This window comes from Lineus longissimus, chromosome 12, assembly GCF_910592395.1.
Source record: "Lineus longissimus chromosome 12, tnLinLong1.2, whole genome shotgun sequence".
NCBI lineage: Eukaryota > Metazoa > Nemertea > Pilidiophora > Heteronemertea > Lineidae > Lineus > Lineus longissimus.
Genome location: NC_088319.1, coordinates 7737025 through 8025382, shown reverse-complemented (window position 1 = coordinate 8025382; position 288358 = coordinate 7737025). Strand labels below are relative to the sequence as shown.

Genomic DNA, 288358 nt, shown 5'->3' with positions numbered 1-288358 from the left:
ATGTTGCCACCTTGGACATTTCTTGGTAGGAAGAGGGGGGAGGTCTTTTTCAACCTACATCTATAGATGAGATTGCCACTTCCAAAAAAATGAGGAAAATGTTTTAATGATCCAATTGTATTGGAATGTGGTGTGCTTTTGCTCTTTGCCCCTTAAACTTGATCACAATCCTACATGCAGTACAATACGATGTACAAACTACAATAGATTCAATAGTCGATGTCAACGGTACTATTGTCATGTAGATTTACGCCAATCGAGAATCAGAACCACGCTCCCGCCAAAGGCACGTGACATTCCTTATAAGGCCATGCTACGCTATGAATCCTCTTCATCCTCGACGCAACAGCATGGCAAGCTTTTATGCACTAGAGAAAGGATAGGCGTACAATCAATGGAAACGAAGTTGAAATTATTGATCAAGCCACGGCTGACGTGGAATCATTCACCTTAGTTTACCATGAAATGCAAAAAAAATATTTTTTGCGAACTTCTGATGCAGCGATTTGCATGATTTGGGGATCGTTAACCCTTTCACTGCCGGAGGCGCACTTCTGCGACAATCAATATTATTCCCTTTACTGCCGAAGGCGCACTTCTGCGACAATTATCCATACACTATAAAACCATTGAAATTTCGTTATTGAGCGTGGTTAGCTTAAAGTTTGATAGATGGCGCGGTAGTATAGATGGATCAGCAAAATATGGCGGAGAGTTTTATATTTCGATGTTTGGAAGTTTATCGAGTAATTTGAAGCCAAAATGACCAAGAAGAAACTGACTGTGTCTGAGGTCCTTGATGAGCTGGATAAAGTGAACGATTCACACTCTGGTGAGGAGTTCGTCGATGATGATGATTTAGATCCTGACTTTGATGTAAATGATGAACAAATTAGCGATAATGAGAGTGTGTATATTGTGTTTTGCCAATTACATAGTTTTTAGCTCACCTCTTAGCAGAGGTGAGCTTATCCCATACCGTGGCGTCCATCGTCCGTCGTCGTCGTCGTCGTCGTCGTCGTCGTCGTCGTCGTCGTCGTCGTCGTCGTCGTCGTCGTCGTCCGTCGTCGTCCGTCGTCCGTTAGCAGGGCACGTTTCGTAACTGTTAGAGCTATTGAGTTGAAACTTGGTACACATGTACCCTTATGTAATGACACCTGGGAGACCAAGTTTCGGTCCGATTCGTTTCATGGTTTGGCCACCAGGGGGCCAAACGTTAAAAGTGAAAATATGCAATATCTCCCTTAATAGTAGTCGGGAAATTTTGAAAAAAATATGGTAGGTACTTCTAGCAAAGGTGCATCATATATCCTCCGGGTTTTTTATTTGACCTCCTTTTCAAGGTCACAGAGGTCAAATGGTGTAAATTGGCCGTTAGGATGTAACGATGGCACGTTTCTAAACTGCAATGACTATTGATACCAAATTTGGTACACATTTACCCCTTAGTCAGGTGATCTCAGGGACCGAAGTTTGGTCCAATATGATTCACCACTTGACCACCAGGGGGCAAAATCCAAAAACCTTAAAAATGTGATTATTCCTTAACTTCTTGCCCGATTGCCACCAATTTGATATCATGGGTACATCTAACCACCATACAGTATATGTCACACAGGTTTTTAATTTGACCTTCTTGTCAAGGTCACAGAGGTCAAATGGCGTAAATTCGCCGTCAGGCCGTAACTATGGCAGGTTTCTTAACTGCAATGACTATTGATCACAAATTAAGTACACATGTACCCCTTGGTCAGGTGATCTCAGGTACCGAAGTTTAGTGCGATCTGATTTGCCGTTTGGCCTCCAGGGAGGGGGCCAAATCCTAAATTCTTCAAAATGCCATTATTCCTAGTAATGACTTGCCCGATTGGCACCAATTTTATATCATAGGTACATCTAATTCTAACAACCATTCAATGTGTCACCCGGGTCTTCTTTGATTTGACCTACTTTTCAAGGTCACAGAGGTCGAATGTACTGTAAATTGGCCATTTTGGGGATATTGTAATTGCTTGGACCTACTACATGACACAAGACCATGCTCTTTATCCATCTTTCCTCCACATGAGGTGAGCACAATGGCCCTGGCCATTTTTTCAAAAAAATTGTCGTCCTCATTATAAATTCAAGATGGCGGTATGCAAATTAGGGCAAATTATGGTCCCATTTTGAAGATTAGGCAACACTGAACAACTTTTATATACATTGTTTTGCTCTATCTCCAGAGGCTTTCTCTCTACAGGGTGGAGAAATATCCATACTCAAAATCATGTTAAAACAAAGAAACCTACCGGCAGGTGAGGTAGCTAAAAATTAGAAGCTACCGGCAGTGAAAGGGTTAACTTACATTCTCATCTATGAACCTAGCAATTGTCGGTGGAGCCGGGTGAATTATGTGTCAAATTTGATTATAATTGGCATTTTTTTTGCAGAAGGCCATAATCTGTGGGGAGAAACAGGCCATTCTTGTACCAATTCTCTCCTAGCCAGTTGCCTTCATCAAGATATCGGACGTGACAAATGAGGTCCGTGAGGACACTGCCAAATTTGCCTAATTAACAGAGCATTGTAACTTCACAGGAATGTCATGTTTTCAAAAGTGAAGGTTAAAAATGGAAGCGTTGGGTTGCCAGACATGATTGAATAAAACCAACTGGCCCTAGTCAGTCGCCCAGTCCACCCATTTCAAATGTTTGCCGACAAACTGTCCAACATGCAACAAACTGGCGGGAAGAAGGAAACGTGGCACAATAGTTTTACAATAGTTCTAGTAACAAATCTTGTGCTTACCTTTTCTGGGATTGAAAAATTTCATTTCCAGATCAGTACAGGGCTTCTCTTCACATGCTTCAGTCCCATTTCCCACACGTGGGCCCCTCGTCTATATCAAAAGAAAATGTTTTAAAATATTGTTATTTTGTGTGGCCAGATCAAGAAATTCTTGAAAAAATATATTTTGCTCACAATTAATTATAGGCCTACTGATAACAGTGTCAATGCTCATTCAAGCCCGCCGAGCAGTCGAGCATTAGACTTCGGTATGGGAAGTTCTGGGTTCAAATCCCAGTTGGAAGATGATTTTTGGGCTGTTACAATAAGTTATACAGTCAGCTAAATCAAATTTTGCAAATGTCTCATATTCAATTATTTTTGTTTCAACAATCCAAAACAATCTCCCAGCAGTTTAGGTAATTTGGGTGGTATTCTATGCAGAAAAAAATATCTTCATAGCTCAATTTGCCACTGAAAAATAGGGAAAAACTACAATTTTCGTCCATGACTCGAGATGACATCATTTCGACATCACGATGGCGAAATGTACAAGCACCCTAAACAAATGTACAGTCTAATCAGAATATCGATTTTTTTTTAAATCTAGATATTTTAAAAATTCTTTTTGAATAAAATATCGCTGCTATTATAATGCAGAGAGAATTTTTGAAATTCGAACGGTTTTAAAGAACTCCAGCTCTTTAAATTCTATATAATCAAAATCCCCAAAAACCCAGCGCAAAATCATTTCCGAATGAACTGTAGGTCTAACTCTGACCTCACTCACTCACTCATAATGATGTGTAATGACATGCGTACTGTGTATCAGGCTATTGTGGGGTGTTTTCTTGCTAAATATAATATGATTCTATTGACTGTTTCCATGATTTTCCACACTCTTTCCAAGTTTTCACTGTTTCCATGGTTTACATGCGTATGCTTCCTTTGAGATTCATGTAAACTTCACAAGTTGACCAAAGAAATGTTTTTAATCTGTAAATTCTGAAGAACATGACGCAAAGAGAAGCATGTTTATCAGGGCTGTTTACCCAAAAGAAATCCTTGTGTATTGTTCCCAACTTCATCTGTATTTTCACTTTTTGCCAGTACGTTTTAGGACAACAAAATTAACTGTAGTTTTCCTAAAAACAATGACTATAGATGGTCATAGGCCAAATCGGTGAAAACCCAAATATTTATAATTTATTCCTCAAAATAACCAAAAATGTAAAAGTTCACCCTAAGTACCGGTACCTTTGCACCAAGTTGACTTCGTAACATCAGAACGTCCTATCGATCTGCAGACTGCACTGTTGTGAAGCGATGTCACGTCGCGCACACGTGGTTCACAGTTGGCTCTAAAACGGCACTTGATATGGACAGTTTTTTCTTTAAAGTCTCATGAGTAACTCAGCTTTTTAAGGGTTGTTTGCAGCAGGTTTCAATTGTCAGACAGTGGGCTATCGAATGAACCTTTTTTCGATTGAAATTTTCCAAAATGGAAGCCTCCAGAACGATCGAAACTTAAAAAATGCAAACTTTGAACCTTGAATTCCGGCAAGTCTGGACTTAAAGTGGTTTTTGCACCCACTTGAGAAGTCAGGCCTATAGGCCTACTAACTTGCAGATTACAAAATCTACGGGCTTTTTTCTGCTCTGTTTTGGTGTATTTCTTTGTTTTGTAGGTGCCACACTTTGAAAGTTATGGAAGTTCGAAAAACCATGACACGTCTCATTTATGTAAACACGGGGCCAATTCATAATCATGGGCTCGATCTAGGCCAGGCCTATTTTTTCATAATGATTTCCCCAGACCCCAGCATTATGCTTACCTGGTTGGGCCAAGTTCCAAGTTGGGCCAAGTTCCATAATCCATTCCATGCCCATGTTTCCATAGGAAATGATAATGATGATGATGAGGTTTCATTCATCACCCAGCGCCGATGGCTAATAATATTGGGACCATGATAATATTCCTTCCATAAAAAAAATAGACTGCTGCCAGTGTCATTGGCTGTGAGGAAGTCCGCATGGGACTCCAGAGTTAAAAACGAACACAATGAAATCCAGAATAGGCCTAGAAGAAAATGGCAATCCGAGTTAAGTTCACCAAAGGCCTGAAGACATTGTATGCAACAAAGTCCAGGAAAACAATCGTACGCTGAAGTAAATCCATCACTGACAAAAATGACTAATGCTCGCCAGCACCGCACTTGACCATGTCAGATCTCATGAGCAGCATGACAAGCCTTGTGTAATATGTAACCAACGTGTGTGTAGCATACATGCATAGGGCCGTCGGTAGTGTATCCCTATCAAACCACGTAGGCCAGCATCAGCGAGTAGTTGATAAAGTATGGAATTAGTGAAACCTTGGAAACACTGATAAACCTTGTAATATTCAATGTAAACCATGGAATCACTCTGGAAATAGCGCGGGAAATCGGGTGCGTTCCTTCCACGATTTATACCCTCCCAACTGACAGTCTCGTCCCAGCTGACTTTATTGATAGCAATTTGCCAGTTCGTTCAGAAGCCAACATTTTTAATGTGGAGGATGACGTCATCAATTGGCAATGCGCTGTGGGCGTTAAAATATTTTATTTCTCTTCAATGGAAGCAAAAATTAGTTTTTATGATTGTTTTGTATTCCATAGACGATATAGTATTATGCTCGGTACTAGATTCACGAGATCATAGGACAAACACACGTGAATAAAAAAACCCGCTTAGAACTGGTGACGTCACAAAGATCTCTGCATCCCTCGATGCGTACTGGAAGATGTAAGAAATCGCTCACGGCGAAGGAAATTTTTCATCCGCAAACTTCGGTAATAAACATACATGACTAGGCTTCTTTTATTCATCGTTTGTTATAAAATATCAGTCAATCATAGACAATTAGGCCTAGACATAGTCGTCAACCTGTCCTTATCCATGCATAATGCATGACAGGCCCCCAACTTCCCAGGCAACTCGTCTGATCGAAAAGGCCCCGTGTGGTGGTGGCGTATTTATAAGCGGAGCGCTATTGGTCCATATTATGGGTGTGTGGTGGGCGTGTCTTCCCATATTTGGGAGATCAGTACTGTACACTGGAGGCGAGGTACAACTGGGTTGTTTTAAAATATAGACTATTGAATCGGATATGCGACAGATTTCTAAATTACCATAAAATTCCGATCTGATCATGTAAGAATAAGCTCCAAATGTTGATTCGTAACCACGTTAGGTTCGAATGGCATTATTTCATGTTTTTATGCATTTTTAGGACTGATTCCAAGGTTTATCACTGGTTCCAAGGATTCACTGATTCCAAGCTTTATCAACTACCGTCTCTGTGACCTAATTTTATAGCTACAGCGCGCTGGGCGTGGTTGTGGCACATATATAAGTACAGGGTATATAAATTACTGAAGGAAAGGGGCAAGAAACTTACCTTCCTACTTGCCATGCTAGTCATTGACATGGCATGCATTGGATTGGAATTTTTTTACACTGCATCTAGGCGCGGAGCTGGCGTGGTTCGATGATGACGTAGCCCTATAGGTCAGGAACGGTCTCAGGTCTCAAAATCTTCTTCGACTGACTGGCCAACCTCGATGCTCCCCCCCCCCCCCCCCAGAGAAAGGCCCCTTGCCAAGGGGACCGATTTGCAGAAAAATGGGTCAATTTACCCAGTACTCCGTTGGTTCATGGCGGTAATACCTCCATGGTTGGTTAGGGAGAAAATTCGCCGGTGAAATCATAAAGCCATTATTACCAATGCCTCAATTCCCGTAGGGGCCTACTAAAAATAATTTTCTAGCTAGGGTGTCCCAGGGTGTTCTCATAGGGTGTTCTAAGGTTTTTGTTCCAAGTGGTATTCCCTAGAACACAGGGGGTATGTTTCGTGAGGTAAATATGAGCTCATTCGGGGTTCGGGGGCCAAAAAACATAAAACAACCCAAGGGATAAAAATCCCCCCGGCCCCTTAACTCACGACACATGTCCCTGTGCCCTAGAGCACCCTAGAAAACCCGAGAGATCCCTTGAACACATTAAGAGATACCACTTAGTATAGAGCACCTCTCAGCAAAGGGTATTTTGGAACAAAAACCTTAGAACACCCTAGAACACCATTGGACACCCTAGAAAATTGTTTTTATAGTAGGGATAAATGTCGGGGATAGAAATGTAATGGCCATATAATGGCCATACGTGTTGTTGACTGAAGGCACTAACGGGGGTTTGGTCGGTAGATTAAGGGATTAACGTGGATATCCAAGCTATATTGCCGATGAAAAAGCCACTCTTCCTTTTCCTGAACGTGTTACCGTATAGGCCTATACGTCCAATAATCAGGCCTAGGCCTAAAAATTGTCTTAAGTTCCTTCAAAAATAAAAAAGGGTTAGGGTCGTCGCCCGGGGGGGGGGGGGTGTCGTCGGTTGTCTAAGAAAAGCCAGCCCAGAATGACAACATTTGCCACGTCATTTTAACCACGGAGAGCCGAGAAAAGTGCCAAAAATGCAATTTCCTGGTCACAACCTTCTTGAAGACAAAAAAAAATATTTTCGCGTAATTCGCGAAGACAAAGACGCCACAAAACTACTGAGACCGATTTGTGTAGACTGAAAGCCATGCAGTAAAATGTCACTGCAAAATACCTTCACGTAGAGATTAGGAGGACCACAACCCACGCGGCTCAAAGGGTTCAAAGGGCCTATAACCTGAAACATTATTTTTCTTCGAAATTTGCATGCGACCTCAAAATGAAGGTCAATAAGCTGCTAGATGCCAAAAATAATGGCCAGTTGTAGCCTCCGAAGAGTGCGTTCTTTGCTGGGAATGTCAAAGCATGCCCCAAGGTATTCAAGCTAGGTCATCTCCGATACTGCATGACTGGCCAGCATCAAAAACTCAATCGAAGCCAAATAAGAGTGTTTTCGGATGGATCGGCCGCAGGGGACAATCGACTGAGTTTTTTTCACAATTTGCAAACTTGGGCTCATTAAAGATCTTGCTCCCGACTCATGGTCTATACACAGGCCTTTTTATCCCTATTTTTCCCCTACATAATTTCTTTTTTTACCGGAAAGTCAAAAAATCACCTCCGGCGGGGATGACCCAGGTCTGCCTCTGCCGCAACCCCACCGCGTCCCTGACTGCACAAAACGAGAACGCCGTCGTAAGAGGTACGTTTTGCTATCCCGTTCCGAGAACATTTCCAAATAAAGTCCAGCGAAAACTTTCGGAGCGGGACCTACAGGCCATACAGGTATAGGCTTAAAGAACGAAACCTCTCGGAAACAAATTTGGCCATCTAGTGGCTTTACTGGCCCTCATTTTAAAGGTCGCATATGATATTTTTTGGAGGAAATGTTTTCCATAAACAAAATTTTTTTTTCAGGGCCCGGCTGCACAATTAACGTTAACACTACCACCAACGTTAGCCCTAACGCTAGCTTAAATCTCACTAATGTAAGAGCTTGTTTTAGTTGAAATGGTATCTAACTCAAAACTGCTGTTTTCCATACACAAATTGACATAATCAACATTATTCAACGTTACATAAGCTATATTTTAAAGCGGGCGTTAACACAAACTTTGGTGTTAACGCTGATTGAGCAACCGGGCCCTGACTCGCATATTACGACGTCTCCACGGACGTGACGCCCACACAAGTCGTTATAGTCAACAAATGATGGCTTTTATAATAATGGGAAAGCATGTACGCAATCCCGACCGAAGACATTGTTCTTTATGACGTTCTTCTGCGCTTGTCTTTGTCTTTGTCTTGTCTTTGATTGTATCGGACAATGATCATAATTCCACTGAATTTAACCATTGTACAGAATTTCTGAGAGAAGCTCCATTTTTCGTTGCCACTCAAGTACGCCCACGGTTTGAGAAATTTCAATCATTCTGCCCACAGATGATGACCAATGCGCAGACGTTTACATATCTTAGCCAGAACACTAGTGTTGTTGGAGAGCATAATGTCTGCGAAGAACCTTCGATCGTACGATCGTTGCATGCTATACAGAAATGTCACAACCAAGGGCAATGTTGACGATTAGCATTAGTAACAAAGGTGGCTTGACTTAAGGCAAACTACAAGTCAAACAAGATCAGTCTACACATTGATAATATTAAAACGGTGTCTTGGCTGGGTGTGGTAAGTAGCCAGCTATTTCGCAATATTTTCATCTCAAACAAGACACTAAAGGTGTCCGCCGCAGGTAGATTATGTACGTCGTCTATTGTGGTGAATTTCCGACAAATGGATGACAACCTAGCTGTAATACACTATAGGCCAAAAGTTTAGGGCCACCCTTCAAAATCCTACTTATTTCCAATAAATCCCTTTTATCCACAAGTCACTGCACCTCAGGCTATTGACAGATCTTTCTGTTTCTGTGTGGATATGCAACTGATGCATCTTCAGGCTAAACTTGGTTGTTTTTTACCAGTAGTTTTGTCTATGGGGCCATTTTGAAAGAGGACAGCAAATAGCAATTGAGAAATCAATTGAAATGAATTCCTTCCTTTAAAAAATGTTCTCAGTGCCCAAAGTACCAACAGTGAAACAACTAAAATGTCCTGAAGAGAAATCAGATACATAACTGAAGATAGAAATATTAATATCAATTGGTTCAATGACTTGACACTATGAGGATAGAAAGGATTTATTGGAAATGAGAAGAATTTTGAAGGGTGGTCCCAAACTTTTGGCCTGTAGTTTATAACTATCAACCAATTGCGATTGCACTTCTGGGCATTTGTTGTTCAACCTCATGTTTGTATCAGATGTAGGCCTACTCCTCGTTTCGACAATGAACACTTCTCTTGACTTTCTCTATTGTTGACATTCATTTCACTATTGAAGGGGCTGGCAGTCCAAGGGAGGTCCGTTTCGGTGCTTGTTGACATAAAGTTGGTATCCTTCCCATTAAACATTATGCAAGGCCATTATATATGCCCCGTGATTTATATATGTCCCGCAAGAAAGGTTTCATTTGTAAAAATGCCCCGTAATAATTGGTTTCAATCTGCACAGTCACTTTTTAAGGTGGCAGCACAGTACAGTAATTGGGAAAGATTCCTCTCTCAAAACCAAGCAATTTCACGAGGTTGGAAAATTTCAGGGCATATATACATATCAGGCTAAATATAGAAAACTATCATCAATATGCAGATTATACCGAAATAAGTGGCATTTTTTGAGGGGCATATATATGTACAGCGTGTATAGGAAAGGAAGTCATAAACCCAAATTCATTGAGCGACTGTGAAAATAGGTAACTCAACACAAAGATTTCTATAAATCTGCCTCCTTTCATTAGCTGGCACTGTGCAACAGGATTTATAAATATGAAAAACTGGTTTAGTTGGCAACCGAGCCAATATTCAAACTTGCTCTTAGTCAAAATTAAATGTTTTGGGTGATATACCGGTCCTAAGTCACCATGCAACATATTCCATTTTCCCAGGATTTCCTCTTGATTCGGCTTAATTACACAAAATTAGAGATTTCGTGATAAAATGTTGCTCAAATAAAAATGAAAGTGTCTTGATAACATTTTTCTGCATCATAATTCAGCATTTGAAGCCACTGATCTTTGGTGAAATGGTCGTCGGATGATTGTCACTCACACAAGTGGAGAGATCTTCAGCGAATTCTGACTATGGGATGTCACATCTTACTATTGAGCAGGCTTTTTAGCTCAGTTCTCCTCAGGCCTTTACACAACTATGTAAGGGTATTAAGAATACCAGCTTACCTTGCTAAGGGAGGATGGTCCTCACTTGGTTTTCCGTTTTATTATGGAACACTACCTGGTTCACGGTTCACTTTTTTTCTAAACCTCGAAATAATGATTACAAGTAGTTCATTTTAAACGTCGAACCATGCATTGCTTATACTATCCACTTGCAACATTGTTCGGTCTAAGTTGGATTATTTCATGTGCTTACCAGGGGCGGATCCAGCCCCCCCCCCTGCTCTCGACCACCAAAGATTTATACATCGATTTTCCGCGACGAGACAGCCTAAGTAACGACATCCCTTCATAACCGTAATCTTGGTAAAAGACTGAGTAAGCCTCTCCCTGACCACGAGTCATGTTGGAAACTCGATCGGACCGAAACCCGCCCTACCAATAAAGTCTTCCGCTGTCAAGGTGTTTTCCGCACACGGGAAGTGCCCGGCAACTTCTGCGGTCGGGTCGCGTCTAGTGGCATTTCGTACATCATAGATTACTTTCCACAACACTGGAACATGGTCAGGTCACTGTCAGAAAACGTTTTGATGGTCGACACTATTTTTCAAGGAATAAACGCAGGCCACCCTCCATATTTGGCTTGTCAAAAAAGTCAGTGTTGTGAAAATGAGATGCTGAAATGTCGGGAAAACGCATCTGCGGTTTTCTAAATTTCAAATTGTCCTGGGGGGAGGACCCGGGCGCTCGACTGACCCAGCCGCCGAGTTGTTTCTTTCAAGAACTCACCTCTAAGGATCACACATATAGCGTCTGGGTCGGACTTTCGGCTCTTATAATGTTTTTGGCTTCCAGAATCTCTGCCAGCCCCCTCCCCCACGGCACTGAAACATCCTAAAATCAAACTGAATCTTGCTATTTTTGATGTTCTCAAATACCGGGAAAACCCATCTGGGGGCATCTAGATTGAAACATTTTCTTGGGGAGGCTCTAGGTATGCCGTAGGCGCGCCGAGATCGCGGGCTTCATCTCGACCCCCCCCCCCCCCCCGCTAAAATTCCTGGATCTGGCCCGCTAACATTTTTACCCCCTTATTTTTACAAGTGTATGGTCACCACTTGCGCTGCACAGTCAGCTGGTTACATGTTGAAAATAATAGGCCGGGAACCTGGACTGTGTTTAGATGAACAGTGATTTCACCAAGATATGGGGTATATATAAAGGCAATAGCCCACAATTTTATATGCCCCACATACAAAAATGCCTCGCAGCTAAAACAATACCAGTGCTGCCACATAACGAATGGAAAAGTAACGAATTCACCCATGTGCATATCAGACAGAGTTATCAGGGACATCACCAGACTGGTTCCCTTGGACCATACTACACGTTAGTAATGCTTTTAGTTGTGGGGCATTATGTATGCCCCATATTTTTGGTATACCCCACAAGAAAGGTTTCATACACAAAAAGACCCCGTATTTGGGGTGTTATGCTATTATATATATATATATATTACTTTACTTGTACTGTAATTCAAATTGCTGTAAAATCTCCCACAACTGTATTTGTCTTCTTACAATGTAAGAACAATTATCTAGTTTAAATCTTTTGTGGAAGATTTCAACCAAATATCTGATTGACCAATTATGTTAAATAAATTGATTCATTTTGATTTAAATCACTGGTGCTAATTACTTGCTGGTCAAGTACAATCATTTCAAGCAATAAAACAAGCATTTTTAACCATACATATCTTTATTCATTCCTTTAATCCTTTATGCCTTCAATTTCCTGGTAACTCCCACAACTCCACTTTAGTTTCAGGATTCAACCTACTTTCAGTCACCTCCACCAAGGACGCCATCCATCCCATCAATAATTTGCAAACTTCACAATACTAGTGACTTTTTGCATTAAATACTTCTTGCAAACATAAACAGAAATAAAAACCAATCTTGCCTCCCAAGTAGATAATGCTGCCAGATTTCATAACAGCCGTCCTACAAATAAAGGCCAACAACATTTCCAAACTTTGGGGACGTTCTGGCATCAACGCGACGACCCATATTCGCCTATAGGCTTGTTATATTAACACTCCGATAACGGGTGAATGAGAGACAATTATCTAGTGACAGCAATGCCAATGGCTAAAGTCAAAATCTAAATTTCTGAGACACGAAATTCAAAAAGTGCATTTACATTTACCAAGTAATTTTTGTTCCACTAGTATTCTTCCCCAAAACAAATGGAGTGCTTGAGGGCAATGAACATGTTATCATCCATCCGATAAGCATTCAGCGGTTGGTAATCCAGTAGTCGACTTCTGTCAAGACACACCATTGCATCAGCATTTGTCACGTGAGTTGTTTCATGAGCTTCGGCCATCGAAACCACTTCATAAACACCAAGATCCATGTTGTACAATCCAATATTCAATTTTACCACAAAATGGCATGTGGAAGAATCACCAATGTCTATCATCATTGACACAATGTCAGCCAGATACAAGCGGAATCGTCCTGCAGTAGGATGCCTTATAACCAAGTACATTCCCTTGCAATATTCGGTGCCATCAATGGTAACTTTGTCTGAAATATGAACCAAGTCCGACTCCTTATGCATCCCACATTTCTTAACAGCAGCAGCCAATGGAGGAGTATACAATTCAGGATGAAATGGTATTGAGGATACTGCTGAAACACCAAGGCAGAAATATTCCCCTTGCCTCAAGTATGCTTGTAGCAGCTGATGCTTTGTTGTCAATGATTTTGTCAAGTTAATGAAGTTTGCACAGTGGCGAACATGAGTCTTGAAGTAGGCGTGTTTACTTTCAAACCGCATTGTCCAAGACCTAATTAGAGGTCCACACTGAAGAATTAGCCGAGGGTAGTGTATCAGGTAGTGATGTTTTGGCCTAAGTTTCACATCAGGGAAGATATTCTTCCTCTCATTAAGGTACTCCTCAATGAGCACTAGAAGGTAAGCCACCTGTCCTTCAGCAATTTTGGGTGAACAGACCAACTCCACAATCTCCCGAAGTAAAAGAATTAACTTCCAGGTTTCATCCTCAGGGTTCTGTACTTTCAAATGCAAGAAAAGAGGGAGATTTCTGAGAAGACACCAGTTTTCTGCGGCATGCCCAGAAAGTTTTTCTCCCTTGCTACTCAGATCTGGAGGTTTATCCCTCATATCAAACAATTTCAGTGAAACCTTTCTGATCATTCTGTTTAGGAAATCATAGTTGAACCACCCTTTCTTTACCAAATCCTTTATAAAGAAAGCTAAATCATATCTTACAATGCCTTCAAATAAGTCATGTCCCAAGCAGGGTGGCAGAGCAGGTGAACAAACATGTAAATATTTCAAAGTGTTGAATGGGGAAGCCCTAACTATCCCTTGGTGCATTGATATTTCACCTTCTTCTAAAATGTCGATGGATGCTGAGTAGTTGGTCACTGTTCTCTGTTCTGACACCGTCAATGGATTCTCAGCAAATTCTTTGTTTGTGATGAGACAGTACCGACACATGTATGGTTGGGTGGAGAAATTCTCTGAAAAACCTCCTATACAATGACTTCCTAAATTATCACCAAGAAAAAACAGAACAGACCCGAGTACCTTATTCCCATTATCATTTGAGTCAATTTGTAGACCCTGCTCTTCAATGTCCTTCAAGTCAGATACAAGGCGAGCAAATATCTTATCCATCTTAAAATATTTAAAGTCCTTTTCACGACACAAAAGCACAAGTTGCAAAGGTTCGACTTTGGAACGATGCTGGGGACAAATGTTGCCGAGAGTTAAATATACAGCTAAAATCTTGTGTTTTATTTTAGATGATCCCAGTGGATTCACAACTTCGAAGGCATCCTGGTATAAAACAAGTGATAGCGCTCCTGGAACATTACCAAACAATTCGTTTGTTTTGAACACTTCCCCATCTTGAAAATCCTGATATACACCAGGTTTGGGGTCTCTTTTCAACTCGTACAGCTTCTGCATGGTCAAGTCCTTAAAAAGTGTTGTTATTGTCTCTTTGATGGGAACGTAATGATAGTGCCTGTCAATATTGTCCTTGTCTCTACCTAAACCAACGGACACTGGAATAACATAATCAAAACTTTCTTTGTAATATTTCTTCCTTGTGTAGTTCGACCTAAGTGTACCATCATGAACAATCTCAAAAAAATCACTCTTGAAAACATCTTCAACAATATAGCCAATTTTTTCATCTGTTACCCCTTCCTCCCAAAGAAGTTTCTTAAGCTGTAGCTGCAGCTCATATTGGCTAAGCTTGTGGAAATCACAGACACTTGTGACTATCTCTTGGATAGCCGATTGCGGTATATGGAATTTTGCCTCAAGTTTAAGATAAAACAAAGCAACACTTTCTAAGAAAACATTGTCTGATAAACCTTCAGTATCAGTTTCATCACCAGGATCATTCTCTTCTGGTCCATCATGGTCCATCACTGCAGCTTCAGGACAAGCAGGCTCAACATTATTTTCAATGTTAACCTCTGGTATGATGGGTCCTACTGCAGTATTCTCATTTTCAACAACTTGAACAAGCACATCACCTTGGTTTCCCATATTCCCTAATGACCAGCTGTTGTGACATCGTGACATATGTGATGTAAATGAAGAGGCAACTTTGTATTTAGATGAACAGTCATGGATAGGACACTTGATTACTATGCCTTCACGGATGTGTTCCTTCAAATGACGCATTATTTCTGCAGGACTATCACACAGTTTCTTGCAATGGTCACAAGTTAGATTCGGAGAGACCAGGTTGTTCACGTTGTCAGCACTATTAGTACTAATGGGCAAATTACCAGTGTTGGCTTCTACATTTTGTCTTACATGTCGGTAGTTTCGGTGATCTCTAGAGAGGTGTGTGCTAAAACTTGAATACAATTTGAAAGTTCTTGGACACCCAGGAACACCACAAGGAAAGCCCACTTGATTCACATGCCGGTGTATAGCATAATGATGTGTATACTCTATAGGAGACTTTCCTTTATACGGACAATGATTGCATTTATACATACCAGTACAAGTAAGTATCTTGTCTGGAACACACAGTTGCGTCGAGCTGAAAGAACAAATAAGATGACAAGTTACAAAACAATTTGACCAAAGTCATCAGTACCTGTAGGCTGTTGTGTACATGAGATAAACTTTCCAAAAGTCGTCTTTTTACCCGGCCTTGTCTTTTTTTCCTTTGTCATATTTACTGTCATCTTTTCTACGATTGGCTTTTTTAGTGTTGTCTATTTTCCCATTGTCTTTTTTATTTTGTCACAATATCCAATTTTCCATTTTTCTATTTTGCAGGATTAACCACCCATAGGTGGCCCTACAGGCATTGACAGATTACCAGAAAAATTTATACGACACATAATCCGCCTAACTAACTTGTGCCAAGGCCTAATATCAGAGATCCTATAATAGCTGTCATAACGTTGTGCATTTTGCCGGTTCGTTATAACGCACCTCCTGGCGATAATAGGTGCACTATAGGCCTATTTAATCTAACAGTTAACAGAAGTGACAGCTAGGGCTACATACAATACATGTATAGGTAGACCTAGCCCTGGGACTAGCATAACAAGCATGTGATGTATATATATCTGATATCTCACACTCGTCGGACCTGCTTACCACAGGCAGAGTTATGACAGTCATGACAGGACAGGCATCAGAGACTGAGCAGCTGCTGAGAGAGCCGTCTTGCTTTGCAATGCATGTAGTAGGCCTTACATGATGTACTAATGCACAGCACTGTAGCCGAATCATGCAGGTGCAGCCAATGCATTATGGTTGCCTGCTTCCTAGCCATGTGCAGCTCATTCCGACTGCCTGTGGCGTAAAATCATAGGGCAAGTTATACAATCTTACACAATCTTCGTTTGTTTGATTATCTTATTTTCACTCTCCGACAACACAATCTCTATGCACAATGCAATCGTCGGATTATGCATGATTTTGTAACAGAAACTTACCAAATCACGCAGGCTCTATCGTCCACAAAGCCAACCGGAAGCATACATGCGCATGTTCAACACGGATTTTGTACAGAAAACTGGGGTAGGCCTACAGAAAACATCTGTAGAAATAAAGCAGAACAGCCGTTCCGCCTTTCTCCTTTTTTTATATGCGATGGCCGTGAACAATTCCGTATGAGCCATGGCCCGAACATTCCAGTCACGCAACAATGCAGGACAGTGGCCGGTGGGGCATATCCACCTCGGGGCGTTGGGAATATAATGATACCGTAATACCTCCATGGTTGAATGGATTCGGGGTATCAAGACGATTGATACGATTCCCCTTGAAAATTGCCCCTCGTCAGTGAAAGACAACCAGCAGGCCGGGGCGTTATGGAGTTATTTCCGTCTCGGGGCAAATCGTCCTGGGGGGGGGGGGGGGGGGGGCTTGGGGAGATACTTCGACCAAGGGGCAAATAAGAATTCATTTGTGTTCGATTTTATGTATTATAGGCCTAGAACGTAGAATCTAGCCTAATTTCGTCAAAAAATATTTTCAGTATAGGCCTTTACAGTATTCTTACGATATTAAGACGGATACGGGTGAAATGCTGTACAAATACAGAATTTCGTTCGATGGTTATTGATTAAAGAACCAGTCTGATAAGAAAGTTATGAAATACAGTATTCGGACGAATAAATAGGGGAAATGCAGTGAATATACAGAACTTATGTAGATTTGATGAATTACAGAACTATTCTGTACAAAAAGTTCTGTAAAATCTACTGTTTTTTTTAACAGTGTACTGAAGAGAATGGGTAATAGAACCCCACCCTGTTTAATACCGTTCTTTACATTTACAGTCCTGCTAAGAGCGTCGCGCCATTTAATTTGTACTTGCTGACATGTATACATTGTAGCCAGAAATTTTGCAATTAGAGGACAGCACCCCCTTTTTGGCTCACCTGTGAGCCTTTACCATCACGCAGCGTCCGTCGTCGTCCGTCGTCGTTAGACATGGGTGGCACGTTTTGTTACCGCTGAAGCCACTGAACTGAAACTTAGTACACATGTACCCCTTGGTGACCACTACTCAGAGACCAAAACGCGGTCTCATATATTTCACGGTTTGGCCACCAGGGGGCCAAAGGTAAAAAAATGAAGAAATGCGTTTTCTCCCTTATAACTGGTCCGAAAAATTTGAAAAAAATATGGTAGGTACTTCTACTAATGGGACATCACATATCCTCCGGGTTTTTGATTTGACCTAATTTTCAAGGTAAGATAGGTCAAAGTTCGCCGACGGCACCGCTGTTAGTCAATGGTGGCACGTTTTGTAACCGCTGAGGCTATTGAACTCAAACTTGGTACATATATACCCTTGGGTGACCTTTACTCAGAGACTGAATCGTGGCGTCATACGATTTACGGTTTGGCCAATAGGGGGCCAAAGGTCAACAATGAAAATATGCGATTACTCGCCTACGTCTGAAAAATTTGAATAAAATATGGCAGGTACTTCTTGCAGTGTTACATCATATATCCTCCGCATTCATTTTTTGGCTCACCTGCCCCTTTTCATCCCCCCCGACCCACCCACCCCTGACCCCACCCCTGACCCCACCCCTGACCCCACCCCTGACCCCTCCCCTGACCCCACCCCTGACCCTACCCCTGACCCCACCCCTGACCCCACCCCTGACCCCACCTCCTCCCCTCCTCCTCCTTCCCCTCTTACAACACTAGAACTCTAAGAACTTCCAAGGCAGGTGTAACTAAGGTCCAAGGCAACAATCGACCTCCACATGGTTTGATATTGTATGTAAAGGAAGAATTCAGATCTGAAATTGGATTTAGTATTTGCTAATGAAACAGTCATCAGAAATATAGCTTATGCTCATGCCATTCAAAACTGGTGGTCTAATCATAAATTCTTGCATGTTGGTCTGACGTATCAGCCAAGATTGATAAAGATAGTATTCAACAATGCTAGATCAGTCAATGAAAAATTTAGAAATTTTCAAGCTGATCCAAATGTCATTGCAGCCTCCATTGTTGCATTTGTAGAATCACGATTAAACCAGTCCAATTCTGACACTAGTCTCTCGCTGCCTAATTTCCAGCATATTCGGCATGACCAACCCCAGGTCCAAGGCAACAATCGACCTCCACATGGTTTGATATTGTATGTAAAGGAAGAATTCAGAATTCTAGAAAAGACATTTTTCAGAAACCGCAACTTTGAAGCAATATATACATGTATCCACTCCCGAAATTCACCCGAAATATTCCACATATTAATTGTTTATGCATCACCCCAATGTTCATTTCAACATGTCACTGATAATCTCTCCACCTGCCTCCGATCATACCAGCCAACTGAAACATATGTCATTCTTGGTGACTTCAACATGAATTCAATAGTGGGAGGTGAAAATTTCAATGCTAAACTTGAAAAATTCTTTCTTCAGGAATATAACATGAAGCAAACAGTCACTGAAGAAACAACTGATTACCACACCAAATTAGACCTTGTATTTACAAATGCACATCATGTGCACCATACAGGGATCATTGACAATTGCTGGTCTGACCATAAAATGATATATACAGCTTTACCAATGTCAGAATCACTGACTCCATAGCCTCCCCTTTGACACAGGTGAGCACATGGTCCCTGGACCATTTCATTATAAGAATTTTTAATAACCGGACATATTCTGCCCTATCGAAAGCACGGCTAGCGTCCAAGAGTGTATGGTATTTAGGGACGAAATATAAGTATGACGAATTATAATCGAACTTGGCTGGTAGCCATTTATTGGAAAGTCCTAAAAACCGGAATCCTCTACGGAGACCACAATACAAGATGAAGAACCGATGCCGACCAATAGTTAAGACACTACAGAGTGTCACGTAAACATTAGTACCACAACATCTCTCCCCACTTTAGAAAGAGTTTCCCTAAGGAACTATTGTACAAAACATCGATGACAAAATACACGCATGTCTCCTGGACTGATTTACAGTAATAACACAATATCCAAATTCTCTATTTTCAGATCGGAACTACTAGGAAACACTAGTCCCTATATTAAGTATTAGCAAATCCTATAAGATGGATTATACAAAATTGACATACAAATAGCATCTAAGAACAAGACAATACATGGTTCAACCAAACAATCATGTCAAGAAGAAACACAAGTATCAGATTATAGAAAATATCCAGAATCCAAAACTACCAGAATGTATGCCCACATTGTTGTCTCATACTCAAATGAATAAAGTCTTGTAGAGTAGGATTGTCTCTGAAATACATGTTGTCTCTCAACTCACATCCATAAAATGTCCATAAATGTTCTTACTACACTGATTTACACACAAATACACATACATTGCTATTTCGTAATCTTAGGCATATCAACCACAAAATCAGAATACTTCTTGGACAATTTGATTTGTCTCCTAGGACGCTCTGACACTGGATAACTAACAGACTGACTAGATATAGGACTATGTCCCGCTGATGCAGGACCTGGACTTAGCACAACAACAGAAGTTATTGAGTGATCTGGAGATACGGGATCTGTCTCTGAGAAATTATCATCATTGATTTCACACTCTTCACTTCGCTCAAGAAGTGGCTCAGTTTCAGTCTTGATCCTTCTAAAACACCTCAGAGAAACATTTGAACTCGAACCTTTGGAATGGAGTTCCATTATTGCTTCTGACCATCTCGGGCACACCCTTAGATGAAAACAATTTGTCTAGTGCATTGATTGTGGAGTCCTCTGATTGCGACGTTAGTATATCTACTTCGGGAAAACGAGAGTAGTCATCACGAGTTACAACAGTGAGTGACCCGAAGGGAGGGGTCCGAAAAAATCAATACTCACTGTCTCCCAAGGCCTACTGGGTAAATCAGTCATCTTAAGAGGTTCACGCCTCTTTGAATCAAATGATGCACAGCATGGTATACACCGTTCTAACCTAGATTCAACCAATGAATCAATCTGGGGAAACCAAACCTTTTCCCTCAGCTGTGCTTTAGTACGAGTTACACCTTGATGGCCCTCATGAGCAAGCACAATTACACGTTTCTTTAACGGTGCTGGTATCACAATACGACATCCCTTGAGTATCAAGCGATCATCATCGTCAAGCTGAGCTCACCACTAACTCTCTTGTATGCTTTCAAAGAGGTTAGATCAACATCGCTGGGCCAAACCATGGGGTTGTCGACCAAATACCACTTGTTGGTCTGAGTCGGGTTTCTGACTGCTTTTACTGTGGGGTCATCTTCGTATGCATCAATGATGTCCTGTCTAGACAATTGCCTTGGGCACAGCCTGGGTTGCGACAAAATTGACATACTCCTCTACCAATTGCTCAAGATCTGATAGCTTGGTACTTGACAGAGGAAGGGGGTGTCGTGACAGGTAGTCAGCTGGATTATCACACCCTTTCTGGTACTTTATATCAGGAGAATAAGGCTGAAGACGCAAATTCCAGCATTCAAGACGTGTTGGGAGATCTCGTTTTCGTACTCCGAAAATTCCTAGCAAAGGTTTGTGATCAGTATGGACCACTACTGGTTTGCCATATATGTAAACATGAAAATGTTCACATGACAAGACCACTGCCAGAGCCTCACGTTCTAACTGTGAATACCGCTGTTCACACTCTTGTTAGAGACTGGCTCGCGTACGCAAAAACCCTGGCAATAGAGAGGTTGAGATGCACAACTTATACCGATACTTAAACTTATCACTTATCGAGATACGTATACGTTCTTACTTATCTCAAATCCCCTTGAGAAAACCGAACGTATACGTATAACATATACATATCTTCTATAACTCCTTGTCTCTAATTCGGTGACAATCATACCGCTCAGCAAATCGCAATAGGTCTTGTATTTTAGAGGTTGTTCCATTAACCAAAATGGCTGCTGTTAACGATATAATTCTTGGTATTGCGGCTGATGTTCTTAAGCCAGAAGATGCCATGTTACTCATTTTGCATGATGATGAAAGAGAGAAACCAAGGTGGTTCGCGTGTTGCTGCAGGACCTTGATGACGAGACATACCGCCGCATATTTCGCTTCGAGAGGCAGGATGTGGAGTGGTTGTGCTTGGCCCTCCAAATCCCTGAAATGGTGACGTGCCGAAATGGAACTTCAGTTCATGGTTTAGATGCGTTACATGTTCTGTTGAGACGGCTTGCCTACCCGAATCGGTTGATCCATATCTCAATCGACCACTGGAAGACACCAAGTGAGGTGTCATACATTGTTAATAGAATGCTTGATCTCATTTATGATCAGCATGCCCATCTACTGGATGATTTTCACCAGGACTGGTTGGCTCCACCAAGGCTACGGGAGTTCGCTGACGAATTACGAGACAAGGGTGCCCCCTAGAAAACTGCTGGGGCTTTATTGACGGAACTGCGCGCGCCATCTGTCGGCCAATTCGAAATCAATGGCAAATGTACAGTGGCCACAAAAGACAGCACCGCTACAAGTTTCAGTCCGTCTCCGCCCCGAACGGGATGATTGCGAACATGTATGGTCCCGTAGAGGGCCGGCGTCATGATGCCGCAATGCTGAGAATGAGAGGGCTGCTTGACCAGCTCGAGGCTTTTGATCGTCAAGCTCCTGTGTATATGTTATATGGTGATCCAGCCTACCCGCCCCTATCTGTTGAAGCCGTTCGGAGGAGCTGCACTGAACGACCGAATTTAACAGGAGGATGTCCCGGCTCCGAGTCTCTGTGGAATGGACATTTGGGAAGATCATTTCGAATTTCTCATTTCTGGACTTAAAAAAAAATCAAAAGTTGTACCTCAAGCCAGTCGCCAAATATTATATAGTTGCTGCGATCCTCACTAACTGCCACACCTGTTTATATGGATGTCAAACGGGGAGCTTTTTTGGACTTCAGCCCCCAACTCTTCAGCAGTATCTGCAACTTAATTGAATGGACATTTCAGCTGTAGAAACAACGTAACCATGGTAACGAATCAGTTGACTTCGACTTGACTTTATTTTTCAGTTAATTTGATCAAAACAGTTGACAAATAAAACTTCACTGTAAAAACTAACCGCCTAAGTTAAACTGTGGACGGGTGAAAGTTAACAAAACGTAAACATACAAATTTGTGTGGTAAAACATTGTGGTCTACTCATTTCAGGTATTTGATGTACATGTATATCAGGAAGTATATGCCGGAAATAAAAAGAGGCCTAAAACAACATGTTGTCGTATATCATCTATGCAATGTGAACCACCATCGTTCTTGTTCAAGTTAGTTAGTGTTCATTGATTCGATGATTAGAAAATCATGGCCCGGATCATTTCTCCATAAACCTCTTCATCATGTCGAACAAAAACTTCTTCTCTTCTCTTTCACTCTCAAGCCTCAGTCTCCTTTCATCCTTCTCCAAGTCAAATCGAGCAGTATCCAGTTCTAGTTGTTTTTTCTTCAACTCAATCTCCTCCCGCTGCAGCCCTTGGTCTTGCTTAGATTTGTCGGCCAAAAAGTCGCCTTGCTGTTCTTGGTCCTACTCCGCTTAGCCACACTTTCAACATTTTCTTGACCTGAAATTGTAATTAACCTGAAATTATTTTTTAAGGGACACCTAGTAGCCAGTAAGGACCAGTCAAATTGAAACTAAATTTGGCCCAAAACAGACATCATGACCTATCTTTATGACCATCAAGATAGTGAGAGACAGAGCGATCCCACCTATGATCTTTAGAATGTATACACTAACCTTCTACTGGGGCTGACAGAGTTTCCATCGCTTTCTTCCGCAGTTCCTTGGCCTTCGCTTCTTCATCCCCTTTCGCCTGTTTTTTCTGCTTTTGATTCCTATCAGCTTCGTCACGAAGGTCAAGTATTTCCGAGAGAAGTTGTTCTTTTTCCCCGAATTCATGTTCGACTCCAGCCCTGAGAGGAACACAAATGGAAAATATTATTTCATAACCGAGTAGTAGGACCCGCAGCGCCAATCCTTCACGCGAAGAAAGGGAATCCGCAGAGGTTGATAACTTGACAGCATTACAGTTAGAGAGGTAGGTAGGCCTCGACTATGATATGAAATTTGGTGGATTGCCGTCTTTGGTGTGGTTTTTTTTTTAAACTGAGAAAAAAATGTCCAAGTGTGGAGGAGAAAGAAGTTCCCATGAAAAAAAATGAATAAACCAAAACATCGACATCGATAACAGAATGTAATGAAGCATCATCTTGTTATAGCCTACTCATGAGGCGGCACTATTACTCACGCTGTCATGTCCTCTTTCTCGGCCTTTTTAAATTTGGCCAAAAGCAGGAGAGTTCTCTCTCGCACTCGCCGTACACCCACGTCCAATGCTGGTCTTGCATCTGTAGCGGATGCTTTTAATTTTTCCTCCACCGAGACCCATGATCCCTCGACGAAAGGGTTCTGGTGACAACTTCTCATGATGTAACATGATGTAACATGATGTCGTCATCTTCTGAAAAGTGTACCATTTTCTTTCTTTTCTGCACCATTCTGAAATTCAAAACCATCCAAATAATTTGAACCCGCCTGCATGGAACCGGAGAAGAAAACGTATAGATCAGCAATTGGCCTACAACGTCCGGGCTTCAATCGGCATCATTCCTCAATCAAAGGAGGAATGCAAGCTAGCTGGCTATCGACGCGCACCTACCGGCATATCAACGAGTTTCATCAATTCCGATAAGGCGACGAAGGCCCTTCGCATAACCAATCTACAAATCAAGCTTGCTTCGTATTTGAAAAAGCCCTCATATTCACAAAAGCACAATTTTCTGGACGAATTCTTATGTTCGTCATGTGCAATAGGAGTCAACGAAAATAGTTAGGGCAGTAAATTGTATATGTTTGGAAGTTAGGACGAGAAAAACAGAATTGTTTGACAACAAATCCAATATACTTGCCTGCTTTCCGATGCGTCCACAAACCCCGGACCGAACGTATTGTAAGGGGCCGTCTCCAAATTGATTTCGTTTCAAACGCGTTTGAAACGGGCAAAAAGCGTTTATTCTAAAATGAAATTCAAACGAAAATCATCCGTTTATCAGCCGTTTGAAAAGCGTTTGAAATCAAACGCACACCCCAGACGAAAATTTCGAAACGCTCCCAAACGAACACGTCCGATCAGAACGCTTGCCAAACGATTTCCAAACGATCGTACTAAACGGATCTCAAACGCACGTCAAACGATTGTCAAACGCACTTCGTTTCAGACGAAACGATTGTCGAACGCACTTTGTTTCAAATGAACTGGAAACTTAATTCGTTTCAAACGAACGGAAAACGCACTATCAAATGAACTTGAAACGTACTTCGTTTCAAACGAAATGTGCACGAAATGCGCATGCGATGCTCTTGTTTCATTCTTTCATTGATTTATATCTTGAAAGACGGATGTGTATTTTGCCCATTTATCTTTGTTATTTTCGATCATTATCGGTAAGTCTAATTGAGATTCAACAGTTGCATCTAGAGAAATTTGCTTCTAATTGCTACCGTATCACTGTTTTTAGTACTCGGCCTATAAATGTGCTTTTATAGGCCTATCTGTTCACAGTCCTGCGACATCAGGGCCGATCGCATGTGTTGAATATCAATCCTAAATTCTCATTTCAAGTAGTTAGGCTTGTATCAAGTAGGCCTAGGTCTATGACTCAGAATTAAATTAGTACCGATTCGCGCACATCGATCTTGCGGTCGGCCCAGACATGACATGTATGTATGGGCAGAATCATTCCTGCCTCCAAGACTTGCCGTTGTGTAACTGCACATGTAGGCTATACTAGTAGTCACTATAGCCTGTCCTAGCCATTCCCTATATTGGTACTCTTGGCTCTTCCATTTGAATGAGTCCTGCCAATACCAAGCTGCAAAACAAATATAATAACATCGTCAGCGCGGTGGCCGTATTGCCTTGGTATATGACTATTAAAGTTTCGAACTTACCCACTCTTTATTACCAACCAAATGACCTAGGCCTACTTAATGACGTTAACAGACTGAAGTAGCGTTTGGTAAAGTAACTACATGCGTATAAATGTTAGGATTTTAATCCAACCGACAACAACAAGAGAAATTTTTTGAGGGCGTTGTGATACTGGGTGATACCGATACCCCCAGATTGTTTTTTGGGTGACTGTATTCTCCCCGGTATTCCCCAATGCATTTAAGATTTAAACGATCGTACAAGTATTTAAACCCCATCTCCACCACCAATTATTTCAGGTTTGTATTCAGCATGATGGATCCCGGTGATGTCAATGACATAGGCCTACCAGGTGCAGAAAAAGGTAGGTTTGATTTTATAATGTAATGCTAATTGCTATACTAAAATGCTCTCTTCGAACTTTGATATACCAACCATCTACCGTACTGTATTTATACTTGGTTTCATAAATTGTGTTCTCACTTCCTTCTGCCACCAATGAAGATGCCTACCGGAAATTCAAGCTGTTTTCATGTTTTCATTATCAAATCAAGAGAAGGCTATGTTTAGAATAATGAAATTAACGTGCACATTTATCTGGTCAGCTTCGTGAGGTCTTATGGCTTCTGTAGGCTTCTGGTAGTGCATTGATATTTCATAATTCTGAATGCTCTTTTTTTAAAAATACATTTAAAATGTATTAACTGGAACGAAAGCATGCATGCGCACACCCATTTACACTTTGATATTTTGGTTGACTATGTCAGTATGTTATCCTTATTTTCAATATTTTGACACAAAGTCTGCGTCAAATCATCGATATTGGCATAAAAATAGAATTATAATCAATACCGGTACAACACTATTCTCAGTCTTGTCAACCCGCCCCTTGATTGATAGGCACGCATGGGCCTCTGTCAGTGTTACTTAAAGGGAAAAAAAGTACACTACATTTCATCAAAAAAAGATACAAGAAAAGTTTGTATTTGGTACATGTGAAACCAATTTAATCATCATTTTACATTTGTACAGGAGCTGCCATGTCTGGAAACTTCTTAGGCTTGACTGCCTATTGGCTATCACTAAAGTCTTTTTCTGTTCTGTTGAAATTTCAACTCGGTTCGACTGATGGAGTCTTCATTCCTTTCACGGATGAAAAGACTCTCAGAGGAATCAAAAAAATATATCAGCCTACATATGACGTATGCAGTGAAGATATGCAATGTTTGTGTAAGTGGATTTTTGTTAGGATGTTATTACTATTAATAGCGGAGATACTCATGGCGTGCAGGCTTAGTGTTTGATTTGTGATGAACATAAGTTTTGCAAGTGTAATAGAGCCGGTTCATATTAGTATTCGTAGCTGTAATGTTATGTGCATGGTATATAATTAATAATTGTGTGTTATGATTTCAGCGTGTTTTCTGTAGAGGCCGTGGGCAGAAAGATAGCAGTCAGGATGAAAGGCCAGCAAAAGCAGATTTGGTGAGCCGCAATGATGGATTGCACCCAACTTTGGAAGGAAGTAAGGTGTTGATGCAGCTTGTGAAGATTACTCTCAAGCTACCGGGGGCTCGTACATCTAAAGTTGAAGATGTGGTTGTTCGTTATCCATATTCGTTCTGCCAGGTGTGCAGGGCAGCTGGACACGGTTCTGGAAATTGTCAGCAGTTTTGGTACAAGTGAAGACTAGACTTGGGTGTTTTTATGTGTTTGTGGTGATTATGATGGTTGTTATTTGAATTGTAGACCTAAAATCTTTTTGTAATGGTGAAGAGTCTTTATATATTGTAAGATTTGAGGGTTTCAATTGTGAATTGATCAGTGGTGAATCGTAATAAATCTGAAGATATTGTCGATTTTGTGTTGGTTAGTATGTTTATTATAGCTGGGTTGTATTGTTTTGTTGGAAATGCGTATGGCAGGTTGTGACATTATTTTGCTTTTGGGAAGGTAGAAAAAGCATCATGTCTTCACTGCATTACTAAAGTATTGAACTAGAACTGTGAAATTTGCTTTCAGCAAATTTGTGTCCATCACCAGGGGGTGACGAGTTGCTCCACAGCCATTCATACGTGGGTATGGCGATTTTACGAATCTGCCCAACATTGCAAAAGGAAGTAGTGTAGTGATCTCCCTGTCTATTCGCTATACCGTTTCGCGAATGATCTATTTCCGGACATATTCGCTCGCTCCTTTCTCAAAATAACACGCTCATTAATCATTCAAACAGTCAGATGGGCATGATAGTTCATCGATAAGCATTTACGGCTCTTAGTTCTGATTCCTACTTTCAACCGTCACACAGTTCTCCGTTTTCTTCGCTGAACATACTCGACAGCTCGCGGGATCGGCCATGAGGATGACGTAAAACATAACGGGGGCAGAGCTTAATACATGCTAATGTATGCGTGATTGACAAAATCCCGGCCTCGCCGGCCGGTGATGTTAAAAATCGAAGCCAAAAAGTGCTTCAAAAGCACCGAAATGATCAGAATCTGGGGCCTATAATCAGCAAAAATCAAATACGTCTGCAAAAGATGATTACGTTAGAGAGTTTAGGGCGATGAAAAAAAGCCGTAACATCAATATTCATGGTAATATCGATGACGTCATTGTGGGGATTGCCGTGTATTAGAACTCTACTAAAATAATCCCTAAAACACCTCAGAAAACACCCTTCAAAACACCTCTGAAACACCACAGAAAACTTCAGACAAGTTGAAGGATGTTTATGTGGTGTTCATGAAGTGGTCCGTGGGTTCTTTTGAAACAAAATACATCTACTGCATACGTCATCTTCAATGCCTTGATAGCCTTGTTGGTCTGCTTTGCCTTCAACCACGCTTTGTCATCCATGTTCCTCGGAGGAATAGTCGAAACTGTCACACACGAATTTGGTGCAGCACACAAACATGACATACTATTTTATAAAAGCAATATTACAGAGACCATAAAACGCTATTTCAAAACCCTATCAACCTCTTCTTCGAAACAAGCAACCTAATCAAGCAATTTTATACTTGAAGTTGTCTATCCATATGTCTTCCAATGTTTACAATATTTTGCATAAGTTCAATGATTGCTTCTTCATCATTTGATTTAAAAAGGACTTTACGTCATATAAAACTTATGGCCAAACTTTACTAGCTCCATGTTCCTTCCACATCAATGCAGGCCTAACACTACCATGATGACTGCTAGCTTGAAAACTTACATAAATGCGATCACAAATTTCCTTAGTCGAGAATCCGGGCCCGCTGGCAGCACAGTCATTCGTCCTGACCAAAATGAATACGTCAGTAAAAGCACCCCACCGTATCTTTTACATTTTTCTAACAAAGAAATAGTGTTTAACCCTTGAAAAGCAAACGTAATGTGGTCACTGAATGGGCATCCAAGAACACTGTTGTCCACATATTTTAGAATCAAAGCAGAAAAAAATCACCGTTCGTTTTGCACAGGTCGCCATTTTCATGATTTTTTACGATAACTCCAGCCATTTGGAATTCGTTTGAACACAAACGGCAGGAATATATTTCTTTTTCACGGAAACTATTTGAAAGAAAACAAAAAGCGTTTGGAACGCGTTTGCTGACAAATGGCGCAATGCCGTTTTTGACGAAACAAAAACGAAACGCTTTTCTAAACGCTCTTCAAACGAATTTCAAACGCTCTTCAAACGAAGTTCGTTTAGGGTGAAACGAAATTGCGTTCGCTTTCAAACGGGAAATAAACGGTAGGGCCAGCGTTTGACAATCGTTTTACAAACGTTTCAAGATCGTTTGGGTGCGTTTTTATTGTTCACATTTCAAACGAATTTCAAACGATCTTAGATACGTTTCAAACGCGTTTGAAACGAAATCAATTTGGAGACGGCCCCTAACGAGCCTCGTGAGTGATATGCCTACAAAGCGATGACGTATTATGCGGGATATTTACACGTCGCCATTGCATAAGCGATTTTATAAGTCCCAGTTTTAACTGACCCCACCTTGTCTCGCAGACGCAAAACATTAAAATATAACATTTTCTGTTGTCCATAATCGTGGTCTTGGTTTGTGACAAAAAGCACACCAGTTTGTCTTGAATCATGCATGTCAATCTGCTTATGATTTCCTGCGGCATTCCGGGTTGATTGCTCAACTCCGTGCTGTCGAAAAACCTGATTTTTGACAAGGCCCAATCGGCCGTTTTTGCCAACTTATCGGGGTGAAATGCCCCCGTCAAATTTGATGATGTATTTCGCAAATTTCATAAATGATAAGTAGAAGTATTGGGATAAGTTGTGGATCTCAACCTCACTAGTGTCCTGATCGGCACATTGTGTGAGAATTCCACATATGCCTACAGGGGAGGCATCAACAAAGATCTCAGTCTTTATGTTCAAGTCAAAGAAAGTTAGAACTGGTTCTTTTGACAAAACATTCAGAATACTCTCTAGTGCCTTTTCCTGATCTGTGCCCCTTACAAAGTCAGTATCTTTCATAGTCAACTTCCTAATGGGCGCAGTCAACGTTGAATAGTTCGGATGAACCTTGCACTGTAGTTTAACATTCCCAAAAAACTGAGAATCTCAGATGTATTTGACGGTGGTGCCATCTTTAACAATGCATCTACCTTGCTAGAGTCTGCATACCAGATTCAGAGAATCTCAGGCCAAAGAAGTTGAGCTCAAGTTTGCTAAACAAACACTTGGGTAGGTTAATGGTGAAACCATGTTCCAAAGGGGGCTGTCAAAACCTTGAGTAGACCCTCATTGTGGTCGTTCGGCCCACAACCGCCAATGATTATATCATCAGAGATGCCCGAATGCCCGAAATCGCTTCTTCTACAGCCTTCTGAAAGAGTTCACTCGCAGAAACTATACCAAAACTCAAACGCTTTGACGGAAAAGACCTAGGTGGCAAGCAAACGTGGTCACATCTCTGCTATCAGGATCAAGTTCCAGATGTAGGTAACCTTGCCTAACAGAAATGATGGAGAAGACATAAATGGTTAAAAGGCAATTTCAAAATTGTTAAAATTCTTACCTCCCAGTCCAAGATTGTTGTATAGCTCTTCTGGCTTCTTACGAAAGGTTTCTTTACACATGTTTATCACACACGCTGCAAAAAAATAACAATTTGAATTTGAATTTGAAATTTCGACAACCATATTCATCATCAGAAACCTTTCTGCGGCTGTCTTAGTGCAGACAATGACAGTCAAACCTTTGTTGCCTTTACATACATGTAGCACGAGAAGTAAAAAGCTTTATGGACTGAATGGTGCAGGAGCTGAGCTTGTGTATGAAGATGAACTTCATACATCATACATGTATGAATTTTAAGAAAAGAGGTTTGACCCAGCACAAAGCCCAAATCAGGTGAAAAATAGATTTTATTCTGTTTTAACTCTTTAAATCCTTGAAATGTTCACCCCAAAAGACCTCCAAATGCCCCCCCCCCCCCCCATGTACAAGACAGCTTATTAATTTCACTAGTATTATTTCATCAATAGATCCCTAAACCGCCCGAAAACCAGCCTTAGTTTCATGATTGATGGCGATGGTGTTGCTTGAGATTAGGTACTGGCAGGCAGCTAGGGAACTAGACAAAAATCAGTGGCCGAATATGGGCCGGTTATGATCTAAAGGGTCAAATATCACATGCCAAAAAATGACAAGCAGTTTTAAAAAACTAACGACCGATGCCATGACTTTCAATTCCAAGCGATAACATATCAATTAAATCAAAAATTTGTGGTGAAAAAGTTTGACCATCCAGCCCACTCGTTTACACTCCATTATCCATAGCCCAAAAACGATGCGGACAAATAATTTATCATGAATGGACTTAACAGTAGTGACAGTATTTTATTGTAAAATAAAAGGCTAAAAATTTTTAGTAAATACTTACGGATTTTACATTCTTCAAAACACTGAGTGTGGGCACAAGTGGCATAAAAAACCCCAGGGGTGGCACGGAGGGCCTGCAACGCCACATTTAAAAAACATGAGTTACCAAGATTTGGTAACCCAATGCAATCATAATCTACAAAACAACTAGAGCTGGCCACGGCCAGCAATGAAGTCGTTGTCGGGCGGGGAGGGGGTATGGGGGGAAGGGTGTCAAAAAGTATGAATATGGAATGGGTGATTTGTGAATTACTGAGAAAAGTTGATTTAGAAAACAATGATATGATTATTTATTTCTCAAAAATTAACATAAGTATCAAAAATAAAGTTTGGTGTAACCTGTAACTTAAAGTTAAAGTTCACTCTTAAAGCGACTAGAGCGTGGATTTGGCTTGGGGGATATTTGTCACAAATAACCCTTTCTTTCTGCTCGTTGCAGCTAGTTCAGAGTTCAATGTTGATTTCGAAGTAATGTGGATATAATAAACTTACAAATTAACAATTACCAGCAACTACTTGTCACTCATTGACTCTTGTCAAAATAGACTGAACATATAATGACTTCTTAACAAATTTCTTCCCTTTCTTCAAGTGTTAGGAAATGGAATATTTTCCAAATCAGATATCTGTGTGGTTCACAGCGAGTAACTTATTTACAGTTACAAACAAATTACCAGCAACTACTTGTCACTTATTGATTCTTCTCAAAATACACGTAAATTGAACATCATTATGAATTCTTATCAATTTTCTTCCCTTTCTTGAAGTCTTAGGAAATGGAATGTTTTCCAAATCAGATATCTGTGTGGTTCACAGCGAGTAACTTAATTTCAGTTACAAACAAATTGCAACTACTTGTCACTTATTGATTCTTCTCAAAATAGACTGAACATCACCATGAATTCTTTACAACTTTCTTCCCTTTCTTCAAGTGTTAGGAAATGGAATATTTTCTAAATCAGATATCTGTGTGGTTCACATTGAGTAACTTAGTTACAGTTACAAACAAATTACCAGCAACTACTTGTCACTTATTGATTCTTCTCAAAATACACGTAGATTGAACATCATGAATTCTTATCAATTTTCTTCCCTTTCTTAAAGTCTTAGGAAATGGAATATTTTCCAAATCAGATATCTGTGTGGTTCACATTGAGTAACTTAGTTACAGTTACAAACAAATTACCAACAACTACTTGTCACTTATTGATTCTTCTCAAAATACACGTAGATTGAACATCATTATGAATTCTTATCAATTTTCTTCCCTTTCTTGAAGTCTTCGGAAATGGAATATTTTCCAAATCGGATATCTGTGTGGTTCACATTGAGTAACTTAGTTACAGTTACAATGTACAAACAAATTACCAGCAACTACATGTCACTTATTGATTCTTTTCAAAATAGATCGAACATCATTATGAATTCTTAACAAATTTCTTCTCTTTCTTGAAGTCTTAGGAAATGGACTATTTTCCAAGTCAGATATCTGTGTCGTTCACAGTGAGTAACTTAATTACAGTTACAAACAAATTACTGGCAACTACTTGTCAATTATTGATTTTTCTCAAAATAGACTGAACATCACTATAAATTCTTTACAACTTTCTTCTGTTTCTTCAAGTGTCAGGAAATGGACTATTTTCCGATTCAGATATCTGTGTGGTTCACAGTGAGTAACTTAATTACAGTTACAAACAAATTACTGGCAACTACTTGTCACTTATTGATTCTTCTCAAAATAGATTGAACATCATAATGAATTCTGAACAAGTTTCTTCTCTTTCTTCAAATGTTAGGAAGTGGAATATCGGTGTGGTTCACAGTGAGTAGAAGTTCACTGAGGTGTAGCAGGTCTTGTGCTGTCTGAATTCTTTACGGCTTTCTTCCCTTTCTTCGTCGACGTGTTAGGCGACGTAATCTTTTCCAAATCGGATATTTGTGTGCCGTTAATTACAACTTTAACAGTGAGTGGAAGCTCGTTGGAGTGTGGTAGGTTCTGTGCTGTTGCTGTGAAAACTTGTGCATCTGACTGATTTTCTATGATGCCGAGGACTTCTGGCGTGGTGTCTTCTTCGTTACTAATGGCGATGATTTGCATCCTTTTGCTTTCTGGTGCGTGTGTTACCTATAGGAATGTAAAATGATAGAAATTGTTACTACATGTATCACTATCATGTTACATAAAGATGCATAAATTCATTAGTCTTGAAGAATTACTAAAATAAGTTTTGTGTTACATTGTTCAGGATGAACTATTCATATATCATGTCAGAAGTCAACTTTAAAACTAAATGGCTTAATTTTATCATTTTACTGCAGTCCTGTAATGTTATGACTATTACTGCACTTACCATTGATGTTTCAGAGGTATTCTTTAGGCTAACTTGCCCCTGGTATATGTCGACTTCTACGTTTTCAATCTTGAGTTTCTTATTGATGTGGTCTTCTTTAACGGTGTCAGCGCTCTCATTCCACATTTTGCAGGTCATGGTATGTCCATCCTCTTCCAGGTACACATCTTTTCTTTTCCAATTTGCACCTGTCTTTAGTGGTGAAACCTGCAAAGATATTCCAGATTATATTTTTGTTTAGTTGAGACAATTTATTGGGCAAAATTAATGACACATGAAAGTTGTATTGTTCTATTTTTTGGATTAGCATCATTTATTTTGAATCTGGTTCATTTGTTGTGTTATAGCCTTGATATGTAGATAGTTAATTTTTTAAAGGAATATCAATGTCTCCAAGTGCAATTTCAGTGACTGAGTGTAATGAATAATTCATTCTTACCTGCTTTACAAGTGCTTCCACGGTTACTCTTGTTTTCTTGGGGGATGTCAACGCATCTTTCAAGGATAGTTGCGGGCATGGAGGAATTTGTCTTCAAGCCCTTCTGGTGTGGAGAATGGCGTGGTGGAAAATATCTGAAACACAGTTTATATCCATTTCAAAATTAACTGGTTGTATTAACTGGTCTATAACATGTATGAATGTGTTTGCGGAGTTCCTTATTGTATATGGAGAGTTAGCTACTATAAGTTATAGAGAATGAAACACAATAAAGTGTTTGTGATCTTTTTCATCAAACGTGGAAGATCAGACTACATTGGTGTCCTATTATATTGTGATTTCAGACTTGTGGTGATATCATGGAATTTGTTTACCTTCGATTGAGGTGTTAGCCTTATAGCTTTTTCCTGGTGGTTTATGGTACCATTGTGTATGAGGAGGTAAGCATCTTTCTTTATCATTTTCCTTTCGGATGTATTGTTCCAATAAACTTGATGCAAATCAGTCTGTCCTGCTATTATGGCAGTTACTGTGGTCATGGATCCTCGAGCACCCGGGTGGTTGAGAATCTTCACTTTTGTTGTATTCATCCTACAAGAAAAAGATAGAATGGATTGGTTAGATAATGGTAGTGATAATTGAGTAATATGAGCAAACTATAAATCCTGCAATAGAAGCATGTTTCATCATGGCAAGTACTTTAGGATGTCTGGTTGCCTCTCATTATCAGAAAGTTGCTCTGTAACATATTGTACATAAAAACTGGAGTATAGGGGCAGGGCAATTGCTTTGCAGATGTGACTTGTCCGTCTAAAAAATTTGTTGTTCAGGGGATCGGGACAACAAGTAAAATCTAACATTGTCATACTGTTGTATGGACTTCAGTTTTTATATGAAATAAATAAATGTGTATTGTTTTAAAATCTTATACTTACTAGTGACATGTGATAGTGTCCAGTGGGTGCATTGGTGCACGAGCTCAAAGTAAACTTTGAGCGCTTTACTTTGAGCGCTTATGCCAAAGCCCCAATTGGGGCATGATGTCTAGCACTCTTACTTGTATTTTTTTTTTTGGAGGAGGGGATGTTTTGATTTGGCTTGTTGTTAATTTTGATTTGCATTCAATTGTAGGTGCTATTACAACGTAACGGAATTTCAATTCACACTATTTTCTATTACACAAGTAGATATTCTGATGATGCTCTCAATTGATTTTGTGCAATTCATTCCATTATATGTGAAGTTTCATTTGTGGCAGGATGCTTTACACATAGTAAGGATGGGGACTGATGGATGTTGAACTGGAGAAGTTTGTGATCAGAATAATATGATTCATGTACAATAAGAGAGAAAATATCTGGATTTATGTTTGTGTATACGAGGTCCAACATACTGTGATAGTCTGTTGTTTCTTCTTGCACATACTGTGTACATTTGTAGAGGGACATCATTGTAGTACATAGATTTTGAAATTCCTGACTAGGTTTTAAGCCATCTATATTGAAATCACCCATGAATACTATAGCTTTATCTGTTATTAGGTTTGACGACAGATTATTGAGTGTGTGAAGTAGGTTTGCATATGGTACTGAAGGTGAATGATATATTGTGACAACTTGAACCAGATCATTACACACTTCTATTACCTGGCAGGTTACTTCAACATTCATGTGATGTGTATAACTGAATGATACAACTGGAAAGTTGTTGTCCTGATAAATTGTAATACCATGACAATATGATGATGGATGATTATTCACATGGGTATCAAACCCGTTTAGTTGATATTCAGGGTTTGTGTAATCTGGGGAAACTCTACATTCAACTAAACATATAAGATTTCAGGTTTTGTGGGTGTAGTTGGTATTTACATCATGGAAATGTGATTTCAAAGATCTGATATTCTGGAACGACATTTGGAATAAAATACATGTACTTGTCTTATGCATGTATTTATCTAGGCACAAAACAGAATTTGTTCGGAGCCGATGCATTTCTTGCATGACATCCTTATTGACTTTTATATCTGCTGGATTGAAATTTTTTAAGTGTAATTTTGATATTGTCTTGCATCTGCTTAAACCAACATAATGCATATGATCAACTTTTCTATTTTCAAAGTTTATGACAATCTCATCTAACGTATCACCTTGTGCCCGATGAATTGTTTTTGCTGTAGCAGGCCGTAGTGGGAATTGCTTTCTTATAATGGTAGCAGAACCATTTCTTCAATATAAGAATTGACGAGTGATTTGCATGATTGGTGTCCATTCTTTCTTTATGCCTTCAGTGTAGAGGTGACGATTCAGAGATCTCTTCTTCAGACCAATGTTTTTTTCATAGAATTGAACCCAGATTACAGATGGTTGAATCTTTTTCAGAAGACAAGGTGCTCCATTAGTAAGTCCATCTTCTGTGTTAAGATTTGATGTCAAATCATATAACAATCCTTCTGATAAGTGAATTGTTTTTGCTAAGCCCATGGTTTTTTGAGGGTCAGTTGGAATGGACTTAACGATGATTTCTTTCGTAGAAGTTGTTATGTCTCCTACTACAGTATCAATGGCATGCACTGATAATTTTTTATTTCCTTCTAGTTCATGGAGAGTGGACACAGAATCGTTAATTAAATCCACCAGTTTATTGGACAGAGCAAGGTGTGGGATACTAATATCGTTTATTTCTAATGGTGCTTTTGAAAGATTTTGTCTGGTTGAAAGCACATTCACGTGATGAGCTGCTTTCCCAGTTGGTGCAACAATTAATACTTTTATATCATCAGGATTTTCCGCTACTTGGGTGTTGTAGTACCGCAACAAAGCTTGGAAAAGTGCTGTAGTCACATAACTTTTCCCTACTCCAGCACCACCAGTACAAAATAAGTAATGAAATGGCCAGGGCCATTGTGCTCACCTGTCGATATGAAAGGGAGAGTATGAGGAAGAACTTGTCATTGTTGGGGGTTAATCAAGCAATAGTTGTGGGATGGTGTGGTTTGTCTTGAAAAAGTGGAGTTAGTCGTATTGTTTTCCGCGTGCACATGTTACTGACGTTGGAATAAGTGAATCGTTATTTGTGGGAGAAGCTGAGAGATGTTTTCTGGCCAATTAAGACGGGTTAACATGTGTCTTAGCTATTCAGTGACTATTGAAAATTAACAGCGCATTTACATTTTGTAAAACCTGCTGTCATTGGCCGAAATTTCAAATGAATGGGATGTACCTGTGGAATTGCGTGTGAATACGCTATCTTGAAAGGAGTATTTATCCTCGGCTTGCGATTAGAGAGAAATGTTGAAAAATATGATACAAGAACAATTGAAGCAAGGAATGCACAGTATAGAATATGATGTACTGAGTAACTAGGTAGCAGTTTGTATTCATTTTTGAGATAATAACATAGTTACAAGACAGCCCTATAGTCGGATTCATAAGTAAATGTCACTGCCCTTTTGGGCCGCTGCGCAAAAACTACTGGGATGATTTCTTCAAAGTTTGGTTTTTCTTGAATCTAATTTCGGGACCCAAGAGGATTTTCACATTTCAGTAACCATGGTTACGAAATAATTTGTTTGTATGTATTGGTGTACATTGACCTAGTAAAGTTGAAAAATTATTTTCTTTATAATTTGCAAATCTCTAACCTGGAAATTGTGTTGGGTCCCGAAATTAGATTTAAGAAAAACCAAACTTTGAAGAAATCGGCCCAATAGTTTTTGCACAGCGACCCAAAAGGGCAGTCAGTGACATTTACTTATGAATCCGACTATAGCCTAGGCCTAACTATAAAAGCACTGATGACAGCTGCGCTACACTTTCATCATTATCATCATCTACTTTAGTCAACCAGCTCAGATGACCTTTCTTGGGGCAGTGATCGGTAACGGTGAACTCCTTCCGACCCAACAGGCAAATGTTTACATTCGTGTCTCCGTGTATCATGGATTCATGTGTATACTAACACCGTTGTTGTGTTGACACACTGACTGACTCCGACTGTGTACATTTCTACAGCGACGAAAAACGATCACAAAAATGGTTCTTTTTAAGCACTTGTGACATGTTTACAAAAATTAAAGCAAGTGTTTTTAGTAGAGGTTTACCTAATGAGAAGCGTCTGGGTGATTATAAACCATTAAGTGTCAGTCCATGATACCACCATGCAGGATCATGCAAATGGTGGCAAGGTGGGGGGTCAACAGATCTAGTTGTAATTTCTACCACAGACCTGTCCTAGGGTACAATGAAGGCTGGTGGATTGGTTTCGAAAATAACCCCACAGTTTTGGGGTACGGCTGTTAACCATTTCCTACTCATTTTCCTTTTAAAAAAACATGCATTATCCCTCAAAATAGGCTAAGTCTTTTGTCAATTTTCGTGCATCAAACAGAATTATCACTAAACACCGCCTATTGAAATTGAAAGTACATGATCTGAGCTACCTTTTCATGCCTTTTGTTTTGCCCCAGGTACATTTTAATGACAGGTACAGTACGTCCCAAAAACAATGCAATCTCAAATTTCAGTAAAAAGGCAATTTTAACTCTCCTTTAGCTCCAACACTGCAGTTTTTTAGGTGATGCCACTTCCAGGTAAGGAAGTCAGAATGCTGTTTTTTAATTTGCAAAAGAAAAAAATCCGGCCGCCCTTACGGTTTTCCGGTGAGGGGGTCGAGTCGCGCCCTTCTCACTGGTGCCCATTTTTTGCCCATTCCCTCAGATAACTGACGAACTACACATGCTTTCCAAATAAAATTACATTTTTAGATGTTAGTGAACCCCCCCTCTCCCTTGCCCCTACCACACACTCCCTCAAACAACCTACAGGCCTTTATTACCCCTGTGGAGGCTTAGCGGTCTAGGCGGAAACGAACACCAGCAACGACAACAACAACAACAGTTACAGTTACAATGCATTGTGTATTTGCTCGTGTACATTGTGTGATAGTCTATTGAAAATGGAACCTGAAAAATCACAGTTGAAATGTGAATTTGCTGTCATATCCAAGGATATCGAGTGTGGTACTTACGCTTCATACCCCAATGACAAGAGTGTGATCCCCTTGAAACAATGTAAGAAGGACGTGCACTCCCATTTGATGCGTTGGATGTCCTCCAGGAAAGCCAGTCAAGTCAAAAGTGAATGGGAGCTCATAGCACTTCGTGCTGGCGTGTTTGATATGAGTTCTCCAGTTCTGGACACCACAATATGCCCGAACCACCGATACAAGTTGAGTTTATCATGGAATCAGCAAAGGAGATGCCAGCACCCACTTCATCAACCCTCTAAAACAAGTCGGAAGCCCAGAAAAGATGGTGGTTCAGTTCAGCGAGTGATGTCTCATGAAATATACATCAAGTGGGGAGTTTTTGTCCCAGTTGGCTCAGGTAAGGGATCAGTCTCAAAATCACTGAAGTAGAAAAGAAGCAGTAGGCCTGTAATGATACCCACTCTGACTAAACCTAACTTTGGTGCAAAACCAACTGAGTGATAACGATTTACCACTTCACTTGTGTTCTTCCTAGAAAGTTGATTGGAGCCTTGGCTTGATGATCAGGAAGTCCAAGTTATGATTCCCTGCCAGTGCCACTGGAGGTCATGCTTCACTGCCGTACATAATCAGCATGGCCGGTCGCATTATCAAAACAAGTCTATCATCATCATCATGTCCTCACACTATTATATTGCACATCATATTATCATTACCCCCATAATCTGGTGCCTTTTCAGCTCTGTGTAAAGGATGTGAGGCTAAACATCGAGTATCTGTGGCAAATGTAGAACCAGAAGTAGAACCAGCACCCATGGATACAGAGGTGAGTTGAATGAAAAAAAAAGGGGAGAAGATTCGGGGCAAGCCAAAGTGAATATTGGTTAATTCTGCCTGCAGCGACTGACTTACATGTAAGAAGGTCACTGATGAGAGAGGAGGGACTAAGCTGAAAACCTTGATGCCATTCTGGCTCCCATCTCCTTGGCAATGAGGGATTCTAAGCCAAACCTGATTCTCCATCAATATCTTTTTTCAGTCCGCTGTTGCCTCTTCCTCTGTTCAACCAGCCGACGCCTTAGAACACCCAGCAGACGGGACAGAAGGGCAAATTTGATGGGTGATGTTGTTGCAACAGTATCATAAGGACTGCTGGTCAAGCACTCTTGAGCTGGGAGAGAGAAATGATAAGAGGGTGGAGACAGATTTTCTGAAACGTTGGTCTTTGAGTCATGACTGGGCAGAATTAGCCCAGTGAAAGTTGTCAGCTACACATCAAGAATTCTTGATTTAGAATGAAAGGGTACGACTTTATTGGATGTACATTCATCAGGCTTGACCTGAGATTTTCCACACCATTGATTGCAAATGCATTGTTCGCATTCTACAATACATCTCTCTTTTTCTAAAAAAAATACATGGTGAATTTCCTAAAACTGTTACATGCTGTGTTTTTGTCTCCCTTGACTAACATAACCTGCAATATGAAGGACATCCAGATTTGATGTTCTAGTATATCTAGCGGATGGTTTATCAGGTAAAATGCGGGGCTTGGTTAAAAAATGATTTTATAGCGATATCTTGGGATAAATTTGAACTTTGGCTTTCAGTAAACAATTGTAAATGCCAAGATAGTTTTTTAATGTCAGTATACTTAGTAGCGCTAATGTCAGTTTTGAACAACCAAGCCTGCTACTGGAAAGTGCGACTCTCTCCTGATACTATCCTGCACTTGGGCATGACATGTAGTACCGTAAATGAGGTGTTACTAGTATTGGTCCCTCCCTAGTAGTGGTTAGTAGTGGTTTGGCTATTGTCTGCAAAATAGCCTTTTTTCTATGTATCATTATATAAGCTTGTAAATAAATCACCCATTTGTAAAAAAAAAGTGTCCCTGCTTCTTAGGTGGCAGCACTGTCCTCTGCAGACAGGTACAAGTGTAGCATGTGGAAAGTTGTGATCTCTCCTAAGGGACTGGACAGTACCGTAACTCAGTTCATGAAAAACTTCCCCATTCCAGTACATGTATATGTACAATTTAGCCAATGCTAGAGCAACTCCAGGAGAACATTTCACCGCCAACCAAGGAGCTAAAAACTTCCAATAGCAGTACTCTTGACGGTGCAGCCAACTGCAGGGTTGTCCTCATCAAACAGTAATTACAGTAGGAACTGCACCTTTGGTCAATTGGCTCCTTAGCAATGGAAGGTGTTACTAGTATGTGAAATGAGCACTTCTGCAAGGTTCTTAGGAACAGGATGATCCCTGCATGGGTTGATAAAGATGTATTAGTAGGTCATACCACATGCCATTCAGGTGCCTTAGCCATGGGGGGGTGGGGGTCCAACCCTTACAACATGCTCTGGCAGCATGACACAGGCTAATGAATGGGTCAACATTAGCATCCTCACCAACAGGGGGGTTTCTTTAGGTTTTCGGACTGTAAGAAGGCCTACATGTGGCTTATTCAATTACGTTGCCATCAGGTAGGCCAAGGCCGAAATGTTATTTGAAATTCAAATCAGCATTTCAGGACCTATGGGGCCCAATTCCCCAAAGGGCTTTCATCAAGGGCAAATTTGTAGTGATGAGCTTGTTCTTTTTTGGGGGGAAAAATGCAAGTGGAGTTATTTACCGGTAGGCCTACTTAAAATAGGTTAGTAGGCCTAGGCATGGGGGGGGGGGGGGGGGGTGATCATGGTGGTTGACAGTAACTACTAATCCTCATGGCCAGCACCAAGCATAAATTATGTGTTCATTATGCATTTATTTTATAATTCATCAAGTGTACACAAGGTGGCAGCACTAGCCAATGAGTGTCATTTTGGTGGGAAATAGCACTTTTTCCTTGGTTTATCCTGGGAAAACAGTAAAAGCGGCCGGAAATTTTATTTCTGATTTTGAAAGTAGGTATCATTACCTTTATCATGTGCAAGCCACAGCATTCAAAGACCTGCAGTGTTGGAGATATGAGCGTCGATAGAGAGCTCTTCCTAAGCACTGCCCCTAGGTATGCATAATTACTAGGCCTAGCACGACCAAAGTATGAAGTGTTACTCAATGACCTGTTGCAGAATGGAAGATCTCATCAAATACTTCCATCATACAAAGGGGGAAAATCCAGCTATTTTTTTAGTCTCTGCAGGAGTGCCCAACATTGACCAAAAAATACACAAAAAATAGGGGGAAAAAAACTAAAACAAGCCCCCTAACTAGGCCTGCCCCTAACTCGGTTGCTAGTGATTTTTGAGAGTCATCAATTGCTGTGTAATGATGTCTTAGTGGAAGGATCTTGCATTCCTAATCTCGTTAAAAACGGTTGACCCCCACCTTGCCACCCTCTGCATGGTGGTATCATGGACTGACACTTAACTTGTGTTTAAATGCCCACATTGTAACGAAAGGTTCCGGCTTGACGCTAATCTCCAATGACGCCAGCCGCCATTTTGCCATACTCTCGAAACTTTGGGATCGTCAAATGCAATGGAAATCACATAATTTCTGACACACACTGCTACAATTCATCATTTTATTGTTCTTTCACAGTATTATTACGCCACCCCGATTCGCAAGGCAGCTTGTACCAACTTGCTCTGCATTGACAATCCCCATTCCAAGCCGAAGAACAGTGTGACAAGTTTCTCATTTTACCTTCCAATCACAGTCAAAATTTTCTAAAACAACCGGCAATGAGGACGAACTAATAATCTCAAACCAATCACAAGAATGTAATGAACACATACAACCTCATCCGAAGAGCGGATGATTAAGTTTTAGCATTGATTCAGGGTGATTTAATTCCTTCTTCGTCTCGCTTCAAATTCATAAAATGGCTGTCTTCCATAGTTGTAGTATGCAGATCTAGTGGCGCAGTACAACACTGCGCATCTGGGATACCCTGACGGATTGCCTCGAACCACGAAATTCAAAACTGCTGGCAATGTGCCAACTGACATTTTTGCACAATACCGCCACCTAGTGATATGAAACGAAATTAATCTATTTAATATCGAAACCTCTATATCAGGCCAACCTCTAAAACTTCATTTCAAACTTCAATCTGCTGGAATAAAGAAAATGGGCTTTTTTAACCTTGACCTACATATACCTGAATAGTAGGTCACACTGACCTAAATCTGTGTCAACATGTAGAGATGCCCAATAGGTGTCTACATATCAAATTTAGAGAGTCTGTGACCAATAGCAAAAAAACGTGCCATGATCAAAGAAATTTTAGAGTTCGACCTCTGTGACCTTGAAATGAAGGTCAAATCAAAAACCCGTGTGATATGTGATGTACCTTTATTAGATACACCCACCATAAAATTTTCATCGCTCTAGCTTTAACCATAAGCTTCAAAATGACAACAAGAGGCCCAAAGGGCTTGGCGCTCAGCTGAGTTAATATCATTAATATCTTCCAGGTGTTTAGTTCATTATGCATGAAAATGGCATGCTCCATGGTATTTGATATCCTTTTGCGTTCACTATGGTACCAATGTTTTTGGTTGACATAATTATGCCACTGTTCATTCCTCAATCCTGACCATAATTCGGGTGAAATCATCGTATGAAAATATGAAGTTTATGCCATGAATGAGGATACTCATTGTCATAGCCTCGTTTACAAGTACGAAGTATTTTCCCGCGAATATTCAAAACTGCTTGGCTCCTTGCCAGTTAAATAACATGTGACTATACACAAAATAGAAAACTTTGATGGAAATTGTAAATCATTTTTTTATCTATCAGGGGAAACAAGCTGATGATGATCAAATAAATCATTCATGAGAAATCATTTTGTTGCTGAAGCTTGCATGACGAAGTTAATGCTAAACCTTTTCTTGTGCTCTACTGCGCCACCGTAGTTTTCTATTTAGACCAGCGATGACGTCATTTCTGGTGACTCCCTACGTTGTCCAATGAGCGCTTTTTAAAATGTGCCATTTGGTATTGTACAGTATGCAATGTATTTTTTCAGCGCTGCCAGTTGCCGAAGAGAATGCCGTAGCTCCCTCAATTTCCAATCAATTTTTATGGGAGTGACATTATTGTATTGCTTGGAATGTCTACTTTTTACTCATAAAAGAATCGTAGAACTAAAACATAATAGGCAAACAGAATCATGCCGATTCACTGCACATACTGTGGGAATTCTCCACTTCAAAATACATCGGCGATGTCATCGCGAACAGAGCATGCACTTCCGATATCGTTTTCACAGAAATGTCGCCAAATATTCAAGAACTAATTTCTGAATTTAGTCCCTAAAGACCTTATGACTACCACTGAAACGAACTAGTGATAATATCGCCTACCAGACTACTTTTTGAGCAGAAAATTGGGTACTTGAGTGTCATTGAGTGGTATTTCGTACGCCGCTTATAATGCACCTTCTCAATTAAGCCAACATAATAAGGCCTTACATCGTTGATTGAATAGGAACACCACACAAAACACAATAAAGTGGGGGTACAATCGATTACGAAGCTGAAGTGAACAGTGATTTATTCCTGGAGCTACTGCTTTTGTTGTGTAGCTGCCATGTTTTGAGAACTGGCAAATAGGAGACTTCATTGATGGCTGACGTCATCGGGCGGGAATTTGAATCGGCAGAAATAATTAAAAGGCAGGTAGCGCCCTCTCCTGTTAAAATTTTGAACCTTTTTTCAATAAAATAGATTTTCAAGAATTTTATCTTAATATTAGAGCACATTTCGACTAATTCTGCTGCTCCTAGGCCGATATAGGCCAGTTTCCTTCATGCACTCTCGCTCGCAGGAAGTACGTCGAATGGCGACAAATTTTGTTTTGAAAGTAGAGTTTGACCAGAAGTATCCAGAAATGCAAAATTGAAGTCTCTAGGTCTTACGGTTACAAAATGTGCACCATGGGTTTAACGGACGGATGGATGGATGGATGGATGGACAGACGGACGCCACTGAACAACTTATTTGACAAGCTCGGCTGACTTAGTCAGCTGAGCTAAAAATAGGTTTTCAAAGAGCACCCCCTATATGGCAGACCAGCAGTCAAATTGCGCTGATTTTCATTCTGAAGGAAGGTCTTGCCTAGGGGTACCCACACACCAAGTATGAACTTTCTGGGTCAAGCGGTTAAGAAACGTGCCACGATTTTGTCAAAAGTTAACGACGGACGACGACGACGACGGACGCCAGACGCCGCGGTATCGTATTAGCTCACCTGACAGGTGAGCTAAAAAGGATCATTTTTTGTTTTGAACCACTTCAGCATGTACAAAACGAGGGTCTTTTGCTTCAGATTCAGATTCCTCATGAGTTGATAATATTCTATATCTTCAAGTTTCTTTACTGATATGGTTTCAATTTGGCTAACTGCAAGTCCCAGATCAGAAGCAATGTCATAGCATTTGAACATTTCATTAGTGCCAGGGTCAAGAACAACATGATCCAGAGAATTACTAGTACCTTCTAAAATGCCAGTCAGTTCCAAATGTTCTGTACATGGTGCCACTGTAGTCAAGTCAAGATCATCTTCCATGATGTGCTTTTCATTTTGCAATTGCTTTTCTGCCAGTTCTAGTGCTTCAGCTTGATTATTATATTTTTGTTCATGAACATTAATGCTGTCTTTGAGTTGTATATACCTGCATTCATATGTTGAACAAGTACCTATGATATCTGTTTCAATTCTCCAAGGATGATAAAGCATCAGTAGCTCACGATAATGTAATTCAGAATTAGTTTTCTTTTGAAATTTGACATATCTTATAACTTTTTCTTTTGAGCGTTTTTTCAGAACTCTTGAGGAGTCAAGGGGAATAGTGAGTGTTGGAACATTTACATCTTCTTCTTCTTCATCTTCAGAACTGTCAGAGAAATAATCTTCTTTTATAGAGCCATCAGTGTCATACACTGGTTTTGACTTTTTTGATTTCCGTATGTAGTGACAGTCATACCATGCTGCAAAGTCTGCCAAAGTGGTGTTTTCTAATGCTGCAGGTCTTCTCATATACCTTTTGAGCAGGGAATCGGCAGTAATGTCTGTGGAGTCATCAGGTAAATGGTCAATAGCTGTGGCATTTTTAAGAAGGCAAACTTGTTGGTCTGGAGGAGATGTATTTATAAAAACAAAGCTCCGTGAACATTTTCTGAGTGGGAGCTGAAGTAATAAAAAACATGCTTCGTGAGCAGATATTTCTACGCTGTTCAAGAATTTGTTACCAATGTGGCGGACTTGTTGGCGAATATCCCTATTCTGTTTGCGAGCTTCAGTGCATGCTTCAGAGAGCAATTTACTCATTCCACGTTGTCCCTTACTCATGTAGGATACAATATACATGGCACAAGCATATGGATCAAGAATGAACTGCAAATCCATATTTGCTTGCCAAGCTCTAAGAATATGAGGATTGTAGTTGTTAATACATGACTCACATGGTGACCTTTTAAGAAAGACTGTTGGTCATTCTATTGATGAGCGGACAGCTAGCACATACTGTTTGAAACTAATATTCAATTTTTTTATTAGATCATCAAATGTGAAATCTTCAATATCTTTGGCCAAGAGCAATTCATTTTGAATTTGTTTGTACATAGCTTGCAATTCTTTTTTCTGGAGTTTTTCTTCTTCATTGAGTGGCTCTAAAATCATAGTGTAAGGCATTGGAGGTTGCGGAAAGTTAAAACGGCAAATTTTGTGTCCTTTTTTCCTGCATGATTTGTAGTGTTTGTGATACTGAAGTGATAAAAATGGGTTTTCAGCACATTTTGTAACCTGGATATACTTGTCTATAAAAGCACATACTTCTTCATCTTTCGCTTGTTTGTACACAGGTGCATTCTCCACATAAAGAAGACAGTGCATGTGAGGGGAACCTCGTTGCTGAAATTCTATCTGTACATATAATCTTTCATTTTACCTAAAGGATTAGATGAACTTTGTAGTACATTTGAAAAGAAGGACTGTAATTGGTGCATGAAATGTCTAGAACATGTAACAGGATCACTCTGGATTAAATGACATTTTTGTTCCCATGTCATATTTTCTATCTGTTCATCAGAATACTCTTTCCCATCAACAATTCGACCAAGAATTTTAAGGAGATGGGGCCACCTAGTTTCCGCTGCAGATAATGTGAAGAAAAAAGTTGGTAGCCCCAATTGCCGTATCATTGCAAATATGTCTTTCTTGCATTGTTCCCAGTATGGTGGAGATCCTCTCAAAGTTTTAATTGCTCTGAATCCTTCATACAACATAATTAAATTGGATATTCCTTCAGATTTCAGGTCACCAGCTTTCAGTTCTTTATTTTGTAATTTACATTTACGGACTGCCACATTGACTTTATCCTGTATGTGCTTTATTTGCATTTTGTTCAGTTTAAAAAAGATGTTTGGAACAGACATTGCAACCCTGCGATCAATGCTCCTTAATTCCCATTTGGAAATAGTGCTGTAATGTACAGGAACTGAACGATTTTCGGGTCTTCGTTCACCGCAGAATATAGTTGGGAAAGATAAATATTCTGAGTCTTTGTCACGGAATAGCCCTAATGGTGTGTTGCCTTCCCCAGGAGCATAGCAAAAGACTTCTGTGCCATTGTAATTTGACATGTCATGTAGAAATGTTTCTACTGCAGGAACTTCCTCATCATCATCAGACCATTTATCTGAATCTGTACTTTCAATTTCATTATCACCACTTTCGTTATTAGATATGCTATCTTTTACAAGATTTTCCTCTGCTTCTGGTGACGGGGATCTTACATTAACACCATATTCTTGAAATAGTGGACTGTGAGTTGTTAACCAAACTGCAGCCTGGTGTACTTTGTTGGGTCGAATATTTTCAAATGCGACATTGGTTTTGTAATTTAGTCTTCTTTTCAATTTAACAGGAATTGTTTCATTATCACGAACTTTCCGTGGCAATAGAGTGACTGTAGATACAACATCTGCCGGGACATTCACTACATTACCATGAATACTGAACTGTTTTCCACATGGCAACTGATGTATTTGCATGAATGGAATTCTTGGTGCGATTAACCTTTCTTCAAGGGGAAAAAGGTCCAGTTGAGGAGGTTTTTTAGGGAAGCACATTCCATTCTGTACTGAACATGGGGGGATTTTCTTTTTTTGGACATATTTTAGACAGGTCGTGCAAATCCATTCTTTGCCTTGCATACTACAATGATTGGTGGTACATTTTCGAAAGGTTTCATTATCAGTGATTCTTTGACAGTTTTGTACATTATTACGATACCATAATTGATTACAACAAGTACACACATATTCTGGACCAAGTTCAATACTTTTACGGAAATTATTAATTGATGATGAAATTGATAAATGTGTATCTTGATTGACATTGTGGTCACCAATTTTTTTCCGTTTCTCTCTCATACATGTAGCTTGTGATTTTTCTTGCATTGAAATCCTTCTCAACTCATTATCATCTTGCCTTTTTTTTCTCTGTTCCTTTTCTTTTTCTTTAAATGTTAAATCCTCGCGTCGTTTTCTCATGGCAAGTTTTTTTCTTTTTCTTTCTCTTTCATCACAACTATACCCACATACATGCCTGGATACATGCAACCCACCTAATATACTTGCACTATATTTCAACCATTTCCAGTCATTATTCGCAATTATGTATGTAAATATGTCAGTGCGAAAGAAATGTGCTGTTGCAATTATCTCTAAAGCTGTTGCCCAAGTTCCAGGATTTGCCATATTACTTTGCTGCAAATAGTCATCAACGGTATCTATATTTTGCGACAGTAGTAAGCCATGAAACAAACTTGGATGAGATTTTATATGGCTTATTATAACCTTTCTGAAATGGAGATGGTAGTATTCAGTACCAAGCACAGCATAAGATATCGAGCGAAAAAAACAGTTTCCATCCGGTATTATTTTGATTATATGTTGTGGAATGCAACTCTGAAGGGGACTTTTAGTATATTGTAAAAATTTGCAAGATGAATCAATAGTAGTGGTGTTTAACCCAACTGCATGACACTGTTCTTTTTGCCATTCAGTATCTACAGGAACAAAATAAAAAAGATTTTGCCTCAAGTCTGGTGACGGCAAAAAGTGTGTTGGATTTAAAGACTGTGTTTGCAAAGACATGTTTGGACTTCCTTCTTTATCACTATCACTAAATTTGACTGTAAATTTCTTTTTACTGAGCTCCTTAGCTAGTTTACTTCCAACTGATGTAAGCTTAATTGGTGTCAAGTCAAACTGTACAACCTGTTGATTTGTTAATGATGTAATGTGCTTCTTCAATTGTGCACACAATGACTGTAGTGATGAAAATGTTAATAAAACACAGGCGCCATCCACATCTTGTAACCCTTCTTTGTTTCTAGCATGGGAATCAAAAATGAAAAAATGTTCATCCTGTAATGCAATTACAATAGTTGATCCATTGAAACACATGAGAGCAGAAGTCACAGTACTGCTACTAAAACAATTACTCAGTGCAGTTTCAAGACTGAGGTATATACCATTATCTGCACCAAATACTGTCCCGACATATAGAGGTTTACAATAAACAGTAAAAATTTTGTCAGTGAAAGATATTAGTTGAAGAAGATCAGTTGGTAGTAGCAAATCGTTTGGATTAAATGCATGTATTCTTTTGTAAAGACAATCCCCAAAATGCAACACAGTGTGTAAGACTTAGTCTTGTCTTTTACCAAGGCCATTAAACCGTTACAAACGCACTGTTTTCCACGTGAGAATTCAGAAAAAATTTCAGATCCTTGATGATAAAGACCATGCACAACACAACAATTTGAATCAATACTTGGAGATGTCACTTTGGGACCAGGATTGACCTCAATGTCATTGCACTGTCTTTGGATATTTTCATTATGCAGTTGATACTGACATGCTACAGCAAATACAAAATACCAAGAGGCTTGAAAATAACATGTTGCATGGAAATCGCTAGAAATCTCTAGAAAGTGTTTTGAAGCTTTTTCCTTATTTTTTTCTCATTCTGTTCTAGCAACTGTGCCTCATGTGCATTATATTTAACAAGTAGACATTTAACATGGTAAATATAAAACTGAACAAACCAAACAGATGTCATATAAAACTTACTTCTCGAACACCCACACTGCGATGATGAAACGGAAGACAGTGTAGAATTGGAAGTAAGACTTTTCTGCCTAGCCTTCTCGAAATAGCAGCCAATTGCAAATCGATATTCAGCAATTGTTATGCCCATTTTAATGCATTTGATACAAGTTACAATACAATCAAAAGACTTTCAGAAGAGCAGTCAAAGCAATCCAATTCTATAAATTATCAAGTACTACAATCCATACGTTTCACCTCTAAAGACTGGTTGTAACTGGAAACTGTCGCAGTAGATTCATTAGCGTGCAGCACTAGTTTCATGACGTAACATGCAGCAGTAGTTTCATGTAGTGTGCAGCAGTAGATTCATGTTGCGTGCAGTAGTTCCATGTAGTGTGCAACAGTAGTTTGATGTGGTGTGCAACAGTAGATTCATGTAGCGTGAAGCAGTAGTTTCATGTAGCGTGCAGCAGTAAATTCATGTAGCGTGCAGCAATAGTTTCATGTAGCGTGCAGCAATAGATTCATGTAGCGTGCAGCAGTTCAATGTTCTACGTACCTGTTGCAAATAAGTCAGTGTATAAGTATATACTGTACATGTAAATTCTGTCCAGCCTGAAAAATACAAAATGATGCGTTACTAAAAATGTTAATAAATTTAAAAGGTATTTAGATTCCCACCATGGGGAGACACAGTCTTATTTTTTTAGCCCAATTTTGCGAGCATTCTGACATGCGTGAAAGAAAATCAGCTACATTTTCCTTCACTGTCGTCAACAAGGTGGTATGAAATGCTCTGTGTGATTGCTTGACAATAATATTGGCAATGTACAGGCCCTGGTGAGCGCATTTTAGGATGACCGCAGGATACAATGACGGACACTGCGGTATTTTTTGTTTATAGAGTAAACCACGTGGTAGGCCTACGGTGAGCCAAAAGGCAAAGTTTTGCCACCAAAAGCTCTTTAAACGAAGAATTTAAGGTACGCACATAAATCTGACTTATCAAGGTTTCAGAAAAGGTGCAGTTTTTAGAGTTTCTCGTGGTTTTAATGGAGTTATCAGCTCCGATTGCGAAACCATTTTTACGCACGCACATGTAATGATGTAGGCCTACAGTAATGGCGGCCGCCGATATGCTCGATGACAACTCGCCGACTTTACAAAGTCTGAAAGCTGCTATCCAATCATCAATTTAACGGTAATCTACATATTATTAGATGCACGCCTTATTAGTTAATGTCTACGGTCACATTTGAACACGTGAACGCGACCTTTTGGACAGAAATGACCAATTCTTCGTTGGGAAAGAACGACTCACCTTGCAAGTTTGCCGCCGTGCAATCCGTGCGGAGTCACACACAGCACCGTGATTTTCCCCGCGACGCCTCCTTGTGTGCATCGCCGGGTTGTAGATACACTATGCTAGATAAAATACTAACACAATGCAGTACAAAAATCTCCCTTTATTACTACATGAGGTCTACGAACAATCAAAATAAAATCTAAAGTCCAGCGGATTTACACAAAAGTCAATGTACACGAAATAGTTGTGAGCCAGTCCCAGGCACTGGTTTTAACATGTAGCTCGTCTCCAGGCTAATTGCCATACATTCAGCCCGCTAAACATGATACAAAATTGTAGGCTGGAGACGAGGCTTCTGGAACACGGTCAAGGTCACACTTGCCCCCACTGCAAGATGAAGTCTACGACTTCATAAAAAGGAATACATGTAAGTGGTTGAAATTTTTTTTGCAACTGATTTGAAACATATCTCAAACGATATGTGCTAGAGATGCCGAGCCTTTTTCATGCCGTCATTGCCATGGTGATGCTGGCCGATGCTATTGCGTCCTGTCAATCAAATATCCTTAAAAAAATTGAATTTTGTAAAACATCTTGACAGTGCATCATACTGTGCACACATGTGCTACCCGCTGACCGACTTTCGAATGGGTCTCGAGCCAATGTGCATCCTTTTCTGTGAAGATCTATTGTAAACATGGTTTGTTTTGGCGACCCTAGGTGGTGCCGGCGTATCTGGCAATGCTGCAAAGGTCCTATAAATAGACCAATTCGAAGAAGTTTGTTTTGGTGCTGACCAGATCATGGTGTCTCTAGGCATTGTCCAAAGTCAGCAAAGGCCTTCTGACGAGTGACATGTTCTGAGTGTGCGCACTCATTGTTGAAATTGTTTTGGAGCCGATTCCTCTTCTTCAAACAGGCCTATCTGGATGAACACACTCCCTCAAGTGCATGTACACAGTCCCTTCACTGCCACAACCTCCTACCAAAATAACATTGCGCAATATTGTTTCACCACTAGGCCTACTCCTCGTTATTTCACCAGTTACGTCATTACGCTGATAGACGAATTCGGAGAAGTTTGCACTGACCCTTGAACAAAGGATCGCCGTGTCTCTCTAGGCACTGTCCGAAGTCGGCTTACTAGGCCATCTGACGTATTCCGAGTGTGCGCATTCGATTTGTTTTGGCAACGATTCTGTCTTCTTTGAATTCGTCTAGAATCAACGAAAAAAACTTGTTCGTCTTCTACCATACTTTTCCCTAAATCATCCAGACCGTAAAACAATAATATTTACCGATTACATGATGGCGAACAGCAATCCCAACGCTAGTGTTTCGGAACAAATAAAATGAAAAGGCACAAACTAGTATAACAGCGGCAAAAGTACGAAAAGCAGCGACAAGGCAGTGTCCAAACGCAAGGGAAATCGTCGTTAATTTGTAAAGTACGCCCTCTCGCGGAGAACGACTGACCCCGTCTCGGCCATTTCAATGTTAGTGCCCTAACAGTCCTGCCCGCCGAAGAAGGGGGCGGAGGAAGTCTCGCGGAGCATCCCTGAGACAGGGGCATCGATGCTCAACGACGAGACCTCCCTAGCGGGCACACCCCCGAAGGGGGTTCCCAGCCTGGGGAACGGGGTCGGGTGAGGGCAAAACCTCTCCAGAGCCCCGGGGACCTCGCCGCTGAAGAGCGGGGGTCCCGGCGGAGGAAAGGGAGGGGGGAAACGAAGACTTCTCTCGACCAGGCTTTCTAGGCCCTCTCCGTACAGACTTCTTCAACTTCTTCCCCGAAGTACCGGGAGAAGGAAAAGTCACCCCGGGGGCACAACTGCCCGACCCAACAGGGACTGACTTGTCAGTACCCTGACCCGGGGTAGGAACGGGGTGGGTGTTTCATGATGCGTATTGAGGTGGAATGAGTGAATGAAAACGAGAGCGTAACAATATACAACTTTCTATTTGTACGCCATGTAATGTACAACGGGTTGGTATGAGACGCGAACCGAACTTAGAACTGGACCGGCAACCGGGAAACCGTAAAAGGGGTGTGGCACATATTGTTACATCCTTTCTCTTTTATGGATTTAATTAAACCTGGCCACAAAGTAAATAAAGTATGCTCAAAACTGCACAAATATAATAGGGTATGATTACCCAGATAGTCCAAGAGTCTGTGTGTGCAGCACTAGAGCAGAGTCCAAACTATTAGATTATTACTAGTACTCAAAACTAAACTTCTCAAACTGTTCTGAAAACACTGAGACTCAAAACCTCAGTCTCTCACTAATTACTGAACAAAATATACCAGTGAACTACACAGTAAGCCAAAATTAGTGGCTGAATATTCAAACATAGAAATTTAACTTCAAACACGAACTATATAACGCTCGAAAACACACATTTTGCGCAATTTAGAAATATTTGTCTTCAATCACCACCATAGAACCAGATTTTCACAACACTAAGGCACATATTCATTGACTTTCTACACATAAGAAGGAGAGGTTACCAGCACTTCACTTCTTCACAAAATCCTTGAATCGCGATGGTGGTCTAATTTGTCTACCAGAGCGTCTGGGGACAAATGGCACAACACTGTCAGACTCAGACTGGATGACATTATCAGATTGAGGACTGACTGTTGTTTCGGGCACAATTTCTGAACCGGTGTCCACTAGAATTTCCTCGTTCTGATGGGAAACTGGCATTTCAGGTGTTTTTCTCAAATCGGTGCGGTTCTTACGAAACATTCCTGTCTCCGTTTTGACCTCGTAAGACCGAATTCCTGGGTTTGAGATGACGGTTCCCTTTCTCCAGTTCTTGTCTTCTTTACGGAAAGGCTTCATCCTGACAGTGTCTCCTACTTTCAGTGATGGTAGGTTCTTGGCAGACTTATTGTAGTAGTGAGCCTGACGTTTCTGGCTTTCTTTCATCTTAGACTGTAACTCTGGATTGACTGGTTGCAACAGTTTAGCACTCACAAGCAATAGAGTTCTGGTACGGCGATTGAGAAGTCTCTGAGCTGGGCTGGTGTCAAGTCCTTGAGTTTGGGTGTTACAATTTTCAAGAACAGCAAGATATTGATCAGTACCAGAGCGTTTTGCTTTGCGCAGGGTTTTCTTAGCAGCCTTCACTGCAGCCTCAACTTTTCCGTTGCTCTGACTATGTCGTGGGCTTATCATCTGATGTTCAAAATCCCACTTTACAGCAAAGTTTGTAAACTCCTGAGAATCGAACTGTCCACCATTATCGCTTACAACTGTCTCTGGACAACCAAATCTAGCGAAGTGAGCTTTCAGCTTTCTGATCACATTCAGGCTAGTTGTACTTCTGAGCCTATCAGTCTCCCAAAAGTTACTATAGTAATCGACTGTAACCATGTAGTCGTTACTATCAAGTTCAAATAGGTCAACACCTACTTTTTGCCATGGCCTAGTGGCCAACTCATGACAAACTAACGTTTCTTTGGTCTGGCAGGACCCTAACTCACGACAAGTGTCACAAAGCGTTATGAACTCCTTCAGATCTCCTGTCATACCCGGCCAGTAAAGACACTCTCTGGCTCTTCTAAGACAGGACTCCACTCCAAGACGCGAGGAGTGAACTAGCCTTTTGAACTCGTTCCTCAGCTTATAAGGAATGATAACACGTTCTCCTCTGAACAAGAGTCCACTTTGTACAGTAATCTCGTCGCGGATATGGAAGAACGGCACTACCTTCGGCGGAAGGTCTTCCTTACGTTCTGGCCATCCGTGTAGAACAATCTCCTTCAGACCTTGGAGGGTTGGATCCTCGGCAGTCTCAAGACAGATTTCTGACAGCCTCTCAGAACGGATAGGCAGAAACTCAGCCATATTGATCTGCTCGAACTCAACATGACTTTTCTCCTCATTGGGCAAATATGACCTAGACAACATGTCCGCAATGTGCATTTCTTTGCCCTTCAAGTACACAATTTCATAGTTATATTTCTGTGTCCTCAGAATCATCCCTTGAAGACGCTTGGGAGCTCTAGTTAAGGGCTTCTTAACTATAGATTCTAAGGGCTTATGATCACTGTGTACGATTGTATAACGTCCGTATGTGTACTGATTGAACTTTTCGAGAGAGAAAACAATGGCCAGCATCTCTTTCTCGATCTGCGCGTATCTAGTCTCAGTTTCAGTCAATGCTCGGCTAGCATAAGCGACAGGTTTCTTATTTTGCAGTAGGGCACAACCTAAACCCTTTAAACTTGCGTCACACTGAATGACAAGAGGTTCTTTCGGATAATAGTATGCTAGCACAGGGGCGGTGGTGACAAGACGTTTCACCTCATCAAACGCTTGGTCATGCTTCTCAGTCCACAACCACGGCACATCCTTGACGGTAAGATGTCTCAAAGGCGCAAGGACATCTGAGAGTTTGGGTAAGAACTTAGCAAGATAGTTCACAAACCCAAGAAAACGACGCATGGATTCCACAGAATCGGGCTTTTCGAACTCCTGGATAGCCCTCAACCTGTCCGGATCAATTTTTAAACCGTCCTTGGTGACCTGGTGTCCCATGAAAATGATAGCATCCTTTCTAAGTTCAGTTTTCGGCAGACTCAACTTGATCCCATTCTTCACACAACACTGAAGGAAACGCTCAAGGTTAGCATCATGTATAGCTTCCCGTAGTGTGAGTTCTTCAATAAACGACACGAGCTTTGAATACTGGTCTGTAACTTTTATTTCTTGTAATCGTCAGGCAAATGCCGTCATGCGAAGTATGGGTTAGACCGTAAAACTGTAATGATATAAGAACACAAATGTTTGAGATTCAACTCAGCAGTATAAATGGCTCCAAACCAGTGTGCTAAGAGACGTTAGAATCCAAGCACTCAAAGTCAAAGGCTCTCAGCACACCAGAAAAGATAACCTTATAAAAATATAAACTAATTAGTGGACCTTAGCCACAGCTCCAATGATCAAATAACCGTGAATGGTTAAGAAATAATACAGCTTAAATGCCTGAGACACAGGGAGCACAGCAACAAGTAAACTACATGACTTGAACAGTGCTGCCATCTGCACTAAGCAGCTTGAACTAGAACTTATTACTTATAAACTGATTTAAGGTCATTAAACAACAATTATTAAGAGGAAATGTCAGCTGGTGACAGGTGCCGCAATCACAGACACTGAATACAGGGACCAAGAAACATTGCTCAAAACTTAAACTTCTTACTTAAGACTTTCCAATATCGGATAGCGCACGAGGTTACACCAACCAGCATGGCGGCCCGCACACCTGGTGGGCTCCAGGGAGGCCGGGCCTCAACAAACATCTAAGATTACATGGAAAGTATAGAATGACGATCAATAAAACCGTTGTCTACATGAACAACAAGCACTGATAAATGAATTACCTCATTGCCAACCTCTACAAATACGGAAAACTACGAAAATCAGACTTCGAAAAGGAAGAAGACCCTTCTTCTAGTCTTCGGCTCGAAACGTATTGGCGAATGCGCCGAAACAAAGGGATGACAACTGGACCACGTGTAGTGGCTACAATTTGCGCAATAACACAAAAACCTTGGGCATGAGTAGACAAATGAACAACGAGGTAATTGAAATATCAGGGTGAAAACAACATACCAGGTCAAAAACAGGCCTCAAACGAGGGGTCAAACAGGGAACTATATTTAAGGCGGACAAAGGACGGGACTTCTTTCAGTGAAAGAAGCTGGTACTGCGACTGCTCTCCGGTCACGAAATCCAATCGGGCAAAACCCCTGAACCAGCAAAACAGCGGCAGCTACACTCCCCCCCCCAAATCACCTGTGATTTATCCATCATGAGATAACTTAACAAAACCTACTCTTAATCTGTGTTGTATGGGCCGAGTGCTGACCGTCATACCTGAAAACAATCTATGCGAATAGAAACTTACTGACCATTTTTGCCTCCTTCAGCTGCGACTAGCAGTGTCAGCTTATGCACAGGTCTGTCAAGTACCGTTGGTTGACCGAGTTGCTTACCGCTCTTGTCCAGTTTGGCAGACGCCACCAACAGTTTAACTTTCCTTACCAAACCATCTTCACTTGGGAAAACTTCTAGTACCCGTGCCAGAGACCAACTACCTCTCACCAGATTCTCTTTCCTCAGTATGACTGTGTCCCCTAACTCAAAATTCCTCTTTTTGCTGAGCCATTTCTGGCGACCTTGAAGCAAGAGCAGGAACTCCTTTTTCCATCTTTGCCAGAACACATCTGCAAGTCTCTGTACCCTTCTCCATCTCTTCCGCGCATATATGTCCTCTGGCATGAATTTTCTTGGCGGGGGAGGTGTCACCATTGACTTGCCTGTCAACAACTGGTTAGGTGTGATCGGTATCGTTGAGGGACTCGACTGTCAAAGGCCTGCCATTGACAATAGACATGGCTTCGTACATAAGCATCCACAGGGAGGAGGAGTCCAGCCTTCCTTTGACTTCATTCAGGAGACCATCAAGAGTGGAACGAATTGTTCGAATCTGGCGTTCCCATACACCTCCGAAGTGGCTTGCCGAGGGAGGGTTCATGGAGAACTCACAATTGTGGCCAAGCAGGTGCAACCGGATACGGCTGTCATCGATCTCGCTCATGGCCTTCTTTAGCTCTTCTCTGGCACCTACGAAATTTGACCCTTGGTCACATCTAATGACCCTGACCAGTCCTCGGATGGCGAGGAAACATCGGAGGCCATTGATTAAAGCGTCTGTCGTCATGTCATCCAAAACTTCTATGTGGATTGCCCTCGGTGCCATACAGGTGAAAACCACTCCATAGCGCTTCAGTTCTCTACGGCCTTCCTTCACTACAAATGGCCCAAAACAATCCATGCCACAGAAAGTGAAGGGTGGAGCTGGTTCAATGCGATCCTTTGGCAGGTCTGCCATACGCTGATTAGACGTGGTGCCCCTTTGCACCCGGCACACATAGCATCGAAAAATGTGGGCAGACACTGCAGCGCTGCACCTAAGGACCCAAAACCCTGCGGCACGAATCTGATTTGTTGTTATTCCCCTGCCTTGATGGGCAACTTCGGCATGATAATGCCCGATTATCAGATCAGTCAAGTGGGCTTTTCTTGGCAAGATGAGTGGGTGCTTCACTTCATTAGGGAGAGACGAACGCTGCAGACGTCCACCCACTCTCATCAGATCATCCTGCATGATGGGGGTCTAGCCTCTTTAAGTTGCTTTCAGCGGGGAGACTGCCCTTTTTGATAAGGGCGATTTCATCACCAAATTCTACGTGTTGAAGCTGTTGAAGGATAAAGTACACGGTAGATCTTCTTTCCTCAACCGGTGACTCTACTTTTCCCTTTACAACCTGAACTCTTCTCAGACGTGAGAAGGCTGTGATAAGCCTTGCCCAGCTTGAGAATTTGCCGAATTTGTTGGTTAGGCTTGGTCTTGTTTGGGATACCGCAAGGGCTTTTGGGTTCTTTTTAACCTCGGGGTCTTCGTCTGAAATGGCAATGTCGAGGGGTTCTGGCGCGACGTCTTTGGCCAGAGGGAGGGTGGTCCTTGCAGCCATGTTGAAGAGGCAATTTCTTCTCCCCTAAGGCCCCATTTTTCCTTGTAGCACGAAGGGTGCCAAAAGGCTCAAGGGGTCGAAAACCGAAGCCACAGCGGACAGGATGCCTAGTCTGGTGGGGGGTTGATTCTTAGGTGTAAGCCGAAATTGGAAGTCATCTTTTTCGACGCACCACTCAATTCCTAGAGCTCTCTCAATCGGGAGCTCCTCGAAAGAAAAGTCCATGCCTTGTGTGGCCTTTGCTCTTTCGGACTCAGGAATTGAGTTGATGACGTCGCGATTATTTGATATAAACTTATGTAGGCGGAGGCCGCCCGTGGCGCAGATTTTCCTGGCATCCTCGATAAGTTTTTTAGCACTTTCTACGTTGTTCAGACTCTTTAGACAGTCGTCTACATAGAAGTACCTCTCAATAAACCTGGCGGCCTGTTGGCCGAGATGCTGACTTCTAGTCGCCACTTCTTTGAGTCCGTAATTGGCTCATGCGGGCGACGAGACGGCACCAAAAATGTGCACCTTCATTCGGAAGTCCACCATTTCCTTGGAGATGTCTCCATCCTCCCATCACAGGAAGCGTAGGTAATCACGATCTGGGGGGTCAACCAGGAACTGGTGAAACATCTTCTCCACGTCGCACATCACTGCGATAGGCTCCTGTTGTAATCTGCACAACACTCCAACCAAGGGGTTGATTAAATCCGGTCCTGAGATCAGGTGCTCATTTAGGGAGGTCCCTTTGCACTTGGCCCAACAATCGAATACAACTCTGATTTTGTGCGGGTGGTAAACGCCGTGATGGGGAATGTACCACGTAGTGCCTATGCTGCTCTGTTCGTCTGGTACAATTTCAGCATCGCCTCTGGCAAGGATTTCATTCATGAAGACTTTGTAGTCGGAAAAGTAGTGGCTGTCTTTTCCAAACCGACGTCGCAAGCTATCGGCTCTGCGTTTTGCCACCAATCGGTTGTTTGGAAGCTCCGGTCTTGCATCTCGGAAGGGAAGCAGCATCACGAAATGCCCATCTTCCTGCTGACGTATTGCATCCTGCATAATCTGCAGGAACCTGAGGTCGTTCTGCAAAACTGGAACATCTGACTTTGTATCATCCACGAAATCGGTCTCAAAGATTTTTAGCAGCGACGACAGTGCTTCAGAGTGGTCTTCGACGACAGCTGTCCTCAGGGTATATTTCACTTCAGAAGATGACCCGGGAACCCGTAAAGCTTCTGGAACATCTGTCGCGATAGACACGTGAGAACTTCCTATGACGTCATCTGAGTCATCATTAGGATTGGTGCATCCTACTATGGTCCATCCAAGGTCCGTCTTGACCGCAAATGGTTCATTTCCTTCGCCTGTTACCGCCTTCCTGGGAGCAAGTGCCTGTGGACAGTTATACCCGATTAGGAGTCGCAATCACGTAAAGGCTCGTACTGACAGGTTTTGATATTTCTTACATCGCAGGACCGATGCTGTGGAAGTCATCGTGGTCAGCCTCAGCTGAGTGTCGCGGCCAACAGCAGTCTTCCGCCTTTCAGCGGTGTGGTTAAGAATGAAGGTGGTGTCCGACTGGGTGTCTAACAGGGCATATACCAACTCTTCTTCATCCGGGCGTTCTTGTGTCGAAACCCACACCGGCACAACCATTGCCGATATCAACTCTGCAGTGCTGCTGGCTCGACAAGACCCTGTTGGTACATCTTCCGTGGTCTTCTTTCTGTCCTCATGAAGGCAGGTTGGGTGTCTCCTGTCACATGTCTTGCAAGTGCTGCGGTCGAGGCACGTCTTTGACATGTGTCCAGGCTTGAGACAGGCAAAACAAAGAAAATTTTTCCTTATGAACTCTTTTTTATTTCCATGGGCTTGGCTGCAAAGGTTTTGCAAACGAGCAATGTATGATTGGATTTATTGCAGAGAGGGCAGCCCGACTTTGAACTTTCACCAGCTTTGGGTCTGAAACTCTCGGCCGGTTTGGCCGCTGTTGACCAAGTGTTGGCTCCAGGGTTCCTCTTCTTAGGACGTTCGCTTCTCCTTTCTGGCGCTGGCTATGATCTCAGGGAACTCAGTGACATGATCGGGTCACATGCCAAGTCAGATTCTTCCTGGATGAATTTGGTGAAGTAAGCAAAGTCTGGATAGCTTCTGACAGCTCTCTGAGCTCGAAGCTATCGTTTCTATTTGGCGACGGTGCCTGTGCTGGACAGAAGGAGTGTGCGGTAGGCCTCAAACTAGAGATGAATGGGGCAGCTGGGCTCGTTTTCATTCGACTGGAAGACGTCAAGGTGAAAGGAGTTCTTTCTTCAATGGAGCTGGGCCAAATGATAAGCAGGATCCTCTGGAAGACTCGGGCTGATTGAAAACCTCTAGCTTGGCTCGTTCAATGATAAGCTGCTGGTCAATCTTCTTGTGCTCTAAGTCACGTCGGAGTTTGGTGATCTCGGCTTCAGCTTCGGCTCGACGAAGCTCTTCTTGACGCTCCCTTTCCCTCAGCTTGTCCTCTTCGAAAGCGGCTTGTCGCTTTGCCACAAGTTCGGCTTCTCAGGCTGCCGCCTTAATGGCAGTTTCATGTTTCGAGCTGGTGGAATGCTCGGAATGTTTGCTTGCAACAGATCTAGGACCTGCAACAGAACCCTTTCGACTATGCTTGAAAAACATGTTGTGGCCAATGGAGAAGGCGCTCTCCAAATCATATCGCCTTATAAGGCGGTCTATTTTCTTCAATTTTTTGTCGAGCAGACTGCGCGCTCTGTCTACCGAGCTCCTTATATCTTTGCTAGGAGACCCTGCAGTTAGCTCTCTTATTTTTGCATAGTGACTGACAATGATTTCACGACGTTCTGCCAGAGACAAGTACAATTCTTGTAGTGACTCGGAGGAGTGAACAGTGAGGTCAAGTTCACTAACAAACTGCAGCAAATCTACATAAGCGTCATTGAACTCATCTTCTAATTCAACTAGCATATTTTCTCTTACCTTGACAGTGGGACGCCGACTCCGCGTTGACCGTCGCTGTTCAACGTCGAACTTGCCTTCTTCGTCCTTCTTTAAGTCAGAAATCTTACCTTCTGCTTTGGCACCTTCTGGGATGTCGCCATCCACCTCTACATTTATCACCTCGACCTCCGCCTCTACTGGCTTATCCTCTGCCGAGGAATTCTTGTTTCCCTTGTCACTCATACTGAAGGAGAATTCACAGAAGAAACAAGCCAAATAATAAGGTACCCGTATTGCTTAAGCTAAGATAACCCTAAATAAGTAATTGAATAAATTTACTCCGAGTGGATTTCTTGACCGCGAGCAGCACCTTAGTACGAGGTGAAAGTGAGACCGATGTTTATGCAAGTATCAATTCGTCTTGTACCCCCCCTCCTCAATGGTAGTTAAGCTATCACCACTAATCTTTGCCGATGCTTGAGTAGTATTTATTTTTCCTTTAGTGAAAATTTGGCGAAGCTGGAAAGAATAAGGATGCTAATGTGTCGATGTCTTGTCGAACATACAGCCTTACCCAGTAAAATTAGTCCGGTTACTTTATATGATGGTGACAACTGATATATTGTTGATGGTGATGTCTTGACGAAAGAAAAAGTAGCATTGGTGAAAAAAGGGTGATGCTTGAGCCTTAAGATGTCGTTATAGGGTGATAAGGTGTCGTACCCTTGAGGAGGGGGGGGGGGGGGGTACAAGACACGAATTGATACTTGCATTAAGGGGGGGTTGAAACAGAACCACGGTAATGACCCGTTTGAAGGCTAAATTTGACTAGACAGACGGACGGCAAGGTTATGCAAGTAGACATGTTTCAGCTGAAAGAGAAACATAATTCAAATCTCAAGACGATGCAAGAATGTTCCATTTTAAATGAAAGTCCAGTTGAATTCTGAGAGTTCTTTGATGAACTGGAAACACGCACTGTCACATTCAATGGATGCACTTGAGAAGTGTCAATGTTCGAATCAGTTGCACAGGATGTCACGGTCTATTTCAATTCGAAAGAGCCGGGCACAACAACAATGCCCTCGAGTATTGCAAGGTTCACCTTCAGACTAGTGGTGGTGGACGAAGAACTAATTATTATTTCTTTTCGTAATGATAGCAATATGACGAGAGTCTGTTGTAAACTAGCAGACAACCATCAATGTCATATCTTAGTACTAGATGTACTGCAGTGCAATTCAGACTGACTTGCATAACTTCATAACGAGTGTGTCGAAACGTTATTTTCTGCTGCCGCGAGCTTGAGATCATCAATGTGGCGTAGGCTGCACACCGTGGGCTTCAGACTTGACACACAGAGACTATCGGAGCCGTTCGAATCGATTGGTCTTGAGTTTTACTATAGCTTCCCGTAGGGCAAGTTCTTCAATAAACGACACGAGCTTTGAATACTGGTCTGTAACTTTTATTTCTTGTAATCGTCAGGCAAATGCCATCATACGAAGTATGGGTTAGACCGTAAAACTGTAACGATATAAGAACACAAATGTTTGAGATTCAACTCAGCAGTATAAATGGCTCCAAACCAGTGTGCTAAGAGACGTTAGAATCCAAGCACTCAAAGTCAAAGGCTCTCAGCACACCAGAAAAGATAACCTTATAAAAATATAAACTAATTAGTGGACCTTAGCCACAGCTCCAATGATCAAATAACCGTGAATGGTTAAGAAATAATACAGCTTAAATGCCTGAGACACAGGGAGCACAGCAACAAGTAAACTACATGACTTGAACAGTGCTGCCATCTGCACTAAGCAGCTTGAACTAGAACTTATTACTTATAAACTGATTTAAGGTCATTAAACAACAATTATTAATAGGAAATGTCAGCTGGTGACAGGTGCCGCAATCACAGACACTGAATACAGGCACTAGAACCAAGAAACATTGCTCAAAACTTAAACTTCCTACTTAAGAATTTCCTATATCGGATAGCGCACGAGGTTACACCAACCAGCATGGCGGCCCGCACAACTGGTGGGCTCCGGGGAGGCCGGGCCTCAACAAACATCTAAGATTACATGGAAAGTATAGAATGACGATCAATAAAACCGTTGTCTACATGAACTACAAGCACTGATAAATGAATTACCTCATTGCCGACCTCTACAAATACGGAAAACTACGAAAATCAGACTTCGAAAAGGAAGAAGACCCTTCTTCTAGTGTTCGGCTCGAAACGTATTGGCGAATGCGCCGAAACAAAGGGATGACAACTGGACCACGTGTAGTGGCTACAATTTGCGCAATAACACAAAAACCTTGGGCATGAGTGGACAAATGAACAACGAGGTAATTGAAATATCAGGGTGAAAACAACATATCAGGTCAAAAACAGGCCTCAAACGACTTTTGAAAGTTCTGGCAAAATGTCATTAATCACTGGGATCTGATAATGTTCACGTTGTAGAGCCTCATTTAAAGGTCCTCGATCGATACAAATCCTCAAGTCACCCGACTTCTTGGTAGCCACAAGGTACTGACTAACCCAGGGGGTTGGCTCATCAACAGGAGCCAAAAGATCCTTCCGAGTAAGGTCCTTAACCTTAGCTTCAAACTTGTCCTTCAAAGACACGGGAGTACGACGCGATGGCAAAATATTGGGTGCACAGGTATCATCGACCTCCAGATGAACTAGACCAGGTAACATACCAACATCACCCTCAAACACTTCCTTATACTTCATTATGAGTGGATCAGTCTCAACTAAAGAAGCAACATGAAAGTTTTCTTCATTAACAGTTATCAACTTCATCTGTTGTATCGCACGCGCGCCTAACATGGGAGTAAATCCTTCATCAACGACGACAAACTCAACTGAGTACTTCTTTCGAGTATCGGGGTTCCTCATAATCACACGACATTTACCCAAAGGCAACACTATTGACTTGTTCCACATCTGCAGCGACTGACTACACTTCTCAAGTTTCTTACCCTGTACATACTTAGCAGGGATAATGTTAACAGATGCGCCACAGTCTAACTGAAACCTTACAGGTTTGTCGTCAACTAGAAATACAGCATGAATAGCCTTGGGAAATCTACAGCATTCACAAGGTCCAATGTCAAACTAACACTGCCGATAAACTCGGACTCAGAATCAACATCTGGCGAAACAGCATGCACCTTCTTCTTTGAACCACGGCCGCCGCCAGGCTTGGATTGAGATTTCAGCCTTTTGCAACACTTAGCAAAATGGTCAAATTCACTACACAGTTTACATTGTTTCTTATATGCTGTACACTTTTCTCGGTCACGTATGTGTTCATAACCACAGAATTTAGAAGCAATTCATTCCGCGGACCTATGAGAGCTGCCCTGTCTAGGCTTGTAGGAACTACTACACAGAAAGAAAAATCGATCTTAACTTGAAACAAAATTGTCTTGAAACGTTTGTCCCCAGGGCAAGGTTAGTTGGTCTCAAGTGGAGATAAGAAGAGTCTTGAAGGTCTGCCTCTCGAATCGAGACTCTTTCATCTTGATTCAATTTCAAGACTCTTTTATCTCCAGTTGAGACAAACGGTTCAAGACAATTTTGTCTCAAGTTAAGATCGATTTTTGTACTCAATTCAAGATAGCGACGTCTTCATTTGACAAATAGCCTTCCCGGCTGCATCCTTTTTTACCGCCCCTCCTACCTCTGGGCGGTAAAAACGCCTGATATCATCAGGATGTCCCTGCTGGTGGAATGAAGTTCACCCGAATACTCATTTTACTTAAAAAATTACCTTTATTTTAAAATCGTTTCAAAACTTGAAAAAACATTTAATGTATTAACCCTTTCGCTGCGGCAGGCTTTTTTCGACGTGTACCGCCCCGTGCGGGAGCATTTTCGGCAAAAATGGGAAAAAATGAAATTTTTCAGAACCATTTTTTTTCGACTTTCTAAGGTCTATTGTGATGCCCCATGATGTTTTATGAAGGAAATAAACAATATTTTGTATCAAAACACTCTTGAAATTTATTTTTCATGATCATTTCCATGGGGGGTCAGGCTCGTTCAACAGGAAGATTTCGTCAAAAACGGAACATTCTGGAATTTCTTTATCTTTGTTCCAAACGAATTTCACAGGGAATCCGATATCTCTATCATGTCCTTCTCATGTTTTTAGCCTCTGTTTATGAATGTCTATGGGGTGGGGCCTACCAAGGGGTCGGGGGGGGGGGGCGGGGGTATGAAAGTCAAAGTCCATTGTTCTATTCAGCACCTCCATCAGCGGCATCGGCTGGAGGATTTGCAGGTTCATCTCTTCTGTAGTCTAGTTTTGTGTGGTACGCCTCGAAACAGTTGTCAATATGGAGGCCTGGCTGAGTTGGGCATGACTTGCAGATATAAGAAGTCTCCTTTGCTCTTCCGTTGGGGAGGAAGTCCTTCCGGGCGTAGCAGACCACGCACCTCTTGGCTGGACGTGCTCTGTTTCCCTGTGGTGGCCTCTTCATTAGGAAGTGGCGTCCAGTAAGTCTAGTGAGGGCGTCTCCGACGGCTGCACCTCGTTGTTTACGTGCTGGGGTCAATATTGCGTTCAGTACGTCGCGGATGAAGTTGAGGAAATCCCTTTTCCCGCCTCGTAGCTGGTACAAACGATGATTGTTCAAGAGACACTGCATCAATAACCTCATAGCAACCTTCTTGTACCATTTCATTGACCTTCGAATGACCTGGTAATAATGCAAAGGTTGGTCGACCATATCGACTCCACCCATAAAGCGATTGTACGCAAGGACACATGAAGGTTTCATCACGGGAGTGCCATCAGCCATTCTCTTACCCGTAGGGCGCACCGTTGCCTCGTACTTGGTCGTGAGCAAATGGACGATCTTTTGTTTTCCATCGGCTTTGTCTTGATGAGCTCTGAACTTTACAACACGGCATTCCTTGTCCACGCATTTGTAAAACGTGGAGGTATTCTTCTCAACCTGAAGATTGACGAGCTCACGAGGGAAATTCTTCCTGTTGGTACGGATTGTCCCACAGACGGATGTATCTCTATCGCTCAGAAAGGTAGCCAATGATGGAGATGAATAGTAATTATCTATGAACAAGTTGTGTCCTTTGTTCTGATAATTCCGCATGAGATGTACGACAATCTGTTCAGATACGTTCAGTTCCGCTATCTCTGGTGGCTGTGGTGGCAGAGAATTAGCCCCGACGTAGACAACTAGATCCAGCGTCACACCCTTTGACGTACAAAGCTCAAAGAACTTCACCCCGTATCTGGATCGTTTGGTCCTTATGAACTGTTTGAAGTTCAGGCGTCCTTTCCAAAGAAGGAGGGATTCATCAATTGAAAGTTCCTGGGATGGACTGTAGACAGTCCGGAAGCGTTCAACGATCATATCCAGTAGTGGTCTCACTTTATAAAGCCGGTCGTAGGAATTTCAGGATGAGTAGAAAACAATCTCTTGACATGCATTCCGAAAAGACTGGTGTAGCAAAGAGGGGGTGCTTTTCCCAATACATATTCAACCTAGGTTTGTAGACAATCCCTTGAAGTATGAGGACTGCAAGAAATGTCTTCATTTCTTCCATTTCCACTTCCTTCCATTGATGGGAGCGGGACCTATCCTTGATTCTATCATGGTTGTCAGTAAGGTACTGGTCTGCGTATATGTTGGTCTCCACTATCGGAAGACGAATAATGTCATCAGTTACATAGAGGGAGACGAAGTCTAGTGGTGTCGGATCATTTGGGAGTAGTAATAAGATCTCCTCATTCCCGGTGAAGACGAAATCCTTGGGCTGAAAGGCATTGGTCCTCTCCCATTCCCATGGTGGTGGTGCGGGGGCTGCTGCACGTCTTTGTCGCGGTCGACGGCCCTGTGCTCGTGCTTGTCCACGTCCTCGACCGCGAGGTTGAGCTGCATTCGCAACAGCTGCAGGAACTTGAGGTGCGTTGGGTGCAGGTACAGGCGCAGGTGCTGCAGGGACCGGCTGGGCTTGTGCTGCTCCCCGACCACGTGCTTGTCTCCGACCGCGTCCTCGACCGCGTGGTTGAGCTGCATTCGCAACAGCTGCAGAAACTTGAGGTGCGTTAGGTACAGGTACAGGCGCAGGTGCTGCAGGGACCGGCTGTGCTTGTGCTGCAGGGACGGGCTGTGCTTGTGCTGCTCCCCGACCACGTGCTTGCCCTCCCCGCATGCGTACACGTCCACGACCACGTTGTGCTTGTTGTGCCCTATCACGGCCCAAGCCAAGGTCAAGCACTTCCTCATCGTCTGCTTCCTCGCCGTCCGTATCACCCAGAGCTGAAATGAAAAACAGGAAAGACAAAATGTCAAGCATACATTTCATTTTTACTTTCATCATCTACAAATCTCTCCTTCATTTTCATACATACCTGGTTGACCACGTGGTGGGCTAGGGCTTTGCGGACGTCTCAGATTGGGCTGGGCTTGCTGGGGATGTGCCACCACTGCCTGTTCATCATCTCCATCCTCATTGTCGGAAGCAAATAGATCTGAAAAGAAAAACAGTAAATGTGAAGGAAAGCTCAAACGAATATATTATGATCTTTGTTACACGAAATCTCCAAATATCAAACAAACCTATTGGAAAACGAGATGGTCCAGATCTGCGCCGCTTTGGAGGGACTGGTGCGTATCTTTCATCATCATCTGTGCCGGAATGGTAATCACTAAGTGATGCATGGCTCGGCTGGGGGCTGGGGATATAGTCGTCATCATTATCGTCATCTTCTGGACCGGTTTCAATTGCTTCCTCAGCATTTGCTCCACCACCAGGTTCATCTCCGTCAGGTGGACCCTCTTGAACTAGCGGCATAGCTTAAAATGAAATAGGAATGAAAACATAACACCCTTGGCAAGGACAAGGCCTACATGTCAGAGCAATTATGCATTTGTCCGTATTTTATTTTCAAACACGTTCCAAAACCTACCTAGTTCAAGAGAAAAAAGGGGAGCAGGGTTATCTCCCAAAGGAGAGGCAGGGTCTAACGTATGATCATCCTCGCCTGATGAATCGTATTCACTGGCTTCCATTGGCTCTTCTGCAGTTTCATCATTATCAGACGGTTCATCAACACTCATTCCTGAAATAGGATGATGGAAATATCAGCAGGCCGGCAGTGATAACTGGCATAGCACCCCACAACACCATAATGATTTGATGTTCCGTACATGATACAGGTGGCGATGCTGTAGTGCCTACACACATGTATGTAAAACAAAGCAATGAAAGTGAAAGTGAACTTGGGCCTACCTTGCTCAAGATCAACGTCTTCGGGTCATCATATTCACCATCAGTACTTCGATCATCGTCAAAGCCGATGTCCATTGGCTCAAAATCACCTCCATCATCCAAATCATCGTCCCCACTATCAGAATCCGCAAGAATTTTAAGGACATCGTTCACTGAAAACTTCTGTCTCCGAGCCATTTTTCAACCACGTGTCATGTCCTGCCCCGTCCTGCTGCCCGCCAAAATAATAGTCGATTGAGGCTCCCCCTTTAGTTTTTACAATGTTATAATGATATCCACATGCGGAGAGCATTTACAGACAGTGTACTGCCCTGTGCGATCAAAAGAAAAATAATGAAAATACTTTACCCTCATGACGTGCGGTGCACGTCAACCGCACAGGGCGGTGCATGTGGCATGACGTGCCCAGCACGTCACCCGCAGCGAAAGGGTTAAGGGGACCATCCATTCATTATGTACGCAGGAAAGGGGGAGGGGTCTAGCCAAAATATCTGATGCATGTACTTTCTCTGTAGATTTTAGTAACAATTTTGTACAGCTTAGGGGACTCATATTCGAATTCTATGCATAGTTAAATGAATGACCCCCAGACATATTTATACCTCAAAAATATGAAAACGTTGTAGCACAGTCTTTGGATATTGTGGTCATTCACCCAGACACCGGCTTCAATATGAATCATCAAATATCCTAATCAGATGAAAATATTGACAAATATGGCAGTTATTTTTCCTATCTATAAATCACTACGCATTACAATCCAAATTACAAATTACATCCAATACTCCTGATGCACTTTGCTCTAAAAAATTATTGCCACCATGCAGTATCAAACACGATAACAGAGAGGTTCTGATTGACTCCTACTCAGACTCCGATTAATTTGGAGTGGGAGTTGGGCCAGATCTGAACCTCCCTGTACCGTACTTTATTGTGTTCCGAGTCAATGTCAAAACGACTGTACATTAATATTATGGCGGATTATGTCGGCACAATTGCTATCAAAACTTCAACATGGACAAATCTATAGGTCTAGTTATGTTTGCCATAACCATAGCCAGAATCACTTATCAAAAATATTACTGATCAAAATTATCAGACTATTGCACACATTTTGGCAGACCTAAATGTATGCATCTTGGCCACAACCACGCAGAAATTATACAAAATTCCTCATCAGTTCTCTAAACAGAAACAATCACCTTTGCTTCATTACCTAAATGTATGCATCTTGGCCACACCAACACAGAAATTATACAAGATTCCTCATCAATTCTCTAAACAGAAACAATCACATTTGCTTCATTAAGCCTGACATACACTTGGAGCATTTTCTATGCTTGATACATATTATCATTTAAAATAGGCTTGGCCCACGGTGAAATCTCACTTGCTCAGGAAATCATGAGTCTGCAAGATCGGGGTCCCTAAATCTTTCGAATGTTTTCAAATTATTGATCAAAATTATCAGACTATTGCACACAACTTGGCCGGGCAGACCTATGCATCTTCGCCACACCCACACATAGATTATTCAAGATTCCTCATCAATTCTCTAAACATCTGACCAACAAATGAAACCGGCAGGGAGCACTGTTCTATGCAACTCGTTCCATCTTGTCCGAGAGCGTGTGAAGCTTCATTGGCAGCTTCTGGTCGTCGAGCACACCCAGGAATACTCCCTGGAGAAATATCAAGGTACACTTGATTGGTGGTGGGTAGTTAATATTGAAAATATAATAGGAAGCCATCATTAGCTTCACCGCTTCAGCCAACGAACCGACCACCAAGAACTCTGTGTCATCAGCAACGAGCCGATATTCCTTTGAATCAAGGATATCCCCATCAGCAATGATATGTGGGAAGGGAGTTTTGGGTGCCTGAAAAAGAAATAATTTGATGAAATTTTATGACCCGACCTCCTTTTAGATCCCTGAAATAGATTTAATTTGGCAACCATCAGCCAGGACAGCTCTCAGGTTTGTCAAGTGGTTTCTTGCTTCACCATCTGCATCAATGATTCTGGAGGACACGCATCATGGTTGAACTAAACTTAGCACTAAAAGGACGACGTGTAGGAGGTTGGCATCTCATATGTTATGTTGACCCCTGATCACTAGACCAGTGGGGTGCAGGGTTAACATTGAGCACTGCATCCCTCAAATCTACTGGTGTCCTTTAACTGGCATGTACAGTACAGCATTTTCCGATGATGAATTTTTAAGACCATATTTTTGAAGGATTTATCTTGGACCTTACCTTTTCTTCCTTGGCAAATAGCCAAGAAACATCCTCTTTTAGCGAGCATGCCAATTTAATTAGTGACGCTTGGATTACTGCAAAGGGAAAGAGGCATTTTCAAATGTAATTTGTGTCCCGGATAGTGGCAGATGAAACTAATTCAGTACCAGTAGGTACTAATTCTTGGAACCACCCATCAGTTCCATCAGTGTGAATGACCAGGTTAAGGGTTAATATGGGCTCTTTACAGGGAATATCCAAACCATAATTGCAATTATCAATAACTTACCTTCAGAGTCATCAGTCAGACGCTGGAGGTCCTCCTTCGTTTTCCCCTTGGCAGGAATTTGCAAAATCCCCCCCCCCTTATTGACCAGGGCGAGGTCAAACTCGTCTAAATATCGGTCACTAATTCTGTAGTACTCGTCTGCAAACTGAAACAAAAGCAAATTTTTAAAATCCATTTTTCAACCTTTATTCAGATGAGGAATACGTGATGGCAAACCCCTTTCCCCAGTTATTAACTCTGACAGTACAAGTCAACTGTAGAGCCTGGGATAGGGCAACCTGTGCACAATCTTACTCCCATGACAATGCATGTAGATTGCGGTGGATGTGGGAAAACCACAGACTAGCTCTCAAACACAAATGAAGAGAAAGAGGCACACCAGCAGTTTGTTCTTGAAAGAACAGACAGTTCTTGATATGAGATAAGTTTTCACAAGGATGCCAAAATTTTTCTCTTCCCAGGAAGGGTCGTTTGTTGCTTCCATTCATTGACTCAATTTTTCCCTGATTGACCAAATCCAAGTAGCCTTTTAACCCTTGACACATACACCTGAAATGTAGTATTTTAGAATACACACCTCTTTGGCAGTGAAGAGCGACGGGTATTGCTCTTTTATCTGTTGTACAGAGTAACCTTCAGTTACAACAAGCCTCCGACGATCCGCAAAGGTACGGTCCATCAACACCTTCATCTTCGTTTGATCCATGTTCTTTTTAGTCGCCTCTACCTTCATCCATTCCTGGAACATAAATGCAGCAGCTTTAGTTTATTGCATTGACTTTATCTGTGTGCAATTAATGCCTATGGGATGCAGTATTATCAAATTGCAACCCCAACAGTCCATCCTCCGTAACATCTGGTAGGCATCATAAATGGTTGTTTGAGATTTCCGGCAATAACACCATCCAATTCAAGAATCACTATGCGTGTGTGGGGAGGGGGGGTGGGGGGGGAGGGGGTTGTAAAGTAAACATATCCAACACTGAGGGCGTCATGAGACCAAAGATGGCCACCAGCAAATGCCAAGCCACAGTCTGAAAAGTTGATATAGTGTTGATACAGTGCACACAATCTCTGGGCTCACCAAGTAGAAGAATTAGGCAGTCATCAAGCATGGGAAACAAACAATTTACCTTATGCTTGGCAATGGTTGCCTCACTTTCTCCAGGCAGTGATATCGGTAAGAAATTGGGCAATGACCATGGACTTGTAGTGGTACTCTCGGCACCAGTGGCAGATGTGGTGGCCTTTTGAGTCGTCTTCGTCTTCTTCTTCTTCCTCGCTGCAACTTCTTCGACATCACTATCAGCCCCTCTGTAGTGTGCGTTTCGAAAGTATGTGCCTAAGTGTCCTGCAAGGTAAAATAAGCTTGTTATTGTAAGCAAACCGCACTATGTGACTGATGGCTGGTGCAAATTCTATCAGTACCTACACAATATCCTTTCATTTTATCTACAAAACGGCTTTTTTCTTGCATTTTGCACATTTTGGCACTCGGTCAAAGTCACTCATTCCATTTGGACTGAGTCCATAGAATGGATACTACCCACCAGCAATTAGCATACCCCGGACCCAATTTCTTTCATTGGGATCACAACTAGAACTAATTTTTGTGAAAGTCTGATACATACCGTCGGGTTAGAACCTGGAAGGGTTGACCTCAGGCAAGGGTATAACGCGCTAGCAATATCCTTCTTTTGGGATGATCCTGGATAGCTGGAGTGAAAATAAAATTTCTAATCACACCAGTAGACTAAAGTTGTTTTGAATCAAACTTATTGGCCTGGGGATATTCTAAAAATACAAAATGCCATAAGGAGCAAGTCCATCAAAAGCTCTATTTTCAGTTCAGCCTGCAGGTTTTCCTTCAACATGTTCAATAAGAGAAGCCTTCCTACATCACATCGATTTGTCTCCAGTTACCATAATATTTTCTATGTTTTGATTATGACCTCCTCTATTTATACCTGTAACTTTCAGGTCTATTAAACCAGTACTTCTTGAGCATTACCAAAAGGAAGATAACGCGTGCCATCCTTACTGGTCAAGCTTTTCCAAACTTGGTAATAGGGACACATATTTCCTTCCTGCCCCCTTTAAGTTGAACTCCTGTAATTGGTACAACTACTGGGCATTGAACAGTACACAGCACATGATTTAGCTTTCTCTTTTAAATCATAAGAAAAACTTACTGAATTCCATAATTATAATTGAGGTCGTTATACAAAACCCCAAATAGTTCTGACTTCTGTCCCTTCCCTAGCAGTCTTGCCTCATGTTCAGTTTCGAGGTGCTTCCTGAGTTTCTTGGAAAACTGCTCTTTGGGAACGCGGTAGTCAGATGACCAAGGCTTTTTCCTGTGGAATGGAACAAAAGGCATGCAATGAATATTTCAACAAGGCTACATGTGATCAGACACACAGCTCATGAGCTGCTAGTTGGTCCATTTCAATTCCAATGACAGACTCTCCATCTATCCAATCGAAAATGAGCTGAAATGCTGGAACAGAGCAGGGTTTTCCCTGTCACATCTTTTCATCCGAAGGTACACTCTTTAGGCAAGAGTGTTTCTGTATATTGCTGGCTTGGGAATCATCCGATACACTCTTGATTCTGAATGGACAAAACTGAACAGATGTTCTTTTTTCTCAAACTATAAAGCCAATACATGAATCCTAAAGCACTGGGGGTAGTGGTGTTGATATTTTTTCAATACCTACCCTGAAGTGTCGTTCTTTGTAAGGATACAATAATCCACTGTAGATGTAGACAAGATGCTACGATTATCTTCCTCCACACTCGTGTCAGCTAAGAAACTTGCACTGCCTGTTGTCCGATCAGCCGAATCCACGATACTTGTGTTGAGCATATCAAAACCGCCTGAGAGATCAGCCGAATCGCCTTGAACTGGGATCACCAAATCAATTTTCTGAACTATTTGCAATTTCATGTTAGCTTCAATGTCATCAAAAGTAATCGATCCAATCCCCCCAACCCTTGTCATAGTATTGGACCCTGACATCATGATCAGCTACCATGATCTTACGAATTTCAGTTTCAATGTTGGCTTTTTTCGCCGTAACCAATTTCTTTAGTCCGCCACATGTCACATTAACAGTGATGATATCGTCCGTTGCCATGTCATTGGCACTGCCGGTTGCCATATTGTTGAGCCTGTAAACAATGGTAAATGGAAACATTTTCAGAGGATGGTATTGGTATTGAACACGCGTTCGAAAAAGAAATCCATAATTTTCTAATTATAATGATAATATGCACGTTCACACAACCATCATGACCATAATAATAGGCATGACAGGGACCTAGCCGTGATGTCAAAAATCATGTCCGTTATACTTGAAAATCGGCTAGGAGCCGCTCATTTGTCCACAGACAGATTTCGCCCATACAAACACTAACAGCTGTTGTGTCCGTCACAGGTCAGACCCATTTCCAATAAGGGATTTTGGCTCAAAAATAATAATCGTTGAGAGTAGGCCTGCCTGAGACCCTTTCAATTTTACAGTAGTAACAAAAGAACATGATTGCTTATGAGCGGCTCCTACCCGATACCCCATTATTTAGCCATTCAACAGAGAACCTGGTGTTCATCAAAGACTTCATCTCAGATTGTTATTTTCTCAGTTGTGATACTTAAATGTTGTCATTTTAAAAAATCACAACCAACACACCAAATAAAATGCTCTTGACATGAAATGAAGAGCAGTAGAAGTGCATTCGTGCTGATTTGTGGATACACGGATGATACTGCTCCCCTGAAGGCCAAATCTAGGAATTTCATTCTCTTAGAATTCAACTACTAGTTTAGGGTATAAATGACCATTTTCTGTCGCGGCTTAGATTGTTTACATTTGTATGTGTTGGTCGTTGGTCATGATTGATATTTGATGTCACAGTTCGAGTCCCCATTATGTGAACATGCCCAAATACAGAAAGTTCAATCACATTTTCTGAAGTATGGCTATTCGCAGCATACATGTACTCACACTAAAGTCATAATTCATATCATATATCAGACAAGAGCAAAACCAATGACCATGTCTGATCAAGTTGAAGGTGCTCCACCCCTAACTTTTTGAATTCATGGCATGCATGGGGGAGCAGGCCTACAAACAAGGGGGGTGGGTGTCAAAAATTAATTATGCATACACCTTGTGGTGCAGCACAACAGCAGGACCAAACTTTGTCTGGTACATGGACAACGGGTGGGGATCTAAGAGATTTGCAGGTGAAATCAGATCTTGCCGATGTGACGTATCAACCATGAAACCATGAATGTGCTTCTCGAAGTAGAGTGAGTATCGCATCTCAACCAATAGAAGAGGCTGCCCATGTAGAGGATGTACAGATTTCACCAAACCAAATTCATATCGTTCCTCATGGTATGGTGCCAGTACAACAACAGACCCTGCAGAATATCTGCAACCTTCCACTACCACAGCAGAGTAGCACTGCAGCTCTTGTACAGCGGCACCTTGGTCATTCGTCATCTGGTCAGATTCTTGCATGATGAGGCCCACTGCCTTCAAGAGATCCTGAACATCAGGGGTGAGGCTGTCAACTTGAACCTTCTTTTCTTTCACGAACTGAGGAGTCTCATAGGCAAGAAACTCAGGCTTGGTATTCTCATAGCATTGTTGTAGCTGATGGGCAGAAGCAAGTGTTTTGCAAATGTTCTTCACATTCTTGGTTTTCTGAGCAGAAGATTTCAAGACATTGTGCTTCCCTTCAAACCGGAGAGTCCAATATGATGTGGGCACTGAGAACTTTTGCATTAGCTGGGGATAATGCAGGAGGTAGTGAGACTTTGGTTTCATTACATAATCAGGGAACAATGAATGCCACAGCTTCAGGAATTCAGAGATGAAATCCTGAAGATAACCCAGGACATTCCTGGGGATGGAATGACTACACATTATGTCAACCAGCTCGTTGAAGATCCAACAAGAGACCCCAAACATCATCATCATGAGGGACACCTTCTCCAACGAGTATTCCAAAAAGCCTCAGCAGGCACCATGTCTGGCATGCAGTTTGCTTCACTGCAAACTTTGAAATTTCTTCACTCATTTCGGAAGGTTTAGTGGATTTGTCTGGTTCCCCATAGTCCAGATTTCGAATAGCCTTATTCAGAGACTTCAGTGAGAAGAAACCCTTTTTGCAACAGTACTTGACTACCAGAACAATCAGCTCGCAGGCAACACCCTCAAAGATATCGTGTGCCAAGTCTGGTGGCAAATCTTCAGCAACATGATAATGTTTGAGAGCATTGAGAGGGGAATCCTTCTTAACACCATATGTACTGGAAAGACGTGGATCTTCAGTAACCATCTCAATCTGATCATTGTAAGAATCAATGGTCCTTTGAGTGAACTCCTGCACATCATGTATCACTTGAATGTCGTCTCTCGTAGCCATACAGAAGCGACAGATGAGCCCAGATGAGAAGTTTTCACTATAACCACCAATCTGATGACAACCAAGATTATCTCCACAGACAAGACAGAGTGCACCCTTCACCTGAACATTCAAACCTGAGGAGGTCAGGTGAATCCCTTCACTCTCAAGTGGCTTCAAATCTCTCAGAAATGGGGCCAATATTGCCTCTAGACCATATTTCTTAACATGGATGCTTCTTGCAAGGCATGCGACTTGAATGACGTAAAGCCTTGACCTAAGTTTTGGTGGAATGTTACCCAAGATATAGTACACTGCTGTTATTTTATACTTCTTTGCTTTGTTTCTCAAGGGATTCTAGACAGTGAATTCATCAACATATCCAAATATCTGGAGATGATGGCAATTCTCTTGAAATATTTCATTCATTTCATACAATGACCCATCACAGTAATCTTCGATTCTTGAAGCATCACTTTTATGTCCAGCAATAACATCTACATCTACATCTTCATGCTTCATCAGAGCAGATAGTTGATCTGGCAATGGAATGTATTGAAATGTATCCACTGGTTTGTTCTGTGCATTTCGACTCGGAACAATTTCAGTAGGCTCAACCAATGAGAACCTTTCTTTGTAGTACCTATTTTTTTTATACAGAGTATTGAGTTGCTGAACAGCAGAGACTTCTTTGGTGTTGGTAAGAATGATATCAGACAGACCAGGAAATTCATCGATACTGAGATTGCGTCCTGCAAGATAGCTTTGTATATTTCTTTCGGTTTCTTTCTTGATGAGAGATGTAATGTATTTAACTTCATCAAGAAAGAGTTGTGGCACATCTGAATGGACCTTGTACTCAACACGAAACTTAAGAAGAAATTTCACAAGATGATCTGTTAAGCTCTCCTTGTCGTCACTTTCTGTTTCTTCATTTTCTTCATTTTCTTCATCCATCTCTTCATCCCCAGACCCTAAATTTGGTTCCTGGTCTTCACTTGGAGGCTCAGGTGGATTCTCAGGCAATTGAAGTTGTATGCCAGCAGGAGCCTGATCTTCCGGCACAGCATCAAGATCACCGGCTGCGAATATATGCAGAGGTACTTCATTTTCTGTCAGTCGATGCTTTCTTTTGATATGTTTCAAAAAAGAATTCACCTTCGTATATCCCACACCCATTCACCCCACAAGCAACACTGCAGAGAGGCTCTGAGCTGTGGACATTTTGCAGATGTCTAACCCACTGGGGGAAAGACTTACACCTGAACACTGATCCAGCATGCCCAAGATGATCAGGCCTACAATGTTTGCAAATATACCACATCCTACATTCATTAACCACTAGCCATAGCCACTTCAATTCCCCTGTGTGTGTGTGTGTGGCAGTGCTATCAATCACGACATGGATGCATGCATGCATGCATGCACAATGTACATAGCTCATGAGCTACACTAAAAAACTACTACAAAGACTACGGGCGGAGAAATTAACTCAGATACAGCTGGTTGTGACGAGTTTTGGTGGAGATCGAATGGATCGATGATATTAGAAGCTGGGTTATTGGGCTTATTAGCAGCGGATACTACGGCGATAGAACTTTACCTGATGAAAAATCGACAAATTCGAATCAATCGCAGAGCTGCATGAAAATGTCAACAACTGTGGCGACGCGCACCGGACCTCGTGGTTATTACGAGATCGTTGTACATTCAGTCGATACCGCTGAATCTCGACTTCAGTAAAGGGATCTCAACTGAAGATAGGCCTAACTCATGTATATCTTCAAATCAAAATACGATTGTTTTACATCTAATCGAAATCGCTGCATCTCAAATTAGTAGAAAAGGATCTCAATTGAAGATAGGCCTGTCGCCAAATAAAAACAAGATCGGACATCTCCAGTCGAGACAATATTTATTGAATAATTGTTTCAAATGAATGTAATGATGTCTCAAAACCTTTTAAGACCCGTTTTGTCTCGTTTGAAGATCGATTTTTTTTTCTGTGTACTACTAGTACGAGTTTTCGTAACTTTGTTCACAGCATCAGTCTTCTCAGTGCCACCCATTGTTTTAAGATGAGCAGCAGATGCCTCCATTGATTTACAGATGTCAATACATTTCTTGAGAGTGAGCTTTCGCTCTTGTAGCAGACTCTTACGGATACGAGTGTCCTTCACTCCGAGTACGATACGATCCTTTAGTAAACTATCACTAGGACAATTGCAGAAATGACAGGTCTGCGCTAACGTACGTAAAGCTGTGACATAGTTTTCAATGGACTCAGAAGATTCTTGATCACGTTTATTGAAATTGTAGCGTTCAAAAGTCTCATTCATCTCACCAATAAAATGTTCATCAAACTTCGTGACAATGTGCGTCAACACATTCTTGTCTTCTCCTTTGGTTTCGTTGAACTGCATAGCATTATAAATGGTCAAAGCTTTCGACCCTATTGCTGCGTTCACACTTGTTCCGCATTCATGCCGACTTCCCTATTCCGAAATACCGAAACCGATTTCACTGTATCGGTTCGGGTCACACTGCACTTGAAATCGACATCGATGCGAAACAAACCGCGTCACACTCAATCCGCAATAGACATACGCCACCTATACGTTAGATAAGAAAACTGCCCTGCAGGGTGAAGGTCATTCATTCCAAAATGGATGCGCCCATGGAAAACAATCCCGAGAGACAAGACCACTAATGAATATTCACAGGTTGGAGGGTCGAGGCCTATCAATTAGACGAGTGCATGTTTTTTACTCTCAAGTACATATTTGGAGAGGTATTGAAAAAATATTTGCTGTGGCAAGTCTACAGATATAAAGAAATTATTTGATGAAAAAATTAATTTCGAATTTTGCTAATTGGGTAATAGGGGGCGTGTTTTGAGTTTTTTCTGCCAGTTGGCTGAAAACAGTGGAAATATCAAAGTCTGTCTAATTTGTCGATTATAAAAAAATTTCCGTGGTCAATCACCAATTTCCATCGCACCAGTTACTCGCAAGACTAACCCGTATATCATATCCGAATTTCAGTTTCACTACTTGACGCGTTCTTTGATGCGTCGCGGTCAAACATTGACAATTTAACTGCTAAAAGGCTTAAAAAATCAATTGTGGTCTTGTCTCTATTTACACTACATTTTGGGTCAATATAGTGAAAAATTTGAATGTGCTCAAATCACTCTAATTCATTTAGAATATTGTATTGCTGATGATTTAAGGTCAAAACAAGCTAAAATAATGAGAAAAAAACTTAATTTGACCCAAATAAGAGTCAACCTAACCCCGGTCTAAGTTCGGTTTCATTTTTACAAGTCTTGTTGTGTTGCCATTCATTTTGTAATTTCTTTGAAACTACTTAGGCCTTGATTCTGAAAGTTGTGCCCTAAGCAGCAAAGATATTCCTAAATCACATCCTAAATTTTCAGCTCCATAGCTTGCATATTCTGGCCAGGGCAGGTCTTTGAATTTGGTGCTGTTGGCTGCAAAATCATGACTTTTTGTCGATTTTGTCCTCTTTCGTCGCTTTGGCACAGTTGTACCACTCTTTGAAATGTCTCTCATTTCTCCAAAAATGTCCAGATATGACTTTCCTTTGTTGGAGAGTTGTGGGATGTCATGTACATTAGTTTGAAAAAAATCTCAAAATGTTAACCCCTGAAATGTACCTTATTTACACTACATTTTGGGTCAATATAGTGAAAAATTTGAATGTGCTCAAATCACTCTAATTCATTTAGAATATTGTATTGCTGATGATTTAAGGTCAAAACAAGCTAAAATAATGAGAAAAAAACTTAATTTGACCCAAATAAGAGTCAACCTAACCCCGGTCTAAGTTCGGTTTCATTTTTACAAGTCTTGTTGTGTTGCCATTCATTTTGTAATTTCTTTGAAACTACTTAGGCCTTGATTCTGAAAGTTGTGCCCTAAGCAGCAAAGATATTCCTAAATCACATCCTAAATTTTCAGCTCCATAGCTTGCATATTCTGGCCAGGGCAGGTCTTTGAATTTGGTGCTGTTGGCTGCAAAATCATGACTTTTTGTCGATTTTGTCCTCTTTCGTCGCTTTGGCACAGTTGTACCACTCTTTGAAATGTCTCTCATTTCTCCAAAAATGTCCAGATATGACTTTCCTTTGTTGGAGAGTTGTGGGATGTCATGTACATTAGTTTGAAAAAAATCTCAAAATGTTAACCCCTGAAATGTACCTCATTTACACTACATTTTGGGTCAATATAGTGAGAAATTTGAATGTGCTCAAATCACTCTAATTCATTTAGAATATTGTATTGCTGATGATTTAAGGTCAAAACAAGCTAAAATAATGAGAAAAAAACTTAATTTGACCCAAATAAGAGTCAACCTAACCCCGGTCTAAGTTCGGTTTCATTTTTACAAGTCTTGTTGTGTTGCCATTCATTTTGTAATTTCTTTGAAACTACTTAGGCCTTGATTCTGAAAGTTGTGCCCTAAGCAGCAAAGATATTCCTAAATCACATCCTAAATTTTCAGCTCCATAGCTTGCATATTCTGGCCAGGGCAGGTCTTTGAATTTGGTGCTGTTGGCTGCAAAATCATGACTTTTTGTCGATTTTGTCCTCTTTCGTCGCTTTGGCACAGTTGTACCACTCTTTGAAATGTCTCTCATTTCTCCAAAAATGTCCAGATATGACTTTCCTTTGTTGGAGAGTTGTGGGATGTCATGTACATTAGTTTGAAAAAAATCTCAAAATGTTAACCCCTGAAATGTACCTTCATTTACACTACATTTTGGGTCAATATAGTGAAAAATTTGAATGTGCTCAAATCACTCTAATTCATTTAGAATATTGTACTGCTGATGATTTAAGGTCAAAACAAGCTAAAATAATGAGAAAAAAACTTAATTTGACCCAAATAAGAGTCAACCTAACCCCGGTCTAAGTTCGGTTTCATTTTTACAAGTCTTGTTGTGTTGCCATTCATTTTGTAATTTCTTTGAAACTACTTAGGCCTTGATTCTGAAAGTTGTGCCCTAAGCAGCAAAGATATTCCTAAATCACATCCTAAATTTTCAGCTCCATAGCTTGCATATTCTGGCCAGGGCAGGTCTTTGAATTTGGTGCTGTTGGCTGCAAAATCATGACTTTTTGTCGATTTTGTCCTCTTTCGTCGCTTTGGCACAGTTGTACCACTCTTTGAAATGTCTCTCATTTCTCCAAAAATGTCCAGATATGACTTTCCTTTGTTGGAGAGTTGTGGGATGTCATGTACATTAGTTTGAAAAAAATCTCAAAATGTTAACCCCTGAAATGTACCTTCATTACACTACATTTTGGGTCAATATAGTGAAAAATTTGAATGTGCTCAAATCACTCTAATTCATTTAGAATATTGTATTGCTGATGATTTAAGGTCAAAACAAGCTAAAATAATGAGAAAAAAACTTAATTTGACCCAAATAAGAGTCAACCTAACCCCGGTCTAAGTTCGGTTTCATTTTTACAAGTCTTGTTGTGTTGCCATTCATTTTGTAATTTCTTTGAAACTACTTAGGCCTTGATTCTGAAAGTTGTGCCCTAAGCAGCAAAGATATTCCTAAATCACATCCTAAATTTTCAGCTCCATAGCTTGCATATTCTGGCCAGGGCAGGTCTTTGAATTTGGTGCTGTTGGCTGCAAAATCATGACTTTTTGTCGATTTTGTCCTCTTTCGTCGCTTTGGCACAGTTGTACCACTCTTTGAAATGTCTCTCATTTCTCCAAAAATGTCCAGATATGACTTTCCTTTGTTGGAGAGTTGTGGGATGTCATGTACATTAGTTTGAAAAAAATCTCAAAATGTTAACCCCTGAAATGTACCTTATTTACACTACATTTTGGGTCAATATAGTGAAAAATTTGAATGTGCTCAAATCACTCTAATTCATTTAGAATATTGTATTGCTGATGATTTAAGGTCAAAACAAGCTAAAATAATGAGAAAAAAACTTAATTTGACCCAAATAAGAGTCAACCTAACCCCGGTCTAAGTTCGGTTTCATTTTTACAAGTCTTGTTGTGTTGCCATTCATTTTGTAATTTCTTTGAAACTACTTAGGCCTTGATTCTGAAAGTTGTGCCCTAAGCAGCAAAGATATTCCTAAATCACATCCTAAATTTTCAGCTCCATAGCTTGCATATTCTGGCCAGGGCAGGTCTTTGAATTTGGTGCTGTTGGCTGCAAAATCATGACTTTTTGTCGATTTTGTCCTCTTTCGTCGCTTTGGCACAGTTGTACCACTCTTTGAAATGTCTCTCATTTCTCCAAAAATGTCCAGATATGACTTTCCTTTGTTGGAGAGTTGTGGGATGTCATGTACATTAGTTTGAAAAAAATCTCAAAATGTTAACCCCTGAAATGTACCTTCATTGAGACAAGACCACTAATGAATATTCACAGGTTGGAGGGTCGAGGCCTATCAATTAGACGAGTGCATGTTTTTTACTCTCAAGTACATATTTGGAGAGGTATTGAAAAAATATTTGCTGTGGCAAGTCTACAGATATAAAGAAATTATTTGATGAAAAAATTAATTTCGAATTTTGCTAATTGGGTAATAGGGGGCGTGTTTTGAGTTTTTTCTGCCAGTTGGCTGAAAACAGTGGAAATATCAAAGTCTGTCTAATTTGTCGATTATAAAAAAATTTCCGTGGTCAATCACCAATTTCCATCGCACCAGTTACTCGCAAGACTAACCCGTATATCATATCCGAATTTCAGTTTCACTACTTGACGCGTTCTTTGATGCGTCGCGGTCAAACATTGACAATTTAACTGCTAAAAGGCTTAAAAAATCAATTGTGGTCTTGTCTCTATTTACACTACATTTTGGGTCAATATAGTGAAAAATTTGAATGTGCTCAAATCACTCTAATTCATTTAGAATATTGTATTGCTGATGATTTAAGGTCAAAACAAGCTAAAATAATGAGAAAAAAACTTAATTTGACCCAAATAAGAGTCAACCTAACCCCGGTCTAAGTTCGGTTTCATTTTTACAAGTCTTGTTGTGTTGCCATTCATTTTGTAATTTCTTTGAAACTACTTAAGCCTTGATTCTGAAAGTTGTGCCCTAAGCAGCAAAGATATTCCTAAATCACATCCTAAATTTTCAGCTCCATAGCTTGCATATTCTGGCCAGGGCAGGTCTTTGAATTTGGTGCTGTTGGCTGCAAAATCATGACTTTTTGTCGATTTTGTCCTCTTTCGTCGCTTTGGCACAGTTGTACCACTCTTTGAAATGTCTCTCATTTCTCCAAAAATGTCCAGATATGACTTTCCTTTGTTGGAGAGTTGTGGGATGTCATGTACATTAGTTTGAAAAAAATCTCAAAATGTTAACCCCTGAAATGTACCTTCATTTTTACACTACATTTTGGGTCAATATAGTGAAAAATTTGAATGTGCTCAAATCACTCTAATTCATTTAGAATATTGTATTGCTGATGATTTAAGGTCAAAACAAGCTAAAATAATGAGAAAAAAACTTAATTTGACCCAAATAAGAGTCAACCTAACCCCGGTCTAAGTTCGGTTTCATTTTTACAAGTCTTGTTGTGTTGCCATTCATTTTGTAATTTCTTTGAAACTACTTAGGCCTTGATTCTGAAAGTTGTGCCCTAAGCAGCAAAGATATTCCTAAATCACATCCTAAATTTTCAGCTCCATAGCTTGCATATTCTGGCCAGGGCAGGTCTTTGAATTTGGTGCTGTTGGCTGCAAAATCATGACTTTTTGTCGATTTTGTCCTCTTTCGTCGCTTTGGCACAGTTGTACCACTCTTTGAAATGTCTCTCATTTCTCCAAAAATGTCCAGATATGACTTTCCTTTGTTGGAGAGTTGTGGGATGTCATGTACATTAGTTTGAAAAAAATCTCAAAATGTTAACCCCTGAAATGTACCTTCATTGAGACAAGACCACTAATGAATATTCACAGGTTGGAGGGTCGAGGCCTATCAATTAGACGAGTGCATGTTTTTTACTCTCAAGTACATATTTGGAGAGGTATTGAAAAAATACCTTGGTACCGTAAAGTCAACTTTTAAATGGAAAATGCATAAGCCTCGTTTTGAGAGTGGAGTGTTTTGGACACGCAACCAAGATGCTCTACCAAAGTTCCCTCGGGTTGCACTAAAATGTGGAACCATGCACACAGCTCACTTCAGAAGTTTGAGGCTCTCAAAACACTGCTTCAAACACAAATCAGCCAAGGAAGCATCAACCACCCTAAGTTTTTTAATGAGCACTACACATATTTGCTGAGAAAAACGCTCCAAATAGCCCATTTGCGCGGATTTTAGCGTCACTTGAGCGAGCCGATCCGGACTTCCTATACGGGCTGCCGTAACATAATGTAAACAACGGCGCTACCGGCGCTCCGGGCAGGCGATGGATGGAATTTGCCAAATTCGCACATATTCAAGTTATTTCGTGGCCTATCTTTTTAAGTTTGAGGTATTTTAGAATAGAAATTGAACCCTCGGCTTCGGACCTTGGTTGAGTTACCAAGACACTCTCGGGTGGAGCTAAAATTTCGTCCAAACCCTCGCCTGTCGGCTCGGGTTTGGACTGTATTTTAGCTCCACCCTCGAGTGTCTTGGTAACTCAACCAAGGTCCTCCGCCTCGGGTTCAATTCCTTAATTGAAAAAATATTTGCTGTGGCAAGTCTACAGATATAAAGAAATTATTTGATGAAAAAATTAATTTCGAATTTTGCTAATTGGGTAATAGGGGGCGTGTTTTGAGTTTTTTCTGCCAGTTGGCTGAAAACAGTGGAAATATCAAAGTCTGTCTAATTTGTCGATTATAAAAAAATTTCCGTGGTCAATCACCAATTTCCATCGCACCAGTTACTCGCAAGACTAACCCGTATATCATATCCGAATTTCAGTTTCACTACTTGACGCGTTCTTTGATGCGTCGCGGTCAAACATTGACAATTTAACTGCTAAAAGGCTTAAAAAATCAATTGTGGTCTTGTCTCTATTTACACTACATTTTGGGTCAATATAGTGAAAAATTTGAATGTGCTCAAATCACTCTAATTCATTTAGAATATTGTATTGCTGATGATTTAAGGTCAAAACAAGCTAAAATAATGAGAAAAAAACTTAATTTGACCCAAATAAGAGTCAACCTAACCCCGGTCTAAGTTCGGTTTCATTTTTACAAGTCTTGTTGTGTTGCCATTCATTTTGTAATTTCTTTGAAACTACTTAGGCCTTGATTCTGAAAGTTGTGCCCTAAGCAGCAAAGATATTCCTAAATCACATCCTAAATTTTCAGCTCCATAGCTTGCATATTCTGGCCAGGGCAGGTCTTTGAATTTGGTGCTGTTGGCTGCAAAATCATGACTTTTTGTCGATTTTGTCCTCTTTCGTCGCTTTGGCACAGTTGTACCACTCTTTGAAATGTCTCTCATTTCTCCAAAAATGTCCAGATATGACTTTCCTTTGTTGGAGAGTTGTGGGATGTCATGTACATTAGTTTGAAAAAAATCTCAAAATGTTAACCCCTGAAATGTACCTTCATTACACTACATTTTGGGTCAATATAGTGAAAAATTTGAATGTGCTCAAATCACTCTAATTCATTTAGAATATTGTATTGCTGATGATTTAAGGTCAAAACAAGCTAAAATAATGAGAAAAAAACTTAATTTGACCCAAATAAGAGTTCGGTTTCATTTTTACAAGTCTTGTTGTGTTGCCATTCATTTTGTAATTTCTTTGAAACTACTTAGGCCTTGATTCTGAAAGTTGTGCCCTAAGCAGCAAAGATATTCCTAAATCACATCCTAAATTTTCAGCTCCATAGCTTGCATATTCTGGCCAGGGCAGGTCTTTGAATTTGGTGCTGTTGGCTGCAAAATCATGACTTTTTGTCGATTTTGTCCTCTTTCGTCGCTTTGGCACAGTTGTACCACTCTTTGAAATGTCTCTCATTTCTCCAAAAATGTCCAGATATGACTTTCCTTTGTTGGAGAGTTGTGGGATGTCATGTACATTAGTTTGAAAAAAATCTCAAAATGTTAACCCCTGAAATGTACCTTCATTGAGACAAGACCACTAATGAATATTCACAGGTTGGAGGGTCGAGGCCTATCAATTAGACGAGTGCATGTTTTTTACTCTCAAGTACATATTTGGAGAGGTATTGAAAAAATATTTGCTGTGGCAAGTCTACAGATATAAAGAAATTATTTGATGAAAAAATTAATTTCGAATTTTGCTAATTGGGTAATAGGGGGCGTGTTTTGAGTTTTTTCTGCCAGTTGGCTGAAAACAGTGGAAATATCAAAGTCTGTCTAATTTGTCGATTATAAAAAAATTTCCGTGGTCAATCACCAATTTCCATCGCACCAGTTACTCGCAAGACTAACCCGTATATCATATCCGAATTTCAGTTTCACTACTTGACGCGTTCTTTGATGCGTCGCGGTCAAACATTGACAATTTAACTGCTAAAAGGCTTAAAAAATCAATTGTGGTCTTGTCTCCCGACGAGACAAGACCACTAATGAATATTCATAGGTTGGAGGGTCGAGGCCTATCAATTAGACGAGTGCATGTTTTTTACTCTCAAGTACATATTTGGAGAGGTATTGAAAAAATATTTGCTGTGGCAAGTCTACAGATATAAAGAAATTATTTGCTGAAAAAATTAATTTCGAATTTTGCTAATTGGGTAATAGGGGGCGTGTTTTGAGTTTTTTCTGCCAGTTGGCTGAAAACAGTGGAAATATCAAAGTCTGTCTAATTTGTCGATTATAAAAAAATTTCCGTGGTCAATCACCAATTTCCATCGCACCAGTTACTCGCAAGACTAACCCGTATATCATATCCGAATTTCAGTTTCACTACTTGACGCGTTCTTTGATGCGTCGCGGTCAAACATTGACAATTTAACTGCTAAAAGGCTTAAAAAATCAATTGTGGTCTTATCTCCGACATTCGTCATGATCGTAATCGAGTTATGTTTTTGATGGTTTTGATGAGAAATGCACAGCAGGATCGTCGAAGACGGCGCCTCAGAGTTGAACATATGGCAAGGCAGAGACGAGCTCGTTTTGAAGAATTTCTGAGAAGGCAGCGTGAGGCAATGTTAGTTTTATTAATCCTACAAGTACAAGAGCAGCAAAATCCGGCCCCCGTATGTGGGTAAAACGCCGTCTCCGTAATTTCTGGGAAGAGGTTTACCATGGAAACTTATGGGACGAAAATGACTGGCGGGAGAATCTTCGAATGTCAAGGGCTACGTTTGAATTGGTTTGCGAGCATCTCAGGCCAGCTATTCAACGTCAGGACACTAGACTGAGACGATCGATCCCACATCATGAGCGACTAGCAGTAACAATATGGAAATTGGCCGTACCCATAGAATACCGTTCACTTGGTCAGAAATTCGGACTTGGTCGATCAACTGTGAGCACCATTATCCACGACACCTGTCAGGCCATTTGCGAAATACTGACACCCTTGTACATTCAATTTCCAACAGGTGAACGCCTTAACCATATAGTTCAGGGTTAATAACCGGTGGGGTTTCCCTCAGTGTGTTGGGGCGATTGACGGGATGCACGTCTCATAAAAGCACCCGAAGAAAATCCAGCTGACTATTATAATAGAAAACACTTTCAATCAATCATCCTACAGGGCCTTTGTGACTTTAATTATAGATTCATTGACATTTTCGTCGGATATGCTGGGCGGGCACATGATGCCCGAGTGTTTGCCAAATCCAGTGTCTACAACCTTGGAATCACGGGACAGTTGTTGCCAGTCCAGTACCGACTACTTGCAGGTGCTCAAATTCCCTTGGTATTGATAAGCGATCCAGCGTATCCACTCCTACCATGGGTAATGAAGCCTTTTACACACAGGGGACATCTCAATGCTGCACAAACGAGATTCAACTATCGCCTCAGCAGGGCACGTATGACTATAGAAAACACGTTTGGCAGGTTAAAAGGAAGGTGGAGGTGCTTGCTCAAGAAGAGCGACTTCCGTCTGGAAAACATAAATCGGATTGTGACCGCATGCTGCACGCTTAACAACATTTGTGAAGTACACAATGAAAGATTCAACAACAACTGGCTGGCTGAGGTTAGACGACTTGAAGACAATGATCCCATCAGGATGGTTGATCAAGCAGTTGACCCACGTCAGATGAATGTCGATACTGCAAATGGCATCCGTGATGCTTATGTACGATTCTTTGATCGTTAAGCGAAATCATACTGAACTGTTGTAGTAATCATCATGGGCGTCCCCCGAATTTTCAGAGTGGGTCGGTTTCCAAAAAATAAGGAATTTCTCAGTCAATTTTAAAGATTTTGAAGGGGGGGGATGCGTTTTATCAAAGTTTGATTTTCACGGTCAATTTCAAAGATTTTTCTCCAAATGGGGTCGTTTGAACCCCGACCCCCCCCCCCCCAGGACGCCTATGATCATGGTGGCTGGTAATCCAGAGCACACCATAGAGGTGAATTTTTGTCACCCAGTTTAAAACACAATTTAAATGTTTTTCTGAACACACACAGGTTTTCAGAAAAGCGTTCAAATGGTGTTCTCAATTTGGTTAAAATGTGTTCAGTTGGTGTTCTCTTTTGGTCCACCCGGTAGATAATGACAGAGGAGCCCTGTATGCTGAACTAATGAATTTATTACAAAAATACAAATAAAGTGTTTTACAAAAAAATAGTTTTTTACAAAAATAGTTGATGCATCTTATCAGCAGTTACACATTTAGACAATTATTGCACAAAGTCTGGGGTGCTCCTGTGCACGGCCATGTCATAGGACTAAAGATTGTTTCTCTTCTTAGTAGGTCTGTTTAAAAATCACCGAACTAGGGTTGGAGCGATTTTCAAAAATTTGGCCAATTCTGAAATGTTCAGAAAGTCACCACTGGCAGTGAAAGGGTTAACGCATTTTGCCCATTTTTTATGATACACCCTGTATTACAGTAGGGAGATTGGGTGGTTCATCTACACTCACTGTATAATGAATCAAACTTGATTTATAAACGATTTTTCAAATAAATCTTTGCTGTATAGAATATTGAACTTGGTATTCCTCATTGAAGCCAGGAAATAGACAAGACAAGTAGATGGCCTATCAAAAAAATTATAACATATTCCATCCATGGATAGCTGATGGGCCCATGTAGATACATCCATGGGTTCCATCCATGGATCATTGATGGGGATTTTCCATCAGCTATCCATGGATGGCCCATGGATGGAACGTTCATGATTATCTTTAATCAGCTATCCATCAGTAGCTAGCTACTGATACTATTCGCTGTTGTTGTCTTTGTTCAGAAGGTCGAAACTTGATGTCAATGTGCTGAACAAGCTGCGGTCTTCTCTTGCACTTCCACGGCCTTGACCATATTGGCTGCTGCGGTCCTGTTGAGATGCATCATCCAGTGGTGCTGTCATCAGGCTGGACATTGATTGATACCCAGACTCTGATGAAGGAATCCCTTGAGCAGCAATTGGAAAATGTTGTCTCATGGGTCTAGGCCTATATGGCATTGGTTGCGCTGCAGGCATGGGAGGCAAGGCTGGTGGTGGGCAAACATTACCCATGTTACCTGTCAATGGAAAGGAATAATGGTCAGGTTGCCCCACTTGTGATTCCTATATAAGTACAATGTACCAAAGGGATGGAATTTATTTTAAGGGTAGAAACGTTTCCCAAGAAGGAATTTTCCGAAACTGAGTAGACCACACATTGGCACCATGGATATGATGCCCATGGAGATACATTCTATCCCCATGACTTCAAAGTTGCACCAACTCCATAAAGCTACACTTTTTTTAATAAGATGGATTTTGAATCTGTCAAATTCAAGAAATTTTTCTTGATGAACAATAAAAGAAATTCTATTTTGCCCAAGACCAAATTTTATATTAAAAAAACAAAAACAAGTCTGTTGTGCATGTTTTGAAAAAATTATATCCCTGCCTCACATAATTATGTTTCAGTCTGAAGGATACAAATGTTTACCCCCCCCCCCCCCCCCCCCCCCGAGATTGAGCCAGGTGAAAACTATTATTATCTTTGTTACAAAATGTTTTTTTCCGCCCCACCCACATGGGTTTTGGTTAATCCAACTTATCAAAAATGTATACAGAGAATTGAAGATATTTATACACTTACCAGGTGCATTGCCACAAAATCCCTTCATCATCTGCATCATTTTGAACTGCTGTTGAAATTCTTGCTCTCTTAATGCTTTCTCAGATTCAAGTTGTTGCCGTCTCACTTTTTGGCTCACCGTAGGGGAGTCTATACGATACCGCAGTGTCCGTCGTCCGTCGTCCGTCGTCGTCGTCGTCGTCGTCGTCCGTCGTATCCTAGTTCAAAAACAGTGGCACGTTTTTTAACCGCTAGGCCTATGAACTTAAAACTTTGTACACATGACCCCCTAGGTCAGATGACCCGTGACACTAAATTTCTGTCCGATCTGATTTTCTACTTGGCCACCAGGGGGCCAAATGTGGATATCTAAAAAGTGTGATATCTCGCTTATTAGTGACTTGTTTTCGATAAAACTTTTGTGGTAGGTACTCATAGCAAGGACACATCATATATCTTACGGGTTTTTAATTTGATCTACTTTTCAAGGTCGCAGAGGTCAAATGGCGTGAATTGGCCGTTTGAGTGTAACTATGGCACGTTTCTCAACCACCAAAGCTATGAGCTTGAAACTTGGTACATGTAACCCCCTATATCAGATAACCTCTGGTGCTGAATTTCAGCCTGATCTGATTCTTGACTTTGCCACCAGGGGGCCAAAACAGAAAAAGTAAGAAGTGCAATAGCCTGCTTATTAGCAAATTGTTTTGATGAAATTTTTATGGCAGGGACCCCTAGCAAGGTTACCTCAGATGTTGCACGATTTTTCGGATTTGACCTACTTTTTAAGGTCGCAGAGGTCAAATGGCGTAAATTTGCCGTTTGAGTGTAACTATGGCACGTTTCTCAACCGCAACAGTTATGAACTTGAAACTTTGAACAAATGACCCCCTAGGTCAGTTGACCTTTTACACTGAATTTTGGTTCGGTCTGATTATTGACTTGGCCACCAGAGGGCCCAAACTCAAAACTCAAAAAGTGTGATTTCTCGCTTATTACTGATTTGTTTTTGATAAAAGTTTCATGGTAGGTACTCCCAGCAAGGATACATCACATATCTTACGGGTTTTTGATTTGACCCACCTTTCAAGTTCACAGAGGTCAAAGTTGAAAACTTTACCGTTCTAGGTACGTTTTGTCGTTGTTCAATGTAAAGAGTTTTAATTTTGTGTAATGATGCATCTAAGAAGCCACTATTTGTATGCCAAGTTTCAGCCAGATCGGAATTCAAATATGGCCGAAATTGCATGTTTTGTGGGTTTTTCCTCGTATTGTGGCAATCCAAAGGTCGTGAGTTCAAACCCCGGTCAAGGACAGCCAAAAATATTTTTATTTTTCATCTTTTCCTTTTTTCTTTTCTGAGTTCTATCTTACATTTTCTTCATTTTTTTGATTTATTTGGTGCCATAGATTTAATTAGGCGGCCGTTTTTTGCCGATTGCTGTAGTGTAACGAGTGATGAAATTGTTATGGTCCGGTGGATGTGTCTACATCACATATCACCCTGGTTTGTTATTTGACCTACCTGTCAGGGTCACTGAGGTCAAAGTTAAAAATAATCACCATTGTCATGGAGTGGCACGTTTCTTCACTATCATTTTCACCTAGACTCTACAAGCTTGGAACCACAAGTCTCGGATTCACCACTTGGCCAGGGCCGGCTCTGAACTGGTCACAGATGCATGTATAAATTATGAGAGGCCTACATACTGTAGCACTTTCTGTAACTGTCTACTAACAATACTTACGGTGAGCACAATGGCCCCTGGCCGTTTCATTCTTCATTCTCACGGAACTCTTTTTGGGCCTGGTCTTGCCTCTTGTAGAAATCTTGCAAAATTTCAGCAAGGTCTTGACCAAATTTACGTTTCCTTTTTCGTCTTGAAAAGTCTGAAACAAAATACTACATGTAAGCTTGGAGGAACTTTTTAATTTCAAAAGGAGGTTTTGATAAGACTACAGTTAGGGGAGTATAAGCAAGGGACTACATGTCGTGTGGTTTCAGTTGCCACTGTTTCCTTGGTATAGTTGTTCAAACATTGGTATGTACACATGATATCGTCTATAAATATTCTGTGCCACACAGGAAAAAACATTTTTATTCCCCCATACAGGGTGACCCAAAATGATAGCAACCCATAAAATGCCTGTCGTTTCTACAACTGATAATGGCTTGTGATTCTTTTGCAAAGTTATTAACAAGTTGATAACAAGTCAGTCCTGTAAGTTTGGGTTCTGCCCAGTCCATATTTGATCACCTTTTCAAAATTGACATGAATTAAGATTTCTTGCCGGTTTATGATTCACCAATTAGGCCCATTTTCTTCTTCCATGTTAAGAGCACAAAGTGATTTTTGGGGCCCAAGATACCAGATACCATCTGACGCCAAGAAATTGCAGCTAATCGAAGACCCAGTAATCACAAAGGAAGTCAGAATTCATGTCAGTTTTGAAAAGGCAACAACTGAAAATATGGACCACAAAACCCAACTGGATTAACAATTCCTGAGATAGCTATCTAAGGAGTATGTCCCCATTCAAAAATGAACCCAACAGAGCCCCCTCAAGACATGGTAAAAGTGATACCAACCATTAACGGACGTCTTCATAGCAACATTGTCTTCTTCAGCAGTACTTGTCCCAGGAATAGGTTCTGATGGCAGTGATGCTTTTGTGGTCGATTTTGGTGATTTTGCAGATCCCACACTTGCCGTTGAAGCATTTGACAGGCTGGAAGCAGGCCTCCCAGTGTCCAAATCCAGAAATGAGTCCTCCTGCACGGACCCTGAAATATGAAGTTTTAGTGCAGCTACGGTACTGAATGCATGAATGAAAGAAATAGCTGTGGTCCTATTGACAAACCCACTAAAGAAAAAAGAGTTGATTAGCGTCCTCTTTTCCAGATGGGTGGGGAGGCCTTTTATTATTATTTTTTTAGTTCATTTGACTGAAAATATTTGTAAAAATAAAATAAAGATATTTTTTAATAGAAAATAAATGCATTATAAATGTACAAAAATATTGTTGGGTCTTCAGCTCAGGATGCCAGGGGACGCTAATCTAATATATTTTTTTTACTTGGCCTGTACATTTATATTTACATCTTGTGGTCTCCAAAGGGAATTCATGGAATTAGTCTGTGTGGTGTGGTGGAATGAGACTTGACCCATTATCATTCATCCATGTTGCCCTATCCAAGATTAAAATTTTTAAACCAACCCATATCATAAGACCAGATTTTGTAGGACAGTCCTGGACAGTTAAGAATTTTTGACATTATTTGTCCAAGGCTCTGAGGATCGTTTAATCGCCTTTAGCTATTGTGTGATCAAGTGTTGTGACTTAACTTGAACGGGGGGAGGGGGTCAGGCTCATCCTGTCGTCAAGTTGACTGACGTAGTTGTGGGGGGGGGGGGGGGGGGGGGGGGGCAGGCTCCGGACACAACCTACCTGTAGAAACATCAGCAAATCCATCTCCATCTGACTCTGAACCACCCTCTTGACCGTCTTGCTCACGCTCTCCATTTCCCCAACCGGTAGCAGGCCTGGGCATGGACAGGGTATCAACAAGTGAGCCAGGGTTGTGAATGGGCCTGTTTCCTAACACTTCTGTTAAGATCTCCCACTCTTCTTCCTGAAGACCCCCGTATCGCCCCCCAGAGGTCCCAGACTTCGCCATATTGTCCCTGGCTTTCGTCCACTTGGCGCGCAGACCCTTAATCTTGCTACGGCACTGCGCTCCCGTCCTGTTGTAGCCATTTCTATTTAGTCGAGCAGCCACCTGATCGTAAACTGGCGTGTTGTGGTGCACACCAGTCAGTTGGCCCTCAACATCCTCATCACGCCAGATCTGCAGGAGCAGCAGCCTCTCTGGAATACCCCAAGTTTCACCTCTCGCCGCCATTACACCAAATTAGGGCCTAAATACTTCAAAATAAGTGGTAGAAATGACAAAATTTTCAACACGTTTTCTCCATACGCTAAAACGGAAATAGAGGTGACATTAGCTACTGCGCCTGCGCGGCTTGATGAGTCATCCACCTTGTTGCGGAATAAACTAATAAAGAGGTCACACTACAATTCTATTGCGGCGTAGCTGTATCGCTTTGGTTGAAGCGCATCGATGTCGATACAAATCACCGGTTTCGCTGGAGCGGTATAAAGGTAATTTATACCGAATCAAGTGTGACGCACCGAAGTGGAATAGCGCCTTATTAGACCATATCCACAACTCCGTGGATATGGTCTATTGTTTTTACTGAGCCGATCGGCAGGACCCGAGGGATGTGGTTTTCGACACGTATCTCCGAAACTGCCGCACGGAACGACCTGAAATTTGGTTAGGTTACGTTTCATAACCTGCTAACGAACAACGTGTACTTTATTTTTGCAGCCGTTGCTTACTTTTTTAGTTTTCGGGTGATTTTTGATGAAAATCGCCGGTTCTGAACCGTTCCGGTAATAGCACTGCCTCCCGCGTTTTTACCGATTAGGCAAGTTGCTCAACGTTGATCTGTCCTGACCTGAACAGGTGGGAGGATACCCGCTACATGGAAGAGCCAACAGACATTTCGTCTACGCATTCTAGACTGGGTGAGTGTGAATTTTTCGTGATTGTAATCGCCCTCAAATTTGTGTTGAAACACTGCATCAGACAAAATTAACTCATCAGAGGTCAAGAAAAGGATCTTAAGAATATATATTCGCTGTTAGCTTGGGTGATTATAGGGAGCACGTCCATCTTTTGAGGCAAACCAGGGCCGTATTTAACTTTTTTGTCCAGGGGGGCAGTGGGATAGATCGCCGAAGGCGATCTGCATGCGCCGCAGGCGCATCCGAACGGGGGGGGGGGGTCTGGGGGCCCTCCCCCGGAAAAATTTGAAAATAAAAGGTCTGAAATGGCATTTTCCTGGCATTTGGAAGTGTGAATCAACAGTACTTTTACTCTAAAAAAGGACCACTTTTATGAGAAAGAATACTAGGGATTTTACTATATGACTTGTATGAAACTCCTCTGTCAGAATAGAAGACTAGGGTCAGGGCACTGGACTGGTCAGATTATAAGGGTTGCACCTGAGTTGATAACATCTGCTATCCATATGCTGCTATCATGCTGGTAAAGCTATGGCTAAGATTAGTTTGTCTTTTTATTGCTGTCTGAAAATTTTTTTTTCAACATTTATTCCACAGGGGGGGCAGCTGCCCCCCCTGCCCCCCCTCTAAATACGGCCCTGCAAACTTGTCATCCGAAAGTTTCCAGATCCCCGCAATGGCGGATATACATTCATCAAAAAAATTACGAATTCGGGCAAGTTTCATCAAACTGTGCGCCTTAAACACCTAAGAATGTCTCAAAATCACCCAGACTCTACACATGAGATATACCTTCACTGAAAATAATTGCTGAAACCTCGCTTAACGTGTCGCGAGTGCTGAAAGCAACAGTTTTGGAGATCGTTTTTCTGTACATCCTGCTCACTCCTGTAGAAATGTACAGTAAAGCACGTATACACGTGCAGTGTAAATGGACACACGAATGTACACACCTTCTGAAAATATTGTCAGCAAAGGTGATAAGTGTTTGTTCTGAATTATGACAATGAAATTCATAGACTATTAGCAGGTAGTCAGAGTCTGTTGGTCTGAATAATGAATGATAAAACTTCTGGTGAAGTTAAAATATTTCCTCGCTCTGTTTTACAGCCTGACGGGGATGATCAGCATCTGTTCTGTTCTGCGACCGCATCAGTCACGGATATAGGAGCCTTGACCACGAGGAGCTGATGAGGCAAAGTCGTATAACTGTCTTAACCTTGACATCGGTGCAGTGCTGAATTTGCCGTCCGAAGACAAACCAGTATAATATTCCAGCCGTATTTCGCTCTTTTTCACTGTAATACTTTTACTTCAAAAAGACTGAATAAATAAACCTACTGTGGCAGTTAGTTTAAAAAGATATTATTGCATGTTACGTTTTTACTCTTAGTGCTGATAGGTCATACCCCTTGGGCCTGGCCGTAACCTTGCATACTGGTTGTCTCGATGCCGTATGCTATGACCATGTATATATCTACTGGACTGGTTTGTTGCACCATGTCGAAGGAATTTTATGTAGAGATAAAGACACTTCCTTCGCATCACAATCTACACCTCAAAAGAATGGTTGTAAAAATCCTTTGCCATGATTCCCGGTTGCCCCTATGTTGTGACCATGCATGCATCAATGGCCTGGGATGTTGCAACCTACACTTCAAAGGAATGCGAAGTCTAAATCACATTTATTTTTTGTCCCCAGGTTGTGACTTTCCTAACAGCAATTGCAGACCATATCCCTGGTGATAGTGTTTTGTCATCTTAAAAATGAGCACCAGGACAAAGCACCAAAAACCTGCCACTTAAGATCAGATCAGAAGTTACCTACGTGGTGCCAGTACCCACAAGTGCATGATTGACACCTAGATCATTTGAAGAAAAAACTGGCAGCAGAACCATGTGTGCATGGAGGGAGGTATTATAATATAAATACTGTGGAGACGCAATGTATTATTGGTCGTCCCAACATTGGGAGCTTTCATCCCCGATGGCCAACTGGTTTTACCTCACTCGACCAGAAAACTCATCAAAAGATACGAAAGATGTTGAGATTCAGATTACATTTGCTTGTTGTCTGCTGGATTCTGACCATCCATATGCTGAGTTGTTGCAGTCCCAGAACCATCGCTAATACTAGTATTTATGATGCACCTACTGTCACAACCTAATTCAGCTGGTTATTCAGGGTTATTTGCCTCTGATTTATCTGGTTATACCTGGTGCAAACCTAATTTCTCAACATGACAAAATACTTTCACCAGGGATATGGTCTGCAATTTGCTGTTAGGCGAATTGCCCAATACTAGTTCCAGTTTCGATTCGGTATAAACCCCCAGTGTGAACGCGGCTTATGCTATGCAAAAACAGAGCTACTCGAAACTGTTCATTTTGGTCTGCAAGCTTGGCTACAACACTATAGTTCATCCACATCTGCTTCCAAAGCTTCCAGTTTTCTACAACACTGCCCTCATCCAACACAAGATTTGATGGAGGGGCAATCCCTGTCAAGGGTAACGGCGTAACAACAGCCGCAGCAGCAACAACTGGCTCGGGATCTCCTTCAGGCATCTTTCAACTTTGGGCGGAAGTACACTACACACGTACACTACACGTGCAAACGACGACTCGACGAAATCACCGGCAAGGCGACGTCAAAGTTCACGATATTTTACGCTTTCTCAAGCGGGTTCATACATATCATAGGCATCAAAAGGACGTATAGACATTGTTCTTTCTCTTATATCGCTGTCACCATGTTTCATGATGCTTATTGAGGTGGAATGAGTGAATGAAAACGAGAGCGTAACAAAATACAACTTTCTATTTGTACGCCATGTAATGTACAACGGGTTTGTATAAGACGCGAACCGAACTAAGAACCGGACCGGTAACCGGGAAACCGTAAAAGGGGTGTGGCACATATTGTTACAGTGGGGACTATGAATCCCCGACACACCGGACACCCGTCCATCACCAACCTGGAAGGGAAGGAGGGCCAGGAGACACGGCGGAAACCCCAGAGAAAAAAGAAACAAGGATAATAAGGACTGGATTAAAACCATCATAATATAATCTGATAATATACAACAATTTTATATATATATATACCACAGCTACGCAGCAGGGTGAACGTTTTCTTTTTGGGTCACGTGACCAGAAGCCCCGGAAGATACTGGAGCTTTATTTAATTTGAGAAGTGGATAAAAACCACACACAAAGATAAAAAACGGGGAGAAAATGAAAAAGGAGCGATCTCACCCGCGTCCAGAGACTATCTTCGACCGAAAGGTGTCCCCGGAGGTCCTTCTTAAACCCGAAACGGCTCTAATCTAGCTGAATTTACGGGAGAAACTCGGCGAATTGTGCAACAAAGCGCCGAAGAGTAATGGCGGCTTTCACCAGAGGCTGTATTGGGGCGCCGCCTAGGTGTAGCTACGTGAACTAGCTGATAATTTTTTCTTTATAAATAGATTAATTTTCTTCTCGGGTGTGTCCGATAAGAGTGCACAGTCTGACCAAGGTAGAGTATGAACGACATAAAATTGCCTACTGGCGATGGTAGTCGGTCGGGAATGGCACTTGTCGTGAGCGATCGCGCTCATTTTGGTTATATAGAGTCGAGTTGACCGTTCGGATGAACTTAGAACGACATTTCGGGAAGCCGCGATGATAAGTTGTCATTCAACTCGCGATATAGCCTACTCTCGATGATAGTCGGTCGGCGATCGCGCTCGTCGTGACCGATCACGCTTATTTTGGTTATACGGATTAGAGATGACCTTTCGGGCAAATTGAGACCTAAATTTCGAGATTCCGTGACGATTAGCTGTCATTCAGCTGGCGATATAGCCTACTGGCGATAATAGTCGGTCGGGGATGGCACTCGTCAGAACCAATCGTGCTCATTTTGGTTATATAGAGTCGAGATGATCGTTCGGATGAATTTAGAGCGTCATTTCGAGAAGCCGCGACGATAAGTTGTCGATCAACTAGCGATATAGCCTACTGGCGATGATAGTCGGTTAGCGATGGTACTCGTCGCGACCGATTGGGCTTATTTCGGTAATACAGAGTCGAGATGACCTTTCGGGACAAATTGAGACCGATATTTCGAGAAGCCAGGACGATTAAGTGTCATTCGACTAGCGATAGCCTATTGGCGATGATAGTCGATCCGTGATCGCGCTCTTCGTGACTGATCATGCTCATTATGGTTATTCAGAGTCGAGATGACCTTTCGGACAAATTGAGACCAAAATTTCGAGATTTCATTACGATAAGCTGTCATTCGACTAGTGATATAGCCTTCTGGTGATGATTGCTGGTCGCCAATGGCGCTCGTTGCGACCGATCGCGCTCATTTTGGTTATACAGAGTCGAGATGACCGTCCGGATAAATTAAGACCATCACTTTGAGAAGCCGCGATAATGAGTTGTCATTCAACTAGCGATGATAGTTGGTTAGCGATGGTACTCGTCGCGACCGATCGCGCTCATTTCGGTCATACAGGGTCGAGATGATCTCTTGGACAAATTGAGACCAATATTTCGAGAAGTCGCGACGAAGAAGTGTCATTTGCCTAGCGATATAGCCTACTGGCGATGAAAGTTGGTTAGCGATGGTACTCGTCGCGACCGATCGCGCTCATTTCGGTTATACAGAGTCGAGATGACCTTTCGGACAAATTGAGACCTAAATTTCGAGATTCCGTGACGATTAGCTGTCATTCAGCTGGCGATATAGCCTACTGGCGATGATAGTCGGTCGGGGATGGCACTCGTCAGGACCAATCGTGCTCATTTTGGTTATACAGAATCGAGATGACCGTTCGGATAAATTTAGATCGTCAATTCGAGAAGCCGCGATGATAAGTTGTCATTCAACTAGCGATATAGACTACTGGCGATGATAATCGGTCGGCGATGGCGCTTGTCGCTACCGATCGCGCTCATTTTGGTTATACAGAGTCGAGATGACCTTTTGGAAAAATTGAGACCGTTATTTCGAGAAGCCGTGACGATAAAGTGTCAGTCGACTAGCGATGTAGCCTACTGGCGATGATGGTCAGTCGGCGATAGCGCTCGTTGTGATGGCCCTGTCACACTATTGCGTATCGTACTAGCGTACGACAGCGTATGAAAAATATAACTCATACGCTGACATACGCTAGGGGTACGTTAGGCATAGGTTGTATACGTTGCAAGCACGGTCGCATACGGTTGCATACGCTGTCATACGGCGAGGCAGACAATTTTTTTAAAGCATGCTTAAAAATGTGGCGCGTATTTGGACGTACGGTTTATACGCTAAGCATACGCTACGCATACGATCTGAATACGCGAGAGTTATGCTAGAGGTACGTTACTCATAGGTCGAGTACGCTGGTCATACGCTAGACATACGTTGGCATGAAGGTGTACCGTACAGCTAGCGTATTGACAGCGCATGAGTAACGTACATCTAACGTATGTGTGACGTTTCTGCAACGTATATAGACATCTTGGCGTACGCCTGACGATTGAGTAACGTATTTAACGTACAACTAGCGTATATGGCGTATGGCCAGCGTATCACCAGCGTATTGCTAGCGTTTTGAGAAAATGTATTTATAGGCTCCCATTTTGAGATATTCTTCAGTTCTTCGTGGACATCTGACGAGAGGGTGGAGGTAGCTCTTCTTCAACATCAGTATGATCTGATCGATTTGGTTGTTCACCACATCCGATATTTAAGAATATAAAGAAGGAAGAGAAAAAGAAGAAGACGTGAAGTCTGGGTGAGACCATGTATCGGAAGGCGACGGCAGTTTGGCCTCTATGACCAGCTCTGGTGAAGGTCCGAAACGAGGACCAAAGATCCTTCAAGAACTTCATGCGGATGCCCCCCTCCCCCGATATGTTCGATGAGCTGCTAGCCAGAGTGGGGCCCAGGATCACCAAACCACACACCTGGTACAGGGAGCCCCTGGAGCCTGGCCTGAAGCTCGCACTGACTTTGCGTCACCTTGCCTCTGGGAGCACGTATTCAACCATGAAGTACGGATGGAGGGTACCCCACAACACCCAGCCACTCGTCGTCAGTGAGGTCTGCCAAGCCATCATCGATGAGTACATGCCCGAGGTGATGACCTGTCCCACCACTCCTGAGGGATGGCGTGCCATATCTGACAAGTTCCTTCAGAAGTGGAACTTCCCCCATACATGTGGTGCACTAGATGGGAAGCACATTGCCTGCAAGTGTCCTCCAAAGAGTGTTTCCCTATACTTTAACTACAAGGGATTTTACTCTTTTGTATTCATGGCCCTTGTAGACGCGGAGTACAAGTTCATCTGGGCAGACCTCGGTGGTACAGGATCAGCATCAGACGCACAGATCTACAATAACTCTGAAATCAAGGAATTTGCTGAAGACCTGTACCATCGGATTCCCTGCCCCAGATCCTTTACCCAATGACTACCAGGATGATGATGGGGTATTCTTGCCTTTTCCTCGGCCTCGGGTAGACGATGTCTTCTTCTTTGGAGGCATGTTGACAGTTTGACGTCTACTGCAATAATGCTCCAATGTGGAAAGGCCGCCGTTTATATGGGCACTTTGTCACATGATAGCGGTACGCTGGTCATGCGCTGGTCATATGCTACTCATACGCTAGCCATACACAGACTACGCTGGCCATACGACGGTCATACGCTGGATATACGCTGACACACGCTGGTCATACGCTGACATTCGCTGGTCATACGTTGGCCATACGCTGGCCATACGCTACTCATACGCTACTCATAGGTTAAATACGGTAAGTATACGCACAATTCTGTATTTTCAAGGGCTTTTTTGTGCGTATGAAAGTTATTTTATGAATTTTCATACGCAACTCATACGTTCCTCACATACGCAATAGTGTGACAGGGCCATGACCGATCACGCTTATTTTGGTTATACAGAGTCGAAATGACCTTTCGGACAAATTGTGACCTAAAGTTCGAGATTCCGTGATGATAAGCTATCATTCACCTAATGATATATCCTTCTGGCAATGAAAGTCGGTCGGGATGGCACTCGTCGCGACCGATCGTGGTCATTTTGGTTATACAGAGTCGAGATGACCTTTTGGACAAACTGAGACATTCATTTTTAGATTCCGCTACGATAAGTTATCATTCAACTAGCGATATAGCATACTGGCCATGATAGTTGGACGGCGATTGCGCCTGATCGATCGTGATCATTTTGTTTATACAGAGTCGAGATGACCTTTTAGAGAAATTGTGGCCAAATTTCGAGAAGCCGCAACGATAAGATGTCATTCAACTGGTGATATACCTTTTTGCGATGATAGTCGGTGGGTAATTGCGCTCATCATGACCGATCGCGCTCACTTTGGTTATCTAAAGTCACGATGACCGTTAAAATAAAATCTAGACCGACATTTCGAGAAGCGGCGATGAGAAGTTGTCATTTAACTATTGGTACAGCCTACTGGCAATGATAATTGGTTAGCGATGGTACTCGTCGCGACCTATTGCTCTCATTTCGGTTATACCGAGTTGAGATGACCTTTCGGACAAAATGAGACCGATATTTCGAGAAGCCACGACGATAAAATGTCATTTGACTAGCGATTTAGCCTACTTTGGTGGGTCCATTTCATCAAGATTGCCAAGGGATTATGAGGGATTAGCCGTTCAGTTTGTGTATCTCGGGATTATTTTCTCCCACTAAAGAAATAAACGATGAAATATTGTGCAGCGTCGCTTTGGGGAACGAGACTGTTCGCCAACTGAAGAATAACGATTTTAAAGGTATCAAAATTAGGCAATTTTTCACCAACCTTCCCATAAGGCGATTTAAAGCCAAAATACAGATTCGGGAATTGTGCCTTCAAGTTGCCCTGGTGACATGCCAATATTCCCCCAATGGTGTTAAAATGGGTACCAGCGGGTTAATAATGGCATTCCAATGCAGAATTTGACCTTAATGGGTTTATTATGTTCAATAATGCCCCTTTAGACTACAGATACAGCAACTAGAGGTGATTAACAAGAGGCCCAAGGGCCTGGCGCTCAGCTGAAATGGCTAGGTGAAGACAAGGGCCAAGTGTGTGTCGGTACCGTTATTATGAGGCAACGTGAAGCTATAACGTCTAGCACGCAGAAGTGCTGGTGCGAAGACCTTCTTGCTATATCAGTGCATGCTGAAGTACTGAGTTGACGTCACCCTGCTATATGACGTAAAGTCATTTCTATTGCCGTTGCAGTAGTGGGGTGTGTGATGACGTCAAGGAGTTGTGTGGTGACGTCAAAGAGTGGAGTCCTTGTCTTCGGTCTCATTAGGGAGTTTTTTTTGTTATTCATGCGCGGCCAACCCTAGTTCCTAAAATCATTGATTTCTCGGTCCTTACAGTATGTCAGCGTTGATTCAGCAGTTGTTTTGGCAAAGACATGTTTTTTTGGAGTTTCTGAAACCTATAGCGCTACTCAATAGGCGACTAACAAGAAACTACGCATTTATACTGTTGTTGCCGACGTATGTGTACACTGAACTTGGGATGTGCGTCGGCCCCGTGTTAAAATGCCGTCCAGTGCCAGTTGGTGCGTTTTTCGCTGATTTGTGCAAAATTCAACATATTATCTCAAAAGTTCAATGGTTGACCCTCGATTTTTTTTTGATTTTTGTGTAGCGTAAGCAACTGTCTTTCATGGGAGAATGGTCTCTGTAAGAATTATTCAGGAAGAAATGTATAATATTTGGGGGTTTTCGTGATTGTCCGGCCCAATTGGCAATATTGCCATTTGGGATGGTGAACATAGCTAGGAGCAAATGCGACGCTTATGATTTATTTAAAGAAATAAAATGCCCGATTTAACATCCTGCAGAATCAGGGGAATCAGGCGTTTCCAGTGATATACGACACAAATGGGTTGTTCTCATGCATTCACTTTGGAAACGCATCTTAAAATATATGTTACGCCCTGTTAATGGGGCACGTCATCATCGCGTACATTTGGGAAAAACTCCCTAACGAGACCTTCATGCAGCGTAGGTGGAACTAATAACATGCACATGGACACAAGGTACATAATTATCACAGTGTATTTTGTGAGGTGGGGCCTGGTGCTTTACAATGGTCAAATGAACCGACTGTTGTCTGGACATTGATGAAGTGGATGCAGCCAAATGTTTGGGACGGTCTTTTTTGTATGTGAAGAAAAGAAGATAAAGAGTTGGTTAACAAAATGAACTTTATTGGTGTGACAGATATTTGATGCCTTTCGGCAGATATTTGAAGCGCCTTGCGGCAGATATTTGTTGCCTTGCGGCAGATATTTGATAACGCTCTCCGGGAATGGAAAGCAGTAAAACGAGTAAGCACACCTTACTCTGAATGTGGGAACAGCAAGTGCTTCCCTGGACTTGAAATGTGCCAACGACTCCTCTTGCAATAACCAACAACAGTAAATCTGTAAAAAAAGAGAAGAGAAATTAACACTGACTGAATAAAAAAGGGTGATATAGACGGGGAAATGTACACCACCGGATACAGTCTGTGCTTGACCAGGCATCGGTCAGATGATATCCTGAACAAGGCATCTATGGAAGCAAATCCAGAAAGAGACTTAACCTTTGAAGGGCACACTTATTACTCAGTGAAAAGTCAGTCCTGTGGGCTGTTTTCCAATTCAAAATAAAAGTGTAACCTCTTTAAATTAGTCTCACAGACTGAACCATAACACTCAACAGCCAACCGTGCCCACATGATGTGAGCCGAGAGCTGGGCTTAAAGATGAGCGAGTGGTGTACTACATTTTGAAAATTGTCTATCGTCTACGACATGTGACAGAACAGGATCTAGTGGACTTAATGATGAGGTACTATCAAATAAGGTGTCCATCAATTGAATCATGAGGGCCTGTTGAGTTATCCTCTTAGTCTTAGGCTATCGTTTTTGTCTTTTTTTACAGCCAACAGTACATTCTAAAATACCTTGGTACCGTAAAGTCAACTTTTAAATGGAAAATGCATAAGCCTCATTCTGAGAGTGGAGTGTTTTGGACACGCAACCAAGATGCTCTACCAAAGTTCCCTCGGGTTGCACTAAAATGTGGAAACCATGCACACAGCTCACTTCAGAAGTTTGAGGCTCTCAAAACACTGCTTCAAACACAAATCAGCCAAGGAAGCATCAACCACCCTAAGTTTTTTAATGAGCACTACACATATTTGCTGAGAAAAACGCTCCAAATAGCCCATTTGCGCGGATTTTAGCATCACTTGAGCGAACCGATCCGGACTTCCAATACGCGCTGCCGTAACATAATGTAAACAACGGCGCTACCGGCGCTCCGGGCAGGCGATGGATGGAATTTGCCAAATTCGCACATATTCAAGTTATTTCGTGGCCTATCTTTTTAAGTTTGAGGTATTTTAGAATAGAAATTGAACCTCGGCTTCGGACCTTGGTTGAGTTACCAAGACACTCTCGGGTGGAGCTAAAATTTCGTCCAAACCCTCGCCTATCGGCGAGGGTTTGGACTGTATTTTAGCTCCACCCGAGAGTGTCTTGGTAACTCAACCAAGGTCCTCCGCCTCGGGTTCAATTCTTTAAACCATGCACAGCACAGTGTACAGACAGTACAGGATTGCAAACCAAAAACATGAGCATTGCTGCCTAACGAAACTGCAGTGGAATTCATACTACGATGTCATAATGTGACTTTCAAAATAATTTTTTTCACGGCCAATGACCAGACAGGGAGAAAACAAACGTAAATGGCGAGATTTGTTGCAAAATTGCCAACCACAACAACTCAGGGACCGTAGCCAAAATGGCCGACGGCGAATTCTCCGGTCGCTCGCGCAGTCCATAAACAAGCATCAATTTTACCAACTTTGGGTGCAAGCTTGGTCATCAAAGTTACAGAACTGTTAGAAATACATCTAAACAACATAAATATACAGTTAAAAGTGCATAAAAATCCCGTTTCAACCTCCGGGCGCTACCTTTTTTTCTCCGCCAGACTTCGGGCCCTACCGGTCGTTATTTAGTGCGACCGCCACCAGAGTGTTTATCAAGATCTTTCGCCGTTTTAATTGCGCGTTTTAGGCAGATCAATCAATTATTACATGCATGCATTATATATCACCGAAATGATAATTGCGTAGGCTATTTGAAACTAAGTTCAGATATTATTTTCGATGTTTGAACTCGCGAGTGATTCTTGACACCCGGTCGACAAATCAGGACTTGCAAAATTCACGTGAGATCGCTTGCATCATCGGCACGTTTGAAAGCCGAATTTCACAAATTCCACAAATATTTATCACATACTATATGTATCACCACAAAGGTAACTCTCTAGACTATTTGAAACCAAGTTCAGATACTTATTTTCACAAAAATTCGAAGCTATGCAAGCGATTTTTCAGTGGTAGAGATCGACGGAAACAAATTCCTCGCTCTAAAATGACATGAGACGAGCACCAACTTTCGCTAATTTGTGCACAAAATTTCCGCAATATTATAAAAAACTATTGATAAATCTGAATTATATAGACTCTTTGCAGTACCTTCACAAATTTCAGGTACATGGTCATGTTGATTAAAAGAGTATCAACCGATTGAACATGAGAAAGTTCACTCACCTTCATTGAAGCAGCGACTACCGCCATTTTTAAATGGTGGCATCTCTTCTATCGATCGGCCAATCAGCAGCACTGCTTGCAAAAAGTTGAGCCACCGCCAAATTTGAAATCGCCAAAATTCAGTCAATGTGCCTGCAGCGCCAACTGGCGGTGAAAACTATATTAATTCCATTAAAAGTAAAAAATGAAAAAATATTAAAAAATATTCAGCCATATTTGAAATCAATATTTGCTCTGTGGACCGAGGTAAAAAGGGAAAGAAATCTAAACGCGAAATGACCTCATTCTCTTAATATAGGTCGGATCGCGCTGATTTTTCGTTTTTTGAGTTCACCTTGGGCAACTCCTAATTTACCACCGTCAACGAAGTGGCTGGGTCTTCCCGGTCAGAAATGTCCAATTTTGTCCACAGATGGGTCCCTAGATGGATGGATGGATGGATTGCAGGACGGACACCATTTGAACAGCTATTCTACTAGCTCCGCTGACTTTGTCAGCTGAGCTAAAAACACAATGGTGTGTCGCATCATGCAACGTGCTCTCTCCACTATACAACAGTAGAGCATTTCACTGTTGTCGATATCGCATTAAACAGTGAACATTCTACTGTGTGTTTGCTTTTGCGCACATTCTCTGTGCAACGAAGAATACCATTGAATATTCTGGAATATTGTTGAATGACCACGTGTTTTTAATTTGTACTATATATATAGTTTTTGACTCTAGCCGAATAGATAATCAATCAATAAATCAATTTGAATTTGAAATGTTGACTCTTTTATTTCATTTTAGCAGTGAGGATGGGCGGCTACAGGCGGTATCATTTCCAACAACATGTCACAATAAGAGACCTTTTTCCCCTATGCACCAGGAGTATGAGGGGTTGGGGCGGTTAGGTCCTCTCATTCCCAGCCGCCAGTCACAATCTGGTAAATTTTTGTCTCAAGTATGACGTTTGTCAATGATCATCATGGGTCGGGGTCCTATCATTCCCAGCCACGAGTCACAATCTGGTAACTTTTTGTCTCACATATAAAGTTTGGCAGTGATCATGGGTCGGGGTCCTATCATTCCCAGCCGCGAGTCACAATCTGGTAACTTTTTGTCTTACATATAAAGTTTGGCAGTGATCAGGGGTCGGGGTCCTATCATTCTCAGCCACGAGTCACAATCTGGTAACTTTTTGTCTCACGTATGAAGTTTGGCAGTGATCATGGGTCGAGGTCCTATCATTCACAGCCACGAGTCACAATCTGGTAACTTTTTGTCTAACATATAAAGTTTGGCAGTGGTCATGGGTAGGAGTCCCATCATTCCCAGCCGTAAGTCAAGTCACAATCAGGTTACTTTTTGGCAGTGATCAGGGGTCGGGGTCCTATCATTCACAGCCACGAGTCACAATCTGGTAACTTTTTGTCTCACGTATGAAGTTTGGCAGTGATCATGGGTCGGGGTCCCATCATTCCCAGCCGTAAGTTACAATCAGGCCAAATGTGAACTGTCTACTGTGTAAGCGGAAAATAGAGACAGTGAAGAGTTCACTGTTTTTTGCGGAGCATGCTCTGGACAGTGAAAGTCGGAGAGATGAAGTCTATTGATGAAGTAGGTATCAGGTATTTGTATAAGAATAAACATTTATTCAACAAAAGTAGTATTATGTTGATGAATGAAAGTAAGACAGTACAATGTAGTCGAGAGGGTGCATCATCGACCGACAATGAATTTAGACAACAACAATATCAACGGATAAACGCCTATAAATATTCCAGCTAGTATGTAGGAAGTTATAAGTTTCCGTGCTTAGATAAGAAACATGAACACCGAGCTATTAACCGTGATAAAGTATGTTTACAGCTGGGCAAGATAGTCCTCAGTTGTATCAAGCAGAGTGACTAATAGTTCATCGGCTTCCTCTATTGTCGAAGGATAAGCAAGGGTTTTCTCCATCATTAGCAACTCAAACAGTTCTGAATACTCGTTCTGACACATCGGTGGTGCAACAGTTAATAAATCAGAAATTGCAACTAATTCAGTATCATCCACCCCAAGTAGATAGTCTCTGCCACCGAACATCTCCGGAATGAAGTAAATGACGTCGGGTCTGCCATGCGGGACATGCTCGTTCCGAGATTTGCGTATATAATGTGTATTCCACAGTTTCATGATATCGTGTAATTCCGCACTGAGAAGTGGCATATAGCAGAATCTACAACATTCAATGTGCAGTTCATTTGTAATGCCAATTTCATTCAATTCTTTGAAATGTGATGTCCAGAAATACATCCCCTGTTGGCCAAATTTGCTCCACCAGCTCTCAATATGCTGATTAGCAGTCGACCTTCCGTACATGAATGTAGTATTATGTAACGCGCGATCATCATCATGTGCACTGCGTAGAAAGGTTTGCATTGTTTCAATGTGAACGTTTTCGGTGCCACGGTCTGCTCTCACTACTCTTGGAACGCCTTTCATTTTTCCTGCTATGTCTGCAAAGTATCTACAAACAACAGACGGGTCGTTATTTGTCGAAGCTACCTGCAGCCAGATGATTCGTCTCGAGTAGCCGTCGATGCAGCCATGGACCGGGAACCCGTACGGCTTTAACTTGTCCCATCCGTCGAGGTGCCATATGTAATTCGGCCCTGGTACTTGATATAGTCGTCTGCGCAACCTGCGTCGTCGACGCATTTCAACTCCATCTGCGTCGAGATGAAGAAGTGTCAAACGGACAGTCTCCCTATCAGTAACTACATCATGAATCTTACGTAATCTCTCGTGCATTGACCTGTATCCTAAGTCACGACCAGAACCAGATAACTCTTGTTCCACTAACTGAACAACATTGTTAAAATCGGTATTGATATTACGCCGTCGAAGACCAAGCCTCCTCAAAATCCGGCTGAGCTGACGTAAACTTAAGCTCACGTCATGGTACAAAGCCAAAACTCGAATAATATCTGCATAACTGAAGCCGAAACTGAAGTAGATCTTAATAACAACATCCCTGTCGACTGTTGTGGCAGCATTTGAATGTAGAGGAAGATATTCAGCAGAGGCCATTTCACGAGATGTCTTGAAACGGTAGCCATTCGAAATATCCGTGTGTCTGACCTTCACCTTAAAAACACATGACGTCATATAGCGCGTCCAATCATCTTCTTGGCTGTAATTAATTACCACCGCGATGGTAATTATTGTCACCGCGGTGGTAATCATTGTCACCGCGGTGGTAATTATTGTCACCGCGGTGGTAATTATTGTCACCGCGGTGGTAATTCGAGGAAAAAAATCCAAATTAAATTATTAAAAAAACATATGGCATATACGGGCCACCGTAGGTTTCTCATGTTCAATAATGCCACTTTAGACGACAGATACAGAAACTAGAAGTGATTACAAACATAGTGGTGTGTCACATCATGGGTAATGTGAAATGGCTTGGTTCCAGTGGCCATTTGAGAATTGACATGTCAATATTCCTCAAAGGTGTTAAAATGAGTAACAGAGAGTTGCTAGTAGCCTACCATTGGCTTATTATCATTTAAAAGGTGATTAAGAACAATGCAGAATATGACCTTTGGCTCATTAATGGGTTTATGATGTTCAATAATGCCCCTTTAGACGACAGATACAGAAACTAGAAGTGATTACAAACACAATGGTGTGTCACATATGGCATGCCAAGGCGGAATTTATCCAGGACGAAATTTTTACATCAGGAATGAATTTTTACGCCAGAATCACGCTACAAATTGCGAAATTGTACAAGAATTTATTTCAGGACAAAGATTTTACAACACCAGGTAAAATATTCCTATCCATTTATTTTTTCCCCTTCAGAACAATTTTTTTTCACGTTTTAAAAAAAATTGTCAGGACGAAAAATACGGCAGAACTTTTTTTCCTTCAGAATTTTTCGACGCCAGGACTCACGTCACTCCTGGCAGAACGCAAGTGACCACTTAAACCGATGACGTCATATATTATATTTTTCGCCACTCACGAACTTTTCTAAAGTTTGACGATTTTACTATGTGCAGCAATGGCGTCCAACTCTATGAATGCGGACGAATTGAACAATTTGTTCAACTGCAGCTCCTTTGATGATCTTTTAAGAGATCTTGGGAGGAATACTTACTTACTTTTAATGATAAAACACCACCAAACTCAGCCAAGCCAATGCATATTGGATAGTACATGTTGCATTGGAATTGGGGTTTCCCCGGTAACCTGGAGCCCAGTGAAAAATCATTGATACCAGGGCGCCGAGTATCAACATGAATGAACATGCAATAACGTTCGTCCACTGTATAAATCAACGAGGCGTCCTCGACCCTCCGCTGCGCGGCGAATAGGGTCGAGGTTACCTGGACTAAGCGAATTGGCTCAGAAATGGCAAATGGAAACGCAGCGATGATGCGCGACTTCATCATTTTCGCGGTCACGTGATTTCTGCCAGGAGTCACGTGACTTCTGCAAGGAGTAAAGTGATTTCTGCCAGGAGTCACGTGATCGCTGGCAGGAGTCACGTGAATTCTGCGAGAATGTTTCGTTCCGCCCGCAAAACGTCCTGACGTCGAAGAAATTCTGAAGAAAAAAAGTCAGAGAGTTGCTAGTGGCCTTCCATTGGCTTATTGGCTTATTGGCATTTTAAAGGTGATTTAGAACAATGCAGAACTTGACCTATGGCCCATTAATGAGTTTATGATGTTCAATAATGCCCCTTTAGACGACAGATACAGAACCTAGAGGTGATTACAAACACAACGGTGTGTCACATCATGGGTTAATGTGAAATGACTTGGTTCCAGTGGCCATTTGAGAATTGAAGGCAAATACACCACGGTGAGCTTTTCACCAACCTTCCCATAAGGCGATTTCAAGCCAAAATGCAGATTCGGGCATGGTGCCTTCAAGTTGCCCTGATGACATGCCACGATTTTTTTTCTTGATGACACTTTTTTAGCTCAGCTGACTAAGTCAGCCGAGCTTGTCAAATAAGTTGTTCAGTGGCGTCCGTCTGTCCATCCATCCATCCATCCATCCGTCCGTTAAACCCATGGTGCACATTTTGTAACCGTAAGACCTAGAGACTTCAATTTTGCATTTCTGGATACTTCTGGTCAAACTCTACTTTCAAAATAAAATTTGTCGCCATTCGACCTACTTCCTGCGAGCGAGAGTGCATGAAGGAAACTGGCCTATATCGGCCTAGGAGCAGCAGAATGAGTCGAAATATGCTCTAATATTAAGATAAAATTCTTTAAAATCTATTTTATTGAGAAAAAGTTCAAAATTTTAACAGGAGAGGGCGCTACCTGCCTTTTAATTATTTCTGCCGATTCAAATTCCCGCCCGATGACGTCAGCCATCAATGAAGTCTCCTATTTGCCAGTTCTCAAAACATGGCAGCTACACAACAAAAGCAGTAGCTCCAGGAATAAATCACTGTTCACTTCAGCTTCGTAATCGATTGTACCCCCACTTTATTGTGTTTTGTGTGGTGTTCCTATTCAATCAACGATGTAAGGCCTTATTATGTTGGTTTTAATTGAGAAGGTGCATTATAAGCGGCGTACGAAATACCGAAGCGGAGACAAAATGGCGGCATGTTGTTTACGTCATGTGCAATAATCTTGGAGCTCAATGACACTCAAGTACCCAATTTTCTGCATAAAAAGTAGTCTGGTAGGCGATATTATCACCAGTTTGTTTCAGTGGTAGTCATAAGGTCTTTAGGGACTACTTTCAGAAATTAGTTCTTGAAAATTTGGCCACATTTCTGTGAAAACGATATCGGAAGTGCATGCTCTGTTCGCGATGACATCGCCGATGTATTTTGAAGTGGAGAATTCCCACAGTATGTGCAGTGAATCGGCATGAGTCTGTTCGCCTATTAAGTTTTAGTTCTACGATTCTTTCATGAGTAAAAAGTAGACATTCTCAGCAATACAATAATGTCACTACCATAAAAATTGATTGGAAATTGAGGGAACTACGGCATTCTGTTCGGCAACTGGCAGCGCTGAAAAAATACATTGCATACTGTACAATACCAAATGGCACATTTTAAAAAGCGCTCATTGGACAACGTAGGGAATCACCAGAAATGACGTCATCGCTGGTCTAAATAGAAAACTACGGTGGCGCAGTAGAGCACAAGAAAAGGTTTAGCATTAACTTTGTCATGCAAGCTTCAGCAACAAAACGATTTCTCATGAATGATTTATTTGATCATCATCAGCTTGTTTCCCCTGATAGATAAAAAAATGATTTACAATTTCCATCAAAGTTTTCTATTTTGTGTATAGTCACATGTTATTTAACTGGCAAGGAGCCAAGCAGTTTTGAATATTCGCGGGAAAATACTTCGTACTTGTAAACGAGGCTATGACAATGAGTATCCTCATTCATGGCATAAACTTCATGTTTCGGTAAATATTTTCATACGATGATTTCACCCGAATTATGGTCAGGATTGAGGAATGAACAGTGGCATAATTATGTCAACCAAAAACATTGGTACCGTAGTGAACGCAAAAGGATATCAAATACCATGGAGCATGCCATTTTCATGCATAATGAACTAAACACCGGGAAGATATTAATGATATTAACTCAGCTGAGCGCCAGGCCCTTGGGCCTCTTGTTTAAATGTACGATTACTTTTTTTTTCGGTGACTTTTTTTTTGTTCGATGGCATTTTTAAATGTTCGATGGCATTTTTAAATGTTCGATTACTTTTTTTGTTGGGCGACATTTTTTTGTTCGATGACATTTTTTAAATGTTCGATTACTTTTTTTGTTCGATGTCTTATTTTGTTGGATTACATTTTTTAGGTGTTCAATTACATTTTTTGTTCGATATTTATATACATATTTTCACTCGCTTCTATTTTGTTTGGACTGATAATATTTCTTAAAACTAAGTTATATTTGTAAATTCAAGACATTGATTTCAAGATATCGTGTGTTTTTTCTTTTCGATTATATTTTTTTTTTGTTGAATTTTTGAAGCAAACGGCGTGCCATATATTTCGTTAATTCAACACTTTTGGACTTTTCAAAACACTATACGGTTTATCAATGGATAAACAAAGGCACGACCATCCGTGGATACAAGCTGAAAAGCTATATAATGCATCAACATAATAGAAACCCCTGATGTAATTCAAGCCAAATGTGCATTCAATTACTGGCGTAAATTCAGCTTTCCCACCGATGCGCCGGCATGTCCGGAATTGGCTGCGACTGGTCCCATTGACAAGGCTCGTAAAATGTTGTTGGATAATCCGCCCATTTGGTATCATTAGTGTTGATTAATGGATTTCTGGCGAAAATGATATTAGGTGCACAATAGAATGCATAGCATGGACACGGCCCTTTAATGGGTTTTCAATAGGTAGCATTAGGGAGGGGTCACTGGGAACAAATCCAACCATGGTGGGTAATCTTCTGGCTCGAGGCTGAGGGTTTTTAATAATCGTTGTGCGACCAGTTGATGTTATGAAATCGATCCGCTATGTACTACAAGAAATGAAAGGCAACAATTGACATGCGTCTATACGTCTCAACTACAGGGTGGCCCAGAATTTTTGGATTTTTGCGGGAGGTATGTAGTCCACTATAGGCTACTGTCCTCTTAATGTGAGATATTTTTCTTGCCCTGGCATAGACACTCAGGTACAAGGGACCACGGCTTTCAGTCTCATCTGACAGACCCTCGAGTACTTGTTGTGAAGAGCCTGGAATTTTAGTGCCTTGAAAGCCACGCCGGTTCATCCAGAAATACAAACCTGGGTTCTCCCGAGATCGAACCCGGGCCCTATTCATTCCAGAAATGCAGCAACCACCTCAGAGTGTGTACGAAAACATGCAATAATGCTTTACCTAAAGTTTAGATCAAAATAAGGAATAATATTTCAGAAAATTTTTAAATTTCAAAGGTTCATTTACTTTGGACCGAGAAATGTACCTTAGTGAAAAATGAGAATTGGAAAGTTCTCAAATAAACCTAAGGACTCTGCACATGTAGTTCTATGTAAGTAGAGTAATTTTGTAATGTAGCGTTTTAATATTCAATAATTCATTAAAAACTAGTGAACTTCTATCGGACAAGGCGAATGGCGTTCACTTCGGGAAAAAACTGGCACTTTGATTTTTGGTTATTTCACTCAAAAAATGCAGAATTGTACAAAATGTTATATTTCATCTTAAGCTTCACAGTCCGATGTATCTAGATTACATTCTTTGCCACACTGGACACGGCATGATCAAGAACGAGCCGTTTGACGCGTAACTGACAACATTTCCTATCCATGTTAGGCTTCTATGCGCGCATAGTGCCATTTTTCGCTGCGGACTATATTTTTTCAGCAGTTCGACATAGTCATACATTTTAAACTTCTGGGAAACAGTTCAGTTGCAGAAATAATTTGGTTTAGTTGGGAAATGCACGGAGGCGGTTTTTCATTATTTGGCAAAAGGAAAATCCGACCAATGGCAATAATTCCTGATTCGAATTTGTCATAGTTTGATACAATGCACCATAGACCTGATGGAGTGACCAGTCGTGACAGAATGAAAGGCTATACATAATGTGCCTCTCTTACGGATAAATCGATCGCTGCTGATCATGAAAATACCGCATATTATGATTTTATGTTTGGATAGCGAGGCAAAATTGATTTCGAGCATTGAACATTCAGGACCAGAAATCTGCTGAATCGCGGCATTGCTTCCGAGTGATTCCATAATTTTCTCAACCACGATTAAAATTACGGATTAGATATTTGTTATTTAGACATTCTGTAACCGTACGCAACCTGAGACAAAATGGATACTTCTTCGGTCGTCTCGATGGACACAATAAGGTCGACGAAGTCCTTTGGCCCAGGTAGGTGTTTTCGATTGATTCAATTCTAACCCTACTTATATTATCAGGACTGGGCAGTTGGTGACAAAGACGTTGCCTCACGTCTGGGGAATGGTGGTTTCAAAAAGTTCGATTAACTCCGTGTAAGACAAAGGCCCACCCGCCATGACCCTTTTGCCGAATTTCGTAATACGCCGATTTGGTCCGATATACACGGTGGTATTTTGATGGAACTGCATTAGAACGGGACAGAAAATTATTTCCGATGTGAGTGAAAATCCGATATGCAAACCCTTTTAGTTACGATGATTTTTAATAGAATAATGTTACACACAGTAAAAAAGTAGTCTCATCGGCACTAAAAAAGAGTGTTGTATTGGACCCCGAAAATCATGATTGATTAAGGGTGTCGGTGTCAGGCATGTCGGTGTTCAGTGAACACCATTTAACAGTGTCTGCAGTTCTACACCGTAAAATGGTGTTCAGTGAACACCAACATGCCCGATACCGAAAAGTGGTGGTGACCCTGAATCGACCATGATTTTTGGTGTCCAATTGAACACCATTTGAGGGTGTCCGCAGTTCTACACCGTAAATTGGTGTTCAGTGATCACCAACATGCCCGATACCGAAAAGCGGTGGTGACCCTGAATCGACCATGATTTTTGGTGTCCAATTGAACACCATTTGACGGTGTCCGCAATTCTACACCGTAAAATAGTGTACCATGTACACCGTATTTCAATTCAATTTTCCATTTCTTTCAATTTTTTATTCAATTTATAAAAGTCCTCTGGTCCAAACATGCAGGAGGAATTCATCTCTCATCTCTCTCGCCTTAAACAAAAAAACGAGCTACGTTTCTGAGCATTAAAACAGACCCAGATTGCATTACATTTGCAAAATACTTCAAATTTGGTTCAACCATTGGTATACACATTGTCCTTACCTCTTTATGAAACGAACGAACGAATTAAGGGCAGCTAAGCTTTACAGGCTTTAGCCTATTTATTGTCCCTACTGTGCCATGTTGTATTTTTGTAAATACTCTCTTTTACACATTAAGAGGTCAGTCCTTGTCAACTTGGTAACACCACCCACTTTTAATATTGGAAGATCAAATATATCACTATAGGCCCTATGTTAAGCCCGACTGGTCAGAAATGCATGTACATTTCCATAAGATCTCTGACGTACACCTAGGCATATTACTGGCCACTTAAATCTGTTGATTTCACATTTTGAATAAGCCTTTATGACAGAATGAAATCAGACAATGATAGTTGTTAAAGGTTTATTATCATACATGTAACATTACAATGCTCGCAGTCAGTCGTAAAGGGTGTCACTAAACGAACTGCACTGGGAGAAAAGAACGAGCTTTATTCCTTTATTACATCTTTGAGTTCTTCAAAGTCATCAATGAACTGAGGTCCATCAACTGGACCCTGCTTGTCGACATATTCAACATGTTCAAGCACAATATCATCTTCCCTCAGAATGTCGTCGAATCCGTTCTTGATAACGAATTGCTGGACTTCCTCCCAGACATTTGAGATAATGGTGGTCTATGGTCAGTAATAATACATAATATAATTTAGAAAATACAACCTATAAACTTTAGAAAGTACAATACTGGGTTAAACAGGGACTGCTTCCCTGACCTTATTTGCCAGAGCAATATATTTTTCTAAGTGACGTATGTCCTTCCTATTAGTTGACGTTAGCAGCAAAACGATTTTTTCCCTGGTCGGCCTTACTCTGTAGTATCTGTTGATACATTTATTCCTGAGGTCAGTGTACCCCGTACAAACTAGGCAAACGTGGAATTCGTCCTCGACCCCTGTATGACATACTTTACAGATACGTTCGGCTCGTGGTATAACGTTGGGTTTGTGCCACCGACCTTTCTCAATCTCAAGCGTGTGGGCTACGCATCTTATCCTGGTTAGGCCAACTGTCTTCCGGTTGCTACAACTATAAATTTTTAAGTGCTCCGAAACTTCAAAGATGGAGTTCTCTTTTATATCAACAAAAAGTTGCATCCGGCTCATAGCCCTGGACTCGGTATTCGAGGTTTTCTGATAGCAGTCTTTGATTCGTTGACGCACAAGGGATAGAAATTGCCATTTATTCCCCACCCCCTGTGCAGCCCATGCATCTCCTAGATCTAGGCCCTGTAGTAGATTCTTGACCTACCCCGACCAATTTTTACTCTTAGACTTAAGTAGCCCCGAATAGCAGACTTTCGGACACCTTTCGTCATCCACCTCCAGCAGTTTCAGCCAATTTTTAGTTACTTTAATTGTGTTTCCTTTGTCACTGGTAGTCTTTCACACTCTAGTAGAAGTAAAACTGGATACCGTCACTGTAGTTTACAACAATGTCCATCGGTCCCTATTGTTGGGCTGTTGTGTTGCTCCACCGACGCGCGTTTCTGCCCCTCTAGGCTTCATCAGGGTGGCTGGGGTTGACTTGCATCTGTCTTGTTCGAAGTTCACAGTTTGAATGACATCATGTCTCAGGGGTGGTTTCTCAATGACGTCGTGACGTTATAGACTTTGTTGCGACTCTGTTGTTGAAACATTCTGTTGTAGTCAAGCAGGTGGGCTGTCCAAATGGCACATGTTGAGGAGTACAGGATCAACCGATGATACACACGGACCAGACAATAAAATCGGAATAGTAGAAGTAAAACTGGATACCGTCACTGTAGTTTACAACAATGTCCATCGGTCCCTATTGTTGGGCTGTTGTGTTGCTCCACCGACGCGCGTTTCTGCCCCTCTAGGCTTCATCAGGGTGGCTGGGGTTGACTTGCATCTGTCTTGTTCGAAGTTCACAGTTTGAATGACATCATGACTCAGGGGTGGTTTCTCAATGACGTTGTGACGTTATAGACTTTGTTGCGACTCTGTTGTTGAAACATTCTGTTGTAGTCAAGCAGGTGGGCTGTCCAAATGGCACATGTTGAGGAGTACAGGATCAACCGATGATACACACGGACCAGACAATAAAATCGGAATAGTAGAAGTAAAACTGGATACCGTCACTGTAGTTTACAACAATGTCCATCGGTCCCTATTGTTGGGCTGTTGTGTTGCTCCACCGACGCGCGTTTCTGCCCCTCTAGGCTTCATCAGGGTGGCTGGGGTTGACTTGCATCTGTCTTGTTCGAAGTTCACAGTTTGAATGACATCATGACTCAGGGGTGGTTTCTCAATGACGTTGTGACGCTATAGACTTTGTTGCGACTCTGTTGTTGAAACATTCTGTTGTAGTCAAGCAGTCGGGCTGTCCAAATGGCACATGTTGAGGAGTACAGGATCAACCGATGATACACACGGACCAGACAATAAAATCGGAATAGTAGAAGTAAAACTGGATACCGTCACTGTAGTTTACAACAATGTCCATCGGTCCCTATTGTTGGGCTGTTGTGTTGCTCCACCGACGCGCGTTTCTGCCCCTCCAGGCTTCATCAGGGTGGCTGGGGTTGACTTGCATCTGTCTTGTTCGAAGTTCACAGTTTGAATGACATCATGACTCAGGGGTGGTTTCTCAATGACGTTGTGACGTTATAGACTTTGTTGCGACTCTGTTGTTGAAACATTCTGTTGTAGTCAAGCAGGTGGGCTGTCTAAATGGCACATGTTGAGGAGTACAGGATCAACCGATGATACACACGGACCAGACAATAAAATCGGAATAGTAGAAGTAAAACTGGATACCGTCACTGTAGTTTACAACAATGTCCATCGGTCCCTATTGTTGGGCTGTTGTGTTGCTCCACCGACGCGCGTTTCTGCCCCTCTAGGCTTCATCAGGGTGGCTGGGGTTGACTTGCATCTGTCTTGTTCGAAGTTCACAGTTTGAATGACATCATGACTCAGGGGTGGTTTCTCAATGACGTTGTGACGTTATAGACTTTGTTGCGACTCTGTTGTTGAAACATTCTGTTGTAGTCAAGCAGGTGGGCTGTCCAAATGGCACATGTTGAGGAGTACAGGATCAACCGATGATACACACGGACCAGACAAAATAAAATCGGAATAGTAGAAGTAAAACTGGATACCGTCATTGTAGTTTACCACAATGTCCATCGGTCCCTATTGTTGGGCTGTTGTGTTGCTCCACCGACGCGCGTTTCTGCCCCTCTAGGCTTCATCAGGGTGGCTGGGGTTGACTTGCATCTGTCTTGTTCGAAGTTCACAGTTTGAATGACATCATGACTCAGGGGTGGTTTCTCAATGACGTTGTGACGTTATAGACTTTGTTGCGACTCTGTTGTTGAAACATTCTGTTGTAGTCAAGCAGGTGGGCTGTCCAAATGGCACATGTTGAGGAGTACAGGATCAACCGATGATACACACGGACCAGACAATAAAATCGGAATAGTAGAAGTAAAACTGGATACCGTCACTGTAGTTTACAACAATGTCAATCGGTCCCTATTGTTGGGCTGTTGTGTTGCTCCACCGACGCGCGTTTCTGCCCCTCTAGGCTTCATCAGGGTGGCTGGGGTTGACTTGCATCTGTCTTGTTCGAAGTTCACAGTTTGAATGACATCATGACTCAGGGGTGGTTTCTCAATGACGTTGTGACGTTATAGACTTTGTTGCGACTCTGTTGTTGAAACATTCTGTTGTAGTCAAGCAGGTGGGCTGTCCAAATGGCACATGTTGAGGAGTACAGGATCAACCGATGATACACACGGACCAGACAATAAAATCGGAATAGTAGAAGTAAAACTGGATACCGTCACTGTAGTTTACAACAATGTCCATCGGTCCCTATTGTTGGGCTGTTGTGTTGCTCCACCGACGCGCGTTTCTGCCCCTCTAGGCTTCATCAGGGTGGCTGGGGTTGACTTGCATCTGTCTTGTTCGAAGTTCACAGTTTGAATGACATCATGACTCAGGGGTGGTTTCTCAATGACGTTGTGACGTTATAGACTTTGTTGCGACTCTGTTGTTGAAACATTCTGTTGTAGTCAAGCAGGTGGGCTGTCCAAATGCAACGTATACTCCACTAAAAAACTGTACATATGTTACTGTTGCCAAAATAGACAAAAACTGTCCAATTGGTACTGTTATATTTTCAACTCCTTCCTGTAGAGGCGCTCAACAATATCCTTTCGTTTATTGTCGGGAATGCTCGGAGCTGCTGAAGGGGGCTTTTCGGATCTGTTTTTCAAACTGAGATTCAGAGCTTTTCATTCTTTACGTCTTCTTGGTTTTCTCCGAGGGTCTACAGGGTCGGAGCGGGGAGCGAGCGGGGCGCAGGGAGGCCGAGGCCGGGAACCTTTTTCCATGAAAATGGTGCCATCTCTCCCTCGGTTTATTCATATAAATTCGCCCCCGGTAAATAAACAGGGAGGGGCAGAAAAAGTGCGTAGAGCCGAAATTGCCTGGGACAGGATCCGCCGTCCGCGCGCGCCCCCCTGTCCCCTGATTGGGTCCTTTCCCGACGAACGAACGGTGCCCCTCCCCCCGGGCGCTCCCGAGAATCATCACTGCCCCTCCCCTCGATCCCCCTCCCCAATGAGGAAAACGCGACTTGCACACTCACATCCAGGTACCCGACTGCCGAAGACACTTCTCCCTGATTGTGACCAGGTGACGACAGTACCAGGCGGCAATCTGACGGGCCAAATCTGACCTCGTTTTCGTTTCTTTGTCTTTGCAAAACAACAGAAAAACTTGAAATTCATTTTAAAATAAAGCCGGTCAAAGTTCTTGATTTTCGCTGACTTACTCTTTTCACCATGGACTCCAAAACAAACCAAAGCAATGGTAAGTATTCATTGTTCTGTTGCATTGTTTGTGTGTGCATAGACAGGTTCACACCAAGTTTGTTGTGGCTATCTACGTCATCATGTCTTTTGTTCGGCCCATTGTTCGGGCCTATTTTTAGACCACCGCGTGCGCTTGCTAGCCAAAATAAAGCCTTATATGGGCATGTGTGAACTTGACTATTATAAGATCTAAAAGGGCCCGAAAATGTTGCTTTTCATACCGAGTTTGAGCAAGTGAAGTGAAACTGAAATCGCTTGGTTTAGACGTGCTAGCTGTACCTTGCGCTGTGCATGCAGTCACTTGGCCTTAGGCTATGCATACCTATGCTTACCTTTCTCCTCTTAGTCTTGTGTTACCATTTTTCAACAGAATTTTATGAATTCAATCATGACTGTATTCTCTAAAGTTTGCTTTCTCTTTCTAGATTAGCGCCTTGAATGGTATTTATAGGCCTTCATGGTATTTATCTATGGCACAGTTCCAACAAGCAGTACGGGACCAATGGCTACTGCACATGTGACCCTGTTTTGTTGGAAATGATGGAGACAACACAAGGAAAAATGTTCATGAGACGTCTTTGAGATCTGTGGCACTGAGACCCAACAGTCAATTTTCCAAGAGCAGACTTAATATTCAAGCATTTTATCTCTGCGTGAGCTGGCTTCCTTTGCACATGCGTGTACATGTATAACAGGAATAATGTACACAAATATACGTGGCAAGAAAGACCGAACAAAATGCCGTTAATGTTGTGATTTACTTAAGATTTTTGATCCTGCTGTAGAGGAACCTTGTTTAATATTGCTAAAGTGAATATTTATTCCCATTTTGAGCTGATTAAAACTGCTTAAGACGGGCCTCGAACAAGTCGTCTGACTTGTCGCTGAAGTGGAAGAGTCTGTGTCTCATACTTGTAGAGGTTGACAGTCTGAATGCTGTGATGGATTCGAATTTCTCAATTATTGCCCTATCAAACCAGTGCATCTGCGTCCGGTGTGGTATGTATGACTACCTTCCACCAGGCAGGGATCGCAATAGAAACCAAGCTCATAGGTTGTTCTTAATGAACAAAATTGACACTGACAACCACAGATCATGCCACAGAGACAATGGCCAATACATGTACATGTAAGCCAGCCAATTGTTCATTTACTGTGATAACACTAACAGGCAAACACTGATACCACAAGTAAGTCTGAAAAATGGGCGTAACTGAGGCACATGCATTCGATGTGGAGGCTCTCAGTAGCTCCACGCAAGGAAGGCATGCTAATGGCTCGCCATAATTCGTACTGCTAAATTTTCTCTCTCATTCTATCATTCACCCGTCACTTTAAGTTTTTGGTTGGTTACATCTGTACGCCATGTACTTCGTAGCGAAACACACTGCACTCAATTCAATGACGACCTTGTGCCAAAGATTGGGAATTGCTGGCTTTCTTAAATTAAAAGTTGGAATCCAAGTCACCCAGTATATACCGTGCTAGTGGGTTGGCCAGAGGTACCTCACTTGAGAGAGTTAATAAACCAGCGACGAGGGATCTTCAAGGAGACAAATCACATCCTCGCATGGGAACACTGTTTTGATGCAAGCCAGTAATGTGACCATGTCTTTTAAAACGGATCCAGACAAACTTGCATTCTTTTGGAAGTACATGCACAGAAGGAAGGCCTGTTTTGAATACTTGTTCATCAGTAACTACTGTTGGCCACCAAACCCAAACTGAGACCATAGATATGAATAGGTGATGCTGCCAAAGTATTCTTGATGGTTCCTCCATGTCCAACAAAAATCAGTGTATAGAGGTGCTCAGCTCCACACATTGCGCACCACTCATTTCATAAAGTGAATAAAAAACACACTATTTATATTGCCAAATGTTTATTTGCAAGTTCCAACAACATATGTTCCATCAAAATGCAAAGCCCATCTCATAATAAATTTAGGATAGGAAAAACATTGTGTGTACATGTACATAGTAAAATTTGCTTTCTAGACAATCAATCAATCATGTTAATGCACCAAACAATCAATCATTCAATCAATCATGTACCAGTCATTCAAATCTTTTTGAATAAGATATATGATGTATCCTTGCTATGAGTACCAACCACAAAAGTTCTTATCGAAAACAAGTCATTAATAAGCGAGATATCACACTTTTTAGATATCCACATTCGGGTGGCCAAGTTGAGAATCAAATCGGACCGAAATTCAGCACCAGAGGTTATCTGATATAGGGGGTTATATGCACCAAGTTTCAAGTTCATAGCTGTGATGTCTCGAGTGTTTTGTTGATCCAAGTCATTGATGAAAAAAGAGAATTGCATCCAAGAGCTTCGAGGTTTCCAACTCCCTCCAAGAATACGACATGCTGATCATATCCATTTTGTGGAAATATCTACATGCTGAACATGGATACGTAAACTGCTTGCCAGAGGATCCAAAGGACATTATAAAAATGTTATTTTCTGTGCTGTTCTTGAATTCATCTACATACCTCTGTTTCTCAATTGCATCACAAAATCTCTTTCTTAGGTGCAAAGTATAACAAATCACCTGCTTCCCTACTCCTTGACCCCTAAAAATCCTGGTATCAGTTTTGTCCATGAGTGCCCCCCATCTAGACTCAACTTTCACCATAAATATGCACTCCTCTCCAATCTCTCCAAACACCGGGCAAACCTCCTTCGTAACGTTGGCGCTGATGTAGCTCTCTTGAGCTATATCCAACCAGTTCCTTACAGTTATCTCTGTCTCTGAAAAGATTGAAGGGGAAACTCTATAGAACATTCATTTCAATGACACTGTAAACAAGCTGTCTGCACATCATTCACATGGTCCTAAAATGATTTTTGCTACCCATAATTAGATCCCTTTGAAATTTGAAACACTGGAAATACAGTAAACCCTGCATATATCGGATTCACTGTGACCAGGACTTTTTGTCCAATGATATCCGTTTAATACACGATGAATTAATGAGGCAGAAACGATACAGTTAGTAAAACGGGACTTGGTAGATCAATTCCTTATAGGCAAACAGTCGGTTTATGGGAATCCGTTATAAGCCAGGTTTACTATTGTAAAGTACAAAAGGGCCAAACGCCACAAAAATATTTATAACGAGAAGACTTGGCCTTCTATTCCCAGATCATTCCATTTAGATTTTATTCCATTTCATAGTGTCACTTCTTCTCTTGCTCCTGGAAATTTTGGGATATGCACTAGGATGCGCACAATGCAGTAAGGCTCATTAATACACAGAAACATAATACATACCATTAGAGGAGTCTTTCTCAGTGTCTGAAAGGATGCTCTTGATTGGCTTCATGGATGACACTTGCTGATCCACTGGCATCGGGTAAATTCCGCTTAATCCTGGTTCAACTAAAAAAAAAGGCCAGCATTACCCACACATGTACATGTACACAGGTAACACTGTGCTTATTCTCTCACAAGTCCTCTTTCAACTCTTGGAAGATCAGCATGGCATTGTCTTCATCATCGTCTAATTTCCATAAACAAACCTACTCGTCCATATGTAGAATGATTATCGGTATTTGTAAATTGTACAATAGTCCCTTCTATTTTTGCTGTAGGTAGTAGTCTAAGATTGATGTTTGTGTATGAATGACAATGGCCTTAGCCAAATCTAAATTGTAAGGGTGTTTATACTACTCAATCTTGATGTTCCTATGCTGCATTTAATCTCAGTGACACAGATGTCGACATCATCAGTATCAGTATGTGTTCATCGAACTCATCAACAGTTCTGCGAGTTATCCAGGGAGCAGTGAATGCACTCTACATTCAATTAAGAACACTTACTTTCCCACTGATCCAATTGCTTTGTATTCCTCTTTTGGTGCTCATAGCCGTAGGTGGATTGTTTGATCCTGAAGTGAAAGAGAGCAGACCTAATTATCTGCTGCTACGGTCACGACGGTTGCTCACAGGAAAGTTATCATGATGATTTCAGAATACAAATATCGCCTACATGAATCTAATGTTATGCCCGATGCCTCTGAACAATAAGGCCTACTGGCCTAGTGCAATAAATCATCGTTCTCCAAGTTCAACATGATCAACTAAAGTCATCAATCAAGGAGAGACAGGCCTGATTCTGCAATCTTAAGCCATTTTTTGAAAGTCTGTTCATTTATCAATATCATACCATAACTTTTAATCAAGCTTATGGAAAGAAAATACCTACTGTAAAGTCATGAAAATCTTGTAGGCAGCATACTCTATCCTCGACATTGAATGCACCTCTTTCAAATGTCGTGTCAGTGTTCTCATAAGGCCATTACTCCGGCAGCCTCGCACCTCACATGTCTCCACATTCTTACACTTCATACTTGTGGAGAGCATTTCAGTTGCAGCACCTTGGCTGCATTCAGGTAGCTGGTCATGTTGCCTCCTTGACACACTGCTGTGGCATCGTGCTAGATGGCCATCCAGGTCCATGAGAACCCTTCCATACATCCGACAGCCAGACACTCTACAAGCTGCCTTAGACTGAGACCATTCATAGAGCTGCAATGATAAAAAGTATTTGTTTCTAATCTAATCTTAAACATCGCCTGTCAGTATACTGCGAGAAAGCTCAGAGGGCCCTACCCGGGGCCCTATCAACAGTAATACATATGTACATTTCACAGAAGCAGTGATTTGTGTTACCACTTAAAACTTCCATTCGTTTCGTTTTTATTGATCTTCAGCTCAAAACCAAACAGGATTTTTGAAGTTCAGTATTCTCGGTGCAGAAATAGAAAAAATTCATCAGCGAAGTCAAGTTGTCATTTTGGGGGTCACCTGGATAGGCCGTATTTTCTTTCTGGATATTTCTCATTCATTCTTAGCACACTTAGTAGATGGACACAAAAGAACAATAACCTGAACATTTCATCCAGATTGGTCAAGAAATAGCCTAAACCGTCCAGTACAGAGGGGTTCGTAAGAAAGCAGGAACGGACCGAAACGGACCAAAACGGGCCGGAACGGAGTTGAAATTTGCCACCAAAGAAATTGATCATTAGGCAGAGCGAAAAATGTCCAAATCCAATGTAGGCCTACTCTATGCATACGAGAAAAAAAATATTTCGCTACCATGGTTACTAAAATGAAAAATTCTTGTTTGGTTTTGAGGTGAAGATTGATAAAAACCAAACTTCAAAGCAATACAACCAGTAGTTTGTCCTCCAGAGCCCCAAACGATGCGGACATAAAATAAACGTGATGATCGACAACACACACGTCATGACGTGTTCGTGTTGATTTGATGTCATGATGCTGTGCATGAAATGATGGCAAAAGAACAAATTAATACAAACCTTCATCACACTCACAGGAGCACGTCGACGCACACGTCCACTTGAGCTCACTGTTCTCATCTTAGACATCCTCCGTTATTCTCCCTACCGATTTCGACACAAATCAATGAAAATAGACCTAGGAGATGCAAAAAACGAAAATCAAGATAAAATGTCGCCGTTGTCGCATGTGGAATTGGTGTTGTGGTCGTTGTGATTGATCGGTACATGTACGGTTGGTCCGGCTGTCTTACTGAAGTCGAAGACTATTACTGTGACTTGGGCACAATTGCAAATCTTGTTCCAATCTGAGGGATTTATGAATTTAATGCATATCTTGAGTGAAACAGACTTTCTAATGACAAAAACAGTAAATATCCAGCTTAAATTGTTCAGTTGCCGATGGGCGTTCCGAAAGAAGATAACGATGGATTTAAACTCTGAACACTTGAAGTATATTTCTAGAACATGACAGCCAATTTGTACAGTACCCTAATCTATCACGAGGTGGCAGCACCTCAAACTCTATGACCCATTTATTCAGATTACACTACATCCCCCTTTCAGTCCTTTGAAAGTCCAATTTCCAATAACCCAGGATGCATCACAACCTCAAGTCTGGTCTAGGCAAACTATGTGTACAAACATACAAACACGTAGAAAATTAGCTTAACTAAGTCAAAACTAAAATGCTGTGGAAATATATCTCAAATCCTACTCGGCTACTACTGACTCCTGTCTATACTTAAGACAAACGAAAGTCCAAAATACGTTGGAGAGTAAACACTACTTATGTGAAAGATATTGAAACTCTAAACATAAACATTTTAACTCGATAACTTCCAACTAATCCGAATATGAAATCACATCCTCAAGTATAGAGAGAATACCACAAAAGCACTATTTGAAAATCATTACTTAGATTTCTCTATGAAATGTCACTGAAATTTCAGATTAACCCTCGGTCACTCTCACACCCTAAAGATCTAGTTTAATGACAGATTTTGAAACCCTGCCTGACCTGGTTACATATTGATCAGAACAACTAGCAGAACGTCCTGGAGAATTATTCACAGTCGTGCTAGAGACACTTTGATCTGATTGAACATTATTCTGGCCATTCTCAGAAGATTGTCCAGCGTTTGGCCACACAATACTCTGTCTCTCTGGGGGAGGCAAAATGTTCTCCTGCACTGATTCATCAGCTGGATTGTCCTGGAGATTCAGTCTCCAGAGTATACGACCGCGGTGTTTCAGCATTTCCCGTGATTATGGCGGGAATGTTTTTATCGCACACCCAAACTTTCTCTCCTTCGCAAAGATCTGACAACACCTGTACACCATCACGCCTGTCTGCGTTTTTTGCCATTTTCATGCGATAATCCTGTTCTGTTTGTACAAGATTGTTTAGATCTGGCCATGCTGGGGCCAGCATATTTGGATGTTGCGGTAAGTTCGTACGAAGACGTCTCCCAAACAAAAGTTCGGCGGGACTGTACCCATGGTACAGTGGTGTAGCTCTGTAAGTCAGCAAAGCTAAATATGGATCCTTGCCTTTCTTCACTAGTCCTTTAACAGTTTTTACAGCACGTTCAACTTCTGCGTTCCCTTGCGGGTAAAGCGGGGAACTTGTAACATGTTGAAATGTGTACACATCGGCAAAGTCTGCGAAGTCCTGCGCTGAATACTGAGGGCCATTGTCAGAACGTACCCGTTCTGGCACACCATGTCTAGCAAAGATCGATTTAAGATGATTGATAGTAGCCCCCGACGAGAGCTCGGTCAGCTTAGCAATTTCGATATAGCGAGAAAAATAGTCCACCACTACTAGATAATGGCGCTTTTTAAACTCGAAAAAGTCAGTGCCAACAACCTGCCATGGTCTCTTAGGGAATTCGGTGGTAATATTTGGTTCATGCCTAACTACCCGCTCTCGAGCACAAATGTTACAGTTCTGGACTAGTGACTCTATTTGTGAACTGAGTCCCGGCCACCAAATTGATTCTTGGGCTCGCCTTCTGCACTTAGTGATACCTTGGTGGCCCTCATGGATTTTGTCCAACAGTTCTAAGCGCATACATGTAGGAATGACTATTCTGGTTCCCTTCATCAATAGTCCATCCATAACAGTCAGTTCACCGGCAACCTGGTAATATGGCAGTATTGCCCCTTTAACAAATGGTCTGTCCGGCCATCCATCTTGACAATACTTGACAACCTGACGGCAAACTTCGTCTTCTTCCTGTTTTTGACGGATTTCCTCGAGCCTTTTCTCCGTCGCAGGTAAGTGTTCAACAACCATGTCAACATACGCTTTTACATCCTGCGCAAATCCTTCCTCGACAGTAGACAATGGCGAAGATATAGGTGCCCTGGACAACGTATCTGCAGTATAAAGTTCTTTCCCCGGAACATGTACGATGTCATATGAGAAACGCATCATACGCAGTTTAAAACGTTGAACTCTCGCAGGCAGTTCATCGACACTCTTCGAACCTAGTAGCGCAACAAGCGGTTTATGGTCCGTTTCTAGGGTAAAGCGCTTACCCAGAAGATACACTTGGAATCGGTCGCAGGCCCAGGCTGACGCCAATGCTTCCTTTTCCACCTGCGCATACCTTTTCTCAGTGTCCGATAATGATCGCGACGCATATGCAATAGGCTTCCACATATCGTCCTCCTGCTTCTGTTTTATCACGGCACCAAACCCGAAAGAGGATGAATCGGCAGAAACAACAGTGTCCCGGCTTGGGTCGTACATTCCGAGTACCGTTGTAGAAGACAAACATGCTTTCAAATCCTGGAAAGCATGGTCCTGAGATGACCCCCAACACCATTGATTCCTTCTTGCTGAGAAGAGACCTAAGAGGCTCGGTTTTGTCCGCTAAATTAGGAATAAACTTTCCCAACTGATTTACCATGCCAAGGAAACGCCTAATGTCTGACACATTTTGCGGTTTTGCCATTTTCTGGATAGCGTTTATCTTGTCACTATCTGGAAATATTCCCTCGGCTGTGATCAAGTACCCAAGATACTTAACCCTGTCTACTGAAAACTCACACTTGGCCTCATTAAGTGTGACACCAGCATCTTTAAGTCTCTGAAGAACAGCTTTGAGTCTCTCATCATGTTCTGCCTGATCAGCCCCAAACACTAGAATATCGTCCATGTGGCACACTACCCCTTCCAGACCATCTAACATCTCCTGCATCCTGCGCTGGAAGATTTCAGGAGCTGATGAAATCCCGAAAGGAAGGCGGTTGAAAACAAATCTCCCGAATGGCGTTATGAAACAGCAAAGACGGGACGACTCCTTGCTAAGAGGAATTTGCCAAAAGCCAGAATTTGCATCTAGCTTAGAGAAAACTTTGGCTCCACTGAGCCGCGCTAGTGTAGAGTCAACTGATGGCAGAGTGTAATTCTCACGTTTTACACTCTCATTTAACTTGGTTAGGTCCACACAGATCCTGACAGTTCCATTGGATTTTGGAACAACGACTATTCCCGCGCACCAATTGGTAGGCTCAGTTATTCTTGAGATCACCCCTAATTTTTCCATACGTAACAGTTCGGCTTTCACTTTATTATAGAGCGGTATGGGAACCCTACGTGGTGATGAAATTGCGTACGGATTCGCACTGTCTTCCAACTTGATCTCGTACTCACCAGTCATTTTCCCAAGATTTGCGAAAAGTTCTGGGAACTGTTTTTTCCATTTGGTGAGTTGACTTTTACAAACGGCGCGGACTACTGACACAAGATTTAGCTTACGAATCGCTTTATCTCCTAGCAACGGTTTTGCTAGGCCGCGCACAACATACACCTCTGCCAATGTAGCGTGCTGCCCTTTAGCAAGCTTAGCATGAAACATTCCAAGAACATCAAGCTTGTTACTGCCAGCTCCAACTAAGACTTTATTGGACTTGTGAAGTTTTCCGAAACTCTCACGATAATCGCGTAGCGGCAGGCATGTTACTTCAGCGCCTGTATCGATTTTCCAATCAAGCTCATGACCAGAAATTTTTACACGACTCGACCATAAGTTAAAATCGTCGTCCTCAGATTCCACGTTTACCGATCCTAGAAATGCGGTTTGCTGATCTTCCGAAATCTGGATTTCGTTGACCCGTTTGCGCGTTCTACAACACTTCTTGTAGTGACCTACTTTCGCACAAAAATGACATTCCGCGTCCTTAGCTGGGCACGGCCTTTTATCATGGTTGAGACCGCAGTTCTGACACGATTTACCCTTTCCTTTAGGCTTGGCCTGAGGTTTACCTTCAGCTGGCCTGCTTGGTTTGTCCTGCTGTTTTGCTTTATGACTGCCTGACTTTTTTCCTTTTTGGAACCCAACTTTGGCCACAACAGCCGGAGAAGTTGCTGCACGAAGAACACCTTGTTGCTTCTTGATTGATTCACTCTGGCGAGTTTTATCCATGGCCGTCTTTAACGAGAGGTCAGCGTCAAGTTGCAACCGTTCTGAAAGTTTACTGTCCCGTAACCCAACGACAATTCGATCGCGAATTAATTCATCGTGCAAAGTTCCAAAGTCACATTTCTCCGCGAGTGTATGCAAGTCAGTTATGAAAGTATCGACACTTTCACCTTCTCGCTGGAAACGTTGGTTAAATTTCGCCCGTTCAAAGATCACATTTCTCTTAGGTTCAAAATAACCTTGTAATTTGGTTTTGATTACTTCGTAATCTTTCTTCTCGTCATTAGTGAGTCTCAACGAGGTCAGAATGTCCTCTGCCTCATCTCCCATGGAGTACACCAGCGTGTTGACCTGCTCCTCTCCTGACTTGGCAGCTAGGCCAGACACTTGTCGAAATCTGTCAAATCGCCGGATCCACTTATTCCACCCTTCAGGCTTACCAAAGTCAAAAGACTCAGGTGGCTGCACTTGGAATTGTGCCATTGTTGTAATAACAGTAACAGGGAAGGGCAAAATGTCACGAAAGTTCCTTAGATTATCTTCAGATTCATCATTCATGGGCGCAACTCGCTGTTCAGCACATGAAAAGTCACTGCACAGCACCTTTATATACATGATGCACACGAGATGTACATGCAGTCATCAGAAACATTTCCTCTGACTGGGGAAAGATTCACGAATCTTGGCTCAAAGCTCATCAACATCGACATCTCTCAACAAAATAACAGTCTCTCCCAGTTCATGAGAGTCTTCTTTAACTTCTGACACCATGTTCAGTTGCCGATGGGCGTTCTGAAAGAAGATAACGATGGATTTAAACTCTGAACACTTGAAGTATATTTCTAGAACATGACAGCCATTTTGTACAGTACCCTAATCTATCACGAGGTGGCAGCACCTCAAACTCTATGACCCATTTATTCAGATTACACTACATAAATCATATTTCACAATATATCTGGTCTCACAGGGGTCACAACCTAGAGACAGTAGGGCGGTCTGGTCTTTAATTGAAAATCTCGTTCTGTTCTGAGGGATTCATGAATTTAATTCATATCTTGAGTGAAGCAGACTTTTTAATGACAAAAGCAGTAAATATCCAGCATATATCATATTTCACGAGATAATCTGGTATCACAGGGGTCACAACCTAGAGACAGTAGGGTGGTCTGGTCTTTAATTGAAAATCTCGTTCTGTTCTGAGGGATTCATGAATTTAATTCATATCTTGAGTGAAGCAGACTTTTTAATGACAAAAACAGTAAATATCCAGCATATATCATATTTCACGAGATAATCTGGTATCACAAGGGTCACAACCTAGAGACTGTTGGGCGGTCTGGTCTTAAATAGCAAATTTTGTTCCAATCTGAGGGAGTCGTGAATTTAATGCATATCTTGCATGAAACAGACTTTCCAATAACAAAAACAGTAAATATCCAGCATATATCATACTTCACGAGATAATCTGGTATCACAGGGGTCACAACCTAGAGACAGTAGGGTGGTCTGGTCTTAAATAGCAAATCTTGTTCCAATCTGAGGGATTCATGAATTTAATGCATATCTTGAGTGAAACAGACTTTCTAATGACAAAAATAGTAAATATCCAGCTTACATCATATTTCACGTGATAATCTGGTACCACAGGGGTCACAACCTAGAGACAGTAGGGCGGTCTGGTCTTAAATTGCAAATCTTGTTCCAATCGGCCGAAGGGTGAATACAGTATTAATCACAGGAACTATTACCTAGTTCATACTTTTGCAAAAGATAATCTGGTATTATAGGGGCCGCATTATAGAGGTAGTATGGAGTCTCGTTGTTGACTTTCACTCCTTTTCAATTTTTTCTCAAGATAATCCTGCTCAACCATGCTTGCTTCTGTCCAACTCATTGTGTACAGATCATTTTTCTGCTACCAACTACTTAATTCTAAAGAAAGGGGATAACAAAAAACAAACACGAAAATAAGAATCTATAAACTCAAATCACTTCTTTATTTTGGAAAGATGACACTGGTTTTTTCTTAAGAATCTGTACAAGAACAATCGCTGCCAGAAAAAGCTGCATTTGACACGAATAAACCAAATACGCCAAACAATCTAACGAAAAAATATGATATTCAGTCTGCCTGATTTACAAAAACAATCCAGAGCAATATTTCATACATGTCATGTGAAATCAGTAAACACCCATTTTCTATAAATAAACTACATCCGAAGACAATTTAAGATCTATGAATACTCTGCATATGCCATTCTGGTGAAAACTGAGCCAAGCAGCAGGCTTCAAGGGACCCTACAGGCAAAGCAGCTACATAGGTAGGCAATATACACCACGTCGATGATCAGGGTCTCGCACATCTCATAGTACATGCACATCAAAACTACTTCCACTGTATTACACTCATTTACATGTAGGAAAATGATTATAGCAGCATACATGTATAACACAATCCATGACACCTGAAGACTATATGTACAGCCTTAATAGCTCCTACAGACAGCTTCCCTTTATAATAGCTTAAGAATATTACCTGGCTTACAGTAAACCGTTCTTTGAACAACTCATGAAGTGCACGTTGTAGAAATTTATTTGCCCGCCTGTTATTCTAGTCTTTATATCATTCCCAAAAAGAGCACTTTACCATCATCTTGGCACCCAATGCTATCACTGCAAATCACTAATGTCCTATTGGTGTTGTGAGCATAGTAAGAATAATTTACATGAAACATCACACATCCTAACAATACATCAGAAAATACGAACGTCTCATTTAAGCATAACATGATAAAAAGCCCAAGTGGCCAAGTGAAAAGAACACAACATCCAAACTGTTAAACATGATAGACACCCAGTGACGGGTCTCACTTTTTTACACAAGTTCATTGATGAGACAGGTCACAGAGGCGATCCGGTGAAAAAAAAAAATTCCTTGCAGAGGGTTCGAACTCGAGACATTTAGCCCTAGACCCTTACCATCTTATCCACTAGGCCATGTGTATTTTCGCATAAAAGCTTGACAGACAAGCTTTTTTTGTGCCCTTTGTATCATTTTCAGTTTCAAAGTAACCCTAAAAATTGCCGATTGACAAAGTAAATCCATAGGATTCATAAACCGAAGTTAACAAGACACCCTGCATTGATTGTAGGACTAAGGAGTCTGTTTGAGTTTTAGAGATGCAAACAATTTTCCTGCTTTGCTAGTATAAACACCACGTGTTCAGGACCTGTCTGATGAGAAGGCATTTGACTTTGTGCAATATTCGCACGAAGTTACAAGGGTAAGACATAGTAATATATATAAACTGATGCTCATACCAATGCTCCCCACCCAGCCCCAATCATTCTCGCACTGACTCGATCAACACAGCTAATTCTTTTTATGTGTTGCGTGACATTGTGACGTAAGTTTAAGGGAACCTATCAAGAAACGCTTATAAAAATGGGGAGTTTTGAATGGCCCAGTCAAAACATAAGGTGGGAATAAGCTTCCTTTGTTAGATATCAGTAGTTTCAAGGGCCCCTAGGTAGCTGCTGATGCAAGCTGTTCATTTGGCTAACATTGCATAACGTTGCATAACATTACTGGCTTCAGTCAATGAACTGCGTAAGAGGTAATCTCCAAATTATCTTGCTTATTCAATGCAGCACTGCTCCACAAACTTCTAGTTGATTGGGGAATCAAAATAATAATACCAAGCAGTCCTTGGGTTCAATACCATGGATGACTGAAATCAAAACAAGGCTTAAAGGGGCAACTCCAGACGGGCAAAACCAATTGCCAGACAAGGGAGTTCCAGTAGTGCACATAGTGTAATGCATTAGTACCACATGTACAGGTGACCCCCCATTGGGCAGTACCCATTCACCTGTTCCCTGGGACGGGCGCTACCTGTTTAAGGCATTTTCCATCAGAAACAACGATATCCGGTGACCAAGGCCTTTTAGAATTACAAACCAAATACGTGGAGAAGCCCTTCAAGTAAAAAACCCTTTCCATCATTACCACTGACCAGAAGCACGATGACCAGTATTTGACTGCTCTATTCATTATTTCCATCATCATCATCATCATCATCATCAACAAAATCATCATCATCGTCATCGTCATCATCATTACTCTCACACTCATAGGCCCTTTCTTCTTCTTCATCCTCCTGATAAAGAATGTCAAACGTTTCCACATATTCTTCGTCACGCATGACCGTATGGAATACATTGGCACTCTGCTCGAGCAGATCTATATAGAACTCCAGTGTTCCACGTATCTCCACCATAGCACCGCGGATTACTCTATCGTTTGCACTGGTTAAATGGTACGCCTCATCCCTATCTAGATAATCTGCAAAGAAAAACAATAGAAAGATCATTTGAAAGGGAGACCAAAATTGGATCAACACACCAAAATCCAATGGACAAGAAATGGAAAATCTGATTTACAAGAAAATGTTGACTAGACTTGCAGAGATTGAAGTGCACATGAACCTATGAGCTCAGTGATGAATTGTCAAAGTTTACATTCAGACCAAAGACTTCCAGATGAGCACATTTTCGGAGTCTATGTTATTATACTCTTCTCCCAACATCCCACCGAAAAACCCAGTTAGGGTTAGAGTAATGAAAAACAGAAGAAGTGATCTAAAGGAAAATGGTTGGAGAGATGCAGCATAAAAGCTGTATCAGTAAGGACACGAAAAACATAACCAATTTGCTTTACAGGTGATAAGATCACTCAGTATCAAATTTCGCCACTCTTCATTGGCCTCATTTTGTTTTGTTCCCATTTGATCATGCGTCCATTACAAGTCAGGAGTCCGAACCAAAGGCCAACTCACTTGCAAACTCTTCAGGACTTCTATCTGCCACCTTCAGCATCTCTTTAAGGCTGATCACTCGCCCTGTCAGGTAAGACGTAGCTGCCTTCATTTCACGAACAAGGAGAAGCTTCTCTTTCTGATATCGATGAATATGTTCATGAATGTCCACCAGTTTCTTCTTCAAAGAGTAGGACATGACAGCGTAACCTGGAATAGATAAGTCAAATGTAATATTGGCATTTAAGATCCAATCAAACACTTCATTCCAATTACAGATGTGAGCATCAAAACCACTTCATTTCCCTGACAAGCAACTGGTATTGTGTGAGCACATCGCAATTGCCTTTTCACTTCATGCTTCAGAGGAGTAGTGGTGCTGGGTGCTACCTCCGGTCTTCCTAAATTCACATAATGCAGGGTTTTTTCATGATCCACGAAGGTCTGTTTTTGGCTTTAGTTGAAGAAAATAAATCTATTATTAACTGACCTGAACATTGCTCCCAAGGGAAAATGTAATCTTCCTTAGTGACATCTTCAATCACAATCTCCTCACCAGACTTCGAAGTGTACAACTCAATGACTGCTGCAAGTTTTTTCTTTTCTTTTTCCATCTTTTGTCGGAGATGGCCACGTTTTTTCGACGAGTCTAAAATGAACAACGATGGAGAAATACTCAATACCCACATGAATGAAACTGAAGAAATGAATCTCCATACAATATGTAGCATTTTAACTAATTTAGTAGGGTTTATTGAGGCTATGAAATGAAGAAATTGTGTATTAATGGACTTCTCAAAACGAAGACAATTCATCTTGACCACCAATGTTTATTGCATCTAAAGATCTAAAACCTTGGCATATTGGAAATGCCAGGGAATAGTTCATGGGTAATACCCCGGCTACAATGCATATCTAAAGGAGTATTAGCCATGAGGTTCAGGATGAGACAACTGAGACATCCAGTACAACATATCACCAACTGGCACCACATGTGAAAAAGATGACTTCATAATGCCCTACTGATAGGCCAATTCTTCACACGGATGAGTGATCTTACGAGCCTGGCATGCATTGCTATAAATGCGAATATATTGTACATGTAGCTCAATTGCATACTTTTACCAATGCCCTGCCCATATGAAAAAAATGTCTCACTCTTACCTGCACATTTGCTAATGTCGTATTTCTGCTGTTTGATGTTGCTAGAATAGACTTCTATTTCTATCCGTATTGAATCCAGAGCAGACGAATCACTGAAATTAGACAAGCAGATACGAGACTCAAGATTTGAAGGGGGACTACAGGCAGAAGTAACATATCAATGGACATCATCAGGTGACTAGTGTATTTGGGTCATGATATGTTAAACATCAAATATCTTGCATGTACAAGCATGAATAGTTTTGATGAACTGTGAGATGTTATTGTTGGGGACCCATACTGTCCACTGTCTAGAGTCCCTTTAAGAAAATCCCTGTTCATTTTCATTAAAATGCGAGATGGTGCTCCAATTAGTGATCATTTATCCTAAATCTTTTTTAATACCTAATATGGAAAATCCCTTACCAAGCAGTGTTCAAATTCCTTCGCCTATCTGATCTGCCACTTTTTACAGCTGAAAAATACAAATTCAAAAATCCATTAGAAATTATGCCAGTAAGGGAAGTGAATAAATGACCAGGGGCCATGCCACTCACTTGCTCACACTTTAGTAGACAATGGGACTAGTTTGTACCAATTTTACCTCCGTTTGATTTGTAATTGAATAATACATGATACTTGTACATGTATTTTATGTCCATTCTTGAGAATTGACCACTGCCGAGTAATCACCTGTAATTCATTTCAGCATTACCGACCAACTGACCTAGATCTGACTGGACCCTGGCCTTTAATCGTAAAACCAGAAGCCGGTTGGTGCTCATCCAATTTACAAAGGGTTTAAAAGGCATAAATCTTACCTTTGGCAAATTCCTGGACCTCAGATTTCCAGTCAACATATCTTGGTTCGCACCTAGCCATGTCATTATTTTTGAATAATGATTGCAATGTCAATTTTAGATCAATATGTAAACAACAAGATGGTACTGAAAATGAGCTGAGTTTTCAGCCTTCCAACAATTTTTTTTGAATGAGCTCTGATTTCTCTTCAAAGAGAAGGTACATAGATAGGGCCTAGGTCCAGGCAGCTGGCCACAACCACAACCACTAAGAATATAGTTGGGTAAGAAGGAAACAACACGCACATGTACGGTGGCTGCAGGGTGGTGGGGTGGGCCTATACTTTTTGGTTCAATGTTCAGTGAGCTTAGTTTTTTTTGTGACTAGGCCAAGCTGGCTGAGACTTCCTGATATTGACTACAGTGTATGTGAGGCTTTCTCTCGTGCCGCGATGGCCGTGTTGTGTGCCATTTTCTTTGAAACAACCACGCACCAAAGCCACTGAACGACAGCGGCATAACCCTATAACATATTAAAAGTAACCAATCTATCAAAAATTGACTGCCGGTGGGAACTTGGCCTACATGTAGGCAGTCCCTAGGTAGACTACCTGGATCGGCAATGCTAGAAATGTACGCAATGTATAACATGACCACTCATTTATGAAGACATGTATATAGACATACTAGGCCAACCATGACTACCGAGTAATGTGGCCCATGCCCAAACCAGCCTACGCCCTGCCTTGAATATGGTGTTGAAGGGTGTACGTAGGACTCGGCCTATAGTGTTAGCCTACACCATAGTGAACTGAAGTATAGTTGTTTGATAGAATGTATATAGCAAGTGAAGAAACTCCCGAGGTAATGATCGAGGACTCGAAATATAAAATGCATCCCTCCCACAGTACGGTAAGCAAATGAATTGTTGTCGATCCATATGGTTGATCTATCATGGTATATGCCGACACAAGTGCAGAGATTCCTGTCCGGCATTCCATTTTTGAAGCCATTTTCTAATCGGGTCCTCGATGTTTACCTTACCTCCATGTTGGAAGTTTCCTCACCTTCTTCACTGTGCCTACACCACCATGATGTAGAACATCCAACATGTACAAGAAGTACGGTAACCGGAAAAACGCCGACCGACCGACCGACCGACCGACCGACCGACCGACCTACCTACCGACCTACCGTCGTATCCCTTTCGCTTTTCTATAGCATGTATCTGTGGGTAACCGGAAAAACGCTGACCGACCGACCGACCTACCGACCTACCGACCCAAGGAGTTTCGTAGTTGAGTCTCAGGTCTCATAAGTCAATGTGATATATCCAATCCACGATAGCAGGTCATGTGAAATGAAATAAGGTGCAATATTGCGTGTTGCAGTTCATGCATTGCATCGGTCGAGACACTCGAGTAGAAAAACTTATACAGTGCATAGATTAGGCCCAAATCATGTTTTTATATCCACCGACCATGTAGACAAAGCATATCTTTAGAGTAACGTTATCAGTTCCTTACCGCGTGGGCTCGTTTTCCCGGTATAATTGACTGAAGATGCTGCTGTCAGACATGTCGGAATCCATCACGTCCATTGCGCTGGGCACTACACAGATACATGTGCTATAGAAAAGCGAAAGGGATATGACGGTAGGTCGGTCGGTCGGTCGGTCGGTCGGTCGGTCGGCGTTTTTCCGGTTACCAAGAAGTACTGCAATATGTACAAGTACTAAGTAGGCAGTAGGTACATGGCCATGGGGTAGGCATAGGCCTAAATCCTGTAATCTGATACTTACAATCGTAGCATGACATGCTTGAAGTCCACACAACCACAGAAAGAGCCAAAACAAAGCAGCAGTTGGCTGGAAATTCATTAATTGTCGGCCTTTTTCACTGATCGACCATTTTGATCATGGCTTGGATCATGTGACGATTTTCAGCGGGTTTTTTTTTCTTCTTTCATCCGGCATAAACTTTTGATTAATTCCGAGAAAGCCGATGCAGATTACGCCTTGCGTAGTTGTGACGGCTGTGTGCGTTTACTGCCACTGCATGGAATGGCCACCATTGCTAACAGAATGTGTGAAAATCGCTCAGCCACAAAATTTAGGACTTTTGGCTGATGTATTCCGAAAATAGAAAAAAACAATTTCTGTTATTTTGCACGTAGTCTTTTTCTGAACAATCCTTTCTATAATATGTAAAGAGCAATCTCTAGTGAACTCACACAACTGTCCTTCTGACATATATAGCCAGTACATTGGGGGATGAGTCCCCCAAACCCCCTCCCCCGTTCTCTGAAAGTGACAGGTTTTAGTCAGTACATTGGGGGGAAGCCCCCCCCCCATTGGACTCTAAAAATAGAATTCCTTGGAGACGCTGAACAATAAGGCCCCATAAAGAAATAGTCCCCGCCCCGGTAGCTGTCTCATATCTGCTGGAAGAAGCAGCTCTTTGTGGTAAATAATAATTGAATGCATGTCATGACACCCAGGAGCTTTTTCTCATTTCTGAAACAGTTGCATGGTTGGAATGAATTTCCAAATCAGTCCGTCAAATCTCTATGCAATGAAAATTGAAATGTCACAACTGTCTCCACCGACGTTGTCCTGTATGTCCTAGCAGACGATTTTTAAATAAATGATGTGATTGATATACTTGTAGATTGGAATGAATTATTTCTTCAATGATATGAAAGTTGAAAACCCTCTGACATGTCTGAGTACAAAAATGCAGAGGCAAGACACATAATGCCTGTCATGACACCTAGAAGCTTTTTCTCATTTCTGAAACAGTTGCATGGTTGGAATGAATTTCCAAATCAGTCCGTCAAATCTCTATCCAAATGGAACTTTAAGACCACTCTATATTTGTGCAGTAGTGTTAAAACTGACTTTTTGAAGTAAAGTACGTAAATCGAGAAGAAGAGGACGTTTACTTCGTCTGCAATGAAATGTCACAACTGTCTCCGCCGACGTTGTTGTCCTGTATGTTCTAGCAGACGATTTTTAGATACACTTCAAGACAGTGGCGCCGGTGTGAATAAATCTACTTGCGTGATTGGTCAATGGCTCATGACGTCATGAAATAATTGCGTCAACAACGGGAATCATGGTAACTGTGGTTGCGGTGCGTCGTGAAAGCAGGATCGGCAAGCGCGGCCCGTATGGAATGCAACAAACTGTACCGGAATTAACCGGAACTGTCATGGGTCTGCACAAATTTTTTCAGATTCGATGGACATGATGGATATATGAATTTTGTTTACACTTTATACATACACGTAACCATTACACTCACTACGTTGTGTGAGTTACTAAGTGATATGAGTTGTCTTTAAACGCGCACTATTTTAGTCCGCGCATTCAGGCATTGGAAATTGACGTTGGCCTAAGTTAGCTCATAATCCGATTCGGACGATACTACAATCAAGATGTACAGACCAGGGGAGCTGGCAGTACGTACCCATAAGTCTTTGCGGTAGTCTCGCGCGAACCGGATATAACCTATAAAGCTTTTCTCCTTCAGAGAAATACTGCGTTGCGCTCAAGTGCCTTATAAAAGGCTGTGAATAAAATTAACGTTCGACCAATGAGAAAGCCACATTACCCTGCATACGAGGTTGGACGCGTGATCACTTAGTGACAAGTAAAAATAGAATCAGACCACATGTTTCTATATGTCAGAATGCTGCCGTTTGCGCTGTAGTACACGTGTGTTGTCCAAATTTTCGATTTCAAGCAAGTTTAAGGCCAACCTCGTGTCCACCAGACTAATGCATAATTGGCAGTTGAGCGCAACGCAGTATTTCTCTGAAGGAGAAAAGCTTGATAGGTTATATCCGGTACGCGCGAGACTACCGCAAAGACTTATGGGTACGTACTGCCAGCTCCCCCGGTCTGTACATCTTGATTGTCGTATTATTTGTTCAGGCAAGACAAGGCTAAGGGAGGTGAATTTTGACCCTGAAACAATTTTAATCGGTTTAGAATGGGACTGAATATTTAATTTAGTACCGGTAAATTCGAAAGGGTTGCATAACAGTAGATTTGATATAAGGCCGCCGTCAAGAGAGTATCGGTAGTAAATCGAAAAGAAAATGTTTTAGAGCCATTTGGTGTGTTTCTTGTGTAGATGCAATACTTTATATCAAGTAACTACCATCAAAAATGTCCTGAACAGCAAGTGGCGCCAATAAAACTAAAAAGTGCGTATCGGCGGCTTTCAAAATGCCACTGTGATTCTCCAAACTGATGTTTAGTAAGTTTAGTAATGCGCATGCGTAAATTTCGGTGTGTGGAGAGCATATCTCAACAGTACGATTTGGACTGTTTTTGGACCTATTTGTAACAGTCTAATACAGACAGTTTTTGGTGGGGAATGCACTGCCAAATGGCACATGTTGAGGAGTACAGGATCAACCGATGATACACACGGACCAGACAATAAAATCGGAATAGTAGAAGTAAAACTGGATACCGTCACTGTAGTTTACAACAATGTCCATCGGTCCCTATTGTTGGGCTGTTGTGTTGCTCGGCAGAAGTGTAGAATCCCCCGTCGGAAGTTCCTCCGCTTTTTTTCCAGGAGTGAATCGGTTGTATAGTCAAGTTAGTTCGTCGATTGGTCGGATGGTCGGGCGGTCGATTGGTCGGGTAGTGACGTCACCCAGAGCGGATGACGTCATTCGGGCCCCGCTTGACGTCACTTCGCACACCAGGGAGTCGTCTTTGTGACGTCGTCACGTCACGTCGCCTCGTCACGTCAGCGAACAGTCTCCGGCGGAATTCCGGCCTGACTTTGGTCTCATTAGGGAGTTCTTTTTTTTATTCATGCGCGGCCAACCCCTAACCGTAGTTCCTAAAAAGATTTCTCGGTCCTTACAGTATGTCAGCGTTGATTCAGCAGTTGTTTTGGCAAATACATGTTTTTTTGGAGTTTCTGAAACCTAGAGCGCTACTCAATAGGCGACTAACAAGAAACTACGCATTTGTACTGTTGTTGCCGACGTATGTGTACACTGAACTTGAGATGTGCGTCGGCCCCGTGTTGAAATGCCGTCCAGTGCCAGTTGGTGCGTTTTTCGCTGATTTGTGCAAAATTCAACATATCTCAAAAGTTCAATGGTTGACCCTCGATTTTTTTTTGATTTTTGTATAGCGTAAGCAACTGTCTTTCATGGGAGAATGGTCTCTGTAAGAATTATTCAGGAAGAAATGTATAATATTTGGGGTTTTTCGTGATTGTCCGGCCCAATTGGCAATATTGCCATTTGGGATGGTGAACATAGCTAGGAGCAAATGCGACGCTTATGATTTATTTAAGGAAATAAAATGCCCGATTTAACATCCTGCAGAATCAGGGGAATCGGGCGTTTCCAGTGATATACGACACAAATGGGTTGTCCTCATGCATCCACTTTGGAAACGCATTTAACATCCTGCAGAATCAGGGGAATCGGGCGTTTCCAGTGATATACGACACAAATGGGTTTTCCTCATGCATCCACTTTGGAAACGCATTTTAAAATAGATGTTACGTCCTGTTAATGGGGCACGTCATCATCGCGTACATTTGAGAAAAACTCCCTAACGAGACCTTTAATACAATCCGGTGGTCCATTTCAGCCTCGTTCCAGTCATCGCACCTACGCATCTCATTATGGGGATTGCTCTGTCTGCTGATGCCTTGACGATCTCGCAACGGCGCACCATTCAGCGACGATAAAAAGTTGAATAGCATTTTTTTGAAAAGGTTGATTTTGGGATAGTTTGTATCATTAAAAACGTGAGGGCTTAAACTTGGTACAGACAACTTGATTTTCAATTTTTTTTCAATTTTGAGTTAGTTATCACACTTTTTGCATGTGCCAAGTGGTCCTTTTGATGGTTGTTATGGCTCTCAAGACTTTGGACACTGCATTCTATTCATTTATTAGAATATAGCCCCGTTCTGCGCCCCGACTCGATAGAGTACAAAGACAAGCAGGAGAACGCTGCATGGTGGATTGAATCACTAGCTGATAGTAATTAACATCTCGCGACCAGTCCAGAGACTGACGCCAATAAACATGTTGAGACCGGAGCGACGGGGTTTCCACTACCGGTACTTTCAGGTTAGCACGCTGCCGGTCACCTGACAACTTGACCACCCGACCAATCGACCAATCCGCCCCTCGGCCTCATCCCCTACCGACCAATCGACCACCCGACCAATCGACCACCCGACCAATCGACCACCCGACCAATCGACCATCCGACCAATCGATCAATCCACCTCGATCATCCCTACCAATCGACCACCCCTCATCCCCTATTATAATACCTCCATGCCTCTACGGCTCTGCTATTCAGTGCAATTGATTCCGGGACTACTTTTTATATTTTTTATTTTCATTTTTATTTTTTACTGCGCTACTTTTGACGGGGGATTCTACACTCCTTCCTGTTGCTCCACCGACGCGCGTTTCTGCCCCTCTAGGCTTCATCAGGGTGGCTGGGGTTGACTTGCATCTGTCTTGTTCGAAGTTCACAGTTTGAATGACACAGTTTGAATGTTTCAACAACAGCGTCGCAACAAGTCTATAACGTCACAACGTCATTGAGAAACCACCCCTGAGTCATGATGTCATTCAAACTGTGAACTTCGAATAAGACAGATGCAAGTCAACCCCAGCCACCCTGATGAAGCCTAGAGGGGCAGAAACGCGCGTCGGTGGAGCAACACAACAGCCCAACAATAGGGACCGATGGACATTGTTGTAAACTACAGTGACGGTATCCAGTTTTACTTCTACTATTCCAGTCTTTCACACTCTACCCGCACAGCGTTATTAGGGGTGCTTTGTCTAACACTCAGTAACCTTTCTTGAAAGTCAGTGTGGACATTTTCAATGGCCTGACATTTAGAAAAGCCCCATATCTTCGCGCCATATTCGTAGACTGGGGTCACATCGGTGTTGAATATGTCTAAGCTAGTTTTAACATCATTGGCCCGGTTGTTCAAAGCCCCCGCTAAGTTAGCCGGTCGCTAGCACTAGCCAGTCGCTAAAAATGCTATCCGGCCGCTAGTTATCCGGTTGCTAACTTTGAGTTGTTCAAAATGCTTTTCATCCCCTCGCTAACTATCCAGTGGCTGAACCCTTGTTATCTCCCATAATTCCCCAAAATCTCACTTCCCATGAAAGCAAACATGGCCGATTTAAACAAATCAAACCCCCTGAGCTCTGCTCAACAAAACAAAAAAGGGCCCGATCCGAGAATTGGAGCCCTGATGAAAAAGCTATGCTTGCGGAGATGGTTGAGGAGAATTTCGGTATCCTCCTTAACAAAAAGACAAATGTGGAAAACAATGCGAAAAAGCAGAAGGTGTGGGAGGGCATTGCCCTTGCTGTCACTGCACTTGGGACTAGCACCAGGACCTGGGACCAGTGCAGGGACAAGTGGCACAAGATGTGTACGAGTGGGAAAGAGTATGTATCAAAGAGGAAGAGAGCGGCCAGTAAGACTGGGGGGGGGGGGGGGGGGGCAGCTATGGAAGAGGACACCGAGGACCCTCTTTTGGAGAAGGTGGGTGCCCTCCACAAAGGCAATCCATCTTGGTATGGCATTCGAGGAGGGAGTGAGACTGGCCCCACATCATCATCATCAGCAACAGCCCTACCAGCACCTCGTCCAAGTCCACAGGCATCAACATCAGCCACTGCAGCAGCCAAATCTGGTGAGTTTCTTCAGGTTTTTATTAAAATTGGCCTGCAAAAGGCTAGCCAATGCATGCATTGAACACTTGAAATACATTGCCGTGTACATGATGTATGTAGCATGTACAGTGCAGTACTGTAACTCTCGCTAATTCCGTAGAGGGCGTCGCGACTGTCACTGGATGGCCTTTTAGAGTTTTTGCTGCCACCACCCGTATTAAGGGAATTAATAAAATCTCACCAGTTTCTATATAGAGGCGAGAGAGTTGGGGTTCGTTAAAAGAACACAAAACACTAAACTAAACCACGTGAATAAGAACAAGGGACTAAAATATCTTGGTAATTAATATTTCATATTTCATCTCAATTATTTAGACAAGATTCATCATTCATTATATACAAATTCATTTACAAAATGGTACAAATACCAAAGGCAATTCTATTCGATTTCTGCTAAAACGACTCGGTAAATCCAAAGAATCTTCTCAAAACCCCCTCAAACTCTGTTCCCGATTTAAATAAACCCAAACACCGCACAACGCGCTCTCACCGAAACGTACCGAGTCGGACCTCTGTTCCAGACTACCCTGCGCGACGTCATCAACCAGTTTAAATACCCCGCCGACGCTAAAACCGCACTACCTTGGTGACGTCACGTAAAAATGTACACTTACACACTGAATGTAACACAGAAAGAGAGCCTACTCTTTAACGCTCAAAATACTTGTATCATCTATCAAAAACCCTCGGAATTCTCACCCCAGGTCACAAACTGACATTACAATAAGTATCTAAACACTTCGTCAACCTAATGAAATATATTCAGATTACACCAAGAACTATTTTAAACCTCTCACACAGCGCGAGGATCAATGCGCTGAATTTACATCGACGAAATGTCAACATTGAAGATCGTGAACCAGAAACAAACCTCATATAAATTGGGAAACCGTATTCATTAAATTAAACCAGACCAGAAACAATATCTGAATATGATAAGAATTTAACCCCAAGTGTGAAAATAACTAAGAAGTACTCAAACCCCTACAATTTTGACCCGAATTTCAGTCAAAAGACAAAATGAACACTCTACCTCATTTCCATAAACAGCGGTGCGAACTGTCAAATGTTAAACCCGTAAAAACACAATGAAATTTGTACAAAGGGACAAAAATCATACACACACATATTCTTACCGGTGAAAAGACACAAACCTATAAGTTTCTATTAAAATACCTACGTTTTCTGTACGTAAAAATGCATATTGACACTGTTCGGAAGTTTCGCAAATCTATGACCATGGCAAAGATCCAAAAGATGAGGTCACAGGTCACGTTAATATTCAAATGAGCCATGCGCGTGAAGCACGTGCACAACGTAAATATCAACAGAGGAATTTCGCTACAACTACCCCCCACTAAGACTGTACGTCCCGGACAGTATACATTCAAAACACCCAAGACGTCACGTGACGTAACCACATGTTTCTGTTTCCACGAAGACACCTTCACATCCCCGAATATCGTAACCATGGTAACCATGACGCAGTGACTGCAGAGGCAATCAACTCAGATTATCCCATTGTAACATACACCGTAAAATACGAGTCACTTACACTGGAAAATTCTAAATACAGTATATACAGGTACGGCACAAATTTTTACCTAGGTAGACCAATACCTTTAAAAGAAATTCACTAGCATATATAATTTACAACAGTAACAGTAACAATCACTATAAAAACGCACCAGCCTAGGTCTAGGTCTATACATATACTTACCAATTAAATTTCCTCCTAGAGAAAACCCTTTTTACAACTATCTAGATATAAAAAAAATTCAAAACCCTTCAACAATGAAATATATATACAGTTAGACTGTCATAATATATAACTTACAGTTAAATATCCTCAAGTATTCTCGGTAAACCTTAAAATAATTACAATCTATACAAATTCAACAATATTCGAAATTCCACTATTCCTCCGTAGTCGTTTGGGTCCGAGCATCCCTCATATGAATATTGTCTCTGAAAACGTACGTACACTGTTCGTTGCAAATCGTTCCATCTGGGTAACTCCATGTCCTGTTTCGATGTAGAACGTAAGGTCTCTCAAACTCCTTGGACGGCTTGTCCCCTCTAGTCGGTACTAAAGGCAGTTTCTCTCCATCGCCATCTTCATGGCTATCGCTGAGGCAGCTTGCTTTCCCTAACGCCTCGGCAGGGGTAGTCTTTGGTGCGCACGAGGAGAACTCCTTCTCCACAGGTCGGGACTCATCCCCCTCACCTACATTACTGGCCATGGACGATTCCAAATCGCCTGGATCTTCGAATTCCTCGCTTACCACAACGGTAAGTTTCTGGGTATTCCCCGACCGAAACTCCTCTTCGAATTTTGCGAGCTCCTCCGTAGGTTCTGCCGACATATCTCTTGCCAGAGTCTGAGCTCTTCGGTGTCGCTGCTCGTGGAGCCTCAGCTCCACACGTTGAGTCTTCGGAAACTTCTGCTGGCAATACTGGCAAGATAGTTTGCCCCACTCAGGATGTTCCTCGTCTTTATGCTGCATCAGCTGCGCTCTTGTCGCAAATTTTCTTTGACATCCGAAACACTTGAACTTCGTCATCTTTATCCTTAAAATAAATAAATATATACACACATCAGTTAATGGAATTGCAATTAACTTTGAACACATTTTAAACATTGCAAACCCGTCCAATTTTAACATCCGGTCTCATGACAGAAGCTACCCATTCCCCAAATCTTTGAGGAACACTCTTGTTCCTTCCGCTTCGTCGGCCAACACCGGTGTCCTGTTCATGGACAATCGAAGATTTCTCTCCAGTATCTTTACCCAACTCTGAACTAGATTCATGACCTACTTCAATATTTTCACGGGCGTCTACCGCGCCAGCGTCCGTATCTACCCCTTGATTTTCCTCAATGATTTCCGGAGTAGTATCCTTGGATACCTCCCCCTCCCTATAATGATGTCTCCTCCTGGAGACTCTTCTCCTGGAGTAACCTCCACCATTTCATTTATCTTCGGGAGCCAAGCTTTGAAATCACATCCCTTATAGGGCTTCAAACGGTCATAATGACAGACTATAGGACTAGCTTGAGGTGATTTCTGAAGTCTGTACACAACGTCGTCAATCTTTCCTACTACGAGAAACGGACCTTTCCAGTGACACTGAAGTTTGGGACACACCCCTTTCTTTCGTGCAGGATTATATACCCAGACTACATCACCAACAGAATACGCGGATCCGAATCTTTGTCTATCATAATATCGCTTCTGACGCTCAGAATTTTTCTTAGTTTCATTTCTCGCCATTTCATGAGCTACATGAATATTTTCTCTCAGGGTTTCTACGTAATTAATAGGCTTTACTTGATCAGCATTGTCTTCGATAGGAAAACCTGTCACTAAGTCTAGAGGTAACTCAACCTCCCTTCCCAACATCATTTTGTTCGGCGTTTGACCAGTCGTGTCATGTCTGGTTGCCCGATAAGCCATCATAGCAAAGGGAAGGCACTCTTGCCAGTCTTCTTGGCGCCTAATCGTCTTTGCTAAAATAGCCTCTATGGTCTGATTCATTCGTTCGCATTGTGAATTAGATTGAGGTCGCATCGGACTTGTCCTAGTTTTCTCTATTTCAAGCATTTCAGAGACTGCCCGAAATAACTTAGACTCATAGGACGCGCCTCGGTCACTGTGAAGTTGTCTAGCACAACCGAATCTGCACAAAAACTCTCTAACAATTTTATTTGCAATAGTCTCCATTTCTTGATTAGGGATAGGATAGGCCTCAGCCCACTTAGTCCAGCTGTCCGTCACTAAGAGGATAAAACGGTTACCGTCACCCTTACTAATCCGCTCTAATGTGTTTCCCACCCGATACTGTTTCAATTCAGCACGTCTTTTCTTACCCGGTCTCTTTCTCTGAGCGCAAATATCACACTGTTCAACCCAAGTGATAATATCCCTACTCATACCAGGCCACCAAAACCTTTGTTGTGCGAGAGGCAAAACTCGTTTTGCACCGAAATGCCCTGCGGTTTTAGAAAAATGCAGATCACGGAAAATATCTCGGCGGTATTCGTTGGGTGGAATCATTTTCCAAACGTAAGTTTTCCCGTCGACAGATTCCCAGTTTAATCCTAATACACCTGCTTGGAACTTTAACCTATCCCATTTGGCCCAATATGCCTTAGACAAAGCGTTTCGACTGGAAACATTTTTCCAATCCGGCCTCTCATTTAAGTTCTTTTTGGCATTTAGTATCCAAGTCAACTCTTGGTCTTCAGATTGTTTCTGAGCTAACATTGTCGGGGTCCACTTGTCAGTATCTTGGCTAAATTGCACTGTTTTGCATTTCTGATAAGATCTGGAGGAGTGTTCTTTAACACTATTCGCCTCAATTTCGTGAGCTGCGTCTCCTTTCAATCTGGTACTGTCACTCAGACACCCTACGTCACTACATAGTTCAGATGATGTGCATGACTGATCCAGGGAGAAACTGTCTTTACCGTTTTTCGTCTCCGTTGGCAAAGCCATTACGTCACCTACGTCACTATTGTCAATATCTTTTGACAGAGCGGTGTCACTTTGACACCTGCGTCTCTCAGTCTCATCTTCGTATCGTGACATGCATGACTGATCCAAGGGGAAATGGTCTTTACCACTCTTCATCACCTTCGGAGAAGCCATGACGTCACCTACGTCACTATTGTCAATATCTTTTGAGAAAGTCGTGTCACTTTGACACCTGCGTCTCTCAGTCTCATCTTCGTGTAGTGACATGCATGACTGATCCAAGGGGAAATGGTCTTTACCACTCTTCATCACCTTCGGAGAAGCCATGACGTCACCTACGTCATCAACATCAACATCTTTTTGGAGAGTAGCGTCACTTTGACACTTTTGTCTCTCAGTCTTAACCTCATGTTGTGACATGCATGACTGATCCAGGGAGAAATGGTCTTTACCATTTTTCGTCTCCGTTGGCAAAGCCATGACGTCACCTACGTCATCAACATCAACATCTTTTGTGAGAGTAGTGTCACTTTGACACCTTTGTCTCTCAGTCTTAACCTCATGTTGTGACATGCATGATTGATCCAGGGAGAAATGGTCTTTACCATTTTTCGTCTCCGTTGACAAAGCCACGACGTCACCTACGTCATCAACATCAACATCTTTTGTGAGAGTAGTGTCACTTTGACACCTTTTTCTCACAGTCTTAACTTCCTGTTGTGACATGCATGACTGATCCAGGGAGAAATGGTCTTTACCATTTTTCGTCTCCGTTGGCAAAGCCATGACGTCACAACTTAAATCAGTCGTGTGGTCAATCTCCGTCACTTCTGTCAGCTCAACAACTCTATTAACCAGAATGTCCCCATCGTACCCCATTCTGTCACATTGTTTACAGTTTGTGCACGGGATTCTACTTAGTCCGTCAGCGTTCCCATGAAGACGGCCTGCTCGGTGTTCAATTTTATAGTTGTAGGTTTCTAACACTTCCAACCACCTAGCCACTTGACCCTCTGGTTCTTTGAAATTTTTAAGCCATGTGAGACTAGCATGATCAGTTCTGATCGTGAAAAATCTACCGTACAAGTAATGTTTGAAATGTTTCACAAAATGTACTACGGCTAGGAGCTCCCTCCTGGTTGTACAATAGTTACGTTCAGTTTTAGACAATGACCGGCTACCATACGCAATAACCCTCTCGTGTCCATCCTGAATTTGGCTAAGGACGCCTCCTATACCAAATAGACTAGTATCTGTATCTAGTACCCATTCACCTTCTTCTCTAGGGTGTCCAAGAATTGGTGCAGACATCAGGCACCCTTTGAGAATGTCAAATGCCACTTCCTGTTCTTCACCCCATACCCATAATTCATCTTTCTGCGTTAATTTGTTTAACGGCCTAGCTATGGTAGAGAACCCTCGTATGTACTTGCGATAATAGGCTAGTGTCCCCAAGAAACTACGCAACTCTGACAAATCCTTTGGCCTCGGCCACTCTTTGACAACTCTAACTTTTTCTGGATCACATGCTACTCCATTTTCGCTTACAACGTGTCCTAGAAAATGTACACTAAGTTGAAGGAGATTACATTTCTTAGGTTTCAACTTTACATTGGCCTGTTCGAATCGTCCTAGCACAGTTCTCAAATTCTTTATTGCCTCATCAAAATCTCGTCCCCAGGTGATCACATCATCAAGATATACCAAGCAGACTTCAAATAACAAATTTGACATCATTTTGTTCATCATATAGGTGAAGGTCATCGGACTATTCACCATACCGAATGGCATAACTTTGAAGGAGTAAACATTGGTCCTATCTCGGAAACAAGAAATTTTGGATGCCCTTTCTGTAAGATCTACTTGCCAGAATCCCGCCTGCGCGTCGAGTGCTGAAAAGTATTTGGCCCCAGCTAATGATGATAGTAAAGTTTCTTGATTAGCCATAGGTACAGCAGAAACCACAGTCTTTTTATTGACAAGTCGATAGTCCACACAGAAACGATTTGTCCCGTCGCGCTTCTTTACTAGCGTTATGGCCGCTGCCCACGGACTATCAGGACATGGCACAATGATGTCATTCTCTAGCATTGATTTTATTTCTTTGTCAATTTCTTTTTGTTTCTCTATAGGGAATCTCCTTGGAGGTACCCTAATTGGTTTTGCATCACCAACGTCTATATCATGTTTGACAATTTTAGTCCTACCCAGATCAGTCGGTGAAGTGGCGAATGCCCCCGAAAAATCGTTCAGACAACGTGCCAATTCATTACGTTGATAATCAGTTTCAAGATCCTTAGAACATCTCTCATAGAGCTCCTTTAGGTGCTCAGGTATTTCTAAAATACCGGTATCGGTCTTCTCCGATTCTTTTACTAAATTAACAGCATTGTTCGCAGGAGGTTTCACATCCTCTCTTTCTACAATTTGAGTGCATGAATCTACGGGACACAATACTCCTAAGTACGTTCCCTTTCTTACTATTTGGGCCTGATCCCCGAAATTAGCAACCCTTATGGGGCACTCCCCATTTCTTGAGTCCACCAAAGTTTTCCCTAGTACACAAAATTCTGGAAGTCTCGTCTTCCTTGTAGGTTCAGCCACAGCCCAACCACCAGATGCGCGCTCTAGTGGCTTAGCAGGGACACCACTCAACAACACTTGGTGACCTGCCGGTAATGTAACAGTAGACATAGCAAATATTTTACAACATCTCAACTTAGGCGCTCTATTAATTCGACATAGCACCTCAGTCTTCCCACACCATAAGACACCTCTACGCGCATCAATGGTACAACCCAGCTGTCCAAGAAAATCTAAGCCTAATATTCCATCTCCAGGGACATCAGCAATGATAACTGACCCTTCGGTCAATATATCGTCTGTCAATTCTATCACCACTTCACCTCGTCCTAATACTTTTAAAGCAGACCCCTCGACACCTTCGAGGACAGGCACCTCTGTACCTAATCTTGGCCTCATTTCTTTTTTAATAGACTGAAATTTCTCTCTGGAGAGTATGGTGACACATGATCCTGTGTCTATCAAAAATTCAACATGTTCTCCACAAATTTTACTTGGCACATACAACCCCGAGTTGTTTTTCCCAATATTGACTTTAATAGGTGTACCATTGACGACGTCGGTCTTATGATGTGAGGCTTCCGTCTCCTTTACAACTGAGAAGCGCCCCCCTTTCCCAGTTGATTCCCGTTTCCCTGATCGGTCCTATAGTTACCGTTATCGCGCCAATTATTCCTTGCCGTATTGTCTCTTCCTCCCTGCGCCTCATTTTGACTATGTGGACAACGGCTGCTAAAATGACCAAATTCATTACATGTCCAGCACTGGATGTCCTTCAACGGTTTCTTAGGCCTACGCATGTTGTCACCAGCCTCATTGCCAGCGTAACCAGGTTGCGCACCTATTTGAAATGATTCAAGGAGTTTCGTCAGGTTTGTTATATTGCCACTCACTGATGCCAAACCCTCTTCTAGGCCCTTAAGTCTAGACTCAAATTTCTCCTGGTCTCCTCCTTTTTTACTACTAGCACTTACATGTTTGATTGCGCCCTGACTCTTGTCATTGTTTTGAAATTTCTGACGGTCATCTCTAGTAGTTGTGGCTTTCAAAGATCTAGGTAATGTCTCAACATTTCCACTTGATGACGTTTCATCAAGGTCCTCAGCCCTCACCATTTTACAGACCCCTTTAGGACTTGGTAGACCACCGTTATTTCTACGCGACTCAATCTTTTGGAAATTTTCCATTTCTAAAGCCACCGTAATGGCTTGTTCAAGCGTGTCCGGAGCTGCCTGAAAAAGTCTGACTCTCACGTCAGAATCATCTATAGCGTCAACGAAATGTTGCCGCGCCATACGCTCAGTCCACTGTAGGCCTAGACCTGGATATGCTAAAGAGCAGAGACGTCTTATATCCTGCCCCAATTCATGTAAACTTTCATTTTTGTGGCGTCTTCTATTACGAAGTTCAGCGGTGTATAGCTCGGTTCGATTGGCTGGGCCAAAGCGTTTCTCCAAAGCCCTAGAGAGTTTCTTGAAATTTGTACGGTCCCGCCTGGGGAGATCTGCCATTACTTGTAAGGCCGGCCCGCGGAGACACACCCCCATGCCTTGAGCCTTATCTTCATCATCCCATCCATTCAGATCCGAAACCATCTCAAAATGTGCCATGAAATCAACCCAACTGGTAGACCCATTATAACATTGAGGAACTACTTCCCGCTTAGTACGACGCACTCGTGCGTGTGGGGCTCTGGCCTGGTCTCCACCAGCCAAGCGAAAATTAGGCGAATTATCCCTTGAGGACTCATCCTCTGTGGTGGACGTATCATTACCATCACCTCGCCCATTTCTTCCCTCGTTCATAATAATCACCTCGTGATCAGAGTCTGACATTACTAATTAGTCTGATATGCTTCACACTAAACGAATCTAAGGCCTAAACCTTTATCTACGGCTACTTTGATGATTTTAGTCGCACACGACTAAATCTAAACAGTAAACTCAGTGAACCGGTACTACTTCCGAACTCTAAAGTTCAGTCATAATAATGACCAACAAAATTGTGTCCGTTGAAGTCTCAATAGGTTCACTCATTTTTACTTCAATTTCAAATGATGCGTCTCTTATTTTCATTGATTGAATTGCTCTTTGAGTTTGATATTACAAAATTATCCCACCGCTGCCACCAGTTGTAACTCTCGCTAATTCCGTAGAGGGCGTCGCGACTGTCACTGGATGGCCTTTTAGAGTTTTTGCTGCCACCACCCGTATAAGGGGAATTAATAAAATCTCACCAGTTTCTATATAGAGGCGAGAGAGTTGGGGTTCGTTAAAAGAACACAAAACACTAAACTAAACCACGTGAATAAGAACAAGGGACTAAAATATCTTGGTAATTAATATTTCATATTTCATCTCAATTATTTAGACAAGATTCATCATTCATTATATACAAATTCATTTACAAAATGGTACAAATACCAAAGGCAATTCTATTCGATTTCTGCTAAAACGACTCGGTAAATCCAAAGAATCTTCTCAAAACCCTCTCAAACTCTGTTCCCGATTTAAATAAACCCAAACACCGCACAACGCGCTCTCACCGAAACGTACCGAGTCGGACCTCTGTTCCAGACTACCCTGCGCGACGTCATCAACCAGTTTAAATACCCCGCCGACGCTAAAACCGCTCTACCTTGGTGACGTCACGTAAAAATGTACACTTACACACTGAATGTAACACAGAAAGAGAGCCTACTCTTTCACGCCCAAAATACTTGTATCATCTATCAAAAACCCTCGAAATTCTCACCCCAGGTCACAAACTGACATTACAATAAGTATCTAAACACTTCGTCAACCTAATGAAATATATTCAGATTACACCAAGAACTATTTTAAACCTCTCACACAGCGCGAGGATCAATGCGCTGAATTTACATCGACGAAATGTCAACATTGAAGATCGTGAACCAGAAACAAACCTCATATAAATTGGGAAACCGTATTCATTAAATTAAACCAGACCAGAAACAATATCTGAATATGATAAGAATTTAACCCCAAGTGTGAAAATAACTAAGAAGTACTCAAACCCCTACAATTTTGACCCGAATTTCAGTCAAAAGACAGAATGAACACTCTACCTCATTTCCATATACAGCGGTGCGAACTGTCAAATGTTAAACCCGTAAAAACACAATGAAATTTGTTCAAAGGGACAAAAATTATACACACACACATTCTTACCGGTGAAAAGACACAAACCTATAAGTTTCTATTAAAATACCTACGTTTTCTGTACGTAAAAATGCAAATATTGACACTGTTCGGAAGTTTCGCAAATCTATGACCATGGCAAAGATCCAAAAGATGAGGTCACAGGTCACGTAAATATTCAAATGAGCCATGCGCGTGAAGCACGTGCACAACGTAAATATCAACAGAGGAATTTCGCTACAGTACAGTGACAGAAAGCGTCTGCTATTTTGACCCAATTAACATTGGCACAGGGCCATAACCTGGCAGACATGGCATATGGCCGCCTCCATTTTCACAAGCATGGGCGGTTCAACTGGCATCCAAAAGTGAGCCGTTGCAGCAGACAATAAAATCACGACAATCAAGTATCAACATCACTATGATCACCTGACTCTGCCTAAGAATATCCACTAAGTCATGATCCATGACCAACACCATTTGAGCAGAAATATCACTTTTATGCGACCAGTTTTGGGCACACCCTCAGCCATGTTGCAACTGGGCGAGATCCGCTTTTATTTCATGCATATGGGATGCCTTCAAAGTAAAAAAAATGATAAAAGAAGATCTCACCATTTTTTCAGACTATGCCTACTTATAAAAAACAAGTATCAGAAATCTTTAAAAAAAGAAATCGCAAATGAATGGTATCAGGTTCCCTCCGGATCATGGGAGGGGACCTGATAACATTCAGTTATTTGCGGGGGCATGTCCTGGGAGGGGGGGGGGGGGGTCAAATGAGTGGCCTCTTAATTACCATGCATGAATCAGCTTTAAAATTCACACAATTCTTTATTTTTTATTTTCAGATTATGTTCCCGTGTGGGAAGTAGGCGACAAATCAGATGAGCTGGAGAGGAAGTGCGCCGAATTAAATGCCCAATTCTCCCCTGTGACAACTGACAAGTTTCATGTCGACTTCCAGCAATCTGAGCTGAAAGATCGTGAAGATGATGCCGGGGAAATGTCAGCAAGGGATATGGCAGCGTACATTGAGGGCAGAGGGTCAAAGCTAGGAAGTTGAAGAAATCAAAGAAGTCAGCTAAGAAGACCAGCAATGCCAAAAACTCTGAAAGTGACATGGGGTGTAAATGCTATTGCCCGGTGCAGCATGCCTTTCTCGTACAGGAGCTTAAGAACGCGAAAATCAAGGAATTACTTTTGTTGGCAGAGCTTGAGAAGATTCGTGGGAAGGACAGCACTCATGCAAGTGAACAATGAACAATGAACTGTTATTGAAAGAGTTAGTTAAAATTGGTTGATAAATATTTTATTAATTGACTAGAGTTTTAAGCAAATTGTAAATACAATTAAATGTTGATCCATCAATTTATGCGATAATATCCATATCCCATTGCTCAAAAGAATGTGTTTGACACATATTCCCTAGTGGCTCGTCCATTCTGATGTCCTTGATAGACCTCCTCCTCATCACTACTACTGTCATTGCTACTGCTGCTGTCACTATCACTACTGTCCTCTAGTATGTGCAACCGCCTGTCTACACAAATGTTGTTAAGTACCCCACAAGCAACTATTATGTTACACACCCGGTCTGGCTGCATGCGTATCCCCCCTTTTAATACATGGAATCTGCGTTTCATAATCCCAAAGGTCCGTTCGATTATATTTCGGCCCCTGATTTGGGCCCTATTGTACCGCCTCTGACTTGGGGTCCCTGGGTTGAGATATGGTGTCAGCAAATATGGTTTACATGGGTACCCACTGTCCCCCAGCAGATAGCCTTCATGTGGATTCCTCTCTAGGTGCTGGGCAATCTCACTCTCTCTGAAGATATGGCTGTCATGGGTTGCCCCTGGCCAGCGCGCTGCTATGTTGGTGAGCTTTTCTGAAAAGATAGATTGAAAACATATTGTCAGATTAGCAGCAAAAAGTTTCAATTATGTTATTTATCCAGCACAATTAACATTAATTGAAAAAGGCCACAGGGTGCATGTTACTATGTGACACTCTGTATATCATATTTGAAATTATTTCAATAAAGGCACCCCATATGAAATATAGGTCATGCTGGCAGAATTGATGATGTCATCATTTTGCACTGTAAACAACTTTATGAACTTTTTATGAAGTACCACTTTTACAGTTGAAGTTTATCAGTTTATTCATTAGGTACACCCCTATTGAGTTTGGTGAGGGGTAGGTTACATACTAAACCCAGACCTGACCTGTCATTATTTTGAAATCAGTGAGTGTTGTGTTTTTGGCTGAAGATTTACTCAGTCAGTCACTGATCAGCCACGCAGTTGATCAGTACACTACAGTGTACTGTGTGCTGGCCTACACACACTACAGAGAAACAAACACTGCCGACAGCATATATGATGATAATCCATGATAATATAGCACTACAACAGGCCAGTCTAAATACAGTGGCTTAGAAAACTCTTCTCTCTCTCTCTCTCTCTCTCGAGGGGGGGGGGGGTAGCTATAGGATGCTACTCACCTTCATGATTGCAAATGCCCTGTACATTTATCGGAGTAGAAATGCTTCCTGCAGAAAAAGGCAGCCTCATACAGCATTGGGTGAGCCATGGCCTCAGCAACTTCTCTTGGTGGATAGGGGGCTTGGATTTTGATGTGGGTCCCATCCACACATCCAATGACGTTTGGAAATCTGTGTTTCTCCATAAATGTTTGCCTGATGTGTCTTCGCTCCCCTGCATCAGGCCACCTGATGAACCTGTCTTTTTGTTCCACCAGGGATGCAGCCACCGTATGGATGATTCTCGATACAGTCCCCTTATCTATGCCAAAAATGTCACCAACATCGTCCAGAAAAGATCCGGATGCAAAGAATTTGAGGGCGACCAACGCCTGTGTTTCCACATTCAGGCTGTGATTTCTGTCCGTGTCCCTCATCAAATCATCCCTCACCAAGTCACAGATGAAATGTATGCCTTCAGAATTGAATCTGTACTTTTTCTGCAATTTTATCTCACTAAATTCCTCCAACGGCAATGGTCTGTGGCGGAAATTACGCTGAAATCTGCGATTTTGGGCTGGAAAGTCAAGGAGCAGCATCCTGTGCGCAGCCATCTTGGATGATAGAGCAGACGACAAATGCTAGCGGTGGCTTAGCAAGGAGATATCGGTGCCCCCTGGGCCCGCTAAATATGACCAGATTTAGCAGATCGAACCGTCATCGATACTTTGTTATATATTATAACCATGAGTGCCTTAATTAAGTATCTGGGTAAGCGGCATTTGATGAGTTTATAGAATACCATAGCTCTATCGGTCTTGCCAAAGGTCTTAGAATAATCGACAAACAGGCAGTATAATCGGCCGTTGCGTTTTCTCAAAGTTGTCTAGATTTTTGCATTTAGTACAAAACAGTTGTCTACTGTGGCAAAGTTGCTTCTGAAGCCAGCCTGTTCTTCGACCAATATGTTCCGATCTTTGATAAACCATTTGATGCGCTCAAGTAACCCATCCGTGGAAACTTTGTTAAGGATAGGAGTTAAAGATATGCCCCTGTAGTTACTCACTAAAGATCTATCACCTTTTTTAAATACTGGACATAGGATGGAGGTACACCAAGCATTGGGATATTTACCCTGCTTCAGTATGGTGTTGAAAAAAGCTTGCCAAAAAACAAGACCAAGTGAGCTCAGCATATTTAAAGACCTCAGGTGGATGGCCATCAATGCCCCCAGCTTTACCAGTTTTCAATGCCTTCACCTTTTATATATATTTGTTTCATTTTGGTTTTCTTCATATTACATATATATATAATTACAATTTCAGCGTTTCTCTTATGATTTTTCAATTTGTGACCAGGCCCGTATAAATTGCCCTAACACCGCTCCGTCACAAATGTACCATGAGAAATGCTGCTCCCTTGTCAATGCAAGTGTGGCTTTAAATAAAGAGACCAGTAACTTCGAAAATATTTTATTTTGAAATAATGCCAGACAAACCAATATGTAACCTCGAATGTATCGTTGGTACATAGAGGGTTAACATTGTATCTTAATCAAATAGATTGATCAAATAATATAATTCAGATATAAGAATGAAAAACCTAGCATCTTCATAATTTATGACAGGATATATCGAGCTATTTATAGGGGCCAGAAATACCCCGAACCAACGGGCTACAAATACCCTGCGGGGACCATGGTCAGAAAAGTGTCTCTGAAAATTTTACTTAAAATAATAATGACAAGAAATGCCGCATACAACATTCTCTACACTCAACACTGATCAGATGAACCAAGTTTCCAATATATCAATGCTCTACATGGTGTATCAAAAAGGAACAGTTGCTCTTTTCCCTAATATTTACAACTCTAGGATAGATATGACAAATACATGTAGGTCATATCATGCGTATAGATCTTAGCTTCAAATTGACACCATTCATGTTTGAATAACGTTCCGCATGGCTGGTAAGGCACTTTTTAAACCCCATTTGTCGCAGGGTGAGCATTACGTTTGTAATTGATGCTCTGTGTGTTATTCACTGCATAACATTCTCAAGTAATGCCCAGATGGTAGGAAAATTGGTGTCAGTCGATTCAGGTATTGAAAAGGGGCACCATCCTGAGCCCATCAAAGATCACGAAAACCTGCCTAATTCCTCCTAAATTGAGCATTAAGCACTGGAATGATCTGAAGGTTTATCATTGCCAAGTAACGTTTGCTGTTTACGTTCCGTTCACAGAACACGGGCCCGATCAACAGTCCATTGCCGCAAAGTCCGAGCCATAACGTCAGTTTTTGGCGCGAATCATTTCTATCGAAAGTGGATGGTGGATGGATTTCCTGATGGGACAGATCTGTTGGGTTACTCGACGGGCGAAGGCTTCTATCACTCTTGCCAAACTTCCCAAGCGCACATATTCAGTGACAACGAAGGAACTCTCCTGTGGCCTTAATTAGCTGCCCAATTTTTCAAATGAGCATGCACATATGCATTACATCATATGTCCTACCATATGGGCATCATATAAGAATGTTATGCAATGAATAAGAGACCTTGCGCCAAATACAAACGTAATCCTCACCCTGCAACAAATGGGATTTTGGGCCATTTTGTTTAAACAGTGCCTGACCAGCCATGCGGAACGTTATTCATACACAAATGGTGTCAATTTGAAGCTAAGATCTCTACGCATAATACGACCTACATGTATTTGTCATATCTATCCTAGAGTTGTAAATATTGGGGAAAATAGCAAATGTTCCGTTTTTATTGATACAACCTGTGTAAGTGTGAAAAAATCGTACCTGCAAAATGTTCGACCCCAACTTTTTTTGTGCATGTGTCTGATTTGTTTACTTTTTATAGCCAAAGCTCTTACATAACAGGTTTCATAATCAAAAACTATCGTGGTACCCAAATGTCACCTATTTCATATCATGCTTGCGTTGGTTAAATAATTTCATGGTTAGCGGAATATGAATCAAAAACACTGTCAGGGGCTACAATTAGACCGGGGCTACAACTACCCTATTTTACCATATATAATGACTTGTCTCCCTTTGTGTGTGTAAATTTAGGTCATTTCTATATTGTCATGAGTGTTTAAGTAATGTCAAATTAAAGAAGTGCCCGTCAAAATCATCACTTCACAGTCGCCTACATTTGTATACAAATTAAAATAAATGATATTCTTTGTTTTGTTTTGTTGGAAGTGCCTTTTTATGTACCCAATGTTCATAAATGAGATATGTACACATTTTGGACACTGTTTGTGCGTCGAAATCCATAATACTAGTGGTCGTGTGTCATATACTGCTCTATAGAAAAAGCTGGAGTTGTTACATTCAGCTTTTTTTTTCATCATTCATTTCTGATTTTCTTGAGAAGTAGAAAAGCCATACAGGAAAGTGAGGTGTCATTTGTTTGCTTATCTTGTTGCCTTTCAAATGAGACTGATTTCAAATGCCCCAGAATAAAGACAAAGGTGTAGGATGGTCAGAGAGAAAAAAGCCAGGGGTGGAGCACGCGGCGGTGGAGGTGGCGGTGGAGGTGCAAGTACAAAAAACATAATTTTCATACAATACAAGAGTCTATTTTACAAATCTAGTTTATTTCACTGGTCTAATACCAGTTGACACTGTATGGAAGCCACAAAGCAAAGAGTAAACTGTTTTGGTGGCATTTCCAGAAGTGAGAAAAAACTCAGTGTTGACTGCATCCAAAGGGACTCCAGCTTGAATTTTAACACCAAAGTTCCCACTTGCACATGAACCACTTTCTTTGAAGAACATGGGAAACTAATGACTGGATATGATAGAGCAGAGTCTCCTCTTCATTTTAAAGCAAACAGAACTCAATTTGGGCAAAGAATAATGATTTTACATGTTTTTTTCTGACGACTGTCTATTTTGAGAAAATGAAGAAAACGTTTGTTCATTGTAATGCATTATCCTATTAATTCTTGACGCTTTGTTGGCATTATCTCGTTAATGGGTGATGATAAAAGAGAAAGAAGTATATTTTCTGATAGGCCTTGGGTGGCTTATATATATATCCAAAAATCCATAAAAGGTCATTTTTGACCATGTAACACTTTTTACAAGCAGTTTGTGACTCACGACCTAGTATACGACTTCAGAGACATCGGTTTTTTAATAACCCAATATAACAACTTTGACAATCTTACTTTATTTCAGACGACATACCTTCGTGTCCGAGATGTTGGTTCCAACTGCTCACTATTGTTACTATGATCAAGGCCGTCATTGCCAGGCTAATATTTGGCATCCATTCCTTTGTGGCAATTTGGAGAGTAACAGATGTAAAGGGGCCGGTCTATTGGTGTCTGGCTCTGGCACTGATGGTTCTCATGATAGAGGGAGTCATGACGATCTGGAAAAAAAAGGGAGCCGAATGGAAATGGTAAGTGCTACACAGAGAAAATTTGGTGATGTGTGTTGGGCTGGGTTTATATACATTTTTAGTTTGACGTCCATACTACGAAACAGAAAAGCCGTCAAAATAAAAATACATTCGTTGTTTTTTTAATGGCTTTCGATGGGATCAACAGAAAATGACTTCGGTAAACTTCATGACCAAAGGATACGGGGATACTTTCTCAAAGCCATTGGTTATGTGTACACGAACACAAGCGCATGCGAGGGGATAAAAACCAACATGTTCGAAACCACCTGCGATGTGCGCCAAGGAGAGTGTCTGTCTCTGGGTCACGACAGCATAATAGATTTTTTTGGAAAATAAATACCCATAAAACTCATATGATGCACCGAGGACGCAATTTCCATTCTCCTTCAAGGGAATGAGCTATTAGATCTTGTCTTGGAACGACATTTGTGGGACGAACCTAAACGACTCGCTTGATTATACTCACACTTTGGACGAACTGTCGATACTGACCTCTAAAACTCTGGCAGGTAATCGAACTAAACACTTCATCACTGGAGGTCTCGATTTAATTATACAAACACCCAGTTCGAGATTCGAAAACCTAAATTCAGAAGTCGACTTAGAGATTCAAAGCTTAACTTCAAAATTAAAAACTCGACTGAAGGATTCAAAATTTGAAATTGACCAATGAAAAGCCGTTTTACAACACAATATTGACTGGTCGATCATGTGCAACGCTGCCTTGTTAACTTATCATTTTGTGAAGTCTCCCGTTGTGGTTCGTCCATTTTATATGTAACCCTAACAAGTTGTCAGTGCACCAAGCCTAGTGCCTGGGATGGGGCTTTTTATAACGTTACCTCTAGAAAAGTCCCCCTTCCTTTCGCCAATGAAAATTCAAATTCAAATCTTTTTTTACTCTAAATGCCTACTTGGGACCAACGGTAACATACAATACTTACAAAATTACGCATACATGAGCCGCTGTGACGATAGCGACGGTCACCAAAACATTAACACGAATGTTGTGGTGGGTGGATCCATGTCTACCTTGTTCTTTTATAACGGGGGACCTATGGTATACAGGAGAGATTTGATTTGTTGATTTGGTTTTGAATTTCGAAGTCGACTTTTGAATCTCAAAATCGAATTTTGAATCTCGAGTCGAGTTTTGTTTGAATCTCGAAGTCAAGCTTTGAATTTCGAAGTAGAGTTTTGACGAATCTCGAAATGAGTCTCCTGGGACTTTGTACGATTACCATTCATTCAGCAGCTTGTATTACGCAAAAGTGATACCTCTTGTCGATTACGCATGTCGTGTTTTGGGGTTTAAGACATCTAAACAATGCCACAAAATTCTTTTTAAAGCCACACGCTCATTGCTAGGTCTCGGAAAGTTCTCCGCACTCCCTTTAATCGTAAAACATTGGTTGGCTACCGCAAACGGTTAGACGAAGTGTTGAAATTCTCAAATTATGGTTCCGCTTGGCTATGTGCCCTTTTTCTGATGAAGGGCTAGTAGAACGCATTTTTCTGAATAATTACAATCTATTTGAATCGGGAAAAGACAATTGCTGCAAAGAGAAAAAAGACTATCTTTACAAATTATGATATGGTACATCACTACAATGGCATTATTGACCCCACAGCAATCTGAATGCGGCAGAAACAAGGAATATAATAACAAGATGCACGCTCTCTTGCGGAAACAATGGGCTAAATGGTATTTGCATATCAATGAGATGCCAAAATGAGAAATAGAGAACTTATAAACTACTTTAGCAAACCTTTGGAATAAATGACCATGTTAAGATACTTATGCAGACAGGACCACTCAATTCTGGCTATGTTACGAAACGGAACTTTCCTAACGAATATTGAAACTGGGCAATACCGGAGAATCCCTGTAGATCAACGTGTACGCGAAATTTGCGGTCATTATGATGTAGGTAGCGCTTATGACAATTTAAGAAATATATAGCAACAAATCATAATTTGACAAAAAATAGTTGACAAAATGAACAAAAACAAAAATACCTTTAGACAATTCAACTGAATTCAGATAACCAGTCACATAGTAATCATGCTCTCAACAGGAAATCGAGCAGGTATGGTTATCAGCGTTGGGATTCGGACAGTGTCAGCAAGGCACTGGGTGAGTCCACAACTCACATTGGACCGACCTAAAATTGTGGTTCAGGTTAACATCTTGCTAATCATAGACCACTGTAGTCCGACATATATATTTATATCTGATACTACGAGTGTGAACTCTACACAAACATTGGTGTTGCATACTGGCATTAGTGTGACAGATATGTTGAAAACGAAAGTTTTCTGTTACACCCAACAGGGAAAATTGACTCAATCACAGCAAACTGGAATCTGTTTAAGGAATGGGCGGCTTTTAATTGCAGTATGTTTGTTCTTCTTCTCGTGCATCAGTAAGCTATTTTTCTGAACATGTTTGATGCTTTTACCTATTTTGTTTCGGCACTTAGATTGTAGAAAAACGCGTTATTCGTTATTTTCAGTACGCGCAAGTCCTGGCGCGAAATACCTTTCCCGCCACGTGAGTACACGCCGAGAACCGAGTTCACGTCATCCCGCTATCAGGACGCAACGTGATTTCCATTATCGTCGCAGTAGCAGGGTTATCACGGTGACGTCGGAAAAATCTATATCAGCACCAAAACGTCTCCGGATAGATCCATGGCTCCAGGAAGCGCCTTGTTAATGTATCGTTCAACATGGAAAGGATCGACCCATGAAGAGCTAACTCGGGTCAAATCGGAGTCAACATCTGAAAAGCGCGATAATTCGGTCAGATTTTGAACGTTTCCTTTTTTTGTGCAATACAGCGATGGAAACTACACTGTAGAATAGGAGGGGACTGGGCAGCCGACAGCTGGGAAATATTGCCCTTAATAATGCCAATGGTCCTTGCGTTTATGTCATTACTTTCATATTCCTAATGGAAAGTTACGTTTTTTGGCAAGAATATTACTTTTGATCAACACAAAGAGGAATACATGTAGTTGCCTCTCTAAGATTGTTTCATCAATATCATTAACTTCATTAACAACTAGCATTGGGCAATTCGCCTAACAGCAAATTGCAGACCATATCGCTGGTGATAGTGTTTTGTCATGTTGAAAATGAGCACCAGGACAACCAGGTAAATCACAAGCAAATAATCAGCTGAAGGTTGTGACAGTAGGTGCATCATGCATTACTAGAATCAGCGATGGTTCTTTGACTGCGACAACTCAGCATATGCATTGTCACAACCCAGTAGACAGCCAGTAAATGCAATCTGAACCTCAACGTCTTTCTTATCCTTTGATGAATTTTGAGGCTGAGTGAGAAAAACCACTCGGCCATCTAGGAGATGAAAAGTCACAACCTGGGGACAAAAAATAAATGCGATATAGACTTCGAATTCCTTTGAAGTGTAGGTTGTGACATACCAGGCCAGTTGATGCATGGTCACAACATAGGGGCAACCGGGAATCATGGCAAGGATTTTACAACCATTCTTTTGAGGTGTAGATTGTGATGTGAGGAAAGTGTCTTGATCTATACATCAAATTCCTTCGATATGGTGCAACAAACCAGTCCAGTAGATATATACATGGTCATAGCATACGGCATCGAGACAACCAGTATGCAAGGTTACGGCCAAGTCCAAGGGGTATAACCGATCAGCACTAAGAGTAACGTAACATGCAATAATATCTTTTTAAACTAACTACCACAGTAGGTTTGTTTATTCAGTCTTTTTAAAGTAAAAGTATTACAGTGAAAAAGAACGAAATACGGCTGGAATATACTGGTTCGTCTTCGGACGGCAATTTCAACACTGCACCGATGTCAAATGACCATGAGATGGTCCGAGGTTAAGAAGGTTATACGACTTTGCCTCATCAGCTCCTCGTGGTCAAGGCTCCAATATCCGTGACTGAACAGATGTGGTCGCAGAACAGAACAGATGTTGATCATCCCTGTCAGGCTGTAAAACAGAGCGAGGAAATATTTTGATTTCACCAGAAGTTTTATCATTCATAATAATTATGAATGACAAACAGACACTGACTAGCTGCTAATAGTCTATGAAGTTCATTGTCATAATTCAGAACAAAGACCCATCACCTTTGCTGACAATATTTTCAGAAGGTTTGTATACATTCGTGTGTCCATTTACACTGCACGTGTATCTATACGTGCTTTACTGTACATTTCTACAGGATGTACAGAAAAACGATCTCCAAAACTGTTGCTTTCAGCACTCGTGACACGTTAAGCAAGGTTTCAGCAACTATTTTCAGTGAAGGTATATCTCATGTGTAGAGTCTGGGTGATTTTGAGACATTCTTAGGTGTTTAGGGCGCACAGTTTGATGAAACTTGCCCGAATTCGTAATTCTTTTGATGAATGTTTATCCGCCATTGCGGGGATCTCGAAACTTTTGGATGACAAGTTAGCCTCAAAAGATGGACGTGCTCCCTATAACCACCCAAACTAACAGCGAATATATATTCTTAAGATCTTTTTCTTGACCTCTGATGAGTTAATTTTGTCTGATGCAGTGTTTGAACACAAATTTGAGGGCGATTACAATCACGAAAAATTCACACTCACCCGGTCCACCCGGTCTAGAATGCGTAGATGAAATGTCTGTTGGCTCTTCCATGTAGCGGGTATCCTCCCACCTGTTCAGGTCGGGGACAGATCAACGTTGAGCAACTTGCCTAATCGGTAAAAACGCGGGAGGCAGTGCTATTATCGGAACGGTTCAGAACCGGCGATTTTCATCAAAAATCACCCGAAAACTAAAAAAGTAAGCAACGGCTGCAAAAATAAAGTACACGTTGTTCGTTAGCAGGTTATGAAACGTAACCTGACCAAATTTCAGGTCATTCCGTGCGGCAGTTTCGGAGATACGTGCCGAAAACCACATCCCTCGGGTCCTGGCAATCGGCTCAGTAAAAACAAGAGACCATATCCACGGAGTTGTGGATATGGTCTAATAACCACTAGAGGTTTAGCAGGTGTTACATCGTAACGAGTTCACAGCTCAGATCTGAGCACATTTTGAGCAAGATGATGATTAAGGAAACTTTAAACCCACATTGATATGTAAAGTGCAAGCTCTGGGGAACTCACACAACTTGTTGACATGGGAGATCACCGATTTCCCAAACCCCTCACCGTCCTTTTGACATGCTTTAGCCAGTATATTGAGGTTAAGCCCCCCCCTCCCCCCATTGGACTCTCAATAAGTCCTTCGGAGACGCCTATCCCGAGGCGATGGAGTGGAACCCCCGAACCACTTTATCCTTCCGACACTTTATAGTGGTGCGCTAACCACAACCATCATTACCCTTCCTTTTCATGCTACAGCTATAAATCCCAACCATAACGCTTCCTTTTCATCTTGCTATTGATAACCTCAACCATGCCACTTCCTTCTCATACATGCTAGAGCTATCTCCAACCATGACCTTTGATATTGATGTCATTGCTAACCCCAACAATTACCCAGCCTTTTCTTGCTACAGATAACCCCAACCATGACCCTTCCTTCGCATGTGCTATAGCTAACACAACCATGACCTTTGATTTTGGTGCTGGTGCTAACTCCAACAATTAGCCATCCTTATCATGCTAAAGCTAAACCCAACCATGACCCTTCCTTTTCACGCTATTGCTAATCTCAACCATGACCCTTCCTTCTCATAATGCATAATGCTTTATATAGCTAACTCCAACCATGACCTTTGATTTTGATGCTATTGATCTCCAACCAATGACCCATACTTTTGATGCTACAGCTAATCCCAACAGGTAAAGTGACCCTTAATTTTGATACTATCGCTTACCCGAACCGTGACATTTAGTCTTCATGAAATAGCTATTGTTAGGGACGCACCCGTGAAAATAAATAAGGTGGATATACTTATTTTTTGACACACCCTGTAGTACACAATTATCTAATCCGTTCACCGACAGCAAACGATCAATTTCAGAACAATGAAATGATTTAAGTGCAAAATACCAACATTGACATTTTCGTCTCGTCTTGTCGAAGTTTTTTTTTTCAATTCATTTTTTCTTTCCGTCGCCGCCGCCACTTGCTCCAGACGCTGCCGGTGTAAAAGAAATGCAAGTCCCCGGAATCTAAGTCCGGTCCTTTTGTTAAAGTGAATAGAGTCGCCGAGTTCCTTTGTTGAAGATTATGTAGCTTACCCTAACTAAACTATTAACCACATTCGTTGACAATACACTCCTTTTACACCTGTACTTCGGTGCATTCCTTCGTTGAGTCTTGAGAGGGACGGTAGTTGACGGTAGCAGTCCACGAAAAAAAATCCAGAACTGTCATGGGTCAACCGCAAATTTTCAGATTCATGGATTAGAAATTATAAGAATCCAGGTCTCAAACTCAACCAACCAACTCGAGTATCTTTATCACAGCAGGTTTATTTCAAACTCGGAAAAACTGAAACACATAAAGTAAATGAATTACAATTAACCAAACATACAAATTACACAGGATATACATGTATACACGTTCACTACAATTACTAACTTTGGCATCTTCGCATTATACTACTTTAGAGGACGTATCAAAACCGGGGTATCAAACTTCAACCACACACCAAGACTCAATTTGTCTCTAAACCCAACATCAATAAAGTCTATCCACAAGCTAACCTTATCAAATAATCTAATTCATCAAATTCATCAAAGACTACCCCACAGCAAATACCAGTCAGTCCTCTCACTCTCACCAACCTCAAGCTTCAACTCACTCCAATCACCTTCCATACAAGCAAACCCTACACCAAACCTCCATCCAATTATATAACGACAAAGAAAGAGTAAACTCAAGGATTAAAACATGAATGTGTTTATTTACAAGTGAATTACGCATAACACACAATGAGTGGCCTCGGTAAGGATCAATGATTAAAACATGAATGGCACGAGTAGTGGAAATTGTTACAAACGCCCCTCCTAGGAAAAAGTGTTCATACTTTTCTCCAATACAACAATTTCACTCAAATTTGTCGCCTATCACTGCTTCCTACTTCTTCAACTAATCTTAGTCAATCCTACTAAGGTAATCGGCAGCGACGTTGTCAATTCCCTTGATCGCGTGGATAGTGAACCGATCGGGCTGCAGCAACAGTGCCCATCGCATCAATCGTCCATTTGTGGATTTCTTCTACGGAATGAAGGACAATGGCCGATGGTCCGTTTCTAGAATGAACTCCACTCCGTAAAGGTAGCGATGGAATTTATGGATTCCCACACGACTGCCGAGCACTCCAGCTCAATTGTTGCGTAATTCATCTCTCTTGGTAGCAGTTTCTTGCTCGCATATGCCACTGGCAGTTTCACTCCACCCGAAAACTGCAGAAGTACTGCACCTAGACCTTGGCATGGGCCTCAGGGTATCTTCTCCCACGAGATGTCCAAGGCAGTCCAAATTGGTATATCCAATAAAGATCTTTGATGGTCTTGCCGTCAAACCACCAACCCGGAGCCTCTGGAAGAAATCCACAATATGACCACACCACTACAATTGAATAAATGACCACACCACTACATCCCGTGTCTCTCAGGACAGAAACAAATTTAGCTCTTCCCTCGACAAGTCCCGAAAAGACTGGCATTAGTCCACACGCTGGGGAAGCACACATATAAGCAGGTGACATGGACGACAGAGTAGCATTCTCGCCTGCAGTAGAGTCGAGGACTGTACTTTTGGTGCTGGTCAAACAGAATGATACTTCAGCACTATCATCCACTCCAGTGGTTTCCGCCCCCCTCTCTGTCTCAAGGCTTGCCGCAGACAAACGCTTTAGGCAAAACCAAGATATGTGTCCCATTCTGTGGCAGTAATAGCATTCTCGAGTATCTCTTGGCGGAATCTTGATGTCTCGGCTCTCTCTTTGCGTAATCTTAGCATTCTCGCCTGCAGTAGAATCGAGGACGGTACTTTTGGTGATGGTCAAACAGAATGATACTTCAGCACTATCATCCACTCCAGTGGTTTCCGCCCCCCTCTCTGTCTCAAGACTTGCCGCAGACAAACGCTTTGGGCAAAACCTAGATACGTGTCCTATTCTGTGGCAGTAATAGCATTCTCGAGTATCTCTTGGCGTAATCTTGGTGTCTCGACGCTTCCCAGGTAAGTCGTTGGCCTTACCCTGATCAGGGTTGGTATTTCGCACTGGATGGAAAAGTATATTGAGGATGTTTCCTCCCTTGGCCTCACGAAATTGATCAGCCAAGGCTGCCATGTCCTTAGTAGAACCCGGGACTCTCTCCCGGAGGAACAATTTCAATTCAGACCCACAGACACGGAGTAGCTGCTCTCTAAGCACGAGGTCAATTACTCCCTCACATGTTCTGGTGGCTTTCGCCAATTCTGTCCAACGGCCAAAGTAGTTACGAAGCCTTGTTGCAAACTGGCCGAATGTTTCGCCAAAATATGGTTTACTGGTTCTGAACTTTTTTTGGAACCCATCGACAGTTAGATCAAATCGTATAAGCAATGCCGCTTTTAGCTTGTCGTAGTCCATTGCCTCGGTGCTTGTCAATCGAGAGTATACATCAAGTGTTTTTTCTTTTAATAGGGCACTCAAGCTTATTCCCCACTGATCCCTCGGCCACGACTGCGCCTCCGCATAGCGCTCGAAGCGTTGAAAGTATCCATCCATATCATCTCGGTCCTCATCAAACGTGGGTAACTTCGGTGGTTTTGGCATCTTGGTTTTGGTCGTGGGGCCTCCTCCAGCTTTCAGGGGTTCCAACTTGCGTTCATGTTCAAGTTCTCGTGCTTTGGCTTCGGCCTCCATTTTGGCCAGATCTGCCCTTCTTGTCGCTTCTCGGTCATCCATTTCAGCTTGAAGCCTCATCTCCCCTCTCTTTTCAGCCCTCTCATCTCTGGCCAGCTGTTGCTGATCCTTAATGAACTCTCGTAAATCTCTTACATCAAGGCCAAGTGCTTTGCCCGCACGAGCGAAGTCATCTAACGTTGCCATGTGTGCGGCGTACTCAAACTAGGAACTTATACTTATTAACACAAAACTTGACTACTTAATCCCTACGACGTCAGACTTATCTCGCTTTGATATAGCTATTCCATCAACGCCTACATAGTTGTGTCATCATGACACACATATGCATGCATTAATGATATGACTTATAAGCTAGGTTTTGCTATGAATTTTTTTTCCTCTGAAATCTAAGTCTGCACCCGTTACTATTCACACGAACAATGACACACAATTCTGACACACTTTTTTTTCAAGCAACTGAGGACTGACACACACATACACATGCACGCAGACCGTTAAACCTTTCCTTTCTTTTTAAAAAAAAAGTCGCATATTACATTACAATCACATTTAACAAATACATTTCACATTTACATGTCATTTCACATTTACATTTCACAATACATTCGTTTATTTGAAAGAAGGCAAATAATTGCTGCAGGTTTTTCCTGTCGAGTCCTCCGGTGTATTTCAACAACTGAGTGTTCGTTTGTCCAAGAGCTCACGAGATATACTGTTCACACTTATGAGATACATGTAACATAACACGACGCGATTCTGTACCGGTGTAACATCTGTGGTTGTTTCCCATGTGTCAGTGTTTCCAAACAATAGGCAGCTAGAGAGGCCATGACTTTTCAATAGGGGGAAACACAGAAAAACTTGTCAATCTATCTTTTAGCGTTCCCAAACAATGAAGGGAAACACTCAAAAATAGAAACACTCAAAAACATTACACCGGTACTACAACAATAGTTAAGCGCTTTTCGATCTACGTTATGCGAATTCGTCTTCTGCAGATGTTTAACTTATATGATTTCATTCATCGACACGTGACTCGGGTACAACCGTATATCCTCTGCATGAACTGCACACTCTTCTCTGCATACGCTGCAGCACTGCCGTACTGCAGTCCTGGGAAGGTCGCCAATGTAAGGATCCAGGTCTCAAACTCAACCAACCAACTCGAGTATCTTTATCACAGCAGGTTTATTTCAAACTCGGAAAAACTGAAACACATAAAGTAAATGAATTACAATTAACCAAACATACAAATTACACAGGATATACATGTATACACGCTCACTACAATTACTAACTTTGGCATCTTCGCATTATACTACTTCAGAGGACGTATCAAAACCGGGGTATCAAACTTCAACCACACACCAAAACTCAATTTGTCTCTAAACCCAACATCAATAAAGTCTATCCACGAGCTAACCTTATCAAATAATCTAATTCATCAAATTCATCAAAGACTACATCAAAATATAACCTACCCCACAGCAAATACCAGTCAGTCCTCTCACCCTCACCAACCTCAAGCTTCAACTCACTCCAATCACCTTCCATACAAGCAAACCCTACACCAAACCTCCACCCAATTATATAACAACAAAGAAAGAGTAAACTCAAGGATTAAAACATGAATGTGTTTATTTACAAGTGAATTACGCATAACACACAATGAGTGGCCTCGGTAAGGATCAATGATTAAAACATGAATGGCGCGAGTTGTGGAAATTGCTACAGAAATGAATTTTGACATTTATATACATACACACCATTAGACTCACACCTGTTGTGTGAGTTACTACCTCCGTCAGGGCCGAATAAAGAGTTTCATAGCCTCGAGTTGTATAGCCTCGAGTTGAATAGCCTCGAGTTGTACAGCCTCGAGTTGTACAGCCTCGAGTTGTACAGGCTCGAGTTGTACAGGCTCGAGTTGTACAGGCTCGAGTTGTGTAGCCTCGAGTTGTGTAGCCTCGAGTTGTGTAGCCTCGAGTTGTGTAGCCTCGAGTTGTGTAGCCTCGAGTTGTGTAGCCTCGAGTTGTGTAGCCTCGAGTTGTGTAGCCTCGAGTTGTGTAGCCTCGAGTTGTGTAGCCTCGAGTTGTGTAGCCTCGAGTTGTGTAGCCTCGAGTTGTGTAGCCTCGAGTTGTGTAGCCTCGAGTTGTGTAGCCTCGAGTTGTGTAGCCTCGAGTTGTGTAGCCTCGAGTTGTGTAGCCTCGAGTTGTGTAGCCTCGAGTTGTGTAGCCTCGAGTTGTGTAGCCTCGAGTTGTGTAGCCTCGAGTTGTATAGCCTCGAGTTGTATAGCCTCGAGTTATATAGCCTCGAGTTATATAGCCTCGATCCGCTACGCTGTACATCGAGCCTAAAGGAATACAGCCCAAACGCATTTAAGCTTTAGCCATGATGAAAAACAGGAAAAACCCTCGGCGTAAAAATAGTTTGACGTCACAAGGCTAGCCAACCAATCAGGCCATTGTTTCGTCAACCAATCATTTTCGCAATAGGCACCTCGCACTTCGTCCCTTTTGGGGACGAATTATTGGTCTAACAGTTTCAAAGCTTCTACAGTGAAGTACGTTGGCTGGGAAAGGACATGGTGATTTTTTTTCTTCAATGACGATGTTTTATTTTTTATCTCAGGGGCCTGACTTACTATCTCAGCCGCAATGGCATCCATCTGGAACTCACCAGCCTCGTTTTCGTTAGTCAGGCGCCTGAAATAGTAAGTCAACTGCCTGAGTTAATAAGTCAGGCACCTAAGTTACTAAGTCAGGCGCCTGAGATTCACAAAAAAGGTGTCATTGAAGAAACAAAAATCGCCATGTCCTTTCCCAGCCACCGAAGAAATGTTTTATAGCTTTGATTAGTGTATTTATGACTACCGTAAAAATCATTTATGACTGGGTGTATTACATATAGTAGGCCCGTAAACATCAAAGTCCTTTGTTAAATGGGGTTAATGAGGTGTGACGCAAACACCCAGAGCGACCCTAGGTGTGCATACTAATTACTTCCTCCCCTTTGGACCATTTGCATGTCACACATGAGTGCATCTGGCTTGGGCCACTCCATGTTTAAACAGGGGGGACTTCGTATGTAATACTAGATAAAACACAATTGTAATTCAATTTCAAAGTTTCAAATTATTGGCTAGTAATTATGTTTTGCAATTGAATGACATTATTCCTGAACTGAAAGGGAAATTATTGATACAATCAATTTTGCAAATAGATCTGAGCATGGTGTACAATTCAAGAATTTCTTTAATGTAAACAACTGTTTTTTGGTATTGAATGTTTCGTCAAGTAAGATGATCGATGAGAAGACACAGTGAGGAGATAATTATGCTGGCTAAAATCTAACAACTTTATTCAAGACATGTGGAAAGTAAAACTACATCGACGACTTCCCAGTGGCCCGTGGCCCAACCGAAGACACCACGCAACATTGAACTTACATGTAAGTATTGGTCTGTATTATGCAAATAGATACTGTAAATATTTTGTAAATAACACAGTTCAGTACACCAAAAATATATTTAATTCACATGAGGCAATGCCATCAAAATAGGCCTATTTTCGTAAAAATCTACCCTGCTTAATTTAAACATGGAGTGCCCAAACCGAGATCCACTCGTGTGTGACATGCAAAGGGTCCAATGGGGAGGAAGTAATTAGTATTCACAACTAGGGTCACTCTGGGTATTTGCATCACACCTCATTAACCCCATTTAATTGAGGCCTTTGATCTTTAATTAATGGCCTACTTTGGGAAGACCTAGGTTTTTTTTCACAGTTCAGGATGGACATCCGATCTTTTGGAAAAGTCGGACAATGTCGGAGAAAAAGGAAAAAGGTCAGGAAAAAGTTAAAGAAACCGTTCATAACTCGGAAAAACCTCCCACTAGTGTATACGATTTTCTTTTCATATGCGGTCTCTGAAATGTTCTCGAAATATTTTTCTTTGGGAATGGTGTGCATTATAAAGCTGCGAGGTGAGGCCTACATATCATGTTGTGATTTTCTCAATATATCAGTTACACTAACATCAACACAAACACACATGTAACACAAACCAGTTCATATTCATAATTAGTGTAACATATCTGCGACAAATCTGTTACACTAACATCTAACACCAAGTTTATTCGGCTATGTGAACTCACCCACTGCTCACTATGGTTACCATAGCGCAAGCAGACGACAACAACAAAACGGGCAGATTCAATAGCGAATATTTCCTGTTCTGTGGCACTCGACGCGGATTCGCTGGTAGATATTTCTCTGATAACTTGAACACATATGTTGATAGGTTTATATCGATATAGGTGTCCTAATAATCAAGTAGAGAAATCCGTGTTTTTGTAGCCCTATGCCTAAAATACGGAAAACATTGCGCTTATTTCTACCATATGTGTCTAAATTGTGAAGATTATTACATGCGCTGTGTTGTGTAGTATGTACACCAGTATAGGCAGATGTGATAACAGGCATTTCGCTCGAAGTGTTTTTTAAAGTGTATTAAAATGCAATAATAGAAGGCCGACTATCCACTATGGTTACCGTAGTTTGCCATTTGGTAAAAGCTTTAAAAACTAAACCGTTTGTAAAAAAACATGAAATGTCACATATTCCGATGTATTCCGTCGAGGAAAAATTATTGGCCGGTGCACTTTTTACACAACATTGCGACACCTATACTAACTTGCAGAACTGAAATAATCAACGTATCACTTGAAACATGGTAAAACGTAGAAAAAATCAAACAAAGGGGCTGCCAAAATAATTCCTACATTTTACCATCAAAGCAAACAAAGACTTCAACGATTTCAAATTTGTACCATGTAATCCGTGCAGTGCTAATTGGAGGGCTCCAGTACATGTATACTGTATTGGGCTAACCGAAGGTACCCTGAAGAATTTGTGTTTTGTAATATTGCCCTTACGGCCCAATTCTCCCCCTTTTACGCAACCTCTACATCCGGGGTCCATTTGATTAGCATTCAAAATGGCTGCACCACTAGACCCTGAATACTCGTGTACGTCGTATCACTCGACACCGCTAGAATCTGGGGGTATCGTAGCATGTTTAACCTATGACCCGTCTATTTGGGCATTACGTGTCAGCACTGTTTCATCATGACCAAAACCGTTTGTAGCCGACCAAATAATTGCAAAATATTGAGCAATTATCTCAGGGCAAATACAGAATAGAAGCCTTATACTTAAATATAAAAATAAATTATCGAAAGGGATCTTGAAACACGCTTCTTCGCATCTATTTTGCTCGGAGTGCCCCCATGGCCCGTCTAAATGACGCAGTTTTCTGGTAGAGGCAATTAATTTTTTATATCAGCATTATTTTCATAATCCGTGTCCATCAAGTTCCATTATACCGTCAATCGATTTGTGATCGCATAAGGGTAAATGCTTATGTGGACTGACAATGCCGCCCTTTTCGCCGATTCAAAATACCATGAATATGCCAAGTGTCAAAACATTATTTACATCTTATTTGCATGTCAAGCGTTATTCGTTGACCAATCAATGTTTTAGCTCAACATGATAGCAGGGGTAGTGTAAGTGACCACAGGAGCGCGCAATGACCCCTCGGTAAACGAGGTTGCTTTTTACCAACCTCTGCATCCGGGGTGTACTTGATTAGCATTCAAAATGGCTGCAACACTAGACCCTGAATACTCGTGTACGTCATTTCCAATCGTATCGATCGTCACCACCAGAATCTAGCGGTGACCTATGACCCGGGCACTACGTGTCAACACTGTTTCTACATGACCAAAAACCGTTTACAGCCTACCAAATAATTGCAAAATTGACCAATTATCTCAGGATGTATACATAAGCCTTATGCTCAAATATAAAAATAAATTATCAAAAGTGATTTTGAAATAATAATGTTAACAGTGCTCGCGCGATTTGGATTTTTAACACGTGCTTCTTCGGTTCTATTTTGCTCGGAGTGCCCGCATGGCCAGACTAAATGACGCAATTTTCTTGCAGAGGCAATTAATTTTTTATATCAGCATTAGCTCATATATTATCCGTGTCCATGAAATTCTATCATTCCGTCAATTGATTTGTGATCGCATAATAGTAATGGTTATGTAGACTACGAAAGCCCAGAAGGCTCATTCGACAAAACTTACTTCGACAAAACTCACTTCAATAAAACTTGACTTCGACAAAACTCAACAAAGACTTCGACAAAGTTGATTTCGACAAAACTCATTTCGACAAAATTGACTTCGACAAAACTCACTTCGACAAAATCGACTAATCAAATCGTGTTTTACATACCTACCTATGTGTTTTACATAGGTAGGCCAGAGGTCGGTATTCAGGTCATAGCAGCTATCATGGCGGCCAAGGATTCATCCAACACGAGAGTATCAATCTCTGATGAGCAAAACTCGTTCGTATTTATTTTTTGCTTCATTCGTTGACCAATTAAATATGTTTTAGCTCAACATGATACCAGGGGCAAGTGCAAGTGACCATAGGAGCGCACAATGACCCCTGGGTTGGCCTTTTAAGGCCCTTTTTGGCAATTTTTCAGCGCCCTACACGGCGCCCTCCTAAAATAGGCCAATACAGTACACATGTACTACCATCTTAAAACATTAAAAGATAATTATTGAATGTATTCCTTCCTTGCAAGACCAATTATTCGCTGATTACTAACAGATTTCATGCACCCAAAGCCTTGCCACACAAGACATCCTATCCATAAATACAAGAATGACATCCAAGCCCCTTTAATAGCGCAATGCCCAATGACACAATGCAATCATTGACCCCATATAGGCCTAATTCATTTCTCGAACATTGCAGCATTAAACGCACTGCGCCATCTGAATGAGACCACTTTACACTTGACGCAAGGGCCCAACGCGCCGCGTAGCGGCAAAAAAGCGAAGCTGGCGAAACATTTATAACGGGTCACCGTCACTTATTATTGGACTTATAGCGCATTTACGGGGTTGCAACTATTTTGCTTTATAGTGTCACCAGGAAAGAAAAGCATGCGACCTAACGCCGATCTATTTGTATAAAGTGATAATTGGAAGGTATATAGTAGGAAATATCAATAAAATAATCATTCCATGTCGTCTTTTGAGGGCATTTTTGATTGTAAAAAATATATGTGTACGTCACCGTAGTCTCTGCAATGATAATTTTATCAGAGCAGTCTCGCGCAAGTAGAAGTTCTTTACCTATTAGTTCTTCACTTATTAGTCTCAACGTCTGGCGCAAAGCCAGACGTTTTCCATTACGATTTCACTACGATGTTTGACAAGAAGGAGCAGTGCGCGAGATATGCTAATGAGCAGACTTCCCTCGCTTGAGTTTCTGAAGAATGTTCCATATCGGGCTAAGCTCATCACTGCTGATTTATGACAGGCGTGCAACGGTAGGTATCTGCTCCCCAACTTCCACCCTTATACGGTACAATAAGTTACCATTTGATGGGAATGGGACAATGCCCTCACTGTGTATGGAGTCATAGGGATAAGAAGACATTATTCATTAGTGTTGGTACAAGTGATTTTGCCCAAAAAGCATGCGCATTCAAAAAACAAAATATGCAAGGTATCACACATGACCATGGCGACGTGCAGAAAGTGCACTGGCCAGTGCATACCTTATGGCTATGTACTAGTAAACATTGGCAGTTCATTTTACTCCGAGCTTTTCCTGAAACATATAGCCATGATGATTAGGCCTACCATGTACCATGACCAATAACAGCACTAGATCATGTCGATGTCAACAAGTTCACATGAACCGTATAATCCCGCATGGCGCTTGTGGGGCATGCGTCTAAACCAAAGCCCCCAAATCACTTGTTTTGGTCTATTTCACTTGTGTTTCCCCCCTCTCCCAGTCCATAATACATTTACAGTTTACAATCCCCGATCATGGCCCAACAAAAGGTCATCGGTTGACTAAAGGAACACAACTGTTCAATGGATTTATAGTTGAATGCGATCAAACTACGTCTTTTCAATCGTGGATTGTAAATTTAACCCCATGGGCCTAGGGAAGGCCCTATAACAATACTTTCGACACAGTTATTATCTCCGCTGCCTCCACCATCCACCATGTTACACACAGTGCTCACTGCTGATTCTAAAATGCGCCACCTAGTCAAAACAGGACATATGTTCTTCTAGGAATAGATCTCTTTCCAATATTTCGTCATTCCACTATCGTCATCACCTCATCATACTTTCATTGACATTACAGGCACACATCCACAGAGCACTCTTCAAATCATCTACACAGTGGTTATCCAACTAGGATTATAAAGGTAATTTCTTAGCCCCGCACAGTGGGTTTCAGTCTTGATAAAGGGGCACTATTGCTAGCAGCTAGGTAGGCAAGATAAAGTTAGCCGAAGTAGCCGATAGGGGTCTCTCACCCCTCAAAGTCTGTCACAACTATTCAAGTTTGTACAAGGAATACATGCAGCGCTGACTCTAACAAGACCCAATGGGAATGTCGCACAGTCATCTGTCAAAAACAAGACCTATGTTGTAGTATGATCTCTTGCCAATATTTAATAATTGCACTATCGTCATCACCTCATCATACTTCATTGACATTACAGGCACAAATTGACATAGACCTGACCACTGTTGCAATCAACGACACAGTCGCTATCCAAGTAGCATTATAGAGGTAATTATCATTATCATACCTCATTAGCATGTGAACCAATCGCGTCGCGTCCTTTGCGATCACGGCAAAGCCTCATGGAATAATGTCTTTCACCGTTGAATAATTTTTCATATTCCATGCCTACAACTTCAATTTCTTCATATTCCATGGCTAGAAGTTCAATACTAATATAATATCCAAGATAAAGTTACAAGAAGTAGTCAATAGGGGTCTCTCACCTCTCACTGTATGTCCATACTATTCACGCTTGTACGAGGAATACATTCAATGCTGAATCTAACAACACCCAGTGCCCTTACTCTGTATATTAGTCACTGGAAGATGGCCCATTTCACTCCTTGCTTCTACTTCACCTATAGTCTCATTGCAAACGCCTCACTTCTATGATATCACATTCACTTTCAGCTGTCATGCAACGCAACAACTGTGCTATCTGCCATCGCACATCAACGAAGAAGTGCAGCCGCCCACATTCCACCTCACGTCTGTCCGACCAGCTGCAATCCTCGAGGACGCCCCACTGTACCACAATTTCACTACGATGTTTGACAAGAAGGAGCAGTGCGCGAGATAGGCTAATGAGCAGACTTCCCTCGCTTGAGTTTCAGAAGAATGTTCCATATCGCGCTAAGCTGACCACTGCTGACCATGACAGGCGTGCATTGGACTGGTACAGGTTGGAACTGAACATTGAATATGCTGGTGGTGACGCTTTCTGATGAGAAGTTGGTCGTGACTGATGCAGTATCCTTGGACTTGTCCACACCATCGTTCAATCATTGCTCTCTGAGCTGCCTTGATTCTGTACTTACCCAAATACTAAGACCAAATGCCTGTTGACTGTGCTTTAAGAGAGACTGGCGCCATGCCTAGAGATATGACTGACCCCTATTGGCAAATTTGTATGACTTTATCTTGCCTACCTAGCTGCTGCCTATAGTCTCCCTTTAACTGCGGAACACTTCAAAGTCGATAAAATGCCATGTTCCACCTTTTAATGTGTTCAGACCGCCATTTTCAAAATAATCAAGTCAGGACACTGCCTTCTGGTCTCATAATAAATTTTGCTTTCCTCAATAATAACATTTCTTCTTCTTCAATGCTTTCATCATTCCAAACTTCTCCTCCTCTGACTTTTACAGGGGTACAGTCATGGCAATCAAAACCCAAATACTGAGACCAAATGCCTGTTGACTGTGCTTTAAGAGAGACTGGCGCCATGCCTAGTCTCTCTTAAAGCACAGTCAACAGACACCAACCCCCTCAGACTCAGAAACCACAAACGCCCAACCCTTCCTGCTACCTTAATACTTCTGGATTGATTTTACAGGCTCATTCATTATGTGCTCATTCACAGTGTGGGGATTCGGACAGTGTCAGCAAATCACTGTCCGCTATTATACCAAAGCGGCTATAGCAGACGATAGCAAATAAATTGAAATCATAGGCAGATTCAACCGCGATTATTTCCTGTGCTATGGCACTCGCGTAGATTTGCTGGTTGGTATTTCTAGACGCAAGGGCCCAAAGCGCCGCGTAGCGGCAAAAAAGCGTAGCTGGCGAAACATTTATAACGGGTCACCGTCACTTATTATTGGACTTATAGCGCATTTACGGGGTTGCAACTATTTTGCTTTATAGTGTCACCAGGAAAGAAAAGCATGCGACCTGACGCCGATCTATTGGTATAAAGTGATAATTGGAAGGTATATAGTAGGAAATATCAATAAAATAATCATTCCATGTCGTCTTTTGATGGCATTTTTGATTGTAAAAAATATATGTGTACGTCACCGGAGTCTCTGCAATGATAATTTTATCACAGCAGTCTCGCGCAAGTAGAAGTTCTTTACCTATTAGTTCTTCACTTGTTAGTCTCAATGTCTGGCGCAAAGCCAGACGTTTTCCATTACGATTTCACTACGATGTTTGACAAGAAGGAGCAGTGCGCGAGATATGCTAATGAGCAGACTTCCCTCGCTTGAGTTTCGGAAGAATGTTCCATATCGCGCTAAGCTGACCACTGCTGACCATGACAGGCGTGCATTGGACTGGTACAGGTTGGAACTGAACATTGAATATGCTGGTGGTGACGCTTTCTGATGAGAAGTTGGTCGTGACTGATGCAGTATCCTTGGACTTGTCCACAGCATCGTCCAATCATTGCTCTCTGAGCTGGCTTGATTCTGTACTTACCCAAATACTGAGACCAAATGCCTGTTGACTGTGCTTTAAGAGAGACTGGCGCCATGCCTAGTCTCTCTTAAAGCACAGTCAACAGACACCAACCCCCTCAGACTCAGAAACCACAAACGCCCAACCCTTCCTGCTACCTTTATACTTCTGGATAAGGCTGTCCTAAATAAGCAGTGAAATCAGTGTTTTTGTAGCCCTACGCCCAATTAAGGGTACCAATTGCGCTTATATCTATCATATCTGCCAAAGTTGTGATTATCATTGCACGTGTTGTGTTGTGTAACGCAAGAATAGGAAGATGTGATAACAAGCACTTGCCTCTAAATGTTTCATAACATGGCTTAAAATGCAGTTACAGCTGGCATACTGTCCGCTATGGTTACATGAAGACACTGTCATGACTGTCCGCTATGTTTATATTGTAATCATAGTGGACAGTCACACAGATGCACAGATGCATAGCGGACAGTCTGCGATATATTTTTGCATTTTTAGTCACTTCATAGAATACTTTGAGCCAAACGCTTGTAATCACATCTTTCTATTCTGGTGTACATGCTTCACACAATGCCCGTACAACAATCTCCACAACTTAGGCAATTATGGTAGAAATAAGCCCAAATTGAGCCATTAATTTGGCATACAGCTACAAAAACACTGATTAATCTACTTATTCAGGACAACTTCATCAATATAAAGATATTAACAGGTGTGTTTAAGGTATCATCAAGATATACCAACTAGTAAATCCACGCCATAGAACAGGAAATATTCGCGGTTGAATCTGCCTGTGCTTTCAATTTATTTGCTGTCGTCTGCTAGCCATACCGGACATTGATTTGCTGACACTGTCTGAATCCCCACACTGATTCAGAAGGCGGGGATAATACACTATGACAGTAAAGCTATACCCGGTTGATTAAATTTTATGTTATCCACGTTTTTGAGTTCTGCTGGAAACTAGAGTTACTTCTTATACTTTTAGTGAAAAGAAATTCTCGTTTAATGTTCTTGATGTTGTATAGAAATAATCAAAATTTTGATATTTCATTATTCTTCGAAATTTTACGATTTTTCAATGTACATGTAATTGAATACTAGAGGGGGTTATGTGAACACATAAAAAGTCAAATCAAAATATCACCTGTAGAGGCAGAAACATCTCAAAACTAGTATGATGGGCAGAGACATGTATTCATCCACTGGCGGAAGTGTGACACATAGTCCGTGCTGAACTGTGAAGCTGTGGTAAATACATGACTGTGATGGGTGAAAGTGGATTTATTCTTCAATCTTTGGTGGATTCTTAATCGACAGAGCCAGGCCATAACAAGGATATACTTTTTGATAATTAATCTAAGGAAATATTGTGTCAGTGGCCAGTTTAGAACTTGTATTCTAATAGGCCCATATCAGTCCGCGAGTGACGATTTGATGGCAATCCTGTACACAAATCAATTTTTCTCAGGCAATCGGTATTGCAATGTTTTGAATTTTTACTATTATTTTGATAAAAGCCTCTTCATAACACATATTAAATTTGGTAGGAATTAAATCACCCTTGGTGTAATTTTTTCACCGACCTATGTTCATTAAAATGTACACAGAATGTACACGCTGGCTAATAGAGGTCTCTGGCCTGATTACGATGATATTCTAATTCGCTTAAGATTTCAAGATTTCAAGATTCCAAAATGTGATAATGCTCAAGTTTATGGAATATGTCATGGGGGAATGGACAGAACATAGTTGCATTTTGAAAAATCTTGCAAAATATCAAATGATAATGAAATGTCCTTGGGACATTGTGCTCACCTGGTGTTGATTTTTTCTTAGACGCAAGGGCCCAAAGTGCCGCGTAGCGGCAAAAAAGCGAAGCTGGCGAAACATTTATAACGGGTCACTGTCACTTATTATTGGACTTATAGCGCATTTACGGGGTTGCAACTATTTTGCTTTATAGTGTCACCAGGAAAGAAAAGCATGCGACCCAACGCCGATCTATTTGTATAAAGTGATAATTGGAAGGTATATAGTTGGAAATATCAATAAATAATCATTCCATGTCGTCTTTTGATGGCATTTTTGATTGTAAAAAATATATGTGTACGTCACCGGAGTCTCTGCAATGATAATTTTATCACAGCAGTCTCACGCAAGTAGAAGTTCTTTACCTATTAGTTCTTCACTTATTAGTCTCAATGTCTGGCGCAAAGCCAGACGTTTTCCATTACGATTTCACTACGATCTTTGACAAGAAGGAGCAGTGCGCGAGATATGCTAATGAGCAGACTTCCCTCGCTTGAGTTTCGGAAGAATGTTCCATATCGCGCTAAGCTGACCACTGCTGACCATGACAGGCGTGCATTGGACTGGTACAGTTTGGAACTGAACATTGAATATTATGCTGGTGGTGACACTTTCTGATGAGAAGTTGGTCGTGACTGATGCAGTATCCTTGGACTTGTCCACAGCATCGTTCAATCATTGCTCTCTGAGCTGCCTTGATTCTGTACTTGCCCAAATACTGAGGCCAAATGCCTGTTGACTGTGCTTTAAGAGAGACTGGCGCCATGCCTAGTCTCTCTTAAAGCACAGTCAACAGACACCAACCCCCTCAGACTCAGAAACCACAAACGCCCAACCCTTCCTGCTACCTTAATACTTCTGGATATTATGACAGATTTGTAGTTTGGTAGTTGACATGAACTAATTGGTGTGGATGAAGGCTGTCAGTATTGTGGGTTTTCTAAGATATAGTTGCAGAGAGAGTGTGATGCCTGCAGCTGATTGCATGAGTGAAACTGGACATACGCCATAACAGCGATTGGCACTATGATGATGATACCACCAACAGTTGAGGAGTCTGGTATTTGAATGGTTGAGAGGATATAGTGATGAAATGAATAGGGGCAATGTATGCAATTTGAACACTCTCTCCTTAAGGACTGGGAGTGATAATGAGATATATGTAACGGGATGTAGTTGAATAAGGTCTACCTACAATAATGATAGGATTAGTCATCTTAGTTGGCTTTCTAAATAATCATATAATAGTGTCGTAAGCCCGTGGTCACATCCAATTAGAGGGCTTTTAAGAAAGGCCTAAACTGAGTTGGGTCCATGATTGGGAAGTTTTTGTCACCTACCACCTTGCCTAGTAAAGATTGAAGTGAAAGCATTATTTGTTTTTGCCAAATAGTTTATTCTTACATCTCAGGGGTCAAGGAGTTAGTATGGTTAGCATGAGGAGTAAAAATGGAGATATGAAATGTGTGACATCAGATTTGAAATAAAGGAAATAGTATAGTTCTGTAAAGATCTTTCTGGGCTAGGCATTTGAATTGATTTCCTTCATGTCTCACCAGCAGAGTACTATGTCAGCTACAGTTCTCACTTCACATGGATGCATGTGACCCTTAAGCACAAGTGGCTGTGTGAAGTGAGAACTATTGCTGACATAGTTCTGCATGAGCCATTACTGGTGAGATATAGAGGAAATCAGTGCAAACACTGGGCCCTGAAACTTCTTTGCAGAACTGTACTGCTATAGCTGTATTGTTCTGATTGGGTGAAAGTCCAACAAATCCTTGAGACTGGATGTCCTTGTCTGATTAGTCTTTTACTAACTGCATCGTTTCAATCTTTCCTGATCTTGCAGTTATTGTGTATTTCTGATCCAGCAAGGGGATTTCCGTGTAGCGGAATTCTTTCATGCCTTCATCTTCTTGATCTATGACCCAGACTGTTGCATTTTCCTCATTAAAATTGCAACAATGGTGACCACCGTATTTTCTTCTTGAATCTGCAATGAGAGATGTCATTTTGTACCCTTTGTTGTTTTGGAGTGCACTGTTATGTGTATTAGAGTATGAATGATGTTAGGAGGAGTATAATTGTGCTGCATGGCAAGGGTCTACAGTATTGACAATATCCTGCTAGGGAAATGGATAGGCACCATGTTTACCTGTCTGTCATGCTTTCTTGCAGACCTACCTCAATGGTTGTGACTCTTGTTGACCTGGTTGTTTTTTCCTTGTGGAATTCTGTCACAACAACATTATGGACGATGATGTAATCGCACACTGTTAATGGCGTCGCAATGAAATAATTTGGGAAATAGTCTTTATTGACAGCATTTGACAAAATAGTAAAAAAATGTAATAGGAAGTCAACCTACATGATAATGCACTGCAGAACCACATGATATGGCAAAATAGGCATTCATTCTTGAGTCATCCTGGAACAAGGGAGAATGGGAAATCTGGCCATTCTAACAGAGGGGGTATATTCCTGGCACTGGTTTGATATTGTTTATAGCAGGCATGCAGGCTACTTGCCTACTGTTGAAATATTGTATAATTTAGCTATATAGTCTACAAATAGAGAGGAGCAAATAGACAGATAGGAATCACACTGACTTGGTCATTTTGGCTGTTCTACCAGAGGGGGTTCATTCCTGGCACTGCTTTGATATTGTTCTAAGTAGGCATGCAGGCTATTTACAAACTTACTGTTGAAATATTGCCTAATTTAGCTATAGTCTTGAAATAGAGAGGAGCAAATACACAGAGAGGAATCACATTGACTTGGTCAAGTCATGTGTAACCTTGGGCAACACAATTTCCTATTAATAATGTCTTCATAGGATTTTACAAACTTGACCTACTTATCACTGAAAAGTTGGTCACATTGACCTACTTTTTTGGTCAACATGTAGAGATGCTCAATAAGTGTCTACATACCAAATTTAAAGAGTCTACAACAAGTGATTACGAAACGTGCCATCTGCGGTGAAATTATAGAGTTTGACCTCTATAACCTTGAAAAGTAGGTCAAATCAAAAGCCCGGGTATTGAGTCATGAAGTCTCTTCAGAGGTATCCACAGAAAAAAATTCAAGATCCTAGCTATCAGCATTCATGAGATATTGACAAAATAAGGTTTTCAAAGATGGCCGTCTGGAGCCCAGAAAGTAGGTCAAATTGCAATGATTTTCGGTATGTCAGGTCATGCTGTCATAAGACATCCACACACCAAGGTTCAACCTCCTAGCCTCAATGGTGAGCAAACGTGCCACCATTGTTGACGGACGCCGGACGGCCCGACAGACGGACGGACGGCCGGGCGGACGGCCCGACGACGGACGACGGACAAGACGTGACGACATAAGCTCACCCAGGTGAGCTAAAAATATCAATTCTTTTTTGATATTTGATATATCACAAAATCAATCAAGCATATCTCTGAATATCCCTTTCACTTCTCATCACACGATAACTTAACCAGCTCCTGAATACATTTTGCCTCTGAATCCAAGGTAGAATTGACCGAATTAGTTGCCAAATAGTGACTTAGAGGTACCCCAGTGTACGCTTAGTAGTCAAGATAGTTGCCAACTAGGCTTGCAAGCTTTTATGAATAATTATGGGCCCAGGGGCCAATTCCATAAAACCATTCTAAGCCTAGTTGGTTGCTAACTTCCTTTCTATCTCTAGTTCCTTGCTAAATCTATTCCATAAAACCATTCTAAAGTTGGAAAGGTTCCTAGTTGCTTGCTAAACTTATAGTAGCTCTGGGGTACTTCTAAATCCTTAGCACCATTCTAAGTCATTTCAACTCTGGACTTCATGGAGTAAGGATGGCAAGGCGGATACTTGAACTTGCTTAATTGCGTCGAGCTATGCGGAGAGAACGCGTTTTCCGTGACCGCCGGAATCCAATTGACATATTTGATGATGCGGAACTTTTAAAAAGATATCGGTTCTCAAGGGAGGGGATAATGAGAATCACTGATATTGTTGCCAATGACATTGAACATCCAACAAGGAGGAATTGTGCCCTACTCCCATCTCAGCAGGTTTTGATAGCCCTGCAATACTATGCAACTGGCACGTTCCAATATGTTGTTGGAGATCCTTTGCAAGTGTCACAGCAAACTGCTTGGCGTGCTATTCATCATGTGACAAATTCTCTCGCAGCGAAAATTGGCGATTATGTGAAATTCCCCAATGGACAAAATGTGGCCAATATCAAGGATGGTTTTTATAGGTTGAGAAATATACAATTTCCAGGAGTGATAGGCTGCGTAGATGGGACTCACGTTTGGATTAGCACTCCACACGAAAGTGAAGTAGACTATGTGAATAGAAAAGGATACCATTCTGTCAATGTACGAGTCATATGTGACCACAAGGGGAAATTCATAAACATTGTGGCACGATGGCCTGGAGGTTGACATGATAGTAGGATACTGAGATCAAGTCATGTATGGGATCTAATGGAGAGTGGTGAAATTGATGCTTTCATCCTTGGTGATAGTGGATATCCATGCCGAAGCTGGCTCATGACACCACTTCTAAATCCACACACTGCTCCTGAGCGACGTTACAACTCCGCTCATAAGCGGACTAGGGTTTTGGTTGAGCAAACTATTGGCAGATGGAAACGAAGATTTCTTCTATTACATCTTGAAAGTCGGATGAGAAATCCAGAGGATAATTGCAAAGTGATAGCAGCAACAGATGTGCTGCACAATATCGCAGATGACAGAAATGAGCAAGAGGTGGCTGATATTGAGCCTGGGCAACCACAGCCCGATCTGGAGGAATATACTGGACTATTAAATGGACACCGAGCACGGGCCTTATTGATACAAAATCGATTCTGACTTTATTCTGACATTCTTTATTACATGTATGAGGATCATTATGAGGATACCCTAGTGTTTATTTGTCGATTACAATGCCCTAGAGTTCAGTGTGAGCCATCAATGTAGAGTGTTATATTCCCTCTCAGAGGGAGACTGTATATCTACTATTTCCAGCTGACATTTCAGAAATTAAATGCCTAGCGAAATGGTATTTAAAATAACTGTACAGGGTGGCCCAGAAAACGTTTCCCTGAGTTTCATGATTTGGAAAAACGGAGTATTGTACAGACTACATGCAATTTGTACAATATCCCGTTTCCAAATCATGGGACATAGGAAAACGTTTTTTTGGGCCACCCTGCCTGTAAAGCAGCTAGCTCTTGACGCTGTGTACGGTTCATAGGTTGAAGTATACAGGGTGGTCAGTGTCCATTTCAGGAGTTGTTACTACACTTAATTTCTGCTCCAAAAGTTGAGTCTCTAATTTAAGTTTCTTTTGTTCTAATTTGAGGTTTTCTTGTTTTAGAAGTGCATTTGCCTTCTCAACATCTACCAAATCATCAAAGGATGCATATTTCTTTGGAATCTTGCGTGCAGGAATTTCAGCACTGTTTGATGACCCAGTACCATCGTTAGCTGCTACTTTATTCACATTAGATTGGCCACCATCATCAGACTCTGAAAATAAGATGCATTTTAAGTGAAAGTGACAAACATTTCAGTCACTTTGAAGTGTTTCAGTATTTATTAATGTCACTTTTTAATATTTCAAATGTATAATTTAATACGACCAGTATGTAGGCTGAAAGAGCAAGGTGGCAAACATGTATATATAAGCTAGATGTATGTGACTTGACAATGTTTATTTAGTTACTTTAAACTATTGTACTTCAACTTTTTGGCTGGTTATCTTGAGTTTAAAAATCTGTTAAGGTGATTTTTTTCCATTCCGTAAAATTGCCCAAGTGCATTTTCAGGGGTTGTGAAAATTCTGTGACTTTCTTTCATAAAATTTCATGGGCTTCAATTAACATGTCAAATCCATTCCACGAGTGAGCCATACAATATTGAAAGAAATCACTTTACCTGCATCAGATGATAAATGATCCTGGGAAGCAGACGCAGTAGCAGGAGTTTCCACTCCCTGGAGCCCCTTGAAGCCAGAGGTGTCTTCGCATAGATCCAAGATTTTCTGCTGTGCCGGGGTTGGGTCTGCTGTGGGCTTTCCGCCTCCAGTTTTGTTGCGCGTTTATTTTGTTCCAGCAGCTCTTCACGTGAATCCATCTTCAGTTTTGACAGCTTCAGTTTGAGCTTGTCCATAGACCTTTCAACATGAGGGAATCGAGCTTTATGTTTTGAACTGATAGCCTCCCATGCCTTCTTCTTCCTGGAATTAGTATTGACATCCTTTTGCGGAGAGTCAAGAATAACCTTATATTCTTCATCTGTTCATAGCGCTCGGCAAGGAAAAGACTTTCCTGAGACGAGTAATTCGGCTGCCGGCTTCCCTTTTTTGTGTTGCAACACTTTCCGACATTTCTGAAGCATGTGTTTATACAAGACCTATATAGAATAGACAGGAATGCCTTGCCCAGTAGGCCTACAACCCACAACATGTCCTGAATTAAACTCTTTCCCTATTGTGGAATGAAATTGGGCATGTGGTTTTGTGGTTTCGTAAGGAACACACCATTCCAATCAATTCCTAGCAAGCAACTCGTAAGAATGGTTCATAGAATGGTTTTATGGAATACGATTTAGTTGTTTGCTAACAAGCAAATTGTGAATTTACTACGTCAAGATTAGTGGACCCCAGAAGGGAACTAGGGCTGGAAAAAAGGCAAGTTTACAATAACAAGTGAAGCAAAGACCTAACGGACAATGAGCACACCTTTTAGCCTTGTTGTGCGTAGTGGTTATTGTACAATGATCAGGCTTGTCTGTTTCAATTTTTTTCATGGTTCCTACTAGGACATCAACACTCTCCTGTATGACTAGATCATGAAGAAACCATGCCTAAGTTAGAGAAAATACGTGAACATTGGGTAGTTGCCTTCTTTTATACCCCGTTGTGGTTCTTAAATGCATATTATAAAAAAAATCAATAAAATAAAACCTGGTGTCAGTCAATGATCATGCCACAAAACCAGTGAATTGATTTATTTTGTGCTCCATCATAGATGTCTTTAAAGGTACATAAGTCGGCATCATAAAGAAAACTATTCACATGAATTAAGAATAGTATGTAACAAAAGAACTTAACCTGTGGGTTATGTGGGGGTCCTTACCCACATGCCAATGATTGTCCAGCTAAGGGTAAGACGCTTCAGAACTGGGGTATTATAAATCACTAGCATTGTACCCGCGGCGCAGGCAGGTTCAAATGGGCTATACCTTGAATAGATTGAATTATTATTATTATTTTATTTTTTTATTATTATAAAACATTTGCAATGAAAATCTAATGCAATATCAAGGGAGCCATATCGAAGAGGCAAATTAAACCAACCATTTGTCCACAGACTCGGACCTAGCTGTGAGCTGTGGGGTGCTGTATGCGTGCATATAAAAGTATATCAGTTGGTCCGATAGAGATGATGATGCAATGCCTCGTTCCTTAGTCAGCAATATGCGCCTTGCGGAGAAGAAGGAGTACCCAGATAGGCCTTCACATGTCGGCCTCCAAATGGCTCGAACCAATTGCACTATCACTACTATAACTTTAAAATGCGTGCTCCTCCTACATGTAGCCAGGTCTCGGGCAAGGCTCTTACTCGACAGGCAAGCTAGAAGTTCAGCACCGTGAGCAGCTCCTTGATAAGGCCATTTCAGGTTCAGCTCGCCTCTTCAGATCAAGTATTGAAAGCTGTGGTGAGCACATAAACAGACCATGGTAACCTTCATTTGAAAATCCCCTCATAATCAAGGGCTAGCTCTGGCTAACACAGCACCCATAAACAATAGACCACCAATTTGACCCCAGCTCCTTACTGCGGGAAAACCCAAGTCCAGCAACCGAAAGTACCAAAAATACATTTTTGTTTACATTTGAACTGCACACATACGTTTGTTTACAATTTCTTTCCCCAGCGAAATCTCGAACATCAGGTGACCTGCAATCGTGAATTGAAAATAACATTAACCTTAGTTCAGCAGGTCAACAGGTACAGGCTGTTCCAATCATCCCCATACAGCCAGCTGTTCAACAGGTAATTTTAGCCACCCCACAGGGAGTGCAGGTAATTGATTAATCCCCTGCATAACTAAACAGCAATGGAGATGTGAGGAGAAATCCTTATAGAAATCAGATTGATTACATACTTATCCGTAACAAATACAAAAAAACTGGTAACAAACTCTAGATCTTTCAACGGGATTAATACAAGCACAGATCATCGACTCGTAATGACAACCATGAGCCTGAACTGGTACAAAGTCCAACATGAAGCGCCCGAAAAAAGAGCCCAATATGAAGTCCAACAACTCAAAACGAAAAGTAGTCAGTACAAGAAACTAGTGGAGGAGAAAATTGAGAATGAAACACAACCATCATCAGTGCAGAAAAAATCGAACAATATCAGAATAGCATGCCTAGATACCGCACAAAAGATCGCTCCCAAGCAGAAACAGAAGAAGAGTACCAATGACACAATCCAAGAGATGTCAAAGGAACAGAAAAAGATCAGAATCGATATAGACGCCACCAAAGATAAAAGCAGAAGACAAGAACTCCGCAAAGAAAGAAATAAACTTCTTCGAGATATTCGCAAACAACTAGCAAAAGAAGAACTTGCACATATTGAAGAACTAACCGAAGAAATAGAGAACAGCAAAGACGACTCCACCCGAATGTTCAAGGCAGTCCGTGCTCTGAAATCTACCAAACCCAAGAAACAACTAATTGTCGAAGGTGAAAAAGGAATAGCAACTAGTGAGCAACAACAAGTAGAACTCGTGTCACAGCACTTCCAAAAGATCTTTCATCAAGACGACCAAGAAGAAATACAGTACATCCAACCACAAGAGATGAGACATCCTTTTACTGCTAAAGAAGTCCAACAAGCTGCTAAGACCCTTGGTAACAACAAAAGTGCGGGATGTGATGATCTGAAAGCCGAACTCATCAAACACAGTCCTACCATAGTCTTTCAAGAAATAGCTGACATCCTAAACCACATGGCAAAGACAGGCGAACACCCAACGGAGATAAAACAAGGAATCCTAGTCCCTCTTCCAAAGCCAAGAAAGAAACAAGGACCAGCGCAGAACTTAAGACCCATAATTCTACTCTCGATACTACGTAAAATCCTGGCCATAATCATGATAAGACGAACTGCAGCAAAACTCAATGATGCCATCCCTATTACCCAAGCAGCATACAGATCCGGACGCAGCACCACAGAACATGTTTTCACTCTAAACTAAAACTCCTAGCAGAAAAAGCAATAACATCTACAGATTACGAAATTCACATCCTACTCCTAGACATGAGTAAAGCCTTCGATACAGTGAGACGAGCAGATCTAATCAAAGACCTAGGAGAAGTACTAGAAGAAGACGAACTCCATATGTTTGATCTACTCCTACGAGATGTCCAAATAAAAGTCAGATGCGGGAAAACTTTCGGAGAAAATTTCAAAACCAATATAGGAACACCCCAAGGAGACTGCGCCAGTGCCACTCTCTTCACACTGTATTTAGCAAAATCCATCCAAGAAGCCAGACCACCGAACCCTCAACACCTCCTTGATCACAACTATCACAGAGCTAATCCACAGCCAGTGATTACCCCTCCACATCTCCAAGACCATAACTATCACCAACCAAACCCAGCCAAAAAACTCAACATTGATCAACAGTATGCAGACGATATAGGATGGGCCACAACAAGTAAAGGAATCAGAAGCTACGTCAAAGAAAACATCCCACCAAAAATAAAGAAAAGAAACCTCCATGTCAACCTAGAGAAAACAGAAGAATTTACCATCAGCCGAACAGGAGACGAGGAATGGAAAAAAAGGCAAATACCTGGGAAGCCACCTTGACACGGAGAAGGATATAAAGAGAAGAAAAGGCCTAGCCATGGACGCCTTCAACACCCTATCCAAATACTTCACCAACCCAAGAGCCACAACCAGAATCAAAATGAACATCTTCAGAACTTTCGTCACCAGCATTTTTCTTTACAACAGTGAACTCTGGACCCTCACGAAACTACTGGGAAACAAAATCGACACCTTCCAAAGAACCCTCCTGAGAAGAATAATTAATGTCAAAAGAGCAGACAGAATCTCAAACCAAGAACTGTGCCAAACAACCAAAACCCACTCATGGAGCCAAGATGTAAAAAGGAGAAGACTGAACTGGCTTGGACACCACCTAAGACTACCAGAGGGAACACCAGCAAAACAAGCCATAGATGAATTCCGAAAGCCGACAAGAAGACCCAGAGGCAAACCAAGAACCACGTGGATGAGCCAAATAAAAACAGACCTCGCTACTATCAGCATAAAACTTTGATATAGATCACGTGACCGAACTGGCAAATGATAGGGCAGCATGGAGATGCCTTGTGACGCGCGCAATGTCAGCCAATGACGGAAAGCGTATTTGATGATAACTAAACAGCAATGACTTGGCTTCTGTGAGTGGTAAGGAGAATTGACAGTGTCCGATTAAAAATCCCTCATTACTGCTCCGCTGAAGTAAATTTCCGAAAATAAACATAACGTTGCATCAGGATAACATATCACCTGCAAACGTGCAAAATTTCGAGACGAAACACTACCCTCAAATGGCACTTTATCGAGCCGCCTTATTGTATTATGATATAGATTTCGAAAAAGTCTGCCGCAAACCAAAGCAGACAAATTTAACTTAAAGCTTAACTGCATGCCCAAAACCAGAGCGTCAATAGTAAGAAACTCAAACGATCGAAAGGACCTTCTGAATATGGCCTGAAACATGATAGACCTCCAATGCTTCGATGCGCTTGATTTCACAAACCAGCAAGCCACAGGACGATGCGGACAGTCTCGGAGAATTATGGAAGAGAAAAAAATCAAAATCTTCTCGAGGGATTCGAACCCGGGAACTCGGGCTCAGAATGCGAACGCTCTAACCGTCTGAGCCTGGGGGCTTTCTTATGAACTGCTGCCAGCAAATATATCTTATATGACTGGCGATAATGCTTTATTTTTGAGAGATGAACCCAAAATTTTCTCAAGTACATGTACTAGAAGAAGATACCAAGACAAAGGTGAACATTGCTAAGAAAAAACGTAGACTCCGCATACATAATCACGCACAGCAAAGAAAAAATGACTTTCTTCCTGCAGTTGCCCACTGGAAGCCGCTCAAAAATGTTGAACAAAGATTACACACAAATGTTTGCACATTCTATAAAGGCGTATAAAACGACAGGCATTTCAAGCAGCCAAGTTGCCTTGAGGATAAGAGTGTTGGCAAATAAAACCGGAGGTCTCGAGTTCGAGTCCCGATGAGAGGACCATTTTATTTTTTTCCTTCCAGAATTCTCTGCGAAGGTCCGCATCGTCCCACGGCTTGCTGGTTTGTGAAATCAAGCGCATCGAAGCATTGGAGGTCTATCGTGTTTCAGGCCGTATTCAGAAGGGCCTTTCGGTCGTTTGAATTTCTTACTATTGCCGCATGGGGTGCTCTGGTTTTGTGCATGCAGCTTTAGTGTTTTTGTGAACAGAACATAAAGGTCTACATTTAGATCAATGTGACTGTTCTATTTGATTAAGTCAAATAGCCTACATTTAAAGTCTACGTTTCAACTTGGAGTGTAAATTCACATTTTGCTAAATCTATGAACCCTACACCCTAAAGCCTACATTCGAATTTGATTCATAACCTTCAAAGTAGGCAGCCCTACGCTTAACACAACATCGATTTTCAATGCAATCAATACATGCACCAAGAAGCCTACACTGAAGCCTACACTGAAATTTTTGAATCTTTAACTAGATGTTGTGAACACTACATAAAAGTCTACATTTAGATTTATATAATTACACTTTAATACAGCAAAATATACTACATTCAAAGTCTACGTTTTATCTTGAGACATATATTTAATTTTTGCTAAATCTATGAACCCTACACCCTAAAGCCTACATTCGAATTTGGATCGTAACCTTAAATCAGGCAACCCTACGCTTAACACAACATCGATTTTCAAATGCAAAAAAAACATGCACCAAGAAGCCTACACTGAAGCCTACACTGAACTGTTTGAATCTTTAACTAAATGTTGTGAACACTACATAAAAGTCTACATTTAGATTTATATAATTATACGTTGTTAAAGTCAAATATCCTTCATTCAAAGTCTACGTTTTATCTTGAAATACCTGTTCAATTTTTGCTAAATCTATGAAGCTTACACGCTAAAGCCTACATTCGAATTTGATTCATAACTAACCCTGCGCTTAAAGGGCCATATGGTACTGGTGACTAGTGGACAATCTGGAGGTTGTTCTATAAACACAGCATGTGGTATCTAACCTGACCTGATTGGCCATTCACAGCTGATGAGTATCTGTCATGCTATCTTGTGATGTCACTCCCGCCAAATTTCCACATGGCTACAGTATTTATTGAGTGGTTTTGCATTTGAGCAGTGTGGTTATGTTCAGTTAATTCAACAGCTTTTGAAATAGTTTGAACATGTGGCCAGACTTTCTTACTCATAAGCCAAAGAAAGGTCAAGCAAATTGTCAGCTTCTTGCCTTGTTCATCAATGTAAAAGTTCATTGTTTTTGTTTAATCTAATTTTCTTAAAATTGGACAAGAAGCAATAAAATCACATTACAAATTTACAGAAGTCAGTTGCCAGGGGGTACTTATAAACTTGCTATCTGAAGTTATTTATTCTCATCCTGTTGCATCAGGCTGTGCCAGGACACTGGTAATTAGCCGGACTGTACCATTTCTGGGTAAGATAGGTTAAATAACTGTTATACTGAAGCCCTCAAAATTGCAGTAGAAGTTGAAATGACAACAATGGAAAGTGAAATGAACATTCTTGCTAGTAGTGAAGGGGTCCGGGATGTAGACCTAGGCCTGGAGAGATTCCGTGATGAGAACCGCCAACAGCATTCGAGGAAACGAAAAAGTACCAATCGATCGAGAAATGAGGCAACTGAGACGAAGAAAGCTCTTGTGAAAGGAGGACTGAATTTGTATTGCGCAAACGATGAAGAAAAGGTGAACTTTTTTAACAAAATGGACAGGATAAAGGCAAAACTTGGTGGAGGGATATGTTCAGTGGTCTCCAACTATCCATTCCTGAATGAAGTGATTGACTTTTATGTGGAAAATAATGCGACTCACAATGAAAATGATGACGCTTCATCACCAGCAATGACCAGCACAACTGTGCCTCAAGTAACACCCAGTTACCAGCTTTGTGCAAGAGAAGATATCAAGCAGCCACTTTTTGTCTGTACCGGGTCCTCTATCAGGAACTTGATTGGCAGGGTACAGACCCATTCCCTAAATTGCAAGGGCAATCTGCACACGAAGGAGTTCAGAAGGGATGGTCACACAGCTTGTTTGACCTTAGCATGCCAAGGAACGGAGCAGCACAATCTCTACTGGACCTCTTCCCCACATGTTGAGAATGGTGGCAAGTTTCTTGTCAATGCGAGGCTAGCCCATGGCTTTTTAGCTCACCTCTTAGCAGAGGTGAGCTTATCCCATACCGTGGCGTCCGTCGTCCGTCGTCGTCGTCGTCGTCGTCGTCGTCGTCGTCGTCGTCGTCGTCGTCGTCGTCGTCGTCCGTCGTCCGTTAGCAGGGCACGTTTCGTAACTGTTAGAGCTATTGAGTTGAAACTTGGTACACATGTACCCTTATGTAATGACACCTTGGAGACCAAGTTTCGGTCCGATTCGTTTCATGGTTTGGCCACCAGGGGGCCAAACGTTAAAAGTGAAAATATGCAATATCTCCCTTAATAGTAGTCGGGAATTTTTGAAAAAAATATGGTAGGTACTTCTAGCAAAGGTGCATCATATATCCTCCAGGTTTTTGATTTGACCTCCTTTTCAAGGTCACAGAGGTCAAATGGTGTAAATTGGCCATTAGGATGTAACGATGGCACGTTTCTAAACTGCAATGACTATTGATACCAAATTTGGTACACATTTACCCCTTAGTCAGGTGATCTCAGGGACCGAAGTTTGGTCCAATATGATTCACCACTTGACCACCAGGGGGCAAAATCCAAAAACCTTAAAAATGTGATTATTCCTTAACTTCTTGACCGATTGCCACCAATTTGATATCATGGGTACATCTAACCACCATACAGTATATGTCACACAGGTTTTTAATTTGACCTTCTTGTCAAGGTCACAGAGGTCAAATGGCGTAAATTCGCCGTCAGGCCGTAACTATGGCACGTTTCTTAACTGCAATGACTATTGATCACAAATTAAGTACACATGTACCCCTTGGTCAGGTGATCTTAGGTACCGAAGTTTGATGCGATCTGATTTGCCGTTTGGCCTCCAGGGAGGGGGCCAAATCGTAAATTCTTCAAAATGCCATTATTCCTAGTAATGACTTGCCCGATTGGCACCAATTTTATATCATAGGTACATCTAATTCTAACAACCATTCAATGTGTCACCCGGGTCTTCTTTGATTTGACCTACTTTTCAAGGTCACAGAGGTCGAATGTACTGTAAATTTGCCATTTTGGGGAAATTGTAATTGCTTGGACCTACATCAAACCTAACACTACATGACACAATACCATGCTCTTTATCCATCTTTCCTCCACATGAGGTGAGCACAATGGCCCTGGCCATTTCATTTACATCAGGACTACTGCCAGTGCAATACACCAAATTCGTGGAAAGCTCTGACATTGGAGTGCTATCATCAGAAACCCTGAACAGATTTATGGACACTTATTGTCCGATCGTGCAGCAACAGGCTGAAGAGTCAAAACAAGATGATATCCTCATGGAAAGTAGCCTTTCAATGGCAAATGGTGTAGAAGCGATAGATATTTCGACAGATGCTCGCCACTGCTGGCGCAAGAATGCCGAATTTAGTGATGTTGTTTGCCTTGGCGACCAGAGCCACAAGGTGCTCCACATCGCTACCATTTCGAAGACGGTGGATGATCCTGTGACACAAAGACATGAGCTGATCGGTGTGAAAGAGATTTATAAAGTACTCGATGACCAACAAGTTCCTGTACGTTATCACAGTCATGATCACAACAACAGCATAACAAAGTTTGTTACCGAGGAGAGCACGAAACGCCGAAGACATCTGGCATACCACGAAGGGTATTGCCAAGAGTGTAAGGAAGATAACGCAAGGCCCAAAAAAGGACATGGGGAAAAAATGGCATCAACAGCAAGCTGACAAAGCTGCGTCGATTAAGACGCATGTGTACTGGTGCATTAAAAACTGTGACGCAGATGAACAGAAACTGAGAGCTGGGATTGGTAATATCATTGACCATTATCAAGGCAACCACAGCAAATGCAGCAAAGATTCGCGATGCCAGGAGGAACATTACGAGCCCTCGAAGAAACTGATTACGGACACAGTCGCAGAGAAATTGCTAAAAGACTATCTCTACAAATTGGACATATATAAAAGACCCCAAAATTATGCTGGATCAAAAGACACACTGTACGTAGAATCATTCAACAACGCCCTCCTCCAATTTCACGACAAAAGGATTGTCTTTGGAGAGAGGTCCTACAAACTGAGGACAAATCTGGCTTTGATCGACTGGAACGCGAATGTTAACCGTGACCATACCTCCGTCAAATTTGTGTTTGATGCCAAGGCACCAAGGCGACAAGTGGGGAAGCCAGTGTTGGTGAAAAAAACTTATGACTACCGTGATGAGATTCTGGATAGGTGGATGCACACATCCATGCACCCCCCACGCTTGGACTGTCCCATTCATAGTGAATTTGGCGGGCCTGTTCCAGGTTCAAGTCAGTAGATTGTAGATCACACCATGGCAGAAGAATTGAAGGTTGTTTCCCTTGCACTTACTACTGAACAAAGGGAAGCTATACATGCTTTTTTTAATTTCTATAATTGGGACTATGTTGAATTAGACCATCCTCCAAATGAGGAGAATCAAGCACTGCAAAATGATATACAGAATGAGGGGAATATTCAAGGAGATAATGATGAGCTGGAACCTTTGCCTGTGCCTGGTGGTGTAGTTGATCCACCCCCACCACAACCACAGGAGGAGGACCATGAACTATCCGAACCAGTTATTGCTCCTGTGCCAGGGGCAGATATGTGCCAACATTGCAATTCTTCTCCATGTGTGACTACTCATCCACAAAGATGGCTGGGAAATGGACAAGCACCCAGAAATGGAAATAATTTGATCAGGAAACAACTTTACAAAAAGTTTTGGAAAATGATGGAGGACCGGGGATCCTGGAACCATCCTCTCTATATTGGCAAAAAACAGCAGATGCAACAGCAGTATATGGCAGATGACCCATCAATAGTTTGGACATGTCGTGAAGTGATGCCAGATTGTGTTTTGGAGACTGTGAGAAATCTTTATCCAAATCCGCCAGGGATTCCATACATGGGCCATAAGTGGCAATAGGTTTCAGCAGCACTGATAGATAGACTACATTATTTTTTTGAGAAGGTGTTTTGGACGATTTTGAAATTTACAGTGCACTTTGACAAATTTGTGACAGTTTTAATTTTCGAGGATTCTAGGATTTTGCTCCTTGTTTCAATCATAGATACCATGGATATCTATCATAATACTTATGCGGATTAGCAAATATATATGCTTTAGAATTATAGAATTGCGTAGACTACCCTATCATAGACATGGATCATCTAAACAAAACAATATTCAGTAGGATTGTGACATCACATAGTTATAGACTTGGATTATTAGTATCATATACAATGTACATTATTCAGTAGGATTAAAATATATATAATTCAGTAGGATAAGGATATATACTTATGGACTAAAGGATACAGAAAACAGACCAAAATCACTTTGGTAGGAAACTCTTTATTATGCATGATCTCCAGCATATCTAGTTCTTTCCTGCATGCTCACTCATGATTATTAGCCATGTGCTCAATGTTTGTAAATAATGCATCACGAGGGCTATAACCAATCAGATTCAAGCTGGTAAATTCAACTTCAAGGCTTTTCAACAGTGCTGTGTAAAAAAGTTCCATAATCTCATAACATAGACGATTTCTCAGGTTGATTTTAATACATCATGTTCCTATGTTATTCATAAGTGTCTGATATCAAATTCATTCAAATGTGTTTGATAGTGACAAAGAATTTTTTTAAAACATTGTGAAAAGCCCAGGAGCTCTCTTCATGATAGTAACAGGCAGACATTTGCATGCTATCATCCCCTCCCACACTATTTATACTCCAGGTGCCCCTTTAACACAACATCGATTTTGAATGCAATAAATCCATGCACCAATGAGCCTACACTGAAGCCTACACTGAAATGTTTAACTTTATGTTGTGAACACTACATAAAAGTTTACATTTAGATTAATATAATAACACTTTGATAAAGCCAAATATCCTACATTTGAAATCTACGTTTTATCTTGAAATATATATTCAATTTTTGCTAAATCCATGAAGCCTACATTCGAATTTGAATCATAACCTTAAAGGGAACTGGAACCGCCGAGCGATTTATTCAACTTTTCGACTTTCACCGCCCGAGAAAGTCAAACTTCCAACTTCCTATTCGAGTTCAGATTTGTAGCTCCGCCCCCAGTGCCCGAGCATGCGCAGTTCAATTTGTTATTATTGAGAATCATGTGAGAATCACGTGAGTCATGCGATCTTTTATTCATGAGTTTTCGTAGTAAATTCCATAGTAGTGACGTCACTCAATGATTGACAGCCAGGCGCCATGTTTCATTCATGCCTCGTTCTGATCACCCGATACGCGGGAAATGAAAACGAGGTCATACGAACTGGCTTGGCGGTTTCAGTTCCCTTTAAAATCAAGTGACCCTACGCTTAAAGCCCTCCATACACTGCATGACAAAAGTAATTTTGTGGCTTGTTTCCAAAAAAATGTTGCAATGTGTATACGATTGGAACATTTGTTACGAAGTATCCATATGTCCCGCCTTGTTGAAAGTTGTATAACATTAACCACAAAAGTCAATAGGTGTGTAAATGATTACGACTATTGTGACCGTGTTTCAGGTGGCCGCTCCAGCTTCAAACTCTGGAGTCATCTTTTATAAAAGTCATTCAGTGTGTTTTCACTCAGTGACCTTTGCGGGCATGTTTACCCCTGTGGAAAGCCTGTGGAAAGCTGTGGACAGCTGAATTGAATAATGTTCAATTTTTGGAGACCTCTTGCTCATGGGACAGGAAGATGGCTACGTGGTATTTAGAAAAAACATCAAGATTTTGTGATCTTTTGTGGGTGCAAGAATGTCTTTTCAACGTCAAGTCTCCTCTGTACCACGATAGGAACGAAAAGAGGAAAAAGATAGCCGAAATCGCTACTGAATTGGACGTCACAGGTAAGGTTCACATTGGTAATGTTGGTAAATATGCCCCGACCAATTTCAATACACGTTTACCCAAGAAATAAATGAACAAAATATATTAATATAAGGAATTGATATAAGCAGAAGCGAATATGCAAAAGGGTACACTTTGTTTGCATTCGACATTTTTCCTAGTATTGATGAGGATAGTCTGTCTCTTATCAGAAAGGGTAATTTCAGGATTGAAATGCATTTTGGTGAAGCATTAACTGGAACAGTAAATTTGCTACTTCATGCGGAATTTGACGATGTCTTTGAGGTCACAAAAGAAAGACAAATACTCATGGATGGGTAGTGTTCAAATAGGAAAAATTCTAAGTGAAAAGATACCAGAATTCCAGGGCGCGTATGCCATTGATACTTTACAGTGAGAAAAACTCCTTCTGCTTATGTAATCGACTCAGGTACAATTAAGGGGCCAGGTATCCATTTGATTTCTTTGTATTTAACTAAGGATGGCGCGGGTTATCTGGTTGACAGTTTTGGGCTTAGTCCGCAATTTTATGGACTAGAAATGTATTTGAATAGTAACTGTAAAACCTGGACCTATGATGATATGTCATTGCAGAGTCCAGTATTTTCTTTATGCGGGGCATATTGTATATATTTTCTGTTAATGAAAATGCCCAGAATGCAGAATGGAGTGAACCTTTTGGTAGAAATGTACTCCTGAATGATTGTATTGTACTCGATTTTGTGAAACGATTCATTGATGAAGCTCTTTGATGATAAATGATTTCTTACTGATCAAAAAAATCCTTTTCTCTATTTGTGAACATAAAAGTAAAATAAAATGTTTGTTGAAGGTCTAAAAAAATGCAACCATGATTTTTTGAGGTGGTGTTTTTTCATACCCTCTCATATTTTAATTTACTTATAAAAGAACACCACAGCAGCTTTTCATTGTAAGAAGAGCTGATAATTTCCAAAAACCATGTCTTTGAAGTTAACTCACCCAGCCACTTACCTCATAGCGGGGCAAGCTTTTCTGGCAAGACAACACTGACGAGGCGGCTAATTCAGGAGAAAATGTTTGATCCTTTTCCTGAACACATTATATGGTGCTATGGAGAATACCAGCCTCTGTACAATGAAATGTTGCCCCTGGGTATTGACTTTGTGGAAGGATTACCACCTGACCTGTATGACAAGTTAGACCCCTCAAGACGGCATTTGGTCGCTATTGATGACTTGATGGATGAAGCAAAGGATGACAAGATGCTCTCAAAACTTTTTACCAAAGGGGCACACCACAAAAATGTATCGGTAATTTTTATCCTACAAACTTTATTCCCTCAGGGGAAATACTGTAGAAATATCAGCCTTAATGTCCAATACATTGTCTTGTTCAAATCAACCCGTGACAAAAGCCATATAAGCTGTCTGGGGCGGCAAATAATTCCAGGGCAGAGCAAGTTCTTCCAAGAAGCATATAATGATGATACAGAGGAGAGGGGCTCCTATTTACTAATTGCCCTCCAAGTGGACACACCGGAAAATTGGCTGCTTCGAACGCAAAGTTTCCCCGGAGAAAAGAATTTTATGAACATTCCTAAATAAAAGGATGGACATCCTGTGTAATGAGTTAAATGATTTGAAACTTGATAGGGATGAAATCGTATTCACTGTCAAGTTTGACAGAGTGCATCTGCATATCCCCTGGTGGCGTTTGAGGACATTAGAGAGAAAGATAAAGCATGCCTGTACCAAGCAATATAAAGAAACATGACCCGTACCTGCACGTTATTGCCAAGGTAAAAATGGGTATGCGATACCATCAGATAAGAATCTTATTGCTGCGATATGTGAATGCTGTAAAATCTCTCTACACGGAAATATTCACCATAGTGAAAAAGATAAAAAAGAAAGCTTAGACAATATAAACGCTGGATTAAAATGGTGATGAACAAAAAGGTCGGCATTAATACTAAAAACGAATCCTGCAACAAAAGGGTGGTTTCCTACCCATAATACTACACTGTAAAAAGTGAGACACTATCGGAACACCGGCTCAACATTAGATTGAACATTTCCTCGCGTTCTCTCGTGTGCTTAACGTGTTCTCGTGATTTATATATGTTCTAGTTCTGTTCCAGAGAAAATTGTCTGTGCCACATGTGTTTCCCGCGTGTTCAAAAATTGTCTTTCTAAACCGGCAACAGTTAAGTAACGTTACCAGAACACCTGCGGAGAATGATGAACGGGATAGGCGCAGCGCGGAACACCCACTAAACGACCACCGTGTCTCGGGAGTGTTCTGTATCCGTGATGCATCATGAAGCGTTCCAAATCTAGTCAAGGTCAGTCGACACGCGTCTCTGCCAGCAAAAAGGTATAAGCTCGTGTGGCCCTCAAATCATCTAAATTCACCCGATTACCCGATTTAATGAAGATGTCTCCAGTTGGTAACTGCGGAGAGTAAAATGCATAGGTCTTTTGACATTCTCGGTTGCCCACATCGCACTCGCACCTTTTGGCAATCCTGGCCTAAAAAAACTGGCATGCCCGGTCACTGTGACAACTGACATTATGACTATAGGTATACATGACATACAACATGTACAAAGGCCACCATGCATTGTGGTGTGTATGATGGAGGCTGCGCGCTGCTCGTGCATGGGCACGCGCCCCAGTGGACTATAGGCCTATGTCATTGTCTTGTCATACACCCGGTACCGGTATGTCAAACAGCAGCTGTTCATTATATGTGTATATTCCTGTACCTACACCCATGCACATTTATAAAATAACCCCGGGCCCTGCTGAGTGAGAGGCCGTAGGGATGATCTGTTTTGACCTGGCAGGCTTAAGTAATTGCATTTTTGTGTGTTTTGTATTAAACCGCATTAGCTATAACTTCATATTAACAGAGATGATGTTGTCCATGGGCGATTCTCGCCTTCGTGGCCATGGTCACCAGGTGAGCACATGGTCCATGGACCATTTCATTCTTGTTTTGATTGCTCAATGGTGGATGTTTCTAGATTCCATGTGTATTAATTGCCCTTAGGCCTTATATTTTAATGAAAGCAGAGCATGTAATACATGAATTGAAGCACTATGAAATATTGTATATTACTTTTATTATTATTATTATTATTATTATTATTATTATTCCAGGCCTCTGACTTCGGTGATGCATATGTGGCTGGGAACAACATCAAGGCTCCAAAGTTGGTGGTTGTCACTGGTAATCAGCCTGCTAACCAATATTTCATCCAGGTGGAGAACACCATTCTGGACACAAGCTCAGTCGGTGTCCCTGAGGCTCTTCTATTCTTATTGGGACTGTACTACGTGATGGATGTACAGTATCCAAAATGCTTTTTACCTGTGTTGGGATTTTTCCAGGTTCATGCCCTACATAAAGATGAAACATTTTTCAAAGGAGCACGCTACACCAAATTTCAGCAACTTGTGGGTGATGGACTATGATTTCATCGTGAAATGATTTTGACTCCGGGCTAGAATCTTGATAGGTCAACATGATTCAGGCACAGGACTGTTGAACTCCAACAGAAAACCAAAAATAGTTCTTATCTATTTTTGATAAAACTGATTTGACAATGTATGTTCTCGCATATTGCCATTCCTGGTTGTAATTCAATCTCAGGTCATGTGACTGTGGAAATTGATAGTATTTGTGTTTCTGACATTTATGATTTATAAAGCCTGAGATGATTCAGGCACTAGACTGAAGGACTTTTAAACATAAAACTGATTTTGCTATGTTCTGACATTGGATGATTTTAAAGTTGGTGTGACCCTGGTGTTCCGTGTTAGTGTCAAGTGTTGGTGTTAATTTCAGCCCTTTTACACCAGTATTAATGTAACACTTACACCAATGTTAGTGTAACATTAACACTGTTCACACTAACACAACTCCACCATTCCCCTGAACTACTGAGTCCTGGAATCCACATTCTAGCTTACATTCTGAATTACCAACTCGCACTGCCAAACTCGCTTTGTTTATGTAAGTATCTTCATTTTTTCTCTTTGCACATGGGCAAAAAGTTTCTTAACACCAGCTTTAAAGTCTTCTTGGTGTTAACGCTTAGAGGTTAGTAGTGTTAGAGCTGTGGAAAGCCCTGTACAAATAATTGAGTTTTAACACCCAGTTGAAATTAACACCAGTGTTAAACGTTCTGGTTGGTGTAAGTGTAACACTCCCTAACACTGACTGTAAACTGAGATAACACTAACACCAATCATTTTATTTATGGTGTCCCAGACAGTGTGAGTGTTACACTAACACTAAACACCCGATTTGAACACCAACTTAAAAATCACCCATTGTTATTCCTGTTGTAATTAAGATCTCAGGTCTTGTCCTTAATTGAATTGATAATCATTTTATGACTGTGGAAACTGGGAGTATTTGGATATTTTTGTTCCTTGGATTTGTGATTATTCTATAGCCTGACATGATTTAGGCAGATGACTGTTTTTGTCATGTGTGATTCCTGTTGTAATTCAATCTCAGGGTTTAAGGGTAAGGTATAGTGAAATGCATTGGGTAGGCTATGAAAATAAACAAGCCACAAAGTGCTATAAATACATTATTCCCAATAAGATTTAGGTACCACAAGCATCTATTTTTCTGATGGACACAAAATATCCTGGTTTGAAGATAATTCATTAACAGGTTATGTAACAACCAAAAAAGACAAAGGATAATTTTTGCCACCCTAGAACTCAATTTCGCTTGGTGAGACAGGCGAAATATTTGATACAGAATTTGACTTACTCCCTTATGAAGGTCACCCGAGCCTTGGATTTCCGTATTTTGCAACAGAAGTAAAAATATCCCAAATTTTCTTATTCTTAACAAACCATAAATTGATACTCATTTTAAGATTGTAAAGACTTGCTACAGATACGGTCGGGTATTGAATATTTCAGGCATTTGTGATTTATTGTTGAATGATTCAGGCTATGCCTCTTAGTTATGGAAAATCAAGGTTTCGTTAATAAAGATTATGATTTTTTATTTAAAAAAAACATCTGTTGTGTTTGATTATTGACATCAAGATACTCTTTCATTTCAGAACACTTCTAGAATGCTTCAAGCACATTTTGAGATGTTCTCGGAGTGTTCTAGGAATTGGTGTTCTGAATTAGCTGACAAAGCACTGTTCAGAATAGTGTTATAAAAGTGTTCGGAAAAGTGTGCTCAGGTGTTCACTGCTGTGCCAGATGTGTTCAGACTGATGTTTTTGTGTGTTCTACAGAGGCGTTCTATAGTGTTCAATGAGGTGTTCTGTAAGAGATGTTCCATGGCGTTCTAAAATAGGTGACAAAGTGGTGTTCTGATTGGTGTTCTATTTGGCGTTCTCATACTGTTCTCACTTTTTAGAGTGTAGGTCCTTTGTTGGGCATGGGCGGAAAAATCTTAACTTCTTTATTTGGTGGAATTATCGGAAACCGCTCATAAAGAATGGAACACGCCAAGAGAATGATTCTGGTGCCTGAGAGCACTTTATTAAGACTCAAAAACCCTGTAACAGCTAACGACATTCAACTTTCAACCATGGACAAAGACATGGCACATGTCATGGGGAGGACAGACATACAGGCCAGTGAACAGTTGAAGCTTTATAATCAACTCTTGCAATAATACATGACAGTGCGAAAAGGAATTACCGGACAAGTACAGGCTGCAGGAAATGTAGAACCGAAAGCAGCATTGGAGAAACAGTTAGAGGATGTGGAAGTTAGTGATGAATCAATTAATAAGTCTCCTGAGCACAGTAAACCTGATCGTATGACATCTATTGACTCACAGATCCACAACAATGCAACCAATAATCTAATAAAAAAAACTGAGCGATTGTTACAATTAGTAACGGAGAATCGAGATAATGTTGTGGATCGGTTCCGTGATGCAATGGTCTTACGAATAAAGCTATGCGCCAAAAGGGTGGCAGATTTTCCTAAAAAGGCTTCGGGACATGGACACCCCAAAGTCATATATCCAAAATCAGGTCAGACGTAAAAAACTTGAGGAATTTGATTGGAAGAAATAACTTAGAAAACCTTTATCTGTATCAGGTGACATGTTCAATAACTGGCTCACATACTAAATATTTTGGTAATAAAGATCATGATACATTGATATTTCCTTGTTGTTGAATGTGTGCTTTAAAGTATAATAATGACACTAGTGATCAGCGTGATCGTTGAACTCATATTTTTATTCAAATACTTAAATAGTTACATCCAATTTTCAGGGTGATTCTAATCCTGGGCGATAATACCATAACGTTATCACCAAGATGTGGAAACCATCTCTCTCTCTAATATGCATAGAAGTTCCTTTCACCTCTTTATCATACTCTCTCGTTACAACAACTTGGGAAATGATTAAACCGTCATACGCAAAGAGTTCGCGTTGATAGTGTTCTTTGACATAGTCTATCGATTTTTGAATGCTGTAGGGTGGTGAATCCTCAATGTACACCCGTGTACCTGGTTGAGGTAAGGCCCAACAATACCCAGGGGGCAATGACGACATGTCGGGGAAGTTTTTCTTGAGATAATCCATACATTCCAAAGGACTCATCGTGGGGACTCGTAGCATTATCCATATTTGGTCCATTGTGAATGGGCCGAACCTTTCCGAGTGGGTAGCGACCTGTTTAAGATGTACAAGTCTCCATCCGCATACCAATTGCCGTGAGAGAGCATTCTCCCATTTTGAAGTTTGAAGCGGATTTTGTCGAAATTAGTCAGTAAAACGTTTTCGAATGCAGCCGGATCTTTGAAATAGTCCAAGATTCGATCCAATATGGAAAACCAAGTCGTTTCAGTCATCAATATACTGACATCCGTGGGTAGAAATTTCCCGGAGGTTGTGACCAAGCAGGGTCGCAGACAGTAGCCAGGGGTAGATTTCAGAACTTTGGTAGTATCATCGAGGTCCCAGATCGTGCCACCTTCAGCGAGCTGACGCATCCCCTCCAGACTCTCTTGAGTGAGGCCAATCCATTTACCATCTCGCTTGATATTTACCTGACTCGGATAGAGGTCATGATTGGTAACTGAAAAATATCTGAACTATCCATAGCGATTGATAAAGGACACGCAGGGCAAGTCCAAACAAATTGAAGAATTTATGTGTAACATTATCTTAACATGCCCCGACAAGCTCTGCAATGATGATTCATTGCGTTGTCTGCTTGAGCAAGTTAAACCATGGACTTACCTGTCAGCATACTTCTCCCTGTAGAGCTTGATTAAAACATGCCCATGACATGGTAGTGGGTCACAGAAACAGGCCAAAACTTTTCCACTGAGCTCAATATATAAATGGTCCATCAAATTGTTCCTTGCATCGAGTTCGTATTTCCGTATGCTCTCCTCCCTTGTATATTCCATCAGAGTGTAAGGATTGCCCCACTTAATGTCCTCGAGTTTAGCATCAGCAACATACTTTTTGAAGTTGCGGCCAATGTGCATATGGTTATCACACTCCAACCAGACCCTCAGCTTCCTGAACCCATTCTTCCTAATGTTTACAACTCGCAGTGGCGGTGATCTTCTCTTCATCATGGCTTGAATTGACATGTACACAACAACCATACACATTCTTCAGCGTTCCATGAATAAACATGGCTGCCATTGGAGTATTTCGTCACAGCAACATACTTCTTGTCCAAACACGCCTGTTGACGTCACCACTTTCATCCAGGTATGCAAATCATGCCAAGACTTGTTCAGTGTGACGTCAGAGGTAAGATGACATTATCAGTGATGAGATCATCGGTGATGTCAATCACCTGGGGGAACGTCATAGTGCACGCTCAGGTACGCTGTCGTCATCAGAGGTCACTCAGTGCACAAATGGATGGGTAGGCATCTAAGACTACTAAGATTCTTTGTCAATAGACCTATAGGCTAATATTAACCACACCATAACCACTGATAGAATTATTATAGCGGTTAGGTCACAGGTGATCTGTTCATTCCCAATGACAACCACTGTCCCATTAACTTACTATACATGAAGACCAACAAGTGTGAGCCAATCAGTAAGAAGGGACCGCGGCCTGTTTGATGCATATAATACTGGGGGCGGTCTTGCCTCAAAGTAATGAACCGGTCCTATAATGGTGAGTCTAGAGTATATACTCTCTTTTACACACTAAGAGGCCAGTTCTTGTAAACTTGGTAATACCATCCACTCTTAATATTGGACGGTCAAATATACCAATATTGGCCCTATATTAAGCCCGATTGGTCAGAAATTCACCCGTAAGTAATTACCACCAATGAAAATGTACAATTCTAGTTGCCAATGGAACATAGAATTGGGCTGTGTAACCTGTCAATTTTGTTTTTTGTACACTCTTGGGGCTGACCTCTTAATGGGTAAAAACCAGTATATACCCTATATCTGGAACTATAACACAAGATAACTCTACCCCGAACCAGTCAATTTATGTTCACCATGACTTACCATCATGACCTGCTTATTTCTGGTTGGTTGATGCATGAAATAAGACATAAGAAGGCTGTAGTAATCAACACTGAGCAGCTTAGGCCAGGTATGACTGAGGCTTTCGCAACGGTCATTAATATTCACCATTAAGGCAGGCCCAGTGCCTTTTCTTTGTCTGGTGTTAATAGTTCTGGAGATAGAGTATATACTCTCAACCCACCGATCTTACACCGTTTCTTGATATGCAGGCCAAGTCCCCTTTAATACCTATATATACATTTTAAAATCAGGATGGACGATGTCATTAGACCTAGGCTACTTATAGACAGGGAAACTGACTAACCACAGCATTACTAGTCCACTGATAGATATGTTGTAGTATACATTTGATCTCTTCATTCCCAATGACAATCACTGTTCATCAATTTACTATACAGTGACAAGTAGTGCATAGTTGCATAAAAACTATACATCTTATCAGTTATCATATATATACATTATACAGTACTCCAATATTCATTAAATAGCAATGACCAAGCTAGTCACAAGCAAATACATATAAAACGGTAAAGATTCAGACCCCTCCCCTCCGCCGGCGGCGTGCAGGTTCCAATTTTCACAGGGCGATGGAGGAAATCACTACAAGTGCCCTCCCCCATATAAATTTGCCGAGGCTGTATGGGGAGGGGAGGGGGTTATACAATTCATTCCAGAACTATGTTCATGATATAACGGGTGGGGTCGGGGTCATGACGACACCGGGAAATCTGGGGAATCGGGAATTTCCCAAGAAAAACCTATTTGGGATTCAAAACGAATCCAAAATAATTGCTCTTGAAAATCAATGGAGGGACGGAATGACTTCATTAATGAAAGATAGTTCCGGTCATGCGCAACGAGGATGGCCGACGCCCCCTCCCCCCCCCCCCCCCCCACCCCATCCGACCCACCCACTCTGGTGCGATTGTGGAGCGAGTGGCTAGGCCGTTTTCATCGCAGACGAGAATCAGCTAGAATCTAAATGCCAGCCCCGCCCTCTATTCTAAGATCGTTTTATACGCCCTATACGCCCAACTCCCCTCCCGCTTGCAAAGTATCACAATCTGACTGTACTAAAACAAATCTTGAGGTTCTCTAAAAATAACCCCGTTCCGACTTCAACTGATGCTCATGAAACTTAGAAGGTTAAAATTTACTGACAAATGACGTTTAATAATTCAAACTACTTTTTGTTGTTCAATGTTAAACCACATCCTCTTTGGACTATGTCAGTTTCGTAGAACCAGATGCTAACTAATTTTAGCAATCAAAGGCTCCGGGTACCTCCGCACTGATCTCATAGTCTGATTTGCCGCCAAATCCAAACAAACGGAAAAACTTTGAATGTAGGTTTGTCTGTATGAAATCATGATTTCCCTTCAAAATGTAGGCTTTAAAGGTCATATATCAAGGTTTTTTGCCATTTTCTGCTGTAAGACGATTTCAAAAGTGTACCTAACACTTTATACAATACAGAAAACCCCATGCAATTAGCTCCATCCATTTTGAAGATATAGCCAATTATGTGTTTGACAACTTGATTACCTGATCAGGCTAGCAACTGGCTTGTTAGAGCCAGGCGGCGGGTTCAGCAAAAGTTGTGATGTAGATCAGGTCATCTGTACATGTCATGCAATCATAAAAGCAGGAGGGCCTTAATTAATTATGCACACCTGGAAGTAATGTGTTTCATTCACTATGGTGTATTGTGTGGCTCCGAATTGTGTCAAGGCTAGCACAAAGAACAATCGAATGACGGATGGGACCCATTTTCATGAATTTCCAAAGCCAGTTGAACGAGAGAGGAGGAAGCTGTGGATTCGGAAGTGCAAACGTTTGGAGTGTTGGAAGCCTGGGCCTTCGGCCAAACTTTGCAGTGATCACTTTATCGATACGGATTATCACATGAAGCCGGATATCTGCATCCAACTGAATATTAAATGCCACTTGTTAAAAACAGCTGTTCCATCTGTATTCGATTTGACCAACCCCACTTACATGCGACAGCCTCCAAAGGAACGTTCGTTAGCCAAAAAACGTAAACATCAAGATTTCATGATTTATACACTGCTGATGCACACAACACTCATACTACCCAAATGGCACATGTCATCCACTGTACAGTGGCTACACAACCATGTCAATTGCATTTAATGCCCGAGGCTGCTGAGGTCGGTTGTTAAACATAATGTGTAGGCCCTAATGGGGCCTGTGATACCGCATAGTGTCTTCTTGTGTTCCAGCCATAGCAAGGTGACAGCGAGGTGACAGCGACACAGGTCAGTGTCAGTGACAGCCACTGTCAATGACAGATTATTGTCATCTGACATCTAGGCCTATCTAATGTTGCACGGCATTATATCGTCACGTCAAGATGATTGTGCATAATACCGTCACTTTTCAATAGTAGTTCAGCGTCATGACATAACTGGCGATACAACACAGACGAGGCGAAACAATATTGTGCAACATTAGTCTGTTTAAAAATCATACATGTTATGCATCTGCAACCGTCTATCAATGTCTTCTTTGTTATATCGGCAGGTCTGCCATGCAAATTGATTAACCACAAATTCTGATCACTTTCGTCCGAATGATCACTCTCATTATGATCTAGTGATATTAATGGCTCGAACATGTACGGCTCAACGTTTAAATATCCTTCTGTATCGACCAAAACATCCTCAAATTCACTGCTCTCACTCTCTGAACTGTATGCGGAAGCCATCTTGCTTTGTTCTGACTGACCTGATCTACGTCATCAAAAAATCCCTAGCGGCCACATGTGGAACTAATCTAAAGTTGTGTGTGGTGGGAAATTCAAATAGTTTAAAATTGAAAATTGAAATAACTAAATAATGACTTTATTATTAGAATTTTTTTAATGTCTGGGATCTTGTTTTTTTAACCCTCAACATATTTCATGAGTATCAAGCATGTTTTCAAACCTTGATATATGGCCTTTAAAGGTCAATGCTCCAGGTATTTGGATACCGTCATACAGAAGGAAGTGGCAAAAGTACACCTTACAATTTGTACAATACAGAAAACCCCATGCAATTTGCTCCATCCATTTTGAAGATATAGCCATTGATGTGTTTGACAACTAGATTACCTAATCAGGCTAGCAACTGGCTTGTTGGAGCCAGGCGGCGGGTTCACCAAAAGCTGTGATGTAGATCAGACTATTGCCCTACTTGGGAGGACAAATATCAATCAATGCTCATAAAATTGATAAATGAAGTCTGTTTCTCATTGACATTTTCAATGTTCAAGTATGAAGGCATACTTTTGCCCATGATAAATGATGTTATTGTATTCCAAGAAATAGTTTTATCCAATTTTTTTATTTTTTTGAAAACCTGTGATATTTGTTTTAGAAGCCAAATCTCACATCTAAAAAGTGTTATTTGAGCTAATGCATGAAGTGGGAAAAGAAAATCAATGCCGAAAACAACATAGACCACCACAAATATGGTCCAATTTAGGTTTTATAGACAATTTAGGCAAATTTATAGAACTTAATGAATATTTCAAATTCAATTTTTTTTACAGATATTTGCATCAAATGCATGAATTTATACAATGCTTAAACTATCATAATGTATTTCTTATTCAAAGCTATGATTTACCTTATAGTAAGGTAAGGTAATACAGAGATGTAGTGTTAATTGTAGGGTTTCTAGAAATAAGAGTTCTGGATCAAATTCAGATGTTGGTTTTAGGGTGTAGGGCGTCCCAGAATAACCAAAAAGTGAATACATATATGTTTCAGTACTAAACGTTGACTTTGAATGTAGGTTATTTGTCTGTATGAAATCATGATTACTTCCTTCAAAATGCAGGCTTTAATGTAGTGTTCACATAAAATGGTTTGATAATTTAACTCTTTGAGACTGTTAAACAGCATAAGTCGTTATGGTAAATCAGGCACCAGTAACGTTGAACGACCTATGCCGTTTGCATACATTACTTTCTACACATGGTTTAGCTGTGCTCAGGACTGTCTGGAATCAATTCGAGAAACATCTACAGTCAACAACTGCGTCCAATATTTTTCTTACTATCACTAGTGTCCAGTGCCCAATCGTCGGAGCAAATCATACATGCAATATCAGTCCGACGATTTGGCACGTGACGGACCTCTATGTTCGGGTGATGGTTGGGTGATAGTTGGGTGGTGATAGCTAGCAGACGATTTTCTGTCAAAATGTCAGGCAATTCAGATTTACAGCCCATGAGGTTTTGGATGCATAAGACAATGTTTTATTATGCAGTTTGTTGCTATGGACTTCTAGGAACATTTTCTGTGTTGTTTTTATGACTTGTTGTGGCTTTCTAGAAGAATCATAGTGGAATGTCTAGTTCTGCCAACTATTTCAGAATTGGGTGAGGGGCGAAAACTATATTTCTTAAAAAAAAACACTGTAGGTCAGGAGTTTTACCTAAATTGGAATGCTATGAAGCAAAGAAAAGCACTCAGAAAGACCTTTCAGGAGATATATAATGCAAGTAACTTTGATGATTCGTTTTACGTTTTTATTTTTGTTGAAAATAGTGCTTTTCAAGAAAAATTGCACGTTCCTGGTATTGCGACAGAAAAAAATGTCCCGATCTCAAAGTGTTCAAATGTCAGTGTAGGCTTCAGTGAAGGTTTCTTGGTTATTGGAAAGATTGGTGTAGTGTTAATTGTAGGGTTTCTAGAAATAAGAGTTCTTGATGAAATTTCAAATGTAGGCTTTAGGGTGTAGGCTTCCCAGAATAAAGCAAAATGTGAATATATGTTTCAGAACTGACCATTGATTTTAGATGTAGGTTATTTGGCAGTATGAAATTATGATTTTTTTCAATCAAAATGTAGGCTTTAATGTAGTGTTCTCAACTTATGGTCTAACATTTTCAAATGTAAGTGTTGGTTTCTTCATGATAATTTTTTGGCTTCGAAAAAATTAGCCAATCATAGGGTTTCTTAAATTAAGAGTTTAAAATATCAATTCATTTTGTAGATTCTAAGAAATAATGTAATTTGAAAATTTAGAAATTCATAACCACTAATTAGATGTAAGTTTTTCACATCAATACTATTTTATGTTTGTTCTTTGAATACTTCACTATGTGATAAACATCTTCAAAAAATGTTGTGAGAGAAAAAGATGGTTTTTCAAAATGCTTTTAGAAAAAAAGAAAAAAAAGAAAGTTTTTAATAAAATGGATGATAAAACCTACAAAACAGACAATGCCTTCATTGCTCCCCCTAATTCGTGCCATATATACGAGCACACTGACTGCTAATATGCTGCACGCATCTCATGTGACCCAGTGAAGTGACTGATAAGAGATATAATTAATTATTTGCTACAAACAATTCTAACTCATCAGAAAGGAGAAAATGACCATGCATTTTTTTCTAGGCGTTTAGATCTCGAATACACAACTACATGTACTTAGCACACGTGCATCTATGGGTCATTTATATTAAAACATTTTCCCATTGCAGGTTTTCTCCCGTGGTATTTTTCTACTTGTGCAGTGTCGTGCCAGCTATATGGTTTCTCGAGCTTGACATCCTAGAAAAGAGACTACACAATAGGAACCTGGTGGAAAGCGGGAAACCTTCAGCGCTCAATTTATCCAGATCTGTTCAGAGTCAGACGTCATCCGAGGGTCTGTCTATGATCAGGGGAGTTGGGGTAGGTAGCCCATTGAAATATGCCTAGATCGGCATATGATGAAAGACGCCCGGACGCCCGGCGCCAATGCCCGACCCCACCACACCGAGGTCTGCAGACTACCTTTACCAAAATGAAATGGTAACAGATCAAACCTCAAATAGAGACGTAACGAAATACTTTCACTTTCTAAAATTGTAAGGTCGCTCAAAATATACAATAGTTTTCAGTAATTAGTAAAGAATGAAGTCACACATTTCTTAAACATTTTGTTGTTTGTTAAAAAAAAGATTTTATTACACCTCAATTTTGGGTTTATTTTGTTACGCGGCCTCTTCCCGCCCCTCTTGGTGAATGATATTTACGATTGCAGGTCACCTGATCTTTGAGAAATGAAATTGTTAACAAACTCACGTGCGCAGTTCGAATGTCAACAAAAATGCACGTGAGTGGTAGCTGGACTTGGGTTTTCCTGGTGTTTTGAAAAGGGTTTCTTAAAGGAGGACTATAGGTAGAAGCTGGGGGAGTCAAATTGGTGGTCTTTATTTTACTATTATGTACAGTTAGGGGATGGGGACTAAGTTCACCGTGTGTTTACATACGCAAGCATCTGAGAATTACATGGAGTGGGGACAATTTTGAGTACACCGTACATTTTTACAATTATTTGCATGTCTGATGGTACGTATTTTAAAAAAGTACGGCCCCTTAATGATAAACAAAGGATAACCAAGAGTCATTGGCGACCAGAGACTGATGACAAGACGCGCCTACTAAAAAAAATTACCCTTGGTTAAGTTACTGTGAGGTATTTTTAGGGTATTGTAAGGTAAATGAGGCGGTAATTCGGCAGGATCGAAGTGGGATCTCTCTCTATTTCTTTCTGATTGCATGCGTTCCTTGAAATTTCAAGCCCTTCAGTCCTGATGGTCTGTACAACCTCAATACAAGAGGCAAAGACTTTGCCAGTGTTTCAGACCTGTGAAGGTGTCAAATACATGCAACCTGTCGAATTCCTGCACGAAATTCCCGGGAAAATCCATATCAGTATTTGGTATTGAAGTGCAAAGTTTGGATCACGTGCGTTTATTCACAACACATGACCTGCAATCGTGGATTGAATACAACATTTGCAAAGGTATAACCTGTGGTTGGCGTTAGTGGTGATCGGGCTTCCCGGCGTCTTTCATCATAAGCCGGTTAGATCCGCTACGCTGTACATCGAGCCTATCTGCGGCTTTGAGTAGCCTACTGCGCAGCTTCTGCGAAGACGGAGGCACCGGCTGTGTAATGTATTGACTATGGTCTCTCTCCACAGTATATGTGAATTCATCAGACGTGACATCATACCAAATTTCATAGATTTCATAAATTTCATCCAAGTTCAAACCTTTAGCAGATAAGAAACGTGCCATATTGCCATTTGACCTCCGTTACCTTGAAAATCCTGTCAAATCAAAAACCTGTAAGAGTTGTGATGTATCCTTGCTCGGAGTACCTACCATAAACATATGATCGAAAACAAGTCCCTGATAAGGAAGATATTGCACTTTTAACTTTTTTTTGTTTTGGCCCCCTGGTGGCCTAGCTGAGAATCAGATCAGACTGAAATTCAGTGTCAGCGGTGATATGACGTAGGGTGTCATGTGTACCAAATTTAAAGTTCATAACTTTAGGGGTTAAGAAACGTGCAATAGTTACATTCAAACAGCCATTTATTACGCCATTTGACCTCTGTGACCTAAAAAAAATAATTTCAAATCAAAAATCTGTAAGCTATGTGATGTATATTAGCTACGAGTACCTACCATAAAAATATGATCGAAGACAAGTGACTAATAAGCAAGATATTGCACTTTTTACCTTTTTTGATTTGGCCCCCTGGTGGCCAAGTTGAGAATGAGATCAGGCCGAAATTCAGTGTCAGCGGTTATATAACGTAGGGAGTCATGTGTACCAAGTTCATAGCTTTAGCAGTTAAGAAACGTCCCATAGTTAAACTCAAACGGCCAATTTATGCCATTTGACCTCTCTGTTCTTGAGCGTCTTCACTGTCTTCATTCCTTTCCGTTAAAGATGCTTAATTTGATTATATTGTCGGACAAATAAACGAAAAAAGGCGGCTTTCAAAATATGTTGATGTTCTCTGTTCTAAACTCTTTAAAACACTTCTACATTGGCCGTGACGGGCCGGAGACAACAATTTCTTCTAAACAGTCTCCCCTTTCTCGATATGTACGGATAAAAACCAGGGTCATATTGGCAGTCCAAACAAAACATATCTCGAGAGTACAGACTTATCATACCGGTTTAACGAAACGAACTATAACTCTTAATAAACGCGAACTAAACTGCGAAAGAATTTAAAATTCGCTGCGAAAACGTCTGAGTCTGAATACGATGATCAAAGAAGTCCTCAATTCAAGCTGTATACATGTACTTTGTGGAAGCGTAATAATTTCGATATACTATACTGATAATGCGAAGTTCTAAGTTTGACCAATAATTTCGCGTTCACAAATTTGCGAGTCTATGGATTCACGAATGTCTTTGGCGCGCACACAAACGCTTCTCACATCGCGGTCTAACTAACGGCAACTGAATAGTAACTGATAACGCATACTTATAGCGCTATCTTAATCTGAATACGTAGAACAAAGTCCAGTAGCGCACACAATTATACTCGTAACGCAGGCAGGAAATACGAATGTCCAAATAAGATACAAAAGAGTGATTCTTTGTATCACGCGATTAGCTAGTACTAAATAGCTAATATAGTCCATATTTGACGCGGTTATATGCGATTAGCTAATATCAATAGCTAATATAGTCAATATTCACCAACGATACGTCTAGGATCCTTATAGTCATGATCATCTACCAGTTTGGCTCAACGTTGGTATCCATCTCCTCGGTTGGGTTTCATCTAGTCGGTCCATCTCCCTCCTCGGTTGATCTTCAAGACTCGGCTATGGAGACTCTAAAGGACAAAGTCAGCCGATGATCTTCACAGTACGCCTATGTAGACTGTAGAGGGCTAAGTCTACTGATAGGTCGTGTCATCACGTTCTTTCGGATCTGCACCTTGGCCACCCTGACATGGCCATCTCCGCCAGGACAAACTTCATGATGACTAAAACAATTTCACCGACCTCGATGTCCTTCATCTCCTTGGCCCATTTGTTTCTCGGGTGCAGCATAGGAAGTCACTCTTTCATCCAGCGCCCCCAGAAGTGCTTAAGCAATCTCTGAACTTGTCGTCATATCTTCCTTGGGTTGTAGGCAACACTGTCTGCAGCTTCAGGCGCGAAGTCACCACCAACTTGACCATGTAACAGGTGGTTCGGTGTCGATGGCGTGTCATCATGAGGGTCTGCAGACTGGTAGGTTAGGGGCCTGGAATTTAAGAGGGCTTCCGTGCCAGTAAAGGCAATCATCAACTCTTCATCATTGATGTCGGCGTTCCACAGTATTGCAGCAGTAGCTTTCTTAGCAGCTTTTATCATTATCTCGTGGACTCCTCCAAAGTGGGGTCCGAGGGGAGGGTTAAACGCCCACTTGATTACTCTGACTACTCCGTATTTCTCAATCATATATTCGTCAAACTGCTCTACCAACTCTCACAGCTCCCTTTCTCAACAGACGAAATTCGTCCCATTATCTGAGTACATCTCCAACCTCTTCGGTTCATTATACGGTTAAAACAATGCAGGAACGAATCTGTGTCGAGACTAAATGCCATCTCGAGGTGTACTGCTCTGGACAGGAGGCAAGTAAACAGATATAAGTAGCGTTTAGTACGGATCTTGCCACGGCCCTGCTTCGTCAGGTAAGGGCCGCCATAATCCACTGAGGTTCGTGCAAAGGCTCTAAGTGGTAACCTCAGTCTAACTCTTGGGAGTGGTGCCATTAGCTCTGTCGCGGCCTTAGCTTTTCTCCGTCTGCATTCATAAAATGACTTCTTGAACTCGTGGATACCTTCTCTACCTGCTGGTATGCAATACTTCGCAGATAATGATGCCAAGGTGTGGTTGATTCCGGCTGCATGGTTAGCTTGTTCATGATGAAGTCTCATGATCAGCGTTGTCACCAAACCCTTCCGTGGTAGTATATCATGCTAACCAACATCATAAGCAAGGAATTCAGCTTTCTCAAGTCGGAAATTGCTCCCGAGTATACCATCTTCATCAATCATACGCCGTAGTCTCGGAATCTTGCTTGAACCTGGTAATGCTTTCTTCTTCTGCAGTGCCTTGTAACCTGCCGGAAAAGCCTCTAGCTGAGCTTGTCTTATCAACTGTTGTTCGGCCTCTTAGATCTCCTCTGCATTGAGTTCTCCATGTCTCCTTTGATCCACAGGCTGCATGCAGTTTTCAACGAAACGTTGAACCCAAGCAGAAACTCTGGTCAATCTCACCCAGCTAGAGTATCGCTCTGGGTTTAATCGCCACTCTTGTACTCTTTCATCAGCAACTTGAACATTCTGCTCCTTGTCTTTTTGCTGTGGTGCGTTCTGTACTGTTACAAAAACTCCATTTGAGCTTTTTTTCCGCGCACTCGATGGCGACTTGTCTTCTCCAATGTTCTGTTCTGGCCTGATGGCAGGTAAATGAGGTAAGTACCACTTTGACAATGGCTTTGCCTCACTTAGTGAAACCTTGCGTACGTAGTTCTTCTTAAGATACTGCTCGATGGTAGCTCTATACGCTCTCGCAACAATCTTCGTTCTGTGCTTGCAAGTCTCTGCAATGCCATCTGACTATTGTCTGGTAGTTTGGGTCTGCCTTTTCTACTTGGCAGCGGAACTTCATAACAATTGTCTTTGTCGACCATCTCCTTGTCGCCTCTCCGTGTCGCCGTGCAAATTGCCTTGTCATCCAGTGACATATGACTACTTCCATGGTTCTCGGATTTGACTCCCGAGCTGTCTATCTCCCAAAATTGTAGCATCGATCTCATCCAAGACCGTATTCTTCCAACCAACAAAGAAGTTCCTCTGTTTTTTTTCTCTGCTTGGACACCCTACACATGTCCATCCAAGTGTCGTCTTTCTAGCAATTGGCTCGCCATGATTTCCTGCTAAAAGTGTAAAGTGTAACTCCGGGTAGTCGACGCCGATCAACATATCTATGGTTTCTCTCCTTCCATGCTTCTGGAACTCAATGTTCGAACTTGTCAGCATAACCTCTCCAGCCAATCGCTTTCATATCTCCAGTGACGTTATCGGTAGTCCTTGATCTTCATGTCGATTCGCTTGTCTAAACTCTCAAATCCAACTTCAACAGGTGTTGTCTCGAAAGACTCAATCATTCCATTGGGTATGTGGACAGTAGTCTTCATGGCTTCTCCTTTAAGTCCCAACTCTTCAGCTACTTCTGTGTTGAGGTAGGTCGTCGCACTTCCGTCATCTGACAGCATGTTGACTTTCAAACGTTTCTTTCCGTTCTTCAGAATTACTGGGACAGTCCGAAGAGCAATATACTCCGATTCTTCTTTGTTGTCAGATGTCGTTGTCAGGCTTCCATAATTCTGACTTTTATGCTTCTCGCCACTTGATGAAGGCTTTTCTCTTTCCTTATCTCCCCTTTCGTGGCTGATCCTTCTTCTTTCTTTCGTGGGGATTGGTGTAATAAACGATTGTGGGTTTCTTTACATCCTTCGATTCCACATATGCGGCTACGTTTGCAGTCAACACCACGATGATTGCTGCCGGATAGACATCTAAAGGAAAGTTTTAGCTCCTTTGCCATCTCCCATCTCCTGTCCACGATTTGTTCTTTAAACTTGTCACAATTCCATATGCCATGTTGCTCTTGACATGATGAAATTGGACAGTCCTTTTTCAAGCCTGGTTCTGCTGTTTCTCAGAGTCCTGATGTGAAAAAGCTCTTTTTCCTCTTGTTATCATCTGTTCTGATACTCCTGTCGTCATCTGTACTGTGTCCCTCCTTCCTATCATCTGTATGTAATGGACCATCTGTAAATCCACGGACAGCTTCATGAGCTACGACTCTGACTTGAGCTTCCTTTATGACCCGAGCACAGAGAACTTCAATCAATTCCTTGTACTGATAGTCGTCTAGCCAACGGTGATACTCGGCATCCATCTTTTCTGTCATTTTCTTCATCAAGACTGAGTACAATAAACGACTGTCAATGTCACTGTAAAGACCAGACTCCTTCAGGTTTATGACGGTAAGATCCAACAAATCCGCGAATTCTTCCTCGTCTTCTTTTAGCTTTCTTGGTCGTATTGGTCGGAAGTCATGGATTTCCTCAAAGTGTAGCGCCGCCTGTCTCCTATACCCACTATATTTCCGATCCAATCTATCCTTGGCCGCTTGATATGCTGCTGTCGAGTGTCCAAGATTTTCGATAACCTTCAAAGCTTCACCTTTGAGATGAACCCTCAAATGCAAAAGTTTGAATTCTGCAGTGGCTGGTGCCCTGTCAATGCATGCCACAAATGTAATAGGCATCTGGGTAGGACGACTGTATGTCCCATAGTTGACTGGGGACCATCCCGGAATACTATCAATATCCTTTCCCTAATATCTGAGGGGTCTACTGTCCTGTTTAGGCTGATTACTTCCGATGGCCTTCTCACCCATGTAGACTCCATTAGCAGCAGGCTCAACAACATGACAATTATCTGCATGCTCAGCAACTCGACGCTCATCAGCGGGCTCCGCAACTCGACGATTATCAGCAGGCTCCGCAACACGACGATTATCAGCATGCTCAGCAACGCGACGCCTATCAGCAGGCTCAGCAACACGACGATTATGGGAAGGCTCCCTGTGACGACTATTCTTAGGCTCAGCTGGACGATCAAAAGGCTGAACCCTCTTCGAACCCTCAACTTGCTTACTGCTACTGTGTCTTGCTTCTTCATCTGCTATGACAGTCACACATACCTTTAATCTGCTGTGTAGCCGTTTGTTTCTGCTGAGTGACTATTTTCGATTGGCTGACTTTATTCTGTTGTGGTGGTGCTGAATCATCTGATGTAACATCAATAGTGACCTTGGTGATATCACTTCTGTCTTGATCGATGACTGAATTTGAACCAAACCCGCCACCAGGCTCTTTGTCACCCATGGCAAGATCGCCCTTGGCTATCTCCCCAGGGTCTTCATCACCAATGGCAATCTCACCCATTGCAATCTTACCATGATCTTTGATAACTGCTGGTTGTTGTACCCCAACATTATATAGCGTGCGATCATCAGGTGTGCGATGAGCTTCAATCATTACGTCATCTTGAGGCCTATATTCTGTTTCAGGTAGGTCGATTTCCGGTTTTTCACGATCTACGGCCGGTCCGAAAGGTGTAATAGGTGACTGAAATAGCAGACTAGGCAAGGAGGATACCGCGGTGACGTCACATCACGTGATCCCGACCCATATTAGTGATCGCTATGGCCAATCAGATTCAGTCTACTCACAGCACCAGCACTGAACACATCTCCACGTCTCACTGTCTGGTGCGCTCCTATGCACAAAAACACCAATAGACATGAAATATTGCAATACCTAGTATGGATTCTTTCTGTGTAAAATAAAATTTACAGAGCAGATTAACTTCCACGAATAAAAAAGACGTTTGGCGTGGCCAAAGTGCGGAAATAATGTCTCCGCTAAAATACACTACGAAATACACTAGGCAATACACTACGCAATATACAGTAGAGGTGCAGTTGAGTTCGTTATTGTTTTGACTTAGAAGCCCGCCCATATCATAATATATTCATGTATTCATGAAGTATGAACTCATTTCTGTCCCATACAACTCTGAGAACAGTCAATTTCTCCTTAAATCATCACCGAAACCGCGATATCCACAGGAAGATTTCGTTCTAGTGTCCCAAAATGCATGATCTTACAGGGGCGCTAACTCGACAAATAGAGGGGATCTATGGGGATCTATGCGAGTTTTAGGTCCTACAGGTCTCGAACTTGTTAAATATGTAAAAATGCCTCCAAATCCCATTATGATAATGAAGAGATTGCCCATATCTGGGAGACTGTTTTGAAACCATCGCTAATTTTGGAAGATCGGTGCCCGGCTATTTGGTTAAAAAAAAACTATTTTTCCCCATCAAAACAGTACTTTTCATTATTCAAATGATAGCTTATTGTCTGAAGACTTATTTCATAGCAGAAAAGTACTAATAACTCTGATTTGATGCGAAAAATCTAACTTTTTTGATGACTTGATTTTCCCTTGGCCGTGGATCGAGTTTGTTTACAATATGCAGCGCCATCTTGGAAAAGCCGTGACGTCACCGCGGTATCCTCCTTGGCAGACTAGGTATACTAAGTGTCGATCTGCCACTTGACTGTTCTCTTCTTTCTGCAAAATATCGTTTAACTGCATTCTGAGAATCAGCAAATTCTTCTTCAATCTTTTCTATTTCGGCTGTCACTATATCAAAGTCTTCAAATCTATTTTCGGATGCATACAAATCAGCTAGAGTGTTCATACTGTTCATAGCTTTTTCATGTGCATCATCAACTTTTCTAGCCGCTGCCTGTATGACCTGACTGCCCGCAAGTGCAAACAATGCGTCCCCACTATCGTCTGCAATTAATTCTGTTAACTGCCGCCTGGCCCTGGTAGATTTCTGCGCCGCCTTCACTTTCCTCAACTTCTTTCGTACCATCCGGAGGGACATATCACCTTTTGAGAGCCCTCAGCGCACCGAGCGTAGCTCCGTCCTATGCCGTCTGTACTCTCGCATGTACAAGCAGGGGGAAAACGTTCGATTGGCTGGGGCTTTTTATCTGGGTCATCGCGGCCTGGTTTTCATAGGGGCGTGTTTTGACACTGTTCACATCAGTTTCTATGCTTCGGTCACCCTTCCAAAAGTACTGTAACAAACTACGCTCTGTCTACATTATGTTCTTGAGTGTCTTCACTGTCTTCATTCGTTTCCGTTAAATATGCTTAATTCGATGATATTGTCGGACAAATAAACGGAATAAGGCGGCTTTCACAATACGTTGATGTTCTCTATTCTAAACTCTTCAAAACACCTCTACATTGGCCGTGACGGGTCGAAGACAACAATATCTTCTAAACAACCTTGAAAATTAGGTCAAATAAAAAGCCCGTATGATATGTGATGTATTCTTGCTAGGAGAACTTACCATAAGAATATTATTGAAAACGGGTCCCTCACAAGAGAAATATCACACTTTTTTTGGTTTCAACTTCTGGCTCCCTGGTGGCAAGGTCAAGAATCCGATCAGACTGAAATTCATTGTCAGAGGTCACCTGACCTGGAGGGTCCCGTGTACAAAGTTTCAAGTTCATAGCCCTAGGGGTTAAGAAACGTGCCGCCGTTTTTGAAACGGGACACGTCGACGACGACGGGTGACGACTGACGACGGACACTGCGGTGTTGTATAGACTCCCCTACGGTGAGCCAAAAAGGTAATCCAGAAGAAAAGGTGTGTACTGAATGTTCTTTACCGTTATAAAGAAATCACGTACGTATAATGTGGAAATTATCAAATTTAACCGATTTCCCGATTATTTAGCTGTAAGTCTACTGTAGCCAATGCCACCGCAATTATAGCATGGTCGTTTGCACATCATTAGAATGGGAAGACAACGGTTAGAACTAAAACATATATCAAAATAAATAGGTGACCTTTTGGTATCAATAATGTTTTGGCACTTTTTGTTGTAAGCGCACAATGGATGTTGCATGACGAGCAATGCCGAAGCCGAGCACTCGTGAGAGTGCAAAGATAGATTGACAAAACTATTTGTAGCTTTGAGAATAATAAACACCAATATAATCATTCTTCGGTCATCACAAAGTTGGTATTGAAATAAATCTTTACGCATTTTCCTACTGCAACTCATTGATTCAAATTTGATCTTTCGAAATCAATCTCATTTAAATCTTTTCTGTCTCAAGCTAAAGTTTATTATGAGAAATTGAAGAAATCAATGCATTTAGAGACCAACCTGATAATAAACCGTAGAAATGAGAGGGATATGTTCGAGTCATTTTTTTTGTCGTTGCTTTACCATATTTTAAATGTGAACCTTACCGTTACAGCGCGGTGGCCAGACGTTGAATCGTCTTCTGAGTTCATCGTCCAACTACTTAATACACTGTTCTCTGGACGCTTTCTCTCGAGGTGTACCCTTCGGTGCAGAGAATGGTTCGCTTTCGAGTTGTGCACTGGGGGTAATGGGTATATTCATCAGCAGAAGATCAAATACATGAGGTTCCTCTAACAGAATGTCACAATTATTATTGGAAAAGAAAGATGTAGTCAAAGTTCAACATGAAAATTGAGATATACAGAAGACCATGAAAAATCAATAGGCTTGACACCAGCTTGACAGGCTTTTTTTAGATTGACAATGATTGACAGATGCCAACACATGGCAGCTAGCATGAACATGATGAAGGTCACATTGCGCAGCTCTGATATTGCATTTTTTGACATGCTGTTTTGAATTTGAAAATGCTCGCATAACTTGCATCGATCTTTTAGATATTTTGCAGACTTGTTGATAATATCCTACGGTTACTATGTGACAGTTTTCATCGATTTCGGTTATTATATCAAAAAGCGGGTTTTATTTTGGGACACCCGATATATTTGACCCTTCACCTTTAAGTGGTACATCAATTTGGCGATATCGGGTTAGTAACTGGACCTATGACGAAAATGTGGGTTGAAAACAACCTCGGTTCGGTGTATTGAATGCAGTGAGCAGTGGCAAAACTGACGTTTTTCCAGATAGTTCCACCTCACTTCCTATTGGCAAGCCACAATACAGTCGATTACATCATGAAGCAGCCCCCGGTATAACCGGAGCAAAAGAGTTAAGGATTTGGGTTTGAAAAGATTCTGCAAACCATATAAACCTCCAAAGTGCATATAAATGTAATCTAAAATGACAACAGGCGACGAATAATTATGCACTTTTCTTAAGTGAACAGTGCTTGATTACCAAGCTATCATTGAAACGAGAAAGAACCATTTATTTACTGCACTCAAACGTCATTATTCAGCAAAGTAAAACAGAAACAAGAAACAACAACAAGAAATTTTAACAGTTGTCAATTTCCATTTTCCAGATCTATATTCCCATCCAACTAAAGGCAGAGGACTGGACGAAGGTTCTGGAACAATTGCTCCTTCTCTTCCTCATTGTTGGCAGATGGCTGCTGCCTAAGGGAGACATAACACGTGACCAGTTATCTCAACTCTTATTAGTAAATATCGGTATGGCTGCGGACATCATAGAACTATTCGAAGCATTTCGAGAGGAACAGGTCAAACACAACTGGATACTCACTGTTGCAATACTTTCACTTTGGACCGGAAGTTTGTTACAGTTTACGCTGGTTGTTACAGCAACTAAAGCTCGCAAGCCACGTGTTGCGATATCTTCACGAAAATCTGATCTTGGTACTTGTTTCTGTTGCGAGACGGAGATTTGGGCGATCTTGACGTCCATAGCAATGCAGGACGGTCCGTTCCTCGTTCTTCGCCTACTACTAATATTACGATACGAGGTGGTGTCATATATGAATGTGTTTTTCACCTGTAAAAATACCCTCGTCATGCTTTTGCAGATTTACAGAATAGCTGTGGTTATTACGGAAAGAGGACAGCAGAAGAGAGACAAGGAAAAGGAGAGAGAGGATACGGAGATCATGACGCTCTCACACTCAGAGAGCAATCTAAAGTCCCGCACCGCCAGGCACTCACATCCAGCAATTCGTAAATCAAAATCATTCGCCGGGTTACAAAAGACAAACAGCATCAATGAAATGTCAAATAAAACCAAACCCGCTCGTTCCTATCCAGCCATACCAAACAGTTCATTCTCGAGGCCAGGGTTTACGGAGTATGCTGACGAACTCTACCCCCGGCCCTTGTTGCGTCCGAGGTACCCGAATGAGTTTCAGCTTCTCCCAGCCCGGAATGAGCTCAGCGATATGGCTACGCAGGACAGTTATTCCTCTGGGGAAATATCTCGTCACAGCTCTTTGGAGAGAAACTCATTTCGGAAGGACTTCCTGCATGAATCTCTAAGGAGAAACTCGTTCATTCAATCACCAAAGATAGACTCGTTTCAAGACTCTGACCGGTGGAACTCGATTCGAGAAGCAACTAAACAAAATTCTCTTCATGATAACATTGTAATGTGCGAGAAGGATACATTCCCGTTAGCTGCGAATGTGGAATTATCAAACGTTTGATGGCAATATAACTATACAATCCATGGGACTGTGCAGGCTTTCTCTACAATAAGCATATGATGCTAAGGCCAATATAGGTACCGGAAGTGTGTATTGGCGGAGTTTATATGGGTATTCGAAAAAGCTGGACTGCTGGATTTACTGAAATGCCTCATGGTTCACCACCAACTGGATGGATTGCATAATTCAGGAATCCCTAACGCTACCAACAATGTGCTTCTAGTGCACACACTCAGGCTGCCACTGCAGTATCTAACTCTTCACCGGGCTATTACTGGCGGTTCTACATGAACTACAATGCTGACAGAAGGTTTGTATCATAGCTGAAAAACTTCCTGAGTCAATGTGTGAATGATTATGTACTTTAGTCGGGGCATTCAATTAGACAGTTGTGATAATGACAGCAAGAGGATGCTGAGTATTGCAACATGAACGGAAGGCCTACTGGCCGGCTGCACAACAGAACAGCATGCAGTGCCCGCTACAGCAGCCATTTTCCAAACGATCTCCAATCCAGGCGGTGGTGATCCATGAGTCACAATCCGTTGAATCCAGCAGTCAGGCGAGTCAGCTTTTCGAATACCCAGTGTTTATGCCGTACAAAAAGGGTAAAAACCACAGAGGTCATCATGCCTCTTCATCGGAAAAGTAAATGGCGTCATTAAACCAAAACATTGGCATAGTGAAAACTAGTCCATAACAATCTGATAACAGGCATAAATCAAGGGTATTCGAAAAAGCTAGATTGCTGGACTGCTGAATTCGCTGGATTGAGACTCATGGAACACCACCGCCTGGATTGGGGATCTTTCGGAAAATGGTATATGACATTCCTGCGTACCGTATGTATATAGAATGCTGTACTATACAGTGTGTTTGAAAAAAAGGAAACACAGAAGTATTAAGGTAGCAGGAAGGGTTGGGCGTTTGTGGTTTCTGAGTCTGAGGGGGTTGGTGTCTGTTGACTGTGCTTTAAGAGAGACTAGGCATGGCGCCAGTCTCTCTTAAAGCACAGTCAACAGGCATTTGGTCTCAATATTTGGGTAAGTACAGAATCAAGCCAGCTCAGAGAGCAATGATTGAACGATGCTGTGGACAAGTCCAAGGATACTGCATCAGTCACGACCAACTTCTTATCAGAAAGCGTCACCACCAGCATATTCAATGTTCAGTTCCAACCTGTACCAGTCCAATGCACGCCTGTCATGGTCAGCAGTGGTCAGCTTAGCGCGATATGGAACATTCTTCCGAAACTCAAGCGAGGGAAGTCTGCTCATTAGCATATCTCGCGCACTGCTCCTTCTTGTCAAACATCGTAGTGAAATCGTAATGGAAAACGTCTGGCTTTGCGCCAGACATTGAGACTAATAAGTGAAGAACTAATAGGTAAAGAACTTCTAATTGCGCGAGACTGCTGTGATAAAATTATCATTGCAGAGACTCCGGTGACGTACACATATATTTTTTACAATCAAAAATGCCCTCAAAAGACGACATGGAATGATTATTTTATTGATATTTCCTACTATATACCTTCCAATTATCACTTTATACTAATAGATCGGCGTTAGGTCGCATGCTTTTCTTTCGTGGTGACACTATAAAGCGAAATAGTTGCAACCCCGTAAATGCGCTATAAGTCCAATAATAAGTGACGGTGACCCGTTATAAATGTTTCGCCAGCTACGCTTTTTTGCCGCTCCGCGGCGCTTTGGGCCCTTGCATCGAGATTAATTTGTTAATTTCTTAGAAAACGCTAAATATTTTGGAAATTGGCAACCACCATTTATTACCTAATGATGTCCTCTTTGTTATGACACCAAGAAATCCAATTTAATGTCACAGATGACTGAACACGAAACAATTCAATCAACCATATCTGAACTGGTCTTGCACCAGATTTACCGCAGCGTAACTTCGACAAAGAAGAAAGACCAGTGTGTCCTTAGCAAAAGTTTTATTGAATGATTTAACGTCTAGGTGTTTATTCCTGTATCAACCTAACCCCAGTGTCCTGCGACATGCAACTGATTCCTTTTAACGCAAACTTCAGTTCAGGTTCTCATTGCTCTCAATGCATTTCTGATTACGTCTCTCTATCCTCTTAAGGACACAAATGCAGCAAGGATTCTGGCACATACATGTAATTCATTGATATCTTGTGGAGGCAACTTGTAAACTTGGTTCTTAAGATGTTCTCACCCAAAAAAAACACAGGGGGTGAGGCCAGGGGACCTTGGTTGCAACTCAAACTCATGGTTGATTGCACCAAATGCATCTGCTGCTTGCTGGAGGCTTCCAGTCCTCAACCACTCTGTTACACGCTGCTCAGCTGTACGCTGCATTTTGCTGGTCTGTGAAAATGAGCAACCTTTCCAACTTTTAAGGAGTGTGCAATGAAAAAAACATGCAGAGGATTGCATAATTTGAAGGCCAAACAAAAGCGCTGCACTCGGCAAACAGGGTTCGATCATTACCAAAACATCTATTTGATGTAAGGATAGTTCTGACATGGCTGATTGAACTATTTCGTGCTCAGTCATCTGTGAAAGTAAATTGGATTTTTTGGTGTCATAAGAAAGAGGCAATCATTAGGTAATAAATGGCGGCTGCCAATTTCCAAAAATTTAGCTATGTCCAAGAAATTAACAAATTAATCTCGGTTTCCTTTTTTTGAAACACCCTGTAGTGTATGATACAATACTCTACGTCATGCTGTCATTACGTGTATCACAACTGTCTAATTGAATGCCCCGATCTACACATAATCAAACACACGTTGACTTAGGATGTTCTTCAGCTAAAATACCAACCTTCTGTCGGTTTTGTAGTTGGGTAGTTATAAAACAAGAAACACAGAAACGAAACAGAAATGCAGAAACGAAACACAGAAACGAAAAAGAGACGGGTTTACATGAATGCAGGCATAGGCGACACCCCGATACTTTCCATGACTAAGTCATTGTTATCGTCGTTAAAGTCAACTCTGGGGATGACTCCATCAGGCGCACGAAGGGAGTGCAGTCTATTTGATCATAATTCCTCAAAGTATAATAAAAGCTGAAATGAAACGACCAAAGGCCATTGTGCTCACCGACTAGATATGTCGTGGTTAGGAATTCATCCTGGTTAAGAACCATTCTACATGTATAGTATATAGATCAAACCAAAGTCGGTATGACATGTAATGTATCGTTGCTTGGAGTACCTACCATAAAAATGTCATCGAAAATATAGTCACTAATGAAACGGCCACGGGCCATTGTGCTCACCATATAGATATTAGGTGGTAAGGAATTCACCCTGGTAAAGAAACATGCTACATGTCTAGTGTATACGTAGGTCAAACCAAAGTCGGTATACGACATGTAATGTATCCATGTTTAGAGTACCTACCATTAAAAAATCATTGGAAAAAGTCACTAATAAGCGAGATTTTGCACTTTTTACCATTTTGGCTCACCGGTACGGTGAGTCTATTACAACAGCACCGTGTCCGTCGTCCGTCGTCGTCGTCGTCGTCCGTTGTATCCTATTTCAAAAACAATATCACGTTTCTTAACCGCTAGGGCTATGGACTCAAAATTTTGTATGCATGACCCCCTAGGTCAGATAACCTTTGACACTGAATTTCGGTCCGGTCTGATTCTTGACTTGGCCACTAGGGGGCCAAAACTGAAAACATAAATAGTGTGATATCTCACTTATCAGTGATTTGTTTTTGATGATATTTTTATGGTAGATACTACTAGCAAGGATATATCACATATCAAACGTGTTTTTGATTTGACCTACTTTTCAAGGTCACAGAGGTCAAATGGCGTACATTTGCCGTTTGAGTGTAACTGTGGCACGTTTCTTAACTGGTACGGCTCTGAGCTTGAAAGTTGTTGTGTATGACCCCCCTAGGTCAGGTGACCTTTGACACTGAATTTCGGTCCGGTTTGATTCTTGACTTGGTCACCAGGGGGCAAAAACTGAAAACATAAATAGTGTGATATCTCACTTATTAGTGATTTGTGTTTGATGAAATTTTTATGGTAGATACTACTAGCAAGGATACATCACATATTATAGGGGTTTTTGATTTGAGCTATTTTTCAAGGTCATAGAGGTCCAATGGCGTAAATTAGCCGTTTTAGCGTAACTGCGGCAAGTTTCGTAACTGCTAGGGCTATGGGCTTGAAACTTTGTACACAAGACCCCCTAGGCCAGGTTACCTCTGACACTGAATTGTGGTCTGATTTGTTTCTCGACCTGGAAACCAGGGGGCAAAAAAAGAAAACCTAGAAAGTGTGATATCTTGCCCATTAGTTATTCGTATTCGATAAAGTTTTTATGGTTGGTACTCCCAGCAAGGATACATTACATATTATACAGGTTTTTGATTTGACCTACTTTTCAAGGTCAAAGAGGTAAAATGCTGTGAATTTGCTGTTTTGCGGCCTAACTATGGCATGTTTCTTAACTGCAACGACATATGACGTGCCCTATGATTAGGATAAAGATACTAGTAGTACATCAGAGTCTTCCTCGGTCATATCTTAAGAAACATTCATTGTCAATTAACTCCTTACATAAATACCGGTGAGCACAATGGCCCCTGGCCCTTTCATTTAGTTTTGGCCTCCTGGTGGCCAAGTCGAGAATCAGATCAGATTAAAAATCAGTGTCAGAGGTTACAAGACGTAGGGAGTCATGTGTACCTAATTTCAAGTTCATGTGTTACGTGCCATAGTAACACTCAAACGGCATATTTCCACAATTTGACCTCTGTGACCTTGAAAATTAGGTCAAATCGAAAACCCGTAGGATATGTGATGTATCCTTGCTAGGAGAACGTACCATAAAAATATCATCGAATGAAATGGCCAGGACCATTGTGCTCACCTGTCGATATGAAAGGGAGAGTTTGAGGAAAAACTTGTCGTTGTTAGGGGTTAATCATGCAATAGTTGTGGGATGGTGTGGTTTGTCTTGAAAAAGTGGAGTTGGTCATATTGTTTTCCGCGTGCACATTTTACTGACGTTGGAATAAGTGAATCGTTATTTGTGGGAGAAGCTGAGAAATGTTTTCTGGCCAATTAAAACGGGTTTACATGTGTCTTAGCTATTCGGTGACTATTGAAAATAAACAGCGCATTTACATTTTGTAAAACCTGTTGTCATTGGCCGATTGAGATGTACCTGTGGAATTGCGTGTGATTACGCTATCTTGAAAGGAGTATTTGTCCTCGGCTTGCGATTGGAGAGAAATGTTGAAAAATATGATACAAGAACAATTGAAGCAAGGAATGCACAGTATAGAATATGATGTACTGAGTAACTAGGTAGCAGTTTGTATTCATTTTTGAGACAATATGAGCACTCGTGACACGTTTACAAAAGTTAAAGCAACTATTTTTAGTGGATGTTTACCCAATAAGTAGCGTCTGGGTCATAATAAGCAGTTAACATGAGTTTAAAAGCGCAGAGTGTAACGAAAGGTTCCGGCTTGACGCTAATCTCCGATGACGGCATCCGCCATTTTGACGTATTCTCGAAACTTCGGGATCGTCAAATGGAATGGACATCACAAAATTTCTGACACACACTGCTACAATTCATCATTTTATTGTTCTTTAGCAGTATTATTACGCCACCCGTATTGGCAGGGCAGCTTGAACACAACTGCGCTTTGCATTGACCAATATTCCCCATTCCAAACCGAAGGACAATCCGACAAGTTTGTCATTTTACCTTCCAATCATAATCAAAATTTTCTGAAACAATCGGCAATGAGGACAAACTTATAATTTTAAAACAATCACAAGAATGTAATCAACACATACCACCTGGTCTGAAGAGCGGATGATCGACTTATACCATTGATTGAAGGTGATTTAATTCCTTGTTCGTCTCGCTTCAAACTTATAAAATGGCTGTCGTCCATACTTGTAGTATGCAGCTCTAGTGGCGCAGAACAACACTGCGCATCTGGGATACCGACGGATTGCCTCGAACCGCGAAATTCAAAACTGCTGGCAATGTGCCAACTAACATTTTTGCCCAATACCGCCAACTAGTGATGTGAAACGTAACTAATCTATTTGATATCGAAACCTCTATATCATGCAGACCTCTAAAACTTCATTTCAAACTTCAATCTGCTGGAATAAAGCAAATGGGCTTTTTTAACTTTGACCTACTTATAACTGAACTGTAGGTCACACTGACCTAAATCTGTGTCAGCATGTAGAGATGCATAATAGGTGTCTACATATTAAATTTAGAGAGTCTATGACCAATAGTAAAGAAACATGCCACCATCAAAGAAATTTTAGAGTTCGACCTTTGTGACCTTCAAAGGTCAAATCAAAAACCCGTGTGATATGTGATGTACCTTTATTAGATACACCCACCATAAAATTTTCATTGCTCTAGCTTTAACCATAAGCTTCAAAATGACAAAAATAAGTTTTCAAAGACCGCCCCCTATATTGCAGACAGGCTGTCAAATTGCACTGATTTTCATTCTGAAGGAAGGTCTTGCCTAGGGGTCCCCACACACCAAGTACGAACTTTCTGGGTCAAAGGGTTAAGAAACGTGCCACTATTTTGTCAAAAGTTAACGACAGACGACGACGACGACGACGGACGACGACGGACGCCAAACGCCGCAGTATCGTATAAGCTCACCTGACAGGTGAGCTAAAAAGGCAAGTACGGCCACGTGGCCTTATCTGGATGACACGCACGTGCACTATGTTTACATTTGACGTCATTCTACTTGACCAATCAGAAGCCGGTTGACGCGTTTTCCCTGACCACAAGTCCTGGGTTTTGAGGGAGGTTAACTCATTTGCATAATGTACGAACTTCGGAACCGAGGAGCGCAGCTATCGCTATATTGTGGCTTTGAAGAGGATAAAAGGGATATTTGGAAAAGAGCATTTCTTCTTCCATTCCGACTGAGTTCCTCTTATCGATACATCCACTTTTGCAGCAACAACCATGGCACCAGGATGGTGTCTGCAGACCAGAATTTGCCACGGGAGTGGCGGTTCCTGCGTTCATTTTTCGTGTCTGTGTTTCTTGCTTTACAACTACCCTTTGTAGTTTACACTGAGAAATCCATGTTGGCAGTGCGTGCACTTGAAGCACAAGGTGGGAAGTGTTAGGGATTTGGGATTGGACAATCTATCCAGGCGGTGGTGATCCACGAGTAAAAATCTTGTAAATCCAGCAGTTCAGTAATCCAGAGCTTTTCAAATACCCATAAATCAGGCACACAGACTTGAAGGGCTTACTAATAGGTGTGATCACATCCGTAACTATAGTACCTGCCGACCCCACGATACATCAAGCCAAACTCGGTATACACTGTATATAAATCCTCATCCCGCACCCCGAATCAGATAACGGTTCGAAGTTTATTTCCTTGATGTTCAGTCCATTCGTATAGTGTTACTTGAAGATGCCTCTATTCCAATATAAGCCACCGAGTTTAATTTCGATATATCCTTATACTTGTTAATCGGGCAGAACGGTACGCAACCAAGGCCTCATTGATGTGACCGCAGTTATAATTGTTCCAAAATACCAGTGCTTCATTGGCTGCTTTGATCAGGATTGCAGTACTTGGGGGGGGGGGGGGGGAGGGGAGTTTTTTTTCTTTGCCATGTTTTACTAAACCCGACATTTCAGTAGGCATATCATCTGATCCGGATAAATCGCGATACGCCAATGATAGCAAAAATATCGATAACCAAGATAGATTCCATTCCGACTGAGTACCTCTTATCGATACATCCGCTTTTGCAGCAACAACCATGGCAACAGGATGGTGTCTGCAGACCAGAATTTGCCGCGGGAGTGGCGGTTCCTGCGTTCATCTTTCGTGTCTGTGTTTCTTGCTTTACAACTGCCCTTTGTAGTTTACACTGAGAAATCCATGTTGGCAGTTTACTGGCGATGAAAGTCAGTCGGTGATGGCGCTCGTCGCGTCCAATCACGCTCATTTTGGTTATATATAGTCGAGATGCTCGATTGGACAAACTGAGACCGCAATTTCGAGATTCTGCGATGATTAGTTGTCATTCGACTAGCAATATTACATTACTGGCGATGAAAGTCGGTCGGCGATGGCGCTCGTCGCGTCCAATCACGCTTATTTTGGTTATACAGAGTCGAGATGACCGATTTGACAATCTCAGACCGCAATTTCGAGATTCTGCGATGATAAGTTGTCATACGATAGCGATATTACACTACTGGCGATGAAAGTCGGTCGGCGATGGCGCTCGTCGCGACCGATCACGCTCATTTTGGTTACACAGAGTCAAGATGACCGATTTGTCAATCTGAGACCGCAACTTCGAGATTCTGCGATGATAAGTTGTCATTCGATAGCGATATTACACTGCTGGTGATGAAAGTTAGTCGGCGATGGCGCTCGTCACGACCGCTCACGCTCACATTTGTTATGCAGAGTCGAAATGACCTATGGTCAAACTGAGACCGCAATTTTGAGATTCTGCGATGATTAGTTGTCATTCGATAGCGACATTACACTACTGGCGATGAAAGTCGGTCGGCGATGGCGCTCGTCGCGACCGATCACGCTCATTTTGGTTAAACAGAGTCGAGATGACCGATTGGACAAACTGAGACCACAATTTCGATATTCTGCGATGATAAGTTGTCATTCGATAGCGATATTACACTGCTGGTGATAAAAGTTAGTCGGCGATGGCGCTCGTCGCGACCAAACACGCTGACTTTGGTTATTCAGAGTCGAGATGACCGATTAGACAAACTGAGACCGCAATTTTGAGATTCTGCGATGATTAGTTGTCATTAGACTAGCAATATTACACTACTGGCGATGAAAGTCGGTCGGCGATGGCGCTCGTCGCGACCGATCACGCTCACTTTGGTTATGCAGAGTCGAAAAGACCTATGGTCAAACTGATACCGAAATTTTGAGATTCTGCGATGATAAGTTGTCATTCGATAGCGATATTACACTACTGGCGATGAAAGTCAGTCGGCGATGGCGCTCGTCGCGACCAATCACGCTCATTTTGGTTATACAGAGTCGACATGACCGATTGGACAAATTGAGACCACAATTTCGATATTCTGCGATGATTAGTAGTCTTTCGATAGCAATATTACACTACTTGCGATGAAAGTCAGTCGGCGATGGCGTTGGTGCCGACCAATCACGCTCACTTTGGTTATGCAGGGTCGAGATGCTCGATTGGACAAACTGAGACCGCAATTTTGAGATTCTGCGATGATTACTTGTCATTCGACTAGCAATAGTACACTACTGGCGATGAAAGTCGGTCAGCGATGGCGCTCGTCGTGTCCAATCACGCTCATTTTGGTCATACAGAGGTGAGATGCTCGATTGGACAAACTGAGACCGCAATTTCGAGATTCTGCGATGATTAGTTGTCATTCGAATAGCGATATTACTCTACTAGCGATGAAAGTCGTCGGCGATGGCGCTTGTCGCGTCCATTCACGCTCAAATTAGTTATGCAGAGTCGAAATGACCGATGGTCAAACTGAGACCACAATTTCGAGATTCTGCGATGATTACTTGTCATTCGAATAGCAATATTACACTACTGGCGATGAAAGTCGGTCAGCGATGGCGCTCGTCGTGTCCAATCACGCTCATTTTGGTCATACAGAGGTGAGATGCTCGATTGGACAAACTGTGACCGCAATTTCGAGATTCTGCGATGATTACTTGTCATTCGACTAGCAATATTACACTACTGGCGATGAAAGTCGGTCAGCGATGGCGCTCGTCATGTCCAATCACGCTCATTTTGGTCATACAGAGGTGAGATGCTCGATTGGACAAACTGAGACCGCAATTTCGAGATTCTGCGATGATTAGTTGTCATTCGAATAGCGATTTTACTCTACTAGCGATGAAAGTCGTCAGCGATGACGCTTGTCGCGTCCATTCACGCTCAAATTGGTTATGCAGAGTCGAAATGACCGATGGTCAAACTGAGACCATAATTTCGAGATTCTGCGATGATTAGTTGTCATTAGACTAGCAATATTACGCTACTGGCGATGAAAGTCGGTCGGCGATGGCGCTCGTCGCGTCCAATCACGCTCACATTGGTTATGCAGAGTCGAAATGACCTATGGTCAAACTGAGACCGCAATTTCGAGATTCTGCGATGATTAGTTGTCATTCGAATAGCGATATTACTCTACTAGCGATGAAAGTCGTCGGCGATGGCGCTTGTCGCGTCCATTCACGCTCAAATTAGTTATGCAGAGTCGAAATGACCGATGGTCAAACTGAGACCACAATTTCGAGATTCTGCGATGATTACTTGTCATTCGAATAGCAATATTACACTACTGGCGATGAAAGTCGGTCAGCGATGGCGCTCGTCGTGTCCAATCACGCTCATTTTGGTCATACAGAGGTGAGATGCTCGATTGGACAAACTGTGACCGCAATTTCGAGATTCTGCGATGATTACTTGTCATTCGACTAGCAATATCACACTACTGGCGATGAAAGTCGGTCAGCGATGGCGCTCGTCATGTCCAATCACGCTCATTTTGGTCATACAGAGGTGAGATGCTCGATTGGACAAACTGAGACCGCAATTTCGAGATTCTGCGATGATTAGTTGTCATTCGAATAGCGATATTACTCTACTAGCGATGAAAGTCGTCAGCGATGACGCTTGTCGCGTCCATTCACGCTCAAATTGGTTATGCAGAGTCGAAATGACCGATGGTCAAACTGAGACCACAATTTCGAGATTCTGCGATGATTAGTTGTCATTAGACTAGCAATATTACGCTACTGGCGATGAAAGTCGGTCGGCGATGGCGCTCGTCGCGTCCAATCACGCTCACATTGGTTATGCAGAGTCGAAATGACCTATGGTCAAACTGAGACCGCAATTTCGAGATTCTGCGATGATTAGTTGTCATTCGATGATAGCGATATTACACTGCTTGTGATGAAAGTTAGTCGGCGATGGCGCTCGTCGCGACCAAACACGCTGATTTTGGTTATACAGAGTCGAGATGACCGATTGGACAAACTGAGACCACAATTTCGATATTCTGCGATGATAAGTTTTCATTCGATGATAGCGATATTACACTGCTTGTGATGAAAGTTAGTCGGCGATGGAGCTTGTCGCGACCAAACACGCTGATTTTGGTTATTCAGAGTCGAGATGACCGATCAGACAAACTGAGACCGCAATTTTGAGATTCTGCGATGATTAGTTGTCATTAGACTAGCAATATTACACTACTGGCGATGAAAGTCGGTCGGCGATGGCGCTCGTCGCGACCGATCACGCTCACTTTAATTATGCAGAGTCGAAAAGACGTATGGTCAAACTGATACCGCAATTTTGAGATTCTGCGATGATTAGTTGTCATTAGACTAGCAATATTACACTGCAGTCGATGAAAGTCGGTCGTCGATGGCGCTCGTCGCGACCGATCACGCTCACATTGGTTATGCAGAGTCGAAATGACCTATGGTCAAACTGAGACCGCAATTTTGAGATTCTGCGATGATTAGTTGTTATTCGATAGCGATATTACACTACTGGCGATGAAAGTCGGTCGGCGATGGCGCTCGTCGCGACCGATCACGCTCATTTTGGTTATACAGAGTCGAGATGACCGACTGGACAAACTGAGACCGCAATTTAGAGATTCTGCGATGATTAGTTGTCATTAGACTAGCAATATTACACTGCAGTCGATGAAAGTCGGTCGTCGATGGCGCTCGTCGCGACCGATCACGCTCACATTGGTTATGCAGAGTCGAAATGACCTATGGTCAAACTGAGACCACAATTTCGAGATTCTGCGATGATTACTTGTCATTCGACTAGCAATATTACACTACTGGCGATGAAAGTCGGTCAGCGATGGCGCCCATCGTGTCCAATCACACTCATTTTGGTCATACAGAGGTGAGATGCTCGATTGGACAAACTGAGACCGCAATTTCGAGATTCTGCGATGATTACTTGTCATTCGAATAGCGATATTACTCTCCTAGCGATGAAAATCGTCGGCGATGGCGCTTGTCGCGTCCATTCACGCTCAAATTGGTTATGCAGAGTCGAAATGACCGATGGTCAAACTGAGACCACAATTTCGAGATTCTGCGATGATTAGTGGTCATTAGACTAGCAATATTACGCTGCTGGCGATGAAAGTCGGTCGGCGATGGCGCTTGTCGCGTCCAATCACGCTCACATTGGTTATGCAGAGTCGAAAAGACCTATGGTCAAACTGAGACCGCAATTTTGAGATTCTGCGATGATTAGTTGTCATTCGATAGCGATATTACACTACTGGCGATGAAAGTCGGTCGGTGATGGCGCTCGTCGCGACCGATCTTGCTCATTTTGGTTATACAGAGTCGAGATGACCGATTTGACAAACTGAGACCACAATTTCGATATTCTGCGATGATTAGTTGTCATTCGATAGCGATATTACACTGCTGGTGATGAAAGTTAGTCGGCGATGGCGCTTGTCGCGACCAAACACGCTGACTTTGGTTATTCAGAGTCGAGATGACCGATTCGACAAACTGAGACAGCAATTTTGAGATTCTGCGATGATTAGTTGTCATTAGACTAGCAATATTACACTACTGGCGATGAAAGTCGGTCGGCGATGGCGCTCGTCGCGACCGATCACGCTCACTTTGGTTATGCAGAGTCGAAAAGACCTATGGTCAAACTGATACCGCAATTTTGAGATTCTGCGATGATAAGTTGTCATTCGATAGCGATATTACACTACTGGCGATGAAAGTCAGTCGGCGATGGCGCTCGTCGCGACCAATCACGCTCATTTTGGTTATACAGAGTCGACATGACCGATTGGACAAATTGAGACCACAATTTCGATATTCTGCGATGATAAGTAGTCTTTCGATAGCAATATTACACTACTGGCGATGAAAGTCAGTCGGCGATGGCGCTGGTGCCGACCAATCACGCTCACTTTGGTTATGCAGGGTCGAGATGCTCGATTGGACAAACTGAGACCGCAATTTTGAGATTCTGCGATGATTAGTTGTCATTAGACTAGCAATATTACACTACTGGCGATGAATGTCGGTCGGCGATGGCGCTCGTCGCGTCCAATCACGCTCACATTGGTTATGCAGAGTCGAAATGACCTATGGTCAAACTGAGACCACAATTTCGAGATTCTGCGATGATTACTTGTCATTCGACTAGCAATATTACACTACTGGCGATGAAAGTCGGTCAGCGATTGCTCCCGTCGTGTCCAATCACGCTCATTTTGGTCATACAGAGGTGAGATGCTCGATTGGACAAACTGAGACCGCTGTCGGGGATGCCCAGGTTCTAAGGGAATAACGACCACCCAGTTCTATGTAAAACTTCAACTCATTTATTACTAGACTCGAGTCAGAATGAACATGTGATATAGTTACATAATTCAGAAATACATGTTTCTAAAAGACATTCAATAACTCCAATAGACCAGCTATTGGCGGCGACTATAATCTGTTCCCAACATTACTCCCGGGCGGGAAGTGACTGGAACATAAACTAATAATTGGGTGAAACGCACATCAAAATACAATGATGTTATGAAATGGCAAACTATTTTTTTGATTTTCTCAAACATACAAATATTGAATAAATAGAATTGAGTGACTAGATTCAAACGCAACCAAATGTGAAAGAATGATTAAAACCATGGAAGTATGTAGCAAAGATGAAATGCGTTAACAACAGATAAAATGAATCAAAATATTGACACTAGAAACAGTTGACCGTTTAAGATTATGTCATGCAATCAAAACACTCAGGTCAGTATTCAAAATGTTCAGCTCAATAAAGGCATGAAATCCATTTACGGATCGGACATAAGTGCAATGCGTCGGCGCGCTTCAATGGCGGCTTGTCTAACAGGCCTGTGCTCAGCTGCACACTCGGAATTGTCTGACAAAGGAACACGCGAGTTGTGTTCAATAGGCCTCGATAATGTCTCGCCATTGTTGGTTTCCAAAGGATACAATTTGGTTATCGGGCGGTTTGTCTGACCACGGCTTGTTTTGATGTCTACAGAACGCACTAAACCATCATTACCGCAATTCAATCTCAACACACGCGCAAGTTGCCACTTTACACGTGGTACGCAGTCTTCATGAATGAGCACTATGTCCCCAACTTGAATCTGATTTTGCGTAATGCCCTTACCACAATTGCGATCTCTTTCACGTAAAGCCGCTAGGTACTCTTGTGACCACCGGTTCCAAAACTGTGCTTGCACACTGGCCATCAACACAGCGCGTCGTTGTAATTCTGACTGACTGCCAAACGTTGGGTCACGCAACTCATCAGTATCGTACAACTCATGAGGAACAGTAGACAGTGGTCTACCATGTAAAATGCGATGGCGTAAGCGGTTGTAAATCATCAGTATCTGAGGACAGATATGTGATCGGTCGGTCATTGAGTATGGCCTCAATCTCGGTGAGGACAGTCTGTAACTCATCAAGCGTTAAGAAACGGCGGCCTAGCACCTTTTTCATGGCTGTCTTTGTCAACCCAATCAACCGTTCCCAAAAACCACCGTACCAAGGTGCCCGTTTCGGTATGAACAACCATTCAACACGGCGGTTAGCTAAATAGGTTTTAACTGATTCAGATTCAAACAACTGCTTGAGTTCTGCAGCCGCAGAGAGATAGGTTGACGCATTGTCAGAAATCATTTTGCTCGGAAGCGATCTCCGGGCGGCAAAACGTCTGAACGCACGAAGGAATGTTCCAACTGAGAGATCAGTAACAAGTTCTAGATGAACGGCTCTGATAACGGCGCATGTAAAGAGGCACACGTAAGCCTTCGATTCTGAGTGTTCGTTTCGTATGAATAAAGCACCACTGAAATCTACACCAGTCACAGTAAATGGGGGTGCCTTAAGTAGTCTCGACGCTTGTAATGGTGGTGGAATAGGTGACCTATATGGTTTCCCCATAACCCTCTTGCAAGTGACACACTGCCGTAACAACGATTTTACGCGCTGTCTAATGTTGGTAATCCAGAAACGCTGGCGAATACGCGTGATAGTAGATTGTAATCCTGAATGAAGAACGTTCGTATGTGCATTCCAAATGATAAGTTCCGCGAATCGATGTCTAGATGGAATCAGAATCGGAAATTTCGTTCCGTAGTCAATAGGCGCGTTATGCAATCGTCCGCCTGCGCGTAATATTCCATCGTTGTCAAGAAATAACCGAAGTTGTTTCACGAGTGGACCTGCTGTCCTACGTTTTGACATTAACGTCTTGATCTCATCTCCGTAGCTCTGACGTTGAACATGTTTAATCCACATTGTTTCTGCGTCTTGAATTTCACCTGCCGTGAGCGGTCCAACGTTTTGTAGTTGGGGATTTTTTTTCGCATTTGCAACAAATCTGAGTACGAGAGCACTGATGCGCAACAGTTTCGTATACGAACGTTCGGGGTCGATTACGTTGGTGATGCGCATGTCTACATCAGGTTCACCGACTGCGTTGGTTACAATGACGACCGGATCATGATCAGCGTTGTCAGTATCCATTGTATGCGATTTACCATCGAATAGCTCGCATTGTGGCCACTCAGAAGTTCTAAGCCAGTGTGGACCGTTCCACCAGAGTATGGCGTTTTGAAGATCTGATGCATTCATTCCCCGAGTAAGAATATCGGCAGGGTTATCCTTTGTGGGACAGTATTTGAATCTGGTTAAGACTTGGCAAGCACGTATTTCTCTTACACGGTTCTCAACGAATAAAGGCAGCTTTTTCTCACTGTGTATCCAGTGTAGAACTATCTGACTGTCCGACCAAAGGAATGCATGTTCAATGTTGATCAGTTGTTTGAGGTTTCTGTGAAGATAGTTCAGTAAACGTGATCCGATTAAAGCGGCCATTAGCTCTAATCTAGGCAGCGAGATGGGTTTGATCGGCGCAACCCGAGTTTTTGCCATCACAAGTGAAGTGCATCCGCCACATTTCAAATATGCAACAGCCCCGTAGGCCTTTGGGCTCGCGTCAGAATATATGTATTGTGGTGGTAGGAATGTAGGTAATTCTAAGCTATTTTAACAAAAGCCCTTACAGGCCTTTTTGTCTCAAATTAGCTTAGAAACCCCTAAGAACCAGACACCACAATACATATATTCTATCATTCATTAGATTCCCAGTGAAGCGTTGCAATGAAATGGTCAATGAAATGGTAAGGGAATACTAGAGTTCAATGGGTTAATGTAATCATGACTTACTGTATTCCAACAGAAAGTACACGTCAATAGCTTTTTTCCGTGCATTTTACCTGATATATGATGTTGGCACTGTTCACTGCATGTACATAATTTTACTAGTAAATAAATAGAAAATGGCAACAGGATATTTATTAAATACCGAAAGGGCACATAAGATTCCACTTGGTTTGAAAGCTGAGAGGCAGCATCATATCATTACTCATAACCCATCATCTGCTAACCCCAAAGAAACAATGTATGTTAGAATACCTGCATTGCGAGAGAATACATTCTTTGTACCTAAATCTCTTTATCTGTCTGCTGATGTAACCATTTCTGGTGATTCTAAAAATAGTGTTGTAAATAATCTTGGTAGAAACCTGATTTCAAAGATGGTGGTTAAGTGGGGAACAGAGCAGATATTTGACCTTGACGAATACAGTCATTATTCTACATTTAAAGATCTGTGGTTTACAGAAGAAGAAAGAAATGATAGAGTTTTTCAGGGTATTCAGTCAAAAAATCTTAGAGAATTAAGATCAGGAGTCGCTGAAGCTGATGTCACTGGAGAAACAGCTAATGAAAAGACTTTAAAGAAAGTGTTTGACAAGAAGTACAAAATACCATTAGATTTTGAACTATTCCATCATCATGCTCCATTTTACAAGTTTCCAATTCAAGAAGATGTGATTATTGAAATAACTTTAGCACCAAAGGAGGAAATCATAGTCACCACAAACACAGCTAGCATGGGCTACAAACTAGAGAATATTTGTTTTGAATATGATACCGTAACCAACAAAATGATTGCTAGTCAATTGAGTAACAAGTACAATTCTGGATTCTCAATATTTTATGATTGGGTAGACCATTTTAAGACAGTCAATGTTACTGCTAATGAAACACTAATTAATGAGAACATCAACTTTCCAAGAATGTCTATTAAAGGATTATTATTACTATTTGTGTCTGACTATGTAGATGGAGCTAGAGATTCAGAGAAGTTTGAAAACCCTAACATAAGTAAAGTGCAGATCACAATAGAGGGTGTTGCCAATCAGGTGTTCCCAGAAGGAATGAGAATGATGGATCAATGGGAGGAGATCAAGAAACATTTTATGTCTGAAGATTTGAAGAAAACTCATGACTGTAACATGACCATGGAAAAATACTATGGTGATTCTAATCACTATGGTTTATGGTTGGACCTGAGAACTTCTGAGGATAATCGCCTTCACGGATCAGGAAAGAAGCTCCAGAACACAAAAGATGGTATTCAATTATCTATTACAAAGAAATCTGGAAAGGGACCATACAAAATGCACATATTCGTGGTTTCTGACGCCCAGGTTAACATTCAGAATTCTCAGATTGCTTCACTCCAGCACTGAGGTGCTGCAAGAACAAAGTTCGCTCCAACACTGAAACAAAGTTCGTACAACACTAAATTAAATACTGAATACTAGATAAATGAGTTTTACTAGTGATTTTCTAAGTAATTAAATGGATACACCAGGAAAGAAAGATATCATAAATACACTGTATCAAAGTTTACTGTTGGCATCAACAACAATTGGTTACTCTATGTTACTGAAAAGGTTCTTGAGAATCAATATTGGTCCCCCAAGTCAGGCCAACCTAGAGGAAATTCTTAAACTGGGAGGAACTGTAGCTATTAGTAATGGAACATTAGAGTACCTTTACGATCAAGGAATCCTACCCAGAAATATTATGAAGTAAGAATAATTTACTTATTTGATAAAAGCTAAATTTGAAAACGAAAATTTGCTTAAGTAAATGATTACTGTAATGAACATAGATTCAAGTGACTATCCAGATCAGAGTTCAAGTGATTTAACAGTCAATCTCAAGACTGAAATTCAGGATGCATGTAGCATCACTTTAACTTTTGCAGTAATACCTTGTACATTCTACAACATAAGTGCAGCCAGGGAGAATAACCGAATCAAAGTTAAGGGTTTTGATGTGGCAGAGATTACGCTACCAGATGGTCTCTATGACCTACAGAGCTTTTCAAAAGTATTTGCGGATAAGTTGAAAGAAAATAGTATGAGTAGAGGTGCTGTCAGATTTGACCTTGAAGAACCAACAGGTAAGGCCATCTTACACTTCCTAAAGAGAAAAAATGAGGCGCATTATCAGATCTATTTTATTGGTAAAAGTAATGAATTATTTGGCATGAAATCAGAATGGCCTTACCCTTTAGACAATAAAAGTAAGGATGATGTTGTAAGCGAGAAACCCATCAATTTTAGACCAATTAACCATTTTGTTTTTCACTGTGACATAATCGAATCTAATAGTGTATTAAGTAATGGCGAAGCATCTGATGTGCTAACCACAAGACCAATAAAGGAAGCTAATTTTGGGGATTTAATAGCATACACATTTGAGAAACCAATAGCAATTCCCTGTAAACCAAGATTCAATAAGCTGAATATTCGCTTAACTGATGAAAAAGGTGAAATCATCGATCTTAATGGTCATAATGTACAGTACCAATTGGTATTAACTCGAGCTATGCTCTCAGGGACACATCATTGAAATTAAAATTCATTGGAATTAAATGGCTGGCATTGGCATGTTATTTGGATCTGCAATAATCAATGGATTAGCATTCACTGGATCCGGTTACCTTTTTAAAAAACTAGACAAGAATGGCTATGAGACTGAAGTGAAAAGACATGATTTGGCTCAGGAGCAATTACAGAAGGCCTCCACAGAATGGGATGAGCATAGGAAAAGTACCATTGACTTCGTTAATCTTGAATTAAAGAGAGAAAGAGACGCTTCTATTGATTTTAACAATACTGATTCAGCACTTACTGTTTACAATCATTTACATCCAGAAAGAACTATTGTACTACCTCAGCGACCACAATTAAGTGATTACTACCAACCTAGTGATGAAATGAAGAAATACGAGTACCTATGGATTATCCTAGGACTTAGTGGTTTAGGGTTAATTATTTATTATTTTACTAGGGTTAGAAAGACTAAGACAACTGATCGGACACAGTCCTGATGATCGGACACAGTCCTGATGATCGGACACAGTCCTGAGAGCATAGCTCGATCAGAAGCGGGACTAAGATTTTTGATGTGAAAGAGTAAATCCAAATGGATGTTGTAGTCTAATGATCAGTTTTGATCCTTTTTTCATCTTAAGTTCTTCTATGTAGTACTGTCTTTTCTCCTTAGGAATAACACTGTTTTCTTCTAAGGCATCTTTCATGGCTGATTCATCCTTATTAAAAAATAATACTAAAATTCTTATGTTCTCTCTGTAGTCCTTAACAACTGAATTGTACTTCTGAACTAGTAACCAAACAGTGAGATTGTAGTGCCTGCCGGAAAAGGCAAGATTACATAACTCGGACACCTTCTTTTTTGTGTCTCTCAAATTAGCACAGTCATCAATGAGGAATAATGTGTTAGAACCAGCAAAGGTCAGAGTAGCAAACTGAAGCACAAGGTCCAAATTACTGGCCACAGCTTCGGGATTAACTATGTAGACGTTCTTGTCTTGGTAAATCCATTTCCTTTCATATGTCTTATTGTTGAAATATGTTGGACAGAAAATGACTATGTTCTGGAACTTGTGCCGATACTCCTTTTCTAAGAGGTCAAGGGCAAAATATGTCTTACCACAATTGGTAACACCAGAAATTAACATATTGTGTGGCTCGTAAATAAATAATTCACTCATTTAAATGAATGTAAAGGATGACACACAGCAGTATCTAAGGGATTTGTACTACAACCCCGAGAGTCCCGTGGCTTACAGTTCTTTGAGTAAAATCTGGAAACAGGTCAAGGAAGATATGACTTCGTCACGAGAGCAGAGCACAACTTCGTTGTTAGGGACAAAGTCCCGCTCAGGAAAACTTATTAAAAAAAAAGAAGTGAAAGAATTTCTAGAAACACTACCAACTCACCAACTACACAAACCGGCCATTAAGAAATTCACCTTCAGGAAGACAATGGTATCGTACATCGATCAACAATGGCAAGCAGATCTGGTTGACATGCAGAAATTCGAGAAACAAAATAAAGGCAACAGATTCATTTTAACAGTCATAGATCTATTTAGTCGTTTTTCTTGGGCTCTAGCAGTTAAGAGTAAGAGGGGAGAAGAAATCAGAGATGCATTCAAATTGATTTTCAGAGAAGCAAAACCAACGAAAATCCAGTTTGATGACGGTAAAGAATTTTACAACAAACACTTCAAGGAACTCTTAACAGAAAATGACATAGACTGGTTCTCCACAAAATCTGATAAGAAGGCAGCAGTAGTAGAGAGATTCAATAGAACCCTTAAAGAAAAAATGTGGCGTTATTTCACCGCTAAGGAGACTGACAAGTGGATTGACGTTCTGGATGACCTGGTCAGCGGCTACAATAACACATTTCACTCATCAATAGGTATGAAACCTGTAGACGCCAGAAAGATGGAAAACGAAGGAACAGTGTGGTACAATCTTTACGGTCTTCACCTCAAAGAGACATTTGGTGATCCAAAGTACAAAGTAGGTGACAGTGTAAGAATTTCAAAGTACAAGTCCATTTTCGGTAAAGGTTACATGCCCAACTACACTGAGGAGGTGTTCCAAATCAAACAGATCATATTTACTCACCCTATCGTCTACCAGCTTGAGGATTACCACAAAGAAGAAATTCAAGGATATTTCTATGAAGAGGAATTGAGCTATGTTCCTAATCCTGACCAGCTAGAGTACAAGATCGAGAAAATCCTAAGGTACAAGACCAGTAAAGGCAAGAAATACGGATTAGTGAAGTGGAAGGGTTACAGTGATAAGTTCAATGAATGGTTACCAGTTTCTGATATCAAATCATTGAAATGAAATAAAGTCTCTAAAGTGACTTAAGTCACAAGAACAAGTTCGAAAAACGTAATTTAAAAAAAAAATGTCCTACTAAATAAAGAAAGAAATGGATGTAGCAATATTTAATGCTACTGTCAATGTGTATCAGCAACAACCTATGTATCAGCAGCAACCTATGTTTCAGCAGCAACCTATGTATCAGCAACAACCAATAATTTCAGGACCTACAATTTATTGTGTTAAGTGCTGTGAAAAGAAACCTGAAATTAATTTTGAAAAGAACAGGCGTAATAAACTACTTGATTACTGTAAAGAATGTGGTTCAAGTAAAATCAAGGGATGTAATAAATGTTATGAAAATAAATTACTAAGTGATGGTGAATTTGGTAAAGACGGAAATAGAGGTAACTGCAGATCATGTTTTAATTCATATTACAAAAAGGATTACCTTGACCAAAATGGTAATAGAGACAGACACAAAATTAGAGTTGGTCTAAACCGCATTTCTAAGGGAGAGTGTAACGGTAATTCCTCATTTAATCTAGGATGTACAGACAGTTTCTTTTCACAGTGGTTAAAGTACCAGAGGAGTCTATCTCCAATAGGACAAAGTCCCGAGAAAAGAGTTCGAATAGTAGAAGAAGAGTTGGATCATGTCTTACCAATCAAGGAATTCAAAGATAAACCTGAACTGTGCTTTGCTTGGTTTAACATTAGACCAATGTCTAAAACACAAAACAGACAGAAGAGTGCTAAAGTAGACTACACACTATTTAAGGATCAATTGGATAGGTCAATGGATTTCATGGTAAAAATGAGAAGTGAAAACTGGTTTGTCTTTCGAGACCAGGATGTAATACCAAATTGGAAAATAGTGATATCACAGCATTTCGGGGATTATCTTCGTGATGAAAATATGATTCTGCTTGATAGATTATCGAATTTAAATAATAACATGAGAATGAACCAGAACATTAACATATGTAGTCAGACAGAAATCATAAACGAGATGATTAAGTTGAATAATAGACTTGAAAGAAATTTACTCTTTGCAGTGAATTGATTTTATTTTACTTAATTAAATGAATAGAACTTGGGGTTACACAAAACGACCACGTAATTGGAAAGAAAGATTAGAACGATTTCATAGAGAATTAGAGGCAGAAGTAGAGTCAAAGTTGGAGTCTGGTCCCGAAAAACCTTTAAAACCTGCTGGGCCTGCTGGGACAGAAAAACCTGTTGGGTCAGAAAAACCTGTTGGGTCAGAAAAACCTTTAAAATTTAATGTACTTCAAAAACCTGTAGTGTCTGTAGGATCAACACTAAACACTAGAAATGACAGAACAACTGATTCTAGTTATTCCCACTAATTAAATGGATGGAGACAATAAGGTTTATCCAGATTTAAGTAATTTAAACTCTGAAAGTCATTTGAACTATGAAAGGTCTGAAAAGCATACAGAAAGTAACCCTCAGGCTTTCAGACTACAACAAATATGTGAGGTTAAGAGTTTCTTAGAAAGCGAGATTGAATTTAGAAGAAAGATATTTTCAAAGTACAAAAAAGCATTTAGCGTAATTACTGGCATTAGCCATTTCCTTAATTTTGCCAGCGTTGCAGCCGGATCTGTTGGTGTTTCCGCTCTAGCTGGTGTCATCACGGCACCGATAGGCTTAGCTTTGGGTGGCGTAACAATAGGTAGTGCCATTATTTCATCAGCCTTAGGCTGGGAGAAAAAGAATATTCTTAAGAAAATTGAAAAGCATGAGAATATCAGAATGTTGGCAATTTCAAAACTGAACACAATCAATGATTTGGTTAGTAAAGCCTTAACCGATTCTCACATATCTACAGATGAGTTTACTTTGATTCTCAAGGAGAAGGAGAAATACATTTCGATGAAAAATGCCATTAGGAAAAAACAAAGGGAGGCAAGTTCAGCTGTTGATGTAGAGTCTTTAAAGAAGACTTTTTTAGAAGAAGGAAAAAAACTAGCACAGACAGAGATGCTAGAAAAACTAAAAGTTCAGTAAATCAAACAGGACCCGGACTACGTCCAGAGAACAAAGTTCGACTCGAGCTATGCTCTCAAGACGAAGTCGGACCCGGACTACGTCCTAATCCTAATGTGGTGTATCACTATCACTATTATCATGACTTCGGTGTTAGGGATGAATTTCACCAAGTAACACTACCATCAGCACCACCCTATTCATTAGTTTAATCTAGCTATGCTCTCAGGACAAAGTCCGAATAATGATTTTGCAACTCGAGCTATGCTCTCAAGACGAAGTCGGACTCAAGCGAAGTTTGAATCGCTGTAATCTATGTAGCCTTCATAATACATTCCAAATGGTAAGGTGCTTATTCAAGTATGAACCTCTTGTCATCAAAAGGACTGAGGCTTTTTTTGTCAACTTCTTCCAAATAGATTTGGTGTTTATCTGATCTTAAGTGTCTCATCTTGTGGTAAAATGACCTACTCTTTTCAAGACAATCAACATAGTCATCAAATAAGATATTTCTCCTTACTACATTCTTGGCAATACCCTTCAATTTCTTAGAATCGTAATCTTTTGTCGAACTTTGTTCTCGGGACTTTGTCTTAGTCGAGCCTTGCTCTCCAGACATAGTCTTGGTCCTGTAAGCGTACATCTTACTTCTCAGGGCAATGAATTCAGTCATCTCTACTCCTCCTAGCTCATCCTTAAAGTAGCCTGGTACCTTCTTCTTACTGGTATCATAGAGTGGATGATCTTTTGGATAATTACTGAAGTCAAAATAGTGTTTCAACTCCTTTAAGTCTTTAGTTAAGTCATCAGTATTAATGTTAAGTACAAAGGAATCTGTATCTAGATACAGTAGTTCAATATTTTTCTCACCAAAGTACGGTTGAAGAACTTCATAATAGAATTCATACATTAATAATTTAGACAATTCAAGTACTGAAGCTCCTATGTAGATTGGTTTGTTGAATTTCATTGATGTTTTCCTCATGCTAATAGCAGCATTATGTTCGTCAAATACGCATATCGATGAAAACCTGGGATTGGCCATTACATTCCTGGCTCTCTCCCCGTCCGATACAAATTCAATTTCAACCCTGTTCCTTACATTCTCACAAGTCTTTCCGTAGAACGCATTATTCATCAGTTTAAAATAGTCTTTCTCAAAATCAGTCTTAGAATCCATACGTCTTTTAGTGTTAAAATCAATGTATGGTGCTAACCACTTTGATTGTTTAAAGCTTATCACTGAATGAACCCTCTTAAGTACCATTCCGTGCTTTAGGTAAAATTGTAGCATTCTGTAATGCACTATGTAATTAGTTTTATCCTTTTGTGTTAGTATTAGTTTCTCTACATTTGATCTTTTATCATCACCCAGTAACTCTCTCTGGTAAGGACTTAATTCATCATCTTCAATAAAGAGAGATTCGGGACAGAATGGAAAGTTCCTTGACTTAAATTTAATATTTCCTGGATACTCCAAATCCACCTCTAAGAAGTAGCCTACTTCACTATCACTTGGAATTGCCATAATCTGCTCTTTACTGATAACATTCATGTTAAGTCGAACCTTGTTCTCTGGACTTTGTCCTAGTCGAGCTTTGTCCTGAGAGCATAGCTCGAGTGGATCAATATCTATCATTTCAAAACTACCATAGGGTTGAGGTTCCATCATGGACCAGCCGTAGAGATTATTTGCGTCTACGTAGAGTAGTTTGTGGTGTTCATCTGCCTTGACATGTCTTGTTCCCATAACACCCGAAATTCCACCTCGTATTGCTTTCTCAAAAGTAAGTAAGATGTTGGTATCAGTCAGTAGTTCTAGGTTTATTCCTGTGTACTTCAAACCAGCTTGCCAGGTTAGGCCTGGTGCCGAGTAACAGTGACATGGATCTATCTGAAAGTAGTTCAAATTGACATCCCTGAATTTCTCAAATAAATCAGCTAAAAGGATCACATCAGTTTTGAGGTAGAGGTCAATGAACTCACCGTGATTCCTGATCTTGAAATGATCCCATATTACCTTAGCCTCATCATAGGCAGAATCAGGTGCCATTTCATTTTTCAATTCGTCAAAAAACATAGACTTTTCTAGGTAAGTAACATTGTAGCTTTCATGTGATGTGTAAAAAGAGTAAGGTACTGAACCCTTCTTCCTCAATAGCTTAAAGTCAGTGGTATTTGGGAACAGCTGTCTGGTAATTTTAAAATCATCATCCAACATTGATTTGGTTATGTTGTCTAAACTGGACTGCAGGAATCTGTACGAGTCCAAAAACCTGAAACAACCGAACTGAAATGAGATGTATTCCTCTGATGTTTTGGCAAGTATTTTCAGTTTCTTGTACTTCGGTAGCTTATTCATTAATTCTTTAATAAATAAGTGAGAATCGTAATTACTGAGATTGTGAAAAAACACTGGAACAAACATAGCTTTCTTTTCATTCAAATTACACGAGTTGTGAGCAGCACCTCGATATCTACCACAGTAGTGATCATGATCCTTGACCTTGTCATATCCCAAAGGTTGATTACAATAGTAACAATGTGTTTCTAATTGATATTTATGCCAGTCGGACTTCGTCCTGAGAGCAGAGCTCGAGTCTTCATCTGTCATTGTTAGAGGAAAGTTACAGTTCAATAAATTAGAGAATTGTTCTTCCATCCTGATTAACCAATTACAGAACACATCTACAACATCAGCACCCCTGTGAGACACATACTGGCTACTGTAAAGGTATGTGTAGTCTGAGTGAACATAAACACCAACAGCTGATGCATTTTGTTTAAAAAGTTTCTTTGAACTCGGTTCTTTCATCATAGGTGGCTCTACTGATACTACTGGTATGTTGCCTTCGGCAGAAGAACAAGGTTCGCTTATCGCTTCGAAATCAGCATAGATCACAAACGGAACTCTATTTTTGAATGAGTGTTTTTCAAATTTAATTTGTGACCATTTACTGTTAGGTGGAGGCAAAGTAATCTTACAGTAATCGTGTTCTCCACATTTCTTTTTATGTTTATCTAGTGTTGACTTCCTGTAAAAGTAATTCATGCATCTCCTGCAAAGATACACTCTATGAGCTAGTGTCCTGAAGAAAAGATTGATGTCTCTTATGGACATGAAATGGTCCTTGAAATACAACAGATCGATGACATCATCATCATCATAATTCTTGGACAGGTAGAGAGGTTCTAGTTTTGCCTCACATGTGCTCTTAGCCGATTCGTTCTCTAACTTGAACACATTAATTTTGAGATTATTATCACTCTCTATCTTAGGGATATCCTTTTGAATACATACAGGAAATGATTTGATTTTGATATCAGTAGTTTTCGAACTCTGTTCTCGTGACGAAGTCATTTCTAGCATATCGGTAGTGATATTGAATGTACTCTCGAGCTCTGCTCTCAGGACAAAGTCCGTCTCTGGATTTTCTTTCAGATATTTAGCGGCCAATAAAGACCAGAGAAAACATTTATTGTCATTTGATTCCACATTTATTACTGCTTTTGTTTTAAATGGTAATTTAGTGTAATGACCACCTTTACACCTCTTGTAAGAACAGATGGTCATGTTACAAGACTCTATTTTATTTAAAGTAAGTCCAGACCCTTGAAAGTACCTTTCCTCAATCTGTGTCTTAATGTAGTTTAACTGGTTGGTTATGGCATAAATTGCCTGGTTCCTTGAAATTATGCTTTCCATTGGAGACTGTATGGGGTGTGTTACACTTTCACCCTGACGATCAAACTGAGCAAATACTGATATGCTAATTTTGTGATGGTAATCATTGAGTTGAAATAATACCTCCTCTAATTTATCTCTGTATTCATACACTTGTTTAGCTTCTCTGTCAATCTTCAAACTAATGGTGACTACAGGCTTGCCAAATTGTTTTACTATTTCTATTCCACTCACTTTCTTTATGCCATCTAGCTCATTTTCCTCAAATGCAAGTTTCTTATCCATAGTTTTAGGGATCAGTGATGGGGCTCGGGGTTGAGCAAGAGGCACATAATCCGGATTTAATTTACTTAAGTGACCTTTGGTTCTCCTGTGAATAGCCATATTATTGTAGGATATGTACTTGTCACATGTAGTGCAAAGTATTTTCTGATTCTTATCAGTCATTCTATTTATTAGATTAAAATTTATTAAATTCAATAAATATCTTGAATTAAATAGAAATGGACTTCATAATCAATGAACAAGAATGTAATGAAGCCAAATTTGAGTACTACTTAACAGACCAATTAGACATAAAATCCATTACTTTGAAATCGATAACCTTTTACAATTCATGGTGGACAGGTGATTTTCTACCAGAGGGAGTAAGGATTTTCTCATTTCTAGTCGAAATAACCAGAATTACAAAACATGAGCCCTTAGATAAAAAATTATGGTGTAGGACATTATTTGCTCCTGGACTTGAAACAGATACACTTGAAAAGGAAGTCATGAAAATTTGCGAACGGCATTTGGAAAATGATTCTACCACAACTAAAGACACCATTACTCAATACACATTTCCATACTCTCGACATTTTAGTTTAAGTGAGTTTTGTGAGGTATGGCAAAAATACATAAAAGAAATTGGAATAAGCCATGTGAAAATTTACTGTGATAACAATAATTACATAACCCTTGAACTTACAGAGGATAAAGAGTACCCTCTGAAAGTAGACAAGTTAGATAAAAATGAAAAAATCAAGATTGAGAGAAACACAGAAGGTTTTCAAATAAGCAAAACCATAAGAGAGGTGATAGAAAAACAGCTCACAGTGGTGAATGAGTGGTTTGGCTTTAAGCAAACTAAATTCACCAAGAAAGGAAAATACTACTCCACAAGACCACTCAACTTTTACAGGAAATATCTATTCCTGCAAGCTAATTTGGTTGACAAAGCTAAGACCCTTTACAACAATAAACCATCTAACATTTTCTGCATCATACCTGTAGAAGATGGTGACCAAATAAAAATGCAGCGATACGAACCGAATTGTAAGAAAACGATAAATAAGTGTACTAATCACATAAAATTCGAAATCACTGATGAGAATGGTAAGCTAGTTAATTTCAGAGGAACAGAGGTTTCTTTAGAGTTAAGAATCGAGCTTTGCTCTCAAGACGAAGTCTGACTGAGACAAGGTCCAGAGAACAAAGTTCGACTCGAGCAGAGCTCTCAAGACGAAGTCGGACTAGGACAAAGTCCAGAGAGCAAAGCTTGACCACCTGATGAGATCATTCCATTAAATGAATAGTACATTTCTTCTCTTTAACTACAGGTTTAACAAGAGGGTTAAGTCGGACTTCGTCCTGAGAGCATAGCTCGATTGATCCCTTCATGACTGCTTCATTCGGACTTTGTCCAGAGAGCATAGCTCGATTAGGACTACGTCCAGAGAACAAAGTTCGATTAGGACTACGTCCAGAGAACAAAGTTCGATTCAAGCCTGATCGCTGCTCTTTACTTACTTTTTTAGTAAGTTTCTTAAACATGATAAATGATGCTAAAATAATTGCACCTAAACCTAGTACATAGACATAAGTATTACTACTAGATTCACGCAGTGATACATCAGTATTTTGAGATTGTGGTTCTTCTTCCTCTACTTCTTCTTCCTCCTTTTCCACAACTCTGTTGTTTGGTGAGGAGTCCTGTACTTTAAATGTCGTCTTATCCTTTTTTATCCTCTTAAATTCCTTAGATCTTCTACCCAGTTCTCTAGACCATGCTAATTGTTTCTCTGATCGAGGTTTCTTAGACACTGAAACTTTAGTCGGACTTTGTCCTGAGAGCATAGCTCGAGTAGTATCAGTTACAGTTTCAAGTTCCATTTATCTTGGCCGAATTTAATTCGAACTATGTTCTCATAACCAGGTTAATTTAGTCTTCTTTATCATCACTACCTGTGATATCTAGACTTTCATCTATTGATTTGTCACATTCAGAGACAGTCATATTTGGTGTATTCATATTTGATGCAGTCATACTCGATGTATTCATAGATGATTCCTCATGACAATGACCTAAAGTAATAAGTGTTGTTGAGGCAAGTGCAGTTAATGGTCCCATTCTCAAACTCAACCATCCAAGCCATTTATCCAACTCGATAGTTATCAAATAATCATTTCTAAGATCATGGTAAAGATTATCTTCATCATCTATTGGTAATAACCACCTTGATAATTTAGTGTAAGCTTTAATTACTGTCTTACCCAAAGAATCATTAAGTCTGGCAGCCATCTTTGTTTCATACATTCTATGGTGTTTTAAGATTTCTTTTTCAGTCATATTATCTAAGTCATTAAAAGTTATTTGTTTATTAAGGAAATCCTTGCTTTTACCAGTTGCAACTAGAATCTCTAAGTCTTGTTTGGCTTAAAGGCCACTATCAGTCAAATAGTTCAAATTTTGTTGATTGCTAGTCGGACTTTGTCCTGAGAGCGTAGCTCGAGTTGAGCCTAGTTGGCAACTAGAATTGACTATTCCTTGACTGGGATTAACTATTCCTTGACTAGGATTAACAAAATTGGAACTATTCAACTGCTTGTTTGAAACTTGTTGATTTGTAGAGCAGTTCTGTTGAAAGTTAGTTCTGTTTTGTTGGTAACTACCAGTGTTCTGTTGGTTAGAAGCCCCAACTCGAGCTAAGCTCTCAGGACTCATAACACCAATCTGTTTCATCTGTTGTTCAATCACTGCAGATGTCTGACTATTCATTTGCTGATTATTCATTTAAAATTATGGAAAAATGACTGTTAAGTGCAAAATGCTGTTTTCACAACTTTATTGCATCTTAACACTAGCTCGAGCTATGCTCTAAGGACGAAGTCCGGCTCGAGCTGTGCTCTCAGGACGAAGTCCGGCTCGAGCTGTGCTCTCAGGACGAAGTCCGGCTGGTGTAAACTTAATATTACTGATGCAGTTAATGTCTCGACCTGCACTGGCACTCAGTAAAACGTCAAACTGCTTGTCAATATCCTGGTCATATTCCTTCTCAACCTTGTAATTCTGGAAGAAAATACTTTGAGTGAAATCATACCATAATCTCTCCAAATCATTTACTCGCTCCTTGTTGGTTAAAAAAGGTGTAAATATTACATAATCAATTTTCAGCGTTTTAAAGGCTTGGTGTAAAAATACCTTGTAGTTAATGGTGACCTTGACACCACAGTAATGCAGAAATCTAAGGAAAGCATAGTACACTAGTCTAAGGTCAGTGATATTCTCATCGGTTAATTGCGGTTTACCAATTGCCTTGTTAATAAATTCAATGGCAAGAAACCAATCATATTCCCCACAGTGAAATTTAAAAAGCATGGCTTCACCATGTAACCCTTGGTTACATAACTTAGAGGGGAGAGTGTTAATACCCATTTTTAGGGCTGACTGAAGAGTACTTTCATATCTCTGCTTACTAAGACATTTTCTGTGACTTGAAAAGTAGCACTGTAAATACCCTTCCACAAAGTCCTTTAAATACTTAACTGCCGATTCGGACAGCCGACTCCATCCAAGTTTCCTTAGAATACTGTCAAAGTAACGTGTCTTGTTGTCAATATTGATCTCAAGAGTTTTAAAATCATCGTCGTAAGTAGTCGAATTGCAATTGGTGCAGAATTGATACTTCACAGTTTTAGCTGCGTACCTTGCTGAATTCAAGTTTTTTTTATACTCAAAAAGTGTCCACCTTTTACAATTACGGCAGAATTGAGCATTAGTGTTGGTACTGACGTCATATTCTTTCATTCTTGGCAGGACTACTTTGATTGTCTCAGTAGGCTTATCAAATTTCCCACTGTCATAATTCTTGCTGACATTTTCTTCACTAAAATTTCTATCCATGACCCTAGGACGAATGTATCCTTTAAGATTCTCATTGTTCCACTCGAGCTCTGCTCTCAGGACGAAGTCCGACTCACTAGAATAATAGTCTTTTAATGAGATGTATTTATTCATATTTACATAATAATTATTTTTTAAACATTGTTTTGATAGAAGGTCACCTAAGACCTTTTACGTGATTTTACTGTTTTACGTGATTTTAAGGCTTTAACACCCCCAATTAAACCATAAATTATGGAGCTCACAATAGCAATATCTGCTATGATCAGATGTTCAGCTAGAAAGCCAACAACTGCACCAATTGTTTTCAGGAGAAATGATACGATAGAACCGATGATTCCCGGTAAAGCCGCAGCTGATTTCTTGGCTAGTTCTTTTAGCCATTCAGCAAACTTCTTGAGACCTTCTTTTACTTTATCTGGTATTGATGGTTTTGGTCCAGGTTCTGGTGTAGGTCCTGGAGTTGGGTCTGGTCCTGGAGTTGGTTTTACAGATTTAGTGGCACCACTTAAAGCACTACTGATACTAAGACCTAGAGTTGTAAATGTCATTACAACAGCTGTTATTATGGCGCTAATGGTTACACCATACGTCTTAAAAAGTAACTTTATTCTGTCCTTCAGAGGAATAGTTGAATCTGGTTTCTTTAGAACATCAACAATTAAACGTTTAATTCTTCTAGTTTGTGACTCCCTGTCATTGTCTAACCTCCATACCTTTGACTGTTCCTCATACAATTTGTCATTTAGTTCATCTATTTGCTTTTTCAACTCTCCTTTATCTTCAGTATCTTCTTCTACAGACTTTACATAGTCTCTTGTTAAATTATTAAGTTCTTCTTCTAGGCTTTCTATTTGCATGTCCTTATCCCTCTTTACTGCAGCTAGATCATCACCAGCCTGTTTTAACCCTCTAAGTTCTCTCAAGGCAGATTCAGTAAAACCCAGTGTTTTAAGTTCATCATCATTAGAATCAATTAATTTATCTATTGGTTGGTTTGAACTGTATACCTCATTAATTACTGCCTGTGTTTCAGGGGTTACTAATGTAGGTTGACTTACTGGTGGGTCAGGTGCAATCATACCTCTAATCATGTTAGCAAATCTAGTACCAAACTTAGTCTTTAATGTGCCTTCAGAAAGGAATTTACCATCTGATTTAATTAAAGGAATGATAAGGGCATTCCCTCCATTAGGATTAGGAATTTCATTCATATTGTTCTTTTGTTGTTCTGTAAAGTTTGCTAATTCTCCTTTTGTAGGCAAGAAGTAAGGTTCCTCGTTGTGCAAATAAATACGTGTTGCTAGTTTACTTAGTTTGTTAGGGTCATATTTCCATTTACCACTTTTTTTCAATGCTGTATCAAGTTTATCCTCTTTATCATCTAGAAATGACTCCTTTTCCATCAATTCAGGGACAATACCTCTTACTCTTTCTGGAGGTGTACTTAATGAAGTTTCATCAGTAAGATTTTCACCTCCTGTGTTGTATGTTGTGCCTGGCCTTTCTGGAGTTGTAGTGAATGAAGTTTCAGTAGAAAGATTTCCACCTCCTGTGTTGTATGTTGTGCCGTCATCTTGAAAAGTTCTATTGGTTTCACTTGTATTAGGATCTATCTCATCCATTTGGATATATTCACCTCCTGTGTTGTATGTTGTGCCGGCATCTTGAAAAGTTCTATTGGTTTCACCTGTGTTGTATCTTGCGTGATAATATTGATTAATTAAATCATCCTTTCTCATTTCTAGAATTTGTTCAAAAGTTCCTGATGATGATGATGATGATTGTGAATCGTAATCATCCATTTCATAATTTTCACCTCCTTCAGCCATAATTACTTATTTATCTAACCATAAAAACAATCAATGTACCAACAACTGAGTAAAGCATGAATTTAATTGTTTCATGAGTATCATCCACCTTCTCAACTTTGGTGTCAAGTTTAGTAGTAGTAGGAGTATTCTTTGAGGTTTCAGTTGTTTTTGGTGTATCAACATTACTATTTGGTTTATGACTGGTCTCGAGCTTTGCTCTCAGGACGAAGTCCGACTTGACAGTACCAACACTACTCTTAACTCTTATTTTCTTAGAACTATTTCCTTCCATCAGTGGTGGTGGTAAGGTCTTTTTGTGGTTAATGTCATTCTTACCGGGTTTAGCATTTTTTGGCGCTATTAAAATGTTATTATTGTAGTTATCCAGCTTACCAATAACGAGTACCATATTTGAACCTATGACATACAATCCTGGTGCTATTACATAATCTAGTCTTGTATGAGTGTCACTCACTGCTTTTTGATATCTTTGAATTGAAGTGGGAATATCAGGATGTTGATTAATCGAATCCTTTAATAGTTTGTTAAATTCCTTCTGTGCATCCAATTCTGTACCCGGTACTCCAATTATTGGTGTTCTGGTCAACGCCTGAGCACCCAGAATACAGTAAACATATGTTCTTATTGTATCATTTAACCTCTCTATTCCAGGATTAGAGAAACCATTTGATTTAAATATCATGAATTGTTGATAGGTTTGACATTCATTTTGTGTAATTACATCAAATACATTCTTGTGTCTCCTGACATGATCCTTGATGAAAATATCTGGATATTTGAAATTAGCCATTCCAGCATCCCAGTCTTTACTGAACATCGGTGGCATTCTATTTTCATGAACTTGCATGAGGAAGAAATTGATTTTAGAATCATTGATGTAATATCCGGGATCAGTTATGTTCGGGTTGTAATCCGGTACACTCCATGATCTCCAACCACCGTTATTTTCAAACACCGAGAAATCGTACTCGTCTTTTAAACCAAATTCACTCAATAACCCTCCTAGTTTCCTACGGTTAATGTTATTGTTTGTCTCATTAAAATCACTTTCACCTGGAATTGGTATCTCTAGATTCTTCATGATCTTCAATATTTGATAGTAAACATGAAACCTGTAAATTGACCTTAACAATGGGTCACTGTGATTCAAGTGATCGTCTATTGAAATACCACAACCTGTTGTAGCAAACCAAACAGCCATGTTAAATTGGTTCTGGTAAAACGATAATGGATTCTTTTCCAGTAGCAGACAGTCTTTCTTATTTTTCAGGCTCAAAAACCCAGGTGTTATCTTAGTTTCTTGTAGGCGGAAGAAGTTATTAGTATTAACAGTTACTTCTAAATTAAAGAAGTCATAGGTGAATTTACTTTTATGTTGATTTGCTATTGGATAATACATTTAATTTACTTGAATTTTTTCCTTGAATTTTGGTTAATGAAGACAGTAAAAAGGCCATTTATTTTAATGGAATAACCCATTGAACTCTAGTATTCCCTTACCATTTCACTGCAACGCTTCACTGACCATTTCATGAATGATAGAATATATGTATTGTGGTGTCTGGTTCTTAGGGGTTTCTAAGCTAATTTGAGACAAAAAGGCCTGTAAGGGCTTTTGTTAAAATAGCTTAGAATTACCTAGATTCCTACCACCACAATACATATATTCTCGCGTCTGCAAATACATGAAGCTCATACAAATCGTTGCTAGTGTTTTGACAATCGAAGTATTTGCGATCAATGGCACATGATTGTGTCACGGTTGACAGCTCCTGACTCAACCTTCTCCAAGTATGGTTAAGCTCGTCCGGCAGCGGTTCGTCCCAATCTAACTTGTGTGTCCATAGCTCTTGTATAAATATCTTAGCCATAACATGTACTGGAGACAGAAGTCCAGGTGGATCATAGATACTGCTTGTAACTTGAACAACTTCACGTTTTGTCACCAGATTGTCTATTGAAGGTTCAATTTTCCGCTTTGAATATCGCAGAATGTCCTGTTCAGTATCCCAGTCTAGTCCAAGCACATTAGCAATTCGATCTGGGTTGTAAACGTTGTCTGCTTCAGCCAATTTCCGAAGTTCAGGGCAATTGGACGACCATGCTCGGAGATTGAATCCACCAGATTTCATTACCTTTCTGGATTCCTGGTAGTATTTCACAGTGTCATGTGTGCTTTCAGCTCCACTCGCTACATTGTCAACATAGATATTGTCCTTCATATCGGCTGCAACTGGGGATTCGTGTTTGTCTAAGTGTGACCTGACAGTGGCGTTTAGAATAAAAGGTGAGCACACTGCTCCGAAAAGCACCACTTTAAACTGGTACACCTTGAAGGCACTGTTTGGGTCGTTACTATCCGTCAACCACAGAAATTTTGTAAACTTCCGATCCTCTGCGTCAAGCCCAACGTTCAGAAACGCCTTTTCTATGTCAGTTGCTAGAGCGTAGTGATGTAGGCGAAATCTAACAAGGATTGCAGCAAGATCGTTCTGAAGTGGCGGTCCAGTCTCTAAACAGTCATTAAGGCTAGCTCCTTCACCAACTTTACAGCTACAGTCGTATACTATTCCTATTGGAGTTGTAGCTGAATCTTTCTTGACTGGCCTATGTGGGAGATAGTGACCACAGGCTACATCATCTATGGGAACTTCTTCAATGAAGTCACGTCTGGTTTGATCCTGGATAATGTCATTGTACATCTTGCGTAAGTCGGGTGATAGCTTTCGAATCATATTTCGTGTACGTCGCACGCACACGTCATAATTCGTTGGCAAGGGTGGATACTCTGCTTTCCACGGAAGTCTTGCAATGTAGCCGTTGTCCTCAAACCGTAAATGCGTTTCACAGTATGACTCAAAATCCATTGACTTGCATAGGTCAGATGGGTCATCTTTGATACCTAACGTTTCTAAATCCCAATATTCCTGAAGTTTGGTTTTCTCATCGAGAATATTAGTAGCTATGTGTAGTATCGTAGTGTTCGATTCATGAGATTCCTTGTATATCGGGCCAGAGAGTAAGTAACCGAGCTTGGACTGCACTGCAGTGGGTCCAGGGCCTCGTATTACGTGATCCATCATGAAATCCCAATAGAAATCGGCCCCGATGAGAACCGATATCTCGAACTAATCCACATTGGAAACTGGATGAGCGAAAGGTAATTCCCGTAGGTGAGGTAAATCCAAGAGTGAAGCATTAACGAAGTTTTTGATGGGAGCGGAAATTTTCGGAACTACAAGTGCTGAAATATCCATCTTTCCACCGGTGATCGTATGCACTGCGAATGACACCTTATCGTAGGATTTGACATGAGAAGGTTTGCCACCGAATGCAGCAAGTTGAATTTTCTGCGATCCCTCCGGCGTGATATCCAACTTTCGTGCGAAATCCTTCGTTATAAACGATCGTGTTGCGCCTTCGTCGAAAAGTATCGTCGCTGTATAAGTATATGATCCAGAAGAGATTTCAGCAACGGCTGTTTTCAGTAAAACTGTTCCCGACTTCGACAAACCGTCAACATTGACGTCACCTGCTGACACCGACTTAGCGTGAACTTGCGTCGTATTTCGACAGGCTCTAACTTCGTTATCCGTACACGTAGTTGATTGCGTCATTAATGTTTCGGATCCCATATTGGTTGACCTACAGAGGGACGTGTGATGTTTCCGACTACAGTGGCGACATGTTCGTTTCGACTTACAGTCCTTTATTTTGTGATTGCCAAGGCAGTTAAAGCAAAGACGATCTCGCTTTACGATTTGTTGACGTTTGTCATGATCTATTACTGTCTTGCAATTCACCGAATTATGTGAAGCGTCCTTACAGAATGCGCATGTCTTATGAAACGGTTTAGTATCCGTATGGAAAGCTGCAGTTGAAGATGAGATAGCACTGGGAGTTGTGTAACTGGTCACATTTCCTTCTTCAATAGCTTCGATTTCTTTCAAAAGATTCGTTCGTAAGTCTTTCAACTTCCAATCACTACTTCCGTGGGTTCTTGCCAATTGTTGTCGAATAGATCCTGGAAGCTTCTCAAGGACGATAGGTACTAACAGGTCACCGTAGGTATTCTCTGATTTTCCCAGGGTATCTAATCCACGAATAAGAATTTCAAGAGTGTCATAGAAGTGACGTAATCCAGTGAATTCACCACTTGGCTTAGGGAGGTCCCATAAAGCTTTCATGTATGCACTAGAAAGTTTATGCGGTTGTCCGTAACGGTTTCGTAATAGTTCCAGGGCGTGTGCATAGTTTGCATTAGTTAATGCTAGTCCTTGAATAACACGAGATGCTTCTCCTGTAAGCTGAGCCTTTAGGTACTGGAATTTATGGAAACCGTCTAAGTCTGGGTCACTATGCACCGATGCTGCGAAACTGTCAAAAAAGCTCTGCCACTTGAGTAAATCCCCATCGAATGACGCTAGGCTTAGTTTAGGAAGTCGGACGGTCTTCGCCTTCGGTGGTACAACTGCGGGAGTGGGCGTTGGCTTTTTTTTGTGTGTTTGTCTCTCAATATGTCTTTTGAGTTTCAGGAGGTATTCCTCAACTTCAGCGTTATGGTCGTCAGCCTCTACGATTACCTCTGCTACGTCGTCGTCCTTAGTAATTTCAAGCAGCTCAGCATCTAACTTCCTAACTTGCTCGAATGCCTTAGTTATATGTTGTTCGACTGCTGTGAGTTGATCTAGATGGTCTTCTGTTAATTCTATACTGGTGATCGTTTCGGCTTTCGTGATGGACTTCGAGATTTGTCCGCGGTACGCGCCTCTTGACTTGCGAATTCTAGTGTGCGTTGCCATCTTCGAGAGAGAGTCCTGGACCTGGTCACGGCACCAAAATGTCGGGGATGCCCAGGTTCTAAGGGAATAACGACCACCCAGTTCTATGTAAAACTTCAACTCATTTATTACTAGACTCGAGTCAGAATGAACATGTGATATAGTTAAATAATTCAGAAATACATGTTTCTAAAAGACATTCAATAACTCCAATAGACCAGCTATTTGCGGCGACTATAATCTGTTCCCAACAACCGCAATTTCGAGATTCTGCGATGATTACTTGTCATTCGAATAGCGATATTACTCTCCTAGCGATGAAAGTCGTCGGCGATGGCGCTTGTCGCGTCCATTCACGCTCAAATTGGTTATGCAGAGTCGAAATGACCGATGGTCAAACTGAGACCACAATTTCGAGATTCTGCGATGATTAGTTGTCATTAGACTAGCAATATTTCGCTACTGGCGATGGAAGTCGGTCGGCAATGGCGCTCGTCGCGTCCAATCACGCTCACATTGGTTATGCAGAGTCGAAATGACCTATGGTCAAACTGAGACCGCAATTTCGAGATTCTGCGATGATTAGTTGTCATTCGATAGCGATATTACACTACTGGCGATGAAAGTCGGTCGGCGATGGCGATCGTCGCGACCAATCACGCTCATTTTGGTTATACAGAGTCGACATGACCGATTGGACAAACTGAGACCGCAATTGAGAGATTCTGCGATGATTAGTTGTCATTAGACTAGCAATATTACACTGCAGTCGATGAAAATCGGTCGTCGATGGCGCTCGTCGCGACCGATCACGCTCACTTTGGTTATGCAGAGTCGAAATGACCTATGGTCAAACTGAGACCGCAATTTTGAGATTCTGCGATGATTAGTTGTCATTCGATAGCGATATTACACTACTGGCGATAAAAGTGGGTCGGCGATGGTGCTCGTCGCGACCGATCACGCTCATTTTAGTTATACAGAGTGGAGATGACCGATTGGACAAACTGAGACCACAATTTCGATATTCTGCGATGATAAGTTGTCATTCGATAGCGATATTACACTGCTGGTGATGAAAGTTAGTCGGCGATGGCGCTCGTCGCGACCAAACACGCTGACTTTGGTTATTCAGAGTCGAGATGACCGATTAGACAAACTGAGACCGCAATTTTGAGATTCTGCGATGATTAGTTGTCATTAGACTAGCAATATAACACTACTGGCGATGAAAGTCGGTCGGCGATGGCGCTCGTCGCGACCGATCACGCTCACTTTGGTTATGCAGAGTCGAAAAGACCTATGGTCAAACTGATACCGCAATTTTGAGATTCTGCGATGATAAGTTGTCATTCGATAGCGATATTACACTACTGGCGATGAAAGTCAGTCGGCGATGGCGCTCGTCGCGACCGATCACGCTCACTTTGGTTATGCAGAGTCGAGATGACCTATGGTCAAACTGAGACCGCAATTTCGAGATTCTGCGATGATTACTTGTCATTAGATTAGCAATATTACACTACTGGCGACGAAAGTCGGTCGGCGATCGCGCACGTCGCGTCCAATCATGCTCATTTTGGTTATACATAGTCGAGATGCTCGATTGGACAAACCGAGACCGCAATTTTGAGATTCTGCGATGATTAGTTGTCATTAGACTAGCAATATTACACTACTGGCGATGAAAGTCGGTCGGCGATGGCGCTCGTCGCGCCCAATCTTGCTCATTTTGGTTATACATAGTCGAGATGCTCGATTTGACAATCTGAGACCGCAATTTCGAGATTTTGCGATGATTACTTGTCATTAGACTAGCAATATATTACACTACTGGCGACGAAAGTCAGTCGGCGATCGCGCTCATCGCGTCCAATCACGCTCATTTTGGTTCTACAGAGTCGAGATGACTGATTTGACAATCTGAGACCGCAATTTCGAGATTCTGCGATGATTACTTGTCATTAGACTAGCAATATTACACTACAGGCGATGAAAGTCGGCCGGCGATGGCGCTCATCGCGACTGATCACGCTCACTTTGGTTATGCAGAGTCGAGATGACTGATTTGACAATCTGAGACCGCAATCTCGAGATTCTGCGATGATTACTTGTCATTAGACTAGCAATATTACACTACTGGCGATGAAATTCGGTTGGCGATGGAGCTCGTCGCGTCCAATCACGCTCACATTGGTTATGCAGAGTCGAGATGACCTATGATCAAACTGAGACCACAATGTCGAGATTCTGCGATGATTAGGTGTCATTAGACTAGCAATATTACACTACTGGCGATGAAAGTCGGTCGGCAATGGCGCTCGTCGCGTCCAATCACGCTCACATTGGTAATGCAGAGTCGAGATGACCTATGGTCAAACTGAGACCGCAATATCGAGATACTGCGATGATTACTGGTAATTAGACTCGCAATATAACACTACTGGCGAAGAAAGTCGATCGGCGATCGCGCTCGTCGCGTCCAATAACGCTCATTTTGGTTATACATAGTCGGGATGCTCGCTTGGACAAACTGAGACCGCAATTTTGAGATTCTGCAATGATTAGTTGTCATTAGACTAGCAATATTACACTACTGGCGATGAAAGTCAGTCGGCGATGGCGCTCGTCGCGACCGATCACGCTCACTTTGGTTATGCAGAGTCGAGATGACCTATGGTCAAACTGAGACCGCAATTTCGAGATTCTGCGATGATTACTTGTCATTAGATTAGCAATATTACACTACTGGCGACGAAAGTCGGTCGGCGATCGCGCACGTCGCGTCCAATCATGCTCATTTTGGTTATACATAGTCGAGATGCTCGATTGGACAAACCGAGACCGCAATTTTGAGATTCTGCGATGATTAGTTGTCATTAGACTAGCAATATTACACTACTGGCGATGAAAGTCGGTCGGCGATGGCGCTCGTCGCGCCCAATCTTGCTCATTTTGGTTATACATAGTCGAGATGCTCGATTTGACAATCTGAGACCGCAATTTCGAGATTTTGCGATGATTACTTGTCATTAGACTAGCAATATATTACACTACTGGCGACGAAAGTCAGTCGGCGATCGCGCTCATCGCGTCCAATCACGCTCATTTTGGTTCTACAGAGTCGAGATGACTGATTTGACAATCTGAGACCGCAATTTCGAGATTCTGCGATGATTACTTGTCGTTAGACTAGCAATATTACACTACAGGCGATGAAAGTCGGCCGGCGATGGCGCTCATCGCGACCGATCACGCTCACTTTGGTTATGCAGAGTCGAGATGACTGATTTGACAATCTGAGACCGCAATCTCGAGATTCTGCGATGATTAGGTGTCATTAGACTAGCAATATTACACTACTGGCGATGAAAGTCGGTCGGCAATGGCGCTCGTCGCGTCCAATCACGCTCACATTGGTAATGCAGAGTCGAGATGACCTATGATCAAACTGAGACCACAATGTCGAGATTCTGCGATGATTAGGTGTCATTAGACTAGCAATATTACACTACTGGCGATGAAAGTCGGTCGGCAATGGCGCTCGTCGCGTCCAATCACGCTCACATTGGTAATGCAGAGTCGAGATGACCTATGATCAAACTGAGACCGCAATTTCAAGATTCTGCGATGATTACTTGTCATTAGACTAGCAATATTACACTACTGGCGACGAAAGTCGGTCGGCGATCGCGCTCGTCGCGTCCAATCACGCTCATTTTGGTTATACATAGTCGAGATGCTTGATTGGACAAACTGAGACCGCAATTTTGAGATTCTGCGATGATTAGTTGTCATTAGACTAGCAACATTAACTACTGGCGATGAAAGTCGGTCGGCGATGGCGCTCGTCGCGTCCAATCACGCTCACATTGGTTATGCAGAGTCGAGATGACCTATGGTCAAACTGAGACCGCAATATCGAGATACTGCGATGATTACTGGTAATTAGACTCGCAATATAACACTACTGGCGAAGAAAGTCGGTCGGCGATCGCGCTCGTCGCGTCCAATAACGCTCATTTTGGTTATACATAGTCGGGATGCTCGCTTGGACAAACTGAGACCGCAATTTTGAGATACTGCAATGATTAGTTGTCATTAGACTAGCAATATTACACTACTGGCGATGAAAGTCAGTCGGCGATGGCGCTCGTCGCGTCCAATCACGCTTATTTTGATTATACAGAGTCGAGATGACCGATTTGACAATCTGAGACCTTAATTTAGAGATTCTGCGATGATTACTTGTCATTCGACTAGCAATATTACACTACAGGCGATGAAAGTCGGTCGGCGATCGCGCTCGTCGCGTCCAATAACGCTCATTTTGGTTATACATAGTCGGGATGCTCGCTTGGACAAACTGAGACCGCAATTTTGAGATTCTGCAATGATTAGTTGTCATTAGACTAGAAATATTACACTACTGGTGATGAAAGTCGGTCAGCGATGGCGCTCGTCACGTCCAATCACGCTCACATTGGTTATGCAGAGTCGAGATGACCTATGGTCAAACTGAGACCGCAATTTCCAGATTCTGCGATGATTACTTGTCATTAGACTAGCAATATTACACTACTGGCGATGAAAGTCGGTCGGCGATGGCGCTCGTCACGTCCAATCACGCTCACATTGGTTATGCAGAGTCGAGATGACCTATGGTCAAACTGAGATCGCAATTTCGAGATTCTGCGATGATTACTTGTCATCAGACTAGCAATATTACACTACAGGCAATGAAAGTCGGTCTGCTATGCCGCTCGTTGCGTCCAATCACGATCATGTTTGTTAAACAGAGTCGAGATGACCGATTGGACAAATTGAGACCACAATTTTGATATTCTACGATGATAAGTTGTCATTCGATAGCGATACTACACTACTAGCGATGAAAGCCGGTCGTCGATGGCGCTCATCGCGTCCAATCACGCTCATTTTGGTTATACAGAGTCGAGATGACCGATTGGACAACTTAAGACCACAATTTCGATATTCTGCGATGATAAGTTGTCATTCGATAGCAATATTACACTACTGGCAATGAAAGTCAGTCGGCGATGGCGCTCATCGCGACCAATCACGCTTGAATGATATCTGCCGTTACGTGGAGGGATAAATCAGACTCAGATATGATGTTGGCTATCACTTTTATTCCATGTTTCTCATCAACTCGAACGTGTGTACATCAAGCCATTACAGCGAAGTTGGGCATCTGGCCGTGGCGGCGCTATCGTCCGGTGTCTCCGGGATTGCGCGGGAAGGGGATCATACAGGGTGATACCATACATCACCCCCCTCCCGAGCGTATGATAGCTCCCGCCATACGCCAAAACATTCAAAATACAAAAAACCCTATCAAAATACAGAAAATAATATACATGAAGGTCGCCAGTCACAAAACGTGACAAAAAAATGAGTGAGGATGATGGATGAAACATCCAAACCTTACCCTCACAACACCAAAACACCCAAATTATCGTCAGGTAGAGTTCCAATAATCAAGAGGAGTCCCAAGTGATGGCATAGATGGAGCAGCATGGGTGCAATGACAGGACCGACTATGTGAGTAACAATCCCACACGCCTGTCCCAGCACGGCAACCGCACCAACCCCATCAATACCCCAAAAAAGAAAGTATCATAATCATTAGAATGACAAAACTCCATACATGTATGGTGACAAGATGGAAAACCATACCCAAAAATCTCAAATTAAACCAGATCTCATTACAAATCACACACACATTCACACAGAGATTCACAAGCCATTCACCCCAGCAGGTGCTTAAGCTGCTGTACATTCAAACAGAGATCAACTATAACCAATTATAAATGAAGGGAAAAGGTACATGTACAATGTAGGTTAGGAATAGAACTCCACTGACAACATCATAAGAAAAACCCCAACAGTTAACAAGCTACCGTTGCAATATGTAAACCTTTGCCAATCGCTGGCAAAAACCTGTGACTGTCCACATCAAAACAGTATGAACAAACATGAATCATAATGAAAACTAGTCAAGAAAATTACTATTGTCTTAATAATACAAAATCGTACTGCAACTCCGCAAGTGAAATGCTGTCAAAAACACTTCTCTAATACAAATATAACCAAGAGAAAAGTGCAGCGCACTTGGTCACCTTGACACGAAGCATCCTAGTATGCAGTTCTGGCATCGCACATAATGCTCCAAAGACACATTTTACATTCCAAACAGGTACAATGACTAAATGAAACTAGTGAGTAGTCCAACTTTCAGGTGAGGCAAAATTTAGCCCTATGACATCTATGAACACACGAACAGTTGGATAACAAGAGGCCCAAGGGCCTGGCGCTCAGCTGAAATGGATAGGTGAAGGCAAGGGCCAAGTGTGTGTCGGTACCGTTATTATGAGGCAACGTGAAGCTATAACGTCTAGCACGCAGAAGTGCTGATGCGAAAGACCTTCTTGCTATATCAGTGCATGCTAAAGTACTGAGTTGACGTCACCCTGGTATTATGACGTAAAGTCATTTCTATTGCCGTTGCAGTAGTGGGGTGTGTGATGACGTCAAGGAGTTGTGTGGTGACGTCAAAGAGTGGAGTCCTTGTCTTCATGCAGCGTAGGTGGAACTAATAACATGCACATGGACACAAGGTACATAATTATTACAGTGTATTTTGTGAGGTGGGGTCTGGTGCTTTACAATGGTCAAATGAACCGACTGTTGTCTGGACATTGATGAAGTGGATGCAGCCAAATGTTTGGGACGGTCTTTTTTGTATGTGAAGAAAAGAAGATAAAGAGTTGGTTAACAAAATGAACTTTATTGGTGCGGCAGATATTTGATGCCTTTCGGCAGATATTTGAAGCGCCTTGCGGCAGATATTTGTTGCCTTGCGGCAGATATTTGATAACGCTCTCCGGGAATGGAAAGCAGTAAAACGAGTAAGCACACCTTACTCTGAATGTGGGAACAGCAAGTGCTTTCCTGGACTTGAAATGTGCCAATGACTCCTCTTGCAATAACCAACAACAGTTGATCTGTAAAAAAAGAGAAGAGAAATTAACACTGACTAAATAAATGAAATGGCCAGGGCCATTGTGCTCACCTCATGTGGAGGAAAGATGGATAAAGAGCATGGTATTGTGTCATGTAGTGTTAGGTTTGATGTAGGTCCAAGCAATTACAATTTCCCCAAAATGGCCAATTTACAGTACATTCGACCTCTGTGACCTTGAAAAGTAGGTCAAATCAAAGAAGACCCGGGTGACACATTGAATGGTTGTTAGAATTAGATGTACCTATGATATAAAATTGGTGCCAATCGGGCAAGTCATTAATAGGAATAATAGCATTTTGATGAATTTAGGATTTGGCCCCCTCCCTGGAGGCCAAACGGCAAATCAGATCGCACCAAACTTCGGTACCTGAGATCACCTGACCAAGGGGTACATGTGTACTTAATTTGTGATCAATAGTCATTGCAGTTAAGAAACGTGCCATAGTTACGGCCTGACGGCGAATTTACGTCATTTGACCTCTGTGACCTTGACAAGAAGGTCAAATTGAAAACCTGTGTGACATATACTGTATGGTGGTTAGATGTACCCATGATATCAAATTGGTGGCAATCGGGCAAGAAGTTAAGGAATAATCACATTTTTAAGGTTTTTGGATTTTGCCCCCTGGTGGTCAAGTGGTGAATCATATTGGACCAAACTTTGGTCCCTGAGATCACCTGACTAAGGGGTAAATGTGTAACAAATTTGGTATCAATAGTCATTGCAGTTTAGAAACATGCCATCGTTACATCCTAATGGCCAATTTACACCATTTGACCTCTGTGACCTTAAAAAGGAGGTCAAATCAAAAACCCGGAGGATATATGATGCACCTTTGCTAGAAGTACCTACCATATTTTTTTCAAAATTTCCCGACTACTATTAAGGGAGATATTGCACATTTTCACTTTTAACGTTTGGCCCCCTGGTGGACAAACCATGAAACGAATCAGACCGAAACTTGGTCTCCAAGGTGTCATTACATAAGGGTACATGTGTACCAAGTTTCAACTCAATAGCTCTAACAGTTACGAAACGTGCCCTGCTAACGGACGACGGACGACGACGGACGACGACGACGACGACGACGACGACGACGACGACGACGACGACGACGGACGACGGACGCCACGGTATTGGATAAGCTCACCTCTGCTAAGAGGTGAGCTAAAAAAGGGTGACATAGACGGGGAAATGTACACCACCGGATACAGTCTGTGCTTGATCAGGCATCGGTCAGATGATATCCTGAACAAGGCATCTATGGAAGCAAATCCAGAAAGAGACTTAACCTTCGAAGGGCACACTTATTACTCAGTGAAAAGTCAGTCCTGTGGGCTGTTTTCCAATTCAAAATAAAAGTGTAACCTCTTTAAATTAGTCTCACAGACTGAACCATAACACTCAACAGCCAACCGTGCCCACATGATGTGAGCCGAGAGCTGGGCTTAAAGATGAGCGAGTGGTGTACTACATTTTGAAAATTGTCTATCGTCTACGACATGTGACAGAACAGGATCTAGTGGACTTAATGATGAGGTACTATCAAATAAGGTGTCCATCAAATGAATCATGAGGGCCTGTTGAGTTATACTCTAAGCCTGTCCTACAGGGCTAGGCTATGGTTTTTGTCTTTTTTACAGCTACAGTACATCCATGCACAGCGCAGTGTACAGACAGTACAGGATTGCAAACCAAAAACATGAGCATTGCTGCGTAACGAAACTGCAGTGGGATTCATACTACGATGTCATAATGTGACTTTCAAAATAATTGTAAACAAACGAAAATGGCGAAATTTGTTGCAAAATGGGTAGTTGTAAAACAAGAAACACAGAAACGAAACAGAAACACAGAAACACAGAAACGAAACGCAGAAACCAGTCTTGTGGCGAATTCTGGTCTACAGACTCCATCTTGTTGCCATGGTTGTGGCCGCGAACGCGGGTGTAACTAAAACTGGTATTCAGTCGGAATGGAAGGAGGAATGCTCATTTCCCAATACCCCTTTTAGCCTCATCAACGTGTGTGCAGATTGGCAGCATCCGGCCTTGATCGTGCCCCTGACCATGCCGATCCACCATCTGTAGGGCATGAGGACTTTATGATCGATATGAGCCGCCAGTAAGTCGGCATGACCAATGACCAGAACACGACCATAGGCCTGCTAGGAATGTACAATAGAACATGACTCTCTATTCGAAGGACTATTTTCTATTTACACTGACCTCCCCAATACACTACATGTATGTACTACACGGCGTAAATAGAAAATAGCCCTTCGAATAGCGAGTCCTGTTCTTTTGTACATTCCATGGCCTGTGCACGACACTAGGCTGAACTTCCCTACTGCAACCTCATTAACATAAACATATATTTAAAGGGACTATTTAAAGGCAGCAGCTGGGCAGGCAAGATTGAGTTACTCCAAGTCCAGGTCTAGTGCCCGCCCCCCCCCCCCACTTTACTCTATTCTAGTCGCCAAAATTGGTCTCTCACGTCTCACATAACGTCGAAATGATTCACCCATGTACTGGTACCGTACCTTGTATTTAGTGCTGCATCAGACGGGATTTGTAGGATGATCCTGGTACTTCATGTAAATTGAACACCACAAGGCAAGATGTTGCACTGCACCTTCATTTTAAATAACATGCTGTAGGAATCGAATCGAACCTACCAAAGTACTACACCACCACCTCAAAAGACTTCACCCATATCGTGCCGCCCCCCCCCCCCCCCCCCCCCAAGTTGCTCCATGTATCCCCTCAACAACTCTATTGCATTCCGGCTGGCCGCAACCCACCAACCTCAGATTTTACTTTTAAACGACAATAACAACGGATTGGGCAAGGAAAGTATCGGCGTGCCGCTTGATTCCAACTTTTATGAAAACCCGTTTGATTTTCGTTTCTGCGTTTCGTTTCTGCGTTTCTGTGTTTCTGTTTCGTTTCTGTGTTTCTTGTTTTACAACTACCCTTGCAAAATTGCCATCCACAACGATCAGGGTTCGCCAGTCTACCTCTCTGGCTGGGCACCACCTCCACAGCTAGGAACCTCTCTGACCAGGCACCACGGATGCGCATGCTCCGTTTGGATCTATTCCGTTTCCGTTTTGATCACTTCCGGTAACGCAGGCGCATTGAAGTTTCAAGAGAAAAGACTATGAAATGTTCTGTTATTAACACAGTTTACCCAATATTGAACAGACTCAAAGTTTTATTTGTTCGAGTAATCAAATGTTTTAGGCCAGGGACACATACACTGCTTTTTTCACTTGGTGGTGCCTGGCTGTGGAGGTAACCTGCTTTCGACCATTTCAAGAGAAATGACTATGAAATGTTCGATTATTAAGGCAGTTTACCCAATATTGAACAGACTCAAAGTTTTATTTGTTCAAGTAATCAAATGTATAAGGCTAGGGACACATACAATGCTTTTTTCACTTGGTGGTGCCTGGCTGTGGAGGTTACCTGCTTTCGACCATTTCAAGAGAAATGACTATGAAATGTTCGATTATTAAGGCAGTTTACCCAATATTGAACAGACTCAAAGTTTTATTTGTTCAAGTAATCAAATGTATAAGGCTAGGGACACATACAATGCTTTTTTCACTTGGTGGTGCCTGGCTGCGGAGGTAACCTGATCTCGACCATTTCAAGTGAAATGACTATGAAATGTTCTGTAATTAACACAGTTTGCCCAATATTGAACAGATTTGGTTATTGATCAGTTTGGAAGAAACTTCTTTGAAATATTCAATATTGGGTGGATTGTGGTAATAACTTTATAATCATTTTACTTAAAAAGTCAAGAGTGGTATTCATTGATTGTAGTCACAGTGTAAAATGTTCAATTCTCATCAGGAGGTTTTTATTAATAGATATGCGAATGTGTCCACTGAACAAAATTGTTGTAATTCAAATGATGTCTATTGATTGATTAATAAATACATCTTTAAAACTAAATCGTGTGCTCATTTCATTACTTGGACCCTTCAGCCTGGAAATTCTTCTTCTTTGTGTTCATTTCCATCTAACAGACTCTCCAGACTTAGTAGTTATCAGAAGCGGAGTTGGTGTTCGTCAGCCGGTCAAGTCTCCCTCCTCAACGCTGCAAGCGTTGGGCATCTTCCCAGGATGTGCTCTACAGTCATTGGCTCGATCTGGGGGGTGTCGCTATCTCCTTACTCCTAGACAGAAGCCTGGAACAAGCTGGACATCGGGCAGCAAACCCAATATTAATGTGCTCAGAACACTTCTCAAGTAATTAGTGTTTCAGAGTGATCTATAGCCTATACCTAATACAATAGTGATGGCTTCGGGCAGGGCTTAGAGGAGGCTTAGAGTAACGAGACTAGTATATAGCAGGCCCGGGAAAGCAGGGGCGTAGGTAGCAGGGGGGGGGGGGGCAAATGCCCCCTCCCCCGAGGTCACCAAAATATGTGTTTTTGGCCAAAAGATTTCATAAAGGGTCATTTTGTCCCCCAGAGAGCCTTTTGCCCCCCCCCCGCCAGACCAAAAAGCTAGCTACGCCCCTGGCCCTGTAGGTGTATAGTATAATTTACTCTAAGTAAGGGCAGGGCAATAAGGAAAGGTGCTATGCTGCATGTAGGCCCTATTATATTCTATAACAAAGAAACCCAACATATGATTTAAAGGTGCCGGTGTAATAGAATCAGATGGCCCCTGATATTAAATGCCCTCAACAATAGAACACCGGCACCATTCAATAGGACTCTAAAGAGGCCAAGACCCTTCATCCGAAGAAGAACAATACAGGCGGGCATCAGGAAAGGGAGGGCATTTGATTCTATCACAGCGGAACAATATATCTCCCTTTTCCCACAAGAACTAATATTCCTCACAAAGGAATTATAGACTGGACTTAGATTCATGGGGACCAGCATTTCTTTTACACCCGCACGCGGAGCATGAGCTGAGCTACTACTGCACGCCAACATATCAACCAACAGCAAACCAATTTCTTCAAACGGTTGGAAGTGATACTACCAGTCACGTGTAGTTCCTGGTCAGAGAGGTTCCTAGCTGTGGAGGTGGTGCCCAGCCAGAGAGGTAGGCTGGCGGAGGGTGTTGTCCACAACAACTCAGGGACCGTAGCCAAAATGGCCGACGGCGAATTCTCCGGTCGCTAGCGCAGTCCATAAACAAGCATCAATTTTACCAACTTTGGGCGCAAGCCTGGTCATCAAAGTTACAGAACTGTTAGAAATACATCCAAACAACATATATATACAGTTAAAAGTGCATAAAAATCCCGTTTCAACCTCCGGGCGCTACCTTTTTTTCTCCGCCAGACGCCGGGCCCTACCGGTCGTTATTTAGTGCGACCGCCACCAGAGTGTTTATCACGATCTTTCGCCGTTTTAATTGCGCGTTTTAGGCAGATTAATCAATTATTACATGCATGCATTATATATCACCGAAATGATAATTGCGTAGGCTATTTGAAACTAAGTTCAGATATTATTTTTGATCTTTGAATTGAATTTAGGCGAGTGATTTTTGACACCCGGTCGACATATCAGGACTTGCAAAATTCACGCGAGATCGCTTGCTTCATCGGCACGTTTGAAAATCGAATTTCACAAATTCTACAAATATTTATCACATACCATATGTATCACCACAAAGGTAACTCTCTAGACTATTTGAAACCAAGTTCAGATACTTATTTTCACAAAAATTCGAAGCTATGCAAGCGATTTTTCAGTGGTAGAGATCGACGGAAACAAATTTCTCGCTCTAAAATGACATGAGACGAGCACCAACTTTCGCTAATTTGTGCACAAAATTTCCGCAATATTATAAAAAACTATCGATAAATCTGAATTATATAGACTCTTTTCAGTACCTAAACAAATTTCAGGTACATGGTCATGTTGATTAAAAGAGTATCAACCGATTGAACATGAGAAAGTTCACTCATCTTCATTGAAGCAGCGACTACCGCCATTTTTAAATGGTGGCATCTCTTCTATCGATCGGCCAATCAGCGGCACTGCTTGCAAAAAGTTGAGCCACCGCCAAATTTGAAATCGCCAAAATTCAGTCAATGTGCCTGCAGCGCCAACTGGCGGTGAAAACTATATTAATTCCATTAAAAGTAAAAAATGAAAAAATATTAAAAAATATTCAGCCACATTTGAAAACAATATTTGCTCTGTGGACCGAGGTAAAAAGGGAAAGAAATCTAAACGCGAAATGACCTCATTCTCTTAATACAGGTCGGATCGCGCTGATTTTTCGTGTTTTGAGTTCACCTTGGGCAACTCCTAATTTAGCACCGTCAACGAAGTGGCTAGGCCTTCCCAATCAGAAATGTCCAATTTTGTCCACAGATGGGTCCCTAGATGGATGGATGGATGGATGGATGGATGGATTGCAGGACGGACACCATTTGAACAGCTATTCTACTAGCTCCGCTGACTTTGTCAGCTGAGCTAAAAATGCCTAGTCATAGACGGTACCAACCTAAAATTTACACAAAAATCAGTTACACAAGTTAACATAAAACACAAAAAAACGTGCACTTGGTGCATAATGCGAAAATTACTTAGCCCACCAGACTAAAAGCACAAGAACTGAAGTGCAAAATGGAGCCCTATAGTTACTCATCCTCAAAAGGGATAGACTAAGAGTAGATTACATACGCGTAGGCTACAAAAAGAAGAGCACGCCTGCCAATACAGTAAAGCGTCTCAACACCTGGGCCATAAAAAGGACCCATAGGCCTACTTCCTACACACTGAGGTAGTATCATAGGATACAAACTGGAAACATGACCAAGTACCAAATAGCAATGTAACTTCTAGTACCCTCAAATCCAGAGGTAGTAAAATGTAACAAGGCACTCCACAACTTCTTTCAGTCCAAATGTATCATCAAATATATCATGGTATTCTAAACAGTCCCAATATTTACTTTTAGTAAGTTGAAAACAAAACAAAAGTGTCCGATTCACGTGACATCATATAGGGAATATATGGAATCCTCCGCAAGTGTCTCTTAGCACAGCAAAACGAAATCCTCACTGAGAGCTGGCCAGTAACGGTCAGTCTCCCCAGTATATAATCCTCTAAACATTGTCTCTAATGTCCACAAGTTGCAAATAACCTTCCCTGCGAGCTGGCCAGTAACGATCCAGTCAGGCTACTCAGAAAAAGCTACTAGTCCCAATGCAACTTATTGAAGTAATCAGCACAACCTGCTATCCAGGAACACACTAGGCACTTACTAGTACACAAATCCAGGTGGTGGTATAACGTGGGTAGGCCTAAGAAATATAGCTTGACCAAATAACATAACGAAGCAGTTGGTCCTAGATTTACAACGAACAGTATAGGAGCAACATGCTCAAAGACCTTCAGGCAACTTCGTTTGGAAAAAATAGTGAGAGGACACAAGGCGTTCAGGACTGTTCAGTTATGATAATCACACAACGCACACGAACACACAACGTGTCAATGTAACATCCATACCCATACTGTACAAGCAGGAAGATACAAAAACACAGAAATATTCACACTCGCATTCATAAAACAGCCTTATCACCTCCATCACTCACACACCAGTGTTACAAGGGTCACAGTTATCGAACACTGACCACACACCAACGTGCATCACCCCAAGGAAAAGTAGCAGAGTGAACCATTGCAGCAAGCAGACTACCAACCCTCAACTACCGGATCCTGAGCAATACGTAACTTATCCGCGTGTGTCCGCATGGTGGTCCCTTCCTTATCGATCTGTAGGAGCACTGTGAAGTCTTCATGCAGTTCCTTGACCTTATACGGACCCAACCAGGGCTGATGCCTATCCCCCTTGAAACATCTCCTTGGGTTAAAATACCACACAGCACTTCCTGGCTGCAGAGCTTGATAATTCGGAGATGACGTTTCGTACTGTCGTTTCTGTACTCGTTGTACAGTCTTAAGCTTGTCCCTGACAATGGCGTAAGCTTTGGTAAACTTAGCCTCAAGGTCAGCTACATAGGATGGAACAGCAGCTGACTTCTCGGACGGAGCCTTGTAGAGGAGATCCAGTGGCAGACGCATTTCACGGGCTGTAAGCATGAAGTGTGGTGTCTCGCCCGTGCTGGAATGGACCGACGAACGATATGCCATCAGGAAGATGGGCAACATCAGGTACACACAGTACATACCGGTACACACGCTTACGCAGATCGTGTAGATTCCCGTCCTGTTCCCGGCCTTCTCAAAAACACCCGAATAAAGTCAATCAGAAGATTCCATGATAGTCCGAAAAGGAAGGTTGCCAATGAATGATATCTGCCGTTAAACGTGGAGGGATAAATCAGACTCAGATATGATGTTGGCTATCACTTTTATTCCATGTTTCTCATCAACTCGAACGTGTGTACATCCATGGAAGCCATTACAGCGAAGTTGGGCATCTGGCCGTGGCGGCGCTATCGTCCGGTGTCTCCGGGATTGCGCGGGAAGGGGATCATACAGGGTGATACCATACAACGCTCACTTTTCTTATGCAGAGTCGAGATGACCTATGGTCAAACTGAGACTGCAATTTCGAGATTCTGCGATGATTACTTGTCATTAGACTAGCAATATTACACTACTGGCGATGAAAGTCGGTCGGCGATGGCGCTCGTCGCGTCGAATCACGCTCACATTGGTTATGCAGAGTCGAGATGACCTATGGTCAAACTGAGACCACAATTTCGAGATTATGCGATGATTAGTTGTCATTAGATTAGCAATATTACACTACTGGCGACGAAAGTCAGTCGGCAATCGCGCTCGTCGCGTCCAATCATGCTCATTTTGGTTATACATAGTCGAGATGCTCAATTGGACAAACTGAGACCGCAATTTCGAGATTCTGCGATGATTACTTGTCATTAGACTAGCAATATTACACTACTGGCGATGAAAGTCGATCGGCGATGGCGCTCGTCGCGACCGATCATGCACACTTTGGTTATGCAGAGTCGAAATGACCTATGGTCAAACTGAGACCGCAATTTCGAGATTCTGCGATGATTAGTTGTCATTAGACTAGCAATATTACACTACTGGCGATGAAAGTCCGTCGGCGATGGCGCTCGTCGCGACCGATCACGCTCACTTTGGTTATGCAGAGTCGTGATGAACTATGGTCAAACTGAGACCGCAATTTCGAGATTCTGCGATGATTACTTGTCATTAGACTAGCAATATTACACTACTGGCGACGAAAGTCGGTCGGCGATCGCGCACGTCGCGTCCAATCATGCTCATTTTGGTTATACATAGTCGAGATGCTCGATTGGACAAACTGAGACCGCAATTTCGAGATTCTGCGATGATTACTTGTCATTAGACTAGGAATATTACACTACTGGCGATGAAAGTCGGTCGGCGATGGCGCTCGTCGCGTCGAATCACGCTCACATTGGTTATGCAGAGTCGAGATGACCTATGGTCAAACTGAGACCACAATTTCGAGATTCTGCGATGATTAGTTGTCATTAGATTAGCAATATTACACTACTGGCGACGAAAGTCAGTCGACAATCGCGCTCGTCGCGTCCAATCATGCTCATTTTGGTTATACATAGTCGAGATGCTCAATTGGACAAACTGAGACCGCAATTTCGAGATTCTGCGATGATTACTTGTCATTAGACTAGCAATATTACACTACTGGCGATGAAAGTCGGTCGGCAATGGCGCTCGTCGCGTCCAATCACGCTCACATTGGTAATGCAGAGTCGAGATGACCTATGATCAAACTGAGACCGCAATTTCAAGATTCTGCGATGATTACTTGTCATTAGACTAGCAATATTACACTACTGGCGACGAAAGTCGGTCGGCGATCGCGCTCGTCGCGTCCAATCACGCTCATTTTGGTTATACATAGTCGAGATGCTTGATTGGACAAACTGAGACCGCAATTTTGAGATTCTGCGATGATTAGTTGTCATTAGACTAGCAACATTAACTACTGGCGATGAAAGTCGGTCGGCGATGGCGCTCGTCGCGTCCAATCACGCTCACATTGGTTATGCAGAGTCGAGATGACCTATGGTCAAACTGAGACCGCAATATCGAGATACTGCGATGATTACTGGTAATTAGACTCGCAATATAACACTACTGGCGAAGAAAGTCGGTCGGCGATCGCGCTCGTCGCGTCCAATAACGCTCATTTTGGTTATACATAGTCGGGATGCTCGCTTGGACAAACTGAGACCGCAATTTTGAGATTCTGCAATGATTAGTTGTCATTAGACTAGCAATATTACACTACTGGCGATGAAAGTCAGTCGGCGATGGCGCTCGTCGCGTCCAATCACGCTTATTTTGATTATACAGAGTCGAGATGACCGATTTGACAATCTGAGACCTTAATTTAGAGATTCTGCGATGATTACTTGTCATTCGACTAGCAATATTACACTACAGGCGATGAAAGTCGGTCGGCGATCGCGCTCGTCGCGTCCAATAACGCTCATTTTGGTTATACATAGTCGGGATGCTCGCTTGGACAAACTGAGACCGCAATTTTGAGATTCTGCAATGATTAGTTGTCATTAGACTAGAAATATTACACTACTGGTGATGAAAGTCGGTCAGCGATGGCGCTCGTCACGTCCAATCACGCTCACATTGTTATGCAGAGTGGAGATGACCTATGGTCAAACTGAGACCGCAATTTCCAGATTCTGCGATGATTACTTGTCATTAGACTAGCAATATTACACTACTGGCGATGAAAGTCGGTCGGCGATGGCGCTCGTCACGTCCAATCACGCTCACATTGGTTATGCAGAGTCGAGATGACCTATGGTCAAACTGAGATCGCAATTTCGAGATTCTGCGATGATTACTTGTCATCAGACTAGCAATATTACACTACAGGCAATGAAAGTCGGTCTGCTATGCCGCTCGTTGCGTCCAATCACGATCATGTTTGTTAAACAGAGTCGAGATGACCGATTGGACAAATTGAGACCACAATTTCGATATTCTACGATGATAAGTTGTCATTCGATAGCGATATTACACTACTGGCGATGAAAATCGGTCGTCGATGGCGCTCATCGCGTCCAATCACGCTCATTTTGGTTATACAGAGTCGAGATGACCGATTGGACAACTTAAGACCACAATTTCGATATTCTGCGATGATAAGTTGTCATTCGATAGCAATATTACACTACTGGCAATGAAAGTCAGTCGGCGATGGCGCTCATCGCGACCAATCACGCTTGAATGATATCTGCCGTTACGTGGAGGGATAAATCAGACTCAGATATGATGTTGGCTATCACTTTTATTCCATGTTTCTCATCAACTCGAACGTGTGTACATCAAGCCATTACAGCGAAGTTGGGCATCTGGCCGTGGCGGCGCTATCGTCCGGTGTCTCCGGGATTGCGCGGGAAGGGGATCATACAGGGTGATACCATACATCACCCCCCTCCCGAGCGTATGATAGCTCCCGCCATACGCCAAAACATTCAAAATACAAAAAACCCTATCAAAATACAGAAAATAATATACATGAAGGTCGCCAGTCACAAAACGTGACAAAAAAATGAGTGAGGATGATGGATGAAACATCCAAACCTTACCCTCACAACACCAAAACACCCAAATTATCGTCAGGTAGAGTTCCAATAATCAAGAGGAGTCCCAAGTGATGGCATAGATGGAGCAGCATGGGTGCAATGACAGGACCGACTATGTGAGTAACAATCCCACACGCCTGTCCCAGCACGGCAACCGCACCAACCCCATCAATACCCCAAAAAAGAAAGTATCATAATCATTAGAATGACAAAACTCCATACATGTATGGTGACAAGATGGAAAACCATACCCAAAAATCTCAAAATAAACCAGATCTCATTACAAATCACACACACATTCACACAGAGATTCACAAGCCATTCACCCCAGCAGGTGCTTAAGCTGCTGTACATTCAAACAGAGATCAACTATAACCAATTATAAATGAAGGGAAAAGGTACATGTACAATGTAGGTTAGGAATAGAACTCCACTGACAACATCATAAGAAAAACCCCAACAGTTAACAAGCTACCGTTGCAATATGTAAACCTTTGCCAATCGCTGGCAAAAACCTGTGACTGTCCACATCAAAACAGTATGAACAAACATGAATCATAATGAAAACTAGTCAAGAAAATTACTATTGTCTTAATAATACAAAATCGTACTGCAACTCCGCAAGTGAAATGCTGTCAAAAACACTTCTCTAATACAAATATAACCAAGAGAAAAGTGCAGCGCACTTGGTCACCTTGACACGAAGCATCCTAGTATGCAGTTCTGGCATCGCACATAATGCTCCAAAGACACATTTTACATTCCAAACAGGTACAATGACTAAATGAAACTAGTGAGTAGTCCAACTTTCAGGTGAGGCAAAATTTAGCCCTATGACATCTATGAACACACGAACAGTTGGATAACAAGAGGCCCAAGGGCCTGGCGCTCAGCTGAAATGGATAGGTGAAGGCAAGGGCCAAGTGTGTGTCGGTACCGTTATTATGAGGCAACGTGAAGCTATAACGTCTAGCACGCAGAAGTGCTGATGCGAAAGACCTTCTTGCTATATCAGTGCATGCTAAAGTACTGAGTTGACGTCACCCTGGTATTATGACGTAAAGTCATTTCTATTGCCGTTGCAGTAGTGGGGTGTGTGATGACGTCAAGGAGTTGTGTGGTGACGTCAAAGAGTGGAGTCCTTGTCTTCATGCAGCGTAGGTGGAACTAATAACATGCACATGGACACAAGGTACATAATTATTACAGTGTATTTTGTGAGGTGGGGTCTGGTGCTTTACAATGGTCAAATGAACCGACTGTTGTCTGGACATTGATGAAGTGGATGCAGCCAAATGTTTGGGACGGTCTTTTTTGTATGTGAAGAAAAGAAGATAAAGAGTTGGTTAACAAAATGAACTTTATTGGTGCGGCAGATATTTGATGCCTTTCGGCAGATATTTGAAGCGCCTTGCGGCAGATATTTGTTGCCTTGCGGCAGATATTTGATAACGCTCTCCGGGAATGGAAAGCAGTAAAACGAGTAAGCACACCTTACTCTGAATGTGGGAACAGCAAGTGCTTTCCTGGACTTGAAATGTGCCAATGACTCCTCTTGCAATAACCAACAACAGTTGATCTGTAAAAAAAGAGAAGAGAAATTAACACTGACTAAATAAATGAAATGGCCAGGGCCATTGTGCTCACCTCATGTGGAGGAAAGATGGATAAAGAGCATGGTATTGTGTCATGTAGTGTTAGGTTTGATGTAGGTCCAAGCAATTACAATTTCCCCAAAATGGCCAATTTACAGTACATTCGACCTCTGTGACCTTGAAAAGTAGGTCAAATCAAAGAAGACCCGGGTGACACATTGAATGGTTGTTAGAATTAGATGTACCTATGATATAAAATTGGTGCCAATCGGGCAAGTCATTAATAGGAATAATAGCATTTTGATGAATTTAGGAT

At 41.5% G+C, this 288358-nt stretch overlaps 13 protein-coding genes and 1 long non-coding RNA gene across 17 annotated transcripts in view; 2 read left to right on the top strand and 12 right to left on the bottom strand.

Moving 5' to 3' along the window:
* LOC135497081 (uncharacterized) overlaps positions 1–6231 on the bottom strand; it is a 17395-nt gene extending 11164 nt beyond the window's left edge. The window contains exons 1-2 of one of the 2 annotated variants that reach the window (XM_064786790.1): positions 6212–6231; positions 2791–2881 (exon numbers count right to left, since the gene is read on the bottom strand). The gene's annotated coding sequence lies outside the window, so the exon portion shown is untranslated. Of the gene's footprint in view, positions 1–2790; positions 2882–4604; positions 5349–6211 lie in introns of those variants that run through there. The other variant, XM_064786789.1, reaches the window with a different exon arrangement.
* A 6468-nt stretch (positions 6232–12699) lies between these two features.
* LOC135496511 (uncharacterized) lies at positions 12700–17452 on the bottom strand. The gene is made up of 2 exons (XM_064785871.1): positions 17436–17452; positions 12700–15574 (listed from the first exon to the last, which is right to left on the bottom strand). Exons 1-2 carry the CDS (start codon positions 17450–17452, stop codon positions 12700–12702), a joined length of 2892 nt encoding a protein of 963 aa, XP_064641941.1.
* A 15215-nt stretch (positions 17453–32667) lies between these two features.
* Positions 32668–34219, bottom strand: LOC135497292 (uncharacterized). Its single transcript, XM_064787068.1, has 3 exons — positions 34139–34219; positions 33700–33906; positions 32668–33473 (listed from the first exon to the last, which is right to left on the bottom strand). The coding sequence occupies exons 2-3, from the start codon at positions 33835–33837 to the stop codon at positions 33183–33185; spliced, it is 429 nt and encodes a 142-aa protein (XP_064643138.1). The 5' UTR covers positions 33838–33906; positions 34139–34219; the 3' UTR covers positions 32668–33182.
* A 32035-nt stretch (positions 34220–66254) lies between these two features.
* On the bottom strand, positions 66255–67394 carry LOC135496510 (piggyBac transposable element-derived protein 4-like). The gene has a single exon (XM_064785870.1). The coding sequence runs from the start codon at positions 67392–67394 to the stop codon at positions 66255–66257; it is 1140 nt and encodes a 379-aa protein (XP_064641940.1).
* Positions 67395–67413: 19 nt separating this feature from the next.
* LOC135497050 (SH3 and multiple ankyrin repeat domains protein 1-like) lies at positions 67414–69378 on the bottom strand. Of its 2 annotated transcripts, XM_064786715.1 has the most exons (5): positions 69277–69378; positions 68954–69106; positions 68604–68840; positions 68396–68515; positions 67414–68303 (listed from the first exon to the last, which is right to left on the bottom strand). In XM_064786715.1, exons 2-5 carry the CDS (start codon positions 69102–69104, stop codon positions 67414–67416), a joined length of 1398 nt encoding a protein of 465 aa, XP_064642785.1. In that variant the 5' UTR covers positions 69105–69106; positions 69277–69378. The 2 variants fall into 2 exon arrangements, with proteins under 2 accessions (XP_064642785.1, XP_064642787.1); XM_064786717.1 differs by lacking the exon at positions 69277–69378 and having other exon boundaries at positions 68954–69116.
* A 1494-nt stretch (positions 69379–70872) lies between these two features.
* Positions 70873–75287, bottom strand: LOC135497053 (uncharacterized). Its single transcript, XM_064786719.1, has 8 exons — positions 74527–75287; positions 73999–74163; positions 73438–73522; positions 72940–73157; positions 72384–72545; positions 71807–71951; positions 71536–71612; positions 70873–71156 (listed from the first exon to the last, which is right to left on the bottom strand). Exons 5-8 carry the CDS (start codon positions 72537–72539, stop codon positions 70875–70877), a joined length of 660 nt encoding a protein of 219 aa, XP_064642789.1. The 5' UTR covers positions 72540–72545; positions 72940–73157; positions 73438–73522; positions 73999–74163; positions 74527–75287; the 3' UTR covers positions 70873–70874.
* A 17168-nt stretch (positions 75288–92455) lies between these two features.
* On the bottom strand, positions 92456–95519 carry LOC135497052 (uncharacterized). The gene is made up of 3 exons (XM_064786718.1): positions 94862–95519; positions 94002–94196; positions 92456–93301 (listed from the first exon to the last, which is right to left on the bottom strand). Exons 1-3 carry the CDS (start codon positions 95313–95315, stop codon positions 93186–93188), a joined length of 765 nt encoding a protein of 254 aa, XP_064642788.1. The 5' UTR covers positions 95316–95519; the 3' UTR covers positions 92456–93185.
* Positions 95520–101900: 6381 nt separating this feature from the next.
* Positions 101901–102458, top strand: LOC135496509 (uncharacterized). The gene has a single exon (XM_064785869.1). It carries the CDS (start codon positions 101901–101903, stop codon positions 102456–102458), a length of 558 nt encoding a protein of 185 aa, XP_064641939.1.
* Positions 102459–116287: 13829 nt separating this feature from the next.
* LOC135496996 (uncharacterized) lies at positions 116288–233791 on the top strand. Of its 2 annotated transcripts, XR_010448750.1 has the most exons (6): positions 116288–116544; positions 163513–163738; positions 217719–217911; positions 229002–229139; positions 229503–230209; positions 232964–233791. XR_010448750.1 is itself a non-coding variant. In XM_064786614.1 (5 exons), the coding sequence occupies exons 1-5, from the start codon at positions 116484–116486 to the stop codon at positions 230130–230132; spliced, it is 1248 nt and encodes a 415-aa protein (XP_064642684.1). In that variant the 5' UTR covers positions 116288–116483; the 3' UTR covers positions 230133–230447. The 2 variants fall into 2 exon arrangements, 1 of the variants encoding a protein (XP_064642684.1); XM_064786614.1 differs by lacking the exon at positions 232964–233791 and having other exon boundaries at positions 229503–230447.
* On the bottom strand, positions 124810–126611 carry LOC135497411 (uncharacterized). The gene is made up of 4 exons (XR_010448820.1): positions 126539–126611; positions 126154–126221; positions 125605–125703; positions 124810–125081 (listed from the first exon to the last, which is right to left on the bottom strand). It is a non-coding gene; the product is annotated as an uncharacterized LOC135497411 (long non-coding RNA).
* LOC135497271 (glutamic acid-rich protein-like) lies at positions 134053–140768 on the bottom strand. Its single transcript, XM_064787037.1, has 6 exons — positions 140638–140768; positions 138463–138511; positions 138058–138149; positions 137384–137542; positions 136915–137103; positions 134053–136421 (listed from the first exon to the last, which is right to left on the bottom strand). The coding sequence occupies exons 1-6, from the start codon at positions 140651–140653 to the stop codon at positions 136123–136125; spliced, it is 804 nt and encodes a 267-aa protein (XP_064643107.1). The 5' UTR covers positions 140654–140768; the 3' UTR covers positions 134053–136122.
* Positions 233792–244566: 10775 nt separating the features above from the next.
* LOC135496508 (uncharacterized) lies at positions 244567–245751 on the bottom strand. Its single transcript, XM_064785868.1, has one exon. The coding sequence runs from the start codon at positions 245749–245751 to the stop codon at positions 244567–244569; it is 1185 nt and encodes a 394-aa protein (XP_064641938.1).
* An 18893-nt stretch (positions 245752–264644) lies between these two features.
* On the bottom strand, positions 264645–266078 carry LOC135496507 (uncharacterized). The gene has a single exon (XM_064785866.1). It carries the CDS (start codon positions 266076–266078, stop codon positions 264645–264647), a length of 1434 nt encoding a protein of 477 aa, XP_064641936.1.
* Positions 266079–266126: 48 nt separating this feature from the next.
* Positions 266127–267800, bottom strand: LOC135496506 (uncharacterized). The gene has a single exon (XM_064785865.1). The coding sequence runs from the start codon at positions 267798–267800 to the stop codon at positions 266127–266129; it is 1674 nt and encodes a 557-aa protein (XP_064641935.1).
* Positions 267801–288358: the final 20558 nt, after the last annotated feature.

What these genes read in the sequence shown, in the direction of transcription:
- LOC135497292 (XM_064787068.1), bottom strand. Translation starts at nt 33,837, where the DNA reads ATGACCTGCAAAATGTGGAATGAGAGCGCTGACACCGTTAAAGAAGAC. An exon ending in ATACCTCTGAAACATCAATG is followed by an intron (nt 33,474 to 33,699) that starts GTAAGTGCAGTA and finishes ACATTCCTATAG; the next exon opens with GTAACACACGCACCAGAAAG.
- LOC135496510 (XM_064785870.1), bottom strand. Translation starts at nt 67,394, where the DNA reads ATGATCGTTGAACGCTTCCGGACTGTCTACAGTCCATCCCAGGAACTT.
- LOC135497050 (XM_064786715.1), bottom strand. Translation starts at nt 69,104, where the DNA reads ATGAGTGTTGATGAACCGTCTGATAATGATGAAACTGCAGAAGAGCCA. An exon ending in ACCATCTCGTTTTCCAATAG is followed by an intron (nt 68,516 to 68,603) that starts GTTTGTTTGATA and finishes TTTTCTTTTCAG; the next exon opens with ATCTATTTGCTTCCGACAAT. An exon ending in CCCACCACGTGGTCAACCAG is followed by an intron (nt 68,304 to 68,395) that starts GTATGTATGAAA and finishes TTTTCATTTCAG; the next exon opens with CTCTGGGTGATACGGACGGC.
- LOC135497053 (XM_064786719.1), bottom strand. Translation starts at nt 72,539, where the DNA reads ATGAAGGTAGAGGCGACTAAAAAGAACATGGATCAAACGAAGATGAAG. An exon ending in CGCTCTTCACTGCCAAAGAG is followed by an intron (nt 71,952 to 72,383) that starts GTGTGTATTCTA and finishes CTTTTGTTTCAG; the next exon opens with TTTGCAGACGAGTACTACAG. An exon ending in TATTTGCCAAGGAAGAAAAG is followed by an intron (nt 71,157 to 71,535) that starts GTAAGGTCCAAG and finishes TTTCTTTTTCAG; the next exon opens with GCACCCAAAACTCCCTTCCC.
- LOC135497052 (XM_064786718.1), bottom strand. Translation starts at nt 95,315, where the DNA reads ATGGCGGCGAGAGGTGAAACTTGGGGTATTCCAGAGAGGCTGCTGCTC. An exon ending in ATTTGCTGATGTTTCTACAG is followed by an intron (nt 94,197 to 94,861) that starts GTAGGTTGTGTC and finishes TTCATATTTCAG; the next exon opens with GGTCCGTGCAGGAGGACTCA. An exon ending in TATGAAGACGTCCGTTAATG is followed by an intron (nt 93,302 to 94,001) that starts GTTGGTATCACT and finishes ATTTTGTTTCAG; the next exon opens with ACTTTTCAAGACGAAAAAGG.
- LOC135496509 (XM_064785869.1), top strand. Translation starts at nt 101,901, where the DNA reads ATGTTCGATGAGCTGCTAGCCAGAGTGGGGCCCAGGATCACCAAACCA.
- LOC135496996 (XM_064786614.1), top strand. Translation starts at nt 116,484, where the DNA reads ATGGATACTTCTTCGGTCGTCTCGATGGACACAATAAGGTCGACGAAG. An exon ending in GACGAAGTCCTTTGGCCCAG is followed by an intron (nt 116,545 to 163,512) that starts GTAGGTGTTTTC and finishes ACTTTATTTCAG; the next exon opens with ACGACATACCTTCGTGTCCG. An exon ending in CTATGATCAGGGGAGTTGGG is followed by an intron (nt 217,912 to 229,001) that starts GTAGGTAGCCCA and finishes TCCATTTTCCAG; the next exon opens with ATCTATATTCCCATCCAACT.
- LOC135497271 (XM_064787037.1), bottom strand. An exon ending in CCCTTGGGAGCAATGTTCAG is followed by an intron (nt 137,104 to 137,383) that starts GTCAGTTAATAA and finishes TATCTATTCCAG; the next exon opens with GTTACGCTGTCATGTCCTAC. An exon ending in AAGTCCTGAAGAGTTTGCAA is followed by an intron (nt 136,422 to 136,914) that starts GTGAGTTGGCCT and finishes TTTTCTTTGCAG; the next exon opens with ATTATCTAGATAGGGATGAG.
- LOC135496508 (XM_064785868.1), bottom strand. Translation starts at nt 245,751, where the DNA reads ATGGATACTGACAACGCTGATCATGATCCGGTCGTCATTGTAACCAAC.
- LOC135496507 (XM_064785866.1), bottom strand. Translation starts at nt 266,078, where the DNA reads ATGGATCACGTAATACGAGGCCCTGGACCCACTGCAGTGCAGTCCAAG.
- LOC135496506 (XM_064785865.1), bottom strand. Translation starts at nt 267,800, where the DNA reads ATGGCAACGCACACTAGAATTCGCAAGTCAAGAGGCGCGTACCGCGGA.